This window comes from Alligator mississippiensis, chromosome 8 (genome assembly GCF_030867095.1).
Source record: "Alligator mississippiensis isolate rAllMis1 chromosome 8, rAllMis1, whole genome shotgun sequence".
Lineage (NCBI taxonomy): Eukaryota > Metazoa > Chordata > Crocodylia > Alligatoridae > Alligator > Alligator mississippiensis.
Genome location: NC_081831.1, coordinates 12,772,523 through 12,986,539, shown reverse-complemented (window position 1 = coordinate 12,986,539; position 214,017 = coordinate 12,772,523). Strand labels below are relative to the sequence as shown.

Genomic DNA, 214,017 nt, shown 5'->3' with positions numbered 1-214,017 from the left:
AAGGTGATAAGTGCAGGCTCACTTCTCCCCCCCTCACTGTAACATAGGTTGTATCCTGCTAGCTGTTCCTCCTCCTTCTCAGCCCCTCTCCAAGCAGAAAAGCACTATAAATCAATTTGCTTTCGAAACAGGGTCCTGCTCAATTCATAGAAGTGATGGAGGGGTACCTTGAGTCTAAAGAGGTTGAGAACTACTGTACTAGACATTACACCAAAGAGAAGCCATTGACAGCCTCCCTTTACAATGCTAATCACAAATTTGCATTAGGATTACTTAATGATATAATCAAGGATCATCATAAATAAAGGAAGTAGTGTTTCAGGCCAAAATTATTCAAACTAAAATTATGCAAGTGACTACTCAGGAAGGAAAGACATTTTCTCATATGTGGCAAAGGAGAGAACTCACCCTAATCATGACCAAAATGTAGCCACTTTTAGGGTGGGTAAGTAGCTAACTGCACCACTGGCACAATACATGACAACGTGAGGAGGAGAAATTTTGGCAAAGAACCACTTGGCAAACCTCTACACTAGTTTAGAGCCCTCTGAGAAGGTGAGCATCCATAAGGAGAAGATATAGAACCTCAATGCGCAAGCTAATGTCTCTAGGAAGAAACTGGTTTTACCTGTGATGTTTGAAGGATTTAGCTGACTGTTGGTACAGTGCTACAACTCCAGGGAGTCAAGGTGCACTGATCCTGACTGCTAAGCATAGCTTTTGGTTATCTCTATCCCTCTGTGCCCTGCCAGGGTGTGTTGTCATCCTTTAAGTCTGAGTATCTTCAGTGGAGGGAACGCTGCACAATTGCTCCTCCAAGTTCACAGGTGGCAGCAATGACAAAAACTCCATTAGGTGGTAATGAAAGCCAGAGGTGGACATCTTCTGACCTACACAAAGACAAGAGAGCCTATAGGACATGGGAGCAGAACAACCAGGCAGGGAGCAAAGTGAGTACAAGGGTGGAGGGGGCTGTTGTGGAAACACACGCAGCATACTTTTAGGTCAGGTCAGCAGAAGCTTTTATTCAAAAGAAACTACAGCTGTAGGGGGGACCCCAAAGTGACATGGATTTCCCAAGCACTTGGAAGGGGTTCCCCCCCAACAGCAAAATCAGGAGGCTTATATACTTTTTAACAGTCGCTTACAGCTCACATGATCATCTATGAAATTAGCATGAAAAGTGGTTATAACATTAGTTCATTACTTCTTTGCTGTAATCAGGATGGGAACTTATGGGGGAGGCGAGGTTAGTTCACAAACCTCCTTCTTGCACCTGGAAATCAGAGTTGTACATACTTTTTGCTATCTTCAAGGCCGCGGTGAGTGAAGCAGTTGCAGAGGAGTTACAAAGAACAAACACTTTCCCCTATCTGTTCTACTGTACAGAGCCAGCAGTTCTCCACAAAGCAGTTATGTCATCTTATAACTCAAATGATCAAAGTTTAAGGCATTTATTTTTTTCTGATTCCACAGGGCTGGGCCTGATTATCTCAAGAGGTTCCTTCAAGCCCCTAACATCTATGAATCTATGAACCATGTTTGAAGAGGGATTGCCTATTTCAGCTGCCCAGTCTTTATGCTTCTAGCAGCCTCCTCTCCTTGCTGGCCATTCCACGCAAACAATGCTCTTGGAGATGCATTTCTCTGACAACTTCTGAGTGTAGCCAGGGTCAGGGGAAAAAACTATGGCTTAAATTATATATGGAAGCTAGTGGGTGGGTGGATTTTAGGTCTTCAGTAAAGACTAAAAGAAGGTCCTAGGCATAAATATGCTCCCTCCCCTTAGTCTTGAGGCTTTAAGCAAGAGAATAGGAAGCAAAGGGGTGGAGAGGAAAGAGAAAATTTGTTTCCATAAGAGTGCTTCTTTCCTGCCTAAAACAAATTCTGCAGATCACTGGGTTAATCCAGTGCCTCATACCTTAACCTACAACTAGGATGCCAATGTAGATGATCTTTCTTTTGAAGTTTCATTCTCTCATCAGCTCCAAGACCTCACATAGCTGCTGTCCTAAAGAAGTGAGATATACATTGATCAGAATGAACCCCCCCCCAGCACAGTATTTATGCTGTATGTGGACACCAGGTTCAAACTCACAGGACAAGGCATTTTCAAGGAGCCTCTGCTCTGCCATACACTAGCAGAGGAGAAGATGCCATATAAGCCTCTTGCTCCCATTAGAGTATGGTGCAAGCCATTTTAAACAAACATATACTAGGAAAATCAGCCCCTACTGGGGGCTTTGAGATTCCTCTTAAGTAGAGTATTAAATATTCAAAGAGGGCAGATAAGTCTTTCCAGAAAGAACACAAATAAACTGTTTTTAAGTGATCAGCTGTGGTGTCCTCATACCATCGAACAGTGATATTGGCACTGTATCAACATTAATGCGTCAGCAGGTGAGTCTTGGCACATGCAGTTTGCTTCATGTGAATTCTTCCTGCTACTGCAACAGGGAGTGGAGCCATGCCTTCTGCAATGACATTCTTCCTCCTGGTTGTTTCAGATCCTTTGCCTCATGCCTTCAGCTTACCCACTGGATGTTTCAATCTGCTGGCCAAAAAAGATCTCTGCTCTTCCTCTATTGATTTTTTCACTCCTCATCAATGACAAAACAGTCCTGGTGTTTGCATGGCAAAACGTATTAGAACAGCCCCTGACAAAAGATCGTTAAACCTGAACAACCAGACAGAATATTTTACCAATAAGTTGGCAGAAGGCATGGGAGGTGGGCTGAATCATCAAGAAAAGCCAGCACTAGGGCACGCGCAGAAAAAAAGAACCAACAACTGGAAATGACTCGGTCTCCAAGGCATAACTTTTCTGAACATACTTATGAAACAGAAAACTCTAGGGTCAAACCATGCCCCATGAAGTCCAGTTACCCAAAAGGACAGGCTGATCAATTCATTCATTGATCCGGTTTCTCTTTACAGACGAACATTTAATTTCTAATCATAACTGTCCTATCAGTGTCTGTATGTAGGCTCTCTCCTTAGAAGTGTCCTACTGCAAACATTTTAGCGTCCCCTCAATGAGTCAGTTTGCATGACCAGTGAGAAAATCTGCTACTGCATTAATAGCAAACATGGCAGAGGTGTTCTGAGGCTAAGCTGCCTGTAGAAAACTTGCATGGACGTTTTAAAAGGCAGCGGAAAGAAGTCGCAACAAGGAAGTCTATTTTCTTCCACTGCTGCTCTACATTACTTGAAGAAAGGGAAAGAGCCCCTTGTGCTCCAAGGGAAGGCGTGAAGTTTCGTAGCGAAATGCTAGTCGGGCAGAAGGAACTGGCTCGGAGCACACTGTTTACTGGAGAAAACAAAAGCACCAGTCTAGCCGCATCAAAAGAAAGGTACAAACATGAACAAAAGATAGAAGCTGTCAGGAATTATAGTTCATGCACACAACAATAGGGAGGAAGTCCAACGGCTCTTTAGGTTTGTGTTTAAAAGGGCAGCAGCAGTAAATGTGGGAGGCTGGGCAATGGAAAATTCTCTATTAATAAAGTTACACAGAAGAAAACACTGGGGTGAACAATGCTGGTTTATCCCACTGAGAGGGAGAAACAGGACCTCGCTGGCATCTTACGGCCCATTACCGATCCTTGATTATTAAAAGTGATTTGTCTTTATGCATGAAATAGTTTTGAAAGCCCTCCTGGGAAACATGATTCTGTCTTGGAAGAATAACAATTCTCTACCGCCCTGGGCTCACATCTAATTACACCCCAGCCTTGCTCGGTGGCCAGAACACATGCTACAAAAGGCATGTTTGCAAGAGGGCTGAGGTTTTGCTTCTTGTACAAGTGAAGGAGTAGAGACTCTAGTGGCCTGGCTGCTAAAGCAATTATTTTGGTATGGCTGGGATTTGATTGTAACATCAGTGCCATGCTGGGTCCTGCTTAGGTGGGTTTTCAGTTATTTGACATCTAAATAAATAACCTAATGATACTGGTGTTGTGTATGCAATGGAGGAAATGGCAGCAAAGACAAACTCATAGCTTTAGGCGCTAGCATTTGCTGCGGAGCTGACTAAGACTGCCTCACCTGGTTCTTCAATTAGAGGGCACACCTTGAGAACACCAAATGAAACCTAGCAACTCAACAGGATGTATCTCCAAGCAATGGCAAAGGGCAGAAGGAAAAGCAAATCAAGAATCAAACACCTTAGGGCTTGGAGGTGGGAAAACCTTCAAAAGGAGAGGTAACACGAGACAGATGTCTGCCAAGAATGACTGCATTAAGCCTGCTCGCTTTAGCTATGTCAGCAAACACCAGAAGCTTTCTGGGCTTTGACGGAGATAAACCTATTACAGAGAAAGCCAACAGAGTTAAGGACCCACAGATGGCAACACCCTTCAGGAGGAGGGAAAGAACTGGGAGGAGATTCTGACTGCATTCCAACAGCATGGCAATAGCACGCCCTTGGGAGAAGGGGATGGGTAGATGGTTATTAGCTGTTACAAGCACGAAGTCAGAAGTATGGCTCAAATGCTTGCTACGATAGCAGAGGCATTCATAACTTCTCACCCCTACTGCTACCACTTTAGATCAATCACTTCCCAGACTGGACTGATGTTCACTGCCATTTAGTAAGATCTAGTTGGTCAAAAGAAATGAGTCAGTGGTTTCAGACCAAGCCAAATTCCTAGAGGACTGGGACTTCTTTAATTAAAAGCAGTCCCACTTTATGGACACTATCAGCAGGCAGTGAGAGATGTGATGGGCCCTCAAGGTTGGACTCTCTCCCCGGTAGTTTCAAAGACTTTGTCGGAGCAATGCCTGGAAGCTGGCATTATGGCCACCTAGTAGTTGTTACTATTTTACCAGCACAAAGCCACAGCATTGTATTAGTGACACTAGTGTTACTAGCTAGAGGCACTTTCTTTATAAGCCTATTTTTTCAGGGCTTAAACTTCCCTCCTTAACCCCCCACCCCCTCCAAAACTTCTCCCACCAAAACAACAAACCAAAAACCTATTCATGACTATCCACAGGCTAAGAACTTTTTTTTTGTTTCTATTAAAATGAGGGTATTTTTGGCAAGTTGGCTACTGATTATGGGCACTGCCTTATTTCCCTCTCGTTATGTCAGCATGCAGTGCAGCACTGGATAAATCTGCTGCTTGTGATTTAGAATATCACAGACATGCCAGGTTTATTTCAAGCAATTTACACGTTGCCGCACTAACAGAATTGAGGGCTACTAATTTATGAGTTGTCCTGCTCATCCCCTTTCTTCAATGGGTGAAAATAGAAGTACTTCCAACCTGTCACAGAATCCTTGCACATCTGTATTAATGACTGATCACAACTCAGGCTTCAAGACTTCAGCAGTGACCTGCAGGAGTTGGAAGGAAAACACTCTCCCCTTTGATGTGCATTCAGCTGGAGGTATTTTATTCTTCTCCCACCTTTTATTCTACAGCATCAGATTAGCTACAGCTGGGAACATGTCACAAGATGGCATGAGTCAATGCTCTTTGGCGGTACACAGCATCCTCTTTCTAGAGGTTTCACTGGTGGGCCCTGTGCTGGGAGCTCTGAACTTAGGCAACTTCAGGGGTGGCAGAAAATCAGTGGCAGGGACTGTGGTAGAACTGCCCCTCTCTACAGCAGGAGGCACCTCTCAAAGACCCATTCCCTCAGACCTTGGTGATATTTGGTCACATTCTCTGGTTGTGACAGTTTAGATTAAAGCAGGTGGAAAAAAGGTCCATGCAATGCAAGCAAACTGATGGTCTCCTGGCTTTCAACTATTTTTTAGATATATCTGAGTTTCATAATCTGTTTCTTAAGTACAGTAGAGGAGCAGCTAGTTCAGAAGTTTTTCTTGGCCATGTGAATATAAAGAGCCAAGGGAATTGGTTGACATGGGCTTGGAATCATTACAGATGCCAGAGACATAGGGGAAGGGGAACATGGAAAGAGGAAGGGAGGGGTGGCCGGGAAGTGAGAGATGAGTAAGATATAAGTTAAACAATGATCATCAACCCCTGTGTAGTTGGTGATTCATCTCCCAAATCCTTCATTATTGACACTGGACAACTGGCAGAGTGAGAGCCTGGAAGCAGACACTGCCAACAGTGCCAAACCTCTTTCCACCGTTAAGTCCCTTTTTCCTCCTGGAAAGCCATTTCCCACTGGCTAATGGCTGCCCTGGTAGGTTATTATATTTTTTTTCAGAAAGCCAAAGAGTCTGCACAACTAGGAAAAACACTGCTGGATTAAGAGCATTGTGAAGGTGTGTATAACACATGAAAGATAACTCATTAACAGCTTTTATTAGGCATATGTATGGGAACTGCATTCCTCAAATGAATTGCTGTTTACCAAATAACTGTTAAAAGAGGTTCTGGGTTGGTCCACTAACCTGCCTCTGAGACAGCATTAGAGCTACCGAGGAGGGTATAGAACTACTTTCACTGCAGTACAGATGATTCACTTCTGTCTTATACCTAGTTGTAGTTTTTCTACCTCATTAAACATACTTCAGAGCAAAAAATGAATAGATACAGGAGTAAGGAACGTGTTGTCCACTTTCATGACACTAAGAACACTGTAGAACGGACTACACCATATGGAGACTATTAGGAGGAAGGATAGGTAGACTAGTGAGCCACTGGGCTGATCAAGTAGGGCTAAAATTTGCCAGGCATCAGGTAAAAGGACGGTCACTTGTCAGACCCATAAAAAGTCTTTTCCATTACAACAGATGTTGTTGTTTAATTGGGTTTAATTGATTCATCAGGTTAAACCTGAACTAGTCACAGATTCACAGAAGTTTAGGGCTGGAAGGGACCTTGTGAGGTCATCAGGTCCAGTCCCCCTGCTCTGGGTAGGAAAGACTGCTGGGGTCAAATAACCCCTGCAAGGTGTGCGTCCAGTCTCCTATTGAAGATCTCCAGGGTAGATGCCTGCATCACCTCTGCTGTGAGTCTATTCCAGAGTCTGGTCACACGAACTGTGAAAAAGTTTTTCCTTATATCCAGTCTGAAACCTTCTTCTAGGAGTTTATGACCGTTGCCTCTGGTTTTCCCCTGACACGCTTTGGTAAATAGTTGTTCGCCTAGCCCCTGATGCTCTCCCCGATATATTTGTAAGCTGCCACCAAATCCCCCTCAAAGTCTACTCTTTTCTAGGCTGAACAGTCCCATATCTGTCAGCCTTTCCTCATATGGTTTGCTCTTCAGGCCTCTAATCATATGAGTGGCTCTTCTCTGGACTCTTTCAAGCTTATCCACATCCTTCTTGAAGTGTGGCACCCAGAACTGGATGCAGTACTACAGCTGCAGCCTCACCAATGGCAAGGAAAGCGGGGGAAGAACTTCATTAGTTTTGTTAGAGATGCATCACTTGATGCATGCCAGCGTATTGTTTACTCTGCTAACTGTAGCATCACATTAGTGGCTCATTCACTTTATGGTCAATTATGACCCCCAGGTCCCTTTTGGATGTGGTGCTAGCTAGCATAGCACCACTAAGCCTGTAAATTTGTTGTGGATTTTTTCCTCCCCAGATGGAGCACTTCTCAGTGTTGAACAGCATCTGGTTCTGGTCTGCCCATCTAACTAAACTGTCTAGCTCTACCTGGATTATCAGCCTACCCTGATGTGTGGTCACACTTCCCCAAAGCTTAGTGCCATCAGCAAACTTTGCCTGTGTGCTTTTCACCCCCACATCCAGATCATTGATGCAGATGTTGAAAAGCACTGGCCCAAGTACCGAACCCTGAGGGACCCCACTGGCTACCTTCCGCCAGGGCAACACAGATCTGTCTATTAGTACTCTCTGGGTTCGAACCTACAGCCAGTTTCCCACCCATCTGACCACTGAATCGTTGAGCCCATAGTCCCCTAGTTTTACTTTAAGAGTCTCATGGGACACCAAGTCAAAGGCCTTCCTAAAGTCTAAGTTAATGACGTTGACCTCACCTCCCTTATCCAGGTGGCAAGTAACCTAGTCTCTACCAGGTTGTTGGTAAAGAGAGCTATAAACTGAAACGAGAAAGTTAATTCAGAAGGATCAGAAACTGCTATGTCTGGCAATTCCTGTGTCGCTGAGTATCTTGGTTGCTCACGTTCCAGTGAGAAGATATTTTAATCCCCCACTCCTCAGACTCGCAGCAACTTTGACCATCGGTTCAAAGCAAACTATTTCCAGGATGTTAAGTTCGCAGAGAAGCAGGCTTTCTTCTCAAACCTCATACCCATACTCACAGGACTGCAGTGAGCTGAAGTGTCATCTCTGGTGCTAAAGCAGCATCTTCTGTCACAGGAGAAAAATGGAGTTTAAAGTAAAATGTACATATCATTAATTCACCAAAGCTAGAGATGGAGCTATCAGCAGCCTGCCATCTGCTCTGCTTCCATTTAGTGGTACACTTTCAATCCTGCCATTCAATGTGTCTTTAGAAAAAGATTACTGGTTAGGTCTGGATTGAAGACCTCCAGGATGTGGTCGTCTTGGCCCGTGAAGGGTTTTGGACACTCACTTTAATTGGCAGCATCAGAGGATGATCTAGAAAGGGCAGTGGAGACTATTGCTTTACAGGTGCTGACTCAGCTCTGTAAGACCTGTCAAATAGCTCACACTTCCCATCTGCCACCAGGTAGCACTTTTTATTGCCCAGATGTAAATACTCTCTAAGCATACAAGCTCAACTCCCTACCACCACAAAGCAAGTCTTTTAAACCCACAGAACAGAAGATTCCAATCTAAAACTTCGCCCCCAGGGTACGGCTCCTTCACAGCATCTGCCTCTGTTCTAAACTCTAGCACTAGGTACCTAACCAGGGTACAAGTCCCACTTCCCTTATAGGCAGGGCAAATTTAACATGCTATCTGCCACAGTCAGTTAGAAGTAAGAATCCCAACAGAGCTGCTGACTTGGTTCCTTCTAGCAAGGTAAGTCAATAGCAGAGCCACATTATCACCACCATCCTATCACAACATATCTGCCATGCTAGAATCCTTCCAGCTCTGTAGTCTCCCAGACTATACAAAACCCAATATTTTAAGTATTATTTAGGCAATACATTGTCTAGAGCTTGTAAACATGAAATCCTAAAAAAAATTTACATCTGCTGATCTATTAATCTTCTTTCCATAACCCAGAGGGAATGGATGGGAGAGATTACACTGAGATAAGAATTGTCAGAGATCAACTGGAAAAAGCTGATCTATAGAACCTGAAAAAAAAAAAAAAATCAGGATCTAATGCAGTTAAAAAAAAAAAGTTCAGCTAGACCTACTGACCTCACAGAAAAGGTATTTCTCCAAACAGCTGGCGGAGTTTAAATTATTCTTCCCACCTACATCAAACAGTATTTTACTGGTTTGTTGGCTGACCCTGCACAGGTCACCCCTACTATATATTTACCTTCTTTGTGATACTCTCTCATTTGAAGATCGCTGAATGATAAGGGTTTATATGAAAGACCTAAGTGCAGGTAAAATTTAAGAGACTGGAATGACCTTGAAGGAAATGGAATTCTAGACATCTCAGCTATCAACTGCAGCAGGTTTTATACAAGCAGAGAAGTCCCCAAAAAGTGACAATCAATGTTATGTCCAAATTAGTTAAAAAAAAAAAAAAAAAAAAAAGCAGCTTGAGATTAAAGATGTTTCCATGATTTCACTTAAATCCTATGGAGAAATGTATTAAACCTTCCTTGGCAGTCTGTGCCACCAAGATAGCACAAAACCGAAGATGAGATTACGTATTTGTTTTCCACTGGTCAAGCTGAGGGCAATACAAAAACCCCACAGAATACTCCACAAGATTTCAGTTTTTTCATTTTTATAATCAAGTTTTAGCAACATGGGTAAGAAGGCTTATACAATAAAATTATCAATTGACAGCATCCTTTTTGCAACAGTGGAGGCAAGCAATAACTGCAATGCACACTTCACAGTTTGTGTCACCATCTACCACACAGATACAGACATGCCACAGCTGTTATGTCTTGATGACTTTTTGACAATCTGGTATCCAAGCTCGCTCCATGGTGATGGGACAGTTTCTCTCTGCAGCTCTCTCCAAACGGTGTATTCTGAGTTCACATCTACAGGGTAAGACATCTAGAGAGTACAGGTTCTGCATAGGAATCTCCATCTCTGTAAGAGACTAGTAAGACCGACTAGATTTCACTTTAACAAAGTTTCAATGATTTTAACGTTTGATCACAGAACTAGAAACTTACATGGGTATGCACAAAGATTACAGATGTGAGTATCACTGATGGAAAAAGGAGCCTGCATTTATACATGTAGATTGTTACTCACATCTCAGCTATGCCTGTGCGCAGAAACACTGATCAGACCTCTGCTTTGGTTTCTTTGAAGCAGAGTGAGTAAATGTTGGGGGAGGCTGAGTCACAGGGAAGCAATCTTTAAAAGACTGTCTGGGATGCAAGGGAACAACACTGGTATGTTGTCCTCCCCTGTACTTGGTTTAAACCAGACTTCCAATAGGGAGAAGAACCCCAGGCCATATCAGCATTGTTAATGCCATAAAGCTAACGTTTCCAAGCTGACATCATACACTGCTTCCCCGCAGCACAGTGACCAGTTATTCCTGAAAAGAGAAAGAGAAAGAGAAACTCCTTTTCATGAAGGTCACAGTCCCACGTGCACGCAGCTAGAACGGCTGCACGCAACCCTGCTCGCTCCCTTAATGGGAGTTGTGGTCCATTTGGGGGAAAAGAGTCTTGTCATTTTGTACTGAGGGAAGAAGAGTGATCCCCTCCCTCATTTCCAAGGACAATGCCTTCAATTAGTTCAGCCTGGAAACCCAGGTCAAAGTCCATTGCACTTGTCATTGCTTTGCTTTTTTCACTATGGTGCCAACAGCAGAGATGACTGTGGTTTTGGAGCCACTGGCACTGGTCGTTACTGTGACAACAGCAGGCAATGTTGCGGTGGTGGTGAGGATGGTGGGCTGAGCTATTGTTGTTACTGGTATGGCTGAGTCCCACTTGCTTTTCCTTTTCTGCGCATCTGTGCATTTGGTTAAAACAGAAAGATAAGTGTTACTGTTAACTCACAGTGACCTTTTAATGGCACCTTCCTCCCCACATCCTGCCTATTTCCTCACTTCTCCTCGGAGCAAAATGTCACTTTAGATCAGATGCACTAGGAAAAGCCCAAATGCAACTTTAAAACCTCGAGAGCAAAATTAAGGAATCTACACTTGACCTCTGACCTCTAGTCACGTGACAGATTCACTCGCTGCCCCAAGTATGTTTGCTTTCTGACAGAACACAACGATCCCCCCAGTGCACTAATACCAGGGTATGGGGCAAAGAACTACTTACTTGGAGATCTCATCACACTTCACATTTTAAGAGTCATTCTCCAGATTGCAACATGCTTTAAACTGCACCTTCTCTTCCCCACCTCCACTCATCTTTCCAAGGCTTTCGGGAAAGACCTGCCCTAACAGAGCCCAGCAAACACATACAGGAACACATCTCTTTAACCCTTGACAAATCTTCTACGCAAGAAAATGCCAGGTCTTTACACCAGATGATTGATCAAGCTTCTCCCTAATCTCAGTGCCTCACTTCTACCAACCCCTGACAAACCTTTTTTTCCTGCAGACAAAAAAAGACAAGGAGAAGAAAGGGAACTTTTAGGGTGTTGATGTAGCACAAGCAATTCCATAATTACAAAAAAAATACAAGTTTGAAGTACAACGTGCCTTTACCTCCAACAGCAGTGCTGGCTGTTGTGGTCGTAGTAGATGAAGCATTTGTTGTGGTACCCTTCTTAGTGCCAGTCACAAACTCAATCTAGAAAGGAGCAGGGGATAAAAGGAAAGAATAAGATGTTACCTATCTATTTATCCGTACCCTCTTACCTTATTGTAAAACTCTCCTTTAGATCCAGAAGGTTGTGAGTTATGAATACATTTATTAGACTACTTGAGTTGACAATATTATGTGGGAGATGAATATACAGCCCTGAATTCAAGCTCTCTTAAGTATATCAAGAGTTATGACCACTATGACCTGAAATATTGAGATCTTTGAGTAGATGCAGAGAATCATCACGTTTCTGTACGCTTCACAGAAATCAAGTTTTTGTTCTTAATGGATAGAACAAGGACAGGTCTTGGTCAGTGTAAACATGTTCTTACAATTGCATGTTTCTTCAAGAAAAACTAGGAAAATAAGAACTGTTCTAAAATGCATGTTCTTACACGCATGGTTGGAAGAGACTAGACCACAAAAACAGCTTAGTAACAAGAACTACAATAGCCTGTGATTATGTATGGGGATATGGTCAAAGGTGACTATTTCTGTGCAAAAAGCAGAACAAGAGATAATCAAAGAGAAATGGCTAACAATGTTAGCCATCTGATATACCAGTTGCCTGTAAAGTACTCTACAAGTGTGAAGGGGAGAGAATCTCACCAACCCTTTGGATGGGATTTCTTAAGGCCAGCCACTAATCCAAGTGTATTACTCTTGGGAAAATAAAAATCTTCCAATACGTGGGGCATGTGGATGTTCTTAGTGATTCAATTTCCTGTCATGATATTTTCAGATATAGCTAAGTTGAGATGGGTCTCAATATTTTTGGAATGTGATAACAGCAAAGTGGCAATATTAGAAAGAGAGAATAGGATCGAGTTACTCACTCACAATATGATATGGCAAGAAAATTAATCTAAATTAGGTTGTGCGACCAGGGCAAAATGTCAAGGACTATGGATATAATAGTTCTTTATCCAGTATCTTGCCTCTATTTGGAATAAAAGGGGCAGTTTTGGGTGTTCTGATTCAAGACTAGTGACAAAACTGGCAGGAACTCAAGGGAATTAATGGCCCAGAGGAACTGACCTATAAGGAAAGGCTAAAAGCTAAATCTGCACATCTTGGTGAAGGCATGATTATGGGGAGGAATAAGCAATCATCTAAAAATATTCAGCAGTCCCTGGTTCATGAAGAAAAGGAAAGCGACAGGATGAAATTTAGTAAAGAAGAAATTATGGCTAGAGATTAAACTTTGCATTTCCAGTTTCTGAATAGCTACCTTAGTGCGCTCCTTCTTAGCCTTTTCCAATTTGTCCATTTCAATCTTCTGGGCTTTGGCTAAAAAAAAAAAAAAAGAGGTCAAAAGATTCAGCAAAATCTGTAAGTCTGCAACTCTACCATATTCCCTATCTTTGAAATGAGGAATATAAAACCAGCAAAAATTGCTATAAATGTTTTACTTTCCATCAAGTAACTTTGGAAAAGTTAAAAAGTCTTTAACTTTTACTGCCACCAATTCCGAATATCAAAACAATAATTTTAAGGGAGGGGTTTTCCAAACTGACAGAACATCAAAGTCGTATATCTGTCTAATTAAAAGCAAAGCAATGCCTCATGGCAGGCATGTTCCGCCTTTCTCTTCTTTCAAATGGACGTTGGATTAAAAACAGGTGTTTAAAGTTCATCATGATCCAGTAGTAATTATGTGGTAACAGCATAGGGAGACCAGAAAGATGAATTACCTAGTGCTTCATAGTAGGAATCCTCTGACCATCCATGAGGGTCAAACATGTCCTAAAAGAAAAGTAATCTTTGGATTACTTTGGTATCTCAATAGGAAATATGTAAATGGTTCAAATATGACTAATGTGAATCTTATACAAATGCACCTCAATGAAAAGATGCTCAATGGATAAGATCACTACCACTGTTCTTGCTTCTGCTTTATATCCCAATGATCCACAGAAAAGTTGGGATAAATGACAGCGATGCTTATGGAAGCCACATGTTCTTTCGAAACGCCCTTTTTAAGCATGAATTGATAAACCCCGCTGAAGATGTTCTGGTTGAAGGAGCCAGACATACACCTGTTTGGCTTCTTTGAAAAGTCTCTACTTGTACCGTGGAACCATTAACATAACTGTTATTTTCTAGCTGACAATTCAGCAATTTGCTTTATTTGTCCTGGCTATGCCAATTCCATAACAGACAGACTGTTTCTCCCCCCAAGGTGACATTAGCTACCCAAACTTGAGCTTTATGACACGGCCCAGAGCATGGTCAGGAAATGAAGTTTTAGCTCCACCATTGCAAACCCTATGATTAGTTGCTCCAACTGTGAAATTCAAAGTTCATATAGCAAGACTTCAGCTATGAGGGCTCAGTACTGCACAAAGCATGTTGTACTTTAACTCAACTACCTTGATCAACTTTTTTCACAAGTAGTCCTGATGCAGGAAGAAATCTGCCCAAGACAGGAGACAAAAGATTTACAGACCCATCCTGATTCTCCCATTAAATCTTTCACTCAACTTACTTTTGGATAGTTTGTCCCCAGTTCATCAATTGAACAAAACTGGATCAACTTTTCATAGATGCTGAAATGGAAAAACTGCAGTTAGTTTTGCTTTCCTTGGTCATCTTCTCAAATGTGAGCATTTTGGATTTGCTGGTAAAGAAACAGACATTTCTATAAATGGGGGCAGCCACAGAATCGCAGCCTGAAAGTCACACTTTGAGAACCCTTAACCTCCAGTATAACTGGCACAACAAATTGCAAGCCACAGTCCTCCCCCATCTCTCCCAAGGATGGCTCATCTCCCACCTCCCGGCCCAAAACATATCTTCCACAGAACTCTCATAGCCACAGCTCCATGCTTATTGCTTTTAAAATCTGGGACTAAAGGTTAGCTCACTCTCATCTATACAAGTCTCTGAAGTAACATGAACCTTGTTTCTAAAAAATATTTTTTTAAGTTCTCACCCGCTTCACGAGCAAGAGACCGTTGCTGCTTAAAATTCGATTTCGAATATGATCTAAACATCAGGGAGGACGTGTCTTGGGATATGTTCTCACATGGTGCTATAGCCTCAAGGGATAGCTCACCTGGGGTTGCGAAACTCCTTCTTCCTCTGAATGATGTAGTTCATGTCCATGCCCTCTTTCATCTTTCTTTCATACAGCTTCTGAATTTTGTCCTAGGTAAGAGGGCAAAAGAGTTAGAGCCACTGCAAGAAAAAAAATTACCACGATAGCTGGAGAGATGACACGTACATACAGGTAAAGAGAAAAACCAACCAAGCCCCAAAACAGCCAGGGCTTGGAACTATAATTGTTCAGAGACTCAGAAGTTCTCAAACTTAACCAAGTTAGTACAGAAGGGACCATCTCACTGCAAAGATCACCCCCCCCCCCCAAAATAACCCACTATCACCACATATGTCCCACTATCACCACATATGTCAAACTCTTTAATGAGCAATGATGTTTATTCAAGGAGGTGATGTCTCCTTCTTACTTCAGTGGGTCACTTAAATCTCTTTGCAGCAGTGACTATGGGAGAAAAAGGAAGACAAGCGCACAATGGGAAAGAGGAAGGTCTGTAGAGGTCTCATCTCACATAGCATATGTTCAACAGACCAAGACTGTAGCTTGAAAAGATGCTCTATTTCCCCATCATTCAAGAAAGATGGGTGTCATTCAAAGAAAATGAAAGTGAAATATTCCCCTCTTCCCCCATAGTCTCAGAAGTTTCAGCTGAAATAGCTCTCTCAAAAGGCATCAGGGAAACAAGAAGTCACTTTTTTTTTTAATGAAAATCAGGCAAGTACGCTAGCCTGATGAAGTGCTTTTAAAGCAAGGAGGTGGTTTGATGTGGGTGTGGATTAGTGATATATTTAACAAGTTCAATTTTCACCCTCAGATCCCCTACAAGAACCGAAATGATCCCGTGTGACTATGCCCAGTCCTGCTATCCAACTTAGGAAAGTGACACAGGAACAAAGGCTGGAGGGGTGGAGACGCACAACTGGAAGTGGGCAGAAGTCCCTGAATGCATGAGTTCAGTAGCCTTCCTTATAACCATGGCTACTTAGAGTGACTTATGAAGCTGGGGCTAAGCAACTCAGTGAGATTCAGAGTTCACACAAAATTTGCCTTACTAGGATACTGAGAGATCTGGTGAAATCCTAGGGAACTGATTTGGTAATCAAAGCAGCCACCAATGCTCTGCCTGAAAGCCCCTGAAACATAAGTCATGCAGGTACTGGGAGGAGTTAAAGCTAGGGGGCACCAAGATGTAGGTTGATATCAACAGCGCTGGCTCAGCATATAGCACTTGTACTAAACAGCATAGCCAACTCTTATCCATTCGGGTCTCAGACATGCAACTAGGCAAAATTGTTGCTGGGCTACACAGAGACGCAGCTCGCTGCCAGGCTTGTGAAAAGCAAGGAAAGGAGAGCCGATTTCTGCTGAAATTCTGATGAAGTCGTCCTATTCAAACAGTGTTATCTGCAGACACTGTCAGTGCTGCCCACTGCCAGCCAAACGCTCTTGATAACTACGCACTTGCAAACAAGTCTTTGGCCACAGGTAGAGCTGATTAGGTGAAAGCAACTACTTTGTTGGAATCCTGCAGCTGCACAATACTGGGAATACTTCAATAAAACAAAAATCCCTTGGCAAAGACAACTGAAAGAGATGCAGGCTGGAAATAATGAATATTGTTCATCGTGGTAGCAATATTAAGGGAGGAAGCAGGGAGCTACCTAGATAGAAAGAAGTACTTACGACCCTGTACAAACTGGGAAAGATAGTTTTGTTAAGTTTTAAACAGCAATTGGTATTTGAATCTTGCTTCTAAAGTGAACTTATTTGGGACACAAGCACTTTGAGAAGCTACATATGTGGCTGTTACAGGAAGCAACACCCAGAAGCCCTTACAACAGAAAGATTCCAATTTTTGGCTGAAACCCAAGATCGACGCAGGGCAGCAAGATTATATTCCTTTCTCTGCAACTGACTTTTTCAAGGACCTTTAGCTTCCCAGTATCCCTCCTGTACATAAAACAGGGAAAACTTGTGCAGCACAACTTCATGAGTGGGGTACAAGTTTGCTGCTGTACATGAACACCCTTGCATGCAAAAATCAACCATATTCTAGTAACATCAGCTCGGACACTCATCTTTACTTAATAAAAGCAGATCCTTTAAGCTGAGCTGGTCTAAGGCCTTCCAAAATACATCCATAAAGTTCATAAAGAGCAACACTCCATTTACACATCTGATGGATACCCTGCTGTTTTGGAAGTTACAATTTCAGCAGGCACTGAAAATGCAGACCCTTAAGTCAGAAGCACTGAAAGACCTTTGATAATGGAAAGCATTTCACATTTAGAGCTTGGAACTTCCAAAAAGCGAGGAACTAAAGAGCCACTTTTAAAGTAGGAAAAAAACTCCACTTTGCACAGAGCGTTACAAGATGCAACATGTCAGGGGAACTACTTCAACAAGGCAGGCAGCACCAATACAATAAAAGCCCCAAGGCAGTTTATTTCTGAGTCTCCAAAATATTATCTTCCACTTCATCTCTGCTCTGGAAAAATACCCGGTGTATTTAGTTGTACAGCTTGCAGAATGCAGTTTGTTCTGCTTGTAAAAGGATCTGGACTCTTGACTTAAAGGGTTCAAGATTCTCCTGCAAACTTTGTCCTGTGAGAAAGGGAATATGTCTGTATTAAATCACTGTACCTTTGCATCAGTTACTACACTCCTCAGATCTATGCGCTCTTACTAATTTACTGATTTCAGGCCATTAAAGTCTCACTCAACAAAACAGAACTCAAGGGCGTGTCAAGGTACAGCGCACAAAAGCCGGAGGGTGCAGTCTGTACGGTGATTCACAGTGACCTGCTACCTGTTGCAGGTTAGGCAACTATCTTATGGACTTTTCCCCACCATGCTGCTTTACCCCTGAGCTAGCAAAAAGCCTCAGCTGCAAGAGAAACATATTACAGAATGGCAGGAAAGAGTAGCTCTCTGCTTTCTTCATTTAATTTCCACCAATCTGTAGTATACAAAAATGGGGATCTCTGAAGTGATAATAGGGACATTTCTCTATCAAGTCCTGGGATTTGGAAATACAAGTGTAAAGGGGCTGCTACAGAGATCTCCTAGAAGCACATCCAAGCCAAGAACTATCACCAAAAAATAACCTGAATCATCCCTTTCTGCTCTGGAGCAGACAGCCCTTCTGTCTGTTGCTTAAAGAAAAAGTTGTACTAGTTCCAAATGCACCAAGTCACTATTCACCACACTGGGAACAGCCAGACAATTGTATGCATTCCCCCAAATGCCTACTAAATCGAGCCCCGCATCTGCCTCAGAAAGGAAGCACTGTTTCAGCTTGGTTCAAAATGGACGGGCAGCCACTTATGACATCCTATATGACATTTAGCTAGCCCCCAGCAAGCCAATTCCTTTATCTAGAACAGCGGTTCCCAATCTGTGGTACGTGTACCACCAGTGGTACACAGATAACCCGCCAGTGGTATGCGTTAACAGTTTTATTATAAGTATTTTATATGACAAAAATGTGCTGGTGGTACTTAAGGGTGAACTGAAAAATTTAAGGTTGTATCGTTTTTAATTGGTGGTGTGCAATCTGTCAGTTTGGGAACCGCTGAACTAGAACATACACCGGGGGGAGACTGCAAGCAGTTCTGCTGCCCTGATGCTTCTACCGCACTGAGAAAGACCCGCGACTCGGCTAATGCTGCAAATCACAGTCTTCTGTAGGACTCAAAGATGACTAGTTCCTACCGCCACTAAGCAACTCTGCCATCCCTATTCAAAGGATTCCTAGTATTAAAAGGCAGGCCTCTGACATGCTAATGCCAGGGATTGGACCTGGACAGGATTTTAAACCCTGATGGGAAAAAATAGTATCTGGATCACTAGAGCTAGGCTGGTATTTAACATCCTCAGCATTTATCTGTATCTTTCTATGCTTGCATCACTAATTCCCCTGAATGTTTATCACCCAGAGAAATATGTAGGTGGAGAAAGAATCCAGCCAGTGCAGCCTCAGTCATTTCAAACTGTATAAAGAGTCTCAGTTTCATGCAGAAAAACAATGAATTTATACTGTCCTACAGAGCTCAATTTGCTGAAGTAAGATAGCAGCTTTCATTCTTCATAGTAAACACTGGAGCATGGAGGGCCATTTCAGTGCATAAAGCAATGAGACAGGCAAGGGGCTGATGCTTGGTTACGCTGAGCTTACCCACAGCTCTCAAAACTGCTGGTTGACCTAAATGTATAGAAGAGGAGCTACCCTGATGCAATGTTAAAGAATTTGAAATGTCAGCTTTAGGAGACAGGCCAGAAAGTTGTGTGTGAATACTGATGGGAGATCGCCGAGGTGGAACCCATAAAAAAAGCGGCAGTTTCTTGATTCAGAGCAAAACCTGATATTTCTGAATTCCAGTTCTGCAATAAGCAAAAACAGGCTGTAGTTCTTGCCTCCTCCCATACCCAGTTTTGTTATTCCTCAGGTGGTTCTGGAAGCTGGCCAAAACTACACAATACCCTATGAACACCCAAGGTGATAACACAATTCTGTTTTTTATTTGCCAAATGTCACTTTGCCCAGTGCTGGGGTGTTAGCAAAGAGTTCATGCAAAAAGGTGGCAATTAGTGCTTAGGAGTCTCGATGCTGGATTTGATTCGTCTGAGGTCAATACTGACCAGACAATCCAAGAACGGCGAGGTGCAGATTCCTGGAGAATTGAAAAAAAATCTTCCCGATACAAACCCTTAAAACCTCAGACCACCTGGAGGAGTGTAGACCTACCTGCAGTTGGTTGGAACATCTGCCTGGGGGTTCTGGAGGGATTTTTATCTCATCAGGAGACATGTTCCTTACTCTCTCGGAGAAGGAGGCTGAAAAAAAACAAATGGGGAATGAGATTTGTTCCCTCTGTAAGTGGTTTTAAACTAACACAAACTTTGAAAACTCATGTTACTTTTTCACTGCAGCTGTAATGCCATTTTGAGGCTGCAGGAGAGGCTTAAACAGGGAGATGAGGTACTTGAGATGATTTGGCAGGCCTGTGCCAAAGGCTCAGAACTTGAGGGGCTTTTCCGAATGAGGCTGGAGAGCATCAGCAGAGCTGTGGGAAATCTGCAGCACTTGCAATCACCTTATGCTGTGGCTGATAGTCAATATTTAACCCTTCTCCTTCATCAGTACTTAGAACAGCATTTTGCAAAGCCTGGATTTTTCCAAATTTACCTACTCTCCACTCTACACAGAACTTGCAGTTTACCTTTGATTATCAAAGAAAGCACAAATGGCCCTGCCTGCACAGGAGCAGACACTGCACAGGGGGTGTTATGTTACTTCAGCCCTGTGCACCTTAACTCTGAAAACTGCCCAGAGTTTGGAAATAATCAAATTGGGACGGGGCTTTCAGGACAGCCTGCTTGCACAGAAGCATGTGCACTGCATTGAATAAGATCAGTTCCCCTCCAAAGCTGCCACAGATAGTCACTGGAAATGGCATTCCCTCCCCCAAAGTTAATGTTTTCTTAACAGATGCTCTGATCTTTACTTATACGGTGGATCTGTCACTAGAAGGAATGGTTTGTCCTGTGGGGCTGAGGACAGAGCAGTACAGGTTGACAGGGCTCTTCAGCCAGGTTTTGCTGTTTGTGTGCATCACTGTGGTATCTGGATGCTACAGTCTGCTCAAGTCACTAAGTTCAAAATACCACCACGAAAAAAAGACAGTTCTCTCCTGCTTGTACCTTTACCACACAGCTAAGAAGCAAGGATTTAAATTGGGTGGGAAAGCATGGGCAAAGGGGTGTCACATTATGTGTTTCGACAAAAGTCAAGTTCATGCTTAAATCTGAAATCTGCTTCTTGTGGAAGAGTCAGGGACTCGCTAATAAAACACCTACCACCAGCACCGTGTCACCCTTGAAGCATTCACAATTCCACAGCTATGTATTCCCAAGTAGAAGCTAACTGAGCTGCAGCTCTAAAATATCCCAGCTAAATCCCCTTTGACTGAAGCCCAGAAGGGCTCCCCAAAGGCAGACATTTGCCATCCAAGTATATACAGCTTGTATTAGAAAGCAAGATAGTAGGCTATCACATCTCTAAGGCTGCAGATAATCAACACTACACTTGTTCAATGTTGCTCTAGTTCCTTGTTCTTTTTAAAAGAGCGTAAAGCAACAAGGACAATAGCCCTTGGGGATGTGGAACTGGCAGGCAACCACTCATTCTGTTTGATCAGGAAGTTATGGAGAGTTAAATTCTTCGGCAGTTCCTGGTCACAAACAAAAAAGTGTCCTTTGGCATTTGCTAAAAGTGCGCCTCTGTGGAGAAGGGAAAAGTTGCCAGAGTGCGTACAGAAAGGCAGTCATACTCCAGGGCTTCTTGACAACAAGGCCAACATTTGTTATAGCAGACAGCTGCTGGTGGGATGGGGAGGTCTTTAACTTAATTAGAATTTCAGAAATGCAGAAAAATAAGAGTGCATAAAAACACTGAGTGATAAGAAGGAGATGAGGTTCTGGAAGTGAAACAGATGAACGGCTTCAAAGAAAACATTCACATTTACTGGCTGAATGATTACAAGAACAAGGAAGTTACCCAGGTAAACCCCGGCTTAAAAGGCAAAGGATCCAAACTAAATCCAGACAGTCCTGAAATCTCTGGCTTTTACTCCTCTGCAGATGACTAAAGGTTCTGGTTAGACCTCCAAGTCTAACCGGAGACGTTTCAGGAACTCAGGTGAGTAGCTAGGGTAAAAATCTCTGAAATAAAGAAGGTTTGGAATGTACAAATCAAGGGAGGAAACATGCTGGGCTTATGCTAAGAAAGGGGATATTTGGACCCAAAGTAATTCAGATCCACTGTGGACGCGTGATGAGCAATTACTTCAAGGAAATAGGAGGTCTAACTTGAAAAAACAAACAAACAGCAAAAACACCCAGGTGTCTGCAGGTATATTAGCAATTCCAGAATAACCACAGATACATGGAAGGTCGTGGAACAACTTGCTTACAAGCAGCAATGAAGACCACTGACTGCAAACTATAAATCCTTCCAGTGAGCTGGATGTGCTGATGTAGGGAAACAAGTGTTCTCCAGGTCAGTTCACAGAATCCAAGGAAGTACCTTTGAGGCACTACCTTCTTCCCATCTCTTTCCCAGCCCAAACCAGGATTATCTTCAAATTTCAGAACTCTTGCATGAAAAAAAAATTAGCCACAAAACCTGATTTAAGGTCTTGTTTGTTTGGGCCTTTTAATGCATGTTTTAAACAATGAAACAATGCAGAGACCTTTAGAAACGAAGTCTAAGGACTCTGTTTTCTTCATCACTTTCTATGCCTGCAGATGTGAATGTGCCTTGGTAGCTGATGCCATGGTGAGTCCTCACAGGAAGCATCCAGATGCTTTGTGCATCCTAGTATCCCTGCAAAGATCAAAAGCTTTACTTTTATGCAGATCAGAGGAAAGCAACACTATTTGCAAGCCCAGTCAGGGGTTGCAATCTTCTGGCTCCTGGCCCAAAGGACTTCCATGTGGAGAGCACAAGAAGTTGGATATTGATATGATGAATTATTTCAGGCACACCCAAGATCTGGCTAGTAGTAAGTAAATAGCTGTACCTGGCAGCTATGGATCTGATTTGGATGAGAAAAATTTATGAGGACTGGCTCTTAAGTCTTGAATGATTCACGCTGGTTATTGAACTGGGCTTTGAAGCCTGTCCCACAGCTATCACTAGATCAGCAAATAAAAGTATATCCCCTTTCTGAGAACGGACTGCTGGCCAACGTTGCCAAGTCTGTGGATGTTCCTTGACAGATTCACTTAAGCAGTTTAAAATTCAGTTCATGAGGCTACAGGTCAGGTAGCTTTCATGGATACCTACTGCTTTTGGGGTAGTCATTGCAATGTACAGGTTTCCCTTGCTGTATGTGCAAATTCGCTCTTATGTGATGACCCTTTTTATACTAAAAATTCGTTATATGCAAGATAAATTCCCTCTTATGCAATCGGTGTGGTGGAAGCCTGCAGTCAGCTGCTTTGTGCAGTGCATCATGGGAGTGACACGCATCAAAATACAGTCTCCTGTATGGATCTGTGCTCCTCGCTCGTTGTCTGCGACATGTGCTTCTGTAATTGCCATCCCCATTATGGTGACATTCACCACCACCCTGTGCTTGTGTGTACTGTCTCCTGTTGGTGAGTACCAAAATTGTCTTGTAAAAGTGGTAGAAATGGGTTTGGGGGTCAGTACAGTGCAGGTCTTGGAATGCATCCCTATTTGTTACATTGTAAAGTGGGGTCCCTTTATGCGAATTTGAGTTATGCACCATTTTCCAGGAATGCATGCACAGCATAAAATGAGGGAAACCTGCACCCAAGTAAGGGTAAAAATGATTTCAAATGGAATTATTTTTGTTCTCCAAGGAGGAAGGTGTTAGGGATCTTGTAAACAGGATGGTTCAGGAAAGGTTCAGACATCAGAACTCAATAGGAATAGTCATTTCCCAGAGTTCCTGATTAAAGAGCACATCTAATCAAAGATTATGTTATTTGGTCATCTAGTTATCCAGATGGACTTGGCGCGGGGTGGGGTGGGGTGGGAGTGTTGTTGTTTGTTTTTAGGGTTTTTTTGCAGGCAACAAAGATGCACAGCACAAAAAGAGGGAGGAAAGGAAACAAGTTCTGGGAGCAGTGAGAGATGCACAGGTACAAACCCGTCATGCCCCTGCACCCTGAAGCCCCCAGCGACCCCCAGCAGTCGAGCAGCACCCCGCTGACCGCCAGCACAGCCGGAGGTAAGCGGGGCCCGTGGTGGGAAGGACATAGCCCAGCTGCAGGGCAGCTGAGTGGAGCCAGGGAGGGTCTCACCCCACCCCACCCCATCCACTAGGGAGCCATGCAACCAGTCTCGCAAACAGGTCGTGCAAACAGGCGTACTGCTGGGCCCGGCGCGTGAGTTAGCGTGGGAGTTCACATAGGAGGGTGAGCAGGAGGGCCTGAGGCCCTGCCAGTGAGCCCTAGGGAAGCTAGTCCCATCAGTAGCTGTCAGCAGCTGACCTACCAGTGGCACAATGTGGATGGGTGCATGCTGCACCCCAAGGGTCCCCTCGGCGTCTGTGCCCCCCCGGCATCTCAGGGGCCTCCACCCAGATGGAGCCGCTGGTTCCAGGCTCCACGCAAATGGAGCCTCTGGCTTTCAGCTGCAGGGGCTGCCTGGCACATTTCCAGGCTCCTGGGACCAGGAGTATGGCCACCTCCCCTTGCAAGGTTTGCTCCGCTTTGGAGTCTCTGGGGTGCCAGATAGAGGAGCTCCAGGCCACAGTCCAGAGACTGTGTGTCATTAGAGATGGCAAGGAGGAGACAGACTCCTATCGCCAGGCCCTTCACCCCTTGGAGGTGGAGGGTAGATCAAGGTCACCTTCCAGGAAAAGGGAGGACTCGGGGATCTCCCATACTGTCCAGCCAGAGGGTTGGACCAAGGTGGTCAAGGGCCCCAAGGCCCGCTGCACCAAGGTCCCCTCCCCTCTGGAGGTACGAACCTCTTGCAGCCCCAGTAGGGCCGGCAGAGATGCCAGCTCCTGCAGACACGGGAGGATCACCTACCCCTACTCTCCTTAAGTTGAAACACAGAGTGGTCGTCATGGCAGACTGCCTCCTGAGGGGGACTGAGGGGACAATCTGCTGCTCTGACCTCCTAGCCTGGGAGATCTGCTACTTCCTGGGGGTCTGCATCCGGGACATAGCAGAGAGGATCCCAAAGATTATCCAGCCCTCCGACCACTACCCTATGCTCCTTTATCCACGTGGGCACGAACAACGCAGCTCAGAGCAATCCCAGTCAGGTCATGAGAGACTACAGGGCTCTGGGAGCAGAGCTTAGGGACACAGGTGGTCTTTTCCTCACTCCTCCCGGTTGTGGGTCGTAGGCTGAGGAGGGAGAGACAGGTCGAGGTAGTCAACCAAAGACTGTGGTGCTGGTGTTATCATGAAGGCTTTGGCTTCCATGATCACAGTCAGCTCTTTGGTGAGAGAGGCAGTGGTTTGATGGGGAGAGACGGCCTCCACCTCACTCCGTTGGCGAGGAGGCTCTTCTCAGCCAGACCGACTGACCTGCTCCACTGGGCTTTAACTAAGTCCACCGGAGGAGGGGAAAGATTACCGTCACTGCAAGCCCACTGGGCAACCTTTGTAAATCCAGCAGGCTAAGGCACTTAAGCGAACCCACCCCTACCCTAGCCCCAGACTGATCTGTAGGGAAGGCAGGGGCACCCAATGGGACACTTACCTGCCTGTACACCAATGCCAGGAGCTTGGGGAATAAACAGGAGAAGCTTGTCTTCCTGCTAAACAAGAATGACTATGACCTCATAGGGATAATGGAGACTTGGTGGGACTCCACCTATGACTGGGCCACAGGTACAGATGACTATACCCTGTACAGGCGAGATTGTACAGATAAAAGGGCTGGGGGTGTAGCTATGTCAAGGACACCCACACGTCCCTGGAATTGACATTGGCACCCAGGAAGGACAACTGGAGTCTCTCTGGGTTAAAATACATGGGGAACGTGGCACAGGGGATATCATGGTAGGAGTCTACTACAGACCTCCTAACCAGAAACAAGAGCTGGACCAGGAATTCACCAGGGAACTGGCTGAGGCTGCATGCTCTCGGTCCATGGTTGCCATGGGAGACTTTAACTACCTGGACATCTCATGGGAAGAGCACTCGGCCAAATCCAATTGGTCGCAAAGCTTCCTCATGCGTGTGGACAAGCTCTACCTGAACTCAAGAAGTCTATGGGCTGACAAGAGGTAAAGCGTTGCTGGACCTGGTACTGGCCAAAGGGGATGACCTAGTCAGTGACCTAAGAATCGATGGAAAGCTGTGTGACAGAGACCACGAGCTGATCACCTTTATTATTCATCGCAAAGCTGGCAAGTCAGTCAGCAATAAAGAAGTCCTCGACTTCAGGAAAGCTGACTTTGACAAGCTCAAGAGGCTCTTTGTTGAGGCCCTAAGAGACCATGACTTGACAGGAAGAGGAGTCCAAGAAGAGTGGTTGCTCCTCAAGGGAGCCTGACAGTACAAGGGATGGCCATCCCATCTCAGAGGAAGGGTAGCAAAAGGACACAGCAACCCCCATGGGTCAGCAGGGAACTTGAGGACCTCCTCCGCCTCAAAAGAGAGACTTATGAAGGATGGAAGGATGGAATTACCACCGAGGAGTACTCAGCATACCTGCAGGGAGCAGATCAGGAAAGCCAAGGCTACAACCAAGCTCCATTTGGCTTCACATATCAAGGATAACAAAAAGTCCTTTTTCAGATATGTAGGGAGTCGGAAAAGAAGCAAGGGTTACATTAGACACCTGCTGAATCAAACGGGACAGCTGGTAACCAACACCCAGGAAAAGGCCAACCTGCTTAACGGGTACTTTGCGTCGGTCTTTCATCAGTTCAATGGGACCGCCCTGCCTAGCAAGACGTGGGACAGCCAGGGTAAGGGAGTATTTATATCCAGCATTTGTGTTGATCTAGTAAAGGATCACCTTGAGAGGCTGGACACCTTCAAGTCAGCTGGTCCTGACAGATTACACCCTAGAGTACTCAAGGAGCTGGTAGGTGTCATAGCCCAACCATTGGCAAAAATATTTGAAAACTCATGGCGCTCAGGTGAAGTACCTGAAGACTGGAAAAGGCCAATGTGGTATACATCTTCAAGAAAGGGTGGAAAGTAGATCCCGGGAATTACAGGCCAATCAGCTTGACCTCAATCCCCAGTAAGATTCTGGAGAAAATTATCAAGGAGACCCTTCTGGATAAGCTGGCTGAGGGCAACATCCTGAGGGATAGCCAGTACGGGTTTGTCGCAGGTAGGTCTTGCCTGACCAATCACCTAGACAAGGGAGAAGAGATTGACGTCATCTATCTGGACTTTAAAAAAACCTTTGATCTGATATCCCATGACCTCCTTATGGAAAAATTGGCCAGCTGTGGCCTCGGCTACGTCACAGTTTGATGGCTGAGAAACTGGCTCTGAGGTCAGACCCAGAGAGTAGTGGTCAATGGTAGCAAGTCATTATGGTGCTCTGACCAGTGGCGTCCCCCAAGGCTCTGTCTTTGGACCGGTTCTCTTTAACATCTTTATCAACAATATGGACACTGGTGTCAGAAACGCACTGGCTAAGTTCGCCAATGACACTAAACTTTGGGGCCTAGCGTCCAGACCTGAGGACAGGCTAGTGATCCAGGCCAACTTCGATAAACTTAGTAAGTGGGCAGATACAAACCTGATGATCTTCAATACCGATAAATGTAAGATACTCCACACCTCAAGGAAAAAAACCCTGCAGCATACTTATAGGCTTGGCAGCGCTACGCTTGCTAGCACCACTGCTGAAAGAGACTTGAGGGTCATGATTGACCACAAGATGAACATGAACCACCAATGTGATGTCGCAGCTGGTAAAGCAAACAAAACCCTGGCTTGCATCCAGAGATGCTTCTCAAGTATATCTCCGGATGTCATCCTCCCACTGTACTCGGCCTTGGTGAGGCTGCAGCTGGAGTACTGCATCCAAGTCTGGGCTTCACAATTCAAGAAGGATGTTGAGAAGCTTGAGAGAGTCCAGAAGACAACCACACGTATGTTCAGAGGGCAAGAGAATAGGCCTCATGAAGAGAGGCTGAGAGCCATGGGACTCTTCAGCCTGGAAAAGCACAGGCTCAGGGGGGACCTGGTGGCTGCTTGTAAGTACATAAGGGGTGTACATCAGGACCTGGGAGAACGTCTGTTCACCAAAGCGCCCCAAGGAAAAATAATGACCAACTGTCACAAACTCCGTCAAGACCATTTTAGGCTGGACATAAGAAAACATTTCTTTACTGTCCAAGCCCCCAAGACCTGGAAGAGACTCCCTGCAGAAGTGGTGCAGGCACCTACTCTGGACTCATTTGAGAAACACCTGGATGCTTATTTTGCTGGGATCCTTTGACCTGTCCTGGCTCCAGTGCGAGATGCATGGGTGTAGGCCTGCTGTGCCCCCGTGAGCCCAGGGACCCCCAGCGAGATCCCAGGACCCCAGTGGGCTAAGTGGGTCGAGGAGGGTCACACCCCCCCACCCCCCGGCTCCTACTTGGCCCAGCCCCCCAGGGAACCACGCGACCACCTCGCAAACAGGCTGTCAAACAGGTGTGTTCCTAGGCCCGGTATGGGAGTTAGCGCGGGAGTTTGCGCAGGAGGGTGAGTGGGAGGGCCCGAGTCCCTGCCCGTGAGCCCCCCAGGGTAGACAGTCACAGTCACAGTCAGCCCACCAGTGGCGTGATGCAGATTGGCATGCGCCGCACCCCGAGGGTCCCCTTGGGGCCTGCGGCCCCCACTCTGGCACCTCAGAGACGGCCACCCAGACAGAGTCCATGGTTCTAGGCTCCACACAGATGGAGCCCCTGGCTCTCGGCTGCGGGGGCTGCCTGTCCCTTTTTCAGGCTCTGGGGCCCTGGAGCATGGCTACCTCCCCTTGTGGGGTCTGCTCCCTACCGGGGTCTCTGGCGCGCCAGCTGGAGGAGCTCCAGGCCACAGTCCAGAGACTGCGCGTCATCAGAGACTGTGAACAGGAGATAGACTCCTACTGCCCTTCTACTACTACTACTCCTTCTCCCCTGGGAGACAGACAGTAGACTGCGGTTTTCCTCCAGGACAAGGGAGGACCCGGGGACCTCCCATTCTGTCCAGCCCAGGGGTTGGACCAAGGTGGTCAAGGGCCCTAAGGCCCGTTGCACCAAGGCCTCTGCCCTGCCGGAGCTTAACAACAGGTACGAACCTCTTGCAGCCCCAGCAGAGCCTGCTGAGCTGCCAGCTCCCGCAGGCAACACAGGCTCAACTGTAACTACTGCCCCCGCTCTCCCCAAGACAAAATGCAAAGTGTTTGTTGTGGGAGACTCCATCCTGAAGGGGACTGAGGGGGAAATCTGCCGCCCCGACCCCTCGGTCCGGGAAGTTTGTTGCTTCCCAGGAGCCTGTATCTGAGACATTGAGAAGATCCCTAAACTCCTCCAGCCCACTGACCACTATCCCATGGCTCCTTATCCATGTGGGCGCCAACAACACGGCTCGGAGCGCTCCCAGCTGGGTCATAAGGCGCTACAGGGATTTGGGAGCGGGGCTTAAGGGCCTGTGGGCGCAGGTGGTGTTTTCATCAATCCTCCCTGTCTCAGGCTATGTGGTGAGGAGGGAGAGGAGGATCCAGGTAGTAAACAAAAGACTACGGCATTGGTGTCATCAGGAAGGCTTCGGCTTTCATGACCACAGCCTGCTCTTTGGTGAGAGAGGCAGCGAGCTGCTGGGAAGAGACGGCCTTCACCTCTCTCCATTGGGGAGGAGGCTCTTCTCAGCCAGACTGGCTGACCTGCTCCACCAGGTTTTAAACTAAGCCTGCCGGGGGATGGAGGGACTACTGCCACTGCTGGCTCGCTGAGCAACCCTTGCAAAGCCAGCAGGGCCAAGGCACTTAAGGGATCCCACTCCTGCTCCAGCCCTGGAACAATCTGTAGGCAGGGCAAGGGCCCCCAAGGGGACACTTGCGTACCTATAGACAAATGCCAGGAGCTTGGGGAATAAACAGGAGGAACTTGTCTGGAGCTTTGCTTAACACAAATAATTACGATGTCATAGGGATAACGGAAACCTGGTGGGACTCCACCCATGACTGGACCATGGGTAGACATGGCTATACCCTGTACAGGAGAGATCGAGTGGACAAAAGGGGCGGACGTGTAACTCTGTATGTCAAGGAAAGCTACATGTGCCTGCAAGCTGACACTGGCACTCACAGTGGGCGACTTGAGACCCTATGGGTTAAAATGCGTGGGAAACATGGCACAGGGGACACTATGCTGGGAGTCTACTACAGACCCCCTTCCCAGGGTCAAGACCTTGACCAGGAGTTCGCCAGGGAATTAGCTGAGGCCGTGTGCTCCTGGTGCATGATTGTCTGGGTAGTTAAAGTCTCCCGTGACATCTTGTGGGAGGAGCGCTCGGCCAAATCCGAGCAGTCGCAAAACTTTCTCTCGTGCGTGGATGACCTCTACCTGACGTAGGAAGTCTACGGGCCAACAAGAGGCAAGACGCTGCTCAAACTCATATTGGCAACTGGGGACGACCTAATCAGCAACCTAATGACTGAAGGGAAGCTGGGTGACAGTGACCACGAGCTGATCACCTTCACCATCTGCTGTAAAGCTGACAAGTCACTCAGTAATACAGAAGTCCTCGACTTCAGGAAAGCTGACTTTGACAAGCTCAGGAGGCTTGCCATTGAGGCCCTAAAGGGTCACAACCCAAAGGGGAGGGGAGTTCAGGACAAGTGGTTGCTCCTCAAGGAAGCAATCCTAAATGCACAAGCAAAGTCCATCCCATCTTGCAGGAAAGGCAGTAAAAGGGCACACCAGCCCCCTTGGCTCTCCAGGGAACCGGTGGACCTCCTGCGTCTTAAAAGGAAGACCTACAAAGGACGGAGAACTGGAACCGCCACCAAGGAGGAATGCTCTGCTCTGGTCCAGACCTGCAGGGAGCAAACCAGGAAAGCCAAGGCTGCGATGGAACTTCAACTGGCTACAAATATCAAGGACAATAAAAAGTTCTTTTTTAGATATGCGGGGAGCAGGAGGAAAAGCAAGGGCAACACTGGACCCCTGCTAAACCAGATGGGACAGCTGACAACCGATGCCCAGGAAAAAGCAAACTTGCTTAATGGGTACTTTGCGTCAGTTTTTCACCAGTCCCATGGGATGCCCCTGCCCACTGTGGGTCAGGGAGGCCCGGATGAGGGAGATTTCTTGTCCTCCATCAAAGCTGACCTCGTGAAGGAACACCCTGACAGGCTGGACACCTTCAAGTCAACCAGCCCTGATGGTTTACACCCAAGGGTACTCAAGGAGCTGGCAAGCATCATAGCCCAGCCCCTGGCATGGATCTTTGAGAACTCCCAGTGCACTGGTGAAGTGCCCAAAGATTGGAAGAAGGCCAATGTCATGCCTATCTTCAAGAAAGTGAGGAAAGTGGATCCTGCAAACTACAAGCCCATCAGCCTAACCTCTATTCTGGGGAAGGTCTTGGAAAAGATTATCAAAGAAGCCATTCTTAACAGACTGGCTGGCAGCAACATCCTGAGTGATAGCCAGCACGGGTTTGTTGTGGGCAGGTCTTGCTTGACCAATCTCATTTCCTTTTACAACCAGGTGACCTATCACCTGGACAAGGGGGAAGAGATTGGTGGACCCAGAGGGTGGTGGTTGACAGAAGCCAATCGTCTTGGTGTGTGGTCACCAGTGGGGTCTCTCAAGGATCTGGGGGAACGAACGTCTGTTCACCAGAGTGCCCCAAAGGATGACAAGACCAAACGGTCACAAACTCCACCACAACCGTTTCAGGCTGGACATAAGGAAGAACTTCTTTACTGTCCGAGCTCCCAAGGTCTGGAATAGACTGCCGCCAGAGGCGGTTCAAGCACCCACTTAGAACACCTTCAAGACACATTTGGATGCTTATCTTGCTGGGATCCTATGATCCCCGCTGACTTCCTGCCCATGGGGCAGGGGGCTGGACTCGATGATCTTCTAGGGTCCCTTCCAGCCCGAATGTCTATGAAGTCTATGAAGGGATAAACAGAGGTGGTCAAAGAACCAGCTACTCAACAGCTAGTTCTTTCCAGAATTCAAATAGCTGCCCACAGTTCAAAGATGCTGAGATGCGCTCTTTCCTGTGCGGGGCAGAGGGTCAGACTCAGTGATCTACAGAGGTCCCTTCTGACCCTAAAAAAATCTATGAAATCTATGGAGAGGTGGAAACAGGCAGGAGTTTAGTTCTTCTAGATGAATGGTTAGTCAACTTCCTATTCTGGAGTGAAAACCCAAGAGACTGGAAAACATTTGAGTAGCTTGCTGCACAGGGAAAAGTGCAAAGTCTTCAGACAATGAACATGCACCCTGGAGTTCAGCAAAATGCAACGGAAGTTGCCAGTACATTTGCTCAGGCTTTAGTCACAATGACTAAGACACTGATCCTCAAACAGTGGGATGTCATGATAAAACAAAGCACCATTCACTCTGAAACATGTCTGTGCACTGCACCTTAAGCAGCCGCTTACAATTATGGGCAGTACATGGTGCCAGTTAGTCAGTCTGTCTGCAGAAGTACTTCTCTGCAAAAGAGGCCAAAACCTGCCCCCACCTGCAAAAGCAAAGGGGCTAATGAAATGCAGTAAGTAAATAGAAATTTATAAAAATGAGGAAACCTAAAGGGAACATGATCTTTCCTTCAACCAAAACAGATCCACTTGCCTGACGTGTGGGTTTCTAGGATTTTCTGGCACCAAGCAGCAGAAACACAGGGAAGAATCTGAGTCATCCATCTTTGAAAGGCCACTGTAGTTAACTAACTGCACTTTGTGGGCTGAAGAATGCAGAGAAAGACTAGTGTGTCTTGGTTATTTTTTTTTTTTGTTAAAGCACCAAGGGACTGGATAGGCCCTTTCTTCAGAGGAAATTCTCTTGCACAGTTTTGTCCACAAAGCATAAAAGAGAAAAGTGGGATTTTGCTTTTGTGGTATCCATGGCATTGCAGCACCATACACTACAGTGAAGGTAGAGATAACAGCCTACCCACTGCTCACCCCCTCCCATGCAACAAGGAGTTATTTAGGTGGCAAAATGCTGAGGCTCAATCCTTTCTGAAGAGAAAGAAAAAAAAAAAGAAATGTTACACCTTGATCTACATTGTACCCTAAGCTCTTTCCTTTAATGTTTGGCAGAGCTACTGTGAGAAAAAGAACTTATTTTAGACAGTGGAGGAACAGCTTTTCCCTCCTCAGATAACCTGAAGCTGTGCAGTCTTCTGTTGAGACAAGCAGGTACAACACAGTTCCTACACACTTCTGTAGTCCCAACAGACTGTACAGTTCAGCAGATGAGTCATGGGTTCAGCAGATAAAACCCATGACTCATGAACCATCCTTGGGTTGAGCAGGTGAATCATGAAGTTTTTAAAACTGTCATTAAGTGAACTTTAAACCTTTAAGAGACACACTGGTGTAATACAAAAGCCACCTTTTTCCGAATGAAGAGACTCTCCTGCCGGTCTCTTTGACAGGCTGATAAGGCTTGGTCTCATCTCAGACAACAGAGAATCGTGTATGACAATGCATCTGGCCCTACGCAACCCAACACTGAACGCATGCTGGCTGCCCTTCTTATGATGCTACTGGAAAAGAAAATTAGCATAGATCATAGAGTTAACAGACATCTTAAGAATGAACCACTGCTTAACACTTCGGATTTTGCTTTGAGCTCCTATACAGTGCTACACTAAAAAGTACAGGTGCGACATCTTTGAGTGTTTCCAAAGCCTTGGGTTCAAACGCAGCAAGAAAGCAAAGTGGGGGGTGGGAGAGGAAGAAGACTTTTTTTTTTTTTTTTTGGCAGAGATGACTTATCTGGCTTTTTGGCTTATCTGACTTATCTGTATGTCTGGAGTAGTCTTTGCAGAGAGCTGGTAGGTCAGGATATTTTACCTTGTCTCGTATCTTGGACAAGAAATGAATTTTCACCATGTGACTGCCCCAAACTCTGCTTCATTCTTATTTTCTTATGTGCATGTTCTGAAATATTCAGCAAGGAATTTCCCTTCTTTTCCTAGGACTAGAGAAGCACCCTCAGATTTAGTTTGCTGCTCTCAGTTCAATCCCATTTAGGATGCTGTGCACCTGAGGAAGAGCTGTTCAGAAAAATGCATTGGTTAAGCTGAATAAAAAAAATGGCAGCACTTCCCTCCCAGAATGCAAAGGTTTACCAAGGCTGGAATTCACATTCCCAGCTATTCAACATCAGAGCTTGGTCAAGGCAAAATCAGGGGTCTGAATCATTTAAAAAGGCACAAGTCAGAAAGTAAAATCTAGCGCTGTGAAAAAACCCTCTCTCTCCCTCTCTCTATATCTCTCTCTCTATCAAATCACAGTTCTACCTGTACTTACTTTCTCCATTTCCTACTGCTAGCTTAAGATCTTAAGGTATATGCGCCTGGGTATGATACCAAGGCAAAGGTATAATAAGTCTAGACAAATAATGGAACTGTCCAAAGAACTTGCTCTACAACCTTCAATTTACCATTTTATTAACTAATTATGCCAACATCACTGTAATCTACCATTCAGGTATACTAGGAATTGCAAGTAAGAAGGCCTTTTTTAAAAACAAGAGAGGATATTTAGCACTTGAGATTGAAATACAACGATGCTTTTTAAACAGACACACACACACACACAGAGCAACGTGGAGTGCCATGCCATACTGTTTATATTCGGTCTATTTATTCAAAGAATGAGTGCTTGACCAGCAAGTAAAAACAGATTTTTTCCCCTACTGTCCTCCTGCCCCTGGTAAAGTGAGTACTTAAGATCTGCAAGTTTCTGTAAATGAGGACTGCAAAACTGACATGAAAAGTATGATACAAAGTATAGGGATTGCTGCATTAAGGTGTTGACTGCATATGAAATCCATGTGTTGATACATGTATCTGTAGCTGAAACAAAATAAAGCTACCCATGGTGTGTCTGAGGGCATCTCTTTTCAGTAATTATGCCTCTAACACCTCTCCTCCTCTTTTTGTATTATGTAGGTTCCAAAACAGGCTGCCTTAGTCACTGCAGGTATTTTCTATTTTCCAGAAGAATTTTAAAATATTCCGTGTGTTCTCCCTACACGAGATGCCAGGAACATATAAAAATATTTTCACACATTTCAGGCTTCGTTATCTCCCTTCCAAAGTTCGAGGGAAACAAACAGAGGGCCAACAGAGGAAGTCACTGAAAATATTCTAGTGAGATTAAACAAAGCACAGATGATAAACCAGAGATTAGGTGAACCAAAGAAAACTGAGATGCTCTCCAGAGAAGGGGGGAAGAAAGAGAAAATGGTCTATATATGTGCTTGAAACAGAATTGTGTAAACTTACCAACTAGTTCCTGGGGATCTCTCTTCTCTAATTCTGCAAACTCCTGAGGGCACAAAAAAAAAAAAAAAACAAAAGAAAAAAATTAGCAAAATAAGCTTTTGATTTGCACACTACAGTCATTTGTTTGCATGTCCACACACTGGAACAGTTAGACTATAAAAGGAAGACTGGGATGTAAAACATCCAATACATAGCAATATTTGATTTCGAGAAAGCTGTCCAACACATATCTATTCTCTTTCAAAAGCCATAATTACAATTCTACCTAGGAATTACGAGCATCATTTTTGGAAGCTCTGAAAATGCTTGCAGACTCCAGTGAGAATTGTGACACAACATCTCTTACAACCAAGACCAAAGCCTAGACTCAATGGGATCAGGCCACAGATTCAAAACTGGTAACTGGCCACTGACAGTGACTGTCACCCAATGTCTGAGTAGGATCCCCACCACTACATCCAAGGATGCAGAGCACTTTGACAGCCAACTATGCAAGGCCACACTGTTTGCACCTCCCATATATCCTGAAGGCTGATTTCATTCAGTCTGTAACAGGATTGCAACATCCTGAACGACAAAGCTGAATGACTGGAAACAAGATGCTGTGCAAAACATTTGACAGATCCCAAAGCTGTCTAGATCACAGAGATGAGTATGGAAGAGTGGTACAGGGAGTAATCTGGTGAAGAATAATCGCTCAACTATTAACTTTGTGACAAATCTGAGCATAGTGCTCACTGCACATTTTAGCAGCAGAGTTTGCGCTGCGATACAAGAGACCTACGTTCCAAAGCACCCCCAGTTTACTATCTTGATTCAGAGATCAGCTGCATCACATCCAAGTACCAACATGGAAAGCAAGAGCTACCACAAGAGCAAATGCTGCTGATTTATGAACATTACTAAACAGAAGATGGAGAGAAGACCCTAAGCCAACGTGTCCTTGCTTACATCCCACTTACTGGCATATGCTGCAGGTGCTTCACTTATGCAGGTGCAACAGCAGAATTTGGTACTACATATTTCTAGAAAGGAAAGGGGCTTATGGGGGTTGAGAGAGAGAGAGAGAGAGAGTGTGTGTGTGTGTGTGTGTGTGTGTGTGTTGGGGGGGGGGAAAGATGGTCTCAGGATTATAGAGCATTCTAAAAAAAACCCCACACTCAGGAAAACCACCAGTTCTTAAGTTGACCCTAAATAAGAGGTCTGAAGCAGCAACAGCAGCAACCCCCCCCCCCCCCCCCCAAAAAAAAGACTTTTTTGACTCACTGAACTCGGCATCCAAAATTCCTCAGCTCCTCTGAACACTGAGGCTATTCATTGAACCTGAACCGAACACAATGCTCCTTCTTTGCTGCTTGGCAACCCAGCTTTCCCCACCATACTCCGTTTCCAATCAGGTGGGCAAAGCACGGGCTTTTTCTATGGGGTGAAGAGGAAAAAGAGGGAGGCTACAAAGCTAGTTTGGGAATGTGCTGTGCCAAAGTCAGGCTGGCATCGTAAAAATCACAGATTCCCACAAGGCTCCCATTTCTTTGGGATCAGACACACATTCCTTTTGTAGGGCTTGCTGCAGTGTGGCAATTTTTACAGCCTTTTGAGAACACCGGGGTCACGGAAACACAAGACTGAGGCTATGTTAAAAAAACTGAGGTACACGAAGAAACACATTTTGTTTTGTTAGCCAGCTGGCTAGGAACCAGCCAGCCTTTTGTGTCGAACAGAAGCGGACTGAACGGCTGTGTCCAACTGTTCCAGTTTTCCTATGCATAACTAATGTGCCCACACGCAAGCTTTTATATGTCAGTATAGACTTTTTCCCGGGACATTTAGAGCCTTTGAAAATAACAGCAGTGTAGCCAAGAGAATCAAAAGTAGATGCTTAAAATGGGAGTGTGCATGACATTTCCATCCATATTACGTTAAGTATCTGCCAAGTGGAGAAACTTCGGCTTTAGGTTAAAGCACTGAATAGGCCTCAGATGATGGAAGTTGTGTGCGCACGATGGGCAATTCACTTCAGCTTCCATCTGTAAAGTGGAAGACTCCTTTTCGGTCTAGCAGGATTGCTGGGAGAGCAAATTCTAAATATGCAGTTTTACACAATCAGTGTGAATACTGTAGGCTAGCCTGTGAACACAAGTGTAAGAAAAGTTCATATAATTACAGGTGTAGAAGAGAACTAGCAGGTCATGTTCATCCCCTCCAGGCTATGCCAAACTCACTAGAGCAGTGGTTCTCATCTTTATTAAAATAAGGGCATCCCTTGGAAAATGCCTGCTCTTAGCTTTCAATCATTGATTGACTACTGAAAAATAACACACCAATCCTTTGTTGTAAACAACCAAGAAAGATCACAAGAGAGCAGAATTTTTTTTGACAGTAGGGATTCCTATTTGAAATATCTGTATTTATCTTATGAATCATGTGTAGGTGTTTGAATACATAATAGTGCTAATATTGTGTAGCACCCTAAAAGGGGCCTTGTAGCATCCTGGTTCATAATTGCTACCCTATATCATATTACAAGTTTCAAGAAAAACCATGTCCACTGTTTCTCCTGGAACATTATTCCACAACTGAAGAGATCTAGCTACAGAAGTATTCTAGTGTAATTTAAAATCTTAGCATCTTTTGGGGAAGGGGATGAAAAAAGCTGGTTTTGCTCCATGTCTTACAGAGTTAAGACTCTGCAGGTCTCTTATTCAGGGGAAAAATCTAGGAGGAGGAGGGAGGACTTCTTTAGCGATTGCCTTCTGGTCTTCAGCCTTATCTAATCTCTTGTTTCATTACACAGAATAAAGAAAAAAAATACGCCCTGGAATAAATTGCTTAGAAAGGAAATACTAAAGTGACAAAAGGAAAATGTCAGAAATTCAACTTTTAGAAAAGTTCTGAGTAACTGCCTTAACCAGGCAACTCTTATTTCAAGGCTCTTAAGCTAATACCTAGACTAAGAGGAGCATTCAGCATCTGACTTGGGACATTCACTACGTAATTCTGAAGTTACGTTTTCATAACTCCATCTGCAGGTCTCTTGCAAGTCATCTAGTGCCATTCTTGCCATGTATGGGATTACTCAAGTTTTAGAAATGTCTAAAATGTCACCAATAAAAGTAGCTTTTGTCACAACCCAAAGTTGTGATTTTTTGTTTGTGTGTGTGCTTCGGCACTGCTATATTATTTCCCGCCAATTTGTCGCTTTCTTTGCACGGTGGAGTTCTCTGCTGCTAGAGAGAGCTCTGGTGCAACAGGGGATTTCCCGCCGAATTGTAGCTTCTTTGCAGTGTGCACCTCTTTCTTGCATCGTAGTGATACACGTTGTAAAGAAGTTCCCGCCGTTTGTATTAGGGTCCGTGCCACGTTATTGGCCCATTCCTAATATAGGCACACGTGGCAGCTAGCAATTGGCTTGCTAGCCGTACATAAGGCTTGGGTAGCTTCCGTCCAAGCTGGAGGAGGGAGGTCGAGAGATTCCGTGTGAAGATCTCCAAGCGCTGCAGACCCTCGCGGACCCGGCGCGCCTCCCCTAAGCAGGCAAGAGAGGCAATAGAACCGAGCCTACGGAGCTTTCACTTCTCGCCTCTCCCCGTCGCCGATCGCAATCCTAGACGTATCCCTTTCCTGTAACTTCGGACCCGCGGAGCCTAGCAAACTCCGGGGAAAACTTATTGGACCCGCGGAGCCTAAATAGCTCCGGGGAAACTTTTCGAATACAACTTAACCAGACCCGCGGAGCTAGCAAACTCCATGGGAGTAATCGATTTGTCAGAGTCATCCAACGAGGGTTCAAGCGGGAGCTGTGCCTGGAAACCTGTCCAGCCTACACCAATACCATCTTTGGGTGTAAGTAAACAATCTTTTCAATCAACCATTACGCCTCCGTGACTAATTCTAACTCGCGTGCGCTAAACCACCCTGCGGTTTCTCCCACCCTGCGTGCCCGGGCTGCTGGCCACAGCCCGCGTGCACCGAAGACGGGTCCGGTTCGACCCCGGTTTGCCCCCGGCTAGCCCATGGCGGCCAGAATGGGATCGGAACCACCGCCGCCCATGGTGACAAGGGCAGGATCGGGGCCCGGCCCGCACAGCTTTAAGGTAGGGTTAGTATGTTGTATGGACTTCCAAAAACCACAATGAAAGCAGGGTGGATAAAAATCAATTATTAAAAAAAAAACAACAAACCTGATTTTTTAATTTAATTGTATTTTTTTTAAAGATGCTTTAAAAAAAAACCAAACCTATATACAGTTTTAATTTTACATGTTAGAGCTAAAATATATCATCATGGAATAGAGATTATAACTATATCCTATTTCAGACAGTATATTCATGTAACATTTTAAAAAAAGTTTTATAAATAGATCATAACAGGCCATGGACTATATTACGGGCTCAATCTTATGGGGTTCCCAGAGGCTCCTCTATAGATTAAGTAAAGATTAAAGAAAGTCACTCTACGCAATGGGAATCCATGCTCAGTCTAGAAGATCCCATGAAGCATCTCTGCAATACTTGGTTTCAGTTCTCAAACCGTTGGTTTGTGAATCCAGAGATAACATCCTTGTTAACAGCAGTATATGGAGTGAGAGATAAAAGACCCGGTTACCTAAACAGTGATTAAATCGAGGCTTCCTGACCAGTGATTTAAATCAATTTTATTTAAATCAAATCCACCCTGAAAGAAAGGGTCCCCCCTTTTGTGGGAGAAGTTCCTTTATTTTTGTTTGCACTCCATCTCTGTGCGCAATGAAGATAGTCTTGCCCTCCACTGAGCAGGCCGTAAAGTGAAATAAAAACCTTTCTAAATACCAAAAGAAAAGCCTGCCACCGCTGATCTTTTGGGGAAAAGCCTGCCATGCTGATCTTTACCATCAGCATGATCAACACGGAACCATTCAAAACCAGAACCATCAGCATCCAAGGACCCTTTCACAAAAAGTGATATTCCTGATCAAACGTACTATGTGGACGAAGCTAAAAAAACACTACAAACGAAAATGAGCTCTAAGAATGATAAAGAAAAGTAACACCAGCGGCTGAACCCTTTCAGAGAACCACCTCTCCAGCTCTGATCTTACAGTCCTCTTCCTCAAAGAAAAAGTATGCAATACCCTCAGAAGACAGACTTGGCACCAAAACCACCTAAAACTTTACTGGGCACTGAAAACCATGGATTTAACACAGACAATGGACTCATGGCTCATTATTACTTGCCTGCTCTCTGATACTCTCCCCAAATTCCACAGGTAGGAATTTACCTCTTACCTCCTACGTGGTCTTATCCTTTTACCTAATTTTGTTTATCTGCAGCAATTTTTTTACCTTGTCTGTAACTACTGATAACTTCTTTGCTCCACAGCTTGACTGTCCACTTCCCTTTAAAGGGATCAATTAACATAAGAGGAAACAAAATTGTTCTGACTGATAAGCCCTAAGTACTTTTCCCCTTGCCCTGAGGAAGGGTGTTTTGTATACAAAAAAGTGTGTCTAACATGTCTCCCAAATATAACAGTGGTTCAATAAAAGGTCTCGGACTAATTGTGCTTCTGTCCCGTTTATATTAAATTGACCACATCATATAGCTCATCTACACTGACTTAACGGGGATCTCCTCCAGATTCTTTGGATCTGCGGTTGCTCTACTAGCTAGTTCTGACCGCCACATTCTCAGGGAGCAGCTAAGATACCAGAAACCTTAGATACACACTGTGAAGTGAAGTGAAGGTGCTGTGTGAAGGAACTGTAGCCACACTCTGCTCACAGGATGTCAATTTTGCTGACTGCCGAGCGACACGTGCCCACCGCTCCGTGATCAACAAGCTGGAGGCATCAAACAGGTTTTCATTAAGTCATAGCCTCCTGTTTCAAGACCCCTAAATACTCTGCATTGATGCGAGGGACTGACTCTTAGTCCTTCTATGACACTTTTTAAAAAGCCCATTCAGTAATCTTCAACACCTTGCAGGCTGGCAAAAAGCATCCTTATACTTGAGTGATGGGGAAGCAGAATGCCAGTATTTTGCATACGGTAATAGAGGAAGAAAGGACAGAGACTAAAGCTCATGTCCTACCAGCAGCTCCAGAAGCAGCCAGCACAGAGTCTGAAACAGCTAATGCAGTGTGCGCTAACCCTTTGCACGGACACACTTATTCTGCTCTGGAAGTCCATTAATTTAACACACAAAAGGATAGATCCACTTCTGAAGCAGGCTAACCCAAACTGCACAACAGCAAAATACAGCATCTATATGGGGACTCAGCATGGAGACACTAGCGCACTGCAAACTCAGAGCCAACCTGTTTCACAACAACTTTCCCATGTAGGTAAGTGAATTTTTCAAAAGAGGCACAGACCTGCAGGCAACTCTCCCTAATGCAACTAGGGCTTCCTCTGGGCAGGCAGCCCACTGGCTTCAATGTACAAAACAGAGAAAAACAATTCAAAGTGCCTGGTTTGCACTGGATCAGATTCCCAGACAGACATTGGGGTACACAACTATAGTACAGTGGGATTACCACCTTTTTGGGTGGTAAAGGAAAACAGGAAACCCAGGTCTTGGCACTGACAAGAGACGGAAGAAGTTCTTTCCTGAGCATTTGGCACTAGAATACTCCCAACTCAATGAAAGTGAAGGGAAGTTTTTTAAACCCTTGGGATAAGAATCTTGTCTTTCTATATAACTAAGGCACCAAAAACATACACGACATTGTAAATGAGGTATGAACAGAGCACAAATCAGTCAGGACGAGTGGCACTGTGCACCAACTGGGTTTGGAGTCAAGGTGCATTAGTAACTATACAGCTGGATGACATTTAGGGCAGGATGTAATTTTCACTTGGACCCATTTCTTTTCACAGCAAGTGAAACAGCTCTGTGGAACAGCACTTAATAATAAGGATCTAAGAGGAAATGCTCCCCTCAAAGTCAACAAGGGCAGATGGCAACCAGGATGTCTCAGAACGGCATTGCTTTCACAACCTTGAGCTCTGCACTGCTGCGTGGGAGAGCTCTGCCTCCATCTCCGTGGTCAACACAACACATTCATTTTCGAGACAATCTGCCAGCCACACCACTGCAATCTATCTAGGGACAAACAGCTGCTTGTTTAGCTGGCAGCTTTCTATATCATCAGGAGGGGAAATCCAGAAGTGCTACAGAAAAACAGCTGCTCCTTGCACCACCCTCTTTACATTCAAGGCCCAAAAGAAAAGCTTGCATTTCATCGAAGTTGCAAACTGACTTGAAGATGGTCAGGCTGAGGTGTTAAAGGGTGTTTTAGCACCCTATAAAATGTGGATATCAACTAGAACATATTCAGTAAGGCTCTCTAGTATAAGAGGTTGGTTTTCTCATTTAAGAGACTGGTGCCAATCTTGCCTGTTCAAACATCTGGGGCCTGGTACAGAGAATCCTATAAATTGCCAGTAGGAAGAGCCTAGGAGGAGAAAACCTGCAGACTTTAACAGACACTTACAGTAGTTCCTGAAGCAGAGGGACTATGTGGCTTCTGAAAAGCGCAGCCCACCATGGACAAGTATGTGGGGAAAAGAAAAACATATAACTTTTAAGTTTTATGGCAAAGAATGAAACTGGGGCCTCAAGTATTTGAAGTGGCATCATCGCTGCAAGCACTCTGATGCAAGCAGCTGCTTGTCTCTGCAGGAAGGCTTCCGGCCTGGGTCTCCAGCTCAGAAAGGACAGTTTTGTTCATATGTGAAGTTTAGTTGGCAGCTTTCTATGTCATCAGGAGAGGAAATCCAGAAAAGCTACAGAAAGAAAGCTGGGATGCGTGTATGAGGGGAAAAAAATTAGGCAAAGTATTAAAACAGTGTTTAAAATGTAGCCCACTAAGCTATATTTTCCAGAGACCTTCTAAGCCAGTGGATCTCAACTTTTTTTTTTACCAGGACTCATTTGTAAGCATCAATGACCAGTCCTGACCCAGTGCCCCTCACTCTCAACCCACTGCCTCTCCCCCAAGCCCTAGTCCCAGAGTGCATGACGGGGGGGGGGCAGGGGCAAGCAGCCCCAAACTCTGCCTGCCTGCAAGGGGAAAGCCACAGTTACCCAGGTTTTCCTCCTTTAAAGGAGAATCCATTTTTAAAGATTGTTTGCGACCTTTTCATATATTCTTGTGACCCACTTTTGGGTCATGACCCACAGGTTGAGAAAAGCTGATCTAAGCCACTCGCTTGCTTAAGGCCTACTTCTGCCCATTCCCCACCTGCAGCCCCAGCCTGCTTCCAACTGCACTCCGAAGTCTTCTTAGGGAGGAACTGACTCATTTCAGCTAAGTCTACATTGAACATGGCTGCCTGGCCCTTGGAGAGCCAGCATACCTGACAAAAGGAGTAAAATCAGCCTCTCTCTTCCCCTGCCATTAAAAGACGAGGGGGAATGCTTCCTCTCTCCTCTCACCTCCCCATGGTAGGGCTGGATCTCCACTTCGTTTTGTCTCCCCTTCACAGCTGTTGCAAGCAGCACTTTCCCAAATCACAGGTTCAGTACTCCTGTTTTGTCACCTTCATTACAGACCAGAAGCTACAAGTCTTACCAATGTCACCGAGATCCTGACCAAGAGTAATGTGTGGCAAGAGGACAAGGTGTTGAGTAGACAAGAGAACAAAATGAGCAGATGTTAAGACCAGAAGGGGACCTTTACGGCCATCTAGACTGATCACTTATTACAAAAGGCACAGAATTTCTGGTCTTCAAGAGACATTCAACAAATCTTAAACAGGGAGGAAAAGATCTTCTAAGTTGAATATTACTACTTTCATTTGCCTGCTCACAGATGGTAAGTACCTATTTTTCAAGCCTTGGGCAATAAAGGCACTAACAGTCAGCCAGACTGCTTAATGCTATAGATCTGAATCATCAATCTGGGTTTGTAGCTGTCGATAAAAACAGCGCCCTACCTGCTTGCGACAGCTAAGCATTCAAACAGGGAGGCCCTGAATTCTAGTTACATTCCCTGCCCAGATGTTGGGAGATAGGGACTGTTTTAGGCACAGATTTACTCCAACACACTGCAGGGTGCTGTCCCCCACTATGGAAACTTAAACACACAGTGGAATGCTGTTTGCAATCAGGTCCAATGGCACAAGAAAGAAAAAAGAGCGCAGTCTCTTCTGTGTGAAGCAGAGATTAAACCAAAAAGGAAGGAAGTGAAAACAATATAAAATTGTGCAGCTGAAAAGTTTAAGCTTGGGAAGATTTGCCTAGAGAGAAATAAATTTCATCTGATGCAAAGAATGAACTTATTTACAGCAACGCTTACTAAGTGCTTCCTGAAACGTGATCCATAAATCCAGTGTGCAGCCTGCCACTCCATCGTGGAACACAGCAGCTCTGCTTGGCATTAGCTGTTGCCAAAGGGTGCAAATCCTATTGCCAACTTCTCAAGTCAGGGTGGCAGAAGCTACTAGTGGAGCATTTGTAACTATGCAGGAGGAGAAGCAGCAATAGGGGAAAAGAAGGAAGAAAAAAACAATCTTATGGGGAAAGGAACACATAACTTCACTAGGGGGATTTGGCTGCTTGAGAGCCAATCCAAGTTTCAGGATGGGACCTGAGAAATCGGTGTTAATGTCAAATTCCTCACCTTGAGTTCTCTACTTTCCCAGACTTCTTCAGCCAAGGCAGCATAACACAAACTATTCTGCTCTCCCATCAATGCCAATTAGCATTCATTTAAAAAAACCCTCTAAGTGGTTTGGAGGTAGTTTTGCATATAACTGGCACAAGCAAATGATCCTACACCTAATAACCTCATGCTCCCTCCCCATTTCTTGTAACTCGTTAAAACTACTAGTTCAGTCTTGTCTTTTAGATGGTTCTTTTTCCTGAGCCTACTGTCTTCCAATATGCCTGGATAACACCCAGCACAGTGTGTCCTACTCCTGAATATAGCCTTCATGTGCTTACATAGTAATTTTAACGTATGCTCTGGCAATGTTCCTTTCCATGAAAGCAGACTGATGTGACTGTACAAGGAGCTTGGTAGAGACTGATTTATTATCAGGAAATCTATGTACACAGACATGCTGGTAAAGAGATGAAAGGAAATACACCAATACACCCAGTGCCCCAGAAAAATGAAGAGTCTCATAGCAGGAGGATCATTAATGCATGTTCAAGGTTGTTGACAGTGTACTTTGGCTAACAGCTAAAGCAATTAAAGGAAGTGCTTAATCCAAGGACATGCCTACTAACTATTGCAGATTTTACTCAACAGAAAAAGTAACAACACAGCACACCTCCCTGTAAGCAAGTCAGCATCAGGCATGAGAGAAAGCAGGACTGCTCATTTGCTGATCTGCATCATTCCCAATTCAGCAATTTAAAGGCAAATTCTTAGATTCCTTCTGCCTAGTAGAGATTGTGATGTCAGATCAAGAGGGAAAAAACACTCAGGTACAAGTTCAAACTGCAAGTTACACGAAGCAGCAGGAATTTCCCTCTCACCCACCAAATCAGCTCGATGTTTATCATCTTCTTTCAAAGCTGCACATAGCCTGCATGCAGTCCAAGTGTGCGTGGGGGTGGAGGGAACTGGACGATAGTGCTTTATTTCCCTTCCCATTGAAGCAAAACAAAAAAAAAAAAGAAGAAAAAAAAAAAGAGAATCCCAGGAGAAAGCGCAAAACAAACCCATTGCTTATGGCCATATCCTGTTTGCCAGCTCCATCACATGGCTCCAGGCAAACTGCCCAACACGGGACGAGAAACCAAACCCATCAGAAAAATGAGCGGAAGAGGCTGGGGCCACACTGTAGATGCAAGGAAGGGCCAGAGACTCAGAGGCGAGCCTCCTACAGGGAGGATTCGTATTTTCCCAACTGCAGTACAAGACTTATCTACAGTCTGCACAGATTTAGACACCTTTGAGTTGTTATCCCAGTGGCAGACAAAGAGGAAGGCGAATGAGGCAGGAAAGGAATTCTGGCTCCTCAGATTCTTATCCAAACAAAGAGCATGCTTAGCTGACACCGCCTTTTACAGTCTAAGCGGTATTAAGTCTACACAAATCCACTGCAAGTTCACTTCTATTTCATGGCAAAACATCAAAATTGAAGATCTGGCAAAATGTTACGGTGGAAAAAAAAAATGCTTTTGAAAGCAACTCTCTCAGCAGGGGAGCCTTTAAATAGCAGCTCTGAAATTTGATTCCCTTTACCTCACATAGGTTCAACTGTGTACAAAGGAGTTTGCTAGAGCGGTAGTTCACAGCTGGGAACAGTGTGACAGGACTTGTAGTCCACATTGTAGAGCTTGGCTAACTTGAGTAAATCACTCGAATACCAGGCCTCAGTTTCCACCTCTGTTAAATGGGATGGCTATTCTCATCACAGAGGTTCTGCAAGCTGGGCACCTGTAAAGCAGCTGGACAGCTTCAGCCACAGGAGTATAATGTAAGTTGGGCTCTTCCACAGGCACTCCTCCTGAAGATGATGACGTAAGTTGGTTTAATGGAGGCAATACTCAAATCAGCACTCAATGGATAACCAGGTCCAATAATGACCCATTAAAGCAAACTACCTCTTGACTGGCTGCCAGCATTTTGTACCCACTCCTGCTCACTTCTGTCCGTCAGTGACATGGACTGGATGTATTAATTTCGGATTAAACTGCTTCCCCTGCTCCAAGAAAACCAGTGAAGTAGCCAAATTACAGCCTCTTGTGGCATCCAGTAGATGTCTGTAAGCTCTACAAAGCTCGCTCTCATGGTGGGAAGCCCACAGATGCATCGACTGCTTCCAGGAAATTTTTGCACAGTTTGGCGAAATCCTAAATATCAGGATCACATGGCAGTCACTGAGCTGTCAAACTGTGTTGAGGATTTTTCTTAATGATTATTCCCTGCAGAATCAATCTAAAGGCAAAGCTGGGTTATGAGAAAACTTTAAATCTCAACAGCAGCGAAGGAAGGGCTCTGGAGTGCTGACGAAAGAAATTCTTCTTGCAGCAACATTCTTTGCCAAGTACGTAACACAAAATCCAAAGTGTAGACCAGGAGACCAAGCGCCTGGAGCAAGAGTTCATGTGTAGACAGAGGAGGCCTGAAGGATTGCTCAAGACCAGAATGCAAATACCTGAGAGGAAGGCCATGGTCTCAAACAGAAAGAGAGAGAGAGAGAGAGAGAGAGAGAGAGAGAGAGAGAGAGACTGATTTTGTAGTTGCACACACACCAGTGTTCATTGAGTTACATATAGTTTGTCAATGAAAGTCCTCAAAAAGCGTATTACCTTAGAAGCTGCATGGCTAGTGTTTTGTGCCAGCGCACACACAGAGACAAACGGGTTTTAGTCCCCAAAAAACATGCTGGAAACTCGCATGCAAAGCAGTGTCTAGAAGGATTCAGCATCGAGGTAGCCTCCAGTACCCACCAGGAACAGCTAAAAGGAAGCTCACAGTGGATTGCAAAATAAATCTTTCTTAACTACTGTAATGCATTTCCTAGCGGACAGGTGTTCGTTCCACAAAACGAAGCTACCAATATATCTGGCACTACTCACACCCCACTCAGAACAACCGAGGATTGAATGAGCTATAGAAATCAAGCAACTTTTTTATAACTAAAAAGGTGGCCACTCAAAATACGAGTCAGCACTGTGGGAGCAGGTTTGCGTTAAGGCTGGATGTGCTGCATTTGCTCGGCACAAATATTTCCAGCACTAAGACACTCTCTTTGACACGCACAGAACGCAAACTAAAAACAGCAGCGAAGGGTCAAGCCATAATCAAACAGACTGCAGCAGAACAAAGTGGATGAACCTGCACCATCACATGGTAAAAATGCAAGGAAAAGGACACCTGAAGTTATTCCTCTGGAAGCTCTTACAAAAACAAAGAGAAAAATCCCCTCCAAAGGAGTCGAGCCACACCTACAGTAACAATCTGTGGTATTCAGCACTTCAGGGAGTGAAGAGTCTGTTGTGGCTTGTATGCCCGGCGGGGGAGGAGTGAGTAGGCACATACTTGGACGTGTCTCATCTTCCGAACACTTCGCGAAAGTTGGTTCTCTGAATTCAGAGTCGGTCAGTCTCTGTGTCGGTCACTCTGCCCCTCACTCCCAAGCCACAGGCCCCCCGGCCCTGCTGCTGCTTCTCACTCCTGACCCACAGTACCCCGCATCCTGCCAGGGTGTGGGGATCCCCCTTTCCAGGCTCCAACCCCCCCCCCAACATCTTCACAAATAACCCACCACCACACACACTTCAAAAATAGCATTTCATGATTTTTTTCAAAATCAAATCTCTTGATTTTTTTAAAGAGTTTGCCTCATGAGTTTTGGCACGGTGGGGTTGGCAATACTGGAGCTGCAGCCTGAACCCAAAATTTCAAGGGGAGCAGTGTAAAGATCTACCTGTCTTCACAGTCAAATCAACTAGGCTGGAGGCAGAAAGGGAAGGGTGACTGAATAAAAACCCACTCAGAATACAGGCAACCCCCACTTAATGCTGTTTCGCTTAGCGCTATTTTGCTATAATGCTCATATTACATTGATACCTGATTCTACTTAGCGTTCAGTGAGTTTCGTTATAATGCTCGCGGTCGCCATCATGGGTCATTAAAAACACTTCCAGTCGCCATCTTGGATCGTCAAATACGTTTGATTTCACTTGATGCTCGTTTTTTCAGGAACCAATTAAGAGCGCTAAGCGGGGGCTGCCTGTACCAGGTTCCTTTCTTCCACATCAGCTTGTGCTTACCGTTTGCAAATGTTCTCAGACAGACATGAGTGTAACCAACCTTGTCTACCTAATAAGGACCAGACAATGAGAGATGTACCAACTGTTTTAGTTTGATGGACTGAGCATGCTCAATTTAACAGAGGTTCAGGACAGCTTGAGAAACTGATGCAATTTGGATTTCCCCCTTTCCCCAAGTACTACCATGTGGGAAGCCTCAACCCTTGGTTTCTTAACAAGAAGATGGAAGACAACATTGTCTTGTGTTGAAAAGAAAGGCAAGGCACAGCCAGCAACTCCTCAGGTAACACTAAGCAGATTAACTTTTGCGTGTCAGCTTCTTCCAAAGGATACTTGAAGAGCCTAGGTTGCTTTGTGACACTGGCATGAAAGATGCACCATAAAAACACAGCATTGCCATTGTCCAGTCTGCACCTTGTCCCATAAACCTCATCACTTCTGAGCTTGACACACTGTGTCAGCAAGCATACAGAAGTGAGCTGGAAACAAAGCACTGGAGATGTGGCAACAGTCACACCTAGCCAGGAAACCTGCAGAGTTGAACTGCAAGGGCAAGGGATCATATACACACCATATCCTTGGTAAGTACCAAGGACGTGGGTAACCACCTTGTTGCATATGGTGCTTACCCTTGGAATACTGGAAAAGACCTGGGCTGTTCTTTTCCAGGATTTGGCTGGAAAAGAATAGCCAAATAGATTTCAGTGCTGTTACTGTTTGCAGCACCCATGTTATCTCACTTCTGGGCTTCCCTAGCCAAGCCCAGTAAGCCAAATGGTGCCAAACAGCTAGAGAAAGACAAGTCCATCTTTAGCATTACATCTGGGGACATGAATCTCTACTGATGTTTGAAAACACGTGGATTATATAGTGCAACATGATCAAACTACAAGGGAAAGGAAGTCAACGTTCGTGTTCCAATTGCAGGAAGCCAAGAGGGGAAAAATGCACCAGCTAAAAGGGTCAAAGGACATAATTCTATTTCTGCATTACTGTAAGCCATTTTTTTTTAACTGCAAGTCATTTAAAAACAATACATCAGATGTGATGAGTTCTGCAAACAAAAGAGCAATTCAGACTCTTCCCACCAAAGCAGGAACTAAAAAGCATATTCACAATCCAGACCCAGGCATGTCTTTGAGAAGACAAAATACAGGACCCCTCTGCTTAACTCCCCTGGGGATGCATAGCTTTTGGGACTGAGGAACAGTTTCAAAGCAGGCTCTCCCATGAGACAAATTTTCAGAATTCCCAAGCAATGTTTTAAAGAAAGTCCCCTTCACCAGCTGAATGGACTGAGGATTTCTTAAGCCTAATTTCAGGCTTTGCCATCCAAGAAACCTCTAAAACATTCATCTTTTTAAAGCATGCTAACACAGATTCTTGATGTACCAGCTCTCCATTCCCTGCATTTCAGAGCTGTATGCATCCAAGTTGAGAGTGAATCAAAAGCTACCAGAACATCATAAGTCATTGGTCTGAGCTAAAAAAGAAACTCAGTGTGCAAACAATCTTAGCACTTCCAGTAAGACAGTTGCCACTGTAATTAAGATTAATAAGGTTACTTCAGGACAAAAGATTTTTCTTTTTCTAATTGGTGGTGGCAACAAGGGGAAAAGGTAATGCAGACATCAAGAATTTGGCCTGAAGAAAGCTTGTTTCATAGCCTTGAGCATAGAAATGCTAGAAAATGCAAGAGTTAATGACAGACCCCTTTCTAGCATGCACACCTATCTGTTTACACAGCAGAACTGTTACCTGAAGTCAGTAAGGGAATCATCATCACCAAGAGTCAACAAGGACAGCTGGCAGAGCTCAGGGGATGACAAGAGCAATTTAATCACTCTCTGCTCAGGACCTCTGCCCCCATATTGGTACAAAACCATGAATGACAATAATTGCTCTTCTCTCCTTTATGGAGGTAACCAAGAGACCACCAATTCACTCTACAAATGATTTTATGGGGAGGAAAAGGAGGGGCAGACCAAGATTACAGCAAAAGCTGAACACATCTCTGAAGGTTATCCAGTGGCGGATGACTAGATATACTTTGTAACGCAGGGTTTCTCTTGGCGACCCCAATATTCCTCAGAAACCTTCATCGAGGACTAACCTGAGAGCTTTCCACAGCAATACAAAGTGAGGGAAGGGATTTGTAAGAGAAGGACTTCTCCAAGGACTACAAGTGTTCAAAGCCAGTGATCCAGGGGAGCGGCGACGATTAACTTGCTGATACAAAGAGTAATCAGGGTGTTAATCAGGGGTTGGGAGTTAATGATTCTCCAGTGAATGACATAAACAACTAGCCAAGAGGAAGTGTTGGGTGCGGTCACTGCTCCGATTAAGACACTGTCACCCCTTAGCCATCCCAGCCCCACAGAGTCAGATCCACTGTCCTTCTGGGGAGGCCAAGGGTCTATCCTAAAGCTCCACAATCAGCCCAGGTCATTTTCAGCAAGGGCATTTCTAAATAACCAGCTAAAAAGGCACCAGGATCTTGAGGCAGTAACAATATCTGAACCTGTGGCAACAAGCAGAGCAAACTGCATGGACTATGCAGCTGCTTAACCCTTCCCCACCCAAACAAAAAGTGGTGCTTAGCTAACAGAATGCCACATTTTAGGCCTATGTTCATTCAAAACCACCACGTTTTTTTCTTTTGCCTCAGCCAAATTCAAGAGAATAAAAGCCCAAAGAGGTGGAGGCAGTGGGACACCCCATGTTTTCAAGCCCTGTCTATCATGTCCTTCCCCTCCTATTAAATGTGATCTGTGTATGTGCCTGAAAATATATTTTTAAAGGAATCTGCTTACAGTTAAGGGGGTTATCTGCTCATTCACTGCGAAAAGGGCATGATAGAGGGATCTGGGGCTAGTCTGAGCATGCAAGGTTTCAGATCAAGGAGAAGTCTTCCCCAAGGAAAATTCCCAAAAGCAAGGAGTGTTTGGCAGTGACTGGATGCCCTGTTTTCTGCAGATCGCTCTGACCTTACTTTAGTTAGCTAATAGGATGCGAATCTGTCTAGCATTGCTTATCACCATTCTGAGAAAGGTTCTTTTTTGCTATAAATTTACAATTATCAGCATTTGCACTATGTGCTTCCAGTCAAGAGAGCACTATTCAGCTGAACTACCTGCATGCTAGCTGTCTGCTCAGGGTAAGAGAGATTTCAAACAGCCGCCTGAAGTTATAAAAGTACAGTCGCCACTCACTGATGCTCCCTTCTCCCAGTCCAAATGTCCCATTTATGGAGGACCTTAATTTTTCTCCTGAGGCTAGAGAAAAAAAAACCAGAGCAGTTTGACATCTCTTCAGTGTTTGAACCTGAAAAGTCCTTATAACTTTCTGCTCAGGAGTTTAGCAGTTAGAAGACAGAGGAAGGTGCAGCTGGTCCAGCCTTTTATGTTGCCTTTATCTATGGCTGAGATCAGCGAGGTAGTGTCCTACCCAGTTAGTAAATGGAAATGCTTTTGTTTTGAAATGTGGCTGTCTGTTCAAGACCAGATGAAGACTGGAGGGCTATGTGAGCAGAAGAGAATTGTGTGGTGATAAAAACCTGGCCACTTCTCTATATTGGTGCTGTCTGCATGAAGTCCAGGTGGGCTCCAAATTCAGTCTCCCTGACCCCTTTCAATATTAAGCTGCAATATTAATTATAGTCCTACCCAACTATGAAAAAATGTTATAGCCCTGGTCTAGAACAGCAGTGACACCCAACAGGCCTCTCAAAGGCTTTGTGGTTTTGAGGGACAGCAAATCAATTGTAAAGTCTTTTATATAGCCTCTGGAACAGACCTGACACACAGGATGCAGCCACTACCAGGAATCCTCTCCTCACCTAACCGCATCCAAATCTGAAGAAATTCAATGTCCTTCCTAGTTACTGTTCAGCTAGTATCGAACACTGAAGCTGACAAAGTCAGCAGCTCACATTCATGCTCTCACCACATGCTCACAGATGTGACTGCTAGAAAGAATGCCAAATGTAGGCTTGCTGCTTGTGAATAACTGCACAATTAACTTATCCACAGCAGCTGTTTAATCTCTTTGTACAATAGGGCAGCCTGGGTTTGATCTCCTGCACATAGCCTGGCTCTAAACTCTAAAAGGGCCACAGCAGGCTCTTTCAACAGCACACAGACCCACACAGCCTGTCTCTAATACATGTTTCCAGAACCAAGTGGCTGAAACTCTCAGAGCATGAGGAACTGTTATGTGCAGCTACAAAATGTCCAAATTGTTATTAGTAAAGTTAAATCAAGCTGCTTTCCACAGCCATGCCCTTGATTAAAGCTTTCTTCCCTCCCTGGTGTTAAATGATCAAAGCAACATGAAAAAATAAAAACAGAAAAATACTGCCACTTGCTGGAAAAGTAGGGTATGAAACACTTGGTGTTAATTCAAGCAGGACTTCCTTTAATACAAACATTTTGCAAGGAATACCTCAGCTACTGCAAATGTAGCCCACAATCTCTGTGCTATTTATAGTGACCTACCTTCTATATAGCACTTCAGTCTGGTAGGAACCCAGGGATGGCTCACATGGCAGGACCTTGTCTGGAGGGGAAGATCAGCACCCACATCTCTTGGAGTTCACAGTGCAGCCAAAAGGGTGTTTCTGGTATTCCCTTCATTAGGAACCACAGGTAACTGGTTTATACCTCAAGCCTGCGGTTCGCAACCTTTTTAGACTCAAGGCATCCCTTGAGAAAGTGCTAACTCTTAATTTTGTACTCATTTTTGAGTGCAGAAAAAAAATAATAGAGCAATTTTTCTGTTGCAAAGAACTCACGAAAACTGCAAGAGGTCAACATGTTTTTGACACTATGGATTCCCATTTGCAATCTCTGGGTTTATCTTGAAATCATGTTGCATGCTTAACAGTGCTAACATTGCGTGGCACCCTTGAAAGGATCTCAGGGCACCCCGGCTGAGAATCACTGCCTCAAACCAACAAGTCAGGGAAGTTAACTTTGGAATCTGAAAAAATTCCCTTGCCTTATCTCCATGTCTTTCATCCCATGCCAAGATGGAAGGAAAGGGGAAAGAAGTGAGAGGACTGACACTTCAGTGTGAGGGGCAGCCTCATGAACCACTAGTAAAAAGATGCTCTCCTGTCCAGCTAGCTAAGGCCTGGGTTTGCATTACCACCTGACAAGTTCTATACTGAGGCCAAAGGAATTTTTACATTCTGCAACTGAAAAGATCCTATCTGGGTATTATCTATCTTTTGAAGCCCTGCTTCAGAGATGTTGGCTTAAATGGAATGGGGAATGCTGTTCAGATGCTCACTTAAAACCTAACCTAAAATCTGGGGCAAACTACGTATTTTATTAAGCACACTGATAAGTCTTGCCATTCTTGGGAAGATCTCTGTACATAATACTGGACCCGTGACCACAAAAAGCAAAGAGGGAGGGGATGACACCTGTTCTAACTTCCCCTCCTAACCTCATAATGGTTTTAGCTTGTCTTCTTTCCTACTGGGAAATGTTCATCAAGTTTCTTCCTTAAATTGCTCCTTTAGTTTCCTTATCTGCAAAAGGTAGATAATGATACTGGCCTCCTTTGTAAAACACTGTGAGAACAGCTAAGTGCTATATAAGAGCCTGGTGCTATTATTCCAATCTCAAGAGAAGTTACATAAATTTGCATTAAAACATATCACTTCCTTTTCAAAGGCCTGTGAGCACTAAGTCTCAAGAACTCCAGGATGGGTCGAAAGACATTAAGCAATCCGCCCAAATTTACATTAAGGGATTATTTACATCTAGCGTTCCCTCATTAAATTCATGTGAACTAAAAATGCCCCACATTAAATTATGCAGGGGCAGCTACTGCACTTTAAATTCACCTTAATGCTCAATGGTTGACAATCCCTCAGCAGAGTAGTTAGGAAAGGAATCCTGGTTTCCATCCCTCATCCTGTGCCTAAAAGGTAAGATTTCCTTCTTCAGGCAAAAAAAAGGTATTTTCCGAATGATCTTTGCAGTATGTGAACATAAGTTTTACTTCTTTAAACTGGGCAGAGAATTCAAACAGAGCCTCCTCCACATTAATGCCCTCAGCGAGATCACCACAAATTATGTACAGGCTGTTATGAGAAACTAAAGTTAAAATATATTTTACAGGCTGTCAGTTGGATTCTTCCACAGCTCAGTGTAATAACTCTCCCACTCCAGTTTATAGATTTTTTTTATTTTTTTTATTTTAAACGCCCATTACTTTTCTTCTTTTTCCAAATAATGGACTTTTTTTTCTTTCAAGGTTGTGTGCAGCTCTGTTCCTGAATGGCACTGTACCCCTAACAAAATCATGCAGATGCCCCTGATGATGGCTGCAAACCTGGCTCCTTATCTCAGCTTTCATTTCAATTTTAGACACACACCATTTTTCTGTGTCTTGCTGCAGCTGTGATCAGCCATGCAACTCCCTCCTTTCCTTTAGCTTTCCAATGCTTGCCACCTTCTCGCTGATGCTGAGTTCCAGTTCATGAATTGGACCATCTCCCGTGACTACTGTATTTGAAAGGGAATGTTAACTCCTTGGTGAAAAGTCCTTTTTATAGATTTACTGCATGGCAATATTACTCTGCTATATCTCAAACAGAAAGTTTTGGATTTTCCATTAATTACAATTGTTCTGCCCTACAACAGGTGTGAGTGGCACTCGATTCTGACAGAGCAGTGTATTGGAAAGCTAAAAATCAAAGGAAAGGTCTTAAACAGCCACAGTCTACTTAAATTGATAAAGAGACAATACCTTAAAAGGACTCTATTGCTCTTAAAGCCATTTACTTTCCCTGCAGCAGAAGGTCACTGGCTGATAGCTGGCAGACTAGGATATACCAGTTTGATCAGTGGAAGTTGTAGGTAAGATGCTCCAAAGTTAAAGTACCAATGTGAGAATAAGAACTCCCAGTAGTTCTAATCCCAGCTGCCATGTACCATATGGCCTTCAAGTCAATCTCAGTGCATCATCTTCCTTCGCTGTATTTTCTTCCCTTTCACTGACCATTACAAAGAAGCGTGCAGGCAGGGACATTCATTGACTACCTCCTGCCACTTTTACCTGTATTTTGAGAATCCACTGTTTACAGTTTCAAAGCTGCAGCTCTGGCACTTAATACATAGAGCTGTCCCCGGCATTCAAAGCATGGAGAGTCTCATGGATAAAAGGATTAATCCACAAATCATTTGTTAATAAGAACAGTTAGAAAACATGGAAAAAGAGGATGCTTTGATAGACGGCAAACAACACAGCTGAGCTATTTTCAAATGACTGCATCACTGCTAAAAGTGGCAGCATCTTACTGTTTAATTCTGCTAGGAATTTGTTGCTGATATGGATCAACTCCTTTGGAGACTGAAGTTTTTTTATTCACACAAGGTGCAAAACAAGAAGCTGCAATAAGACCCTTTGTTTTGTAGCAGAGCCAGATCCCATTACGTATTTTTAAATTTTCATTTAAAACAAGCCTATCTAGCAGTTTTGGTTGTGAAAACCTTTGAGATCTGGAGCAAGTGCAAACCACTGCAGTATTTTTCAAACAACTAGCAAGAAATGCATCGAGGGATGGCCTTAGCCAACAGTACTGATTCCAGTGGCCAATATTTAGGAGAGGGAATTGGAACAGCTGAGTGTCGAGATGAGGAACATGACATTGAAGGTGCCTCCTTCCCCTCTCCTAAACTGAAAGTCACTTTTGCTTCACAGGAAGCATTTCCATTCCCATCACCAAGAGCTTCAGCCTCAAATTTTGTGGCAAAACCCCTCATGCATGTTTCATGCCTCCTTGGGAGGAAAGAACCCATTGTTCTACCCACCTACCAAGACCTTCACTGATACCACAGCAAGGACCTACACTGATGGAAAGAGTTGTGTGAACCTATTAGGTGGTGCATTCAAATACATTCAAGTGGAGTACCAAAACACTGAAGTTTTATTCATGTACATGTTATCCAATAAAAACCTCTATTTTGCGTTTACTTGAAGCTACCACAGAATTTCCAGTTTACTGAGGTGAAGCCAGGTTGCAGAGTTTATCTACTTTGCTTAGTCCACAACATGCAAATCTTTCCCTGCCTTCTACAAAGTTTAGGTAAGAGATAGGAAACAGGTCCTCAGGTAAAAGTCTCCCCTGGGCAATTTATACTCAATCAGTATCCCACTACACATTTCATATAGTAATGGGGATTAAGCTAGCTTCCAAACCAAGTTCCAACATGATTATATCCTATCTATACATGGCTCCTTATCTATCTTCTGGTGGATACAGCTCACCCACATATTTCCTGCCTTTAAATGTGTTGCCATGCTCTGTTACACAGCAACTGAATGCCAGCAGTGCAAGCAGAGACACAATTTTAGGTAAAAGTCGTTTTTCTAAAGGCCATTATTTGCAAATCCCCAATTTGGGATTAATAGTGCTCTTTCACTGTCAAACAGCTTTGAACACAAATTCTTATTAAAAAGGATGACTGAGCAGGCTGAAATAATCAGCTTAGTCAGGATTTCTGTGGGTGGTACCTTTTATTGGACTAACTGCAGGGTTGTAAGATAGATTTATACAAGCTTTTGAATGCAGCACATTCTTCAGGTCTCATTCATTCTTCTTCAAAGTTTGAATAAGTATCTCAGCCTTGCAGCTGGTGCAATAAAAAAATATATCACCTGCAAAGATTGTTGCCTCTTACATTTCCTAGACCATCACAGCTACACCACCACTCAGTACTACCATAAAACCTTGGGCTCTCTCTCAGTGCATATTATAAGTGTTTTTAGAGGCTGTGAACCCATTGCAAACAGCTTCCTTTACTGAGCTATTTCTCAGGCAAAATCTTATAAATAAAAGCATTCAGACATGTATGTCACAACAGACTTCTGATCATTTCGTGATAAGCTTGTATCATATTATGCACATCACTGCACTGATTCTTTCTGACAGCTTCCCACCAGGTCTGATCTAATTCACAGTACAGCTCATCCAGGACTTCAGATCCTGATTCTCTGCTTAATCACAGGTCTAGTTACATGACTATTGCTTCCTTAAATCTCTCTCAGGAGCTAGGGTTAAAAGGTCTTGAACATTCGTGTCACAAGTACAAAAATACGTCAGAACTTCAACTAACTACATGACAAACCAAACCAGGAACGAAGCCACGCTGTTTAGATTTATTCCTTTTGTGAAGAGCTTCCCCACCCCACCCCACCACACTTCCAAATACCTTTAGGTCACCAGCCTCAGGTTTTTCAGTCTCTGAATCGTCATCTTCCTACAAGACAAGAATTTACAGGATTAAGCTTAAAGAGTGGGCTTGGTAAATTACTGCATGTATACTGAGCGGCTTGAATTTGAAAGCCCAACAACAGAGCTACAGATGGCTTAAGCTTAAAGTCTCAATCCCCCCTCCCTTCAGAGCACCCAAAAGAAATTCTACAAGCCACAAAAAGAAGGATTTTTAGCCAAAGCATGACTGCATAGCAGACATCCCACCCCCAGAGTTCATGCAGAACCTCTTTACTCAAAACCAGACAATAAGGAGGAAGCAGAACTAGAAAGTTTTTGTCAAGCAAGAATTCTGGCTCTTCCAATGTTTTTGCACTTGCTCCTCATTAGCAGGTCTCTCAGAGAAAGCAGCATCTGCAAGACCTACTGTACTCTAAAGCACACCCCAGCAACATAGAGGACACAACTTGCCTGCCATCCCACTCATCATGCAGCCTAGGTGACAGTAGCCAAGCCCCACAAGTCTGAAAGATCTGGTGATGCCAGCAGACACCAGATCTTGCTCATTTACAGTTCAGTGCCCCAGGAAGCAAGTTTGCTTTTATCAATCACAGTATTGCACTTCCAAATACTCAATGAGGAACAAAGTCAGTTTGGAAGAATTTTACTTAATAGGCTTCATTCAATTATCATTTCTGATCCAGAAAATAAAACCAGATAATGAACAAAATGCCAAACAGAAACCACCATATACTATCCAAGAAGGGTCTTGTGGCTTTCACAATAGGTTCAATTGTCACTCGAGAGTACATTGTTCTGCTAGCCAATTACTTTGACCTTTATGAGGCAGCTCCCTCTAAATACAAATACATAACCAGGTGCAAGAGCTACCACATTTTTAAGAACATATATTTTCTTCCAGCTCATATAGGAGGCTGAATGGATTCCCCTCAAACTCCTCCGTTCCTCTTCAACTTTGGCCAAAAACAACTTGAAGGAAGTTGCAAGCAAAGTGAAAGGAGGGATTTGCAGTGGAAGTGCCATCTCAAGTCTTCACCATCTCAGGTCATGCGCTGAAGGCCCTGTGCTGCTGCTTTGCCATCTGGGCTGCCCCTCCACTACCCCCCCGCCCCAGGTTGGGGAGAGGGGAGCACATCCACTTGCCAGTTCCTTCAATTATATCACCTATGTACACAAGGATTACAAAGCTGAATAATTTGTATTTCCCACCACCTTGTTGCTTTAGTTGAAAATGGCTGAGATTGGAGTGAACATGGGGTGCAGTGCTCTAAAAATAATAATAATAATAATAATAATAAAAATAATGAGATCTTAATAGCACAGGCTTTTAAAAGAGCTTTTAAAAACCTACAGCCTCAGTGTATATGAATCATTTATACTACAAATCTATACCCACAACTATTCCTAAAGAAAGCAGCTTACCACCCAATGCCAACTGGGATGGCCAAGGAAAGAAAGAAAATTCCAGAAGAAAGGGCCTTCCATTAGGAAGGTCCAACGCTGGTCCTGGAAAAAAGTTAAACCTAGAAACTAATGTTCCATTGCTATGATAGGCTATAAAGTGAGAGGCAGTTTTGGTAACTGCATTGAGGCTATAAAAATCAATAACCTGAGAAAACCCCCATAAGAGATAATTTGTAGAAAGATCTGAATATGCAAGGGATATCTTCTCTATTTCTTGCACCTCTAAGATGATGTGCAACTATATTCTACCTTCAAAGAAGTTATACCTGTAGATCTTTAAAAACCTACTTGCCCATGCTGGACAAGAAGATTTTTCCTGATGATGAACAGTTAGGTTTAAGCCACCAATTTCTTCAAGATTTAAGCTCTCTCTAAAAAATTTCTAACACCTATGAATGCAAAACAAAAACAAAAAAAAACAGAAATCCAGCCTCTAGTTAAGAAAGTGCATTAGTTCACCCTTCGAACACTCAAAGCATCTGCCATGAGACTTTTGCCATCATGCTTCCAGGTAGCAGCAATATGGAATTAACTAAACCAAGTCAATTTAACTTATACTGTTCGGGTAACAGTTTCACTGGCTTTAAAGCGACAGCTGCTGCTTGGGAGAGCTGAGAGCAGTGGCTGAGACAGGCATGAAGTTCATCCCATCTATCTATGATCACACACACGTGCGCGCGCGCACATACACTTTGTGGGGAACAGTTACAGCAACAAATATCTTTTTTCCCCTTCCTGCCTCAGAGGAGTGAGAAACTTGAAATGGGAGTAAGATAATAGGTAAGCAAACTTCTCATGACAGGCAAGACAGAAGAAACAAAACCTCATTTTGTTCAGTCGTTATAGCGGAGGAAAGGTAGTTTAAGTTTCTCGGATCCCTACTAACTTCAGGCAAATAGAAAAGATTAATTCTTCTACTGTAATCCAGTCCTAGAATTCTAAATTAATGTCCCCACTCCTATCAGTTGGGATTTTTCACAGGGTTACAGCCCCTACAGCTCCATGACAAAATAACTCACTCTTCTGTGTGTAGGATCTATGTTTGGCCATTAGATGCCTTGTGAATGTCATGCGTTGTGTATGAATATCCTAGGTATCACACAAAGCAGCCATCTGGGTATTTAAGTGCTGTTAGGAACATGCCATGCTTTCACAACAAACAAAAAGCCACGCAGATCTACGCAAAAAAACCCAAAAAACACTGCCATATCAATACACACTGATGCAGTAAGTGAATTCTGTATCCATGAAAAATAAAGAAATGGGACATAAGCACCATAATTTCTATCCTGTGAGCTGTCCAGATGGATCATGCAACATGTCTCTGTTCTCCCAGTTACACATGTCAAAAAGATTATTTAATTCAGCTAGTGATACAGAATGCTGGGATCTCATCCCTGGGATGGAATCAGGAGGGCCCCAGTGTTAGTGTTTAGTAACACAAGTGAGCTGAGCCACTGGTAGGATCTAAAGGTGGAATTCCTTTGAATTTTAAGCAGATAAAAAAGGAATAATAATAATAATTAAAAGAAGTTCTGCGGTGAGCAGAACTGATCACCACACTTCAAAAAAGGGTACAGAAGAACTAGAGAAGGTAGAGAAAGACAACAAGGATGATTAGTAGTATAGAGGGGCTTTCATGAGGAGAAACTAAAGAGGGTAGGCCTATTCAGTTTAGAAAAGAGACATTCAAGGGGAAATATGAAAAGGGTTTACAAAATACTAAATGGCAAGAGAAAGTAAATAACAAATCTCTATTTACTATATCTCTCACAATACAAGAACTAGGGATGACTAGAGGTGCACCAATACATTGGCCCAATATCAGATCAGTACCGATATAAAGAAAATTGGCTGTATTGGAAATCAGCCTGATGCGGCTGATAATTTGGCACCGATAAATGTCCCCGTGTGCACGCAGCCACAGTGCAGCACACAGGCAGTGAGCACAGCCTGGCGGTGTGGAGAGCTGCCTCCAGGTGGTAAGTCCATTGTGGTGGAAAGGGAGGGGTAAGGGAAGGGGCATGGGGGGCAGATCAGTGTCCCCCCATGGTGAGGAAGGGAGTGGGCAGGGGTAGGCGCTGCCCAGCCGGGGTGAGGCAGGGCATGAGACAGAGCTGTGGCTCAATGGGAGGGCGGCGCTCTCACTGCTGTGTGCACCCTGGGAGGGCATGGGAGGTGGGGGGAGCAGGAGCCCTGATCCCAGTGCCCCCTTCACACGCCTGGAGCAGTCTCAGCTCAACGCCCCACCTCTACTAGTGCCTGGAAGAGCCGGGCCTGCACTGGGCACGTGGCTGCAGCACTGGGAGCAGGGCTACGGTGAAATCTGGGGTGGTGGCGGCAGCACTGGGAGTGGGGCTATGGGGACATATCAACTGCCCAGCCAGGGTGGGGCAAGGTGCAGAAGCTATCGGGAACATATCAACTAAATATGGGGGAACAAAAAAAAAAAAGAAAAAGCAGGGAAGAAAGAGGTCACAGGTTCATAGGGAAGGGGACACAATGCACAGCACACCAGCCAGCACCTAGTGCCCCCTAAATGAGTCAAGGGAGCCTGTGGATGCAGCCCAGTGAAACTCTGATCCAGAGACATGAGTGGAGTGAGGGGAAGACAGCCCCACACTCACCCAGGTTCCCCCAGGCAAGAGCCTCCTTCCAGCTTGGTAGATGGCCAGCTGGGCAGAGCCAGAAGTTTGACCAGGAGGTCCTGGGACTTGCTGGGGCCACAGAAGGAGAGTGCATAAACAAAAAGATGTGGGGAGAAGTGCAGTCAGAACCTCAGCAGGAGGTTCTGGAGGAGGAAGAACAGGAGTTGCAGCCTAGCACACTGGAGATAAGTGCACGCCAGGGTCTCCCTCCGTTGACAAAAAGGGCAGCTGTTGGGGGGGTGTCCCTGAACCACACCAGATACACGCCTGAAGTGACAGCTCCACAGAGAAGCCACCAACTGAGGTCCTTGGTGACGTGATGGTGGAATACAGATTTGTCCATTGAGGGTGCCCCCCCTCTTGTCATCTGACCAGGATGCAAGGACAGGGTGACCCAGGATGTGTAACACAGGCCTTTTGATGTACTATTCCAGAACGTGAGCCAATCCTCACCCCACTAAGTAGAGCTATAAGCCCCCCTTATTAGAGAGAGGACCACTAAGGGCACCTCAATGCTTGCTTAAGACAATTAAAACACAAAATAGGGGCAGGAATGAAGGTCACAGGTTTAAGTGTGCCTAGGGTACACCAAACAATATACACTGGCTGAACATGTCCAAGGAGCCAGTGAAACTCTGGCCAGAGATGTGAATGGACAGGGACAGAAAAACAGCCTTACAGCCCCTGTGTTGCCCCCCACCAGAGCACTCTTCTTGGTCAGGAAGATGGCAAACTTGGCTAGGACCAGAAGGAGGTTGACCAGGAGGTCTCACGACTTGGTGAGGCTGTGGATGGGGAGCGTGTAAACAAGAAAGGAATGGGGAGCCATGCAGCCAGAACCTCAGCAGAAGGCTCTGGGGGAGACGGTGAAGGGGCTACAGCCTGATGCCCTCCAGGTGGGTGCAGACCAGGGTCTGTCTTTGCTTGCAGAAGAGGCAGGCATTAGGTACGTGAAGTGTGTGAGGCGCATACCCACGGTGATGGCTCTGCAGAGGAGCTGCCAGCTGGGGCCCCTGGGGGCTCACAGGATCAAAGTAGATACTGGCTCGCCTACCAGGAACCCTTGGCACCTGCTTTCACCAAGGCTGTCCCACCACCTGTTGCTTGGGAGATGACAGGATGACAAAGGATGCGACACAGGGAGGAGGGGTTCTGCGTGATAAACGTTTCCGAGCCCAGATCTGAAGGCCTACGGCTCTCGTTTGCCCTCTGTTTTTCAGATTTTGCTTTTCTTAGGCAGCAGCACTGCCTGGAGGCGGGGCCAGCTCCAGCTGCGTGTCGGTGACTCCCTGCAGCCTGTTCGGTCTCTCTCCACCGCAGATGGCCAAGCTGGAGGTGGCAGGGGATGGATCAAGTTTCTTGGCCACAGGCAGCGCTCCCAGCCATTCAGGTGTCCCATCGCCGCAGCCAGGCAGAGCCTGCCCCAGCTCCCCTTGCAAAGCAGCCGGCGCACGCAGCCTGCAGGGACCGGCCGCCCGCCCGCCTGCGCGAGAGGCCTCAACTCAGCCTGGACGTGGCCTCCCTACTTGCCACAGTCAGACCCGGCTTCGCTCTCAAGCGAGGCCTCCTGCAGGGCGCCGGGCCCGCGCCATGCTCTCGCGGGGGAGGAGGCGCCGGGAGCCTGAGGTGGGGCGAAGCACTCACCGACTGCCTGCTGTTGTCGTCGTCGTCCTCCTCGTAGCCGTCCTCGTCGCCCTCGAGGCGGGAGAAGTCGTCCTCACCGTAGCCCTCGGACACGAGGCCGCCCTTCTCCTCTGGGGGCAGGAGCGAGGGACAGGGTTAGCTCGCCGGCGCCTCGCGGCGGGGGAGAGAGAGGGGATGAGGGAAGGGGACGGGGACTCACCGCTCGCCGTGGCGCCATCGCTGCCCGCCGCGCCCGCCTCGCTGTCGGACTCGGGCTCGGAGTCCTCCGCGTAAACCGCCAGCGACGACAGGACGCTCCGCTTAGCCGACGCCATCTTTCCCCTCCCCCCTTCCTCTTCCCCTGCCGGAAGTGAAGTTCGCTTCCGGCGCGGGGGGATGACGCTCAGGTTCAGAGGGCAAAGCGTTCGCCATGGCAACGAGGCCCGCCTCTTCCGCTTCAGGCTAGTTGGCGGGGAACGCAGGTGCTTTCCCCGTCTCCGCTAGCCCGCGGAGAGCGAAACCTGCCAGGCGGCGCGGGGCCCCTCCGCCGCGACGGCGCTTGGTAGCGACGGCGGCAGCAGCTCCCGAGCGAGGGTGACTGGCCCTTTAACGGCTGCTGCTGACGTCATCTCTCCGCGCCAGGGGCCGCCGCAGCGACAGGTGCCGGAAGCAGAGGAGCGGTGAGGATCGGGGCCGGGGCAGCCCGCGCGGAGGGGGAAAGGGGCCCGGGCAGGGATGTAAAAGGGTTCAAGTAGTCCCTGCTGCCGGGCAGGTTTCCCCTGGGAGGGGCAGGGCCCCGGGGCGGGGGGCGAGGAGGAGGGAGGGGAGGAGGAGGCAGCGGGGGAGGGGGCGAGCAGCTGAGGAAGAGCCGGCCGAGGGGCAGAGATGAGGACTCCCGTGGCCCTTCCTGCTCCCCCTGTGCATCCCTCGGGTCAGGCCGGCTCACGGCTAACGAGCGCCTGGCCCCAGCTCCAGCTTTTCCTCGCCGCGGGGTTGAGCTCTGCCTCCTGTTCCCCCTTCAAAAGCCGTGGCAAGCGCCGTGTGCGCAGGGGGAGGGAACAGGTGTGGGTTGTAGGGGGAGGAAGGGCTTTGCCGTGGGGTCCATCACACTGGTCCTCCCTTGTTTAGCGGGTGGGGTGGGGTGGGGGCGGGGGAAGGCGTGGCTTACAAACGGTTCCACCTCTGCCCGGGGGAGGGGGCGGGCTTTGGAAGCAAAGATACCCTCAGAAACCTGGCGCTGGAGGAGTGTGACCTGCAGCGCTCAGGCGGGTGAGACTGTCACAGGACTAATCCTCCTGACCCAGATGTTGCGATTGGCTGCCGGTACAGAGAACAGCAGAGCTAAGTAAGCTCCTTTCCTTCTTCTTTACCTTGACCTAGTCCTAGGTCCTGTAAGATGAACGACCGCAGATCCTCGGGCCTGGAGGGCTGGGTCCGGAAGACTCTGAAGAAGGTCTTTGGTTTTGATTCTTTCAGGACCTCTCTGCAAGAAAGTGCAGTCTTGACAGTAGCGAAAGGTAAGACACAGCAGTCGTTTGGGGGACTGTGACTTTGCTTCGTCAGCTTCCAGTTCTTCTGCCTGCAGTGGAGTTGAAGGAGCTGGCCTTGAGGATTATGCGTTGCTGACAGTGGTTTTGCAATCCCTATAGAGGGTTTCTTGGTCTGGCCACTGTGGTAAACCATCCTGGACCAGAGATAATCCAAGGGTGCTTTGCTGGGGTAGTAATGCTAGTATCTTTTACTGGGAAAGTGCCCCCAGTGGATGTAGATGACCCAGCGAGCCTGCCTCGTACACCATTATAATAATGGTCTTTCCTCCCTCCACCCCAACACAAGAAGTCTTATGCTGGTTAATATGCAGTTTTGCTGATTTAACGGCCCTTCCTCTAGGACCTCCATCTGGCTCACCTATAGATTCATAAATTGTTAGGGGCTGGAAGGGACCTTGCAAGATCATTGGGTCCAGCCCCCCTGCACTAGGCAGGAAAGACAACCAGGGTCAGGTGACCCCACCAAGGTGACTGTCCAGTCTCCTGTATCGGGCTTTGCAGCTTTTCACACCTTAAACTGACAAAGTAGCGCTGGCAGAAGTTTATAACATGACTTGGCTCCAGTATAGATGTGGTCTGAATTCATGGGAGAGTTCTCTGAATGAAATGGTAAAAGCATTCTTTCACTGGTAAGACCCTGTGTATGCTAGGGTTTTGCCAAGGTGCCTTTGTAAACCAGGTTTGGTTCCATGCTCTTGACTGACATTGCTATGCTAACAGAACAGCTAATTATAGACCAGGCCATGGTGTCAGAAGCCTATGATCTCCCTCTCTCCACTGGCCACTAGCTCACACACACAGCTGTAGCAAGTGCCTGTGTCAGAGCCAGGGTATTATGTCAGCAATATGTTTCTGCCTTCTAGTTAGTGTGGTATGAGTTGTCATCCTTCTGATCCTGGCAATAGATGCTGTTTTACAATACTAGTTCATATAGAGTATCCACCTGCAGTTGAAAGAGTCTTAAATTTCTATTGCGGGGAGATTTTATTTAACAGACTGCAGTAAAAATCTGTTCAGAGACTATAGCAGGTTAGTTGCTGAAGGTACAGTCTAAAAGCAAGCTCTTCTGGCACTGAGATGGTATAAGCTTGAATAAGTCAGTTAACTTCACTGTACCTTGATTTAAACCTCTGGGTAGAATAATTCCTGTCACGTAGCAGGATTACATGGCTGAATTCATTGCAAAGCAGCTAGAGATTCTTGTAAAGAAGCCACTAGAAACATGCAAAAGATTATTTTACTTTTAGGAACTAAAAAAGACCTTTCTTATGCTGGCATCTAGTGCTGTACATGCATAAGCCCAGCATGAATACAGCTTCTCTTCATGTATACAAGCTGTTGTACCCAACCCTCCACAGCACAATCCAAAGAAATTTACTGCTGTTCAGCAGCTTTGAGTCTTGTTCTGTTGTCTTCGCAGGCGAGAAGGATGTCTTTGTATGCATGCCCACAGGGGCAGGGAAATCCCTGTGCTACCAGCTTCCTGCAGTACTGGCAGTGGGCATCACCATTGTCATTTCACCTCTGATTGCACTGATTCAGGTAACCGTCTCCTGTTAGCTCTGGATAGGCAATCAGTGAAGGGGTGGGGAGACTGGGGAAACACAGTTGGGTCCTGCCTTTCCACCCACCAACTTCTAACATCAGTTGGTCTCTCAGGTCTCTCTTCATTACCAAGGAGTTGGTTTTGCCACTCTGTTAGTAGGAGAGAATGCTGCTGCTGCCTGATTTACCTCGGTTTAAAGTCTTCTAACTTGTCGAAAGAGCAGAACTATGGGAGGCCTCTCTCCATCATTCTAATGGTGACAGTAATGGGACTTGAACCAGTATAACTGCAACGGGGACCTTTGATTTAACAGAGGGTCACAATGGTTGGTCCTGTTCCCTTCCCTCAGTGATATGCTGTCTGGAGACAGCAGCATTGATCCACTATAGGTGTTTTAACCGGAGCTTTCCCAAGAATAAAACTGCCATTTTATCATGTATAGTAAGAACCCTAAGGATAGTCCTTTTTTCTCATAACTGATCTTTGTCATTATCAGACAGAATTAGGGACAAAAAGGCAATTCTGGGAAGAAGCAGTTTTTGTCAGAGGTGCTCAAACATTTTAGGTTACAGGGCACTTACTTTGGGGCACCTTACTGTTTCTGGTGTGTTATACTCAGTTGTGAACAATGACTCTCCACAGGAGAAGCTGCAACATTACTTAGATTCAGTCCAGTCCAGCACACTGCATGATGCTGGTTTCCTTTTAACTAGGCTTCAACCAACATTTTACATATTTTCGAAATGGCTGATAGCTCTCAGAAAATAGTTATCAGTAGGGACTTTCCTTCAATCTAGAGTCTTTCCAACTAGGTTCTGCAGGGATTAGTACTAGTCCTGATGCTATTCCATGTTTTTCTCGAGGACCTGAAAGTTGAGAGAGAGAGAAAATTGCTGCTGATACAATTTGCAGATGACTCAAAGATGGGCAGGGTGCTAACTAACAAGGAGGATAATGCAGTTTGGCCAGAAGGATGTATATTGCTTGTTAAGGGCTGTTGAAATGTACTGCATTTTGTACAGCTAAATACAAAGGTGCATAATACCTAGGACCTGAGAATGCACTGGTGAGACTGAAACTGGAATGCTGTGCACAGTTCTGGTGTGTGTTGTTTTTTTTTTTTTTAAAAGGGTGCTAGAAAAAATGGCAAGGTTGCAAGGGAAAGCCACAGAAGTGAATCAAGGGCTGGAGAATGTGCCTTGCAGTAAGAGACTTGGTGCAGTCCATTTATTACAAAGGAAACTGGAAGCTGACTGGATGGTGAAGCACATTCACTGGGAGAAAACTCTTGGGGTGAAAGCTCCATAGCCTAGTAGGCAAAGGCCTGGCAAGAGCCAGTGGATGAAGTGAAAGCTGGACAGAATCAAATTAGAATTAAGATACACAGTTTACCAGTGAAATGACTAACCAGTGGAACAGACCAGCAAGGGGGATGGAGAACTCCCTGTCTCAGCAAAAGCAAATGCCATGTTTGAGTAAGACTGTGTGCCTGCCTGGAAGCCATGCTTTAGTCACCTACAGTATTGGGCTCAATTCAGGGGCAAGAACATGACATTCTGTGACCTGTGTTATGTACAGTCAGACTATTGGATCTGGTCGTTCCTTTGTGCTTTAAGAACCTATGAATTTCACCTTGGAGGTAGGCCCTTTGTGTAATGGTGGGTGAAGCAATATCTGTATATGGAATGTATTTCACTTAAGTTTGTAAAATGCTTTGGCAGCCTGTGGATCTAGAGATGGTCTATAGCAGGGGTGCCCAACCTTTTTGAATGTGGGGCCGGCGCAGGCAGGGGGAAAATGCAGCTCAGCCCCTGCTGCTCCGGCCAGGCTTGTCCCGTCCCGAGTGGCACACGGCTCTGCCGCTGCTTCTGCTGGCTGGTGCCGACCCGGCCGGGCTCCTCCCGTCCCCAGCAGCACGTGGGAAGCTGACTTCAGCTGCATGCTGCTCCAGATGGGACAGACCTGCCTGGGTCGGCACCAGCCAGCAGAGGCAGCGGGGGAGCCGTGTGCCACTTGGGACTGACCGGCGCAGGTAGGGGGAGAGTGCAGCTGATCCCCTGCTGCTCCGGCCAGGCTCATCCTGTCCCAAGCGGCACGTGGCTACTCCTCTTCCCACACACACTGCGTCAGCAACATCAAGCTGACGCGGTGCGTGTGGAAACCTTGTCCCTTCCCCAGCCCTTCAGCAGCCATTAGGAAGCTGCTGATAGGCTGGGGGAGAGACAAGGGGTGGGAATGAAAGGAAACCATGTTTACCTTCGTTTCCCATCGCAGCACTGCGGGCCACAGAAAACGGCTTGGCGGGCCGCATGTTGGACAAGCCTGCTCTATAGATATGAATAGTTGGCCTCCCTAATGCTCTGATGGTAAGCATCCTGAAAAGATTTGGTCCCCTCCCACCCCTTCTGGGAAGGGCTGGAGATGTCATGCATAGATCCCTTCTGCCAGTTTTATTGCTGCGCAGAGTGTTTGTCACCATAAAAGCCAGTGGTTGCACAGACACAAGGCTGAATGGTTTTGCTAGCTGCTGTGTTTAAAACCTTGTGTGCTTTTGGTTTAAGAGGGTTGGAGCTGTGGCTTTGCAGTATCTGTGTGTAGACCTGGTCTGGGTTGGGGTACAGCTTGATTTTTTTTATGCTCATCTTTTCTGGTAGCAATCCTGATACCATGCTTCCTTCAATGCTATTTTCTTCCTCTGTCACAGGATCAAGTGGATCATTTGTTGGCCCGGAAGGTCAGAGCCTACTCCCTGAACTCCAAGATCCCTGCCCAGGAGAGGAAGACCATCCTGGCTGACTTGTCAAGTGAGACACCCCGGGTAAAGCTCCTGTATCTCACCCCAGAGATGGCAGCTGCTGCCTCCTTCCAGCCCATCCTGAACTCCCTAGTGTCCCGAAACCTCTTGTCTTACCTGGTGGTAGATGAAGCTCACTGCATCTCCCAGTGGGGGCATGACTTCCGGCCTGACTACCTACGGCTGGGCTCCTTGCGCTGTCACATACCTAACACGCCCTGCATCGCTCTGACGGCCACAGCCACCAAACAGGTCCAGGATGATATTGTGGCATCTCTTAAACTGAAGCAGCCTATCGCCACCTTTAAGACTCCCTGCTTCAGGTCCAACTTGTTCTACGATGTGCAGTTCAAAGAACTCTTGACTGATTCCTATGGGAATTTGAAGGATTTCTGCCTAAAGGCTCTTGAAGTGGAGAACTCCACAGGGGTAGGTTTGTCTTGGGAATTACTTCCTAGGCCAGAGCTCTACAGAGGCTTCCTACATGTATGGTGCTAACAGGTCTGGGAAGGAACGTCCATGAAAGGAACATTCTTAAGTCATTTTTAAGACATTCTTAATCTTTGATGTATAGGACTTTCTTCCCAGCCTCATTTGTCTTTCCCTGTTGGAAAAAACGGGCATATGAGAGTTTTGCTTTGCTATGGACTAAGTGCTCTATGGTGTAGTCTAGCCTACATGCCAGACATATGACAGCGGTGAGACCTGTTCAGCTCCTTGCTGTACCAATTTACCAGTGTCCCTGGCAAGTTACTTAGCTGCTCTGTGCCTCATTTATTCCCCTATACAACAGGGATATTAATGCCTCCCTACCTTACAGGGTGTTGTGAGGAGAAATATACTGAAGACGGTGAGGTGCCTGGATACTACGGTAATGGGGACTTCATGAGTATCTAGGACAGACAGGCGGACATCCAATTTGCCTTACTTTCATGCTGGTTTATCAGCGCCATAGGGCATCGACGCAACTTTAAGGATATTGCTGTTGCTGCCGAGAAGAGACATGTAGGCTCTCTTTGTCCTGGCCCCTCAGCAGTAATAGCTGCTAGCTTTGTCCCTCTTCCTCAGATGGCACACTGGATTTTCCCTTCTCTCTGCTTCTGTAGGTATACTCTGGCTGTGGCATTGTGTACTGCAGGACAAGAGAAACCTGTGACCAGCTGGCTATTGAGCTGAGCTACAGAGGAGTGAAAGCCAAGGCCTATCATGCAGGTACTAGAAGCTGTGACAGTGCCTAGAGTCAGTGTAACAGAACGTTACCTTCCTTAATGGTCTGGCTCAGGCAGATCTTGGAGAGAAGCTCTCTAGGTGTGACACTGTGACAGCCCAGGTGGGGCCTGGGACTCAAGCCAGCTGGTCCTTGATACAGGTGTTAGAGAAATGGTTGAATGGTGTTCCCTGGAGCCTGTTGCCTTTGATCCTGCAGAGTCTGAATGTAACCACCTGTATGCCATGCTGTGAGACGATTCTTTTCAAGCTTCTGCTTGGGAGGGGTCCAGATTTTCCTCTGTCGCATCCTTAGTCTGACACTGAACCAGTTTGCAGTCTGGAGTAATGGGTTAAGCTTTGATCTGTATGCTCTTGCAACTTGAGCCAGTCAGGTGGTAGAGAGATGGAGCTAGAAAGGGCACCCTCCTTTCCTTCTGACTTCCCTGCTTTTCCCTCCCCAGGACTCAAGGCAGCTGACAGGACTTCAGTTCAGAATGAGTGGATGGAGGAGAAGGTCCCAGTCATTGTTGCAACCATCAGTTTTGGAATGGGAGTTGACAAAGCTAACGTCAGGTGTGTTGGTGCTTGGAGGGCTGAAGAAATGGTGAAACTGAGGTACCACAATGGGCAAGAACTTGGGAACAGGAGAGGGAAAGGCTTTCTTAGCCACTCTTTGTTCATTAAGGTCTAACTCAGATGAAACACTTGGAAGAAAAATAGCTTCTGCAAGATTCAGTGACTCAGCAGCTGAGCAAAATGTGTCTGCGGGATAAGCTCAGAGGCGTTTCAAGGGCTCCAGAGACCACAGTTTAACTTGTGGGCCTGTGCTGGTGTCTGCCTTCTCTTTCTTTCCTGGGTATCAGTGGTTTAATTAGAAGGGCATTTGATTATCCCAGACTGATACAAAGCACTGCTACTCAGCCTTGCCTTTGCATTAGTAACGTTTTGGGTGGTGACTTGCATATGCATCATGCCTGACAAGTGCTGACGTTGCTTTTGGGGAATGGGCGAAGGGGGTGAAAGGAAGGATGATGTAGTATCTCTGCTTCTGTTGGAGTCGGCCTGTCCCAGTTTGCTGCTAACCCTGTCCTCAGCAGTAGTTAATCATTGCAGGAGCTGACAGCCACAGCTAAGGAGGAAGCTTGTATCCTGATGCTTCTTGGCTGCTTCTGATAGTACAGTCCTCATGGAAGCTGAGTATCTAAAAAAATATTGGCAGCATATCACTGGACTGCTTTAAGATCTCTGAGATACAGAGATGCGAGTAAGAATAAAAAAAAAGCAGCAGTCACTGAGTGGTCTCATGGTATCAGGCCTAAGTCAGCTTTGCAGTAGTGCCTTTTGGATGCACTTCTTGTGTGCAGGCTTAATTATGAGTTAGTAATGGTCCACAGTGGCATTTCATGCCTGGGCGGGAGCCCTTAGTCCACAGCTGAGCCAGAACTTTGTGTGCATATCGTTGGCAAAGGAGCTTTGTACTGAAGCTTAAGTGACATCTTGTGAATTTGCAAAGCAAACACTGCTCTACTAATAACGTGTAATTTTATGGTAATAGACCCAGACCTCTGGAGACGGACTCTTTTTTCCACCCTTCACAATTGTATATCTTTATGCATTTAGGGGAGCTAGAATACTCTCTTCTCTTTGAGTGGCATCCCACTATCTGACTGTTCACATACGTACTAGCCTTTTGTTGTAACTTCCCTTTGTGTTGCTCATGGTTCTAAGAACTCCCGGTTCAAAACCCCTTACCTCGTAGGCTCCTTGGTTCTGACTCTCACCCTTCTGCCACCCTATTTGTACACTTATTCCTTGACCTCAGTGGAAAGTGCTGCTGTCCTTGCATTAACTAAAGAAGTCTACAACAACATGTTTCCTGTTACCTTGTCCCATGCAGATTTGTTGCCCATTGGAATATTGCCAAGTCAATGGCTGGGTATTATCAGGAGTCTGGAAGAGCTGGGAGAGATGGGAAGCCATCTAGGTGCCGTCTCTATTACTCTAGGGATGACCGGGATCAGGTCAGCTACCTGATCAAGAAGGAGCTCTTTACCATCCAGGTAAGATCCATGGAATAGTTTTCCGGAGCGTGGTTTTTTCAGTCTTCTAGGTAAAAGTTTGCTACTGCGTTTGCTGTCTGGTTAACATTTTATCCTGCAGTCACTTCAGAATGTCCCAAAGTAGGATGGAATTTATCTAGATCTGGCCCCAAAGCTGCCACATGGGCTGGGGGTAAAAGTATTATACCTGGATCTGGCTTCATAGTTGCCACCTTTGAAGAGAGTGGAAGAGGCTGAAGCAGTGAGAACAAAAGTGGTTGGAGTTGGAGGTATGGCTCAGGCAGAGGTGGTTAGACTTGGCTGTGGTACTGCCATAGGCTGGAAGAGAAGTGGAGCCTAGAGCTCATTGCAATAGTGTTCTAGAGGCTGGAGGGATAGTTGGGTTTGGATGTAGGAAGAGTTGCTGCACCTGTCCAGAACTGTATCGGAGGGAGCTTTGCTGATTATCCCCTGCTTCTTCTCAGGAGAAAAAAGGCACCTTGAAAGAGTCTGATAAAGCAATGATGACAGCTTTTGATACCATGGTGACCTTCTGTGAAGAGCTTGGGTGAGTATATCTGTTATGCATTGCTTGAGGGTCCCCTTTTCTCTTATTAAGTCACCATGACAGCCAGGACTGTTGTGCTTTCTGTAACTTTGTAACTGTGGAGAAGAAAAATGTCTCCTAGTGGTTGTGAATGAATCTTTCCAAATCCCATTGAATGTGATGGATGCAGTGCTGTCTGTGGGCTGAGGAAGGCTGGCAGGAACAGCAGCTCAGAGTGGTGTGAATGCCTGCTTTAATTGCAATTGGCTGTTGATCCTGGAGCTTAATGGGCTAAAATGTTGATGTTAAAGTTATCATTATTCCACTTCTGATCATTGAAGTTGCTCAATGTGTTGTAGGATGTAATGGTTGATATTGGGGACATAGAGTGCTGGGGTTCCTGGTTGCTACGCTGGAGTCTGTTCACTACTCCTGCCCACTAGTATGAGTTGCTGCTATTCCATGATGCCAAACACTACAGCCCTTAGAGCCAAAAAAATCCCCTTTGTACTCTACTTCCCTTGCTTTACAGGGCACCAGGACCCACAAGTATTGCCTGTCAACCCTATGACTTCCCCTATAGCAACTTCTGTAGGCAGTCATATGCTACCAACGCAGAAACCAGCAGCACAGCATGACTCTGAGACACTGTGTTAAATCCACGCTCTAGAATTCCTAGTCTCTTGTAAAATTCAACATCAGGCTTCATGCAGAAACCAGGAGCACTTGCTTGAGATTAGCACCAGAGCTTGGCTGCTTCTAGCGATGTCTGATTTGGTCAGATTGTGTCTGAATCGTTCCAGCTCCTAAAGCTGGTCAGTTCAATAGGAGGTACAGTCTCTCTCTTATCTGAGCGCACCATCCTCCTCCATCCTCTGTTGCTATGAAGATCTCGGCATATGAAACTGGCACGTAACCACACTGGCAGGCTGCATGCCTTGGGGGCTGCAGTTCAGCTCGAAGCAGGCAGAGGGGGATTGTAACCTGCCACGACATAGTGGGCCAATTGAGAACAATAACTGGCTGGCCTGTGGGAGTTAAAAAGCTCCCAGAGATGGACAGATCAGGACAGAAGAGAGACGGCTAGGAGGCTAAAAGCAGCAGTGATCTAGAGAACTTGCTCAGGGTCTGGGAGAAGACTGCAGCAGAACTGAGGCAGATCAGAGGAGAGAGAGGACTCTGGGGTGAGAAGCTACAGTGTAGAGCCAGAGTGGCCCACTTAAGGTCTGGAAAAAGACCCTAGGTGAGTTGGGGAGCTCTCTACAATGAAGGAGAAGACTGTGGGACTGGAAAAGTGGCACAAAACCAGAGTCACCTTATCAAGGTCTAGGAAAAGGTCCCAGGATTGTGAGTTAACTCTCTATGGACTCTGTTTCCATTTGCTTGCTGGTTGTTTATATCGGGGGGGGGGGTCAGCTGGGGGTATGCGTACCCTAGGGGGTATTTGTGGGCAGGGATGGAGTGCTGCCACCCACCACCCTGCGCCATTGCCTCCCAGGAGCAGGGCTGTGCCGGGGCAAGGGCAGCAGTGCCCCTCTGCGGGGCAATATAGGTGCCGTCCAGCTGGTCAGACGTGGGGGGAGCTTGCATGCAGCAGCTACTGCCATCCACCACCCTGTACTGCTGCTGTTCTGCATCCAGCTGGGCACCACCCCCTCCTCCCCTTTTTCGCCCCTCCAGCTCTGCATCCAGCCGCTGGGTGTACACTTATTTAAAAAGGTTGAAAACCCCTGGTTTATATTGATTCCCACGGGAAGGGAGTTTGCCCCAGGAAATGAAGACTGTGACTGAGCAGTCCCCAGCTCTCAGCAGGGACTTTGTCCTGCATTTGTGTCCTGGGAGGCCAGTTTGTCTAGGACAAATAAAGTCTGTGTTTTAGAAACCTGATATCCTGCCACACAGACACATTAATATACATCACTATGGAAGGGGTTATTGTTTAGTGGGTAACTGTGATACCTGCTGTGCTGTGAAATGGAAGTGATGAACAGCCGTAGAGGTGGGGTGTATGTGTGGTCCCCTTCTTCCTCCCATTAAAGAAGCTAAAGCACATAGACTCATAGATTGTAGAGTCGGAAGGGACCACAATTTATCATCGTGTCCGACCCCCTGCCCCTGGCAGGAAAGAGGACCAAGGTCAGATGACCCCAGCCAGGTGACTATCAAGCCTCTTCTTGAAGACCTCCAAGCTAGGTGAAAGCACCACCTCTCTTGGAAGCCCATTCCAGATCCAGGCCACCCTTACTGTGAAAAATTTCTTCCTAATATCTAACCTAAATCCACTCTCAACTAGTTTATACCCGTTATTCCTAATCACTCCCTGGGGCGCCCTAGTAAACAGCGTGTCACCCATTCCCCGTTGACCTCCCCTAATAAATTTATAGGTGGCCACAAGATCTACCCTCAGCCATCTCTTGTGAAGGCTGAAGAGATTCAGCTCTCTCAACCTCCCCCCGTAGGGTCTTTCCCAAAGGCCACTAATCATGCAAGTAGCCCTCCTCTGGACCCTCTCCAGATTCTCTTGAAGTGTGGCGCCCAAAACTGGACACAGTACTCCAACTGCAGCCTGACCAGTGCCGCATAGAGGGGGAGCATCACCTCCTTTGGTCTATTAGTCATGCACCTGCTGATGCACGACAAGGTGTGATTGGCCTTGTTGATGGCCTCGTTACACTGCCGGCTCATGTTCATCTTGGAGTCAGTTATGACTCCAAGATCCCTCTCTGCCTCCGAGCTGCTGAAAAGGACACTCCCCAACCTATAGGTGTGCTGGGGATTCCTCCTTCCCAGGTGGAGTACCTTACATTTATCTTTATTAAATTGCATCCTATTTCTCTCTGCCCATTGATCCAACCTGTCCAGGTCGGCCTGAATCTGCTCCCTGCCCTCCGGTGTACCAACTTTGCCCCATAACTTAGTATCATCAGCGAACTTAGAGAGGGTGCTCTCCACATCCTCGTCCAAATCGCTGATGAAGATATTAAATAATACCGGTCTGAGGACCAAACCCTGCGGGACCCCACTGCCCACCTCCCTCCAGGCCGAGAAGAAACCATCCACCACCACTCTCTGGGTGCGGTCCCTAAGCCAGTTGGCCACCCACCTGACTGTGTAGGCGTCCACTCCACAGTCTGCTAGCTTCCCAATGAGGATAGGGTGCGAGACTGTGTCGAAGGCCTTCCTAAAATCCAGGAAGATGACATCAACCTTAGCTGCTGCGTCCAGGCAGTGTGTGACTTGGTCATAGAAGGCTACAAGGTTTGTCAGGCAGGATCTACCTGTGACAAACCTGTTTCCCCTCAACATCGTTTCCCCTGCTGGGCCTTCACAAATGTGTTCTTTGATTATTTTCTTTAGCGTTTTCCCAGGGATAGAGGTAAGACTGGCTTGCCTGAAGTTACCCAGCTCATCCCTTCTCCCTTTCTTGAAAATGGGCACCACACTGGCCCTTCTGCAGTCCTCAGGGACCTGGCCAGAACACCACGAGTGTTCAAACAGCTGTGCCAGTGGCTCAGCTATGACACTGGCCAATTCTTTCAGCAGCCGTGGATGGAGTGACTTTTTTTTGCCCAGGTCTTTTTCTGGCTCATGCTGAAATTTCTAATTGTTTTGGTTCTTGCCTTTTTCTTTGCCATACCATCTCTCTTGTGCAGAGGCAGACAGCCCACAGCCCAGCAGCTGGATGGAAAAACATCTGGCATTTAATATTTTTGTTTTGGAATCACAAGGGCCCCATCTTCCAAGGTACTAAGTGTCCTTGATTCATGTTGGCCTGTACAGGAGCTAATGGTGCTTAACACCATTTTAGGGAACAGGCCTAAAATATGCATGTGCTGGAGGCAGGGAATCTAATTGCAGACTAGAAACCAATACACACAATACATACCGTGAACTTGATCTGAGGAGGCTGTAATTGTGCTGATTGCCATGTTGTGCTAGCTGGAGACAGCAAGGCTTTAATTTTGCCAATAAGAGAGCAGTGTGTGATTGCGAACTGGAAAATCAACATCTGTCCTCCTCCACCGTAGCCTTGCATCTATTTTTATTATGTTGGGCTGAACTCGAGGGAGTTTGAGGCTCAGAGTGGAAATGGTGCGTTTAGTTTTTCGGTGCTGCTGCCACAGCAAAGCTGTTGCCTTCAGTTCTGTTTTGACGGAGAAGATCTGCTTTATAGGTACTTTGAAAGACTTTCACCTGTTGTGCTGAGGTCTGACCATAAAGGTTGAAGTCGATTGAAATGATGCTCCATTGGCTACAGATAAGTTGACTCTACCAGAGGGCTTCTGGGAAGCTCCCTAGTCTAAGACTGATCAGCTTATGCAGCTAAACCTCTCCACCTCTTGTTGCCATCCTTCAGGCTACACCTTGATTGTCAGGCACTTGCATAACCACTTGATATGTAAAGTTTTCCTTCAGTGGATAAAGAAATTTAAGCAACTCAACCTCCATATCGCCTTCTCCTCGTTTTCTCAATGTTGAGTCTGTTAGTAAGAGTGTCAGCTGGGACCCTTTTGTTCTATTGGAAAAAAAAAGGGGCATAGAAAATCCTTCCAGTAAAAGTGCACATGGAGCCAATGGACTTTCTTTGCTCCCATGAATGAGGCTGTTAGGAAACAGTATTGCACCTGTTGCATGGGGCATTTAAAAATGCAGTGGTCCCCTTTCTGTCTGCAAGTTTATAGGCTGGGGAATGCTGATCCCTTCATATCAAAGGCTTAAAGTAGCTGCCATCTGTACGTCTACAACTTCCTGTCCATAACTTCCCCAGACCCCACCACCTTCTGACCTTTCACGTGCCACATATCATCCCAGGATAGAAACTTGCTGAGACTGCATGTATCACTTCAGGGCGTCTCTTTGGGCTTGTCTGCTGTGTGCTATAACTTTACAGCAGTTGGAGAAGGCTCCTGATTAAGATACTATTTAAAGGCACAACATATTTTTCCATTTATTTGTTCCTTTTAATTTTAAACCAGGATAATTGTTCTATTTATGTTCTTTAAACTAAAAAACCTGACCCTGAAAGGCCTTGAATTACAGCAGCAACAAAGGAGGCATAGGTTTTTCTGTTGTCTAAGGAGGGCAGAAGACTATTTCCATCAGCTGCTTGTACTGAAAGGGTTTTCACATCTCAAGTTTGTCTTGATTCCCTCTGGAGAGATCATTTCTCCCACATCCTAAATAGTAGAAGAGAAAGGTGGCTTTCTTGGTGGGGTTCTTAAAGGGATTCTTTTTCCATCTTCAAACATTGTTTGATCACTTCATGGACTAACCCAATGGTTTTGCTTGGGGAGAGGGGGGGAGATTCAGGCAAGCAGATACCTTGCATTTAGTCGATCAGTGGTTTTTGAATTCAGACTGAATCATGTCAAGCTTGCGGTGGATTTGTAGTTGACAGTGCATGGGTGGCCCTCGCAGGAGGTCGTTTACATATGGGCTGTCAGCTTGTGAATGCTGTACATCTGGGTAGGGAGAAGTAACCATGTGAGGCGAGAAGAGGAAGCTTCCTTCAGCCATCCAGTTGTGGATGAGACAGTTCTTGTCTGGCCTTACTACTCGTGAACTGTCGTGGTGTCTGGCCTTGCTGTTTGTGATGCATTATGTGCGCTTTGGAGATGAGCAGCAGCCAAAGATGGCAGCAAATAAGAGGAGGACAATGAAGACTGTGCAGAACGACCCGATCACCACCAGCCCCCCAAGCGCCCACGCGTCTGTCTGAATCCGGCTCTCCAGGTCTTCCAGAATTTGGAACGCTTCTTGTCTTGGGAATGACATGCTGGCCCACCTCCCCTGGAGTCAGAAGAAATGAGTATTAGATTCTCAGCTGCCTTCTCTGCACCCCTTAAGATACGCGTTATATACAATAAAAATATAAGCCTGTACCCACCCTTCATGCCCTTATTAGTATTGATCTTTCAAAAGGTGTAGTCCCTCTTTAGAGGGGGACTGTGATCGTAAATGGGATATAAGACACCAGAATCAGTTTGGTGACTGATACCATGGAAAGGTGAAGAAGGAAAAGTCTGGCCTCAAAAAGGTTCTGTTTGGGGATTAACCCTTTAGGCAATGGGGCTTTATTTTCACAGCCCTCCTGTAGATGCTTTTAGCACAAGCTGCTGGTCTTGGTTTGGAAACTTTTGCTCTATCCCTGCTTTTGAGCGAAATGGTAAATGTGCATTTAGTAGTAACTTGCACGCACACAGTCTTGGATTGCAGCTGACATGCATATATGATTTTTCCTTCTGTTTAATGACATAATTTCAGTAATATGTAATCTAGGGTGTCAAAAGGCTTCTTACACTTGCTCATTCGCTGTTGGCTGAAAGTTAGTTAAATAACACTGGCCATTTCCTTGCAGAGCAGCTTGTGGTTTTAATCGAGTTCCCTGCTAGGCACACCACAAAAAGAAATAAAAGAAAGGATGGGGAGTTGATTCTTCCCTCCTCTGCAGCTACTACTGTGCTGGCTTAAACAAGAAAGGAGGAGAGGGACAACATCAATTATTTCAATCCATTTATGTCTGTCCATTTTTCCCCTTGATCCTGCATGAAAGGAAAGCAATTGCAGAGCATGAAATTCATTCCACCCTCGCAAAGTTGCACTTGGTGAGAAGCCTTACACCCCTTTTACTGGCCATAGTTATTTCTCTCTGAGCAGCCAGAAGATTTGGATAATGTTCTGGTGTTGAAATGGCAGCAGGTGGTTTTAGTGGAGGCTGTAACCGCTCTGCAGTGAGACATGCAGGAGTAAAGCACCTCTCTGACTCAGTCACCTGGGAGAAAGCTCAAATACGCTCTTCCCCTAAAACGGAGGCAGTGCCAGCAGCCTGAACACAGGTCTCCTCCAAATCTGAGGGAGGAAATGCGTCTGACCACACACTCCAGAAAGCCTCTACCTCTCCTGGCTGCCGCTAGCATTGAAATGCAGAAGCTGCATGTGATCTCACTGTTACCTGAAGCCACTCTGCGTGCAGTGGATGCTCCTTCTGTCCTGATGTCTTCCGTGCACGTAGTCCAGGAATCGACCTGCTGAGGGGACCCTCTGTAGTGTGTGTGGGATGTGTGGCGTCTCTGGGGAATCGCCTGTTTGCATTGTAGTGAATTATTAACAGCCTTAGCCCTGTTTTGTTTCTCAGGTGTGGCTCATCTGATTGGGGCCATTTGTCCAATTGGGCAGTGCAGAAGTTTGTTTTTTCTGCGATTCGGCCACCTCCACAGCTTATTTCTGTTTGCATTTCCTACATTTGGTTTAGTCTTGCTAGAAAGGTGGGGGACTGAAATGGACTTGTGTGTCCCTTAGGAGGGGAGAGTGCTGGTGTGAAGAAAGCTGTGGACGCTCATCATGATCTTATCCTGAGGCTGTTTCTCCTTGATCTGTACAATCACAGCCATTGAGCCTGCACAAACCTTTTCTCCAAAGCAGCAGAGCTCATTGCTTGATGATTACAGACCCAAAGGACTTGTTCCTTCAAAGTTTTCTGTCTTGGCTGTGGGCCAAAATCATTGGATCCAGTTCAGACCTAGTGTGAAATCAGCAGAATTGCAGCTGCTTGCACCAGGTCTGAATTTGGCCCTACACATCATCCCATCGGGAGGCCAGCTCCTGACTCAAGGTTGTTTTGACCTCAGATGGGACTTCTGCAAACTTCTAATGTTCTGCAAATCTTGTGCATGTGCTTTTCTGACCTGGGAAACATTGCAGTGCATAGCAACACTGCCTCTCTGAATTATCACCATTGATCTCTTAGGTAACCTGAGCTGGATACATTCCTGGGGGAGGGGGAAAACCTGCTCCCTCTGCCTACGTGACTGGCACACGTACCTGGGTGAGGGGCTTGGGCTCCCTGGGGAGCTAGAAACTCCCAGGCTGCCCAGCAACTAGTGATGCATTTCAAATTGGTTGGCTGACAGCCAACAGGTGTTGACCTCCATTAGACCAGGTAAATGAGGTCGGCACCTGTTGGCTGTCAGCCAACCAATTTGAAATGCATCACTAGTTGCTGGGCAGACTGGGAGTTTCTAGCTCCCCAGGGAGCCCAAGCCCCTCACCCAGGTACGTGTGCCAGTCACGTAGGCAGAGGGAGCAGGTTTCCCCCCCTCCCTCAGGAATGTATCCAGCTCAGGTTACCTAAAGAGAGAGGGTAAGGTGTGCACCCTCTGTAGGGCCCATCTTAACCAAATTATCACAGAGCCGAGCTTTTGGGGAGAAACAGAGGTGGCCTTCTGCCACACTTCCCCCCCCCCCCCTTAAAAGCTTGGACACATGGCTTTACAGAGCTATGGGTACGAGCGTGTTTCATTTGGAAGGGTCACCTCTCACACCTAAAGAGAGATTACACAACACTTTGTTCCCACACAACACTGCAGTTTAATCAGACATCCTTTCATTCAAACATGCATCCTGCTGCAGGCATCCATTCCAACAGGAAACTTTTACTGGCACTTCCAGAAATTAGCAGGTTATTTTGCATTTGCTGGGAGAGGTGATAGCTACCAAAAGCAAGGCTGTCAGCAGGGATGGGCGGGGGGAATGATCTCCCACTTCAGTGCAGATTGGCAGTGACAGCTTCATTTAGAAACGTGCTCTTTAGTAAGTTTTGGAGGGAAGGTGAATTGTTGCTTCCCTTCAGACGAGTTAAAAGCAGCATTAACTGAGGTCATTGGAAGGCTAAAATCTGGGAGTGCAAATCCTGGAGAGTGGGAGCTTTCATGTGAGATATTAGGGCCTGGGGGAGCATCTGTTCACCAAGGTCCCCCAGGGGAGGACAAGAAACAATGGGCACAAACTGATTGAAGATCGCTTCAGACTGGACATAAGGAAAAAACTTTACAAGTCTAGTGCCGAGGGTTTGGAACAGGCTACCCCCCAGAGGTGGTACAGTCACCCACCCTGGCAGTCTTTAAAAAGCATCTTGATGCCCATCTTGCTGGGGTCATCTGATCCCAGCAGGTCTTCCCTGCCCACGTGCAGGGGGGCTGGACCTGATGTTCTGTAAGGTCCCTTCCAGCTCCTAACAACCATGAAAATATGAGATGCATAAGTGCACACTTAGCCTGCTCTGCTGAGGGATGCTGATCATGCACCCCACTTTGTCACCATAAATTCTATATAAAAAAAGAAATACTTCCACAATGGTCTCATCAGGGACTGCATCTACTGTTTCTCTCCCCTTTGTTCTTCTAGATTTGCACCAGCTGCTGCTTGCTTATAGTAGTCTGGGTTTGAAAGCTAGCCCATGCCTGAATTAATTTTCTTTTTTGAGTAGGAGTGGCCCTAGACAGAGGGAAAAACCACTAGTAGCTCTGCACTGTGGCTTCATGTCGGCCAGCAGCTCAGAAGTGCACGCAGGTGGGGTGCTGGGAGTGGGGTGGGGGTGAATTAGCTACTAAAATCTGGGGCCAGTCACAAGCTGTGGAAAGGTAGCAAGTTGAAGCAGGGCTTGCTGGATTGCTGTTAAATCCCTGTGAAACTTGGTGGGAGCAGGCACTGGGTAGAGGACATGGATCCCAAAGCAGCCAAGTTACTGAGCCTGTACTTCAAGCACTCAGAGTCCCACTTAGTCCAGCAGCACTGCTCACACGTGTCACCATCTGTACGTGAGTAAGGACTGAAGAAGCGCAGAAGCTATACTTGAGTACCTCTCTCCTTTAAGACCAGCCCACCTGCTCTAAAAAATGATCTTGGGTGTTGCTTTATACAGAGAATTAAGCTTGCTGTTGTTCTCTTTCTAATCATCTCCTCGTTTGTCCCCTGTTGCTGGTCATTCAGGAATACTGCGGTGACAGAGATAAGGTGCTTTCCCCCCACTCTTCCCCCATCGCTGACAGCTTTCTAACCCTGCTGGCAGCTATTCTCATTGCTCTCTGCATGCGTGTGCAGATAACGGCTTCCAGCAGCAGCTTCCTGGCAGAGCTCGCCTCCCCTTCAGCACTGGGAGACTCCTCAATGCAGTGTCCTTGTGACAGCCGTTGTGGCTCCACCATCACACACCACCTCCATGATTGTGAAGCATCTCTCAGGGGAATTCTGTTCATTTCTATAGCAGACATTATCTTGCTAGGCTTAAGAAAGAAATAGGGGCTGTTTAGTCATCAGTGTGCCAAGGTTTGTGTTTTGGTATTATTTAAAAACAAAAGGCCTGTTTGAGTCGATCCCAAGAGAAGAATGTGTTTGACTCCCTGTATCACCTTGGCAAGTCACTTAATTTGCCTGTGCCTCAGCTTGCCCCACCAGATAGGTGGGAGTAGTAATATTAATCTGCCTCGTGGACCATGCACAGGTTATTGTACCAATGCCTGTAAAGCCCTATGAAAAGTGCATCATTCATGTGAATGTTTGCTGTGATAAATTGATGTGAAATTTTGAGCTTAATTATCCTGTTGATTAGTTACGAGGAGACCTTTGCATCTACTAACAAGATAGCCAGCCTCTATCTCTGGCTATCTTTTTGGTCTCAGTATAATTTTTAGTATGTTGCCATCTTACAGTGGTGGCCTGTCAAGTTGGGTCCAAAACTTCTTGCGCAGAAGCATCCTCCTCTTCTTCCAAAAGGCAGGGGGGTTGGAGATGCGTGCATGTGCGTGCAGTTTTAGTGTAGCGGTGGTGTGCTCTCTGTGTGTGTAGAGGGCGAGGGTATGATTCCCTGCCTTATTCCAAGCATTTCTCCTTATTGTGGGCAACTCTGTAGCTCCAGAATTATTCCAAAATATAAAAAGGGAATAAGATTCAAAATAAGTAAATTATTCCATGTGAATGTGCTGCAACTTCTTGCTCTTCAAAGAATATATAGCATTCATTTAAATCACCTTGAATGTTGGGTTTGGTTTGTTTTTTTTTGGTAATGTAGTTAAGGGATTCTTTTGAATAGCTTTCTGTTTTTCATTGTCCCCTTTAATGGCAGCATCCAGCATTGTTAAACAAGCTGTGTATTTAAAGCTGTGTAATTCAGCATGCTTTTAGCTGAACTCTGAGGCTGTAAATGCGCAGTGTATTTGTTTCAAAATGCCAAGTATAAGCAGAAGGCAGCTTGTTTCCACTCGTAACTACAAATTAGCTTGTCTTTAATTTCTCTTTACAGCGATCTGTCCGTAAGGCAGTGTAATTGTGGTAAATAACTACTGTGCTTTCTATCCTCAGTTACCAGTGTCCTGCCCAATGCCACCGGCCTGTCCCCTTACTATTCCTATCTTGACGTTTGCTCGGGGATATAAACCAAATGTACACACAGTGGCTGAAGTGTTGAAAAGGGATTTATTTGCACTGTTAATTTTAGCTATGCATCCCATTCCTGGCATTGCCACTTGTCTGGGTTCCATCTCTCAGCTGCTGCATGTATGTATTGAATTAACACTGCCCTTGCTGTCTGTTTTTTTTCTCTCAAATGAGGCTGTATGTGTGTGCACGTATATCTACCTTAAGCATAATATTTGCTACCTCTAATATAAATGGCACCCAGTGCAAGGAGCTAGAAACACAGCTCCCATATATAGTAATGGGGAATGTTGTCATTCCCCATGCACTGTACTGAATATTCACCCTGCAATATGCAGAAAAAGCACAATAATTTTTTAATGGAAGACAAGGAGCTAAATATGTAGCAAAAACTTTCTTGGTGGCAGAGCAACTAAATAAAATAACACTCTGTTGGTGGGCTTTCCCCTCTTGCCTTCATCCTTCTGTATATGCTGGATATTGCATATAGTCCAACTGTTCTCCTTTTTGGCAGTCTTCATGTCTTTGTAACACTGAGAAAAGTAGGGAGCATTTGCCAGCCATGTTCCCTGTCTCTGAGCTCGCATGCCAGCCACGTCATGCTATGTTTTGAGTGCATGTCTCTGTTAAACCCCACTGGGCTTTAAATATGAGTAGGACTCTGAGGGGTGCTGAGTCCATGCACTTCCCAATTTTATGTCAGCAGGAATTGCTGGTGTCTGGCATCATCATTGGTGAAGAGGGCAAGAGACCTTCATAAGCCCATGCCAGGCTGCACATGGCCTTTGTCTCTGTTCACTGCTCTTTGCTTACAAAGATACTTTGCTGCCTGCCCAGCTGTGCTGTCCTCTTCAGACAGACTGATGCTTTCCCACCCTGTCTGTCTGTCTTCTTGGTAGTATGTTTCTGTCTATAGAGACGAGCATGTTGGAACACTGCTCCCTATGTGGCCACATCCGAGCCAGGCAGAGGTCACTGTAGAAAAGCCTAGTCTGATCTGTGGTCCATTTTCCTCCTTTGCTCTGAATCTTCATTAACACTCCTGCTCCCCACCTGTTTGAGGGAATGGGGAGTCCTTTGCATGTGATTCAGCTGCGGTGTCTGGCCATGCCCTTTTGCAGTAGATTTCCCTTTTTCTGGATGCATTTTATGCATGGGAAAATGGCCGGACTTGGATCTTCCTGCCTCTTCGTTCAGAACCTCCGTTGCAGCCACAACAGTGACTGCAGCAACAGCTGCAGGCTATGATCATCAGTGACAACACGGTAACTGGAGAGAGACACAAAAGTATTTGCTCATGAGAATAAGAAAATAAATGGACTTGGTAGGGCACAGAACAGGGGCAACACTTCTCTGAAGTTACAAAGAGCAAATAGTGTGAAGGTCAGATTTCTGGGCAGGTAGAGAGAGGTTGTGGGGAAATGACATGAACTTACCAGTAAGAAAGACAATAACATTTATACAGCATCTCTCAGTCCGCTCTGTCCCATATGGTTTTGCAAACTGTGGCCTCAATAGTGCAGTCATTGCCCATGCAAAATACCCATTGCCAATGCTAGACTTTCACAGTTGGAAGGGCTGGCATATTCAATCATGGGTGCAGCTATCTGGGGTGAGAGCTGTGTAGTGTCATGGCTTTACAGGGTGGAAAGGGAAGAAGATGAAACTAAACAAGGGAGTTTCTAGATAGGCAGTGCTGAAATTTTTAAGACCGCAGCGTTAGCAGCCCATTACTCAGGAAAAGTGCAGTTAGTGATAGCAGGGACTCAGGACCTTGGGTTTCTGTTTCTTCTGAGCTGGTGGCTCAGACTAGTGTGTGTGTGTGTGTGTGTGTGTGTGTGTGTGTGTGTGGATATAGATATATAGATGGTATTATACACACACACACGCTCTGTGTGTGTGTGTGTATAATAGTATAGTATACTGTGTGTGTGTCTATAATATATATAAAAAATAGTATAGTATACTATAATGTGTGTGTGTGTGTGTGTGTGTGTGTGTGTGTGTTTTTATTTGCCTGTTGGCCAAGCTTCTATGAAAGTCTCAAACATGGGGTTTACTTCTTTAAAATCAAAGAGCCAAACTGCCAGCATCACTTGCTGCAAGTGATGGTCAGGATGGGGAGGAGACCTGTTACCTGTAGCTACAGGAGAAAAGGGCGATGCACTGAATCCTATAACACCCTGTGTGTGTGCTCCCTTGAGCAGTCAGCTCCCGGGCTGCCAGAGAACCTGACCCCATCAGGAGGCCAGTTTGCTTATACCAAACAGGTGTGTCTGCTTCTAAATTCCAGGTAGGGGAGGAATCCCTTTGTGACAGATGCACACACCCTTTCTTTTGGCATTCAAGCAAAGTGCAGACCTCAGTTCTTCACTCTGGGCTGCTTTGTCTTCCTGCTGTTTAAAACAACTTTCTCCCCCGATCGCAGAGCTGTTTGTTTCCTTCCTGCTGATCTGTGACTGGGGGGCTGTACGAGCTGACCTCTCCAAGGGGAAGGGTAGATTTCCCCTCGCATGAGAAGAATGAATGCCTCCCTCCTAAAGTGTCTTTGTTGAGCTAGGCACCTGACTGATGTGGACAGACCTGAGCATCTTGCTTTGTAGCAAGAGGAACTAACACCATTCTTCAAATACGGTTTCCTCAAAACGTTGACATTTGTGGTGGCTGAGGCATACCCACAGAGGTAGCAAGAGTGCTTCCCATTAAAGCAGCACTGAAGTGGAGTGATGTGGAAAAAGCTTGTGTAGCATCCTGCGTATTACAATTCATTTAAATCGGGATGGGTCAATGGGAGGTGGCAACTGTCCTACAGAAGAGCTGCAAAACACGTGGCCTCTGGAAAGGCATCAGGACAGCCTGCCTCCCTGAAAGAGCCCCGAAGTTCAGGCATCAACACCCACCTGAGCCCAGCACCCTTCCACCTACTTACCAATAAACAAGAGAATGACCACAAATGTTGCAATCTCCACCGGCTCGGCCTTGGGCAGCTTCTGAAGCTTCAGCAGAAACTTCTCACCAATCACTTGTATTTCCTTCAGAAAGCCCTCGGAGGACATCCTGGCCAGGACCGTCCGCTCTTTGTTACTCTGAAGAAAAGCCAGAGAGAGAGCGAGAGCTTGTGAAACACTTTGCTGTCAGTTTGCTAACACTAAGGGAACAGCTTCCTTGATGGAGCGAATGTGGGACTGCAAGTAAGACTAGTTGGTCTGGTCTCAGCCGTTCCTCCTCTGCGGAGGAAGAGCGGTGCACATTCTGATGTTGTTTTCAGCTGAAGCTGGCTCTGTCTTGAATCGGTCTCTGGGTAGATTTTTCCATCTGGGGTTGTCTTCTCTGCTTATTAAAAGCCAAGAGACCTTTTTATGTATAGTTGGACAAGGGCAAAAATAGAGGTGTCCCAAGGACAACCTGACAGAGAGCACGACATCAAAGTGTGTTGACTGCTAGCCAAGGTCTTAGGGTTTTTTCCACCTGGGGGGAAGGACAAGCAAGCCAAAAGCTGCTGTTTTTTCTTGATTTCCTATCGTCTAAACTAATTTCTCCAAAAATAAGTTGACTTTTTGACTTCCCAACCTGAGACCCTTCTGTTCCAGATGATGTCCCTGTGGTACATCCCCTAAATCCTTTTCCAGTGTAGGCTATAACACCTGTTCCCTTTTTTAAAGCTTTTGTAGTTCTTGCTACCACAGGACTCCACCTAAGAGCTTCCACTACCCCAATATCTCTTTATATAATTATTCTCAGACTGCAGCTAGCCAAATGTGACGGTGTCAAGTAATGCTGAGAGTGGATTGATCCATACCCATCTGGGACACGTGGATTCTTTGCGCGATTGCTGTTGTTGGTATCCCACTCTGGTCACAAAGAGACCGGGAAGTTTCCAATAAAAAGACAAACATCCTGCAGATAAGAAATACCAGCAGACTCCTCTAAGGGTTTTTTTGGGGGGTATAATCCAAAATATGAATTTCTTACAGAGTTCCCATTGCTTCCTGCACCTGATGAGTTACATGTAGCTCTGTTTGACCACACCTGTACTAAAGTGGGTATGCAGAGGGGAATTGTGCCCACTGTGTGAGGGCAGGAGTGCAAAAGAAATGCCTCTACATCTGTTCTGACTTCCGAACCCTGTGTAGATGGTTCTTGCCCTCCTCCCGTTCTTATCCTCCTATAATTGTCAGGCTCGGAGAGAGAACTTGTTGGGAGGAGAACTTATTATTGATAAAGTCAATAATATTTAGTGAAGAGAAGGCTGAGAGGTGATCATGTGGTTGTCTGCAAACTCAATGGGGGGGTGGTCAGCAGGGAATAGGGGATACTCTGTTTACCAGGGCATCCCTTGGGGTTACTAGAAATAATGCCCACAGACTAAAGGAGAGTAGATTCAGATTGGACATCAGGAAGAAATTCTTTATGGTGAGGGTTGCCAAAATCTGCAATAGACTTCCAAGGGAGGTGGTGCTTTCCCCTACCTTGGAGGTGTTCAAGAAGAGATTAGACAGGCACCTACTCGGGTTATTTAACCCCAGCGCTCTTTCCTGCCTAGAGCAGGAGTTTGGACTCGATGATCTACAAGGTCCCTTCTGACCCTAGAAATCTATGAAAGTCATATTTGTGTATGGCAACATTTTTAAATACAAGCCTTCGGTTACAGCCACAGTCTTTCCCAGCATGCTGTGTGTGAACAGACTATTTGGGGATATATTTGGGGATATATGCACCCTCATAAGGTTGCCAGGGAACAGTCTGGGCTGGTGGCTGGTAAAGATAACCCATCTTAGTAACAAACAGCACCAAGGAAATTGTGGGATTTTCGCTCTCACCGTGCCTACCAGTATTGGCCGCTGCTTCTGTGTATGGCAGGAGCTGGGACATGGGATTGAATGAACCCTTATACCATCATTCATCTTATGCTGGTGCTTTATGGGAATCTCCTGTTGCAACTTGATTTTTAACTTTCTCTTTCCAATGGCAATTTTAAAGCAAATGCTTTAGAATAATGCTTCCAAAGTAAACCCAGTCACTTCACACTACCCCTTTTTGCTTTGACTCCTCAAACAATTAGATGTTTAAGGTTCAGCCTTCATTGCGCTTAGAACAATTATCTGGCAGAGATCTTGGCTGCTCCTTTGTGTGCTGGATTTAAATGTATTTTACTTGGCAGTCTAGGATTTTGAACATGGAAGAAATCCACAGATTTGTTCCTTAAACCCAGACTGCAGAGGCTAGGGAGGACAAATTAAAATCAGCTGGTGTCCAGGGAGCAGAGGCAATCCATGTGGGAGGCAGGCCAGGCCCATCGGGGAGAGCTCTGTGCTGCTACATGGGCCAGCGCAGCTGTGGCCTTGTGACCTGTAAAGGCCATTTCAAAAGCCAGGGGTAAAGATTTCTTGCTAGAAATGATATCCAGGCCCAGAGCAGCTACTTCCTCCCGCCTGCACAGAGCTGTGCGAGCCTTTATCTCTCCCAACAGAGGGTGCGGGGAAGAGGTGAAATTCTCTGTGTTCAGCTTTTGGCCGTAGAAGTAAAACATTTGACTTGTCGACTCCAGCGTTCTTAGATGCCTCCCATATGCCCCTTTCCCCGCAGGTGTTGTCTTTCTGTCTAGGAGACCCCACAGCCGGTGGTCTCCCAGTAACATTTTCCTGCCGGGCCCTGGGCTGGGGAGAGAGCTCTAAGCATATGAATTGGGCCTCAGGGTTTTCATATGAAGTAGAAAATTGCTGATTTGGATGGGTGTGACGATTCGTGGTTTAGCACAAGATCCAGTTTAAAAAAAGGGTGACAGAAGCTTCTGGTGGTTTTCTTCTAAAAAATGGGCATTCCTTTGGTCAGGCTATCAATAGCATTTTGAGTGAAGAAGTCCCATTTGTTCCAAAAATACCCAGAAATGCTGGTTTTTGGGTTGTTGGGGGTTTTTTTAAATCTTGGTATACTGGATACTTTTTGGGGAGAGAGCTTGAGCCTGCAGACAGAGGTGCAGTCTGTCGTACCAGCAAGGCTATGAATAGCAGTCTACTCAACTGCCCACCTCCTAGCCAAGCAGCTGGCTCTAGAAACTCACCTTGTTTCCGGATGTCTGGACTCTCAAACCTAGACCTTTGCAGAAGGGCAGATAACGCTCCTTCCCAAGCCCTTCCCTTTCCACTTCCTGCGCATCTTCCCGAATCTCTCTGTGTTCATGTTTCTTGTATCTCCCCTTCCAGGAATGATATCACTTGTTTGCTCAGAAGTAACCTCACTTATGCCCTTTGAATTCAGTGGAGCCAGGATTTTGCACTTAGAAACTGGTACTTAGCAAGGGCTGGTTCTGTTGCTGGGCCTGCTGCCCAGCTAATTTTGCTGTGTAACCTTGAACAAGTTGAGTGACCCCCTCTGTACCTCAATTTCCTTGCTGGTAAAATGATGAGGATAATGATACTTGCAGACTTTCCCAGTTTGATTGATTATAAGGCTTAATTCATTATTTTAAAGATCAGGCTTATTTTCTCAGACAAGCTTCAAAAGGTCCTCATCTCTTTTGGTGCTGAAGATCGGGGCAAAGGCATCAGTAGTATAGTTGTTAAAAAATGGCCCGTCTCTTTGAATGAAGCAGTTCCACTGCACTGTTCTTGTTTGCAGAAGATAAAACCCCTTTGGCCATGGTTTCTCTCCGATTCTAGAGGCGTCATTTCCAGAAGGCATGAAACCCCCGCCGGACTACCTGTTTACTTTCTAAGACCAGAATGTCATCCTAGCGGTTGAAGCAGTTGGAAATCGAGGTTTCGGGTCAATGGACTACGCGGCCTTGGACAAGTCAGCCTTTCTGCCGTTGTCGTCCTGTCTACCCATTTCTTTCTTTCTCTTTCGAGTGACCTCCCTCTGCTCATATTTGCAGCAGATGCTGATGCTCGTGTTTGGCAGGCAGGCATTTATGGTAAAAGGGCCAAAACTATAAAAGCAGAATGACTACAGGTCTCCTGGCTTTACAGCACAGCATATAATTAATATCTTTGACTTGGCCTTCACATAGCTCTAAATGAAGTTACAAAGGTATGGGATGAAGGGGAGAGGAGAGAGAGAACTTAAATTTTAAAAGCAGAGCCAAGACATCCCTGATCTACCTCGCAACATGCAGTTTGGAGCAGTCATATCAGCTTGGGCTAAAATGAGGGGTTCCAAGCATTTCCCCGTCTGACGGGTCATTTTTATCCAAATTCAAAATCACAAAGGCCTACAGTCTAGCCTATGGGATTGGAGCATCAGGTTCTCCTACCCATCCTGTGAGGAGGTGAAAGAGGTAAAGCAGATCCTTTCGGGAGGAAACGTAGAGATCAAAAGAGAAACGACCCACCGTGAGCTCAAGGCGTTAGTCTTTGTTTTGGAAAGCGTGTGTGCTGTATTTATCTGGAAGGACCTCCAGCGATTTTTAGCACGTGCTGCCTAGCTGCAAGATGAGTTTATCATACTAGCGCAGCGAGCTGCTCCCTGGTGGAGCAGGCTGTCGCGCCGCTGATTAAGGTTAGAGCAGTTTCCCAGAAAATGCTTCGTAGTTTTTTTGTAGTGTTGACTCCTCCTGCAGCCCCTTTGGGGCAAAGCTGTGGAAATGCTCCTAATGGCCTTGAAGCTAAATCTTTTTTTTTTTTTAATGGACTCAAACCACATTGCAGTCCATAAATAAGTGACTGGACTTTCAGTATTCACAAACTCCCACAGCTCTTGCTGACTTGATTGGTATGTTTTGGTTTCTCAGCCAAGAAGATTTTGAGAATAGGGCCATTTAGTTAAATGGCTAACTTCAGGCACCTAAGGGTGAACATTTTAGCCAGAGTCTTTTGGTACCGAGAACCAGTTGTGTGCTGCAGCCTTCATTTCCACTATAAATCAACTAGAGTGCATGGCTGGATGTGGGCCAAGAGTAAAGGGGCTGAGAGAGGCTGGGTAATATGATGGACCATTCACTAGACTCCAGATTCTGGTCTCCACATTAAGCTGGTCATGGCTCCATTAGTAATATGGAATGAATGCATTTAAACGCTCTTCTCTCTTTCTCGGTCTCTCTGTTGGCTGGGTAGATGTATGTCGGGAGCAAGTGAGCTTAAATGTATTGCTGAGGGCTGAGCTACTGGGTTCGTTACAACCCTAACGATGTTTCAGCAGTGTCTTTTGGCATAAAGAGAGCAGAATCTCCTGTTTAAGGCACAGGACTAGGAGCCAAGATTTGGGAGGTGGGGAGGTTGGTTCTGTGCTGGCTGTGCCTTTGATTCACTGTGCAGCCTTGGGTAAGTCACTTAGCTATTCTGTTCCTCTACATCCGTCTCTGTAAAATGGGCAAACACTTCACAGTGGTGCGGTGATCAGTTTGCTAACCTGCGTGTGCATCCATGGCATGAAGTGCTCTGAGCTCTTTGGAAGGAAGGTGCTGTGAAAAGACCGTGCATCACTTTTATTCAGCTGTTGCAATAATGGAATGAAATAATCCTCTAACACAGACTGAGTCGGTAGCTACTTGTTATTCTGTGATCACTCTGTCTGATGAAGGGAAGAGTGCCCGAATTCCCCTCACCCCCTGCATTGCCTTGCATGTACTCACACTACCCTGACCCTGTTTTATCTGTCAAAATCCTCCTGACTTGAAACGTCTTCTTCCTCTTGGACTCGCTGCTGCTTTGGGGAGTCTGTGATTGTAGTCAAGCTGCTCCCAGCCCATATATTTCTAACACGACATTTCCTGGATATACAGATGCTTGATTATTATGACAACCATCTTCGTCATTGCCCATTCCCCACATTGGCAGCCTTCTGAGATCTAGTGGGTAGAGAGAAGTACGTGACTTTCTTCTAGGACCCATTGCCATTAGGTCGCACAAGATAAGCAGGACAAACTTGGGCCAGTGCACGTTTGGGGAAACCTCTGTGGAAGGCACAGGTGCTGTCACGATCGACTATGAGATCTTCCATGCATGGTCAAAAGATATGCTGTGCTGTTATGGGCAGTGGCCTTCAGGTGGGGCTTAATGTTGGTCTTGACCAACTGTGATCACATTTGCAGGAGGAGGGGGGCTTAACCCTGGTCTCATGCCCGAAGTCTAGGTCTACCAACTTGGTTACACTTCTTAATTTAAATGGATGGTCTCTTCTTCCTGTTCTAAAGCATTGCTAAATGGTAGATGGCATGATGGCAGTAGATCAGGTAATGCCTGTTTATCGTTTGTACATTAAGTTTGTAACATGCTTTGAGATGAAAGGGGCTACAGAAATGTCATATTATCACTGGTGTGCACGGTGTCCACCCTATTGCTAATGCTGCTTTTGCTAGTATGGATGTAGTTGACCTTCATCGTGAACCTTAACTATAACTCGCAGCAAGTCCCCTTCTCCCCTCCCCTTTTTCCTATAGCAGGAGTGGTTATGACCAGTCAGACCTACAATTCACTTCCTGGGGAGGTAAAATTGTTCCCAGTATTAAAGAATTCAGCTTTTAGCCCCACACCCCCAAGTTGGCTAACTGCAGTTTTGTTTCCTGGGAAGAAAGCTTTGACCTTTTCACCCGTCTTAAAGAATCTGTCACCTTCATCTTTATCTTGGAAAACAGCATAGACTGGCAAGGTCCCCATGTAGCAAAGCTGCTTGGCAATCTAAATAGTCTACCGTACTGAAGGCAGATACATCGGCTGCGACACAGATGCTTCACCCCTGCCCCAACCACCTACTGTTTAACTCATGTGAGGCAACCCTGGGACGGAACTGAACCTCTGGAAGCATCAGTCCAGAATTTGAAGTGGATGTTGCCACCACCGAGGAATGAACTGCTATAAACCTCATCAGGACCTTTTGACCCTTTCCAGTTCATCCCTGCCACTGGTCACAAGCTTGCTGAATCCTCATGATAAGTCATTATAGCTTCTGTCTTGCAGAATAGGAAAGTTGAGTCACAGACGGGTGCGGCTTGTCCACAGAAAGGCCAAATGCCATTAAAACAAAACCTTTGACTGTCTCAAGTGAGGCCTCTCTGATGCACATTCTCCAGTAGCTTTCTGATAAGTCTGGCTTCATGTCTCTCTCCAGACCTCCGAAGCTGCACAAAGTTAGCTTGGGCTTTGAAATAGGCCGTTTACTGTAGCAGGTGTTGCTGAGTAGAGGGGTTGGGAAATCCAGGAAGTTGAAGCCCTTACTGCTGGTGTCTTGAGAGAAGCAATTTTAAGCCACAAGCATGTTGTGTTGCTGAAGCAGCTGGCAGCATGGTGACGAGCACTAGCTTGTGTCACGCCAAGGGCATCAGCAGGCGCTGTCCTACGCCCAGCCCTGCCAGGACATCTCAGTTCTGTCCTGCAGCTCCTCTTCTGTGTCCAGAGCAGACTGCTGGCTGTTCAGGCTTTATGGTGTGGAATAGGGATATTTAGAAAATTCTTTGTACCACTGAGTCCCCAGCAACTGCTGTTTTCGAACTTGGTTTTTCTTTCTGGCTAAGAGGCCTCTGTTTGCCATGACAGATGTAACAAAAGCCATGCCCTGCTTTCCTCCTTTCCAGACACATGTTTCGTATTGCATGGTTTCCCCTCTGGTGTTGGATAAGCCCCCAGCCAAAAAAAACCTTCAAGATTTTCACTGGCCAGAAAAACTTGGCCTGTTTCTCTCTTCACTCCCCCTGTGTTTTGTTTTTTTCGTTGTTTTGGAAGCCATCTTAACCGTAGTGCGTTAAAACAGCCTCGCACGTAAACTGCAAGCCCTTCCAGGGGAGCGTGGGGCTCCTCCCGCGAGGCTTTCCAAGTCAGACCAAACTGGTGATGTGAAGCACCCGTGAGTGGCTTGCGTTACGCAAGTGCTTCTAGTTTCCTCTTTGCACAACAGGCGTGCTGAACGATAGACCACCCCATCCAAGTGAGCAGGATCAAGAGAGACGCAAAAGTACGTGAGCCTTTCCATTCCTCTCTGTGAATCTTCAGGGGCGGGCAGCAGACCCGACTGGAGGGATTAATTGGCTGTCTGCCTCTCTCCTTGTTTGTAAACAGCTGAAAGCCTGTGCCTCATCCGGAAAAAGGCACTTTGTCAGCTGCACTAAGGCTTGCGAAACCTTCCAAACAGCTTTTGCATTAATTGGCTTCAGATGGAGCAGTAAAGGGATTTATTTGATCACATCTCTTTGCAGCAATAATCAGTAGTTCAGCGAGAGGAAGCCTCGGTATCAAGAAGCCAGGCTGGCTCCAAGTTATGCTCCTGTGTTTCTTTTGGGGTCGTCTTCTCCTTCCTCAAGCAGCATATTCAAGCCCCACAGTCTTGCCCTTAAATAAGACAGAGGCCCAGAGCCATGCATATACGCTCTGCCAAAACTGGGTTCCTCGTGTTGTTTTGGACATGGGACCCGAACGTGCTCCTGATCCTGTTGCTGATTTTAAATGCTTTCTCTCTTTAGAAGTCGCATAAAAGCTTTTCATGTATTTCCATCGGTCACAGATGCTTCAGTGAACTTGCACAGTAAGCTGGATCCCCTGAATGGGGTTTGTTTTCTGAGCTGTCTGCTTCTGAGCTTGGGAGAGGAAACTCGGCACCAGCTGGGACTTCTGATTAAAATGCCCGGGCTGGTGCTTGCTCTGGTTTGACGTGCAGCTACCGATCTCGGGAGGTCCAACATACGTTAATCAAGCAGGGGCATGGAACCAACTCTACCCTCCTGGGCCAAGGGGTAGTTATTTGGAAGATCTCTGCAAGGAATGACCCGGTGGCAGATCTGACTTGACAGCTAAAGCTAAAAACTCTGTGCTGGCTCAACACTCACATAACTCGCGTGGAGGAGTGTAGGCTTTTTGCTCATCAGCCCAAAGCTGTGCCCTCCTGTTGCAAGCAGCTAGTGACCGTGTACGCTGGGAGAGTAAGGCAAGTGTGTGCAGAAGCAGCTCCCTCACACCACAGCTGTGCCATTCAGCTTTCCTGACTTCTGTTAAAAGCTTCAGTCTCTCACCACCCTTCCCATCAAGCGTCTTTTCCAGGCAAGATCAGACTAGCAAGCTCTGCTCGGGGCTGATTGCCAAACTAAGTTACCTAAGCGTGAGCTACCCGCTAACTCAGCAAACCCTTCTGCTGAAATGCCCCGGTTGAATAAACCTTACCCCAGTGGTGCCAAGGAACGGTCGTCCTCCTCCTCTTGTGTTTTTGTTTTCTCTCTGCCGTCTGAAACTTCACGTCATCTCTCCCCCCATCCCGCCCCTCTCTGGCCTGTGCCTCTTTCCTCGTTGGGTTCCTCCGCTCTCGCTGACAGCCAGCTGCTGTCTGTGCCGGAGCACTTTTTGTTATTGGTCGTCCTGGAGATGTGAAGTTTCATATTACATATGTGCCGGGAAAGGAGGCGGGGAGAGAGACTCCAGGCAGAGCTTCAACGGGGCCGAACTCCGGAGGGCTCCAAGCAGCCGACACTTGTTGCACGTTTCCTGCGCGGTGCATCGTCCGACTACCATAGCCTCTTCCTTTTTATTCTAATTTAATCCCAGGTTTCCCAGAGCAGGGCTTGAACAAGTTTTTTCCTTGCAGTAGTTCTGTTGTATGCTAAAGCCATTAGCCTTTTTTTTTTCTTCTTCTTCACCTTTCCCAGTTTCTGATTTGGTTCCCAGGGGGGAAGGAGCTTTTCTTTCTCTGGTCCATGAATGTTGGAGATGAAATAACAGTATTTGAGCAGGAGAGGAAGGCTGATCCTTGTGGCCTGTTTGGTTCTGCCACTGACTTGCTGTGTGACTTGGTCAAGTCAATCAACTCCTGGATGCCTCAGTTTCCCCATCAGCATAAGTACTGCCGCTTCCTAGGTCCACCTTGCCTGGTATCCTGGGTCATAGAGTGGCAGAGAGCGGATGCTGAAAGGGAGGGTGAAGCTAGCAGTACTTCAAGGGAGCCTCATCCCTTGTCCTGGTCAAATGTCGACTGAGCCCTTCAGCTGGAAGGCCACATTTCTTTGTATTATGCATCAGGAGCAGAGGACCAGAAGAGGCTTCCTGGACTTTTGAGCCCAGTCTCCTGTGCTTGCAGGCAACTTTTAACCCAAGGATACCCTTTAATAGCCACTTCCAACCCTCCCAGACAAGAACAGAGCACAACACCCAGCCTATTTCCGGCACTGTAGATAAAATCAAGAGAGGTGAGGGCACTGCCAAGGCTTTGTTACTGCAACAACAGGGAACCTGGGGGTCCATGTATACTCGGGGGATCCATGGCCAAAGGGACCATGCCCCAGGCTGCAGAGGAAGCCAAACATTTCCCCGCTTCCCAGTCTGACCTACAAGATAAAAATCTTTTTGGCTTTGACATTTGGTATGTCCCTGAGCAGAAAGAACAAGACCTTCTAGCCAGGAATCGCTGGGTTTTCTAAATATCAGGAGGAGCAGCAGTGCAGCCCAGTCCAACAAAAACCCCCAAATCCACAGCCTTAAGCTGCGACCAGCATCCCAGTTCTTCGGGGAAAGGTGATGTCCCTTTTGCACAGAAGTCAATAGCATTCGTGAACGAATAAAAATCCTTCCTGGCCCAAATGGTGACCAGCAAAAGTCCCAAATTATGGGGTTACCAAACCACAACAGCTGTCTTCTTATCCAGACCTGAAGAGCGCGAACACCCAACTCCACCTCACACTGACTGATTGCCCTATCTTACCATCCCTTCCATAAACTTGTTCAGTTCTGTCTTAAAGTAGTTCATATTCCTTGTCCCCACCCCTTGGCATGGAAGAGTACTCCAGATCTTCACTCCTCTGGTAGTTAGAAATCTTCTAATTTCCAATCAAAATTGATTTGTAGCCAGTTTGTAACCATGTGATCTTGTGCCGACATGGTGGTTTTTTCAGCATAAAAAAAGCTTCTCTCCGAGATGCTCTATGAACGTGCTTGCAAAGTAATCGGATCCCCTCTCCATCTCCATTTTGCTAAATTAAATAAACCAATCTCCTTTTAATTTCACTGCAGAAGAAGAGGTTTCTATTCCGTTCTCTGAACTTGTTTAAGTTGATCTTTTCTGAACACTGTCACCATCATCTTTCTACTGGAGGAAGTGTATAAAATGCCTTTTGTGTAGCAAATGGCATCTAGCTAAATAATTTTTCCTATGTGACCATTCTGTGAACAGACTGTCTTGATGGCATACTCCATTTAGGGGCAATAGCTGCAAGTCCTAGCTCAACAGATCATGGGAGACTGTCTGTCATGTTGTACATACTGCCTTGAGAGCCCATTTGTTTTTAGAGGAAGACCTGTGCTCCCTTGGTAGATCGTTTGGTGAGTAGGAGGTTGAAACTTTATGCTATCTGCTTTTATCTGCTGCCGAAGAAGTCAGGGCACTAAACAGCTGTAAGTATCCACCCTCCTTCTTGTCTGCAGTGATGTTGTCAGCAGGGCGATTTGCAACTGAAACCCAATCAGTATTTGCTTGTCATTCTGGCCCTTAATACAAGGAGGGGGTAATTTAATATAATGAAAAATGACTGAACCTTGAAAAAGCTAAATGCATCTAGATGGCCTGTGGGATTCTTTCCAGGGGGAGATGAAGACTTCTCTGGATAGTTTGGGACATCTGACAGTGGAAGCTGAGATGATGGGCTTAAATTATCATCATATAGGCCTGTAGAGGGCTTTCCCACCATGGATAATGCACGGCAAGCGAGATATCTTCCTTCACATAAAGCAGTATGTTACTAGCAGCTACCAGAGGTTGTAGCGAAGCTCGAACACTTAGGTTTATATCTGCAGTAGGCAGATGAGGGATTGCAAATGTCCATTGAACGCTGGTGACTTCAAAGGCCCTCTGGACATAGTTGTATCATTCCCGCGAGAAATCTTGCACCTTGGTTCTACGGATTAAATCTACGTGAAACATCTTTCCTCAGTCGGTCGAACTGATGGGGGAGAGGGACCGTGGCCATCCACTGTGCGTGCCACAACCGACTCTGAGCTGAGCAGGAGGGGGGGGGGTGTCAGACTAATGAGAAAATAATGCCTCCCCTTGATTTTTAGGGAACAAAGGACTAAGTCGCAGCCGCCCTGTGACATTTCTGTAGCCATGTGGCCCTGGCTGGGCAGCCAGCTTCAGCAGTTCCTTTGGAAAGGCAGGGAAAGAGAATCAAATGCGTCTTCCCCCCCCTGCTGCCAGTTGTGAAAGGAACCCTTTCTTTGAATACAAGACCCAAAATGAATCAGTGCTGCTGTGCAGAGGGATATAAAGCTATCTTTGTAGTCGCCCTTCTATCCAGTAACCTGGACCGTACAGCACAACTGCTTCACTGTTCAGCCTGCTTTACCTGTGTAGCGCTGGCCTCCTCCTGACACATTTGCTCCGTTACTGGGGCACTGTGCTTGCCAGTAGCCTGCTGCTTTTTCTTATTCACCAGCTCCTGAGGTTTTCTTCTGCTTGATAAATTAACCCCCCTGGGCTGTGCTTGTTCGTGAACAGCCAGCCATTGTGTGGACCCTTTCTGAAATTCCTTGATCCACTTGCTACTCTTTAAATTCCTCTAGAGAAAGCAATCCTGTCTTGCTCCATGCACCTGTTTTTATAGCAGCTGCATTTTTGTCCCCATTTAGATCACTGGCATGTTCTGACCTGCCCCAGAGAGAGAGTTTCTTATGGAGCAGATTTTTCCTTGGATCCATTTCTTCTGCAACCATTCAGCAAATCGAGCTGCTCTGCCAACCCCAAGCACTTCTGGTAGAGAAGAAAATGCCCCATCTCTTGTAATTCAATAATTACCTTCTCAAATCATTTGTGTAAGGCTTGCTGAAGCTTGCTCTGCTTTGCAGGTGCCCCATGCAGCAAGTTTGCTGCAGCTGCGTACCAGACAGCAGAATTGTACTGTATGTCGTCAGCTGTTTGCAACTAGAAGGTGGAATTAGACACCAGCTGAAAATTCAAAGCACTTAGTATGCTTTACTCTCTAAGTTTGACAGTCATCTTGCCCTGTTTTTGTACAGTGCCTATCACTGTAGGGGCTTAATCAGGACAAGATAGGGTCCTAAAAAGCGTTACAAGGGGGGGTTGAGTAAAATCCCCATCAAAGTTTCCAACTGAAGCACAAGGAAGGAAATGGTTCCTCTTTAAAAAAAATATTTGCATTCTGCCTTTTCCTCTCTTTTATAGCCAAAGGAGCTCTGATCAAAACTTGTTAAATGTTTAGCTCTCGCTGAAGGGCTTTTCTTTTGACAAGTAGTTATAACTATTTGAATATGGCATCTCAAGAAAACTTCTCCAGCTGCATATTTCAGCACTGCCGGCTGTATATTCGCAATTAGCCAAATGTGTGCTGTTGGCATCAAAGGATGGCGGGGCCCACCTGGTACAACTTGAAAGACCTGTCAGTGACTCTCAAATGGGGTTAGAGCACAAAGCTTGCAGGACCGTGGTAGGGGAACTGTCAAACATCTGAACTTGTGTGTGGTTTCTCTGAGCAGTCAAATGCAAAATCTCCAGTAAGGCATTTTTGTTTCACTGCTGAGAGCCCAACAGTTCAGGAGACATGGAGATGAAGGTTCCTTTTAGACCAGCGGTTCCCGGTGCGGTGCCCGTGGGCACCATGGCACCCCCAGCAGTTTATTCAGGTGCTTGCGTGCATTTTCACGATCAGTAAAAATCATTATGCCAACAAATATTTTTTACTTAAATATTTTTGTAAGAAAAGGGAAGCTGCATTTTGAAGTTGCAGATCTCATGCAATTTTAAGTAATGGATGAGATGATCAGATTGATCTAAATTCTAAACATTATTATTCATATTGGTACCCGCCGCATTTTCTTTTAAATTCAAATGTGCCGTTGGACACACAAACGTTGGGAACGACTGTTTTAGACAAATTCAATCAGCAATTTATCAGAGACTACTGTTCCAGCAGCCCACTGTCCTCTTCCTATTCAAACCGTGGAGCACCAGTGTCAAAAACGGCGCAGGCAGAAGTACAGGATTTTCAAGGTGGCTGAGCTAGTGCTGTTGGAAATTCAACTTCTGCATTTCCCAACTCCTGCAGACTTTGTTATGGAGTCAAAGAGCCAGAACATCCATGTAGCACTGCTGAGCCGGGCTCTGGTAAACTCTTTAGAAGAGATGAAGCAACCACTTTGAATCCTGTCCTCTGGGTGAATGCTAATATGCCCGGTCTACTTTGAACTGTATTGTGATGTATATTAAAATAGTACTATAGGATCATAGGAAAGTAGGGCTGGAAGGGACCTTGCAAGGTCATCTAGTTCAGCCCCCCTGCTCAAGACAGTGTTATCCCGGCTAAACCAGTGTAGCCAAGTGTCTTTCTAACCTGCTCTTGAAAACTTCCAAGGATGGCGATTTCACAGTTTCTCTAGGTAGCCTATTTCACTGCTTAACCACCCAGGAGCTGAGTACGTGAGCTTACATACACCAGCGCACTTAGAGTTCTTCTCGGAGACGGTTGCATGTGCCCATGCATACGCTTGGCTTGTTCAACAGATTATGCCTGCCTTTTCAGCAAAAGGATTCTTGGGGGTGCTTTAAATCCTACTCCATGTGTGAGGCACATCATGTATTTTGTGCAGGGGTTGCTATCCACCCAACAGATATATGTTAGAATGACAAGTTGCTCTCGGGCATCTTATGGATAAACAGAGAAGGTTATAGGGAAAGAGCTACTCCTATACACAGGAAGCAAATTAGCTGATGTCTGAATGGGCTCTTATCTCCTTTTTAATTTTTGTATGCTGTTTTAGGTAACCCCCTTCATCTCCCCCTTTCCCAGTAGCCCTGGTCTGATTGCCCAGCTATTGTGATCTAACTTTAAAAAAAAAAATCTCCTTGCTCCCTGCCAGCTACAAATGACTTGTCTCTTCTCCCTCTTTCTCCAGCCAAATCGGATGGTGCCTTCACTAAGTTTAAGTGTGGGATGTTCTGGGTGTGGAATTTTTCCCATGCCTGTGTTGCCAGGGCGAATCTATCCGTGTTACTGTAACAGATTCATATCCTGAGCTTCTAAAGAAATGGCAGAAATCTTTGAAGAGTCTGGGAAAAATCTAGTTGCTGGTTCATAGAACTGGTTGCACGATATTGTGAGAGCAGAGGGGCTGGGGGTGGTTATTGCTTGTTTTTATGCTATTGGAGTCTTGGCCATGTTCTGGCCACCAGGATTTCCTAATCCAAAATGCATGCTAGCTGGGGGCAAAATTGCCCTGTCATCCTCTGCACCTCCTTTCTATGTGGTCTTGATCAGTTTATTGCTGCAATGTTTTTCTTTTGTACTTGGGGAAATATGTTGGCTTGGGCCATCTTCAGACCACGAGGCTGTAAAATGAACAGCTCATCAGCATGAGATCTGTAGATGTATCCAAAATCCTGCGGATGTGTGTACAAGTGATCTGGATGTGTATTATCTTGGACCCATCCTAACCTTTTAGGTTGTTGAAAGGGGGTGGCAGTTTGTTCTCAGCATATCCTGATCCCTTCCTCTCCCTTGTCCTTAGCTGTCGTCATGCTGCAATAGCAAAGTACTTCGGAGATGCCACCCCTCCTTGTAACAAGAGCTGCGATTACTGTAAGAACCCAGGAGCAGTGAAAAAGCAGCTGGACTCACTAGAGTGCTGCAGCAACAACTGGAGCAAAACCTGCATCGGACCTGCGGGTTCATCTCGGGGCACCTACGACCCGGAGCTGTACGAAGGAGGGAGGAGAGGCTACGGAGGCTTTGTCAGGTAGGCAGTTCAACAGCAGAATTTGATAGCTCGGCCTCCCTGAGACTGCAGCCAACTGTGCTGGAGAGAGTGGGGCCCCTCCTCGACTTCCCCTGCTGGCAGCCCAGCTGCTCCTGTTTTCAGCAGATGTTTGTGCGGCGTTTTCCTGTAACTTCTGGCATCGGGGACTGGAATTTCTTTTTCCGCCTGCTTTGGCTGCCTCCCTCGAATTTATGTCCCCAGGAGCCAGAAGCTGTTCTGGCTGACCCGAGAACAACTGACTGCCCTGTAGGAGGTATGGTGGTTCGGGGAACTGATCTAAAAAAGGTCTGTTTGAACTAGGCCACTAACCATTAGAGAGACTCCAGTCACACATTTAGGGCTTAGTCCTAGTATGGCCTAAGCGAGTTGCTTAACCTCTTTCTCTGTGGAAACATGGAGCCGTGGGGTGGAATCTGTGAAGTGCTATCACCGTTGGGTGCTGGTGCCAAGCACACACGAGGTATTTTTCCAGGCACAAAGGGATTTTGTGTTTAAATGAAAGGCGGGTAGCACTGAGGGGCTGCAGCTATTGTGTTGTCAAGCCTCGGTCCCTCCGCACTTCCACCTGTGCAGCTGTCTCTCAATCTGCAGCACTGTTTGTTCTTCATGCCTCTGGTGATCGGGAGCTGTTTGTTGCACTGTTGGCCCATTGATTTTTTGGTAGGCCTTTTAATGGAAGAAAATATTGTTCAACTTGAGGAGGGGTGGAAGAGGAAGCTTTAAAGGCCCAGGCAAATGAACAAGCTGCTATGAGGTGAATGAAGGAAAGGCTTTACAATGTATTGGCTACTCCATAGTAATTTCCCATGCGTGTCCTTTGACCCTTTTAGTCACTGAAAGGTAATCCGCAGTAGCACAGCCCTCAGTGGAAGTCTGCACACACGAGTATTTTTGGAAAAAATAATTGAAGTGAGCCAGGTTTTGAGCACTTTGTACCAACTGCTTCCTCTGCAGGGCTTTGTATCCCTCTCCTAACTCTCCTGTTTTCCCCAGGTATGACGAAGGCAGCGGTGGGAGTGGGGATGAAGCCGGCGAGGAGAGTCGGAAACGGGAGTGGAACAACTTCTACAAGAAGCAGATGAGTCTGCGCAAGGTGAGGTGAGATCCACAAGCTCAGTGCCCGGGAGGGCCAGTGCAGATGACTTTCAGCCACCTATAGCTGGTGTCATAAAGAGCTTAAGTGACTAGCCTGAGATCACAACTCGCAAGGAGTTGATACCAGCCCTGGAAATGGAACCTGGGAGTCCAGTGCCCTAGTTTTAGCTCGGGCTATTAGGTGGCGCTTCCTATCAGCATCGGCACTCTGTTATTAAAGGCCGTTCTATCCCAGCTCCTGAATAGCAGCTGTTGCTACTCACTCCTGTGTATTGTGCTGCTGCTCTATCTAGTTTCTGTAAATTGCTCCTTTTGCTGCCTTTCTCCTTCTCATTTGTGGACTGACCATATTATGTAAAGAAATTCTCCTTGACTCTGTCCATGAGCTGGCCCCTCCCCTGGACTAGTAAAGGGGATTTGATTCCTTAGCTTGTTCAATATTGTACTTTGGCCCTAGTCAGCCTCTTCTCTCCCTAGAAGATGAGCAGCGTTTCCCGTTTGATCTTTCTCTCATCTATAGCGACAGCATGTGTCTGGCCTTTCCATTGCAACTCTTAATCATTGCCCTCCCCAGGTGTTCTCTTTTTTGGTGCCACCTCCTCCCTTTTAGAATTTGAGCACTATTCTTCTCCAGAACATGGTGGTAAGAGCTACATCTGAGGTGTCCTGTGTTCTTCATATACATCAGTGGAGAAGGAAATGTCTGACCAATCTCTGTGTTCATGCAGGGCAGGGAGCCTGAGAAGGAGGCCTTTGTCGCTCCAGGTAGAACTCTCTATTGCTTTTGTTTTATCAGTGGGTCCCCAACAAGGAGAGAGTTCCCTGGGAAAGATGAACCCTGACCATTGTTGCAAACCCAATGCCTTCTATAGTATCAACTTCAGGGATAACCAGCAATGATTACTTACTGGTTCACTAATCCAGAGATGACACAGCTGGTTCCAGTACCTAGCACCTATTGCTTGCATTAATTCAGAGCAGTGGGCTGCTGGCTGTGGAACTCTTTATTGGAAGAATTGGTCCGAGTCCAACTCTAGCCTTGCCCTTGCTAAGGTATAGAATTCATCTGTTTGAACTGGCCTGCCCAATAGAAATGACAAAGAAAGACAGTCTCAAATGAGGTTGTCTTTCCTTATACCTGAATGCTTTGAAAGTGCTTCCTGGGACTGAGAGTGCTGTGAAGAGCAGCAAGTCTCATACTAGAGACAGAGGTCCCTACCCCAGTGAGCAGACTCTCACTTCAGCTTTCACTTATTCTTCTGGAACGTGTAACCCCTCTGCAGAAAGGGATAACTTTGTAACTGCCCTGGTGGCCTTGTGGGAAAGGCAAGTCCAAGAGGCATTAGAATATCCTTTTTCCTCATGCTGGGAGGTGATGGGGAAAGGAGTGGGAGATGGAAACATCTCTTTAATACATTTCTTCTATGGTAGACGAAAGCTGCCCCTTGAAGGATGCCTCCAGCAGAAAGATCTCCAAACTGACAGTGAAGGTAGGAGAAGGCACTTGAATTCAGACTGATATTTCCAGCCCTTTGCTTCTCACCCCTTGCCTCTACTGCTTGCTCCTTCCTGGTCTCCAGGGTTAGGAAAAAAAACAGCATCACTTCTGAAAGAGGATATCCTTCTGGTTGTTCTTTTCAGGCTCGAGAACACTGCTTGAAGATGTTGGAAGAAGCTCTGAGCAGCAACCAGAAGGCAGCACCAGTAGAAAATGGGTATAAAACGTGAAAGGAGGTCCAAAGCAGCAAGGCCTTCCTGGCTCTGAGCCAGATCATAGGGATGACAGTTGTCACCACTATCTGCAAATTGTTCTCTTGGTCTCTACAAGAAGACTCGAGCAAAGTCTTGTCCCTCTTTTCTTTCTGGCTTGTTGGGCATGAGAGTTTATTTCGGCTTTGCTTAACGGCACCAAGGCCCCTTTTATAAGGGTGTTTAAAACACGGGATTGAGAATCAGGACTCATTGTTATCCCTATCTAGCTCAACTGGTGGTATTTCTCAGGGTTGCACTTCTCACTGACCCCAATAGAGGGAGACAGTGCACTTCACAAAGTTGGCTCTGAACTAGGTATGTCAGAGGAGATATTCTGGCTCCTGCTCCCTGCTGCCTCCACTAAGCCATTCCCTGGCTACCACCAGGGAATTTAAATATCCTCAGGCTTAAATCACTGTCATTCTTTCTCTGGCTCTGATCCTCATATGGCCCAAAGAATGCGAATCCCGTGCCCCTAGGGGAGACCCTTCAGGAACCTCAGTACCTCTTTGCAAGCACAAAGGTGTGACTGAAGTTTGTGGTGCAGGTCAGATCCTCACACGTGTGCAGTGGAGATGGAGTATCAGGTGTTCAGAACCAGTAAAATGGCCAACTCCTACAAGGCAACCGTGCTCAAGAAGGTAAGAGCTGTGCTGGGGGAGCAGAGTGGTAGGGGCTGCTGCTGTTTCTCCCTGCTCCTCATTGTTGTAGATCTGTAATCTGGCATGTGTCAGACTCAAGGGGGAAAGAAAGGGGTAGATTCCCTTTGAGCATGTCCAGTCTGTGTTCCTGCACTGCACATAGCTTGGAGCCCATCCATGGGTTCGGGAATATCTGCAGGTATATAACCTAGGCTTGACTATAAAAGGGGCAGGGGGTTCTCCTGATCTTTCTGCACCATCACTACACACAAACATCCTTGGTTAGTCTGGCTGGTAAACTTGTGCTGCCTTAGGGTAATTCATACCCTTAAGGCAGGAGCAAGGTATGCTGAGACTGAGGACAGCTTCAAGACTCCAGCCTCTGGAAATGTTCCTGTTCTCTTCCAACCCCAGGTAGCAGAAATCAACAAAGCCTCGAAGGATGGGGAGTTGTATTCAGCTGGAACTGGCAACAGCAGCCATGAAATTAAGTCAGAAACCTCAGTGGAAGATGGTTTTCTCCCAGCATCCCAAGTCTATTCGGTAAGTATGGAAGGGCACTACCCAGAAGGATTACAGGGTTCCTGCTGGTAATGGAAGCCTCCTTCCTGCCTGGAAGATGTAAGAGTTGGTGGCCACCTGGCCATTTGAGAGTGCTAAATCCTTGATTTAGCTAAAAAGCCATCCAAGCCTTTTTCTAAGCTGTGCGATCTTGTGCTGCAGCCCCAGCAGGACATGTATAAAGATGGGGTTATAAAATAAGGGGTGGGCCAGCTTTTCTTGCAAGATCTTTTGTAGCTTTGGCTGATTCTTCCTAGTGGGCACATTTCCTTTTCTGGCATCTCTGCTTGGTAGCTTCTGTTGAGGGGCTCCAGGAACTGAATGAGACTCTAGGATTAAACTACCCCACACTCCAGAGGTTTCTACTGGTTGGGAAGAAGCATTTTGGCAGGAGGAAGCTTGTCTTGCTATTTCCTGTGCTGGCAGGAACTCTGCTGCACAGGGTTATGGCTCTGATGTCCTCTGTGTTAGCTATAGGGCACTGACATGTTCTGCTACCTGCATTGTGTGCAAGGCGGAGATCCTGGTACGTGTAGAATGTAGCAAGCTCTAATCCAAACCTCAGCAAGAGTTTTAGAAGCACTGCACTTCTCCACCAGCCTGTTCTTATGTGTTTGCCCATCTGTAGCCCCACAGTCACAAGACCTCCTGAGCCTCCTTCTGGCACTGGCCAAAGTGGCTGCCTGTCGGATCAGGAGGAGGAAGCTCAGGGTGGGAGTTGTGGTGGTATCCACTGTTTCATGGAGCATGGGACAGTCTCCACAGCTCTGTGCCCAGTGTTCCCACTCAGCTCTCGTGCCTTGGAACCCGTCTTATTTTTTTTGCCTCAAGTAATTGCTTGTTCCCTTGTTTTGGGGGCCTCTTCTTTGTTCGGTGGGGAGAGACCATTAATTCAGCCTTTGTCCATCCCCTCCTTAAAACCAAGCAGGCTCTCTCTGGCATCAGTGCTGAGGTCTCACCTCAAAAATAAGCCATCCACACAGAATAAGCTGCCTGTGAGGGAATTATGTGCGTGTGATGGAAGGAGCCAAGTTTCATTTGAAGTTGGCAGGCATGGGGCTATTAAGCAGGAGTGGACCCCCTATGAGGGGGGGGACGGACTCGATCATCTATTGAGGTCCCTTCCAACCCTAACATCTATGAGTCTATGACTGGGCCTCCTTGACTCTGTCTGTCTGGCTTCCTTCTTTCTCTAGTTCAAGCCCAAGCGGGTGGGAGCTGGATTTCGAAGGGGTTCTGACTTGTTCCAGACAGCTTCAGAACTGCTGAAGACCAAGGAGGAGAGTGAAGCAAAGTTGGTGGAAGAAGAAGAGGATTGTGCAGGCCCACAAGGCAACCACCCATGTGATTCAGGACTGGGTAATGGAGACACTGGCTTCGAAAATGAAAAAAAGGTGACCAAAGAAGCATGCACAAGTGCAGGAGGAGCGGTACAAGTCCCTGAAAACAAGGGACAGCAGCCCAATGACGATTCCAAAGTCTCCCTGTGGGACAACCCTACCAAGAAGGCAAAACCCACCAAGAAGCAGCAGCTGCTGGCAGAAGCAGCCAGAAAAGAATCCCAGGACATTTCCAAATTCTTCTCACTTTCCAAAGCAGTGCCAAAAGTCTCAGGACACATCTTGGCAGAGAGAGACAGCTCTCCTGTGAATGAACTACCTCAGTCTTCTCTGGAAGAGAAGCAGGACAAGCTAGAACCTCAAAGGAAAGAGACTCAAGAGGACAACAGGGTGTCAGCAGGGAATGTGCTTGGGCAGTCCCAGACAGAGGACCCTGCGTCAAGGAAGACTGACGGGTTTGAGAGCTCAGAGACCGAACAGGGCTCTGGATCTGCACCCATGCAAGCAGAGCAAGATAGTGATGCTAAACCCAGGTGAGGGCTTCTGAGGTTCTGCTTCAGTTCAATCCTGCTATGGCCTTTTCCCCATCTGCTTTTTTGGCTGATTAACCCAGGCAGCCCCTTTGTGCTGGGGGGAGGTGGGAATATGTATTAAAACCCCACCTTGGGGATAGGGAAGTCCATTGTGCAGTTGCAGTCATTTGCTATAAATCTCTGGTAAAGCCATCAGCACTTGAAAAGCCCTTGTCAAGGAATAATTAAACCAAAGGAAATGATCTCGTCCTCCTCTCCTCTCCTTCCCCACAGTGCTGAAGCTGTTACAGAAGCTGAAATTGCTCCTGCTGGGGAAAGTCAGATTGGGAAGAGACCAGGACCAGAGGAGGTAAGACTTTAATGAGTCTTTTTGTTCTGTTCTCCATCACTTGACTTGCACCCTGCATCTCCCTGGGCATGACCCTCCTGGTCTGAACTCACCTGATAAAATAGTTCTCTGGGATCAGTGCTGTTCCAGTTGCAGCAGAGCATAGGCATGTGCTCTCACTGGGAGCCTGAGTTCCTAGGATCTAGTACAAGAGGTGCTGCAAGACTTGGGTAAGCTGCTTCTGGCCTGATTATGTAGTGATGCTGAACACTACCAACTCTGGGCAGAACATACTGAAGCTGTCTGTGCTCAATTGTCTGGAAATTAGGCCTCTGGCTTGTGATGGTTTTGGTTGTTTTTCTTCCTCTCTATGAAATGTGGATGGTGATACTTAAAGTTAAGTGTAGGCTCACAGCATGTAGTTGGGGGTTCTGAGTAGGTCTTACAGCCTCTGTGTTGCTGTAAATAAGATGGTGGTTGCTGCCTTCACGGAGAAACCGTCAAGGCTGACCTTTATGGACCAGCCAGTAATGGGCATCTGTGCAGTTAGTACTTACTGTCCAGTCTTGCTGCCCCCAGCCCTACATTTTTGATGCGCGATTGCTCTAGAACCTGCCCATGCATGGGGCACCAATGTGAATCTGTCAATAGCCTTGTGTCCAGCTAAGTTCTGTCCAGGAGACCCGTTCCCTACAGCCATCCAAACTAGTTTTCCCATCTCTTTCCTGTATGCAGTTAGATGCACTGGTCTTAAGAGAAGCTAATCCTAAACGTAGCGATCATAGAGGGTTTCTTTCACGACTCCTCTCCCACGTCTCTGCAGAAGGAGATTGAGCCAGTCAAATGGATCTCGAAATGATATTCTCTAAGTGAGAGATTACAGGGTGGGATAAGGATGCTTGTTTCTCTAAAGGCAACATGGGCCTTAGGGGTCTGATACTGCTGCATGAATAAGCACTGTTCTTGCTTTGTTGTTAGGATATGGAGAGCCCCGCAGCAAAGAAGCTGCGGACAGCGGGCAAATCTTCCATCTTGTCCCAGCCAGAGGGCAAAGGTGTTGGCCCCGTAAAGAAGAAGGTGACTTTTGATCCAAGTTTGTCAGAGGTTGATAAAGAAGGAACCACCAAGACCATCCAGCCAGTTACCAAAGGCGTGTCCCTCAAGGAGACAGCAGACATAGTCGTCAAGTATTTGACCCCGTTTTACAAGGGGGGCAAATTTGCTTCCAAGGTAAGACATAATCTATAGCTTCCTCTATCAGGAGGAGACTGCAACAGCATCATGACAAGGCTTTGGGATGTGGAAGGGATGCATGGACTCAGTGGGCTGCTAATGTTTGATTGTAAGGACTCCCTGCCACGTGGTGGTTGAACATAATGCACAACCTGAGTGGAGTTCAGCTGTCTTAATGACCCAAGAAGCAAAACTCCCTTACAGACAAAGACAGGGTGCAGTCACTGTAGCCAGAGGTGTCTGGGACCCTGATGCCACGTCATGTTTGTCCTGTCAGATTTCTGAATTTTGAAGTTTGGCTCCAGTCTGTTCTAGCCAAGACCTTCAGGACACAACCTATATGTGTATACATGCACAAAGCATAATATAATGGGTCTCCAATTTTGTTCTGTAGACAAGTGCAGTCCAAATAGTATACTCTTAATGCTCACCTGCATTGTTAGGTGCTGGACAACTTAGAGATGTTCATGCTTGACATGGTGATGGTTTCAGCAGCAAGTGACTGTTGCGTTCTGCTTCTCCCTCTACACTTCAGGATCTATTTAAGGGGTTTGCCCGACACCTCTCTCACTTACTAACTGGAGAGAAGAACCCCATCCGCAAGACGGGTGAGTTGGCCACTGTTGGTGCATGGGTGTCTTAGGTGCTAAATGGGTTAATGCTCTCTCAAAGTAAGGAGAATGTTGGACCCAGCTGGGGCAAGGGGTGGTGCAGGATTGTCTCTTCAAAGGGGCCTTATCCTCTCTCTACAGTTAAAGAAGAAGCGCAAAGACTCATCAAGGAGTTTTTCAAAACAAGGGTCAGGTGTGAAAACGAGGCAGACTGGCAGGAGCTGTCCAGCTTGGAGAGATGATCCCCTGCTCTTCTGCTGGCTCCATTCCTGCCTGTGGTCACTGGACTCCAAGGAGTTTCATGGAGATGCAGAGGGGAGCTTTCCAGCCCTGCTGCTTTTTGGTTCTTTGAATCTCTGCCACCTTGGTGGCCCTGACATCATCTCTAGGAAAGTGACCCTTGTGGTTTTGCCTGCAGGCATTCTCCAGCAATGAAGGGACAATGCCATCTTCGTCAGCCCTTGCTTGGAGGTCTGCCATCGTTAATGCTGCTCTCCTCAGGTGTTCTGTGATGCCCCCCACCTCTGCTTCCCACTGTGGTTTGAGAAGGGCTTTAGAACGGCAGGTGGTGATGGAGATGGATGTGGCTGGGATGCTGCTGCTGCTTCCTGGCAGTGTCCCCCACCCACCCCCCAACTTTATTTACATTTTTACCAAAAGAAGCCTTACGCTGAGATCTCAGCTGCATGTGTTTTGCTCAGGGTTTGTACTGGTGGGAGATGACAGCCATGTTCCTGACACTTATTCTAAGGGAAAGAGAAAACAGTTCTACCCTGCAGCAGCTAGAACCAGGGGCCCTAGTAGGTCTTTTTTTCATTTGTGTTCGTTTCTTTTAAGCCTGGATGTAATTTATTGCCAGTAGTTCTGTCTGCCCTTTTAAATACAAATTGGGCTTTACTGCCCTATAATAGACTGGCTGGCTGCTCTCTCAGTATTAACCTCCCCAAATGGTTGTGTTTATAAGGGGTTGGCATCAAAGTGGGTGACCTTTTTTTCCCCCCCTTGCATTTTCCTAAAAGCCATAAACTAGCTGTGCCTAGCCTAGGGACTGCAATATAGAGAGTGATGCTGACTAGACACCCACTGTTGTGAGTATGCTAGGAGCTACTCTATCTGCACAAAGCCCCGAAGTGGAGGGAGACAGTAAGTCTTAACCTGGCTCCCAGGAACATTGGTGTTTTGTTGGGTTCTGCCTTTGTTTGTCTAGAGAAGATAGTGCTGCTAGACTGACCCACTGCTTGAGAAGCCAGGAGAGGAATGAGCTTCAAGTAGCTTGTACCTGGGGAAACTGGGCTTTTTATATGTACTGAAGGGTACATGACAAACTGATAATAAATATGACTGTTGCTACAGGCTCTCTTCTTAGTTCTTGCTGTTTCATTCTACACAGAACTTTTTTCTGTTACTGAAATGTATTTGTTGTTGACCATGCAAGAGGTGTCATATGGTGAATGAAGAGGTAAGAAGGGCTCAGGCCCTTAGGCTACTGAAAGGTAATGTCTGCTGGAAGGAAACACTAGATTCTCTCCCCCTATGAGTACTGCTTTGCCAGCTGGATTTGGATCGGGTAGCAGGAAATGGCACTCTGCGGTGGGCCTAAAATTTGCCATAGAAACTCCCTAGCCTAGAGAGTAAGGTTTGAGGGGTGTGCACAACTGAGCAGGAGCTGGTGCTGGGTCCCAAACAATACGCCTACCTGCAACCGTGCTCCTTGTGCTAGAAGCATACCTGTACTGCAGGTTCACATCCCAGTTGGCTCAGCCTTTTGTCTTGCACAAAGTTGTGTGTGGTACAGTTCACTGTATGCTAGGATCTTTCAGCCATTGTCTTAGATGGTTGCTTTGCATTGCAGTTGAAGGTCCCACCAAACTTCAGGTGAGTAGAGATTGCCCTGTTGGAGTTGGCCAAGATCTTTAAGCAGAGAAGTTGTGCTGCTGGCTGATTATCTGCCTTGCTACAGCCCTCCAAGGTGCTCTAGGTTATATTAGTGTCATGCACTGCAGTGCTTCTGTGGTGACCTGCTGTTTGCAGGTGCACACTCTGGTGACTGAAAGGCCCTTAGGAGCTTATAAGAGAACTGGAAGGAGAAAGATGTGTAAAGCTGTTCAGACTATCTTACCTCTGCTGTCCATGGTAGCACTTCTTCCCCTCATTTCTGCTGCCATAGGGCTGCATCTGCCCATTCCAGGGCACTAGGAGAAGGCAGGGTAAGGCCAGCAGCAATTCCCAGCTCCACCAGTTGAAAATGTGCACGCTCGTCTCCCAGCAGCCCTTGTCTTTGCCCACTTGTAACTAACTCCATGGTCCACATTCCACTCCTTCTGCTCATACTTTCCCACCTTCCCCTGAAGCAGGTGCTTCTTAGCCCTTCTAAGGCAATGCACATGTCTGTATTATGTAGTTACTAGTTTTAATAAACTTACTCTTTAGCAGCTAAAAAAAAATTTAATTTTGCTTCTGCAGAAGCATAAACCTCATCAGTCCAACTGGGAATCCAAAATAATAAAAATAAATTAAGGACCTTGCATTTCTTTCCTCCAATCCATAATATTCCAGTGGGGAGATAGGCTAAGAACTCAGTCAGGTATCCACAGATGTTGTATCTCAATTCTAAGTGAGGGCTATGTTAGAAAGAAAAAGCAGCATATACTGTACAGTTAATAGTAAACCAATTTAGCAGTAAACTTTCTTACCAATGCAACCCAACCTCTGCCTTGGCAGGTGTCATGATTGTGTATTAATGCTGATCTGTCCTGTGAGTTACGGGGATGCTTTCAGGCAGGTTTCTGTTGGTAGGAATCTGGGCCAGGGCAGTTCTTGCACTTCAGGGTGGAGTAGGAGCTGGTCTCAGGCACTTCACCCCTGACAAATGCAGTCATATCTGAGCCCTGGTTTCTCCTTGGGATGCAAAGTCTCTGAAAAGCACCAGTCTCTGCTGCTGTTACTATTTGAGAGATTAATTGGCATGGGAGGGATGCCACCCCAGGCAACCCCCTGCTGTTTCCTGAAGTCACTGGCCTTTCCCTTCCTTACTTTCACCTGCTTGGCTGTTCTAGGAGTGGGGCTCAGAGCCTGTGGAAAAAAGCCAATCTTGTTCTGCTTCCTGGAAGCCAGGCTTACTGGGTGGGGCACCTCTACAACTCCAGCGGACAGTGAAGGCAGCTGACATCTCTGTGGTCCGAAGAGATGGTAGGGTGCACGAGGGGAGGCTGTTCAGAGTTGTAGTGAGGCAGGATAGAAGATGGAACTTAGATGTGGTGACAATCCTGGGCAGCAGGGAAGGGAGGGCACCTCTGAACACTGTCAGAGCTCATGCCAGGAGTGCTAATGTGGTGTCCAGAGCTGAAGCAAAGAGAGGGCTGGCATGCATCTCTAAAGCTGAAATTCTCCCTCATCCAAGATGATGGAGATCGTATGATACATTTCTTTAGCCTGTCAGGATAGAAACCAGCTTGAGTAAGTTCTACTTCATTCATTTTATGCCCCCTTCCCATCCCCTTGCTTTTTTTGGCACTGCTGAGGAAATTCAGATGCAGACAGACCATATTGATCTCTATTTAACTGGCTATGGTCTTGAACTGCTGTCTTCTTTTGCCCCTGTCATGACCTTCCCTTTGGGAAAAGTCTTCTCCCTACTCCTGATCTTTCCTAGACGGTAGCCAGGCTTTAAGAACCCGTGTAACTCAACAGGCTTCACCTCAGTGTGTTCTCTGGACAATCTTATGGCTTCTTTACCACTAGGGCTGGTAGTTGGGGAGGTGGAAATAGTTGTACTGTCACCTGGACCTTGCATTATATTATGTTGTTGCAACAGCATTTGTACCATCAAAGGATGTATTGCATAAAGAGGAGAACAGGTCAACTTTGGGAAATTAGTGGGGGAAAAAGCAGTCTGGTGAACTCGGAGCACAATAAGGATTTTGCAATAAAGCTTCTTCTATGAGATGCTTACTCTAATCTCCCTCCCTGGGGACAAGCTCTTAGGGTGGAGTAAACTGCTTAACAGTGAGAAATGGCTGCACCAGAACTCAAGCAAATGGGGCCCTGTGTGCTCCTAAAGTAGACAGAAGGGCCCTAAATTTGTGTAGCCTGAGAGCACACATCCAGGGGGCTGGGGCTCTTGTCACCTCTCTAGGTGACTCACCCCTCCATTCCAGGTGCCCTGCACAGACAAGCCTGGAGTGCTTTGCTGCACTTGGCAGCGAGACCAGCGTATGTATCCCTGTTGGGCAGCTGCTACAGATGACCCCCTCAGCACCAGTCAATTTGGGCTCTTTCCCATCTGGATAGGCCCTGCTGCCTGTGCCCTTGAGTGCTTCTGGCTTCTGCAACACAGCTTCTGAGCAGCACACAGTGGTTTAGTGTTCATATCACCCCATCTTCAGCTGGGCGGGGAGATTGGGCTTTGATATTGCCTAGAGCATGCAACTTGCTCAGTATTTGTTACCCATGGATCAGAAAAGACAGAGGCTTGCAGATCCAGTTGCTGAAGTTCTTCCCCTGCAAGTACCCTGCTGGTACTACAATCCCCTGGTCCTGCCCAGTAAATCTCCGCTCCTTTCCCCTCCTTCCAAAGGTATGTGTACCATGTGCAGCACTGTGGTTGGAAACTGCAGGGGATAAGGCTAGAGAGGAAAGCATCATGCCCTACTCAAATGAAATGGTGCATTTTAGGTGACACCCAGCTGCCATCCTCTCTAATGCAAAGGGGTGGAGGATCTTTGGTACCTATGGTTTCCAGTGTGCCCCATCAGACATAGTTTGGCTCTGGTTGGAATATAGCTGCTAGAAAGTGCAATCCATACAGTCCACCTCTCAGAGAATTGGGCAGTAGCACCCTTCCCTGGAAATCAGCATGGGCCTTGGCTGGACATAGCATGGACATGCAGTGGGTCTGGGGAAAGGAGGATTCCTTGTAGGAGCCTAATGTAGGTGATCCAGATGTAGTAGCAAGCATGGTAGCTATACTACAATTGCCAGGAGGTGGCAATGGCTCAGGCTGTTCTCTTTACCTTTTGCAGTTCAAACCAGATGGTTTTGGGATCCTCAGCAGTGCCGTAATTCACTTCCAGACCAGGTGGCCCGGAGTCATCCATGGGCCTCAAGGTTCTCATCCTTTGCATCTCCTTCAGTGGGAGGACAAAGTGGATCTCCTGTACACAGGGAGAGAACCACCCCATCAGAAAGAGAGAGGGCCTGTTTGAGGCCAAGGTAGCCTCGGACTTGATGTTGCAAGGAGCTACATGTCCCTAGCACCCCACAGGGGGAAGTTTTTAACCAGTCAAGGTCTCAAAGACAAAGATCTAGTTAGGCTCATGAGATGAGTCCTGCTTCAATCCAGGGCAGGAAGGGAGAACCTGGCTGACATCATTGCTGGGGTCATGCTGCCAGGCACCAGGAACAAGAAGAACACAGCTGCACCTGCTTTGCCACTGGTTAGATGCTGTTCTAATTTAATCACCCGGTTCCTCAAGTCAAAGTAAATGCAAGATGGAAAACACAGGGTGACTAGCTTTGGGGCGCTTTGGAGGGAGCAGGGTGGGAGAGGCAGAAGGGCAACATACCTGAGTCTCCCTGTCCACCAGGATGATCTGCTCCCTGTTCACTCCGATGACACAGGGTACAGGGATCCTCTGGTCACTGGTCCTCTCCACAGTGTAAATGTTGTAGCCAAAGAGTGGTAGCTGGACCACATGCTCTATGGGAAGGGAGTTGCACTGGTGAACTCGGCCAGAGTACCATAAAACCAAACCCAAACTCACTCAATGCACATGCAGGAATCTGGGCTCTGGTAGGCCCCAAGACCCAGCTGAGAAGGCCTTCACGCTGGTCTGCAGCAGTGTGCCTCGGGTAGCTTAGTCCTGACTACCTGCTTGTTATCCACCATGTGGATTGCACCTAGAAGCCAGCAGCATTTATTGAGCCCAGGGATCAAGTTACTGCTGGGGGCCCTGCCTCTCCCATGACCCACCACTGTGGCAGCCTCACCTATGAAATGGATTTTTGCCTCCTTTGGGTCAAGTGGCCGTGTGGTTACCAGGAGCTGCTTGACAGTGGTTTGGAGATTCTGCATGTTGATGGGTGGAAGCCCTTGCTTTGGGGTGTACTCCATTATCGCCTCCCTGTTCAGAGAAGCAAAGAATGTAAGACCCCTCCAAACACGATTTGTTCAGAATCACCACCCAGGACTAGTTGGATCAAAGGGATGTGAGATTAGCAGGGCCAGGGGAAGGTGGAATAGGTTATGCCAGAGTTAAGACAGAAGAGATTATGGGGGACATACGTTTCTTTCCCACAGAAGTTGAATGTGCCTGTGACTGGTGAAACGACCTTCCCAGAGGCAACTACTATAATGAAGGGTCAAGCTCTGTAGTAAGACCATGATGCATTTCTCAAGGGCCACCCCAACCCACACTTCACTCCATGTGCACCTATGGTGCAGAAGATCTCAACCACTGCACTGCAGTTCAATCTCTACTGTTGCTGTCTCCTGGGAATCTCAGATGATCCTGCTCCCTGCCAACACCACCCAACCAAACAGAGCACATGAAGACACTTGAGGAGAGCCCAAACAGGAAGGTCACAGCTGAGGTACGGAAGCTCTTCTCTCAGGCCCTTTTTTCCAGCTGTCTTCCATAGACCTATGCTGAACCCAGGCACCTTCATCCATATTTATGATGTGGCCAACATTAGGTTCTCAAGTGTGAGAGCTTTGGTCCCAGTGAAAATGAACAAGGAAACATTTCTATAGAATCAAAGGGCAATAAGTTCAGAGAGAACACTTCCTCATCAGGAGCCTGTGGGACTTTGACACAAGTTGCCACTGGGGCTGAGAGCTTATGGGAAGTCCCTTGGCTAAGGAGGACATTCATTGATTCCTCATCATCCATGAGATGGTTCCATGCACTTTTCCTTTGGTGCTGGCTACCCTCAGCATTGGGACCCTGGGCTGAACACAGCACAGCTCTACTCCTGGCTAACTGTCCCATAAAAATTCTACTGGAGGCACACTTACTTGGAGGGTGGTAAGTCCACTCTCTTGGCCCAGTGCTGAAACAGTGCCAAGGTGCCCACATGCTTCTCCAGGTCATTGCTGTAGTTCAGCAGCAGTTTCCCAGTCAAGTAATCAGACAGAACCTAAGAGCAAGCACAGCAAAGGGACACCAGTTAAGGCTATCAGTGGCTAAGAGCTGGTCTGTGCAGCCTCCTGCTATATATGTAGATCCTGTCAATGCATATGCCCAGTAGCTGCAGACCCTATTCCAGCAGCTAAATAGCCCATGACCCAAGGAAACTCGTAGCACACATTTGTGAGCAGGGGCTGTTCTGGGTCCAGTCCAAACCCCTGTTTGAGCCTTTCATAGTCTGGTCTTGCCACCACCACAATCCTCTTAAGCAGTTTTAACACACTGCTTGATGGAGCCATGGCACAGCATGACCCATGAAGTGGGACAAGATCCATGGAACCACTTCATCCTGGTGGGAAGAGGCAGGTTTCATAGTTGGTCGGGTCAGAAGGGACCTGAGCAGATCAAGTCCGACACCCTGCCATGGCAGGAAAAAGTACTGGGGTCAAACGACCCCAGCAAGGTGTTCATCTAACCTCCTCTTAAAGACCCCCAGGGTAGGAGCCAGCACCACTTCGCTTGGAAGTTGGTTCCAGGTCCTAGCTGCTCTGACTGTGAAGTAGCGCCTCCTGATGTCTAGTCTGAATCTACCCTCTGCCAGCTTGTGACCATTATTTCTAGTCACTCCTGGTAGTGTTCGGAGGAACAGGGACTCCCCCAATGCCTGCTGGTTCCCTCTGACTAGTTTGTAACAGGCCACTAGATCCGCCCCCCAGCCTTCTCTTGTGGAGGCTGAACAGTTTCAGGTCCCTTAGCCTCCTCGTAGGGCCTGCCCTGCTGCCCCCGGATCATGCGGGTGGCCCTCCTCTGGACCCTCTCCATGCTGTCCACATCCCTCCTGAAGTGCGGCGCCCAGAACTGGATGCAGTTCTCCAACTGCGGCCTGACCAGTGCTGCATAGAGGGGGAGGATCACCTCCTTGGACCTGCTCGAGACGCATCTGTGGATGCATGACAAGGTACGGTTGGCTTTCCTGACCACGTCCCGACGCTGTCGGCCCATGTTCATTTTGGCATCAATAATGACTCCAAGATCCTTTTCTGCCTCTGCACTGGCGAGAAGGGAGTTCCCCAGCCTGTAGGTATGCTGCTGGTTCTTCCTCCCCAGGTTCAGCACCTTGCACTTGTCAGTGTTGAGGTCCTTCAGGCATGAATAATAATGCCAAACAACCCAGCCCAAATGCTGGCCTGGCATTCTCCCTGCACACCAGGCCTTGGCAAGTGTGGGCTCCTCCTGTAGTGGGCAGGAGCTGCACTGCAGGCTGGCAATTACAAAGCCTTGGGTCATTTTGCTGGTGAGCAGCTCTCACTGGAGCTTCACCCTGTCCGACAACAAGCAGGGACAAATCCAACCCCATCCCATCAGGAGCTGACTGGCTCCCCTGCTTCTCTACAGTGTTACCCATACGCATATGCCCAGAAACACCACACAGGATGAACACTGGCAATTCCTAAGAGTGGGATACTGTGTGTGACAATCACTGATCTGGTCTCTGTAGGAGGCCCCCGGGAAGTTCTCAAGAGCCCACAGGCACTTGGCTCCTCAGAGAGATGTCTTGGTTGTGTAGGTGAAACCTAGATTCTGCTCCAGGCACATACTGTGCAGGAGTCCCCTGGGACTTGCATGGCAAGTGCCAACACTAGCTCTCACCTGGCCATAATGGAGGCTGATGTAAACCTCGTTCTCAAAGTGCAGTGGGGTTTTCCAGGTGAGCCTGCGGATCTTCAGTTTCAATGAAGTGTCTTCTAGCAGATAGTCATGGATGTACTCCTCTGGACGGATTGCCTTGGCCACCTTCCCTGCACACACAGGCATGAGAGAATGACTGACCTGGGATCCCCAGCTCTCCTTACTCAGGCACAACCCACCCCAGAACATACCAGCATCAAATAGCAGTAGCAATCAGTGGAGGGGACCATTTCAGGAGCAAGTAACACAGAATGACCCTTGAGTTCCCTACCAACCCTGTCATTCCATGACCATGACATGCAGGTGCCACCCCACCCCATGGAGACCTCATCTCAACAGGTACAAGGTCCTCCACCCAACAAGAGCCCTCTGCTTGCCATTGTCCTTAGTGGCAAAAAGAGCAAACTCCTTGATTTCCTGCGTCTCGCTGACCGCCATCTGCTCACAGATCTCCTGCACCAAGTCTGCAGCCACCTGCAGTGAGAGGAGGAGGGGAACAAGTGAACACCATGACTGGGTGAGCCCGTAGCTTCTCAAGGGCTGTCCAATGTGTCTGGGATCACAGCCTGCTGTAGGGAGAGTGTATCCAGGAAGCAGCAGAGCCACACAGCAGAATCCATAAAATGTCGTCATGGGACTCGGGACTAAAGGTGTTCTTGGCCCTGAGGAAGGGGCAGGCTGCCCACAAGCAGCACTTACAGGCTGAGCCCAGAGGACAGAGGATTTCCCAGTCCCCAGTGCTCTAGATGGGAAGGTGATGGCTCCAAGAGCTGTCCTGCTACACAGCCATAGCACAGACATAGAGAACCAGGCTGGTGTCCCTGGCACTACAAGGACTCTTGTGAGTTGTGCTGATGCCCTCATGTCCCAGGAGGGAGCAGGAGCTGATGGTGGAAACACCCTGTGTGCCAAGAAGCTGAGACCAGGCCCAGGCCCAGGGCCAGGGGCTAGCAATCATCCTTTTAAGAGCACAAGGCAAGGGGCTTCCCCACATGGATTGGAACTGGATAATACCACCCAGATCAAGGCAAGGGGTGCAGCTGGGTGGCAGCAGGAAACTCACAGTGAATGTCCGGATTTTGGTGCCATATTCCAGGACTCCAGGCAGGAAGATCACCAGCCGGCGGGACCCATGCCCCTTCTGTCAGAGGAAAGCACAGGGTGAGAGCACAGCATGGCCATGAACACTTACGTCTGCCTGTCTAGAGCCCCCTCCCCTGGCCAACACCACAGCACCCACCTTCCCCATGTTGCACACCACATCTCCATGCTAAGGCACCTGCCTCCTCCTGCCCTACAGCACCTGCCCCAACACCTACCCTGGGCACCTATGTTCCTCCTCAATCCCCCATGGCACCTGCCTCCCTCCCAGCACCCCACTCTTCGTCATGCAAGTTCACCCTTTGCAGTGCACCACATCCCTCCTCACCATCCCACAGCACCTGTCTCCTCCCTGCACTGCCACCCTTCATCCCCCAGACACCCTACTGTTCTCCCCCATCGTACCAGAAGTGCTTCCATCTCCACACGGAAGGGCAGATGCCGGCGGCCCCCATACATAACCGTCTTCCGCAGGTTGCCCTGGCAGGTGCTGGCTATTTCTGTAGGAAAAGCGGGGATTAAGCATCTAAGCCCACTAGGCTGCATCTCCCTGGAAAGGTCCTTCCTAGACAAAGGCCGCTGTTCTAGGGTGAGAGGCACCTACCCCCACCCCACTCTGCCCCTGCATAATCATGGTAGGGGACAGTCAGGTGCACTGTGCACAAGGATCTCCTCCAGCCTTTTCTCATCTGTTCATTCTTAGGATAATTTCACCCCAAGCTCCACAGACCCCTCTGCCCAGGGCCACAGGGTCCAAAGCAGGACCTAGAGTAGAGGTTGAGAGCCTTTTTCCATTCCAGTGTGTGCACAGCAAGAAAGGGCTGTAAGGGAGAAAGGTCTTCTCCTAAAGACCAGTGAGGCACTAGCCAGGGACAGCTTCACACACGTCTAGTGGGCACTGTCTCTCATTCCTTAGGTTCAGCTCAGGGCGATTCTCTGTAGACTAAAAGTCCACTAGAAATGTGCCCAAGCTCCCATCCTACAAGCCAAGGGAAAGTTTGGATCAGCTAAGAAATCATTCTGGGCCCCCAGCACTGCTGGCCAGAGCTGACGGGGCCAGGAAGCACCTGGTACCTTGGTGTATGCTGGATGTATCAGAGCTGGCTTGCTGAAAGAATTTGGTTGCGTAGGGCATGAAGATGCTTGAGGGAAGGCAGTAGCCAGCAAGCAGGCCCAGGAGTATCCAGCCACGTGCACAGCTTTCCCTGCAGGGCAGAAACAAGCACAGGGGAATAGGCTTCTTGGGATAGCAGCAGAGGTGGAAAGGGAAGGAGGTCTTCATGGGGAGTGGGGGGTTAAAGGGAACTAAAACCAATGCCCCCACCCCTCAAGTGACAACACCTCTGCTCTTCAGAGTGCCAAGCTCACTAGAACATGGCTGCCTAGTTGGAGGAAGAGGAAGGGAAGGTGGGAGTAAGAGAGATCCCTACATCTGAGCATAACAGGATTAGTGCCAGGCTGGCTCCATTATGTCATCTGTGGGGAACAAGAGCCAACAGCATCCAGGCAAACTAGATCCATCCCACTAACCTTTGTCACCAGTATCACAATCATGCTGGGAGGAGCCACTCAGAACTACTGCTGTGCATGCCCACACCTCTGTTACTGCACTGATATAGCGATGATGGCAACACCCTCACTGCAGAAGCAGCCATCCCCACATAATGGTGCCCTACACCTGTACAACTAATTGCCCTTCTCAGTCAGGAATCAGCTACATGGGTGCAGGCCTCGGATGTCCTCATCAGAATTTCTCGCATAGAAAGATTTGGAGTTAAAGAACAGCTGTAATGAGCTATTCTTTCAGCACAAAGTAGTGTCTAGACCAGCGTTTCTCAACCCGTGGGTCACGACCCAAAAGCGGGTCACAAGAATATATGAAACAGTCACAAACAAACTTTAAAAATGGATTCTCCTTCAAAGGAGAAAAGCATGGGAAACCGCAGGTTTTTTCCTTGTAGGCTGGGAGAGTTCCAGCCTGCAAGGAGCCAGGAGTCAGGGCCGAGAGTGAGGGGCACCAGCAGGGCCAGGGGGCTGTTTTCTACTTGAACTATTGACTAGGTCAGGACTGGCCAACAATGTTTACAAATGGGTCCTGGTACAAAAAGGCTGAGAACCACTGGTCTAGACCAGGCCTCCAAACAGAGAGACAGGCCCTGCTTCAGGGAGTGCAGAGTCCAGCCAGGCACCCCCTCATAGTCCTCCGTTACAAGTTGAAGATGCAGTAACTCCTCTACTGTCTCTGATCAGCATTTCTGCCTACCTCACCTACAGCAGAGTCAAGGAACAAGCATGCGTGGCCTCTCAGAAACCAGGCAGGCAGGAGCATATCTGAGCCCAGGCACCACGCCAGCTTATCAGGGAGGCAACAGTCACCTTAGGGAGCCCTGACATGAGGGCTCACCTGACTCACTGGCCAGCGCACGCCTATAGCACACTTGTAGCTCAGAAATGACGGAAATAATTCCACTGACTAAGCCTGACCCTGAGTTACTGTTTAACTCGTGCAGGTTTGGCACAGGAATCCAGAGCAAGGAGCAGCCAGGACTGAACAGGGAAATAGAGGAATTTACTGGCAGCCCCGAGAGACACACCTGGGAAGTGCATGCCCTGCCAGGGCATGAGTGGCAGGGAGTCATTGCCCAGTACTGGGACCTGACACCATGTGTGGTATCAATGATGGGGTGCAAAGGTCCCAATTCTCTCCATCCTCTCCCACCACTTTACATCAGGGAAATTGTATCAGTCATGAAGGAACTGCTGATTGACCCACGGGTGAAAAGGAGTCTCAGTTCTGTGTTTCTGTGCTGAACTCCCTGCTGATCACAGTGGTGAAGTGGCTCCTCAACCAGCTTCCCCCCTGGACCTGTATGCCCACCCTCCCACTGCAGGCCCTCCCACACCAATTGTCCTCACTCTGCCCATGAGGCCAGTACCCCCCACCCCTTACCTTTGTCCTCACACCTGGTCTGGCAGCCTCTTTCCATCCCATGCTCCCACCCGCTTCCTCCAGCCATGCAGCCCCATCCTCCCATGTGTGTGCTGAGCTCTGGCCAGTGTCTGTACTTAGCAGTGGCTGTACTCACGGCTTGGGGTTCTGGGTGACCTGCTTGATGGCCTGGCAGTAAATCTCATCGCGCAGGTTCTCCTTCTCTTTGCAGAGCTGCATGAGGTCAGCAGGAAGTGTCAAAGTTTGACCCTGTCCTTGTCTCCCACCCCTCAAGTGCCAACAGACCATCCTACAACGCTGGGCTTCCCACAGCCCACCCAGAGGTTTTCATGCCCTTGCCCCTATACCACATGGGCCTAGAATCTGCCTGGGAGCAGAGGATGCTAAGCTTGGGCCTGTGATGGAGCAATGTCTAAGGAGGCAAAAATCACAGGCTCCTATGCTTAACTATCTCCCCCCATCAACAAGGCTGGATCACAGACCCCCTGCCCCTTTCCCTTGTGGAACCTGGCTCCTGGACTGACCCCCCCTTTGGGGACCCTGGACATCACCAGGAAGGGTCACACACCTGAAGAATTTCATAGCAGTAATCAATCTCGTCCTGGTTCTTGACTTTTGGCTGGTCTCCCATGAAGCGCATCAAAGCTGCAAGGCAGGGATAAGCATTAGACTTGGTCTGGATGTGCTTGAGCTGGGGGCTTGGTGTCTATTCAGCCTAGTGCACCCTGGGGCTGGGCACTTGTCTCTCCTGTCAGCACACTGCACACAAGGCAGACATGTGACTGTTAAAGACAGGAGCCCCCTGTGCCATGGAGATCCCTTCCCGCTGGGTTATTCTGATGGGAAAGTACATTTGTGTGGCCACTGGAGCCATCTCAGCCAGCCCCTGCAGTGCTGTGCCCAAGGGCAGCTACTTACTCATGAAATTCTTTGTAGCCAGCTCATTCAGCTCTGTGTCAGAGTAGGGGAGCAGCGGCTCCTGGATTGGGACCTGCAGGGCCAGAGCACAGGGTAAGCAGGAGAATCGCAGCTGGGCGACCTGTTGCATTGCAGGTTCTAGGAAGAGGCCAGCCTCACTCCAAAATGCTGCCTCCAAACTGCCCCGCATCCCAAAGGAGACCAGGGGCCTGACTGTCCAGCCACAGGCTCCCCATCCTTCCCTCACCCAGAGACACCCACCTTGGTGTACTGGACCAGGACAGCGATGCTTCTCTTCTCTGCACTCATCCCCTTCCATCCCAACCTAGGTAGATTGGAGATTTGTGGTGGTATCACAGATGCCTACAGATCCCTCTGCACAGCTAGGGCCACACAAATACACCCCCTGCCCCAAGTGCAAAAGGGGCATGAGCTACTCACGAGGTCTGGATCTCCCGGAAGTGAGCCAGGGCAAAGTCCACCATGGTGTAGTTATCAGCAGCAGGGAAGGTGGCAGTGGTGGCGGTTTCCAATGACAGGCTGGAGGCAAAGCTCTGAGGGGACAGATACCAGCCCACCCAAGGCATTAGTTCAAGAAGGGTCTTTCCACCCCTGGCCAGTGTCTCCTCTCCTGCTTCAGGTTCTTGCGGCTCTCACCTGCCGGGCCTCCCGCACCACCTGGATGGGACTCACTTGCCCTTTGGCCACTTGGCTTCCAGCCCCATTGTATCCAAGCACCACATAGATCTGTAATGTCTGTAACCCCTCAGCTCCCCCGTGCAGTAAGTCAGGGCTGTCACCCCCATGTTACCCCAGCTAAGGCACAGGGAGGCCCAGGCTCAAGGGAGTCTGTGGAAGAGCAGGGGCTTGAAACCTGGTCTCCTGAGTCACAGGCTAGTGCCCTAAGATCACAGAAGATAATTTCCACCCCCCATGAACCCCAACCTCTACCTGGAGACTTCCCTCAGCTTTTCCAGAGATCTTCCTCAGACCTAGAGCAGACCGAAGCCTTACCCCCGCTGCAACCCTATGCCCAGAGCCTTGGCTTTATTAACACCATTAAGAGAGGGAAAGCAGGAAGGAAGCAGAGAGGCAGGTTAAGGAACTAGAACCTGAAATAGAGCACTGGAAATCTAAAGCAGAAGGAGCAGAGGGAGGGATCAAGCAAGAGCTAGAACAAAACCGTCAGGCACAGCATCAGGATGCTGATCATATCCAGTGCAATCAACAGATTGCTGCCCTTAAGGAGGAATTAAAAGCCTCCAGAGGTATTATCTCAGCTGTTCATCCCAAGGTGGTTCAAACCTTCCCCAGTAACATCCCAGAATCATCTCCACCTCCATATAGTCCAGATCCTCCTGTCCCTTTGTGTCTGGTAACCACAGATCACAAATCTCTGACGCCACTGGCATCTCCCTCTCCCTCTGCTCCCCCTGCACTTATAAATCCAGGTATAGCAATGGCACCTGTCACTACCCATACCACACAAGTCCTAAATGCTGAAAATGAAGTTACCCGTACCCACTCACAGTTAGAAAGCTCCCCGCTGGAGCCTGCGCAGGCAGCTGCCTTGGCTAAATCCCTTGGCCCTTTAAATAGCTCCACTGTTTTAGACTGGCTACAACTGCCTGTAACATGTCTACCTTCCATTTCCAATCTGATTTACCTGCTTTACTCAGAGAATCTATGCGACCCGCTCACTATGCTGCACTTCCCAACAAAATTAAATTTGGACTAAGTGTAGATCCCACAGAAGCTCTAAAGCAAGTTACTCAGTATTTTCGAGCAAAAGAGAATATGTTGGGCTTGTTTTATTCTGAAAAACAAAAGCCCAGAGAACACCCAGGCTTCTTTCTTAATAAGAAAGAAAATTTAGCCCATTTATCAGAAATTATTCCACCCCCAACTCTGGATCAACCAATCAATTACGACACACCTGATTTTAAAACAGCAGTAATACAGTCACTAAAGAGTGACGTGAGGCCAGTGGCAATTAACTTTCCACTTGGCCTCTCCCTAGCCAGTATGCAGACACAGCTTTGTGATGCCCATAACGCGACCCTGGCATTGGCTCCTAACCAAAAGAATAAAACTAATTATTCTTGCCTCATATCATGATGGTCATGGGCATGGATACAGCCGCCCCACTGATCGAGATGGATCCAGAGTTAATACTACTAATTCTTTAGGACAGAGGTATGGTGCCAGTTACTACAGTACGAACCCCCGAGATGCCATTGATGGACTGCCCACACATGAGCTTCTTTGCCGCTTAGCTAGCTACCGGGAGCACAACCTACAAGGCAATGCTAACAGTACCTCACCGAATGCTCCCACTCACACTGAACATTAGGTCAGCCCGGTCTCCCCAGTCCGTCCTGTAACCACCTTTGTGCCAATAACATATGATCAATGGGGATGGCCTGAGATCCAGGTCTTTTGGAAAGATCCAGGATCTCTGGGGAAACTGAGGCAGCAGCAAATGCTTTTAGATTCTGGCGCATCCTTGTCTATTTTAAGTTGTGAGGGACTCCAGACTTCTCAAATTAGAGGTCCCCAGGTTATAACCCTTGAGGAATTTAATGGCCATTCGACCATTGCCTCAATTTCCACTCCCTTACAGTTCTGGGTTGGTAAGCCGACCGCCCTGCCCACTCATAAGGCTGAGTTTGCCTTAACCCCACTAGGAGGAGTTGGGATATTAGGAATAAATGCATTGAGGGCCCTACAGGCTGTTGTAGACCTTTGTAATTCAACAGTTCATGTTCAGCATGAGAGAGCAAGACACAGAAACCGTATTTATCCATGCAGCACATCGTTGTTTGGCCCTTATGGGGCCTGAAACTCTAAACCGACCCAAATGGCCCACTGATGTTCAAAGCATAGCAAATGCTGTTCAATCAAAATTAGATTGTGGAAAAATTAATGCCCTTGAAAGAGTAACAGGTCTAGACCCCTTCAATACCGCTTCCCAGCTGCGGCAGAGCCCAGCCTGCAAAAAACTGTCAATAGACTACTCCAGCAAGGCATCTTCGTGCAACAAGCCAGCCCTAATAACAGCCCTACTTGGTCAGTTCAAAAGGCAGATGGAAAAACCTGGTGCTTGACTGTTAATTTCCAAGCTTTTAACAAATTTACCCCTGCCCAGGCATCAATAGTAGCCAAATATCCTGAGGTTATGGCTTTCATAGCGGGGGGTGCACAATGGTTTTCCATGTTAGATTTATCCAGTGCATTTTTTGCAATTCCCCTTGACCCTGACCCTTGGTATCAATTTGCTTTGACCTTTAAGGGAAGGCAGTATACCTTTACCCATGTTCCTCAAGGCTTCCACAATGCACCAGCCATTTGTCATGCCCTTGTCATCCGTATGTGGGATCAGCTCCCCTCAGAGGACCAGCCTCATGTAATCTCCTATGTTGATGACATTTTAATCACTGCACATTCACGTGTAGCATGTCTAGACAGAACTCAAAGGGTGCTGCATATCATCTAGGACGCTGGGTTTCGAGTTAATCCTCAAAAAGCGCAGTTAGTCCTTCAGCAAGTCCAGTACCTTGGGGTTTGCTTGGGTCAAGATGGTAGAAGCCCAGACCGTCAACAAGTTGAGCTAATTAACAAACTGCCAGCTCCAACTTATGTCACCACCCTCCACTCTTCCCTAGGACTTACAGGTTTTTCCAGGGAGTTCATTGAGAACTACGCAGAATTAGCTTCCCCTTTATATCGCCTGCTTAAGGCTGGGGAAGGATGGGAATGGGGCCCCAAGCAGAAGTCAGCTTTTCATGTGCTGCAACAAGCTTTAACCCAGGCTCCAGCACTGGCATATCCGTGGCCCGAGTTGCCTTTTGAGCTGTGGCTTGCTGCCACAGACCACAGCCTAGGTGCAGTGCTCTTGCAAGATCATGGCACAAAACCCCACACAGTGGCCTATGTCTCCCGGGTCCTAACACCCACAAAACAATCATAAAGACCATGTGAAAAGGAAGTACTCGCCTTAACATGGGCACTCCAACACTGGGAGTATCTTATAGGCTCTAGCCCTATAGTATTATGTACCGGCCATAATCCCATTCAATTTGTTTTATCTAGAAAAGTTAATGAAGGCCGAGTTTCTAATCCACATTTAGCCCACTGGATGCTAACAATGATGAACAAAAATATCACCGCAGAAAAAATCCCCCACCCGTGCTTTATCCCTTTTGCCCTTACGGCATGGCCGGTGGAAGGAGGAGAAGATGAAGAGATAGGTAACAAAACTGCAGACAATCATGCGTGCCCTAAGATACTAACAACACCAGAAAAACTGAGCCCCTTCAATAACTGTTTGTACTTGCCAAACCAAGTGCCAGAGGACACCGTAGTATGGTTTGCAGATGGATCTTGTTTCTATGACAAGGGCAAGCCCCACACAGGATTTGAAGTCATAAATCCTAAAACTGGCCAAAAGATATGGGGCAGTTGTGAACCACACTCGGCACAGGCTGCTGAGGTTGTGGCTATAGCAGTTGCCTTAGAGCACGCTGAAAAAAATCACAAGATGTGGTTATATTTTCAGATACAAATTGGGTCCTTAGGGCATTGCTAGATTGGATCCCTTTATGGGAAAAATGAGGCTGGAGAACATCTGATGGCAAGCCAGTTACACATGGAAATAAATTACACTACGTTTGGAAGCTAGCAGAACAAAGAACAGGGCGTACAGAGCTTGGTAAGGTGAAAGCACACCAAACAAACCAAAGTTTCGATGCCCAGTATAATGCACAAGCAGATGAATCGGCAAAGGCAGGAGCCAAAATAGGCCCAATATGGATTGTCCCAAGTAACTTTCCACCCATAGCTGCAATCCAAAGTAAACAGACACAGCTTCCTGATTTAAAAATTTTACAGGACGCTGATGCCCAAGTTCAAAAACTGGCAAAACAAGGCAAGCACAGAAATTGGGAAATTTGGAAAGATAGCAAAGGCTTGGTGCTAGTCAAAAAGGAAGGAGATAATAATGCTGTGTAGGTAGTTCCACAGGGGACAAGAAAAGAAATGATTGAACTAGTACAAAGGGATGGACATTTTGGGATTGAAAAGACACTCGAGCGATTAAAAGTAGCAGGATGGTGGCCCAGCATAAGAGAGGATGTGGAGCATTTTATCTATAACTGCTTACCTTGTGTTGCAAACAACCCTGATGTACAAAGAATAAAGGGGCCACTGGGGCATCAGCCTATTAAAGGACCATGGCACCGACTGCAAGTTGATTACGTAGAACTGCCCCACACTAAAAGAGGATTTAAATACTGCCTTGTAATTGTAGATGCCTTCACCACATGAGTTGAAGCAATTCCCACTCAAAAAAACGATGCCATGACTACTGTCGAGGTACTGGTAAACGAAATCTTTTTCCCGATTTGGCTTGCCTGATTAAATTGATTCAGATCAGGGTTCTCAATTTACTGCTGAATGCGTTAAAATCCTGTGTGAGACCCTAAACATCAAACAGCGACTTTGTATCGCACACCACCCACCATCCTCAGGACAAGTTGAAAGAACAAACCGAACAATAAAACTAGCACTGAAAAAGGCATCTGAGCAGCAAGGAACAGATTGGGATGAAAAACTTCCTCTTGCATTAATGGCTGTGCGAGGATCTATGGCTGCTCACAGCTTCTCCCCACATGACGCTTTCACAGGTCGGAAAATGAAAATGCCTCAACAGTGGTGGTTAGGAGATACCATCCCTGACTCCTTACAGCCACATGTCTTAAATGACAAGTGGATTGAAAATTTGCTACAGGCGATTTCTGCAACTCACAAACAAATTGCAGCATCCCTAAAGCAAAATCAGCAGAAGATGGACAAGCAACTAGGTCCATTGCTGTGACCCAAGAAGTGGGAAGTTGGAGACCAGGTCATGTATCGATCCCCAGATACAGTTACCTTTTTTCCTATCTGGAAGGGTCCAGTGTATATCATCAACAAAGCTAGCCCCACTGTGTATCAAGTGGACATCTGTGAGGCAAAAAGAAAAATCCAGAAATGGTTCCACTCCTCGCAGTTAAAAGACTGGAAGGGAAGCTAAAGAAAACATTGCAATTATGCTGGATTATTAATTGGGTCTGTTAGGCCTGTGCTTTTGTGCTATGTTTTTCAGGTATTATTAAGATGTGGACTTTATGGTTCAAGATTCTCCCACTACTGCTGACGCTTGTACCTCTGGTGCCAGGGGACGCCCGAAAAGAAGAATGCAGAGAAGACTTCCACTCAGGCCTACCACTCTGTGAGCGAGACTGTCATTGTTGTGTGGTACTCCATTTTTGTGGAAAATTACCAAAGGAAATGCAGTGTGATGCAGTTAACTCCCAGGCAGTATATTTCAGAATTTCTGGCTTGGCATCCAGCTGGACTAAGTCTAAAGTTTCTTGGTGGTGTAAACCAATCAAAAAAACTGACATACAGGGTACTGATTACCTGATCTGGTATAATTCTACCAGGTGCTTAGAAATAATGGTTCGGTGCAATGAAAATTTTGCTTATGCTAAGTTAATGTTTACTGACTATTACCCAGGTCTCGACATAGGAGTCTATGCAAATCTAAATAGAGGTCCAAATAATGAACCATCCTACCGAAATGATCCCCACAGCAAGCACAGTCAAGACTTTGTCCTGGATGCCGACCACTCAAAAAAATCCAAATAATATCCTAGCCTTACAGCTTAAATTTGATCCCTCTCTATTCCCTGTGATTAAATATCCTGATTATTGGCAACTAAATTGGTCCGTGATTCCCAGCTGAATTCCAGCTGGTGAATTCAATGCGTCTTTCACAACCATTACCAATTCCTCTCAATCCAACTTTACTTGGGGAATTGATACACCCCAGGCTCGACATACTGCCACTCACAATGTAAACAGTGCTACCTTTGTACAGGCATTCTTTGTAAATGGCCCAGATAGTGGTATTTGGAAATTTTGGGGTCCCAATGGTACAACAAAAGCACAACTAGTTAAAGTGTGTGGAGAAGCACGCAAAATGACAGTGGGTCCAGTTGTAGTAAAAACAGATGTACAATTGGATGTGGAAATTCAACCAACTCGATCAATTTGTCATCTGTATTAATCAAACAAGAAAAACCCCAGTGTATAAATCTTACACAGCCCTAACAAAAGGGTTGGAAAAAATGGTTAAAAGGTGAAATCCTTGTCACCTCAGAAAAAAGAAAGAAATGATTAGTTAACACAGTTCTTGAAGCTGCAGGAACTGGAATGGGAGTGATTAATTCCATTGATTCAGAAGTAATGGCAAACAAAATAAGCACCCTAGGATCAATCCTGCAGAAAACTGGCATCCCCTTGCAAAAAGGTTTACAGTCAGTTAGTCATTTACAATTACAGATGGGAAACGTAAGCCAAAGCCTAAGTAACACTCTTACCACTGATAGTGCCACCCTGGCAAAGGCTATTTTGTGGTTAGGAGCAAATACCTCAATAGCCTTTACATGCATACAAGCACAGTTGTGGCAATATATCATTGCCAAGAATGTAGTCGACCAAGCCTTAAAGGGAGATATACCTGAAGTCATCAGAAGAAAACATGTAACCAACCCCTGGGCCACCCATACATTGAGCCTCACCATTCCTCAGCTATCAGCCACAGCAAATCCTAATAGCTAGCTCAACAATACCTCTAGGTGTCATCATTAATAAAACAGTTCTCAAGCCTATAATAAACCCAATGGGCAGCTAAAGTACAAGGCTGCTGGAAAAAGATCAACTTGCAGCTGTGTAAAAAAGTTAATCAACAAGCTTATGTATGTCCAAGCTATGTTTTGTATTAAAATGTTTGCCTAAGTTATGATCAAGTGGAATGTCAGTATTCTATGCACCAAGATTATTCTAACCAAAGTAATATGGTTAATATAGGGGAGGGATGTGTATGCTTTAGAACCATGTGTGATGTAGTGTTAGGTAACTCACAAAATCTATCTTTAGAAAAAAGTTCTAACTGTTTTTGTAATGTTGTTGAAATGTCAGGATGTGACCTTAATTTCAGTAGACAAACATTTAGTCAACAGTCTTTCACTTGGGGTTTTCGTATTTTTAATAAAACAGATTTAAGTGATGTCCAATTAGAAATGTCTCCAGAAGAGTTACAAAAATTAACGCACCATCCAGATTTATATCAAAAGGTTCAAGAGGTACAAAATTCAGCAAAGAACACTGTTGTCACAGTACAATGTATAAGCAAGACTGTTATCAGCTTATTAGACAAGGCAAAAAAAGTTATGCACCATCGCTGGTGGGAAAGCTTCCTTGAATGGTCCCCTACTACAACTAACATCCTCAATAAGGCTTTGCACCCTATTGTGGTGACTTTAACTATTGGCATACTGCTAGCAATATTGTAATGTATTCTAGCATGTAGGACCCGGCAGCTGCCTCAGTGCCCGACAGCTTCACAGTCAAGTCCCGTGCCTGCAAAGAAGAGCTGCATGCTCTCCTAAGACGAACATAAATTCAGGCTCACAGGAATGTCTGGCGAGAAGACGTGACCTCGGAGATACCAAAGGTATCTGCCTTAATGGTAATGCCAAAACATCTAGGTGATGCCACATAAATGCTTTATGGGCATCAAGGGGAGATCAGATGACTCAAACTCATGCCAAGCTTGGGCCTACTCACAAAAGTAAAAATACAGAATACTGATGCTAACTGCATATTGCAAGAGGATGCAAGTTCATGGCTAGGCCATCTGAGAAGGATTAATGAAGTATCTCTTCCAGCTTATCTTGCTATATTCAGGATGATTTCAGGCAGACACTTAGTTGTCTGGTGTGTGACCATGTGAAATGTCTATCCTTGATTAATTAGTATGGTAAATATTTCTTTTGCGACTAACTCATGTTTATGTGCAGGAAGAGGCATTCTCCATATGTGATAGATGTCTCCTCCTGATTTAGTATGTTTTTCCCGGCTGTTAATCAGTTTCTTTATATGTTCCAAACTGGATCACCTCTTGTTACTGAAGAAGGTAACTCATTCAAATTAGAAATTTCCGATAACTAGTAATGAGCAGGTTTTTCCTGTCAATTATTGCTTGAGACTCTCTCTTGCCTTACACAACTAAAAGAATGCTTTGAAGATGCTAAACTACGGGTATAAAAAGGCAGTAAAACAGCAAACAGCACGTGCGCTTCAAGAGTGAGAAATCTCTCTGACACCAGCTGATCTGCCCGACTTACTCAAGAAGTTGAAGAGAAACAGACCGCCTCTTCGTTGCTTGTTTGGTAAAAAATCATTACCTTATAGCTAATTACTGGACTTCAATTTGGTTTGGGGTCACTTGATTTGATTTTAAATGCTTGTAGTAAATAAAGCCTTCCTGTCACTCATCAAACGAGGTGTCGTGTCAATCCCTGGGCTAGTCCAGCATCCTAGGTTTTTATTTGCTAACACTGTCCCAGTGCAGACCTCACCTCCTTGCGGACACTCTTCCCCCGCAAGTCACTCCTCGGGCTCTTCCGCACACCCTCGATTCTCTCCATGCTGGCACTGAGGTAATCAGGGACTGCTGCCAGCTGCGTCAAGTTGGCAGGGAAGAGGCCGGACCGGCCGCCAATGGAGCCAAACAGCCATCCTGACAAAGGCGAGTAAGGACAGGGTCAGAGCCAAGAAGTATGGTGGCCCAAGGCAAAAAGAGCACCCTGATTTCCTGCAGTGCCTTCCAGCCTAAAAAGGGCTTTCTAGTCCCTAACTGCACCCCTCTGGCACCTCAAGTTAAGGCCAGGTGGTGGAGCACACAGGAAAGGGATGTGACCCACTGAAGCCACTCTGGGTTCAGTGGCAGAGCTGAGGGTGGGCATCCTAATGTCCAGCCTAGCCTGCTTCAGGAGCCTTGGCCCTCCCTCTTCCCTTCTTCTGTGGCACAGGGGTCCAGTAACACAGTGAAAGGCCTCTTGCATGGTGGATGCAAAGTTCTGGGTGCAGAGCTTTGAGTGCAGACCTCCACAAATCAATTCCTGCAGTGTCCCTATGCCCTGTACACAGCCCCTCTCACCTGGCTCCAACCCATGAATGGGAAGTAACTTGATGATGTCGCCTTTCTTGAAATTCAACAGGCTCTTGTCATCTGTGATGTAGCTGCGCAGAGCGACAACGTAGTTGGAGTCCTGTGGAAGAAAGGGACAAGGAGGGGGCTGCAGCCTGTCACTCTCATTACCACATCTGAGGAGGCCTCAAGCCACACATTACTGTGCTGAGCCAGTGGGTCACACCCAGTCGCTGCTGGACCATTCTCGTACCTGCCTCAGCTCCTGGAGGAAGAGCTCCACCATAGCCTTGACTTGCTGAGCTTTTGTCGAGTGCAGGATCAGCTGCTCATTCTTCAGTGAGAACTCCAGGGTGTTTCTGCCCTTCAGCTCTACGGACATCATGTCTGCAAAACTGAGGATCCCACACCATGAGCCAGCCACCAACACCAGAGCTGGTGACCCAGCCCAACTCAGCAGTGACAACCAACAGAGGGGGACTAGGACAGGGGCCCAAGCAAGCACTCAAGCTGCCAATGCAGGGGCAGAGCTCAGTTGCTGCAGAAGCAGGTCCAAGTATTTCACTAACATTCAAATCTTAAGAGATGACCAGCAGTGCTAAGAGCCACTCACTGTTCCCACTAACTGGGGGTTCTCCTGGCATCAACCCCTCATGAGCCTACACCTAAGAGAACAGACATTGAGATAGGGCTGACACTTTGTAAGCAAAACCCCCAGGCAGGAAACCTGGAGGGGAATGAAAGAAAAAACTAACAAGTTTTAAAACAAAGAGATTGGACCAGTCAGTGAGGTCAATCGCCACAAAGGCTGAGTGACCTTTCACAAGAGCATCGTGTGACCAAGGAAGCCATACTGGATCTTCTGTTTCGTCTCTGCTTCGTGTACAAGGGGAAGGGCAAGATGCAGCAAAACACACTCTATCCTCACTGTCGGGGAAGTGCTAGTCAGAACCACACAAAACTACAGGAAGGCAACAGACAGTGTTCCTGCTCCACAGAAAGCCCAAACAGGAGTGATCCCCTGCCTCTAGTAACCCCCCAAATTCCGCTCCAGGCCCACTCCCTCACCTATAGCTGCAAAGGATCTTCAGGTGTTCAGGGCTAAATCCAGCTGCTTTTACTATCTTCAGCAGCCGGAGGCCCCGGTGAGAAACCCCCAGGATCTGGACATCGCTTCCATTTTCGCCCTGAAAGAGAAGTCCACCTGCTGGTAGAGTCCTGGCAGACTGAGGAACAGAGGCCAGTGAGAGCTAAACATGCTGAAGGATGGACAGGGGAACACCAGGGAGGTGGATGTGTGGAGAATGAGCACAGGACAAGAATCAGGCTAGGAGTGTGGGCAGAGAAGAAGAGGATCCAAAACCCCTGGTGTGTGTGGTGGTGGAGGGTTGGGGGCGGGGGGGGCGGTGGTGGACAGATGGTGGGGCGAGAGAGCGGGACAAACAGCCAGGTGGGAAGAACATGTAGGAAAGAGTTTCAAAATGGCCCAAAGCCACCAATTGTAGGTCCCTGTTATATTCATCAACACCTCACAGGGCACAGTGTTTGGATCTGGGGGGGGGTCACAATCTGCTTGTTCTCTCAACAGGGATCTCATGCCCTGCCTGGCTCTGGGTACAAGCCTGGACTGCAGATCTCCAGCTCACTCAGACCAGAGGAAGTAGAGAGACGCTGGTCTGAACTGGATCTTGAGGAAAGAGAAAATCATACCTGAACTGGGAAGAGGCGGGAGAAGTAGTTGGCCCAGTTATCTCGAGCAGCCACCACGATCCTCTTCTTGAATCCATCCTCCAGAATGGAGCTGGCATCCGGGCCAACCTGGAACTCCGCTGGCAGGGGCACAATGCAGAGGCTGAGTTTCCACAGCAGACAGTGCAGTCTCTCCCTGCTGGAGGTTTGCAGGCAGATTTCCTGCAGCGAGGGAGGGGGCCATGCCAAGCCCCTGCCATCTCTATGCACAGAGGTAATCTCTACAGCCAGAGTCTGTCTCTACTCCACAGCCACCCTCATGGCACCGCCTAGATTTCCCAGCAGTGTTTGCCCTAGTCCTGGAACAGAGGCTGGCATGGAATAGCTAAATTCCCTTGTCTGGGCCAATGGAAATGCCTTTCTTATTAATGATGATGCCTCAGCCCCCTGCAGTCTCTCAACAAACCTTGGGTCTAAACATGCCCAGTTCCAAAATCATGTCCCTCCAATATGGCCTTTCATTGCAACTCCCTTCCCACCAGCACAATCCTCAAGACAGAGCAACCTCTGCTGCCAATGACCCTCATACACAGTGGTCCTGTTTGCAGAACTTCTCCATAATGGCCCCATCGTAGCAATGTAACCAAGTGAAGTATGGGGCAATTCTCCCTTCCTACTCCCTCCCAATCAGAATAGGGTTAAAATTCCCCTGGGTCACAGGGATGTCATGAGAATTAGTGAATGGACCCTGAGTGCTTTGCACAGGGCGCTGTGCTGTATAAACACAGAGGCTGAATGCTAGTGAAGCCATCAAGGCAATGCAATGTCCAGCTATGGAAGTGCCACCCACAGCTGGTTCTCTCCTCAGTCCCTTTCACTGACAAGGCCACAGCTAAGAGCAGGAATAGGGTAAGGAAGAATCACTAGTTACCCAACAAGTCTTTCATTTTCCGCCTCTCCTCCTTGGAGATCCGAAAGCAGGAGTCAGAGTAAGTGTCTCGAATGATCTGCAGGGGAGACAAAGCAGACAGGATTCCATGGGGGAAGCTGTGGGTCAGGGCTGGTGTGGAGTGCCTGAGACTTCCCAGTGGCTAGAGGTTCAGGGATAAAGCAGGGCACGTGGTTTGAATGGGTCCAGGGACCCAAACCATTAACAATATGGGAGTGGGGGCGGCATCCCAGAGAAGCATGTGAACATAAAGGAAGGACCAGGGGATGTGCACAGACTCTCACCTGCTCACACAGGAGGTTCAGAGAATAGGGGTGACTGAAGTTTTCTTTGGGGTAAAACACCTGGAACAAAGAGGATAAAAACAGCCGGAGTGTCAGAAACAGAACAAAAACTGCTTCTATGGGAGTATCTTGCAACCCAGCTATCTTAACACTGACCAGAAGTGTCTGCCTCCAGTGGTAAGCTGAGGCAGAAGAAGGGGTAGTTCTTAGCAGAGGAAGGGAGACTCAGCGAAGCAGGGAGAATCCTGGGTAGCTCAATACATTTGCCAGCCCCTGCCTGCTACGCTGCTATGGGGAGAGAGAGACAGCTGATCGCAGCTTGTGAGGGCTTCTGTGAATGTTTTCCATCGCTAGATCTCATAGTGGAGGGAATGGGCAGGTAAGACACAGGAATGAGCCCCAAGGATACATGCAGCAAGGTCAGGAACTGGACAAGGATCTCCAGACTCCTAGTTCAGTGCCAGGCTTCCCCCTTCAGCTACCAGTGTAGCTGTCTCCAATGTGTCTCAAGCGCAGCAAGTGCAAAGCAAAGCCAGGTTTTTTTCTCCTTTCTCTACCTCCCCCTCTCTAGCCCTTGTGTATGACCCCGTGGCCAGAGGCCTCCGGCTGCACCTCTTTGCGTAGGAAGATTTTCCAGGCGACATTGGTATAGGAGAAGCTGACACTGGCAGTGAGCTTATAGAGCTGGGTCTTGATGCTAGCATCATCTTCTGTTATGGTCCGGGCAGAGCCTGCATGGGAGGAAAAGAAGTTGGGTAGGATCTGGGGACATCTACCCTGAGCCCAAGGCTTGCCAAGGAAGGAGGGTGGCACTGTCTGACCTTACTGGTGGGTCTTCTCAGGGCCACATTATCATAAGTCAGTGACTGGCTTGTGCTAGGTCAGTATGCGAGTAAACTCGCAAAACAGGGGATGGTGTGAGCGCACAAAGCATAGGTGAGAACATGGGGGTCTATGCACAAAGCTCAGTACCGATACAAAACATAGGTTGAAAAATAAAGCATTCAAAAGAGAAGGAAGATAAGAGGTCACTGAGAAAAGATCTGCCCCTTCATGCTTACATATTACAGTATGGTCTCAGTTTATGCCATGATAGAATGATTAGTTGTCACCGATCTTAGTCTCACATATTACTGATACCTACATAATGTATCAATATGTTACGTAGAGTATGCATGCCTGATCTGATTTTTAATTCTCCATGAGATATACCAAACAAGTCCAGTTTGAAGAATCAATTTGTGCTGTTTGGATTTCTTTTTTAATACCATAATACAGGGGTTGTCAGCCAGGGGTACACACCCCCAGGGGTACTTGAGAAGGTCCTAAGGGGTATGCATGGGTGGGTGGGGACAGAGCACCACCATGCACTATCCTGTACTGCCGCGCAGGCACCACCTGCCCAGCCAGATGCGGAGGGGAGGGGAAGCTTGCATGCGGCAGTTGCTGTCACTCCACATTTGGCTATGCACCCCCCCCCACACACACACTTTGTGTCTGGCCGCTGGGGGTACAATGATCTGAAAAGGTTGAAAACCCCTGCCCTAATACATATATAGCCTTCTGTTTAACAACAGTGCTGTGAACATCATTGGAAATCTCCATCCCTCAAACTGCAAAGCACTGTTTATAAATTGGGGCCCCATCTTGCTCCCATTGACAAATCAAAGGCAAAAATTCCATCAGGTTCAATGGAAGCCTCCCAATTCCTCTATACCGTGAGGATCATCCCCATTTTACACATGGACAGAATCTACATTTGAAGAGAGACAGACAAGAACAGAGCCCAGGTCTCCTGTCTCCCAGGTCTGTGCTCTAAGCTGGCAGTGATCCACACTCGCAAGCTCTTCCATGCATTTCTCCACATGCTCTGAAGGAGTTGCACCCCTCCCTTGTGCTCCACATTCCATGCCATGGCAAAGTCCATTGCTTTAATTGCAGCTTTGATAGAGTTTGCCACGTCAAATCATCCATAAAAGCTGTTGTGTGCTGGACTTTGGCACAGTTGGAGTCCAAAAGTCCCTGGCTGTTTTTAGCTAAACTGTGAAGATCGGCCCAGTCCTCAAGATTTTTCCCTTGTTGTTTTTCTGCAAGGCGGGTTTAATGCTGACCAAAAGTGACTGCCTGTCAGAGCTGAAGAGCGATGCCCACATTTTCCCCCATGAAGCAGAAAGAGCAGCAGAAGCTTTCTTAACCTAACACAGCCACAACTCCTCACCCTAGAGCCTGAAGGGGCCAGTTTTCTGGGACAAAGCTAGTTCAGCCTCCATAGGCTAGTCAGTCCCTAGCAAGCCAGATGAAACTGCCAGGAGAGGTCAGGAAGCCGTGCCATGGTGCTACCTATGATACGGGCACCTGCTCCCCGGGAACTGGGCTGAGACCCCCAAGTGCCTCTGGAGGGAAACACCATCAAGCATAAGGGCATTGCTCACCTCTCAGCTCAGACTCCTGCTTGGCTGGATCTGCAAACAGAAGAGGTGGGGGCAGACCAGGGGGAGGCGGAGGGATCTGAGAACCTGGGGGAGAGGTTGGCGGCTGGCCAAAGATATTCATGAGCGGTAGCTGCTTTTCCCGGATGGAGTTGGACTTGGGAGGTGGTGGTGGTGGTGGCACTCCCTTGTGGCTATTCTCTGGTGCCAAAGCTGTCAGCTGCAAGCAGGGAGAGAAAGGGTGTTTGATACACAGTCACACTCCATGTCTACAGGCTCTAGGGTAGTATTTCTCTCAGACAGTGCCTGAAGCAGGAACCATGGCAGCACCAACATAGGGCACCATAAGCCAGGACCCATGGTACAAACAAAAAAAGGCATCAATTCAGATCAGGTGAAGAGCATGTGAATGCTCAGGGCTGGAGCTGCTTATGGCAGCGAAGAGCCTCCATCACACCACTCCACCGTCAAGCATGGGGAGAACTTACTGAGTCAGGAGGCTGATACGTTGCTATCCCCAACTTTGCCAGAGCTTCATTCTTGGGGTCATTCTTCTTTATAAAGGGCTTGGATGTCCTGCAAGGAGACAAGGAAAGAGACCACCAGGTTTACAGCACAGGGCAGCGTGGCACTGGTGAGCATGTGGAGGCACCGAGATGCAATTCCTACCCTCTCCCCACCTGCCTCCCCCCTCACCTCAAGAGCTCAGTGGGCTGTGGCTCTGGGGCTGGCCTACTCTGGTACATCTTGATGATGTTGCGGATCTCCCGGCTGGGCTTGGCCTTGGGCACTGGCCCCGACTGCTTCACCCCAGGCTCCTTGTTTGCTTTAGTGACTGGTTTTTCTGGCTTCTGAATGGGAGTTGGCAAGGGGGGTGCAGGGACTGCAGAGGAGAGAGGGAGACATGAAGGGAGCCAGCAGACAGCACAAAAGAAATCCCCTCTCCCCATTGAGTGTTCACCTGGAGCTAAGTGGCCTTGGGGTCCTTCAGCCTTGCCTTGCTGCTATACCTTCCCAAAACCCACTGCCTTTTCCTCTCTCATCTGCTATTGCTTTGGGGGGCTTGAGTGCAAGAGGCTGAAGAGGGCAGTAACTGAGCTAATGAACACTAGCACTGCCCTCCGCAAGATCCAGGGTGGGCTGAACAGAGCTAACCACTGCTACTCCCAAAGAATTTCCCCCTCCCTGTATCATCTCTCAGCTTAGAAAGACAGTTGCCATGACAGAGACCCTTAAAGAACTAAACTGGATCCACGTTGTTCCCATTGAATAAGCATGCTGGGAGAGAGAAGGATTTCTGGGATCTGAGCCCTATCCCAAGAGTGCAGGGGATTCTCCTTGCATCCACAAGCCGCAGAGATTGGAGGCTGGAGCTCCTAGCTCTGAGGAGGATGCTGGGGCCTGGGGCAATCTGATCCTCACAGTTTGACTAGAGTTTGAACTCCATGGGAATGGCAGGTACTGGGCAGGCCCTGGGTGTGGCACACCAGGTTAGACCTCCTCTGCGTGCTGCCTTACCTGCCTCTGGTTGCGGACTGGAGGCCGTTGCCTTTGGTGCCTCATTTGGCTGTGGCTTTGTGGGAGGGGGTCTGACCTTCTTCACAAAGATCTTTTGCTGCCCTGTACGCAAAAGAAGGGGGTGAACAGTGAAACCCAACACAACCAAAAAAAGTCTCCTAAGCTTGGTTGCATCATGTTACTTGCTTCTTCAACAGCTGTTCCAGCCTGCAGAGGTTTGTGTAAGGCCCTTCTTGCTGTGCAGGAGGGAGGGTATCATGCCCTTCAAGGGTCTCTCTCAGGCCCACACCCAAACTGCAACTCCAGCAGGATCAAATGCCCGGCAGGTACAGCATATTCCCCACATGCCCAGCCCACACTGAGCTTCATGTAGCACAAGGAGCTGCCCCAGGCCGAGGCTGGCTTAAACAACAGTGAAACCAAGGGGTTGGGTCCTCTTTGGAGAAGATTTACAGCCAGGTGGAGACTCACCCATTCTCTGGAAGTACTCTCTCTTCTGCTGGAAGGTCTCTAGAGGCAAGGTGCCCTCATTACTGTCTGAGGCATCCAAGTAGGTGTAGATCTACAAGACATCCACAACAGGCCTGGTTACAGCCTGTTCAGCCTAAGCAGCATGGGGTGCTTGCCTCTGTCCCAGCCAACACAGAGACCCTTGGGGAACTTTCAATGGCTCCCTCATACCCAGAGATGGGCCTAACTAGAAGGGTTTGGACTCTGATCCAGACTCAAAACTTCCTCAAACTCTGGGAAGGTTGGGATGGAGCAGGGTTTGGGTCTAGTTTATTGGCAACACTCTGAAATGGAAAGCTCCTACTGACTTGCACCCAACCCATACAGTATGCAAACCCACAAACACTGGAACATCTCTCACCCCACATCTACTTCAGGGGCCCTAACCTAAGCCCTGATAAATGGGAGGAAGCGTGAAGAAGCATGAAACTCCAAAAGCAGGTCACCACACTGGGAGGAGAGTGATGGAGAATTAAAGGTTTTGCCATTAACTTCCATGAGAATGGGAATGAATAGGATAATGCAGCAAGATTCACTGAGGCCACAGTAAAACTCTCATCAGCTTAAACAATGCCAGGATTTGGCCCTGCTGCCTCAGACCCAGGGGGTGGTTTGACAGGTCTCAGCAGACAGCTGAAGAGGGGTCTGAGCAAGGTTCTCTGCCACCTCCGCCTATGAAAAGGGCAGGAGCACTGTCACGTGGAACCCCACGAGGGACACTCCATGTCTGGTACCGATGTTGTGGCCTCTGGCAGGGACTGTGGTGGCTCAGCATTCTGGTTGCTGCTGGATTTGGTGGGTTTAGGTGCTGGAGTTGGAGCAGGAGCTGGCGCTGGTGCTGGCACTGGAGCTGGTGATGGGATTTTGGCTTGTCTTGACCTTGAGGGCTCAGGAGACCTTGGCCGCTGCCGCCGCTGTTGTTCCTGGGAGATGGTCATGGCCTGCAGGGTCATCTGCTGTGCCTGGAAGAAGGAATTTCCATCTGCATAAACCCTGGCCCTCTGTACAATCTTCTTCTGCTGATTGTACCTTTGAACAGGCTAATGGAGCTCTGTCAACTTCTCTAGGGGTATAGGCATGGTCCAGACCCACCCACACAGTGGTAAATACCCTCAGATGAACAAAGCAGAAAACCACGGGGCAACCAGACAGGGCCTGGATGGGATAATGGAGTAGAGTTCAGCCTCTCACACTAGTGCACTCTTCTCTTCATAGATTTTTCCAAGTCCCCTATCCTTTCCACTCACCATGAGCAAGGCATGCTGGTTGATAAAGGCCTGCTGTTGTGCAGCTATCTGATTAGGGTCTACAGATGGGACCACCGGCTGGGGCTGAGGCAAAACCATGGCTGAGAAAGACAGAGACACACAAGACTGTAGAGGATCATAAGGTAAATGTAAGGGGGGCAAGTGCATCAGGCTGGGGACAAAGAAATACACAGGGTGCAGCTGGTGTGTCCAATGCAAGGGACAAATTCATCACATCCACGCATGATGGAGTGAATCCCAGGCAGGAGCTGCATGTCTTGGCCTGCCTTCCTCCACACAAGTTCAAACCTGCCCCAGTCCCATTCCAATAACTATAATATGATGCCTCTATGAGTTCCTTCTGCTGTTTCTTGCTTCCTGCTCTGCACTATGACATGTGGCTGTGCAGCTATTCAACTGCTGCCAGGCTTCACCTCAGAGGTGGCTGCATTTCAACAGTGGCTTTTCTGACTCCTGGATAAGTGCTCCATGAAGTGCTTGTGGTGAAATGTCTTATGCAGGGCTCCTAGGCACTATGATAAAAAACTATGGACTTGCTCACACAGCCCTCCTTGTTCCAAACCAACTCTCCCCCATTATTTAGTGAAACACTTCTGCATTTGTTATTACCTGGCATAGGTGTGATCCCACCCATAGATGGCATCATTGGCATGGGTGCTGGCATCATTCCACCCATCATTGGCATGGGCTGGTATGCAGGTACTTGCATGATTCCAGGGTAACCTAGGTAGAAAGATGTCACGAGTGAAAATGACCTTCAATGAATCCCAGACCGGAAAGCCCTGCACAGCTGGCAACACACCACACACACAGCCCTGCCATTGGCTCTGCCAATTTGCACTGAGCATGGCAACATGTGATGGCATTTCCATCACATTAGGCAGGCTACACAGCAACACCCAGGAGAGCTGTCCGAGCAGAAGGGGAAATCTGGAACGTTACACACCTTCACAAGAGACCATGCAGTGGGCTCTGCCCTGCATCTTCACTTTGGATCCCTTGTCCCAGCACAACTACAGGGAAGCTTAGTTTCCTTGTTTTCTAACAATCTATGAAAACTGGTAGGTGTATTTATGGTTATTGCAGATCTCAGGGCTGTATTATGGCTATTGCTGCTGATGCAAAAACCAGGGCTGTGGGATCAAGACTGAGTGGTGGGCAAAACCTTTCTGGATCTCTCCTGTCCCTACTTCTGATGTAAAAAGGTCAGTATGGTTGGTGGCAAAAAGTCATGGCAGAGGCAGAAAGTAGCTACCACAGAGGGTATAGCGCCTCTCATGGTGTCCAGGCTGTGGCTGTTAGAAAACAAAGCAGGAAATTTTACACTGTAAGCCACAAAACTGCCTGGTTCTGTCACTTGGCACAACCCATCTCACTGACAATCACCAAAAGGATGCCAAAGAGAAAGGCCCAGAACACTCCACTGATATGCTAGAAAGCCACATCTGGTAACTGCAGCGTTTCACAACAGCCACGAATAGCCACGTGGCAGGCCCTGAGATCTGCAATAACCATAAATATGCCTCTCTGACCCACTGATTCACAGGTCATTAACATGCCCGTACATCCTCGTCCCATGTATTTTCAGTACCCACACGTGTTCTCATGTCTTACAAGTTTCCAATAGTCAAACATGCCACACACCAGTGAACTATGTCCAGGTCTTGTACTCTGAGCACACAAGCAAGAGGGAGAAAAACCAAGCATGTACATGAGAGAAAACCTGGATATGGTTCAGACTTACTAACCCACTGAATAGCTAGGGATGATGGGGAAGTCTGTAAAGAAGCAATAAGGGAGAGATTAAAATTCTCTGCTCAGGGACAGGCAGCTCACATTGTGGGGCCAACAGGGCCATGCCATTGCTGCCAGAAGGACTAAGGTTCATAAAAGGTTGGACACCAGACACCACTGAGGTGGCCTGAGACATAAATGCTATAGAAGCAAGTGCAAGGGGGTGGGAGGGGGGTGCAGGGAAGGAAAGGTGATACTGGACTCCTGGCAGAAGGAGAAGTCCAGAGCAGCAGCTAAGCAGCTGATGGTGGAGGGGCCCTGGCTGGCTAAATCTAGGAGGAGCGAGGTGGTATTCTCCATGCAGAATATCCCAGAGCTGAGCCACACAGCATCACCGTCTTCCAAGACATGGCCAGCAGGAGTGGGGATCTTGATGACCAGGGCCAATAATACAGCATTCGCTATAAGCACATGGCACTACCTCATTCTAGACACCCTGTATGTCAGACTAGCTCACCACACACATACACATATACCCCCCACTCCACGCACACACACATGGCCCAGCAGTAGCCTGTGAAACAGCTTCTCCATACGCTGACCCAGGAAGCCTTCTCACCCTTGACTGACCTGCAGTAGGAAAGGCTGTTTGCTGGGTTGGCCCAATCTTCCCTCCTCCTTTCATGCGTTCAGTTAGATTCCCTCCGCTCTCCATATTCTACAATGAGAAAATTAGTATGACCCAGCTCACACCAGCATGGATGACAGGGCTAACTGCTGATCTGAGTTAACGGTAGCACAGACAGACAGACAGACCGAACCATGGGGATCACAACCCAACTTATGCTGACCTGAATCCTTGGGAAGGAACATGCCGACAGACAGACAGACAGACAGACAGACAGACAGACAGAAGGAAACAGCGAGTGACTCACTGGTGTTCTGGGCCCTTGGTAGAGCACTGGTTTGAACAGATCATCCACATAGTGGTCCAAGGCTCTGGGGAATCTGAAGTCACTTCTGCCTGTGGGCAGAGATGTCCAGCTATCAGTTGGGAGAGAAGTGTCCCTCCCCATCCCTAGTCTTGGTTGCAGGCTGGATGCGCTGACCTGGTCTGGTTCAGGATTCAAGCCCTCCCCATCCCTCTCCCTCTCAAACATCACTGGTTTTGTCTGTCTGTGTGAGGCCTGCTCCTGTCCAACTCCCCCAGGTGCCAGCCTCAGGCCAGGGAAGGGGCTCACCTGAGTAGGGGCTTTCCGGGCCATTAAAGTCAGGAGACAGGGAGGGCGGAGGGAAAGAGGGAGCCTGGATCCCTGGTGCAGGAGGAATCCTGTCAAAAAGAAAAGCCATTGAGATGAGAAAAGTAAAGAGTACTGAGGAACCAGCTGAGGACTCCAGAAGCAGCCAGTGGCACTTACGTATCCAGAAAGGCGCTCTGATGAAAGCTCCTGTCCCCCTCAGGCATGATGGGATAATCAGATGAGGATAGAGAGGGCCAACCAGTCCCCTCCATCTCTCCAATGACATCCAGCACGAAGTCACAGCCAAGCAGGTCCTGCCAAGTGTCTCCTGTGAATACGGACACAGACCATCCTCGAGGGACCTTGTCCAAGCCTCTGAGAATGGGGGAGACAGGAAGAGAGGAAGACACAGTTTGGAGAGAATGTGTTGAATTCTCTTCTCCCAGCTTCTGCTTCTCCTGGTCCACACAAGTTATTCTTCTCTTCACAGCTTTCAAACAACCCCATCCCCATCGGGCCTGGAACCTCCCCCAACACATATGAATGCATCTGACTCCTCACCATCTTTCTCTCTCCAGCTGTACAAGACAGGGAATGATCATCATTCCCAGAGAAAGTCTGGGGCTGAGGTCTCATTGCCACACAGTTCTTCTCCATCACTTCTATGGTCTGAGCTAGGACAGAGGTTGGGAGATATCCCTACCAGCTCCTGCTCCTCACTTGAGATCCCTGGACTGGGCTTTGCCATTGTGGGGCTCATCAGCCGCACTGCGCTGCCTCAATCCTTTGATTTCACTCCCACCCTGACCAGTGGCTCCATCTGCATTGTTGGGTTAACTGGGACTGCTGACCAGCAGGTCGAAGGAGGCTCCAGGAACCTTACACCCCCAAACTGGAGAGAGGGAAGAGGTTCTGTTGGGACTTGTGGCTAGGCCTGAAGTGGCCTGCAGCTCAGAGCAATCGTAACCCAAAAAGCAACAGTGCATGCTCCCACAAACATAACCAACATCTTCCCCACCTTGGGCCGTACCTTGTGCTCAGAATCCAACCTGCATACTGTTCCCCTGTTGTCCAGGACTCCACCTCAGCAGAGAACTTTTCCTCTAGGCCAGAAGAGAGAGTGTCAGTGCACAGCCTTCCACAAAGCAAGTAACAGGATCTTGCAGCAAAGAAAGAGCCACGCTGGAAGATCTCACGCACAGACTCCCAAAAAGACTCAAAATGCAGCTGGAGCTGCCTATCCAGGGTCAGGGGCCCATCTACACTAACACATGGAGAGGGGTCTGTAACTACTAGCCACTTGCAAAACCCAGAGCATCTCAGATCCCACATCTAGGGGGTCTAGTCAACAACCAGGTGCCTGTTAGCCAAGGTCTGCTGCAGAGGTACTGAGTATCCCACAGCATCCAACCTCTGTCCCTCTATTAGGTCAAAGCAAGACTCTAGATTTCAACTGTTTCCACCTTTGGGGGATTTGGTGAAATTTAAGCTCCAAGTCAGTCCTTTAGGTACAGCTGTCATTTCAAATGCTCCCTGCCTTTTTGGCTGGTGCCAATGACGCAGGTCTTGTGAGTACTTCAAACAAGCTAAGGAAGGGATTTCCAGAGCCTACTCCCAAATTCCAGCAAGGGCAGAGGCTCTGAAGGGTGACAAGGTGGGGAAGGCAGAGGCAACTGTTACCACTGTAGGTGAAGACATCCAGCACCATCTTCCCTTTCCTTTGGTTGGCAGTCCACTCCAGCTGGGTTGGGGGGTGCACACGGGACACCTCAGGGACCATCTCTGTCTCTTGCATTGCTGTGAGGATCTTGCGCTGGCAGATGGCATTGTAGCCTTCCAGCCCATGGTCTGAAACGAACCTGCAAACGAGGCAGCTGCCTTTAATACACAGCTCCGCTCTGCACACTCCCATATCAGAGAACAATCTCCCCGCTCCTTACTTCAGCAAGGGCTTGTCCAGTGCTGGCAGAGGGGTAAAGGCACTCAGGAGAGCAGCCATCAGGACCCAGCCTCGCTGGCACTGCTCCCCATCTGGGTTCTTCCACATCTGGGTGGCCACCTGGCTCAGGATCTCATTGCGCAGGACAGGAGCTCTCAACCCTCGGCTGGTGATGTAGTTACCCAGAAGCACCTCTTGCCAGTCCTGGAGGTTCTGGTCCGCAAGGAACCGCAGAATCTGCCACATACCCAATGGGAAAAGAGAGGGAGCTTGAACTGCCACATTCAGACCCAACTGCAAAGCTCTGGGATCATCAGAACAGAAGGCCCTGAGCGGCTGCACCAAAAACTTAGATCTGGATTCGGGTTCAGGTTACCAGCACCTGCACAATTTAGGAGAATTTGGGTGGCAGGGCACTGACTGAGAGACCTGAAGGGGGCTAAAATCTGACCTACTGGGACCAGAACTGGGCAAGACAAACCAGCTGAACATGTGCAACTACATGGTAAAGAAAGGTGTGTTCTTACCTTGGTTTGGCTAATCTGGAGCAAGCCAGTTAGGCTTTAACATGGGTTAGCAGCTCAAGTTCAGGCCTATAGCAGAGCCTGGGTCTGAAACCCAAGTACTGGCCCAAACTGCTCCCACCCTCACTCGTAACCCAAATGAACCAAATGGAGCCAGTCACACCCAGTTAGGATCATACCTCACTTTGCAGTGTAGACACACCCATTGGCAGAGATGCAGACACAGGACTGGGTGTTGCACTGATGCACAGTTTGCTCCTATTTATATATTTTTAATGCTCCCCGCTCCCCACCAGAGCAAAGGTGTTGCTTATTTATTCCCAAACCAAAAGCTACATTAGAAAGAGTTCACAGTGAGAATCCATACCAGTAACTAGGGGTATATAGGCAAGTGTAAGTATCCAAAAGCCTAGTACTAGAGACCCAGGGAACTCCCAGCTAAAGGCTACACTTCAGAGACAAAAATTCTGCAGGTTGGGCATGACCAGCAAAATATTTAATTTTTTTTTAAATATAAAGACTTGATCAAAAAATAAGCCACTGAGAGGGGAAGCCCCAAACCCTGCCAAAGGTGAAGTTAAGTAACAGGAGCCAAAGGCTTGCTCTCAGGCTCCTTAAATGACCATCAAGGTGTGTATGTCTAACCTGAGTCACACCGTGACTTATCGCTGGAACCCCGACCTCTCTCGCCCCACCCTGCCCCTCCAGTTTGTTACTCTTACTTGCTATGTTAGGCCTGGGGACTCGGTGCCAAAAAACACCAGAGGCGTGTACAAAAGCAAAGCAAGGTTTGATGCAGAACGTCCCAATCTGGGTTGTAGAGCAGTCCTCCCTCAGAACCAACAGAACATACCAGGAGGCTCTTTCATTTTCACCAACAGATGTATTTACCCCCAAAGGCACAGCAGGGATGTGTGTGACAACACCACCCCGGTCTAGTGGTTAGAGCAGGGAGTGTGGATTTCTATTCTGATACTGTGATTTGGAGCGAGTTACTTTGGGCCTAAGCCTGCTCCCACTAAATTAGGTAGCAAAACTCCCCTTGACTTCAGTAGTGCAGGGTCAAGACTCCTATGCTTTCTGGGCCTCATTTCCACAGATGGTTACTAGCAGTCCCTTCTGTCTTATTTGTGCTTTACAGAGCACAGCGTGGTCCCAGAAGATTGAATACAATCCTTACTGAACCTTCCCCACATTTGGAGGGGCCAGCATCTATCTTCATGCCTCACAACACCTTGCAACAGAGGAAGTAACATTGCATCCCACATCTTGTTGTTTACCGGCACCAAGGCATGGACCCCGTTTTCAGAAACTCCCTGCTCAAGAAATAAGCCTCTGACAACCCTCTCCCTTCTGGAGGTACAATTCATTTGCTCCTTAGAGTATATATTCACTGCAATTAACCAGGAAGGAGATTTATTTGTTGCTCTTAACACAAATCCCATCCACACGTAATCCCCTCTCATCCAAAGGGGGTGGTGCTTTCTACCTAGTGAGGTGGCCCCTCTGGGGCTAACCCTTGAGCCAGTAACTTTCCAATTTTGCATGAGGATGCCCACAATTCCCGCATATGCCCAGACAATTTTCTCAAAGTTCAGTGGGAGCAGATCAAGTGGCTCAGCTTAGCACTGCACTAAGAACCATGGACCACATCCCCCTGAAGTCCTAACACCTCACACAGATGAGTGCAGCACCAGAGCAGATGCAGGAACCCAAGAGACGCTTTGCACTGAGGCTGCTCAAACCTGAACCGGGCCACCCCATGATTCATATCCATGAACCAACTGCCTCTGCAGTGAATACACATCCTCAGTAGTTTAGGGTATGGACAAAGACATCATAGCAAATTAAAAGGTGGAGATTTGATGTGCATTGGCTGCTCCACAGTGTTAAATATCTGTGTGCCTGCATTTACCCTGTGGTATGTGAAAGCTAAACTGCAGTAGCTTAGCCCTATTTCGCTGAGGGGTAAATTACCAGGTTTAGCTTTCACTTATCATGGGATAAGTAGAGACACATAGATTATATCTGCTATGGAGATGATGCTTGGGTATTTCACTAATCTCCAGCTACAGAGGCAAGCAATTGCTTTCCAATATTTTGCCCCATAACAGATGTCTGCGAGGACATCTGTTCCTGCCCACCCACCCACTCTCACCAGTTTGTTGATCTCCAGGGTGCTCTGCTTGTACTCAGGCTCCAGACGGGTTACAGGGTGCTGCAGGGGCTGACCAAGGGCAGGAAAGCTCAGCTCCTTGGACAGGGAGGAAATAAAAAAGGACATATTAAGTTCATGCCTGGAATTTGCTTCCATGGTAGGGGCTGTATGAGAGTGCCTGGCCCAAAGCAGGACTCTATTCTCCCATCTGTAACAGGCAAGGAAGGCAACAGCAGCAGAAAGAGCTTGATGCAGACTCAGGCTTTATTGGCTCCCTCTGTGGATCCCTTGGTGAACCACAGACAAAGCACAAAGGGTGTCAAAAGCCTCTAGGAGGGGAGCATCTGCAGCCCCTTTTGCTCTTGGTCATGTAACCACAGGAGGAGGGCAAGAAACACAAGCCCAAGTGGGAAGGTGTCCTGACAGAGTGCAGAAAGGGAACACAGAGAAAGGAAAATGTGGCTTTTGGCTACAGCAGCTTCCTACCTGGAAGTGAGACCTCGCAAAGGAGGAAAAGGGATAATCATTGATGTTCGGTGGGAGGAAGAGGTCGCTCCTGGCCTTGACCTCTGGAGGGGACACCTCAGTGATCTGGCTGGCCTGGGCATACTGCTGACCTGCAAGAGAAAGATAGGGAAACTTGTGATATTCACCAGTGTGCCCTGGCACATGCCCACATAGGAACAATACCATATGCCTCCAGGGACCTCCAGTCCCCCTCCTGAAGACACCTGCGCGATCCATCCTTCCCCAACCTGCCAACCAAACGTCCATGCCATCCTCACCAATCTCTGTTCAGGGATACCCACATGCTATATATACAGCCACCCCGTCAACCAAGGACATACACTTCCATCACCCTGTCCCCACAACCCTAGAGATGCCTTGACACACATTTGCCATGTCCTTCCTTCACCAACAGAGACACTATCCTTCCTCCCTCTCCTTGTGCTCACAACCTGCTTTGCAATCCTGCCACTACTGATGTCTGGGGAGGGGATGTTTCCCTTGTGCTCTGTGTAGCACGTACCCACAAAAGCAGAACAGAGGTGTCCCCAGTATCCAATGCTGCTAGCTACGAGGATTCAAAGCTTGAGTCAGAAGCTTCCCCCACAAATCATGAAGCAATACTACAAACTGTGCCTGATAAAGACCAGTGAATAGGGGAGGATCAAACAAGTACGGATCATATTTTTGAGGCAAACCATTTGGTTTCTCTGTTCAACCTCACACTGCCTCTCCTCTCACTGGGCAGAGGACAATTAGGTTGGGCCTCCTCAGAGGGTGAAGGCAAGGCTCATCTAGAAACAGGGCATCAGCAGAACAAAGAGGTGGGATTCAAGAGTAGCTTGTATCCAGAATTAGCTGCATGAGAGGAACTGCAAACCAGGCCTCTATCCCTGGGACAGCCAGAGATAACATCTTAGGAAACGGTCCTGAAAGCTCCCTAGGTTTCAATTCTTTCACACAGCAAACACATTAGGGGAACATGGAACTGAAGCAGAAACTAATGGCAATGGCCCAACTGATAAACAAACCTGATAAAGAGGTTGTTATAACTTATACAAAGGTGCATGATAAAAGATTTATCAAGGGTAATAAGGGAACACCCACTGTCTTGGCTGCAGAGATTTCCAGTGCAGCACAGCTACCTCCACTTTCTCTTCCAGCCTCTGATGCCCTCTTCTCCCTCCCTCATAGTTTCATAGTAGCTAGGGTCAGGAGGGACCTGAACAGATCATCTACCCTGACCCCCTGCCACAGGCAGGAATGAATGCTGGGTTCACAAGACCCCAGACAGGTGATCATCCAACCTCCTCTTGAATTTGCCCAAGGTAGGGGCAAGGACCACTTCCCTGGGAAGTTGGTTCCAGATTTTGGCCACCCTAACTGTAAAATATTGCCTTCTGATCTCTAACCTAAACCTATTCTCCATCAGCTTATTACCATTGTTCCTCGTCACCCCAGGTGGTGCTGGGGAAAAAAGGGCTCTTCCTATTTGCTGTTGATCTCCCCTGATGAGCTTGTAGGCAGCCACCAGGTCCCCCCTCAGCCTCCACTTGCTGAGGCTGGACAGGTTCAGGTCCTTCAGTCTCTCCTCGTAGGGCCTGTCCTGTTGCCCTCCAACCAAGCCGGTGGCCCTCCTCTGAATGCTCTCCAGGCTGGCCACATCCCTTTTGAAGTGCGGTGCCCAGTACTGGACACAGTACTCCAACTGCGGTCTGACCAAAGTCACATAGAGGGGGAGTATCACTTCTCTGGACTGGCTTGAGATGCACCTTTGGATGCATGACAAGGTATGGCTGGCCTTGCTGGCTGCGGTCTGGCATTGGCGGCTCATGTTCATCTTCGAGTCAAAAATGACTCCAAGATCCCTTTCTGCCTCTGTGCTTTCAAGAGGGGAACTCCCCAGCCTGTATGTATGCTGTGGATTCCTTCTCCCAAGGTGCAGCACCCTGCATTTGTCTATGTTGAACCCCATCCTATTCTCATCTGCCCACTTTTGTAGTCTGTCTAAATCTAGTTGCAGCCTCTCTCTCCCTTTAAGATGTGGGGTGAGGGGGACACACTTGGTGTCATCAGCAAACTTGGACAGCGTGCTTTCCACCCCCTTGTCCAAGTCGCTGATGAAGACGTTAAACAGTGCAGGCCCGAGGACCGAGCCTCGGGGTACGCCACTGCTCACATCTCGCCAGTTTGAGTATGACCTGTCCACCACTACTCTCTAGGTGCACCCCATCAGCCAATTTTTTACCCATCCAACTGTGCAGGCACCAATACCACAGTTGCTTAATTTATTGATGAGGATGGGGTGAGAGATGGTGTCAAAGGCCTTCTTAAAGTCCAGAAAGACTACATCCACGGCGACACCATCATCCAAGGATTTAGTTACTTGGTCATAAAAAGCAATCTGGTTGGTCAGGCAGGACCTGCCTTTGATGAACCCATGCTGGTTGCCCCTGAGCATGATCTCCCCCGCAGGCCCCCCACAGATGTGATCCTTGATGATTCTCTCCAAGATCTTCCCAAGCACCAAGGTGAGGCTTACAGGCCTATAGTTACTTGGGTCCTCCTTCCTCCCTCCTCCTTGTCCTCCATGCTCCAAGCTATAGCATCCAGCCCTGCTTCCTTTCTTCTCTACATTTAAATGCTCCCAAAAGGCATTTCTACAGGCTGCAATGCAGTTTTGTTCTCCTCAGATCCAGGGGAGACACCTTTTCAGCAGAAGCTTGGGGAAACTAGCACCATCTTCTCTTGTTAATACAAATCTCACCTCTATGATTAATCTGTGCTATGGTACCACCCTAAGGACTGACCAACATAGGAGGTGAGGTTCAGCACCTTTCTTTGATCTATGTGCTGTATAAGCATACTACCAGGGCTAGACCCCACCTTGAAGAGTTTATAGGCTAAATACATGAGTCCTAAAAGGGCAAGAGGGGAAAACACAGTTGCACATGGCTTGCCCAAGGTTACAAGGTATAACTGGGTGAACAAAGATATTTCTTGGTTTGTGGCAGATTTTGTTTCTAAAAAAAACCTCAGAGCATTTCATTTGCCATCATTCTGAAAAGGCTTTTGAACTTTTTAAAACTAATATGAAAGGGCATTTTGAAATTCAATCATTTTGAACAGAAAGACTGAAGCACTCAGTTGTCTAGGTATAAAAAATAAATTCTTTTACTTTCAAAAGTCTCTGAGAAGGGCTTTTCTGAAACACAAAGTTCAGAAAAAGACACAATTTTTGTCCCCCTCCCAAGCAGGGTGTGTATGCACATGCGTGTACGCATATGCGTGTGTGTGTTTGCCTGAGAGAGAGAATATTCATCCAGGTCCATCCCAGCACAGGACAAAAGCAGAGGCTGAAAGAGAACCCAAGAGATGGTTTCCAGCCCAGAGCTCCTACCACTGGGTCAAACAGCTCCTAGCTGTCCTCCGTCTCTGAAGCAAGCCATATACATGTGCGTTCTACTTCACGATGTTGACGGTTCAAGGTCAACAAATCACATAGGCTACGGGCAAGAATGATTCGCACACATGCACACAACGCCATGCAAACAAGCCAGCAAGCTGGAATGCAGCAAAATCAGAGGAGGGCCCTACTCACCGCTGGCCGAATGCAGGAGGGCGGCAAGCTCTGCAGGGATCTCCAGCAGTGACACATCCTAAGGGGAGGGAGAATTTTTTTAAAAGCCAAAAGAAAAATAAGAGTCAAAATGGAGTGATCTTGAGAATGGAAGAAAAACAAGGGTGGGGGTTTGTGGCAGCTAGGAACAAACAGTACTGGGGCGGGGGGGGGATGATGAACACATTGTACTTCTCCAATATGCCTGAGGTCTCATTTTGCACAGAAAAGATCACAAGTTCCAGATACAGGGCATTTTTTTCTGCTGGTTTTTCTACTAGTTATTTTACAGCATCTAAAAATGTCACAATACCAGTAAAAAAAATGGGCCCACTTTTGATCTCTGTTGTGCCTGTGCCAGTGCCAGTCTGGAGTAACCACATGAAGTTAGGGGAGTTACTCTAGATTTACACCAAGGAAACTGAAATCAGAATCTAGCCCCAAGGGTCTTTCACTGCTTTGCACCATGCACAGACATACTTATGCAAAGTGAAGACCTCCACAAAGACAAGGAAGCAGCCAGGAAATAGTAAAATGCCCAGACTTGGATCCCAAACTAACGAAACACGTTACATGTTCATAAACGTACAGTGATAAGAACTGTTGCTTTCACTTCTAACAGAGCCATGCAAAAATGGGTGGATGACAAAGACCCAACTCAACCTAATTTGCCTGGCTTCACATTTCACTGGTAACTGGAGCCTGGCCTACACCAGTGTTTGTACCAGTGCAATTACAGCACTGAGGTGGGATGATTTTTACCAAAATGGACTGTACCGGTTACAACCCTGGTACTGGTACAAAGAGTGTACAGTTATAGTAGCATATAAGTATCTTATAGCATGTTCCCTTCCTGCATAGACCGTAGCAGGTTTCTAGTGCTCACAACACTTTAGGAGATTTACCCTCTGTTTCACTGCCACCCACAGACTTTTCAGACAACCCAAGTTCCATTTTGAGCCAGACTGGGCTGAGCCATGTAAGATCATGCCAAGCCCACTGTGCCAGTTCCAGCACAAGATCTATGAGTAACACACAGGCTTCAAAGAAATCCGTCGCACCCCAAACACAAAGGGGAGTAAGGGAGGTGGGAACACAGAAACTGCAACTGTGGGAGGAATTTGCATGGAGTGAAACCACTGCACTCTCCAGAGCTGTTGCTGTAGCTATTAGGGAAGAAAAATAAGTTCTAGGCTTGGGCCAGTCCTTGGAGTTGAGGACTCAAACTTCCTTTTGCAGGGAACTTAGCAACAGGTCATACAACCCTCTCTACCCTTTGCCTGATTTCCTGTAGCATTGGGTGAGCATTACTAAAATCCTGAGAGGTGCTGAGCGCTCCAAGCTCTCTCCGACTTAAACCAAGCTGAGGGACTTGGGGATGATTTCAGGACAGTCAAATGTGCTAAACTTGTCTGAGGAGTTGTTCAGAGTGAGTGAGTTCCCCGTTCTGCACAGCCCGTAATCTACAATGGATGGAAGCCACTTATTCAAGCACTATCCCAATATCCAACAAATGTGGCAGGTCCTAGGCATTAACCCCTTCCTTTCTACAGGAGTATGGCAGCATCACCTATGACAGCCAGAGGGACACACTTGGAGACAACTCCCAGAAGTGGGAAGCCTCATTGTAGTAGGGACATTACACATCAGCCCAGATGTTAATTCTGGAGGCAGGCCTCAATGCTAAACAGACTGCACCCCTCTTCCAGCTGTTACTGCTGCTAATGACTTACCTTTCATCCCCAAGGATCCCAATCACTTAATGTGAAACATTTACCCTTATCCCTCCACACATGCATGCAGGAGTGACTGATACCTCCTACCAATCATTCTCCCTCTAGGGTGGAGCACTGGTACGCAACAGCATGCGACCGGCTAGGAGAAGGGAAGAAAGGACCCCATCATCACCACACCCTTCTGATGCAGCAGGGAGAATTGCCCAACATACAGCGCCTGCACCACTGACTCCAGAGGAAATCCCACGGGATACGTAGAAAGGCAAGCAGAGCCTTTGAGGGCATTTGGACATCCAATTCCCATTCACTTCCAACAGGAATCCCAGTCTCTTAGGTGTGTTCCCAGAGTTCAGGTCTAGATCCTCAGGTGCTCAAAGCTTCTCCTCAGTGACACAGGCTCTCCCAAAGAATTGCAGCAGATCAGCTTCCTAAATGCTCCCTTGCTATAACCAGAGGCAGGGACAGGCCTGCAGGACTCAGTCAGTGAAATGAGTACTGGACCTTTCTCTCTCTTGACAGCATCTGATGAAGCGAGCTCGAGTTCACAAAAGCTTGCACCCTCTATAGATCTGTACTTAGTCTATAAGGTGCATCTCTACTCGCCTTCTGCCCGACTTCAGACTAACGTGGTTAACTACCTCTTCCTTACCTGTCGCACCACTTGTTGCCCTGGCAGGATGGTTTGTTTTGGTAAATAGTGCCAGGCCCTCCCTAGCAATACACGGGAGCTTGGGACTTACCATTCCTGAGCAGGTGTCACTCTTGCTCTCTTCCTCACGCCTCTGTTGCCAGGGGGAAAGAAAAAAAAAAAAGTCAGCAAGACATTTCTTGGGGTGTGTCAGGCTCCTGGGGGTGGCAAATTACCTGGCAGTATGCCACCCCTTTGTGCTCTGAGCCTCCTGCGCCTGCATCTGCTCCAGATTAGGATTGCTTTGCCCATTGCCCTGAAGGCACAGCTAGTTGTTTGCCTTTCTCTTTGCTGAACAGCTGCTGCCCTCAGAGGTGGAGGGAACCAGCCTTACAATGGCACAGGCTTTGCTACACTTGGAGGTGGTTCTGCTATAGCTATCATGTTAAAATGATGGGATGAAAAGCAAAACCTTCTTGGGATCTATTCACACCGGCGGGTTGGACAGCCATTGGCCCTCACCATGGGACAAAGTTGCCTTGCGTTCTCTGATCAGAGCCTGTGCTGACACCCTGCGTCCATACAGCAGCCTCCAACCCCAGCCTGGCACTGGCCACTCCCTGCGACCCATCAAGCAAACAACAATTAGAAACATTCACCTCCTTCTCATTTTTCCTTCACCTGAAGGCCTGAACCCAGCCTGAAGAGGTGCCCAAAGGGTTCTCTCCTAGGAGGGAGAAGGAACCAAGCTCTCATTTAGCTCTACCCAGTCCCAGCTACAGACTAGGATATTCCCCCACAACACTACTCACCTGCCTACTGCTCTGAGGGGGTGTATGGGGTCTCACTCCCGGACTCTCCTGTTTGTCTGCATTGTAAGGACGCAGATGTCCAGATGGGAAGCTACAGAGCTGGGCTGGGCTGGGCTGAGGAGAGGGTAGGTATGCTAAAGTCCGCCCAGGGCAGGGCTACAGGGAAAGGGAGGAGGCGAGGAAGGTTGTGGTTGCAAGCAGGTGAACTTTGAGACCTTTTATTGTCATCCGTCCAAGAGCAGAGCCTTCAGAAAGCAAACATGGACGGGAGGGAAGGAAGAAAAGCAATGCAGCAACTCACTGCGCTTCCTCTGGAGAGAGAAGAGCTGGAACCTGTCCAGCTAGGAAGGGACTGAAGCAGAGATAACAACACATGCTCTGCATGGCATGGCAATAAGTGCCCTGAGTGTGGCGCAGGCTATAGTGATCTGTGGTGGGCATCCTGCAGCCACCCTGCTGATCAAAGGAGTGTACAGGGGTCTCTTCCTTCCCATCTTGTGAAGCCCGCAAGCCAAAGGGGCTATGAGCAAATGTCCCACTTTCCCAACCCTACAAAACTGAGGTCCTGTCTATTCTCAGTTTTCCTCTGCTCTTTGACAGCTTGTTCGAAATGAATTTGACAGGTCTCTATCCTGTGGCAGGCTGCCCTCTAAACAAAACTGCTGCCATCACAGCCGGCATGAGGTAGCTCAGTTACTGGCAGAGAAGCCTAGGGTTTATGGCTCTACAAGGCCCTGGTAGGATTTGAACTGGGGACCTCCAGCACCTGGATCTCCTGCTATTAGACTTATTCAGCCATACAACTGCACAGGCTTTTCTCTCCATTTTAGGAGCACCCTTTAAAACCCCCATGAAAAAACTCCCAGGAGGTTCAGGTGCTCTCAGCCTGAGTTCCAGGCTGTGCGATGCAGAGGCTACTACTCAGAGCCCCCTGTGCCTGCATCTGCTCTGGATTAATGGGCTTTCCCATTGTCCTGAGGGCCCAGCCAGTTATTTGAAGGCTCTCTCTTTGCTGAACAGCTCCTGCTCTCAGAGGAGGAGGGTGCCAGGGGTCTCATGCCAGCTTCAGGCTGTCCACCTGGGCACACTAGGGAGCCAAACAAAGATCAGATCATGCCCCACCCCATCGCCAGCTTAGCTGAGGACTTACTCCCAGCCACCTTCACTGACTCAGAGAGCAAAAGGCCATTTGAACAAGCTAGGAAAACTACTGCTGTTTAAGTGCCCAAGAAACTATCTCCAGAGGCAGCCCCACCCATCAACCTTATAAGTCAGAGCTGAACATTGCACACCCTTTGCCACCCATCTCTATGAATAGTATCATTACCTGGCAGTGCTTCCTTCTTTGCACCAAAGGCCTGGAGATTAAAACTGCTCTCCTGAACTGCACCAGCATCTTCTTCAGTCGCTTGTAGCGTTTCCTGGGATCAGTGGGGCAGCAGGATAGGGGAGGGAAACACAATACAGCAGAACAGAAAACAGAGAGAACCCAGGATCATGACCCACATTCAGGCATAAGCAAGGCACAAGCCCTGAAACATTGGCAAAGACTCAGCTGAGTTTGATTTAGTTCTCTCTGTGAGGTCTGGATTTCACTCAGAAGTTATAGCTGGAGGATATTTTTTAACAAATATAGTTAATCAGGCCTTGTGGGGACACAGTTGGACCAGTGTACGTGTGCACATACCAAGTCCCTGGAACTGTTATAAACTATCCTGGTAGAAACATGTTTTGACCAACAGAACTGCAGTGATGTTGGGAGGGCTTTGCTAGTTTAATTATGTCAATATTTATTTGGAGTTAAATTTAAGTTCAAAGGAGCCCAAAGGAATTTGATGCAAAAAATCTAATGGGAGAAAATGAGATTCAGGCACTTGGAGCCTGATTTGTAGAGGTATGGGGAGCTATAGGCCTATATATATATATATATTTAAAAGCCAGACTTTTAACTCCCTGAGGTACCTATAAAAATCCCAACTTTTATTCATATTTATTTCCTAACCAGTAGGAGGCACTAGACCATGGGAGCAGTTTAATACACTACTGACCTGAGGATCTCTTGATAGGTGTCCAGTTAGTTAGGACTCCAAACCAAGAATCCCATTAAGCCCAGAAATTCATGAGCATGTGCTAAGGGATTGCTGCATGCACCTTTTGGCTGCTCCTGTTTATTAGGAAGGGTGACCAAGCCATTGTCTGTGTAAGGGATTGCATACACCATAGGTTGGGGCCACATTTGAAACCACCTTCCACGTATGCTAATGACAAACATGGTTTGGACCTCTGCACAGTGCTCACAAAGCAGTTTAAGAAATTCTGCTTCTGACCAAAGAAGCAGTTAATCTACATCACAATCGCTGCTCTCAGGACTGTCTCGGTTTTACTGGACTATGAACCACCCCACAGCCTGGCTAATGACCCCTGTGTGGGAGAAGGTTTGCCAAGGAAGACTCCCCTCTTAGCACAGGCAAGGACACAACACAGGTGGTCAGGACCAGAAGCCCATGTCCCACCCATGCTCTCCCACTCCCAAGTGAGGACATCAAGCTGTACTTTGGATATTGAATCTAAGGAGGCTTTCTCCAAAATCATGCTGGGACCCCAGTAAGACCTTATGCTTACAACTGGCCATAGAACAGGAGCATTTGCCTAGCCTTTGATCTCTGACCTTGCTAGGTGACCTCTGAAATGAGCCTGGATGACTGTGACCTTCTGTCGGAGGACCTGAAAACGCCTACGGCTGATGAGGCCTCGGAGCCTCCGCTGGAGGGTGACAATGGCCCAGCTCTGCTTCTGCTTCCACCGTCTCTCCAGTAGCTGTTTGGCCTTCTCCTTCAGGAAGACCTGGCCAGAGGAAACAACTGCTAAGGGCCAAGAAGAGCAGGCAGTACCTATAACAGGCAGCAATGTTTGTAGAACCTCAACTTTACCCTGAATTCCCTGGAGCCTTTGCTGCTCTTCATACCAGAGGCTACTCATAGGGAGCTAGCAGAGGTTATTGCAGGGCCCTTGGCATGGCTTTACAAGTGCTCGGGCCAGGTGCCAGATGATTGGAAGATAGCCAATGTGGTCCCCATCTTTAAAAAAGGGAGGAGGGAGGACCCGGGCAACTATAGGCCTGTCAGTCTTACCTCAATCCTGGGGAAACTCTTTGAGAAGATCATCAAGGAGCACATCTGTGATGGGCCGGCATTGGGGATTATGCTTAAGGGCAACCAGCACAGTTTCATTAGGGGCAGGTCATGTCAGACCAACCTGATTGCCTTTTACAATCAGGTCACAAAAGCATTGGATGTGGGAGTCACCGTGGATGTAGTCTTTCTGGACTTCAGCAAGGCCTTTGACACTGTCGACCACCCCATCCTCATTCAAAAACTAGGCAACTGTGGCATCAATGCCTACACAGTCAGATGGATTGCAAATTGGCTGAAGGGTCGTACTCAGAAGGTGGTGGTGGACGGGTCATATTCGACCTGGGGGGAAGTGGGCAGCGGAGTCCCCCAGGGCTCGGTCCTTGGGCCCACGCTGTTCCATTTCTTTATCAGCAATTTGGATGACGGGGTGGAAAGCAACCTGTTCAAATTTGCTGATGATATCAAAATTTGGTGTGAGGTGGGCACACTAGTAGGGAGGGAAAGACTGCAGCAAGACCTGGATAGGTTGCAGGGGTGGGCTAACAAAAACAGGATGCGTTTCAATACAGACAAGTGCAGGGTGCTGCACTTGGGCAGTAGTAACCAGCAGCACACTTATAAGATGGGAAACTCCCTTCTTGAGAGCACGGAGGCAGAAAGGGATCTTGGAGTCATTATTGACTCCAAGATGGACATGGGCCGACAATGCGAGGTCACGGTCGGCAGGGCTAACCGGACCTTATCGTGCATCCACAGGTGCATCTCAAGTAGGGCCAAGGAGGTGATCCTCCCCCTCTACGCGACACTGGTCATGCCACAGCTGGAGTACTGTGTCCATTTCTGGGCACCCCACTTCAAGAGGGATGTGGACAACATGGAGAGGGTCCAGAGGAGGGCCACCTGCATGATCCGGGGACAGCAGGGCAGACCCTACAATGAGAGGCTACGGGACCTGAACCTGTTCAGCCTTCACAAGAGAAGGCTGAGGGGGGACCTTGTGACCATCTATAAACTCACTAGGGAGGACCAGAAGGGTTTGGGGGAGACCTTGTTTCCCCTAGCGCCCCCCGGGATAACAAGGAATAACGGCCACAAGTTGTTGGAGAGTAGGTTTAGATTAGACATCCATAGGAACTACTTCACAGTCAGGGTGGCTAGGATCTGCAACCAACTTCCAAGGGAAGTGGTGCTGGCTCCTTCCCTGGGGGTCTTTAAGAAGCGGCTCGATGCCTACCTGGCTGGGGTCACTTAAGCCCAGTTTCCCTCCTGCCCAGGCAGGGGGTCGGACTTGAAGATCTACAAGGTCCCTTCCCACCCTACTTCTATGATTCTATGAAGTCTACTGATCTCCACTAATCCCTCAGTCCAAGCTTTTCTCAATGATTAGACAGGATGGGAACATCAGGAAAGAATGGAGATGCATGAAAGGGCTGAATCTGGGAAACCCAAGAAAAGAACGACAGTGAGGTGTCTAGCAAGGCAGATGGTGTCATGGGATACATAGGCTGGATAAGGGAACCGGTGCCTGAAGCAGAACTGCAAGAAGGTAGCATTCACCATCTTTACATTTCACAGGCACTACAATTCTCCAGCTAAAAATAAAGCAACAGAAATAATTGAGCTGGAAGTATGCAGTTATGCGCAAAGGTGAGCAGCCTACTTTCCATCAGGACCAAGTAGGTGGATGGAAAGGCCTTTGGAATTAAGATACCGTTCTCTTTACACAGCACCTTCGTTATGCCGATCTGATAGAGCTCTGAGGCGTCCCCCACCACACGCGACAGCACTGCGATGCAGTCGTCCCTCTCCTGCAAATTGCTCTGTGTAGGTCCACCCAGAGTCCCATACCTGAAAGGCAAAAGGAAGACATAAAAGAACCAAGTGAAACCCCCCTGCAATTATGTGTTGGCACCGAGTCCCCTTCAACCACGTGGACATTCCCAGCCAGAAGGAAGAACAGACAAGGGGAATTACCTGACTAAGAAGGGCTGGAATTGGATGCGGATAGGGTATCCTTCCTTCCTGATATGGATGGCCTCCAGTATCCCGGAATGCCTCAGCTGACAAGTGACATATTCCACATCAAAGATGTTTGACAACTGCAGGGGAAGCCATGAAGTGTAAGCGGGCAGAAGGCAAGGGGAGGAAGACACGAAATAGGGAATAAACAGAAAGAGAGAAACAGAAACAGAAAAAGAGATGGACCTTTAGAAAGGGTTGGCATATCTCCCAAACCCCCATGCAGGACCATAAGATTTTGCCTCGTTGTTGGGCAGAGTAAACCCTGTGCCCTGCAGGATTCTGAAACACACTCTTTTGCAGCAAGTAATAGACAGCCAGCACCAGAACACAGACTGAGAGGGAGAGCAGTGTGTCACAGAAGAGCTGATCTTGAAAAACACATGCTCTAGAAAGGGGTTTTACAGGCAGGGAACAGAAAACTCCACAAGTGTGTTGCTTCTTACAAATGAAAGCCAAATTCAGATGGTACCAGCTGGGGAAAAAAATAGACAGCAAGGGAAGTAACATCCTGCTGAAGGGTTTCCCAAAGACCTGTGCTGCTGTTCAGGAGCAGGAGCTCTCTTACCTTTTTTGAATTGGGTGTGATGCATCGAATAAAGAAAGCATGGCTCCTGCAAGGCAGAGGAAAGGGAAGACACTTTAACAGCCCCATTCCAGAAACGCCCTTGTTATCCCCAGGGGCTGCTGAAGCCTTCATATCCCCACAAAGACTCCGTCCATCTCTGCTGAACAAGGCCCATCCTCCTCTTCTGGTTCTGTCATCCATCACCACCCAGCTAAACCACTCAAATGTCCCGCAATAAAGCCCTTCTAGAACAACCAAGTGAGTGAAGGGAGCTTTCACACCAGGCAGTCAGCAACGATAGGGCTGGTGTCATCCCTGTATCCCTCACCTTCCCAGCTTGGCCGTGAGATCCAGTAGGGACTGATGGAATCTGGACACCAGGGTTGAGGCTGGATGCTTGAGCCCTTTGCCCTTTGTTCCCAGCTCCCTGTACTGGCTGTGATGATTTTTGGCCCTCTGGAAAATTTTGGACACAAGCTTGAAAGGAGAGGAAAGGAGCAAGTTAGTGATGTAACACTCCCCTTTGCTGCTTTGAAAGAACAGTCCCTTCCTTCTGGAACTGTAATGGTCCAAGACTAAAAACCACTCTCAACACCATCCACCCACAACAGAAGGGCTGCAACCGATCAAGGCCACAGGTCTATTCATACCTCCCCCAGAAGATATATGCTGATCTTAGGTATGGGCAAGACCAAGCACACTGCTGAGAAATAAGCCCTGCCAAGTCTTGCCCATTCTGGGCCTGCCTGAGCTCACAAATTTGCCAAGCAGATGACTCGGCACAACCCCAAGTGCATGCCTCGACACTGTTTAAGTTCTCTGAGGGGCTTTGATCTTTGTGCTTCTCTGAAGAAAGCACTGGAGAAGCCTGTCAGATACTGGCATCAAAAATAGTTGCCCTAATCGTGTGCTGTACCTTGAGGCGGCTCTGGGAGAAAATATCGAGGACTTCTGAGCGTAGTTGGTCATGGTTTTTATTCAAGAACTTGTGGACCTGTAAAGTCAAGCTGTTGTTTAATCTCTAGCAGGGATTAGCAAACCAAAAAATACAGAAATTCTGAATCTCGAGTACATAGTCCGGCACACTGCATAAATATTCTGATTTGTCCTCTCGTGACTTAAACAACCCAGAGTAACTTCAGAACACAGCAGCTTTTCCTTAGCAGCATCCGCAAGCAGGCATCATCCAGGTACTAGACCAGGAAAAATGCAGACGAGCATCATCCAAAGTACCCAATGATTATGGCCCCAGACCCCCACAGACTGCCCCAGCTTGACCCCAGGAACTTACCTGGTAGGTGACAGGACCTGCATAGTGCCGCACAGTGAAGACTGGCAATGGCAGTTTGGGTTTGGTGTACAAAGGACTGTTTCCATGATGGTAATGACACTTCTGGAGGAAGGTATGGTCAGTGGCCTGAGCAGGAGAGGCACACATGGCTTACATTGTCACAGCCAATTCCTTTGTTTAACTTCCATCGTCCAACAGAATTTGAAATTGTAAGTATGCATAAAGAGAAGCCCCCCTCTCCCAGGCATATACCTTATGTGGAAAATAGTGAGTTCACTATCCCGTGTGGGTTATACCCTACTATGCCATCTGTAGTGGATGGATCATACAAGAAAATAATTGCAGACTTCTAGCAGAGTTACTCCCTTAGCTCAGGTGACAGAGGTTCTTACTACAGTGCTGGGGGTTCTGGGTTTGATTCCTCACTGACAACCCATGTTTGGTTGAGGGAGGTTATTACAGGCAGTCCTCAGACTTACGACACAATTGGTTCCTGAAAAATGCGTCTTCAGTTGAAACATTATAAATGGGGGGTTGGTTCCTGAACTAAGGCCTTATAACCTATTTTCACCAACAATAACCCAGAATTTTGTACTCAATCAATTATAGATGAGTAATATAGCTACATTAATGTATTTATATTGTAAATAACAATCATATTGATTTGGAAGGACTTCTTTGAGGTGACTTTGCTGGACTTTTTGAAGGGCTCTTGGCTGGAGTCGTCTCAGGAGTCCTGGCCGCAGGTTTTTCTGGAGTCTCATCTGCTTTCTTAAAGAAAGTGTCCAAGGCAGTTTGGACAGATGTTCTCCAGGGAGATGAACGACACAGCGAACTTGTTCGCTGGTGTGGCGTCGCATTGGATCAAGCGTTGTAAAGTTGAAACTGACGTCTTAAAGTTGAAACAGGGAGTCAATTTATAAATGTTGTAAGTGCGAAACGTTGTAACTCGAAACGTTCTAAGTCGAGGACTGCCTGTACATACATTTTTCAAGGCCTTCTGGCCTGAAAGCAATATAAACATTGAACAAAATTATCTCCCTTTGACTAAGTCACATAACATTAACTTGGCAAAATTTTGGAGTGAATCACTCCAAAAATGACCATCCAGCCTTTCCAGTGCTCAGAGATGTCCACTAACTGTCTATGCCGGGCACCTGTGTCAATCTGCTTTTGAGACAGTTTGTAAAGGCAATAGCCTTTTCACTGCTTGAAATCTACCATAATTATTTTAACAGCTTGTCTCATATCAAAAACATTATCTTCTTTTCCCCTAAAAGACAAAAATCTCCTTTCACTGAAGAAAAGTAATGAGAAATGTCATGGGGACTCATGGCTATTTGGTATAATGGAGCTGTCTTTCAGAGAAGCATTAATCCAGATTAACTAGTCAAAAGTGTAATTATGAAGAGAACACTTCCCTCCTGAAACAATGACCTTTTTACTCCATTTGTGTGGTTTGACAGCCACAGCAAGTTCCTAACCTGGGTCAATGAAGTCTGGTCATCCAGGATGCGCAAGATACCATGGGGCTTTGAAGCAATCAGATCCAGGCATGACTCTTGGTGAGTCTTGGAAATGGGAATCCAGACTAGCTCTTCTTGGGTGTACTCCTCCTACCGGTCAGAGATCATCCAGCCGAACCCCGGCCAGGAAAACAAACATCAAATTCAGGAAGTTAGCAGAGATCCAATTGGTTCCTCAGCAAACTAGAGGTTTAACAGTGTTATAAACATGCATGGTACCTCCCAACTTTAGCCATTAATTAAGCTTGTGAACACTTTTTTCTAACATGGGAGAACAGAGGTAGAATACAGCAAGGCAAGGGGCAGTGGACAAGATGTTGAGTCTGGAAATAGCACTCTGCTCTTCCACAAGGGGCACAGCTGGTACCAGTGACTTCCAGCCCTGGCCTTAAGGCCAGGCCCACCTGGCCTTAAAGTTCCAGGTGGTATTTTAGGGTCTCAGATCGAAAAGATGTTGCTTATAATAAGCCACATCAAGTGGAGAAGTGCTCCAACTGCCTCTTTCTCTAGTAATTAACTACAGAATTAGCAATGACTTGTTAATAACCCCCATTCCAGAGGCAGAGCATACTGGTATTGAACTCGAGGAATAGATCCAGTCAATGCCTTTCTTCCCTGTGTGGAAACACTCTCCAGTTGAGGCTGCCTCGACTCCCTGAATGTGTACCATCTCTCCCAGCAAGGGTTTTTTGTTACCTCTTCCTGGGCAATAACTGTCTGGCTGAAGAAGTGCTGGAGATGCTCATTGGCAAAGTTGATGCATAGCTGCTCCAAACTGTTCACCCCCAGATCCTGGAAAGATATAGTAAAGTGTTGGAGTCACTGTACTGGATGCATGTATGTGTCCTGGTTCTTCTATTTCACTTGTTAAAGCAAGTCTTGGGCTACTGGGTCCAATCTCCTGCATTTGTCCCCCAAAGCATTTGGAGGCATACCCAAACATTTTCAAAATCATCCACTTCAACTCTTGGACACAGCTTCAAAGCACAGAACCAGAAATGGCATACAGTGTGGCAGGGAAAAGCCCAGACACTGCAATGACAGAAGTATTGGTAATTGGTCAATGTAGATCATTAGAACCTAAATGCTGGACCTAAATCAGCACATGTCCCTTTAACATCCAAGTGATCTATTTGTGTTTTTACATCACAGTCTGCTTTTTGGGCTCATGAATTGCATTGTTAGTTGACAGAGTGTGTTTCAGAGCACCACACACTGCCATGCCTCAGTAGAAACAATCAGAGGTACAATTTGGGGCCGGGGAAAGTTTGGGCCAAAATGCTGGATTAGTACCAATCTTTCCCAAACCGGCTTGGCCATCTTGTCACACACAGTACTAATGCCAGAGTCCAGACCAAGACGTTATTTCCATTGCATCAAAAGCATGCAGGACACTACACACAGTTCAGACAGACAGGGCCCCATGCTTTGTGGGACATGGTCTTCCCCCTCCCATAAGCAAGCACTTATGAGCTTCCCTCTTGCTTTAACAAGTGAAATAGAAGAACCAGGAAACGTACATGCAGCCAGTACAGTGACTCCAAGACAGTTTAAAATGAATGGGAAAAGCAACCTCAAAGCCATATATGTCAACAATGCCCACAGTGCTGTCCATCTCCTGAGGGGCTAGCCATTCATTGATCTTCTCCAGGAGCCAGTCGAAGAGCAGGGAATACACAGCCTTGGCAATGGCATCCCTTAGTGGGGGAAGCGTGGGGGAAAACCAAACCAGGCAGTTACCAGGAAAATAATGCTCTCAGGCTACTTTCACTAAGTGAAATAAAGTGACCAAAGCAGGATTGGTTACCTGGCATCGATGGCACCTTCTACAGACAAAGGGGTGAATATCCGGTCATAGGATGTTGCCTGGATAGAAGGAAGCATTATTTGCTACAAGGACTCGCAAGAAAAGGTTCTGTCTGGAAACCTGTAAGGAATCGATACAGCTTAAAATGGGAGTTCTTTGCCCAGGAACTCCCTTGCACAATGCAAGGCAAGGATTACAGTAGAAATTTACTTTTGGGTCTTACTCAGCTGAGAGCCAGTTATTGGAGATATTGGACCTGGGACTCATCTGGACTTAACAGTGCATCTACACTGTGGTAGCAAGAAGTTCACTCAAGCCACAGAGGAAATAACCCCTGCCCAGCCACTTCCAGTCCACTTACATCAGTACCCAAGGGTGCCCCGAACACCATGTTCCCAACTTGGATTTCCAGGGGGCTCAAGGGTGGCAGTTTAGGACACCCTCACTGCACTTACAGGGTTGGTGGAGTTTATTTCTTCCAGGCGTAGGACACAACACCCTGCCATAGACGTACCCTGTGGCACAATTACTGGTAAGATTGTACCCTGTGGCACAATTACTGATTCTGTGATTATTGAGTCAGTAGAAGGGGTGAAACATGTGCCCACTTCAAGGTGCTTTCACACTGCCAGAGTGAGGTCAAAGGTTTCTCAGCATAACAGAGCACCATGTCCATCTCACACCCACTCACACGCACACATTTAGAGACCCCTACAGGAGTCATCTTGCAGTGTGCTGCCTTTTGGTGCCAGCTCCCAGCTTGAAGCCTGCAGGGCTGGGGACAGCATGTTCTCATCAGAGGGCCCAAGGTTTGGGGGCTCTTTTCCTCCTGAACTTTGCCAAAACCCGAGTTCAGGGCACCTTAGGGAACCAAGTCAGAGTTATCCCTGTGGCCGAGTTCTTGCCTCAGGGTATGGTGCCATTTTGGGGACAGATGGCAGGGTAAGTCCCTTCAACTGGAAGCCTATATATTGATTATAAGCCAGCCCCCCTCAGATTCTTACTATGAACATAAACATAAGCCCCCAAGTAAAGAGGTTGTTCTGCTTCATATAACACAGCCAAACCGGGGGGGGGGGGGAAGTTCCTAGTTTATGCAGAAGGTGGCCACTGTAAACAGGCTACCAGTGGCTACTGCTCAGATCTCCCTGCAGAAAAAGCCCAGGGCTGGGGCAAAGCAGAGGTATCCTTTTCAACCCTTTCCCTATACAACACAAGCTCAAACAGGAGAACAGGGAGATGAAGTGGCCATGAGGTACTCACAGTGACCCGATGAGTGATGGCACTTTGCAGGAGATCTGCTGAGACATGCAACAAGTTGGCCACAATCCGGATTTCTGTGTCACTGGGAATGGCTGCAAGTTCAAAGGATCCTTTCTAGATCATGGGGGACAAGAACAGGTCTAAGCTGATACTAGAGACAGGGTCCCAGACTTGTTATCCAGGGCAATATCTGCAAAGAAGTGGTCTCATCCTCATTGCACAAGGGCAGGTCACAAAACCCCAGTACCTCATCTTGCCTGACTTTGGCTCTTTAGGCTCCAAAGACCTCAGGCAGCCCAGGTTCTCCTTCCCTGGGTATTTGCAGCAGTCTCAGAGAAGCAGATGAGACTGTGTTCAACAGGGAAGAACACCCCAAGTCCCATCATGAGACTGCTGTACTATTCCATGTCTGTCACCCCCAGAATTAGCAAGGGACTAACATACCTCACAGGAGGTAAAACAGATGTTCCCAAGCTGCAGAACAGCAGCCAGCATTGCCCAGATAGAGGTCAGCTCATCATCCGAGAGGCCAATCCCCTGCAGTGCTTGCACCAAGGCTGTAAAGTCCTGATCGTCCTGCTTCCCCAATAGGTTGCATGCTCTGCCCTGAGAGAACCAAGACCAGGGGTTAAATCACAGCCAGCTACTCACTCCAAGGTCACATCCCAGGACAGGAGATGGACCCCAGCTTGCAGAATTTTGTTCTGGGTTGCAAAGTGCAAGGGGTCTGTACTGGGCCCATCAGAAGAGGGACCATTTCAGAAATGTTTGTGACCAAAACTTTACACTTCATCCAGATCTGGGAGTGTTCAACTCTGGGCTATTAGACTGGGGTTATGTCCATATTTCTCCTTCCACATCAGGTACGTGCAACCACAGGAAACATTTCTGCTAACACACATATGCTCCCACCTCACAGCAGCTCCTATCACAGACATCCATATGAGCCAAAACTTTCTCCCCTCATAGCCCAAATCCTTCACCCTACTCTCAGAGAAGGTTCCAGCTGGAGATCTGCTGAAGGCACTGCAACCTGAGGCCAATAAAGAGTCCAGCCTTTGAATAAGAGTTGGAAGCCATGGGGGGAAAACCCAATCCCCTGTTTAGGCCATTTTTGGCCCTAATTGGCCCATCTTTTCTCCCTCAGGATACAAGCTCCATGGGCCTGGATCTGACTTCATCTGCATGGACTGAATTACTGGTCTAGGATCAGAGACTGAGACCTTTTGCTGCATAATCTGAGTGGCCTCACATACATTGTTAATGCATAGATTAATGAACCCCATGCAGACCATGTTGATACCACAAATTCATCCCACAACACATTGAAGAACTAAGCAGAAACAGAAGAACCAGCTGAGTGCTTGAGGGGGACAGCCCCAACAGCCCTGTCTATACATCAAGATGCACCGGGAGAAACTTTAAATACAACTTGTAAAAGACCAAGAGGGCTGAGAGGTAGGTAAAGGCCATGCTGAGTTTCTCCAGTAGAGAAGACCATCTCAAGCTTGTTGGCACTAAAGCATTTTCCCAGCTCCAGTCCAGCAGCAACTTGAGGCTTTCTAAGATACGTCATGTTGCAATTCACCTGCCATGTATCGCCAGGGATATAACGAAGGGGGCCTGTGCCCAACATTTTATGCTTCAGAACAACAAAATGCACACTACATTTCCTTGAATATCCTACCCCACAATAAGATATGGAAGGCTGTGTCAGGAAAAGATTTTTCCACAGTTGTGGCTTAGAACTAGCTTTTGCATGTAGAGGCTGGGCTGAAAGATGGCTGCCACTATCTGCTCATTTGGTCGCTCAGCCGCAAACTGTTGCCAATTTGACAGCAGCTGTGAAAGGGTTAACACTAGACTCTGCCTCTCTCATTTGCTGTCCCAGAGAGAAGCTGGAAGCCCTCTGGTCGCACAGTGTCTCCATGCTTTTATTCCAGCAAAGTAAAATCAGCTTCTCTGCTTAAGGCATGTGTCCTGATTTTGAAGGGCTGATTTTTGGGAATTGTTGTGGTACACAAGTGAATACAGTAGGACACAGTCTGGCCTACAGGTTTAAGCCCTTGGCACAGAACTTTGCTGCAAACCTTTGGGCAAATCCCTCCTCCCTCCATGCTTTCCTTTCCACCTTGGTCAGGACAGGTCTGATAATACCCAGGTACAGTTATAAATCATAAAGGTGGTACTTCAGAAACACTAAAGTGAGCACTTCCTAGCATGTGTGCAACACTCCACATGTGGCAGAAGACTCCTGACTGACCATCTCACCCAAAGCTTTGATAGTTCAGATACAGACAGAAACCAAGAACCAAACTACCTCCAGGTTTGGTTTTGCCAAGCCCAAAACCCAAGATTTGGCTGGTGAGGTTTTGTCCAGCTCTACTCATCTCCCTTTGCACACAGAATTCTCCTTCCCCCAATTCCTAGCAGGCCAAGGCACTGTACTCACAATATCAGCTCTCATTGGGATGCTGCAGGGGCATCATCATCTCCAGCTAACTAAGGGTTAGAAGTCTTTCCACCATCACCCTAGCTGCACTGCCACCTTGAATGGCATTCACAATGCTGATAAAAGCACCCTTCATCACTACTACTGCATGTACACCAGGGGTTCTGCTACCCTGGCTATGCTGACAATGGGTTGTCCTTCCTTCCTTTTCATGTCCTTGCAACAGGGTATTTAGCATAACTTACAGATTCTTAGGAACCTGGCAGGGCCGTTTCATGAGCACTTCTGCTATAGCTTCAAACCTGTGACCTTGAGGCTGTCAACCATGTACCTTAACATCCACACCACCAAGCCCCCACTATGGACTGTGATTTCGCAGAGCTTTGGAGCATAGACCTTGCCTGAAATGAGATACTATGATGCTTGCTTCTTTCTAGGTGTTAAGGAAATGCAAATCTATTGATTATGCCAAGCCATTAATTACATGAGCCTCCTAGAGTCATAAGGCCACTTGTCTCATCTTTACTAGGAGGAAAGCTGATGCTATTCTAAATATAGGACTATGATTCATATGTTCCTCAGTCCACTATTGCTATGTAGCAATAGCCATCCTGTATGAAGACTATTTCAGAATGAAAGTGATTTCATTCCAGAATAATTTACTCTGCTGCAGTTTTGCTGGCCAGTTCCTCCATTCAGACCCAGCAATTTTTTATTAGCAGTTCTAAATTTACTAACCTTTAACTCAATTGAGTATTTTGCATAGCCGGATATAGGATGAAAAGAACCACCCCTGACAAAGCAGGCATCTCACCTGTTGTTTTCTAGTGCAGGGTAGATTATAAACCCAAGCAAAGGCATATTAGACCTAGCTATTTTCACTGGGCACTGAAGCCATGGAGTCAGCATACCAGGTCATTGTTTGGTTAACCCTCACAGAACAAGGGTCCCACTAACATGCCCTTCTCCAAGAGAAGAGGCCTGAATGGTGGGAGATGGAAGAGAAATGACCTAAAGTATTAAGGACAAAGACACTCATTCATGGGCTCCAGGCAGGACCTTGGGTAGCCAAGAGCCAAAATCATACTGTGCTACCTCTGTAAGAGGATTTTGAGAAGGGAAGCAGAGCACCTGCTTTCTTAGTCTTCTCCTGTTGGGGCCTTAACTGATGTGAGATGGAAAAGCAGGGTCAGCCATGTCACTCTACCACATGTTGCAGAACCTGCACCTCCTCACTCACCTGATTCAGGTAGAAGTAAGTCTCTGCCTCCTGCAGGTACATCTGCTCTTTCTGCTCCATGGGCAGCCCTGCCAGCAACTCATAAAATACATGGTAGCTCCTCTCGCCATGGGCCTGAGAAAGTATAATTCATGCCATTAGTTAAAATCCCGTTTTTGTGCCGTATGGCACAAGTACCAATGAAAAGCATCCCTAAGTAGAGCTCTTTCCAAACCCTTGGGCTGTGCACAGAGACCCAAAGTCTCATAAGAACTGCATCACTTGGAAACTACACTTAAAATGCCAAAGGGGGATACATCCTCCTTCACAGGACTCCAGCTGCTGATCCCAGCCGTATCCCCAAAGGATGGGAAAAGGACAAAAAAACCCCCCAACAAACTTTGAAAAAGCATTACCAAGTGGCCTAACTCCAGCCAAAATTCTGACTACTCTCTGTAGTGGGACCAATTTCTCAACTGGTGCAAGTCAGCACAACTTCACTGAAAACAAAGGACTAACCCTGACTTGCATCAGCTGAAGATCCAATGCAGTGTAGTCACACTGGCAAGGTACACTTCTGTCCCTATATTGTCATCTAAGGTCCAAGTGGAAAATTCAGTATCAATTATTATTCACTATCAATTGAAACCAAACATGGCCTAGACGTGCAGGGAGTATGACCATGGGAAGAAGGGCTTGTCAGCTCTTACCTGAAACACAACCCGGGACTTTTCCAGAAGATACTGGGAGATGGACGTACCCACCATGACCCCACTGTGTGTGAGAGGAGAACATAGGTTCTGTAAGATGAGGGATTTTTGGTGACCCAGCTGTACTCTGTACAGCATAGACATCTGACTAAGGAGGGCCATTACTTAGGGACATGGGCCCAAGGGAAAAATTTTGTCTCTGAAAGCCAGCACCAAAGTCTGGAGGACTTCAGAGCTTGGATTCTGGAGCAGCCCCATTGTACAGCAAGCAACCAGATAAAAAGTAAGGATAGCCTTCTATCTTGAAGTGCAGTGGAGCTGCGTCCCTGCCATACAAATACAAAACAATCCAGAAAGATCTCCAAATCCCCAAAATGTTTTGAGGTGTAACCAGTGTGTCCCCCCTAATTAGCTTCCAAACATTTGGGCTTGTCTCACCATCTCCCCATATTCTCCCATTCATTTTTATTGAACCCATCATCTCTTGTCCAACTCTTTGGGGTCTGCACTGTCTTTCTGCTGCACATCTACAGCACCTAGTGCAATGAGGCCTGGGACTATAAAATGCTACTGCAGCAGTATGCTATGGGCCCTGGGGGGTGGGAAGGAACCAATGCATCTCATAGGATTTATGCTGTACGGAGGATTTTATTAGCTAGTTAAATATTTGCCATGTCATACAACGATCCTGACACACTGCTTGTAACCAGGCAGCAGACTCAGTCACCACTCTAGAAGTAGCAGTGGTATGGTTGAATGCAGAGATGCGAATGAGGTTAAGCAGCATGGTCACATAATTCAAGCCACCCTGATCCACTAGGCAAAGTGCTGCTCTGTCAACAAAGCTGATCCTTCTTACCATGCCAGGGCCTGGCAACACTGAACACAGTTCTAGCTGTGCCACAGTCTGGCACCATGGCAGAGAGATCAGTCACTTCTCTCCTCACTGCAAGACCAAACCAGATTAGATCCTCAATGGGCTCTAAATGGTTATAAATAGACCTGCATCCCAGTAGATTTTCATACTGAAACAGCATGATTGAGAAAATTGGGCACTGACCTGGGAGAGCTGAGTTCTGGCTTGGCCACTGACTGGCTGTAACACCATGAGCAAGTCCCTTTGTCTCTCTTGGCCTCTTTGCCCCCCACTTCCTCTGTCTGTCGAGGTACTTTAGACCATAGGAACATCCCTCACTTATGCGTATGTACAACACCTATCAAAAGGGTACCCTCATCTCAGCATAGCGCTACTTGAATGTGGAAAACAAACTGCAAACAGGGCCTCTGGGATTTCAAATCAGGAAAATCTGGCAGACTTCTTGAGAGCTTTCAAAGCACACTCAAAAGCAAATTCAGGGTCACAAACTTAAGGATGACCCTCACAAAGAAAAAGTAAAGTGGGGTAGGTGAAGACTTGTGTTACATAAACCCCTTGCACAGCCCACCTACCCACAGAGGCACCCTGGAGCTGTTCCTGGGGGGTGTCTGGCTCAGTGTCTCCCTCCCTTACCCAGCACCTCACTGCCAGGCTGGAAGCAAGCAGCATCCTTCAATGCCCTGTTGACTCACTGCCTCAGATGGACGTGCAGAAATTTCCCAAAGCGGCTCGAGTTGTCGTTGAGGATGGTTTTGGCATTCCCAAAGCTCTCCAAGATGGGCAGGACCTCACAGGGCTGGGGGGCAGGACAGGGCAGGAGACATTATATTACAAACAGTAGACTCTCAGGCACAAAGGGACCAGAGAAACCACCTGGCCTGACTGCCTGTGTAATACAGGTGAGTCCTATGGCCTGTGTGGGCTCCTGTTTTAGCTAGAGCCAGCACAAGGCTTGGCAGGTGTTTCTGATGGTTATCTACTGTCACGTTAACAGTGTGAACCTTGTTCCTCGTCTAAAATGTGTCTGAACTAGATCAGCTGTTGGATTTGCTTCTAGCTCTTTGGGACAGCGGCTGACGTTGGTCAATCTCTTGAGCATTAAGGATGATGGAATCCTTGTCCCAGACAAAGGCTAATAGCTGCTACAGTAATACAACCTATCAGCATCCCACCACTAGCCCCTTTAGACTCCCTTTTGCCGCAGCATGAGCTCATGCTGTAACTTAGGTTTTACCCTGAGTCCAACCCCCCACATACAAGCCTCCAGCTCAAGGTAAAGGGAGCTGTAAGCTTTTGCTGGACAATGCACTGGGGGCTGATGAGGGTTGAGGCTTGAGTGCTGCTGAAACCAGCCAGAACTTCATGTTGCAACATCTCCTGGGTGTCCAACCCAGTCACACTGCAGCTCAAGCATTGCTTTACATGGCAGTCACCCTCACGCCAGCTGTAATACCTTCCAGGGAGTAACTTGAATATAATCACAGCCTTATAGAGCCATTGCAGAAATGGCTGTGGTGATTTAGCTAGGATGGGAGCACCCCCTGGTGGAAGCTCAGTGCACATTATTTTCCCAGGTGACAAAGCCACAGAGCAGCTCTCCATACAGAAGTGAATGTCCTCAAGTCATTAGTGGTTTTCCTGGCAGCCATATCAGCCAGGGAGGGGTATGATCTTTTCAAACACTTAGGAAACAGAGCTATGCCAGCCAAATTCCGTACTATAGATGAAGCCTAACTCAAGAGAACTGCTGCACTGAGGACGAGTCTTTTGTCTACTGGATCACAGTGTTCCCTGTTATCAAATTTCTGTTCCTTGTGTGTTTTGCTTTGTTTTTTTAATATCAGACAGGCAGTTAGTCCTGCAATCAAGCTGAGAGACCAGGCCCCATAGGGCCAGGAGCTCTACAAAACTTAACAAAGGGTTGGTTGTTCCCCCAGAGAGCACAAAACTGCAGAAGATGAGCAGACACACCAGGCATCTACAAACTGGTCCGAGGTCCAGCTCAGGAGATGTTTGGTGTCTCTATGTTCAACATCTCTAGCTCCTGGACTCAAAGCCAGCTGGCATTGACCCTGGGAACAGTTCCCAACTCCTTGCTGCCCAGTGTGCCAAGCATGAAGGATTTTGCTGACTTCAGAAGCAGGTCCCTAGTAGCCTCACTTCATAACAACCTTCCCTGGCATACCTGGCACTGTCTGGGGCCCTTAAAGGCAGGCTCAGTAGAGAAGCTAATGACTGGAGGGGCAATTGAGTTTTCTTGTCTTCTTGCCAGGAGGCTGCACAGCTTGAGGAATCTCATGGTGCTTCTACTGCTAGTATCCTGCTATGAGAAATGGGCTCTGGTTTCTGACACTGTGTATCAAGCATCTCAGACTCCCAGGATAAAGTATACAAACATCCAAGTCCCACTGTCTTTCACTGGGCCTCTGGCTCTCCTCAAACACTACACATCCCAAAGCCAGTCATGTCATCTGTGTAACAAAGATGTAATTCTCCAACAGGCAAAGCACAACCAGAGAGGCCTCACATTGATACTTGACTGGTTCAAGTTGGTCTTATAAGGCATGTGCCTGGGACAGGAGTAGCTGGTCCTCAGGGGACATGAAAGAGAAGCTGAACCTGGGTACACTGGGAAAAACAGGACTAGAAGTGTTTTGTGTGTTATGCCCCCCAAAAAGGCGGGCAAGCAAGCTTGGGAGCAAGGTGTTCACCCTCTGTCTCCACAGCCCACTCATGAAGGACTTGAAGAGGGAATACTCCTGCTTTGCTTCCATCTTCCAGTCCTGGCTAGTGGGCCATTAGTGAGCCCACAGTGACCCCTAAAGTAAAGCGGTTGCCCCTTACCTGCTTGAGTCTATGGCCATCTTGTCTTTGGTACATCGTGGTTAGGTACTGCACGATGGCTTTGGCAGCTTCTGTTTTACCTGATCCACTGTGCCCACTGTTGGAGCAAGGGTTAGGGATCAGAGGGATGGATATAAAGATTGGGCCAGGGGTGCCTATAATAACTGGGTAAGACCTTCTGCTGGCTTAAGTCAATATAGCTCTACCAAAGTCAGTGGAAAACTATGAACTCGTGACAGTCCAGGATCCACCCAACATTATTTAAAAGTCTGAAGGCAAGCTGAAAACACAGCTCCAAATGAGAACCCTATAAAGAGCCAAATGCTTTCCCCTCCCACCTCAAACCATATGTCATCTAGGGCAGGGTCATCTCTGCTGAGCAGCTGCCTTCAAACTAACACAAACAAGATGGGGAAGGGGCAGCTTATCATACTCTGAGGCATGGCACCAAGCTCAGGGCAACATTTGAAACCACCTGACTTCCCAGTCTCCTTTCTATCAATAGTTATGTCACGGGTTTTTACCAAGTGCCTTCTTGTCATGTCCCACTTTTAAATTAAACAACCCTTATCATTCCCCATGAAACCTTTTTCAGCCATGATATTATTTGCTACCCTCCTATCCTATGAAATGGCTATTGCGATGGGAAAGAAACTTGGGAAGAGGAGGATTCTGAGACCTACACCATACCATAGCATGGAAAGAAATGTCCTCATCTCCTACCTGATAACGATGCACTGCTCTTTCTCTGCTGTCTGAGCCAGTGTATAAGCCATTTCTGCAATAGCAAAGATGTGCCTAGATGCACAGAAAAACATTCTAGTTTGTTTATACAGCCTTGAATGTCTGTACTGGATATGGACCTGAATCAGGCCCGGGTTTTTACTTTAAGATTCTTGGGTTAAAACCTTGTTCAAGGAAAAACATGGCATGGCATACTTGAAGCAACAATATCAACACGTGCCAGGTAAGGACCATTTTGCTTAATGTACTGTACATTTCACCCAGCTCCAGCCCAACCCTATGAGGCCACCTTCAGCCAAGTGTAATGATCCTGGGAAACTATGGAGCACAAAGCCTTCTCAGGGCTAAGAAAAACTGGGTTATTTGAGAGCGGGAAAAACCCACAAACATACGGAGCATTTTTGGAGAGCATCTCTTGCCGGTACTGAGCCATCACTTCTTCTGAGTAGAGATTGAGGGGTTTGAAAGGATTCACAGAGACCAAGATCTGCCCAATATAGGTCTAGGTGAAGAAACAAAGATGTGGTGGTATTAGATTTTATAGTTTATCAGAGATTTCTAAATGGCATTTGAAATTAACAATGTTACCTAATCCATACAGAGCCTTTTAATGAGCTTTACTGCAATGTTAAAGGTTTTGATTTAAATTAATTGCCAAGGGTGAGGGGTGTTCTTCACACATTTTTCCCATGTGAAAATATAGGTTCATATTGAAACTTGGTGTGAAATCCAGAAATAACTCTTGGGACTATTTGGACAAGACAGGGAGTTCCCTCCCAACTTGGCTGAGCTCAGCCTGAAACTGCAGCTAGGCACACTCAGGACATAGGGAAATCCAGGGGTTTCCAGGGTGTGTGACATGCTCTTCCATCTGCTCACGGAATGATTGTCCTCTCTTACCCTATCTATCCTGCCTAGAGGTTCAATGGGTCTCAGAGTAGTGAATGAATGAATTCCCATTCCAAACAAAGTACAATGCCAGAATATTTGAGGCTTAAAGAGTGGATTGCAGTTTAAAAAGTGACTCTAGGAAAAACATCTTGTTGGATTCCACACTTGTTCTCATTGGCCTTGTTTACAAATGCAAAGACAGTTTCTTTGACCTTGGCCCTGCAGAATCTATCTGCAGGATGGGAGGGCCCAGATGGCTTTTGCCTCATTGTCATTGGTAAGATTTCGATGATCGGAACCCTCCATTGTACTAAGAAACTGCATGACAGAAAAGATGCCAGGAGCTGAACAGGCTCTGCTGGTCTATGGGAGTCAAGTCTGGTCTTTATCAGATGTGATACAAGTGAAAGATGTGCAAAGACTAGTACTATTGTGTAAGGTGGATACACGCCAATTTTAATGTCACTTATGCAGACATTTCCACTCTGAATTCCCCTGCCTGGATATAAATTTACACAGTACGCCAAGATCCTACTGTTGGCTTTGTTTAGAAGAAGGATTTTCAGTGCAGGGGTTAATTACTGTGCATCTATTGGAAATTTCAAACATCGGTGGTCTGTCAATTATAGATTCATAGATGTTAGGGCTGGAAGAGACCTCCATAGATTATTGAGCCCGACCCCCTGCATAGGCAGGAAAGAGTGCTGGGTTCAGATGACCCCAGCCAGATGCCTATCTAACCTCTTCTTGAAGACAAGAGGCACTGTCAATGGCACTTCTTCACGCAGGGCACAGCTCCCATTAATGTTAGCAGTGGCAACCCCCATTCTCAGATGTATCCTGTGCTGAAACTCTTGCTTATGGGAACAAAAGAAAAGAGGGATGTTACAGCATCTCTCTGTGCCCCTTATGGCTGATTTTGAGAATGGCAATAGGGGCTGATACAACTGTTCTGGGGATTCTGGACTCCTCCAAGGAGTAAAGAATGTGATTCAGGCTGGAGTGATACAGCAGGTAAAAGGCCCATGGTCACAATACCACTGGTGTCTATTGGGAAAAGATGTTAGGATGCCTGAGGACTGTACCCTAGCTGAGACAAGGAAAAACCCACCCTCAGAGTCCTGGTCCCAAATGAACTAGCGCTAAAAAAAGGTGTCCTTACATAGATGAAATTGCGATGAAATCTCTTCTTCAGACACAGAAGAACTGAGCTCTCACAGACATCCCTAGAAAACACAGGGAAGGAAGTATCAGCTAAAAGCTTCATGTATATAAAATAAATCTACCTACCCTCTCTTAGGGATGCACCAAGATGCTGGGTCCTGAGACCACTCCTGGATTTCACTTTCCAGGCTCAGAACTTGGGAGGATCTAAATAGTGCATGTGTATACAAGAGAAAACACCGTGCCTAACACTGAAATAATGTTCAATGGAACATCTGAATGGCTGTCATAGAGAAAAGGGAGAACACAACTGTTGGCCCCTGCTACAGAGGGCAGGTCACCAAGCAACAGGTTTAAACTGCAGTGAAGCTGACTGGTTACATCCCAGAAGAAAACTTCCTAACCGTGTGAACAATAGGACAATGGAACAAGTTCCCCAGGGAAGTTGTCATGGGCAGGCAAGGTTCTTTCAGTAGATGGGATATCTTTTATTAGACCAACTAACTAGTTGGAAAAAAGTTCTTTGCAAGCTTTTGGGCACAAACACCTTTTCTTCAGCTATTGGGAGACTCTGCTGCTGTTATGCCTGAAGAAGGGTGTTTGTGCCCGAAAGCTTGCAAAATTTCTTTTTCCCAACTAGTTAGTTGGTCTAATAAAAGATATCACATTTACCCAAAGAACCTTGCCTGCCTATGTCCTTAGACCAACACGGCTACAACCAACAACCCAGGGAACTTGTCGAATCTCCCTGACGGTTTTCAAGAAAAGGCCGAGGAAACATTTATCTGGGACAGTACAGGAATTGCATATCTTACATTCACACAGGGAGCTAGACTAGGTGACCTTTGAGGGCCCATCCAACCCTGTAGGTGTTTATACCCATGCTCCGGGGCAGGGGCATACTTTAATTACAGCAGCTGCAAGACCCACTCTAATTAAAGCTAAGCATCACATGTACAGGTTTCCTTCGCTTTATACGGGTTCTGTATGTGCAAATTTGTTCGTATGCGATGACCCTTTTAATACCAAAAATTTGTAACATGCGAGGTAAATTCACTCCTATGTGATCAGTGTGGTGGAAGCCTGCAGTCAGCTGCTTTGTGCAGTGCATTGTGGGAATGATGCACACCAAAATATATAGGTCTCCTGTATGGATCTGTGCTCCTCACTGGTTGTCTGTGACGTGTTTCTGTAGTTGCCATCCCAATTATGGCTTCTAAGTGTCCCACTAGCTTATCTCCTACCCCTCTTTCTGGTCCATCAATGAAGCCTTCAACACCCTGTCTTCACACCAGCTAAACATTCACCACCACCGTGTGCTTGCATGCACTGTCTGCTGTTGGCAAGTACCAAAACTGTCTTGTAAAAGTGGTAGAAATGGGTCTGGGGGTCAGTACAGTCGAGGTCTTGAAACATATCCCTATTTGTTACTTTGAAAAGTGGGATCCCTTTATGTGAATTCAAGTTATGCACCATTTTTCAGGAACGCAAGTACAGCATAAAGTGAGGGAAACCTGTATCAGCATCCCTGCCCTGAAAAAAGGCAGCGGGGGCACCTTAACTAAGGCTTGTTGAACAAGCTTTAGTTAAAGCACCCCACCACCATTTTTCAGTGTGGGGACGCTGAAGCATAGTAATTACCTGGAGCACGGTAATTACCATGCTCCAGCAGACTCAGTTAATTGAGTCTGCTTTGACACGCTGTAATGACAGCGTGTCAAAGCAGCCTTGCTGCGCAGGTCTAGGCGCCCATAGGTTGATTCTATGTTCATGATGTTATTTCATGCTGCCCCTAGTGGCTACAATCTAGGTGATAAAAGCCCAGACAGTTTCAGTAGACATTAAATGACTGCATATGTTGTGAATTAAAGCTGTTTCCCAATCAATCTAGCAGAGCTAGAGTTTGTTCCTGGTTCGATGAGCAACAGCTAAGGGTGCTCTGGTGTTAGAAAGAGCAATGAACTCAGTGACATAAAAGGATCTATATATTTAAGTCCTGAGCTTGATGTAGCAGAAGCCGATGGAAATTTTATAATGATTTCACTAGGAACAGGATTAGGCAGTTAGAGACGCACTAAAATCTCTCCCTCATCTAAGAGGGCTTCTATTTCCGTTACGTGTCATCCAAGCACAGTGGGATTTTTTTTATTTCATTACACGGGTTAGGTACTGAGAGCAAATTACAGATCAGGGGTTCTGTTCCCAGTCACATCCATTAATGAAGTCACTTTGGGTTTCCGGGCCTTAGTTTCCCCATCTATAGAATGGACTGATTTTTGAAAACCCATTTCAGCACCTTTTCACAGTGTAGATGGAGGCTTGGTAATTTCTCTTGGCAAAGAGAGAAAGTTTGAGAAGCAACTCGAGATTCTGCAAAGCAGACCTTGGACTAAAGAGCACAATTCAGCCTTTTACAGACCCTCACTATCATGTTTAACATCACCCCTTTCTAAAAGCTATGTGAGATATTCTACAGTGCACTCTCTCCTGCTGCAGAACCAAGATATACCGGAATGGGTAACGAATGAGCTCTTGCAACTCACTGCTAATTGTGCATTGTCACTGATATTACTTACTCCAGTCTGGAGAGATCTTCAACCTCCTCTAGTTCCAAAGTGTGACCTTCACCCAAGTACACCTGAAAAACACATAAGAAATGTTTACAAGCTGCACAGAGTTTGATCCCCAACCCAAAGCATTCACTCACTACTTAAAAGAGAAGGCAGAACATGCCTGTTTCCGTGTGAATTCCATCTCAAGCATATCCTCAGCCACGTCTTCTGCCTCCCACCTCTCCTTCCAAGCCCTTGGCATCTGGGTCTTGGCCAGTTCCTGGTCCCTGTACATAGCCCATTTGCTGAGGTTCTCAATGGTGATTCGTGGGAGCAGCATCTCAGAGTTCAGCCATGTCATGGGATCGCAGCCCAGACTTTGCCGCTGAGTCCAATGCACCCGGGTAGTAGCTTCAGTCCCAGCACCCTGAATGAAGCTTGCAACCTCTTTGTCAGCATCACCCTCACGGGGAGAGGCCCCCAGATGCCCTGAATCACCATCATCGTCCCGTGGAAGAAAGCCCCGTGAGTACCAAAAATCTTCATCTGCCTCTAGAGAGAAGGACGGTTTAGTGGCCTGCTGTTGCAATTGCAAAGCTTGCTCCTTTGTGGAGAATTGAGATGTGGAAGTAGTCTTACCCTCTGGTGTTTTTATCAGTTGGGATGAGGAGCTTAAAAGCCTGGTCACTCTGTACTGTGTTGCAATGGATTCCACTTGAGCTCGATCATCCAGCATTGATTCATTCATTTCATCACTGCAGGAGAGCCCTCGGCCACTCTTTTGGCAGCTTTGCTCTGTTAAAGGCTTGGGAAGATCACGTTTAAAATTACAGCCTGGCTGCACAGACATCACTGCCTTCCTGCTCAAAGCATCCACTGACTTCTGTTGTGGGTCGCCATTCCCACAGCTGTCTGAAGAGGAGCCTTTTGACTTTACCATGTGATGGACTCTGGGAAAAACTATGGCAAACTTGGCATCAGGGATGTTCTTCTCTTCCTCATCCAAATTTAGCAGTTGCAGAGAGGAACTGGCTTCATTAAGGGGAGAGTCACGTGACACCAACTCTGCTTGGGCCAGTCCCGCTGCCACTTGGACACCAGCTTGATCCTGTTCTACGTGTGACCAAGAAGATCCTTTGTTACTCAGTTCTCTTTTTGCCTGTGCTCCCACTAACTCCATGGAAGCTCTACTATGCCTACTGACCAGCCTGGCAGTGCTAACAATCCTGATTGCCATCCTCCTCCTAAACCCAAATGGCTTGCTGCTCCTCTTCTTTTTCCCAAACCTTTTCAAGAGCCAGCCTGAGATGCCAATTGCACGTGCCACTCTCAAAAAACGAGCTTTCAGGCTTACTTTCTTGAGAGACTTTAGACTGAGCCAGCTGGTTACTCTTTTAAAAGCAGAAAGCTTGTGTGGGTACTTGGGTCCCTTTTGCTTCAGCACATGTTCTTTTTCAGCAGGTGCATCTTCAACCACTTCCTCTTCTACCTCTTCTCTCACTACTACTGTCTGGCTTGAAGCCAGCTTGACCTTGCCAACAACTTTCCCAATCCTCTCTGTCTTTCCAAAATGCTGCTTATCAGATGAGGCTTTAGTACTAGAGGAACAGGTTGAAGCATTGGAAAGACTTGATCTTGCCTCTCCTAGATTCTTTGCCAGGCTGGGTTTCCTTCGTGCCCTGAGGGATTTCGGGGCACTGGTTTTAGAACAGCTTTCCACCTTCTCCAGGTCAGTGCTGGTTTCTGCTGCCTTCTGGAGAGGAGTCTGTTTACTACTCACTAACAGTTTGGCCTGAGCATCTTTATGCTTGTTCTTCAGATTCAGGAGGATTTGGGATTGGAAAGCAAGATGACTATACTTCTTCGCAATCAAAGTGACTGCTTCTTCCTCTTTGTTGCAACCAGAGGAAGAATTACCCTGATTTATACCTCCTAACTCCTGATGGTGTTTTGCAGTCTCCAGCCTCCGGGATTTCTTTTTCAGGCGTGCCTGTTGTGTGACTGATGCAGGCTTGACTTTTACCATGCTGTCACTGTCATGCACCTTCCCTCCCTGCTCATTTTCCTGGAGGGGTTTGCTCAAGCCAACATTCAGGAGCGTTGCTTTCATGGTACTAGGTAGAGGTTTTTTTCTTGGGTTCTCCTGCTCTTGGGCATCTTTTTCTTCAGTGCCATCCTTCTTATCACTTTCTGATGCATCTTGCTCATCTTCAGGCACTTCTTCATTGTTGTCCTTTCCCAATTGATCTTCCCGTTCTTCACCATCATTCTCATTTCTTCCCTCTGGTGAGCTTTTGACTTCATACCCTGAAATACTCGTACCACCATCTTCACTGCTGACACTTACGGTAGATTTTTTCTGCACAGGCACTGGATCCAGCTCCTTCATTTCCCCACCAACCTCAGCCTCTTCAGAGTCAGTTTCTTCATCTTCAGTCTCTCTTCTTTGGCCCACCACCACCTGTTCTCTTTCACTGGTCACATCGCTATTTGCATCCTGTGGCTCTTGGCAGTCTTTTCCTTTGGATGAAGGCTGGATTTCCTCTTCTTCACTAGAAGATTCATCCTCTGATGAGCCTCCCTGGTCTTCACTGGTTTCAGTGATATTGTCAGTAGTTCTTTTTCTTTTTTCTTGGCTCCAGTCAGAATGAGATTCATCCTCTGAGCTTTCCAGGGTCTTTTCTTCCTCACTGGCACTGGAAATAGGCTTGGCTGGTTTCCCACCTTGTTTCTTCTTGTGCCCATCACCCTTACTCTTTGCTGCCTTGGAGCTAAGCTCACAACTCCTCTGTAGCTGGGAACCTGACTTTTTGTCAGTGGTTTCTTTGAAGAAACATTTCCTATCATATTTTTTCCCAGTACTGGCATGGCTGCTGCTTGAAGGCAACTTGTGTTTCTGTGAAGAGGCTTCACTTCCCACTGTGAAGGACTTTATAGGTTCAGCTTCAATGACACATTCGGTTTGAGTAAGGTGCTCTCTGTGTTTCCTTTTACAATGACATTTCTTGCTGTCCTCAGTGGCCTTTTCCTCATTGCAAACACTGGCCTGGTTTCCTTGGCCTAATCCCAGACCATGGCGCTTGGAGACCCTTGCTTTTCTCTTTTCCACCTTGGATGATAATTGCTCTCCATCTTTTCCACCAGAACCAAGTTCTCTTCTGTTACTGCTCTTGGAGGCTCTGTCCTCTTTGCTTTTATGCCTGTGGCCACTCTCTTTGCCTCCCTTAACCCTTTCTTCTCTCTGGCTCTTTGAGGCACCTGTCACACATGTGGTTTCAGGGACTGTGCCTTGTTCAGAAGAACTGTCTTTGCATGTAGCCTGGCCATTGCCCTTTCTTTTCCTGGGTCTCCCATCTTGGACTCTGGAATCCTCAGGAAGGCTCTTCTCAGAATGAGAAGCTTTCTCCTTACCTGCTTTCTTTGTCCTGACACCTCTCTTCTGGGCCTTTGATCTGGAGGGTGCCATTCCTCCAACATTCAGAAGCACCTGGTTGCTTACTGCAGTTCACCTATAAAAAGAAATGCATGCTATTTCTATGTCCAACTTGACAATTGTCACCAGTGTAAATGAACAAACAGGGAGGCTGGCTCCTGCAAAACCTTAAGCATCCAACATCAACAGGACTGACTCACAGAATAAAGTTTTGAAGACCCAGATGTAAAAAGCCAAAGGGGCCCAAGTTGTCACGGCCATGTACTAGTTTATCCCTGGTATGTGATCTTCTTGAATCACACTAAGATTTGGGACGCAGGTTTCTTTTTCTCCAAGCCTTGCCTTTCATGGGTAACTACAGCAATTCCAACTGTAGGGAGGTCTATTATGCTTAATCAAGAGATAGGCCCATCATTTTGAATGGTGATTTAAGCTCAGGAATAGCATCATATTATGGCTAAAAATGACGTAGTCCTTGTTTTATTCTTCCCTTCCCCACTAAGCTCTCTTTTGCTGAGAAAGAACAGAATGTGTCCTGCTACTGCAGCATGAAATGAAAGGAAAGTGAGCAGATAACTACCTTGGAAAACTGCAACTGAGCCAGAGTAAACCGTACTTTTGTTTCTGGCTTGGAAATGTAGGATCAACTTGATGCTACAGAGGAGAACTAAAAGAACTGCAATTGTTCTGTTTCTTACAAAACAGAAAGCAAACTTATCTGACCCAGATTCTACAAGATAAGTAGAATATGCCAGATTGTATGCCAAAAATATGGACAAAGATTTTATGCCTCATTATGTACTGTTATCCTGTCTCCATCTGATCCAGCATTTCTTTGTAAAGAGGTAAACAGCCATTGCTAGAATAGTTAAGGGTTATAAATGATACGGATAAATAATAGATAAGCAGGGGGGATTCCAGTGATATATTTCCAGTTATACATATGGACTAGAGAGACACTAGCAAATATTTCATGCTCCACTTATGGCCAAACACGATCTTGGAGATTAGCCTCAGTGGCAAACGTCTGGATCCAGAAACAAACTTTCACAGCAGAGATTAGGTCTGTCCTGAGTGGGTCAGCTCCAGTCTCACTAGGTAGAAGGTTAAAAAAAAGGAGGGATGGAGGGGGAGGATTAGGAAAGAGGTAGGACAAACTGGCAAACCAGTGAGGGCAGAGAGTAGAACCCAAGTTTCCTTCTCTAAGGAGCTGCTCAGACCACAGCCCTGGATACGCTGGCATTGCCATGTTCTGGCCTGGTCAGAACATTTTTTCGGGATCAGGATAAGTTTGTCCCAACAACTGAACAAAAGAGTTTGCAACAGTAAAAATCACAAGGTCCCAGGTGACAGCAGTAGTGGCGAAGTTGCTCATTACTGTACACAATCACATTGCCATATGTTCTCACATTGCCCATTACTGTACACAACCATGTTCTACATATTAATTTGGGAAAGCAGCATCCCAAATGTACAGATTGACTTGTCTGTACTTTAAAGGGGTTTAGCAGGATAGTGGCATTTTTCTACCTCCTTCCCAAGCATTCATTTAGCTACTCATCTGGGGAAAGGCAGATGTTCTAAGGACTAATCAGCAATGCTCGTCTCTATTTCTTGTCCATGATTATGGGGAAAATAAAGAATGTAAAGTAACTAGTGGGTTTGCTCTGCTCCCTGTCTGCTGCAGAATATCATCTCCATCCTCTTCAGTTATAAAGATCCTTTGCTCTGAAACAACCTCTTAATTAACAAGGCCAGAGTCTGGTGCCCTGTCCATGTGTTTTAATCAGGCACTCATGGCAGAGCCTGGTTTTACTCCTCCAGGAGCTAAACACTTTAAGGAAACTACTCCAAATCTGAAGACATTTAGGTTAGGCTATGGAGGGCATCACTGGGAAGATTGTTTTTGGAATGGAAAAGAGTTACCTAGAGGGGATGGGGGGTTGGGAAGGAGGGGAAAAGGCCAAGAAAAGAAAAGAGGGAAGGTAGCAGCAAAATCTACAAGGCTGTGACATTGGCTCCAATGAGAAGTTAGAGATGGGAGATCCACTGCTTGGGACAGTTAATACTAGACAAGACACTAAGAAGTGATTCATAAAGAATGATCCAACACTTAGAGGATGCAGAAAATCATTATACAGGGAGGGAGAGATTTGGGGGGGGGGGGGGGCGGTTTCAGCCGAGAGTTTCCTGACAATTTCCCTGACTCGGACAACAGGAATCTGGAATTAAGCTGCAGGTTCACTGTAGCTCCACAGAGCAGCTGCCTAAGAGCTGCCATGGACTGCTCAGGTGGTATCTATACTAATAAGGTTACAAACATGTATTTGTCCCAGAAAAAATATTTTCATCCAAGGACAAAGTGCAAACATTCAGATATCCATCTCTGTTCCGGGACAAACCCTGAAAAAGGTTCACGGGATAAAAAGTAGATACAGTTTGTCTCAGAACATCACAAAGTGCATCTGAACAGCTGTCCTGGGATTGTATCATTGAATTAGTGGCAGAGAAGTTGCAGTGCATTCAGCCACTCATTCACTAAACCCTGATTGGAAGGCAATGCATGTACATGCCAAACCCGAGACATTTCTGTTCCAGGACAAACAAAGTCACATCTTGACTTAGGACAACCCAAGGGATATAAAAAGCCTTTATGGTATATCAGTGATATGAATGGCTGATTGTAGGTCTCACACAGCAAAGCTCTTTTTGGTATAGCCATGTATAATGCACCTAAAATCCATGGCTATACTACTCTAAAGCATCTACCCCAAAGTACTCAGAGTTGTGGCAGAACAGCCCGGGGCTTTCAGAAAACTCCCTAAGGCATCACGAACTGCAGCGGAGTTAGGAGAACTGACTGCACTACTACAGACCTGCAACTGTGTCAGTGGTTTAAGGCATGGGGAGTGATGTATAGACACAGAATATTGTACAGACTTTACAACCCACTGGTTTGCTGCAACCATCTAATACAAGACCACTTTTTCTTAATGGGTTGGGGTGTGAGGTTTGGAAAGAAACTGCAAATCAGATGGGTCAGCATAGAGCTTATCTAGGGGATGAAGGAGGGAGGGAGGAAGGCTGGCTAATTAAACCTATTCCCTGTTCCAGGAGCTTTAGATAACTGCTCACAATATGTAGATTGAAGCTTGTCTAATTATCCTCAAAAATAGTTTTTTTAAAACCACCCAAGATACATCCCAAGGCTCTGGGAAATATAGCCTGGGTCACCCAGCTGTGAGCATGAAAACCACAAACTAAAGAACAACTCAGATGATCAGAGTCTGCATAAGCCTTGGTACTAACAATAGAGACTGCAGCAGCAGTCCAGAGGATCATTTGATCCTAGAGGAGAGATGTCCTAAAAAGTACCCCAAGAATACAAAATGCATGGTTTTATTGGACAAGATGTTTCTGCTCTGCTCATTTCCTTCCTTCACTGCAAACCATGGAGGAGATCCACCCCCCACCCCAACAAGCTAGAGCTCTGATGCTGTGCAACATACTGCTACTATGCCTCAAAATAGAAGCCAACTAGCTTATACACAGACAGACAGCACTGCAGGCTTGAGTGGCCGAAATTAAAACCCAGACCCTTGTGTGTTTCCTTGGGGTCTTCAGATTCAATACCCCAGCATTAAACCCCCTTCCAATCCCCTTCCCTGCAAATACTTAGGCACAACTTGCCCCTTTCCATTCTTTCTTTAATCTAAGCCTAAAGCGTGTGGGGTGAGTGATATAATGCACCAAAGCTTACGACCTAAACTGTTAAACCTGCTCCGCTCCTGACAACGAGGACTTTCTTCACTGATCTTAATGGCAGCATGATTGGGCCCTAAATCTTTAGTATTTTGTCCCTCCACATGCCAACAGTAAGGTTTGTATTGCATCTGCACAGGGTGTACATAATGGTTGTGCTGCAGCAACAACTGGTCTGTTACTAGTTTGTCTAGTGTTTGGAAGGTAGATGATCTCAGGAAAATTAAATCCAACTAACATGACAGATGTACTGCTGCTCTGACACTTGGGTTTTGATGAAAGATAAGAACATTCCAACTTTGGGCATGGGAGGGAAACTCAGGATTTTGTTTCGACTCATTATAAAGTTTCCAAGATTTGGAACCCGGTTCAGAGTTTGAATTTCACAATTCCAGACCATTCAGAGCCAGTGTTTCAATCCAGGCCCACCTCTAATTCCCATTAATAGTAAGAATAAAATAGTCAGAGGCTAGATCAACAACTCCTTATTAAATCAAAGCTGTTGTCCTTGGTCCAGGGTGGCTGTCAACGCCACATTTGAGGCTACTGCAGGACCCTGCCTACCAATTCCTCTCTTCATATAACCAGAAGCATCTAATTAACTACAGAACAAACAAAAAAATACAGTTGCAATTTTTCCTTCCCCATTGGAGAAAAGAGGAGGAGCTTCGATGCTATTGACAGATGCAGAAACAATTTGAAGACAGGAGAAAAGAATAGAAATATCCTACTGTTGTTTTAAGAAGAGAGAATCCAAGTTCTGATTTTATCTCTACAGTCTTCTCTTACCCTGCCAAAAGTATTGCCTCGCACCATGGATACAGCACAGCCACTAATCTTACATGGAAACACTTGACATTTTCTCTCAGTAGTGGCTGTTTTCAGTCACCCGTCAAATTTGCTCAAGTCCCTTGTTTACTACCATCTCTACAATCAGTTTCCCAACATACCCATCTTGTCCATTCTGATCCCAGATATTTGCTTGGCAGCATGCATAAAAAGTCACATTTGTGTACATGGCAACACTTAATTACCCTGTGTCTTGCTTCCGGACAGTCTGTAGCCCATCCTAGTGTCCTTGTCAGCCCGCTGTGAAGTCAAATGCTGAGCCCGGCTGAGCTGTGCCTGGGCAACGAGTGTTTACGGGAGTATGGAGGGAAGATGGCATCAATAATTCAAGCTTCCCCATGGCACCCTTGAACTTTTCAACCAACAATGGCACCAGCTGGTTGGCAGGGGCCTGGGAAAGAAGAGATGAGGGACTGCATGTGACACAGAAGGCCAGATTCTGCCCTGCTATTAACTCCAGGTTGTGAAAGCACAGATCAGCTCCCAGAGCCACAGAACGGCTGCTATCAGACTGGGCCATACTGATGCTGTCCCAGAGAGGAGGGCTGAGAGATGAGGGCTGGATGATCTGGCCAGCGAGGATGGCCGAGTGATCTGGCCTCCTTCTGTGGCACCATTAGAGTTCAGCTCCAAGTAGAATGGGAATGGGTGGCCTCTGCCCTCTTTTCTTTGCCTACAGGATGCCACACCTTAGGCTGGCACCAGATCTGCCCTTCCTCTACCTGTCTCTGTCTGACACAGAAGTGCTAAACCTCCCTTAACTACTTTTCAACCAAGCTTCACCTCGCTTCCCTTTACTATATCTTTCCCAAACAGAGAATTTCACTCCAGATAAAAGGTCCCCACCTAGTAAATGAGGCAGCCGGAGTGAAAATTCCCCTAGCAATTCCCCTTTGCCTGAGAAAGGGTGTTTGTATGTAAAAGCTTGCAAAGAACAAATTTTCCAACTATTTAGTTGATCTAATAAAAGATATCACATCTACCCAAAGAACCTTGTCTGCCTAGCAATTGATAGCTCATAGATTTCATAGATTTCTAGGATCGGAAGGGACCTATTAAATCATCAAGGCTGCCCCCCTGCTCTGGGCAGGAAAGAGCATTGGGGTCAAGTAACCCCAGCCAGGTGCTTGTCTAGTCTCCTTTTGAACACCTCAAATGTAGGGGAAAGCACCAGCATCCTTGGAAGCCCATTCCATATTTTGGCAACCCTCACCGTACAGAATTTCTTCTTGATGTCCAATCTAAATCTACTCTCCTTCAGTGTATGGCCATTGTTTCTAGTAACCGCGAAGGGCACCCTGGTAAACAGAGTATCCCCTATGCCCTGCTGAGTTTGTAGACAGCCACAAGATCACCTCTCAGCTTTCTCTTACAAAGGCTGAAGAGATTTAGGTCCCTCAATCTGTCTTCATAGGATCTTATCTCATTGCACTGCTTCCCATATATTCCAGGGGTGGCCAATTTCTTCTTGCAGCAGGATTTTGCCAAGTAGACACAGCCTACAAGCAATTTGTGTGCACACTCTGACCAATCAAGTTGTGACCCAACACAGCTTGGCTCTTTCTGGTTAGCATGGCCAACAGAGACTCCAGAGACAGCCCTGGTTCTTTAAGGCAAAATGCACTCCCCCTTCCCACCCACCTCCCAGAGTTTCTCAACTGAGGGGGTGGGAAAAAACCCAGATAAACTGAGGTGGGGCCAACAGGCACAAGAACAAGTGGCTTTAACCCAAAAGGTGATTGAAGCTTTTATAATAAGATATTGGATGCTTCACAGGGCTATTTGTTTTGGGCAAGGCCTCTTTTCCCTATCTCCTTCCAGAAAGCCCCTGCTGGTTACCCACTGGTTTGTGGTCTCTTCTGCCACCAAGCAAGATCAAAAGCTGGATGCTGAGCTGGAGAGCTTAAAAAACTTACTTTTTCCTAGCTCTCCTACCCTGGGACTTATTTTCTTCATTAGCTCCCTAGGAAAGGGGCTGTAGACCAACAGGTTAGTTAACTGTTTCATGACCTTATTTAAATCATTCCTTACTTACTCCCTCCCCATCTCATCATATTTTGCTTGTTAGGATTATTGACACTACCTGGAGCATGGGCTTCTCATCTACCCTGGAAAATATCCCATGGGGTTTCCTCTTAGTTTTAAACTCCTGATATGAAAAAAAAAAAGGCAGCTTCTCTTGAAAAATTAGGCTGGTTAGATTGTAACAGGGATGCAGCTCTGACACACCCCGATTTGGGACAGCTGGAGGCTCTTCAGCCCATCTGCCCTTTCTTTGAATGGCATCTGGGGCCCCAGACTACCTGCTGTACCTAGGTCCTGCACAAGGAGCTTAGCTGTGAAGTGCTGGATTGTAGGAGGCACACTCAGCAGGTTCATTCTCTTACCAGACTCCGCTTTGTGCTACCCTGAGAAGGGAGAGTCAAAACCAGTGGTTTTCAACCTGGGGTCCACAGACCCCTGGGGGTCCAAAGACTATATCTAAGGGATCTACAAAAGATGACTATGATCAATTAAAAGCAAGTGAATACCCACACTTAGTATTCAAAGGGGTCCATATCTCCATTCAAAATATTTTAGGGGGTCTACAAATGAAAAAAGGTTGAAAACCACTGGTCTAAACTGATTCCCTGCAAGCATCCTCTCTTTGCCTTTACTCTATTGTCAGCCTTGATGCCCAACCTGTACATTGCACAGCTTTTCATGTGGGTTTTATACACATGTTTAACCCAGTCTGTGTCTTAAAAGGCTCCCTACTTGGTGACAGTGTTTGTTTATAAAGGGGATGTAAGAGCATGAGCGATACCCTCCGAGCAGCACAGGTAGCGTGCATCCCCCAATAGCTAGGAACAAAACCCTGAGAAGAGAAAGCACCAGCTTGCAGAGTCAAGAGCCCTGGGCTCATAGCCTGCCTCAGCCACTGACTTATTATGTGGCCATGGCCATGTCACTCCTCTTCCATGCTCACTTCCTAAGGATGATGAATGCCTCACTTCACATAAGGATGATAACACCAAACCCACCCCTGCCCAGGAATCACTGCAAATGCCAGGGATGATTGCTAGCCAGTAATCAAGTCAGCAGCTCCTCTCAATCACAGCTTTTCATGGGGCCCTATAACCCACCCTAGATGTGCAGGGACTCAGGCATGAAGATACTCGAGTGATGCCACTTAGAGCCACTTGATCTTTTTGGAGGATCTGGGGCTTCAGTTCAGCTCTTCTTCACTCATGATGCCATTAGCTCTACATGCTGTGACTACTACATAAAACTATGGTGCAAAACTCCCCCTTTTCCCCACCCTCCACCATTCCCACAATGTTTTGTTTTACTCCCGTGACAACCAGTACTGCAGCTGCCCAATGGCTGGCATGCCACCATATCTGGATAGAGGATTATAAAGGTAAAGAAGAAGGAATAAGCAGTGGGGTTTAGTTCTGGGGTATAGCCAAGCTACTTTTAGTGACTCCCCAGTCCTGGGACCAGCATGACTCTTGTGAAAGGAGTCTCAGGGCTATTCTGAGCTATGGCCTCCAAAGGGGACCTTGCAACTGCCTGATACAGACAAAGCCCCTTCCCACAGCTATACCCCCTATGCCTGAGTGACTGCAGGGATAAGGGATTGGAGTGGATTCCCTGTGTCAGATAGAGATCAGATCACCCTGGGAGTCCCATGCCAACAAGTGCTTCCTTCTGCCCTAGCACAAAGAGCCATATTGGGTTGAAGAAACACTGGGCCCATATTGCCTAGAGGGCACTAGAAAATATGGCAGATGGAAAGAGATTCAACAAAGCAAGCTACATTCTGCAAGAGAACTAGACAATACCTTTTTTTTTCTTTTTTTTTTTAAAGAAGCTTTCATTTATCCAAAATATCAGATTCTTTCAATTCCTTTCACATTTTTAATGCCATTAAGGGCAGCACATCACTTTTCACTGCAAATACCACTTCCATCAAAGAAACTAGAGTTAATGAACTGCCATTAAAACATTAATTGAGGCTTTAAAGTAAAAAAAAAAAAAAAAAAAAAAAATCAGTTTAAACTGGCCAGGATTAAATTTAAGACAGAAATGAGAAGTTTTCTAGCCATCAGGGAAGTGAGATTTTGGAGCAGAAGTACTGTGGAAAGAAAAGAAAGCTAAATTAGTTTCAAGATGGATGATAAATTCATAAGCAGGATTACAGCACAACTGACCACAACAGCGAAGGACTGGGCTTGATGACCTCATTGGTCCTTTACAGCTCTGTATCCCTATATGAATAATTAATAGCACCTTTTATTAAATAGCTTTTTGCCTTCAATGTATTACCCTACAATAGCTACTCTGTTTCTTTGGTCACAGGCTGCTCAGTACCAATGGAGAAGGTGCCTGGCCCACTCCTCTCTGTTCCAAATGGATAGGGCCTCCCCCCTCCCTCCCCTTCCATGTTAAAGGTGAGATAAAGGTATCCTAGCTCCTCCTCCCCAAAGGAAACCCAAGGATGCCGGATAAAAGATTCATGACTGCAAGGGGAAACCAAAACAATTAAGCAACACACGTTTGAAAACAGCCCTGTTAATATTTCAGGAGCTCTTTGTTGCCTAATTGTTGGCTGCTCCATGAGGGCAGGGATCCTTCTGTTGCAGTGGACCCCAGCTAACCCCCAATCACCCCTACCCAGAGGTCAGCCAAGGGGTAGGAGGCTGAACTTGAGTGAGTGTGGAGTTGTTTGGAGGAGGATTATATTACACTGGACTGCAGAGCCATGGCTGGTAGGGCCTGACGTAAAAGGATCCCGAGGGCTACTCTAGGGCCTGTCTCAGGCTGCTGTCCAGCCACCGGTGCCCCAAGCTTCCTCCATGGTTGCGCCTATCCAGTGGAATGAATTTGTGATGGTAGTGTGGACAGGCGCACCCAGAACTTTAACCTAGCTACCACAGGCAACAATGGTGATGAAGATACAGCAGCTGGGGCTTCTGCACAGACTAGCAAAACAGCTGGCAGGCTGGCACGGAGCTCTTTGCTGCTGCATCCTCGCTGCTCTCGTTTCCCATGCTAGCTCTTTTATAACTCACGTGGGGCTGTGCCCCTATGCTGCTATGTCACCCTCGCTTAGCTGTGGGGACACAAGCACCACGTGCACCTCTAAAAAGCAACTTGTTTCCCACTAACACCCCCCCATTGGTGAGTGTTAACCATGAACTTCCCATGAGAACCATGAACTTCATCCTCCTGCCAGTTCTTGGTTGAAGAGATTTCTTCAACAGAGGGACTCCAGGGCTGAATGCGAGCTAATGAAAATCAAAGGAAAATGTTCAAACAAGTTTCAATTAGGCCACCTGCACTTGGAAAGGGCAATTACCCAACTGCAAGGGATACACCCAGGTCTCTACTGGAGGGTTTTGCTGGCATACAGCTATGTCACCTAGGGCTGGGAGGAGAGCAGACCTGGCCTGCTGACAGCTATACCAGCTAAACCCAAGGGAAGACTTCTAACGGTTTAGGCAAGCCCTTTCTATTGGCATGTGCTGTTTCCACTTTAGGGGCCTGTGCCGATAGAGCTCTAATAGCAGGTACTCCAGTTTAGATGAGCCTCTGGCCTGTCCACGACAATGGCAAAGGAACCAAGCCTCTGGCTACATACTTAATTATTCAATTCAATAAAGGAGCATGGCAAGGCTAATATTTGGCCTGTAAATGCTAAGGCACCAAGTACTTTGTTAATCACTAATCCCTCCTGACCACGACAACAGCGGGAAAGTGGCATCCACATTTGATAAGAGAAACGAAGCCACAGAGCACATCCGGGACCCCATTCAGTGATGGAGAGTCCCTGCCTGAAAACCCAGATCATGCTTGCCTTGAAGCATGTGACTTTTCTGTGCATGTTGGTGCCTGGCCCCAAGAGACCCTTTTACCGCAGCGGTATGGGGAGGGAATGACTTGTCCCGTTTCCTCACTGAGATTTAAGGGGAACCAGTTGCTCAAACTGCGCTATTCTCTCTTGAAAGTCCCAGTGATAGGATTTATTCGTGAGTAGAAAGAGACAGAGAGACCTGTCTGCAAACAGGTAGGAGATGCCTATTCAGAGGGCAGCTGACTGCTTCTTGTTGGATCATTCACACTTGTGACTGGGAGGGGAGTCACCATTTCTAGGGTAAAAAAGCCACCTGGGCCACTCTGGCATGCACAGCTTGTTCAACAGGATATGACAAGCGGGCACTTCCATGGCGATGACAACATGGTGCTTATGACACGAGGAGGAGCAGGTGCCCTGCTCAACTCCTACAAAGCTGCCTGAGCCCAGGCTCGGGACGAGCGGCTTGCCGAGGGCACCAGTTCTAGAACCCGCGGTCTGGTCTCCCAGCAACGCTGTTGCTGTTTTCCAAGCAGACATCGAAAGAGGTTCTAAACGGCTCAGCAAGAGCCTGGAACCCCAAAACCTTCCTCTCGTCATAACCTGATTAGCTGGGGTCTTGTCTCAGCCTCCGAATCTCCGGGAGGCCCCGACAGAGGTACACCGGCCATGAGGGTCGAGAAGGTTGGGTGCTGGAGGACCAGAGCAGACAGGCCCATGTCCTGCAGGGAAAAGTTTCTACGTGCTTGGTATGAAAAGCTAAGATACTAATCATGTCCCAGTTCTCCTCCTCAGCTGCCAAACAGCCAGCCCCCCAGCAGCATCCCAGCCCAGGGGAGGCATAGGCCAAGACCTCTCTCTCCCAGCAGGACTCTTCCACAGTCCAGCTGTGGAAGAGCTGATTCCTTCATGGGAGCGATGCCGACTCAAGAGGAGCATTCTGGCTCCCTACCTGCAGTGTGTGTGGGCCCTCCAGACTGCTCCCAGCAGACCTCAGGAACTCCAGGTGGAGTATATCCCTGTGACAGAGATCGAAGCCCCTTGGGCAAGGAGCTGGTGACCCTCCCCTTGGACCAGGAAGAGGAGGATGGGGAGGAGGAGGAGTTCCTCCAGATCTGCATTTCAGACTTGCTGCTCAAGGCCTCGCCAAGGAAGCGGCCAAGGCTCTTACCCCCAAACAGGAAAATGCACATAGAAGTGAGGAATAAAAGAGCAAAGTTGCATCAGGCAGAGGAGGGCCAAAACAGCTCCATCCCGCTTGAGTACAGTCACTTGGTGGACACCATGGCAATGACAAAGCCTGCTGACCTTTCCAAGGCAGAGTCTTTCTACCAGAAATTTGCTTCCAGGCCAAGACGACAAGGCTTTCACATAAGCACAAGGGATTCTCCTGTTCAGACAGATGGCACTGCTCCTGCCGGGGCAACAGAAGGGCCTGCTCATCATTGGAACAGCTTCAAAGGAATGGCTGGCAGCAACTGCAAGTCGCAACCCAAGAACAATCGTAAAAGGGGCATTTCTGCTCTCACCATGTTTGCCAGCCAGCACAGAGATGCTGACTGGCGTGAGCATCTCCCCCCAAAGAAACGGTACATCCACTGTTGACTCTATTGGACACAGGTTTCTTGCCAGTCACTATGGCAAGCTACTATACTCATTGGACTTCAGCGTAATAAGGAGCTCTCTCCCAGCCCAGCGTCAAGTATTTACCTTTCTAGCCTTCTTTATAGCATCCCCCATCTTAAGGACTTCTGCTTAAGCAGATTTTAGTCTACTTTAGATAGATAAATTATGATTTTTTTAAATAAAATTCCATTTTTAGCTGTAACCTAGTGTTTGTTTATTGCATGTGAAGGGTTAACAAATAGGGCTTGGGACTTAAACTTTTTGGGGAACAAGAGCATCACTGTTATGTGCATACAGTGCCTAGCACAATGGCTGACCTCTAGGCGTGCCTGCTGTATCCCTTTGCCTCGTCTCAAGTGGAGTTTATCCTACAAGAATCCACGAAGAGATGCTTTAGCAGGATTTTGAGGGAATCTGCTCTTATGCGTTTGCACTGGAAAGCCAGTACGAGAAGCATATGGTAGTTTGTATAGGGTCTATTCTTGATTCCACCTGACTTTGAATTTGTCCCAAACCTTTCACTTCCGCGGAATATAAAGTTCATTTCCATCACCCAATGCTCTAAGCAGGAAGAATGCTGCCTCTTGACCGGGCCCTCTTCTTCCTGACAGGGGTGGCTCTTTCATCTGAACACAGCTTAAGCATTTTGTTACATCTCTCAGTCTTGCATGTCACTATTCAATTTGGTTTATGCCACTGTGATTTCTCAACTCTCCTAATTCTCAAAACAAACAGGAGTCTTCCCATTACTGCATATGAAGTGCCCTGACTTGTGACAAACAGCTCCAGATAAATTTCATTTAAAAATTAAGTTTAAGCTTTGGTAATGCTACCCAAGCAGCACACCTAATAAAATATTCTTTTATGTATAGCTCACCAGGGACAAACATACCAGGAAGCAAGTTAACCAACTCAGTTAAGTCTGCTTAGCTACAGGGATAAAGGGAGCTGAGATCTCATCCATCTCCACCAGCACAAAAGCTAGTGTGGGACTGGACCTATTAACAGACCCTCAGGTAATAAAACTTATGCTCACCGACTCAGTCATTTCTCCAACCCATGAGGCTGGACAGGCTGAGAAGAGGTATTAGATGCCTGCTGCATGCAATTTTTCTGGCCCATTAAGAAGTTTTTTGTGGAAATACCCAACTGCCATCAAGGTTTCATTATGATCTGATCTGATCAGCTCTGGCAACAGCTACACGAACAAAACTCAAGAAACAATAGGCAAAATAAGAGTAGGATCATATCACTAAATGCTAAATGTGCAGATCTCAGGAGTTCAAACCCTAATTGTATTTCTGGAGAGACCCAGTCCGCTGTAGAAAGATGACATCCCATGTTCTTTTCCTTGACACAGTATTCCAATCTCGCCAGCACCTAGCTTGCTTTCAGGGCTGTGGCTATCTAGTGCTGTATGAGAGAAGATGGGGTCCCACTTTCACCTCTCTATTGTACCATTAAAAAAAAAAAGGCATCACAGCTTGGAGGCCTTGAGACTAAAAAGTCTTTTAGCCAGATACATAAGCGCAGGGGCAGATCCAAGGGGGCACAGTAGCATGGTGACACCCACTTCAGCTGTGCTCCACATGAGCTCATGTATGGGGTCTGCCCAAAGCCCCTGCTTTTGTCCAGCTCTGGTACACAGGGAGTGAGAAATGCTTTCACTGCTCATCCCCTCCTTTCCTCAGAAGGGAAGGGGAGCAGGGGGAGGCAAAGAGTAGCAGTGCTCACCACCTGGGCTCCAGGGCCGTGCAAAAGTAGTGGTTCGAGCCAGACCCCATGCCAATCAGCTGGTGAGCTCAGAGCTCACTGTGCACGCATGGCACAGTTAAACAGGGAGAGGGGAGGGGGGCTTGCGCCATTCCTGGATCCACTACTGAATAAGGGTTGAGTTTGTCTTTAGCTTGCTAAACCTTTAGCACTGAGATACGGCTGCCTGCAAGGGAACATGCAGAGTCTCCAACAAGTGCACCTGTGTTTATCATAGGCACAGAAGTCCCTGGTGGCTTCTGGACTTATCTAGTTCCAGAAGTACTGTCCAGATCAGGAGCTGGCAAACACAAGAGAGATTGTTTGGGGGTTACTTGGAATCACATTTTCTTTTAAGATGAAAAATAAAGAAACCCACATGCACAAGCCACGATTTTTGACATGTGGATTTCTACACTGGTGCAGCAAGAAAGTTGCCATACAACTAGGGGACAGGAACACAGATTCAGAATAATCCAAACCTATTACCAGATGCTAGACACTTAGAATTGATGAGGGATGGACAAGCCCAATGTAACAGATAGCCATAGTAATAAAGATGCAACAGCCCAGACTTCAGTGCAGCCTGCAGGGACATGGGCACATACTTGGGTAATTGCTCTGCCCTATCACATCATCATTGCCACCATTCCCCAAGCTAGTTTGAAGTGAAGCTAGCACAGGTAAGGCTGCCTATACCACAATCATACCTTGGCTTGCAGAGGGAGTGTTTCCTTAGAATAAGCTCCAGCTCAAGCATCTTTCCTGAATGGAGCTGTGGTTGCAGGGCTGAGGTGCTCCCAACTCCTGAATCACTTCAGACTACAAGCATTAAAACCAATGTCTTGAAAATTCAGCGACCAACAAAGCTCACTCAGCTATAGCTGTAGGCATTTTCATTTGTACACTCCACTTAAGTCATTTGTGGTCTTCTGCATCAGTTTTCCAGTGTGTTCAAAACATCAGCAGGCATCCTTTGATTTTCCACTTGAACCAGACACTTCCATGTCTAGAGTTACATGGTGTAGCCACTCCCCCTCCTTATTTTCTGTCTCCTGGTAATTGTCCCCTTACCTCCAGCTGTAACAGAACTTAGCCCTGTGCTGGTGTCCTGGACACCAGCTTCATTGTGCTCCTAACAGAGCTTGCGCACATCTCCATTGCATGATTGATCAGGGTCCTGGTCAGGGTGGCAATGGACTGGAGAACAGAGCTCATGCAGTCATTTTGCAGCAGCTGGTATAAAAGGAGAACAAAGAGAAGACAGCCAGTTAAGGAGAGCTGCAAAAACCCACTGCAGAGATTCTCTACAGCAGTGGTTCTTAACCTTTTTAGACTCAAGGCACTGCTCAGAAAATGCAAGCTTTTAGTTTTCACTATTTTGTGGGGGTGGGAGGTATAGAAAAAATAATTGAGAAATTTTTATGTTGCAAAGAAACTCACAAAAACTGCAGCAGGTCAGAATGTTTCTAACACTATGGATTTCTAGTGGAAATCTCTGGGATTATTCTGTGAATTATTGTCGGCACACCTAACAATGCTGACATTGTGTGGCACCATGTGGCACCCTTGACAAGATCTCAAGGCACTCCAGGGTGCCGTGGCGCTCTGGTTGAGAATCACTGCTGTACAGCTAAGCGCAAGAGGTGTATGCTCAGCCCTCCAATGTCACAGAAACAGAGAGGAGGTGTAACTACCATTTTTCTCAATGCCTGCCCACAATCGTCATTCATTTTAATTAAGCCATAACAGGTCACAAGAAAAGAAAGTCTTTTCCCCACTGGACTGTCATAACCTGGAATTTCTAAACCCAGGGTATAAGTCCCTGCAGTGCCATGGTCTCCCTGTGGGATGCTGAGTTTGACACCCACATGCTTCTGCAGGTCAGGGCCTCATCTTCCCACCCACAAGGGGATAACAGTGTAAGCCACCAAAGGGCACAGTGAGAAAGGGATGTGTGAAAGACTGAGACATCCTCAGATTCTCCTCCAACGAAGGTACGTAGCAATAGTTATAGTCAAGGTATTAGCAATGTTTTAGCACCTCTTAATGTAAGCAGTGGGGACAGGAAATATTCCACTCTCCTTCAGCAAAGCTGACTGGCACTGTAAAGGGTTTGCTACTCTAGGTCTATCACCTAGGCAAACCACCAATACCTACCCTCTTACTCAGCCAAACACACGGCCCTTCTTGATCACCACCAATTCAAATAAGGCTTCCAAAGCTCTTTACCTACATTCTTCTGCTATCTTCTCCCCCATTGCAGCCTATACAGAATTAAATCCAGGAAAATAAATCATTCCCCTTTCCAAGAGAAACTTGTTATACCCTCATGGGTGCTGGGGCATCTGCTATCAAAAATGGGCAGAGAGCAGGGCCCACAGTGCAGAACAGCTACCCCTGCTAGGACAGCCCCTTCCAGCTAAAGCTTCTTTCCAGCAGAACCCAGAAGCCCCCTCCTATACCTCAGGGACAGTTTATATATTTGGCAGCTGTTGGGGATGCAGTTACTTAGAAGTGGCTGATTTGGGTGACATGACCATCACCTGGGTTCAACTGACAGAGCAGGGAATAGCTAGGTATCCCAGGCCTAAAAAGAGATGGATAACAAACCCCACTTCTTCTCTCCCTCTGCCCCATGTCATTCTCCAATCCTATCCCCAGTCTCTGGAGGCTGTTCCCAACCATTAGTGCCTTTATCACTGGATGCTCAAACCTGTCATTGCTAAGGACTGCCCAGAGGAGGGGGGTTTAGTTCAGTGCTGGAGAACAACAATCTCTGGTTATTTATCCATAGAAAAGCAATGGCAAGGGCCACAGCAGTGTGCTCCAAGCATGGCCCAAAAGCAACACCCCAGCTCTCTCTCCCTGTCCTCAGCCTCTCCATTGAGATGGATGAGAAAGGCCAGGAGCCTATTCTCTGCCCATTCCATGCCCCGCTCTCAACATTATTTTGGGCTTTGAAAAGCATCTGTCATAAGCCCCATTCACAAGCCTGCTTCCCCTCAAACTTCAGATGACAAATTACACAGGAAGGAGAGGAAAAGCAAAACAGGGAAAAACAATTTAACATTGAAATAAAGTGCTGCTTGTGTGCAGAAAGTGTTTATGATTGTGCTGTTGCCTAGCAAGAAGCAGTGTATTTTCATAGTTTCATAGCTGGTAGGGTCGGAAGGGACTCGTGCAGATCATCAAGTCTAACCCCCTGCCATGGGAGGCCATTCATTGCTTCTGTGTGTTAATTTTGCAAGGGATAGCACAATGCCATGATGTTTATTGCAGTAGAAGTGTTAGTTCATTTCCCATCAAAGGGCTTATGATGACTGATTGTTTGGTCCCTTTCTATAGCATGAATTCCTCAAACACCAAACAGGCTATTTCCTCCTCAGAGAATGAGTGACCTAGTCTATCTCCAGGAAGGTAATGCCCACTGTACTGAGACTTTCACGGGTGGAAAGGCCTTCAGAAAGGACTTTTACGGCTATGTACAACAGCACCATCTATCGACTCCTGCCATAAAAATAATCTAAGTAGGAAAATGACCTTTCCTCCTTCCTAAGGAGTTGTAGCAGCCACTCTAGCCAAGAAAGAGGGCCCAAGTCCTAAGCCACTGAGTGCTCTGCTAGTGTCTGAAGCTTCAGTACACCTGGGGCACACTGCACAACACTTCCAGCTGTCCAGACTTGCAGTTCACCCTGCATGTCGCTGGGTGCATCTACATGTTCATTAATGTGTCTCAGATGCTGCACATTTAATTTAGTACTACCTTAAAAAAGTACCAACTCAATGTGCAGTGACTAGAGTTACTGTGCGGTAGCGCTGGTGCACAGTTATTTTGTGATGCTTACTGCGCATTAGCCTAATAACACTGTACAATAGGCTATTAGCACAGTTTTTAACTGCCATGCTACTGCGCAGTGTTATTAGGCTAATGCGCAGTAAGTGTCTCATGTAGACGTACCCACTGTGGAGAAGACAACACAGGCATCTTCCACTGCACCTAAGCAGTGCTGGTGGCAGCTGTGAGCACTCTAGGGGTCATAAGCCCTCCCTGAAGAAGAGCTCTACATTTCCTCTTCTGGTCTGGTTGTGCCATCGCTCTTCACTGCAGAGCAAACCAACTGACTTGTTTCCTTGAAGAGATTAATCCCTTGTCTAACTCCAGCCACGATGGAGTTCTCTTACTTCCTCCTCCAGGCTTGACCCCCAGGTAGGAACTGCCCCTGCCCTTCCCAGGGAAATCTAACCACAGATTCAGGCTCCTTACCTAGCCTAGAAGGACCTGATTACAAAGTATGTAGCCCCACTCCCTCCTTCCCACAGCCAGCACTGGAGAGTACGTTAACATTAGATTAAACAGAGTTGAGTTCTCAGATTGACTGTTCAAAGCTTCTGCCCCCAACATCCTACCCCTTGCAAGCCTCGAATCATTTTTGCTCAGCCACTGCCCCCATTTCTGATCTAAGCCCTCCTACTAAGGGCAATTTTGTTTGTATTGAAAGCACCTGCAGATATAATCTGTGTGTTTACCGGTGTCTGTTCAGTACCAAGCATGACAGGTGTGCCAGTGAGAGTCAGCACTCTGGGAAACAGGCTTGTTACCCCCAAAGCGGAGCTTCCCTATCCATTACTACCATTGCTACGGCAGAAATTGGATGCTAGGCCATTGTTATGTTGTGGAGGAAACAGGCACACGCTAGCACTGTTGACATGTACAGCTCCCTCGCTGCACAAGGCTGAGCAGCTCTGAGGAGCGCCTAGTCTAGTGCTGGGCTCCTCAACTTCCCTGGGCAAACCTCCCTACATCCTGTCCCTTCTGGAGTAAGCTGACCGGCAGAAGACAAAACCCTCTGCCCACTCGCACCAGTCAATAACCCCCAGGCTCCTTCATAAACAACCCACTACCACTTACAACCCCAGCCATGGGAAAGCCAGATGCAGCTACTGCCACTGCGGCAGCACCTCTCCAGGCTGGAGCCCTGAGCCAGGGCCTGCTCGCCCCTCCTGTATGTCGGGATGCTCCAAACCACAGCAGCCTGGCATGAAAGGGCCACCCAAGGCTCCCTCTGCACCCCAAAAGAGTCCTCTGCTGGCTTGGCACTTGTGTTACCCCCTCACTACAGCACCCGAGGAAAGAGCCGGTGCTTTGTGGAAACCACCAGAGCGCTCAGGGTGCGTCACACTTTATGGGGGTCCTGACATGAGAGCGACAGTGGGGACCAGGCTCTGGTCCCCTTTGGCTTTAGCAAAGCCTGGAAAGTAGTATTAATGGTAGCAGTAGTAGCACTAGTAATAGTATTTAGATTTATGCCTTGCCCCATTCAGAAAGTCACTGACAGCCACAGACAAAACGAGCCAAAAGATAACGAACAACCACAGATTCTCCAGTCACCACCATGCCCACTCCTGCTTTCCTGCCCATTACCCCCTTGGCCAGCCCCAACCGTGCTGCCTGACCCTCATTCACATCTAGGTGTTGTACCAAACCTCTTCTTTTCTGCCCTCCCCTGCCCACTTACTCCCATTCCCCTGCCTCAGCCTCCCCCTTCCTGCAATGCACTTTCCAAGCCCACAGCCCCACAACGCATACATTTCCCCCCTCCCAACAAGTTCAACATTCATTAAAAATATTCCTAACAGGATAACAACTGAAGGATGCTCTGCTCCCAAAGGGCAATGCCAAAAGGCACCCTTGAGCATTGCCCCCTGCCTAGATCTTCAGCCTTGGTGCTGCCTCTTTGCTCCACTCTGCTCATTTCGAGAAGTGAGCAAGAGTCCCCGTCATAAGAGACCTGGGGTTTCTTCCCAGCGTGGAGCACAGGACTGGCAATCCTTGTTCTACCCCAGCACCTTTCACGACCGAATCTGTGGAAAAGGAGCAATCATGGAGAGGTGCGGGGAGATGTGTTAGGCCCGAAGTATGTGAGCTGAGCGGTGCGGGTATCACAAGAACAGGACAGTCAGGAGACAGAGGCATTGGCAGGCTGTTGGAGGAGTCCTGAACTAAAACAACAGGGAGGGGAGCTGCAAGTGATGGTAAGCTCTGGAAGGGGATGGGGAGAAAGGGTTTTTGAAGTGCAACAACAGGGGATGGTAGGCCAAGCTGGAAATGTGTTGACAGAGTCAGATAGGAGAGGGAACAGTCACTGTAGCTGCTCCAGTAGTTTTCCGCTGATGACTTTTTTCTAGCCAGGAGGCTTATAGCAGGCAGAACTGGCAAAGCTAACATGCTGGTCCTTGGACAAGTCAGCCCAATGGCCCGGTAATTGAGGAAGCAATCCTGTGGGAATCCCAGCATCTCACTGTGGATTACATTTCCCTCCAAGCAGGAGGTAGAGGCACAAAGGTTGAGATGTATTAACAGGGAAGCTTTCCTTAGCACATTAGAAAATGATGCTAACAGGACAATTCCTGCCTGATAGGCACTGCTCTGCCACTAACTTGCCTGTGGCCTTGGCACTGCCCACGTGATCTCTCTGGACTGCCATCACCCATTTGTAATGTGGGAATAATCCCTGCACACTTCACCAAACACTATGAGGGCTAGACAACATTAATGAAGTGCTGACAGCATAGGCAGCAGAAGGCCAGGGCTATGTGGTGTAGCCTCCGCAAACTTTTCACAGCAGCCAGTGACAGCAGCAGCACCATGGCACTGCCATCCTGCAGTGCCTGGTGCTGCTCTCAACGTGCAGCCACTCCTTCGCTGCTGCATATAGCACCAGCGCACGCTGGCCCTGTGACAGCCCTACGGGAGGGAAGGGCAGAGGTCAGGCAGAGCTCAGCCCCACTGCTTATGGCTGACAGCACTAAAGAGGGTCTAATAACAGATACTGGCTTAGCAAGACTGCATGCCAGGACTCGTGGGCATGTGTAGGATGCCTCCATTCATCTTAGCCTAACACCTCCACCCCGATGACATATCATATTGTTTAGGGTTCAGCTCTACCTCCATGGAAAAAAGGCAGGTATCAGTAAAGCAGTTCTTCAGGTTAATCATGCTGGAAGGGTAGCAGCAGGTGCCGGACTCTTTACAAATCACAGTCTTCGCCCACAAGCCAAACAGGCCTCAAGTTTAGAGCTAACCTAGAGTCAAGTGTTTTTCTGCTGATTTCAAATCTATGTTCTCTGTCTCCCAAAGCACTGGAGACAGAACTCACAGACTCCCCATTGCTGAATGCCCCAGGAAAGTGTATTTCTATCCTAAGCAGTTAGAGGGGAACAAGTGCAAGCCAATCTTTTGCATGACTGACTGCAGATTTTGGGTGCCCCACTAGAGACATTGTGAAGGGAGGCCTAGTTTTCAGGAAATGCTGAGTATCCACTCTCAAAACTCAGGCCCCTTTAGAAAAAGGAATCTCTATTTGGCACCCCCTCCACAAAAAAAAATCCCACACTTTATTTGCTCTTGGAAATCTTTGACTGTTGTTCCCCAGCTGTGGGCAAGACTTTTCCTCTCTTATTGACTGGCCCATACTGTAACAGTGCAGTAGATCTGCAAGGCTTCATCAGAACTCACTAGTACATTTATAACAGTGGTAACAGCAGGTCAGATCCTGCTGTGGGTGGTACTGCAAGCAGATCTGCTGAGTGGGAAGAGATAGCATTACCAGACCTTGCTGGAGCAGGGTACCAACACTGCTACAGCTGAGCTAGGGGGTTACAGAGAATTTCTATAGTGCAAACAAACCCTCAGACCCCATTTGAACATGAGGATTTGGCTTTTTGGAGACAGCCCCCAGCCCAGTTGCAGGCTGCAATTGGTAAGGAGAGCTGGACATAGAAACAGGACGGCCTGCCAGAGCCTGTAAACTGAAGCTGTTACAGCCATGTCCCTGACAGCCAGCTCAAGGGGAACATCAAGTGCTAAAAAGACAGCACTCAAGGCCAGAGGCATCCCTGTCCATTGCCAGTCCACTGCCTTCTGTACCTGCTGGTGCTTTTCCTTCCTTCTCCTGCACTAGGAAGTAATTTTATTACTGTCTTGACCCACAGAGAAAAGAAACAGGAAATCCCTGCTCTGGGAGCTGCTCAGAGGGCCTTCCCCATCACTTGACCTCAGCCACCACCCTCTCCCTGGGCTAGTTTTGATCTCCTTTAAAGAGAGAAACCATGCAAATTCAAGTAGCTTGATCTTAGTCACACTGAGCTGAGGTGGACCACAACGGAGCTCAGGGGGCTTGTCTGCCACTTTAAAGAAGTCCTCCCCAGTTTTATCATTGGAAGAGCAAGTTGTCAATACAGAGGATGCCCACACTGGAAGGGAGAACACAGACTTTACATCTGGGTCTTCTTCTGTTCCCACCACCACATATTGGTATTGTATGTAGCGGTGGCTCTTCTCATTACCCGCAGGCCAGATGACATGGTTCCAAAAGCCAGATCTTGGTCATCCCTTTTCTAGATACCCACGAGGAATCCCTACATCTCCTGCCCCAACAGTCTGTTGGACACTGTCTCAGCAGTGCCAATATCATTGATTGGGAGGCCCTTATCAAAAGAGCCTGGGCTCAGTTCTCCAGGTCACTTGATTCATGTGACATTCATGCTACAGGTATGCAGGCAGGGTAAGTACAGAAAAGCAATCCTATGTTAGCAAGGGTGAACCTGGAGTGACTTTCCACATCATCTACCAAATCTAGACCAAGTCCTTCAGCCCTTATGCGAATCCCTCTGCTGTATCAGCTAGGGTAGCAATTATATTAGCAAGCAGCAAACAGAGGTTATGGAAAAGGATGCAACACCCAGGAACATTAGCAAGGCACCTCCTTATAGAGAGGAAGTGATCATTTCTTAGTTGATCAAAAGGCCTCTGGCACAGCTCTTTGCAATTTGCACCAGAATTGTACCACCCCCAGTACAACTCACGGTCTTCATGCCCAGCAGCTTCACTCCTTTGTTAATAGCATGTTATCCAGCAGCTATTAGTCTAAACCCAGTCTCTTTAGATTAGTGACCTCCACCCATTCCAGCACCTACAGTCAGAAGAAAGGCTTCTAACAGTTCATGCTAGGCTCTGAACCAGGATGGATGAAGCAGCAACTGGATGGTATTGATAGTCACTTCAGCCATGTTTTCACTTTTGCTTTCCCTTCCTTAAAAAAAAAAAAAAAAAAAAAAAAAATTGTACTCATGGGTTGAGAACTATTGACGCATTGATTAGCAGTGAAGTACAGCCGGGACACTAGATTTGATACAGATTTCAACCGTTTCTCTTCCTCCCAACCCACATTTAATCATATTCCTATTTTTAAAATTTCATGCACATTAAGTGTTTCTCTCATATGATATACCAGCTCCCTCAGTCTCATATGATGTATTTCTCATATATTAAATTATTTCTACTTCTGTTTTGTGCCTGGCTGTATTTGATTAGAGGCTGCAAATCACATGTGCAAGTAGCTTATTTGATACAGCTATCTTAAGTGTACCAATACCTGCTAATAAGTTTATTAAGATTTTTTTTGGGGGGGAGGGGGGGGTTATAGAAAACCAACTGATTTGTTATGCACAGAAATTACCTATGCTTACAAAAAGCAGATAATTTCTGCTTACCACATCCTTCAAGACTAAAAAGTGTAAAACTCATTTACTCAGTAAAGTTCTTTTTTACATTAGAGAAGGAAAAAAAACCCTCCCTTTTCAACTCTCAGTGTAAATAAGAATGTCATTAAACTGAACTAGCTGAAAAACTTAAGTGAAGAAAATACCTCCTTTGCACCTGCAGATGGTGCCACAGCTACGCAGAGCTGGTTTAGCACTTCAGTAAACTCAGATTCCAGGAGTTTAACCAGTGGCTTCCACCAGGTCAGAGGCTTGATTTTAACCTTCAGCAGCACATGCATACTGTTCAAATAAGTTTTAATACAAGTAAATTAGAGTTTAAATTAAATAAAATTAATTTAAAAAAAAATCCCAAAATTTATCAACCATCCTCCGAACTCCAGATAACAAAGCATGTACTTCAGTGGGGGAACTTGCAAGTAAAATTCAGGTGACAACCTCCAACCAGCATGGAACAACCATCCTCCCACAAACAGGTTCTTCAAGAGAGGCACTCAAGTGATACCACTTCCAGCTCTGAAAAGCAAGCATCACTCAGACCAGCAGCCTATGGAGGCAATTTGTTCCCAAGCAATTGCCAGGGTTTCAGTTAAGCAAAGGCAAGGGAGCAAAAGATTTAAGTGAAAGTCATGTGATTTAATTAAAGAGCTACTGGGGATTCCATGCACATCCCCAGGGGGAGTGATGTCTGGGAAAAGATTAACCCCAAGCCTTTTCCTGCTGAAGATCTAGGTCACAGGTGTCCAAAAGGCCTTAAGAAAGGCCTGGAACTAGAAGAGCAAGGGAATGCTCTAGGCACTCTGCTTGCATGGCTCAGCCTATGATATCCCACCTGCCCATAACGCCCCCTATGAGGCACACTGGGGAGGATATGTGATTTATTCACAAAAAAAAGCTATGGAGGCATGAGTGAGCAAAGGAACACATCTATAGTGGTGGAGAGAGGACTGTGGGAGGAGTAGGTGGAGATTTCCTGTTGAACAAGTGGGTGAAATCTGGAACATGCTCCAGGCAGGGCTGTGAAGCCAGGGAGGTGCACTGAAGCTCAGGTCTTCATCGTCCTCACCCCCAAGCACTGGAATATTCATCCCAGCTCCTGCTGGGCCCTTTATGACAAAGGTCCTTCTGCCTGCAGGGCTAGCAGCAGTAACTGAAGCAGCCCTACTTCCACCTTTACAGAGTGGGGGATGAACAACCATCTCTCCCCCCTTCCCCCACCCCCATCAGGCTAAGGGGCCTAATTTGTATGTGGACTAATAGGAATAGGTAGGACTGCCTTCACTCTAGCCTTATTTAAGAATTGTTTTCCTGAAGATGCTGCTGATGATTGCCATGACCTTTCCTCCTTTGGTAGAGACTGTTTTTGGCCCTTGTCCTAAAAGTGGGTGGTTTGGGGATGTCCTTGCTGTGGCAGAGGCAGGACTGCACTATTCTAAACAGACTGCTGTTATGGACATCGCTGTTTTCTTCAGTCCTTTTCTCCTCCTCACCCCCAACCTGGCTTAGAAAGAGCAGAACAGTTCAACATAGGTGTAGCCTAGTGCTCCCCAGCATCACACTGAAAGCAGTGAGCATTATAGAGTAACAAGGCCTGTAGGGGACCAGACCAAGTCCATCTCCATCAAATCCTGGATTCATACCGCTGAGAAGGAATCTCAGAGACAGCCTGTGCTCTAATGCAGTATAACCCTGGAGAGCAATACAGCATAATGCAACATAAACCTGGAAAGTGATACAATCCTCAGTAAACAGCTCCACCATGTATCCAAGGTACTTACACAGCTTCCCACTATATCAGTGCCTTGTAAGTCTTCAATATATTTGTCCTTTTGATATCTATCTGTTGGCATCCCATTTGTACAAATGGGAAACTAAGTAACTTGAAGCTCACAAAAGGAGGTCAGAAGCAGAGCAGGGATTTAAACCTGGGTCTTACAAGGTCTAGGCTAATACCCTATCTACTGGCCAGCTAACACTACTGTATTATAAAGCAATCACAGACATGCTTCACATGGTCTTCTTCAGGCTTTTTAAATGAGTTCAGTCTAGTTCTATACCAGACTTTCAAGATCTATTTTCATCCTGTACAAGTCTTCCCCCAACCAGTAATACAAGTAGGAAGTATTAGGCAGATGCAATGAACTGGATAAAATTATCCAGGATAGAACATAGGCTTTACCCTACCTTGCGCTCTGCCAGAAGCCAGATGGTCTGACAATTGCTGGTTTCATTTCCCACAGCACTAGCCCTGGTACCAACAGACTCTGAGACTTATTAGGGAGAGCATTTTCAGGAACTGAACAAAACCACGTGTGAAATAGGGGTTTCCCAGAGAAGCATAAAGCAGAAGCACTACACAGAAGCTACTGTGATCAAGTGCACCTAAGCTGTGCAGGACAGACACACCTTTGTGCATGCTTGAGCAACACCTCACACAAGGGGACTCTAGTTTGGCATGAGTGTGCTGGCAACAATAGAAACAGGGAAACAAGAGTAGCTGAGATGGGGAAGTGAGCTAACCAGCCACTCCTACATGGGCTTTTGCTAGAGAATACTACAAACAGGGACAGTACTCAATCTCTTCCTTTACAGCCCCTCTTCAGCAAGCGTGGTCTCCAGAGCAACACACCCTTGGGTTTACTACTCCAAGCATTAATATTACAAGATGCCCTTGAAGTCCCATTACTGTATAGCACCAAAACCCTCATGTGCTTCTGTCAAGGGAGCAGCAGCCCCAGTACTGCACAGGAAAGGATCCAGGGGAAGCAGATCTGTTCCCATTAGTGTTTCTAGCAGATTCTCTGGCTGTGATGCAGTACTCTGCACAGCACAGCTTCCAGCTTTGGTGCAAAAGCATAGCAGCTGCTGCTGTTGGTAATGGCTGGGGGTGCCCTTGTGCAGCTCCTTAACTAGCACCCAGCTTATGAACTCAAGCCGATTGGGCACAAAGCACTAAGTGGGAGGGCTGTACAGAATGGGGTATGGAAAGAATATTTTCAGAGCAAGAAGTGGCTGAGTGGCACAAGCAGAGCAATGTGTATGTCAAGCAGAAGATGACTGAGACCGGAGTCTTTGTAGTTATCTATATGTTAAGCCCCCCACAATAGCACCTGTCCCACCAACCACATTGGAGCTGAAGAGCTTTGCTCCATCTGTCCCAAAAAACAGTGTAGGTGTCTGAACTCCCACATACTGTCTAAGCATCCAGGAAAGCACTTCAGAGCAGATTCAGGTTCTGCAAGACTGCACAGGAGCAGGGATACATCCAAACAGAACTTCTTGTAATAGTTCTGGATAAATCAACTTAGCTGGTAGCAAGGCAAGCCCCAGAACAGCAGGGCTAAGGAATACTTGCTCATAGGTAGAGCTCCTGGAGCTAATGCCTCCAATGTAGGTATTCAGTCCCAGAACCAGAGAGTCTGATGGTTCATCTAGGCCCATCTGAAGCAGATTTGTTCCATCAACTAGAATGGGAGGGATTTTATAAGCACTCATGGCTGAAGTGTGAAACACTGCGAAAATATAGCCTTTCACTCAGCCTCCAGGATGCGCCA

The 214,017-nt window shown here is 47.1% G+C and overlaps 4 protein-coding genes and 1 long non-coding RNA gene across 14 annotated transcripts; 1 reads left to right on the top strand and 4 right to left on the bottom strand.

The window, feature by feature from the left end:
* Positions 1–9,785: 9,785 nt before the first annotated feature.
* SAP30BP (SAP30 binding protein) lies at positions 9,786–63,924 on the bottom strand. 3 transcript variants are annotated; one of them, XM_014601987.3, is made up of 11 exons: positions 63,768–63,924; positions 63,569–63,678; positions 57,790–57,837; positions 34,846–34,888; positions 19,619–19,707; positions 14,869–14,960; positions 14,299–14,359; positions 13,505–13,556; positions 13,042–13,100; positions 11,705–11,795; positions 9,786–11,001 (listed from the first exon to the last, which is right to left on the bottom strand). In XM_014601987.3, exons 1-11 carry the CDS (start codon positions 63,880–63,882, stop codon positions 10,820–10,822), a joined length of 942 nt encoding a protein of 313 aa, XP_014457473.1. In that variant the 5' UTR covers positions 63,883–63,924; the 3' UTR covers positions 9,786–10,819. The 3 variants fall into 3 exon arrangements, with proteins under 3 accessions (XP_014457473.1, XP_006269307.1, XP_014457475.1); XM_006269245.4 differs by having other exon boundaries at positions 11,711–11,795; positions 63,768–63,923; XM_014601989.3 differs by lacking the exon at positions 57,790–57,837 and having other exon boundaries at positions 11,711–11,795; positions 63,768–63,923.
* Positions 63,925–64,028: 104 nt separating this feature from the next.
* On the top strand, positions 64,029–112,563 carry RECQL5 (RecQ like helicase 5). 8 transcript variants are annotated; one of them, XM_014601915.3, is made up of 20 exons: positions 64,029–64,227; positions 64,928–65,064; positions 66,518–66,639; positions 69,348–69,866; positions 70,544–70,649; positions 71,108–71,219; positions 72,544–72,706; positions 73,171–73,253; positions 102,866–103,093; positions 104,108–104,207; positions 104,938–104,974; positions 105,641–105,699; positions 105,851–105,924; positions 106,509–106,602; positions 107,017–107,145; positions 108,360–109,036; positions 109,310–109,385; positions 110,343–110,594; positions 111,133–111,205; positions 111,350–112,563. In XM_014601915.3, exons 2-20 carry the CDS (start codon positions 64,944–64,946, stop codon positions 111,448–111,450), a joined length of 3,126 nt encoding a protein of 1,041 aa, XP_014457401.1. In that variant the 5' UTR covers positions 64,029–64,227; positions 64,928–64,943; the 3' UTR covers positions 111,451–112,563. The 8 variants fall into 8 exon arrangements, with proteins under 8 accessions (XP_014457401.1, XP_014457402.1, XP_059588115.1 ...); XM_014601916.3 differs by lacking the exon at positions 64,029–64,227 and adding an exon at positions 64,711–64,816; XM_019494297.2 differs by lacking the exon at positions 64,029–64,227 and having other exon boundaries at positions 64,744–65,064; positions 69,348–69,461.
* LOC109284819 (uncharacterized) lies at positions 77,126–80,983 on the bottom strand. Its single transcript, XR_002092395.2, has 2 exons — positions 80,185–80,983; positions 77,126–79,022 (listed from the first exon to the last, which is right to left on the bottom strand). It is a non-coding gene; the product is annotated as an uncharacterized LOC109284819 (long non-coding RNA).
* Positions 84,464–96,703, bottom strand: SMIM5 (small integral membrane protein 5). The gene is made up of 3 exons (XM_006269247.4): positions 96,527–96,703; positions 87,373–87,529; positions 84,464–85,712 (listed from the first exon to the last, which is right to left on the bottom strand). Exons 2-3 carry the CDS (start codon positions 87,497–87,499, stop codon positions 85,591–85,593), a joined length of 249 nt encoding a protein of 82 aa, XP_006269309.1. The 5' UTR covers positions 87,500–87,529; positions 96,527–96,703; the 3' UTR covers positions 84,464–85,590.
* Positions 112,564–113,633: 1,070 nt separating the features above from the next.
* On the bottom strand, positions 113,634–187,141 carry MYO15B (myosin XVB). The gene is made up of 65 exons (XM_059732983.1): positions 183,820–187,141; positions 183,663–183,724; positions 181,085–181,148; positions 179,424–179,533; positions 179,011–179,085; positions 178,288–178,384; positions 176,136–176,239; positions 174,567–174,630; positions 173,878–173,991; positions 170,630–170,791; positions 170,186–170,299; positions 168,923–168,981; positions 168,689–168,812; positions 167,812–167,907; positions 167,074–167,205; positions 165,590–165,715; positions 165,215–165,292; positions 164,627–164,775; positions 164,299–164,344; positions 163,686–163,810; positions 163,442–163,559; positions 161,246–161,562; positions 159,905–159,998; positions 157,878–157,919; positions 155,384–155,441; positions 151,762–151,892; positions 151,276–151,371; positions 148,595–148,830; positions 148,335–148,513; positions 147,685–147,757; positions 146,832–147,029; positions 146,655–146,743; positions 146,349–146,437; positions 146,044–146,131; positions 144,289–144,402; positions 143,659–143,759; positions 143,146–143,373; positions 142,373–142,463; positions 141,902–142,003; positions 141,080–141,266; positions 140,872–140,959; positions 140,387–140,603; positions 138,567–138,685; positions 137,955–138,014; positions 137,653–137,728; positions 136,743–136,861; positions 136,101–136,219; positions 135,286–135,427; positions 135,042–135,153; positions 134,461–134,621; positions 125,435–125,547; positions 125,255–125,318; positions 124,994–125,066; positions 124,644–124,720; positions 124,212–124,288; positions 122,200–122,330; positions 121,531–121,625; positions 121,088–121,165; positions 120,402–120,498; positions 119,986–120,134; positions 118,224–118,345; positions 117,197–117,330; positions 116,773–116,906; positions 116,221–116,361; positions 113,634–114,640 (listed from the first exon to the last, which is right to left on the bottom strand). Exons 1-65 carry the CDS (start codon positions 187,102–187,104, stop codon positions 114,581–114,583), a joined length of 10,575 nt encoding a protein of 3,524 aa, XP_059588966.1. The 5' UTR covers positions 187,105–187,141; the 3' UTR covers positions 113,634–114,580.
* Positions 187,142–214,017: the final 26,876 nt, after the last annotated feature.

Coding starts and splice junctions, on each gene's coding strand:
- RECQL5 (XM_014601915.3), top strand. CDS start 64,944: ATGAACGACCGCAGATCCTCGGGCCTGGAGGGCTGGGTCCGGAAGACT. Junction 72,707..73,170: donor AGGAGCTCTTTACCATCCAG/GTAAGATCCATG, acceptor GCTTCTTCTCAG/GAGAAAAAAGGCACCTTGAA. Junction 109,037..109,309: donor GATAGTGATGCTAAACCCAG/GTGAGGGCTTCT, acceptor CCTTCCCCACAG/TGCTGAAGCTGTTACAGAAG.
- SAP30BP (XM_014601987.3), bottom strand. CDS start 63,882: ATGGCGTCGGCTAAGCGGAGCGTCCTGTCGTCGCTGGCGGTTTACGCG. Junction 14,961..19,618: donor GATGTTCCAACCAACTGCAG/GTAGGTCTACAC, acceptor CCTCTTACCTAG/GACAAAATTCAGAAGCTGTA. Junction 13,557..14,298: donor TGGGGACAAACTATCCAAAA/GTAAGTTGAGTG, acceptor CTTTTCTTTTAG/GACATGTTTGACCCTCATGG.
- SMIM5 (XM_006269247.4), bottom strand. CDS start 87,499: ATGTCCTCCGAGGGCTTTCTGAAGGAAATACAAGTGATTGGTGAGAAG. Junction 85,713..87,372: donor GGTCATTCTCTTGTTTATTG/GTAAGTAGGTGG, acceptor GTCTCTCTCCAG/TTACCGTGTTGTCACTGATG.
- MYO15B (XM_059732983.1), bottom strand. CDS start 187,104: ATGGCACCCTCCAGATCAAAGGCCCAGAAGAGAGGTGTCAGGACAAAG. Junction 179,086..179,423: donor ATGCTCTCCAAAAATGCTCC/GTATGTTTGTGG, acceptor CTGTGCATCTAG/GCACATCTTTGCTATTGCAG. Junction 143,374..143,658: donor ACCAGCATGCCTTGCTCATG/GTGAGTGGAAAG, acceptor TCCTTCTTCCAG/GCACAGCAGATGACCCTGCA.